General features: G+C 39.9%; 1 long non-coding RNA gene across 1 annotated transcript; it reads left to right on the top strand.

Moving 5' to 3' along the window:
- The first annotated feature begins 79,130 nt into the window (after nucleotides 1–79,130).
- Nucleotides 79,131–237,067, top strand: LOC136017820 (uncharacterized). The gene is made up of 4 exons (XR_010614097.1): nucleotides 79,131–79,189; nucleotides 221,417–221,511; nucleotides 231,767–231,941; nucleotides 236,968–237,067. It is a non-coding gene; the product is annotated as an uncharacterized LOC136017820 (long non-coding RNA).
- Nucleotides 237,068–288,358: the final 51,291 nt, after the last annotated feature.

Raw genomic sequence — 288,358 nt, 5'->3', positions numbered from 1 at the left:
CTGAAATCTGTTACTTGCTCATGTGCATCACCATGAACTACTGAGCAGGCTGCAGTAGGTGGCAAATGTGCTGTCTCCAGTCTCTCCAAGGTGTGGAAAGGTAGTGTGGTGGCTTTTCTTGGCTGAGACTGACCAGAAGAGGTCAGGTATTTTAAAAAAAATCTTTTGCAGCATATTAAAAAAAAAAAAAAAAAATAAATCCTACTCTGAAGATATTTTAGGCTGTTTTCTGTAACGCTTTAAGTTAACTGATTCGGGTGCCTTTAGGAAATGATCAGTGGCATTAGAATAATTCAAGAAGCCAGATAAATACTCTGGTAATAACTGTCAGATGCAGCTTTTTTGTACCTGGCTGTGCACATCTTTTAAGCATCCCAAGCTCTGTTTATAACCCCTATGGTGCTTAGGTGTATTTAAACACTGACGATGCTAGACATTAACATAGTATTTACTGGTTCAAATATATATTCCTGCAGCTGTCTATTCCTAATGTATTGTAAGAGTGCCTTTGTTTTGACAGATTTGTCTTTCCTATAGCAGCTGAGTATTCTGAACTTAATACTTTGCACCCTGCCTAGAAACTACACAGTATACAAAATGTGCTCTAAAATTCATTCAAACTTCTCAAGCTTATGTCTAGGAGAGACAGATTTAAGATTACTGAGGTTTCTGGTTGAAGTATTTCAAGCAGAAATCCATACTCCATTAGGTTTTGCAACATTATGTGACCTTAATTTTCCAGGTATTTTGCCCTTTAAATTGAAGATAGTATTTTAATACTATTTAAGTCTCCTGAAGAGCCTTGTAATATGATAGGCTTAAGTTGTGAAACATTTGAACAAAATGAAGGATGAAAAAGTAATTTAGGATTCTGTATTTTTTTAACGTATAGTAAAATAAAAATACAAATCAAACACATCAAAGTAGGTTATAAAATATTTTTGGCTGTGCATTTATCACAGAAATTACGTGTGCATGCAGTCAGATGTATTTATTGTCTGCAGGTCTTTCTTTGCATTTGATTGTATTAAGCAAAGCCATTCCCAGTGCTTTGAACTTCGGGATTTGTCTCTTGCGTTATGGTGCGCTTCAAATAGAATTCTACCTGGACAGCAGCTGTAGGATCCCATCTCAGGAGATGAGATCTATACTGATTTGTTGGAGATAAAAATGAAGAATTATTTTTAAGTATCTTATAGAAAAATATTTGGGAGAAACTCATGTTTTCTTATTAATAAAGGTGATTTATTACACAGTCTTTCAGTAATGTTAAATACAGGGAAATTAAAATGATCAGCAGCTAGTGTTGTGCACAGCTCCATAGAATGTTAAAACTGGACCTAATAAATTGCAGCAGCAGTCATACGGCTATGCTGTATGCAAAACACATCACTTTGAAAAAATCTCAAAACCCAGTAGGAACAGTATGTAACTGCAGCGTGACAGTACTTACACTGGATTGCGATTATATACATTCACACGTACGTGTGTACATTTTGTAAGTATGCATCTTGATGGTTACCCTAGGCACTGTTTTGTTGGGGTTTTTTTGTCTAAAAATCATGTTTTGTTCATGTACACCAAAAATGACAAATGCTAGGTTTTCTGTAGCTGTCTACACCACTGGTGGTTACTATGTACTGCAACAACTTAGCATAGGCTGCCTTATGTCAGGATTTTAATTTCTTTGCTGGTAAAACCAAAATACTATTTAATGGAACATCTTTTTTGCACGTTTGTGTGTTGATAACTGCCTAACATTGTATGAATGTTGCAATGTCAAGCAGAATTGCCTGACATGTGGGTAGTAATACTGAGACATTTCTCAGTCACAGCTTCAGGTTGGGCATTTTAGTTACTGAGTACAGGAAGGAATTTAAAGCACAACTCAGCAGGCAACGATTAATTACATTTTGCCTTTCTGAGCTGTTGTTTTCTTGTTCTCAGCTGCCAAATATTCAGATTTTCTCATGTATTTCATTAGTTGTTTCAGCCCCTTGGGCTTAGCTGTATATTTGGAATACTGTAATAGTTTCAACAGTAGCGGTCAGTAGTGGGTACTAAATTTGGTCTTAATGGCTGGTCCCGTTTTGGTGGAGCCAGAATAAATTCCTTTTGCTGACAAGACTTTCAGTTGTGATTTTCCTGCACCACAGGCTGCCTTGGCACTTGTTGAGTGTGAGCATGCACCCTGTATTTCTGCCAAACTTGGAGTAGGACAACTGTGAGTGCAGAAAGGTAGCCAGAAATCTTGAATCAGAGCTGTGAAATATCAAGTCCCCTTTTGTCTGTGCTTCTGGACTGTTTTGCCGAGAGCTACTGACTTGACCTCTGCTTTGTTAATTTTCATAAGTAGTAACTGCAAGTAATCTAAAAAAGGTTTTTCCAAGTTAATAAAGAGTGCATATTTGTTGGGTTTCTTTTTTTCACTTTTGCTAGGAAGCTGTGAAATTTCATGTCAACTTTACTAACTCAGAGTAATTAACCGAACATCCTAGCACTCCGAAATGCACAGAGCAAGGGTTTAAGCTGATTGTGGAAATGTAATTGCAATCAAGTATGAAAAGGTTAAAAATATCAAAAAACACGTCAGTGTTGGCGGTGTTAAGGAAAGATCTTTGTCAGATATCTAAAAGTACTGAGTTCATACCAAAACACATCAAAAAACTTTATCTCTTAGAGGCTTCCTGAGCCAAAATTTTTGTAATCCCATTAGTCTTTATTGAGACAAGCTTCTGAGTTTGGAAGGATGAATCTGTTTTTACATCTTAGCATCACAAAGAACTTAGTAAATTTGTAGTCGCTGTTTCTGCTGTTTGCAGAAGCGCCTCACAGTGTTATGTTGTGGTATTAACAGTCTTGTGATCTCTGATGGTGCTGTGCTGTGTAGTAAGCACTCTGTGACATTCTTAAGTGAAATGAAATTTTCATTCTCCACATTCCAGTCACAGATAAAAATACTTCTGTTAAAATACAGGGCAAGAATGTTTCTGTCCGGCATTTTACAAATGAAGAACAAACCTAAGTTTTAACTGATGAAATAACACGGTTCTGCCCTTTTAATTGAAAGAAGGATCCTTTGTCTGTGAAAATGAAATCCTCCACAGTTTGTAGTTTCTTTTCAAACTCATCATCCTGACAGTGAAATCATGTAATGTGATAGTAGAGTGCCTGAGGCTTCTTACAGTATTTTGGGCAGTATTATCAGCAGATGATGTGCTCTGTTGATTTTAATCACTCAGGGTTTGATTCTGATCCCACTGACCTCAATCTAAATACAGAGTAACTTCATGGACTTCACTTGAATTACCATAAACATATTGGTGTAAATGAAATCTGCATCTATTTAATTGCATTTATGGTTCCACTATAGGATCTTCAGAGGTCACCAAAGAAAGGAAGGTATGGATGACTTTTTCCATCTCTTTGTTACAGCTTTCTTGTTCAAATGACATTTATCACTGACCAGTTGTTAAAGTTGTCATGTATAAGTTCATGTTTGTTGTACCAATGACTCAGTGTTGTGCCAAATGCACACACTAGTTGACTTTCTATTGTCTTGCAGCCAGTTTGAGTTCCTTGAAGATTCCTGTGCTTGTCACTAGAATTTCTCTTTTTCCATGAGCTTTAGCACTGACTTTATAGTCAGTTTGAAATCAATACGAATATATTTGAGTGTTTGTGTATGGATGGAGTAATTGAGCATGTTCTAGAATACTTTTTGATAAGTGGCCATAAAAGAAAACTATTGAAATGTACAATCTAATCCTGCAGTCATTTTTCCACCTCCAATACCTTCAAGGAGAGATCTGTCTTCATAGCAGGGACTAAGTCGTTAGGATTGTACAGAACAGAAATGTAGCTTGTTCACAGCAGATTTTATAGCACAGGTGTCTCCAGCGGCACAGACACGAATGTTTCCTATTTAGCGAAGACCTTCTCTTAACACTGGAAGCTTGCTTTTCAGACTTGTAAGCTGAACTCTTCACAGCAGACCCTTTAGTAGGTTTGGTTTATTTTTCTTAATGTGATAAGACCAGTTAACCAGTTTGGTATTGAGCCTAATGTGGGTTTTTTCCTCCTTTATTTTGCTGACCAATGAAAATTAGTGGGAATCCTGTGCCTGTTACTTGTCCTTCTCAAAATCTCCTATTTCAGAATTTTAAATTTTTGAATGTAAGGTGCTAACTGATGAAAGTCAGCAAATGTCTTTGTTAATAGCTATTAACTGCTACTCATAACTAGCAATTAAGTAGTAAACAGGTTCTGTTACCTTTGTGTCATGATTTAAGCCCATTGTTCTCATACTAAAGCCAAAGCCAACACTGTACCAGCTACTAGGAAGAAAATTAATTCTATCCAAACCAAAACCAGGACACTGTTATGAAATCAGTCTGCTGCATCTTTTATGCATCCTCAGCGTAATTTAGGTATAATACAGAAACACCAAACAAAACCAATAGGAAAGGAAAGAAGCATGAAAAAGCTGAGTACGGGCTGTATTCTTATACCACAAAGTACATGGTTTAACATGGTAATACAGTTTAATTGAACATCTGTCCTAGGTATGAGTAAGGTATGGACACAGGAAAGTAGTAATCTATAAGTATTTCTAAAGCCCTGCAAAACTGGTATAATTAGAGCTAGATCAACAAAATATTTGAAGTATATTCATGGTCAGTGCTATGTCACAGTACTTATAGGCGTTTAAGTTACAGAGGACAACTTAAGAGCTCAGTCTGTTTTTAAGGCAAGATACATTTGTCTTAGAGTAGTGTTTGCTCTGCGGGAAAGGATGTGTCTTTGGTCCTTTTTGTTCCCTCGGTTCCAGCTGCAGGGCAACCCTGAACTATTTCCCTCAATGGATTGTGGAGATCTTCACTTTCCTTTAACATGTGGCCAAATGAGGAGGCATGATGCACACTATACGGTCACAAGAGCAGAGCTGGTAGAGCCTGTCCTGATCCCCGATGAGCCTAGAATGTCACACTCCTCAGAGTGTAAGAGGTACACTTGAGTCTTTCAGTGATAGGGGAGCTTGTTCCCCTGTTGCCTGTCTGTGTGGCTGTACAGGGCACAGCAGCCTGCTGTGGGTTCAGGTCTCGCAAGCGTGAAAGCACTCCTAGAGAAATGCTTTGGGTGCTCTCTCAGTGTCCACAGCCGAGCAGCCATCAGGACAGATTGCACTGGAAACCTGATTTGCATTGAGATGCAAGATAACTTTTGAGCCGGTTTTATCCCTGGCACAAGTGGGGGCAGCTGGGGGAGTGTGTGAAAACAGAATTTTAGACATGTCCAGACTCTGAGCACCTGCAACATGCAGTAGGCAAGGTCACCCCTACCTTCTGCCTCATTTACTTCGTGTGTCTAACCCTTAGTGGCTGCAGAAGAAAACAAACAGATTGGTCTTAGAAGAGAATGTCTCTACAAAAGTTTGAGCTAAACGATGGCTTTATCTTTGTTTGCACTGGCAAGTTATTTTTCTTATTCTATCATTGAGGGGAAGGGGTGACACTGTAACCTAGCGCTTTGGTCTCTACAGACAAAAACTGATGCAATTGTTAAAGTTAGATTGTAATGCTGTGTAGGAAAGACCTGACTGTGTGAGACTCTGGGAAAGTCTCCATGCGCTTTCTAGGAATTACTGGCTTTCTCTATAGAAATTCACCCCTTAGCTTTCTAGGCATTTACACTTTCTAGAAAACCCCACCTTCTGCTTTCTAGGTGTATGCAACAAGGTAACTTGTGTGTTTTAGAAAATTTTCCTTGTGCTCTGAAGGAATTCCCTTCTGCCCTGTAGGAATTTTTTCTGCGCTGTCCAGATATTTTCTCCTGTAAATTCAAGTAATTTTCTCTCTACTTTCTAAGACTTTTTCTATGTATTTTTTAGAAATTTTCTATATATTTTTGAGAAATTACTCCTTTCTAGGAATTTTATCACAAGCTTTTTTGGAATTCACCTTTCATTTTCTGGGAATTACTTTTTTTTTTCATTTAAACTTAAAACCATAGTTCTTATGAATCATTACATGTTAATTTATTAACTAATAGGGTCAACTAATTTTAGAGTTTATATTTAAGGCAAGAGGGCAGGTGGTTCTGGTGCACTGTCAGATTTTGGGAAAACCTACAAAACATGAAAAGATATTCACTGCTTTATTAAAGCAGTTTGTAGTAAGCTATGTATAGGCAGTGACCTTTGTGTTGCTTTTGTGTGCACACATTGCCAGCTACAATGAGGTCCTGGCCCCCTTTCGTGTGTTCTAGGTGTTGCTCTTTTGTAAGTAGGAGGAGGCAACAGTATTAAATCATAGCTCTTGCAGTACCTGTCTTCCAATACAGATTATTTTTCATGTATTAATATTTTACAACATTAATTGTGATAAGTGACATTATCTTAATTTAGGAGATAAGCAAAATTGCAGAAGAAGGGTGATGTAACTTCTCAGCTCTCAGAGGAGGAACTACGTCTGAGAGAAGATTTCATTTCTGACTTAGTTTAGAAGCAGATATACCAGAACGAGAAATGAGCAATCAGTAATGCTTAAAACCCAGCATGCTGGTTTGTTTTGTCCTTTAATCAAGTTCAGGTATGGCAGATGCAAAAAATCATTGAAGAATTGAAATAAAAGAAGATTTGTGATGTTAGATTATAGTGTATGGGCCACGTAGCTCCTACCTTTCAACACCAAAAAGTCGAAAGTATGAATTCTTAGTGTGTGACCACTTTTATTCACAATAGATACCGTGTCTATTAGTGTATCTATCTGCCTTGACCAGTAGCAACTACATATATTGATGTGAGCTTGCATTCCTTTTGTATCCCTCACCATTTCAACTTTGATCAAAAGCACCTAAAAAAAATTTGGGCTGGGAAGGAAAAATAACTTCAAATTGCTTTTTGATCACATTGTCAATTCACAATGGAAAAGAAAGCAAGCTGCAAATACGATAGGGAAGTGTTTCTTGCTGCCTAAAGCTGTCATGTAACATCTCCTCAGCTATTTCCCTCTTTGCAGCACATGCGTATTGTACTGTCCCTGTTTATTAAAAACAAAGCAAATATTTGTCGGTTCTTCCTGTGCAGCTTTTAATTGTATAAAATGTGCATTTGTCATAGTTAACTAGAGTTGTTAAGGCAGATAATTTGCTGCTGGAGCATTTCAGAGTCTGGATATTTATTACCAAAAGACATTTAACAACTCTACTGTGTATTCCAGAGTACTCTCTCCTTGCTCTACACTGGCTTCCTCTCTATTTTATCCATAGGGCTGTTTGCCATGCTATCTGTTCGTTCCTTAATTGGTTAATTAAATCTGTTGTTATAGTTTCTAGGTTAAGTGATTAATAAACCTTATAAAATAATCTGTTAGATGCAGAGAGACATTGTGGTAGGTTTTGTCTGAGGTCTTATCCTATGGTACTGACACCAATAATGGTCTGAGAAAGGCCACATGACTCCCATAAGGAGATTAAAGTATCGAGAATAGGAAGTCTCAAGCAAAAGCCAAAGTAGAATAAGGTTTTTCTCTTTTTTTATTGGCAGTAGTTTGATTTAAAGCAGCTATAGGTCCCTCCCTTGTTTGTTCTGTTATTTATTTTGAACTAGTAGTATTTTCTTGTGGCTAGAAAAAGGGGTCACAAAGGTTTCTGAAAAAGTAATCAGTCCTTTTTCTTGCATAGTCTTAATGATAACTTAAAAAAATATACCCTTCAGTTTATTGATTTGTCAACAGATGACTTCAAAATTTTGCCCAGAAGCAAAATGTAAAATAAATTCATGGTTTCAGCCTTCTTCTATATTTTCAGAATATCTTCCAGAAAGAAAATATTAATTCTATGTATCATTAAGCTTATGTCTTTTTTGTGCTAGCTATCACTTTTTTTTTTTTTTGCTCATAAGTTTCAGAGAATCAAAGATCCTAATAATTTTATATTACAGTTAAAATCTTCTTAGATTGTAGGAATAACAGTACTAATATTTTCAGAGGCTTAAGTATGGAAATTGGGGTATTAATCACATCTCATATAAATTGCAAAATGTAGGCTATCAAGTGAGAATAGAAGCTATTTCTCATTATAAAAGCACAATATGAAAGAATAACATTCTTTTAAGTAGTTTTTGCCTGCATGTAAAGATTTTGTACTATTGTTTTCTAATAAGAAATCTGTCATTCAGAAAGAAAAGTCCAAGATCTGGGAAATGAAAGGGTAGGGAAGAACCAAAGGGCTTATAGGTGTTCAAATGACATCTGAGTTTCTCTCTTTGTGCATGAGAGGTATTGGAGCAGAGATTTTGCAGAATGTCTACTGAAAATTTAGTCCTTGTTTCCTGCAGAAGTACAGGTTGTACACTCTCAGCTTAAGCCAATGTTTTCTGTTTTCTTGAAATTTGGTCCCTTCTTTTACCCATTTGTCTCTCTCAGTCTCTAAAATGCCATCATCCTTGGCACATCACATGTAGGCACTCAGGTCCCTTTCCTGCAGGAGGTGAACCAGTAGCAGCAGTTAAAGGCAGTTTTCAGTGCCTCACTCAGGTTAGCCATCTGGAAATAACTCTGTTTTATAAAGCTGGACATTTTCAACTCTGTGGTTTTCCCAGAGTTAAAGGTAGTGAATAGTTCCCTAGTTAATCCCCTAGCACTTTCACGTATGTCCTCTTCTCAGTTCGCCACTGAGAAGGAACTGAGTGCTAGCTTTCTTGCCCGAAAGTGTTTAGATAAGCATGTCCTCTTTAGTGTGTTTTAACTCCCTCTGAGCCCTTTTGCACAGGTTCTTTTTGAGAAGCGTAGACATTGAGGAGTTGTGTACAAATCAGTAGCTCTCCAGGGGAATTACAAGAGTACCTGGAAATATTCACAGAATCACAGAATCACAGAATCACAGAATCCCAAGGGTTGGAAGGGACCTAAAAAGATCATCTAGTCCAACCCCCCTGCAAGAGCAGGGTAACCTACAGTACATCACACAGGAACTTGTCCAGGCGGGCCTTGAATATCTCCAGTGTAGGAGACTCCACAACCCCCCTGGGCAGCCTGTTCCAGTGCTCTGTCACTCTTACAGTAAAGAAGTTCTTCCTGATGTTAACGTGGAACTTCCTATGTTTCAGTTTACACCCATTGCCCCTTGTCCTATCACTGGATATCACTGAAAAAAGCCTAGCTCCATCATCCTGACACCTACCCTTTACATATTTGTAAACATTGATGAGGTCACCCCTCAGTCTCCTCTTTTGCAAGCTAAAGAGACCCAGCTCCCTCAGCCTCTCCTCATAAGGGAGATGTTCCACTCCCTTAATCATCTTTGTGGCTCTGCGCTGGACTCCTTCAAGCAATTCCCTGTCCTTCTTGAACAGAGGGGCCCAGAACTGGACGCAATATTCCAGATGCGGCCTCACCAAGGCTGAGTAGAGGGGGAGGAGAACCTCTCTTGACCTACTAACCACTCCCTTTCTAATGCACCCTAAGATGCCATTTGCCTTCTTGGCCACAAGAGCACATTGCTGGCTCATGGTCATCCTCCTATCCACCAGGACCCCCAGGTCCCTTTCCCCTTCACTACTTTCCAGCAGGTCAACCCCCAACCTGTACTGGTACATGGGGTTGTTCTTCCCCAGATGCAAGACTCTACACTTGCCCTTGTTAAATTTCATCAAGTTTCTCCCCGCCCAACTCTCCAGCCTGTCCAGGTCTCGCTGAATGGCAGCACAGTCCTCTGGTGTGTCAGCCACTCCTCCCAGTTTTGTGTCATCAGCAAACTTGCTGAGGGTGCACTCAGTTCCCTCATCCAGGTCATTGATGAAAATATTAAACAGCACCGGTCCCAGCACCGACCCCTGAGGAACTCCACTAGTCACAGACCTCCAGCTAGATTCTGCGCCATTGACCACAACTCTCTGCCTTCTTCCTTTCAACCAGTTCTCACTTTCATTATCACTGTTTTGGCAGTACTGCTGAAGTATGTCCTCACATGATGCTAGTTAGTAGCAAAAGTTCATTTTCATATGACACTCCAAATCAACAACTATGCAGCTTTAATGAAGCATTTTGAAATCCTCTAAAAATGTGTTGTATAACATTTGCTTTGAAGAAAAAGATCTATTGTAGTTTTGTACTTTCTGGTGGAAAATATTTTGGGTTTTTTTCCCATGTCCTAATGCATCTAGCACTCTGTAGCTAGACAAGCTAAAGTACCATTTTTTAACTACTTGGTTTTTTTCATTTTGCAGATCTGCTATCCAAACCAGCACGCTGTGTTATATGCCCATCTACTTCCTCCTCAGTGTGGCAGACAGCTGATGTTAGAACACAAGGCTTTTGTGTTCCACCAGCCCCCTCGTCTCTCAGGTTTTAGCCTATTTCTTCAAGCAGGGGACAGTTTCTGTGCTTTTATTTAATTTGGGCAAGGCCTACGTTAGACAGAACAGATGGCTGGAAACTGTGAAAGGAAGACCACAAAATGTACCAAGTACTCAGCCTCATTTGAACCAAGCAATGCTGTATTTTTTTGCCCCCATTGCAACTATGATCACATGTGTTTTGGAGGTGCATTAGCAGAGGCATCCAGCCAAGTAGCTAGTGACAGAGAATACAGCAAATAGCCTCACTTTTTAAAGGATCCAGAATGTGCAGAGGAGGTAAGAAAACTGGAATTGGATCATCTTTCTTTGCTATGTCTTTTTGAGGTGTGTTTTCAAGAATATTCTACAGTTACTAGTGTTTATTTCTCTGAAGTAAAGCAGGGATTATCTTTCCCAATGAATTCTTTAAAGTATCATATAATAGAGTAAAATCTCTTCTACAGAGCATGTTTTTGAACTCTTGCCACTAATGACAACTTGACATTGCTTTCTATGGTCATGGAAAGTGCTGGTTTCCAAGAAATTAATGAAAAAACAGAGCAGTATTTACACCAAGTAGGCATGACAGGAATTCCACAGGAGAAGCTTTTCACTGCTTAGAAGAATCATTCACTGGAAAATGTCTTGAATAAATTAACTTTAAATAGTAAACTTTTAAAAACTTTTTTTTAAAGACATTTAGGTAATATAATAAATGGGATGAATTACGTAATGTTTTGAAATGATCTAATGGTTTTTAGTGATATTCATGTGGTGATATCATGCCTTAATTCTTAAGATTGAGTCAATTCATACAGAAGGTTTACCCGCACACCCAGTAGATGTATTTTCTTACCACTGGTCTAAAGGGTTTATTATTACTACAAGTAGCCTAACATAAGTTGTATTTATAGACTTTAAAGTTGTAAATTAGCACAAGGACTTATGTCTGGGCAACTGTGAAGGAAAAACAATAAAGTTAAAGTAGCAAGTACAACTCTATTAAAGCCGTGTCAGCAATAATCAGGTGACATCCAATTAGTTAATTTGTCCCGTGCTCAGTGAATACATACTCAATCTTTTTTGAATTTGGATTACTTCTTGCCTCAAGCCCCAGGCAATTGACCTCTAAGGTCACATACTTTTACAGCTCTATTGAATAGTATTCTAAGTACAACTAACTTGACAAATACAGGGAATGGACAGATTCAGTCAAAGTTAATGAAATTTGCACATTCATCATATTTTGAAAATCAAGCTTCTGTTTTAGGAGTCAGAGTTTGCATGTGGAGGCCAATTTTCTGGTTTTCCTACCACCCAATTGTACCCTTGCTGTCTTCTAAATATGGAACTCTTAAACTATGTATTAGTGTGTAAGTGGAATACTATACAAATTATAGCACATAAAAAAGTTAGACAGAAATTGAGTTTGAAGTTGATGGTCTTTAATTTCGCTGTATTTCATTCTTATCAATGTACAATGTCTCTTTTCCTATCATTCCTGCAGTAGCTTACACATTGATGGAGACATATTTACCTTGTATTGCAATGCATTCTTTAATATTATAGGCTTTAAAATCATTTGGTTGAAAACTTCAAAAGCTTATTTTTTTGAGAAGTTTGTGTTTTATGTACATCTGAAAAGAAGACTGAAAAAACCACTGAAACTGAAATTTCAGAATAAAATCCATTGTTCTGGCTATTAGCATAAATGGGTCCCTTTTCAAGTAGCATTCCTACATATACAACTCTTCATGTTCATATACATAGGTAAAAAGTAACTACCATCCTAAATTAGTCCTATCAGAATATACAACCGATTGTTTGCTTTCATGAATTATGAGGAAAATGTGGTTAGGAGGAGGACACACGAAGTCTCAAACAGGAAGTCAGAGATGTGCAGCATTAGACATTTGTCACTACTGCAAGAACAGTATTCAATGATATTGGATAGTCACCCTTATTACCCCAGCAACTGAACATGTAGTAACCCTGTAGCTGGCTAGTCGGCTATTCGGCTGCTGGTATCTGAACAGTCTCCACTTCAAGATTTTACTTTCATTTCTCTTTCTATACCAGCTATGACAAAAACGTATCCTTTCCTAAGTTGCAACTGCTTTGCATGATAACATTAACTTAATTTAGTTAAATGTATAGTCTATTATATGAGGTAAAATGTGGAAATTGATTGTTTCTGATACTTCTTAACAGTGCTTAGATTCAGTAAACATCAGCATTTTCATCCATCACATGGAAGCATTACAGTTCCGCACAGCCCAGAACAGTTAGCCTGTCCAGCCAAAACATTAGAATTGGTAGATAGAGGAGAATTGTGAATAATTTGGTAGTTTTTTACACAGAAGTGTTTAATCTCTCTGTTACAGCTTACTACTTCTAGGAATCCTTCGTCTACCTTTTTTGTTTTCCAGAGAGATATATGGGTTTATGGAATGGTGCCTTGTTTAGAGCCTTGTTTCTTCTGTGTAGTCACTGAAAGGGCAAAAACTTCTACTAGTTTTGGATATGAAAATATACTGCAGGTACGAAAATATGTGCACATTTGATAATTACACAAGATAAACACTACTTTTTGTTAGATGGTATCAGATTATCTAGTGACATTGAAGACTAAATCACTATGAACTTTTTCCTTTATTATGGGATTGTAGGGAGGAATGAGATCTGAAAATCTGAAAAACTTACGACTCCCTGGATGAAATGGGAAAGATGCTTTTACAGGCTTCCCGTAGTTCAGAGTAAAATGCACTGAAACTGCTCAAAGAAATTACTCAGGTGAAAGAGTTTAAAACATTTCTGTCGGAATATCTTCACTGCAGCTGATAACATTTTATTTCTTACTTGCTCTTGGCAGATATTGCTCAGAGAGATCTAAAACTGGAAAACATTTTAGTTAAAAGCAGTGACATCGATAAAGCAAATGAAATGAAATTAAACATAAAGGTAAGATGACAACTTGTAGCAGTTCTGCTTCAAGAACTGGTTTTAATATCCAGGTTTGACTGAGAGACCTGACTTTGATACCTATTAGCAGCTTTGGAAATGAGCTACTAAATGGTGTTATTAGAGAAAAGGAATTATTTTGGAAGCTGAGTGCCACTGCTGAAAAAGACTTCTTTTTTTTTTCTTTTTTTTTATGATAAGTATAATTCTAGGTCAATTAAAAAAAAAAAAAGGGAAAAATTCCTTAAAGTAACCACACCTTGTTCATCTAAACCTACATTAGCATAGCCCCAGGCCATTAGTTGCAGGAAGCTGGCAGGTGCTGTGAGATGTAATTAAGTTTTGAATTAGGAATATTGTCAATTTAATGTAAATCTGTTAGAAATTTAGAAAAAAAAAGAAAAAGCCTATTTTGACTGGGCCTTGATTGAAACCCAGATGTATTATAGTTCTTTTGATATTAACAAATCTTTACAACCTAAACGCAACGTGCCATGTACTTGCATATTTTTTTTATTGAAAAGGGTCTTTGATGTTTAATAAATTATATGCTAATTATCCATTGCTGATTTGCTGGTTTAATAGTAGCTATTGTGAAAATGTAGGCATCTACTAAAGCAGCCTTGCAAAACTGAATTATTGAATCTTGCATGCACTATGTACTACTTGGGCAAAGAAGAGATTCAGAGCAGCCCTGTGGAGAAGGACTTGGGAGTGTTGGTTGACGAGAAACTTAACATGAGCCGGCTTCAGTGTGCGCTCGCAGCCCAGAAAGCCAACCGTATCCTGGGCTGCATCAAAAGGAGCGTGACCAGCAGGTCGAAGGAGGTGATCCTGCCCCTCTACTCTGCTCTTGTGAGACCTCACCTGGAGTATTGTGTGCAGTTCTGGTGTCCTCAACATAAAAAGGACATGGAACTGTTGGAACAAGTCCAGAGGGCCACGAGGATGATCAGGGGACTGGAGCACCTCCTGTGTGAAGACAGGCTGAGAAAGTTGGGGCTGTTCAGCCTGGAGAAGAGAAGGCTGCGTGGAGACCTCATAGCAGCCTTCCAGTATCTGAAGGGGGCCTATAGAGATGCTGGGGAAGGACTCTTCATCAGGGACTGTAGTGACAGGACAAGGGGTAACGGGTTAAAACTTCAACAGGGGAAGTTTAGATTGGATATAAGGAGGAAGTTCTTTACTGTAAGGGTGGTGAGGCACTGGAATGGGTTGCCCAGGGAAGTTGTGAATGCTCCATCCCTCGCAGTGTTCAAGGCCAGGTTGGACAGAGCCTTGGGTGGGATGGTTTAGTGTGAGGTGTCCCTGCCCATGGCAGGGGGGTTGGAACTAGATGATCTTAAGGTCCTTTCCAACCCGAACTATTCTATGATTCTATGATTTTACTATCTTCAGTAGAAAACTCCATCTTGAGAAGTGTTTCAAATGCTGAAGAGTGTGGACAGCTCAGTAATTAGTGGTGGGAGAAATACAGGGTGCAGATCTCTGTCGGTTATGCTTCTTAAAACTTGCTTATCTTTATATAATATTACACTTGTTTTAAAACATAATTTTGTATTTCAGTCTATCCTTCAGCTCATGCTGTTCTTCCTGCAAATGCTAGAGCTAGGAAAGACATTGATATAAATCAGGCCTGTCAACAGGTTCTTGTAGTTCACCACTTCCACCAATGTAAACCACCGTGGCCTGCTGTTCTTGTTTCATGGCCCTTTTTTATGCATCCATTTGGAATAGCAACTATCACACTCCATCATCTTTCCTTCAAGGTGTGAGCATTTTTCCTGGCCTCCATCCCGCGAATGAGTACAGATCTTTCCCCATTTTTCTTTTTATTTTTATTTTAGAGGAGAATAGCTTTTGAATAACTTTAATGGAAGAAGCAGAAAACAAGAAAGCAAACCCTAAAGCTGGTATGGTGAGGTGCAGTAAAAGGAAATGGGAGGTCCATCACCCAGCATGAAATAGATAAGCAGCTAAGAAAAACATTTATCTGCTTCAGACCTTTCAGGCTTGAGACAGCCGATGTTAAACATGAGGCTAAGATTCATACACTCCTGTTTTGGCTGTGAAAAAGTCTTCCTGAATCTTTATGATGTCCTGGTTTTAGTCAGGACATGCAGGGAGAATAATCTGTGAAAGAACAAAGATTCTTCCATATGATACACTAGTATGGGGCACAGGTGCATACTGGCATAGGGTTTGGATATAATTTTGTTTATAAATACATACACCTTCAGTTTAAAGCCACCTGTAGGCATTATGATAGTCCTTCCCAAACTCAGAGGTACAAACATCTTCACCTATGTATGGTCTCTCAGACTTTGAGATACAAAGTATGAAAGTATACTGAAGAAATTGGTTTCTTCACATAAATATTATGGCTGAATAAGGTTTTACTACCAGGATAAAACCTCATCTATTTAAAAATAATAAAACCAGCATTTCTTTACACCCTCTAAAATGCTTTCCCACATGGGGCCTTAAGTAAAAGCCCAAGAGATGGGCCCTAACTTCTACCAGTTTTTGCAGCAAAGACAGAGTTTAAGTTTTTTTTAAGAAGGAAAGGTGACCCTAGAAAGCAAAGACCCAGGTTTCCAGTCTGCTGTTTGTGGGGATGTGTAGTATTCTGCCTGAGTGGAAGATGCTGTGGGTGATTTTTTACTTGTTTTCTCTTTTTGAATATCAGGCTTCCTTATGGTTTTGTCACATTGGAAGGGAAAGGGAAGAAGAAAGTAAGTTTATGTAATCACAACCTATTCTAGGACATCCACAATACCTGCAAGGGAGTACTACAGAATACCCTCCCGCCTTCCGTTTTTTCTGTGTTACCACAATACAGTCATTGTACTTTTTTGTTATCTTGGAATGCTGAAATGCTTATTTTTTGACCAATTTATTTCATCATGGTGTACACCATGACTCCAAAATTTTAAGTTGATGCTTCTTTGCTTCTTACTTTCAGGACTTTGGTATTGCGTTCCTTATGGCATGACAATTATTTGAAAGACACAGACTTCTAGCTTTGTCTCCTTGCAGGAGACAATAATGCGATGCAAATTTTAGTGCACCAAAGCTGCTGATGCACTAAGTGGCTGGCTCTGAAATGTTGCCCTGAAGGCAAATGGGGAAGGTCCACTGCTTAGCTGGGTTTGAGACATCATCTCTTTCTGGTGGAGATGACAGAGATGCATTTCCAGACATTTGTCTTTCCTGCTGCTACGTGTCCCAACAGTTGTGAGGAGAAATGGATCCACTGAAAGCATGCTATAACCACCAGTTGAGGAGTTTTCCATGTTCATGTGACAGTCTAGCTTTTCCTTCAGGTTCTTCGCAAGCAGCACTCTGATTTATCATCAACTTGGTTTTATTTATCTTGAGCTTTTAACTTCTGTCTGTTCCTTCTTGCCCATAGCAAAGTAGCATCTCCTACCCACTGTACTTGGGCCTTCCAACCTGCTTTATTCACAGAAAATGTAAATTTGTTGTCAGGGATTTGCCCTGTGTCCTTAGAGGATACTTAGTTTAATGTGAGCTAGAATGTCAAGGCAAAATGCATTATATTAAAAAAATATTTAAGTAGTGGAACAAATTGCACAGCAAAGGAATTACAGGACAAATGGTGGGTTTTGACACAAACTTGGTTATCTTTATGGAAGAATATGGGAGGAAGAAATTGAAGATCATTGTGAAAGTCTCATTTTCACTATTTTTGCTCAGACTTTAATATTTGATCCCAAACAGCAAGTTCTGCACTCATAAGCACCATAAAGTCCATCTTAATTGCTAGTTTTAGCACTATTTTTTTCTACTAGGTGGCTGACCAGTTTAGGTGTGCATAAAACTGGCAGTAGTGAAAGCATGTTTCAGCCAATCTGTGGGATTCCTGTACACATGGGTAAGCTCAGGGCTTTGGGTTTTTTGAGAGCTACAGGTCACTAGATTTTTTGCAGATCATAAAGAGTCATAGACTCTTTAAGCCCCTTGTTTTTTTTCTATTCTCACAGGAATTGTCATACTAGCTTAAACTGCTTATATTTCTAACCCCATGCAATTATCTCCGGGACCCAAAGCATCAGCTTCAGAGAAAGGCGCAGCTATGACTGATAACAACCTTTTAGTGGGGCTCATCAGATCTTATGCTGCTGCTCTGGAATAAATTGTCCTTCATTATAAGAATTTACATTTCATATGCATTTTGCATTATATAAATGTAGATGTTCATAGCATCTGTTTCTGATGTGTCTATTTTGCTAAGTTATAGCTTCTATGTAGCAGTGAATTCCACAGATTGCCACTGCATTTGTTCACAGGATGGTCCAGCTGTTGGATCTTTGGCAGGCTGTTCACACTGCCTCTCTCTCTGTGCTCTGGTGAAGATGAGGCATTCTGTTAATGATCTTGAGCAGCCAGGTTGCAACAAGTATTAATAGGTACCAGGGCAAGGCAGCTGGCAAAATCCTCGTACTTTCTGGTGTTTTAAACATGTTTACTGCTTGTTATACATGTGAAAAAAACCTCAGTGAATTTATCTGATTTCTTCAGATGCTTGTCCAGTGTTCTCTGTTCCACAAGCTCTTCAGGTTTCTTTGGCTAGTGGGGTCTAGAAGGAGCAAGTCGTTATTGCCTTTATTCATCTTATATGCCAACACTTTTTTTTAATTACACAGACTGGCAGTGAGATCTGCAAGATTCAGCTCTCTCAACTCTTCCTCTTCTGATGGAAGCCAGGTTTCACACTGGCCTTGTACCTCCAGGCTCCACCTGCAGCCAGGAAGTGCATGTCTTCTGAGCTTCTAAGGTTTTTCTGAAGGGAAAGATAGAACTATCCATGACCCAATCAATAGCTGCATAGTCTTCTCTTCCCCCAGTTTCTTTAAATGGGTCTGGGCTCATTTGGCAGAGTTATCTTTTACGCTGTTGGCTACAGACAGAGCAATATGCAGGTTTCATTCCAAATTTGTGCATTCTGAATTTCAGTTATAGTTCATTTTCCTTTTCTGAGTTCTGCTCTAAGGAAAGGAAGCTAAGGAACATGCTTTGTGAGCTCAGATTTTGTACTACAGAAAAATGTCACCTCTGGAGCTATTTGTAGCTTTTGTTGAAAGTGTATGGAATCACCATTTGAATTTGGATGCTGCCTCTGTCAAACAACGTTAGGGATACCTAAGATCTCTTGGAAATAATGGTATTTCATTGTGCTGTTATTCAGTCAGACTTCATAAGTCTTTTGAGGTATGTATTTCTGGTGGATAAGCAGAACAGCTGCATAGGCTCTTTATATCCCCTTTTCTAAGACAGGTGACAAGTAGCACTTTTTTGTAAGGTTGCTTTTAATACTCATGGGCTTTATTATCTGTATCTCCTGGTTCAGTGAACTGGAGTGGAGATAAATGGGGCTGTGAAGAAAACAAACTGTGATTTATTTTAAATCAGCTCTGGGGTATGCTTGTCTACACGTTCCTTCTTTCTCTTGCTATTCTGTAAGTTTGAAACCCTTAACATCCTTCATTTCTTAAGAGCTTGAATAGTATTTAGGGTTATGCCATCCTTTAGGCCCACCTTGGAACGTTCATGGATACTTAAAGCCTAGACAAAGTTGGCAGGAGACATTACTGACCAAAGAATCTGAAATTAAGCATGTGCGGGTTTTGTGAGTGTTGCCAAAGGTACCAGAGATTCAAAGAGCTGGTTTTAATGCAAGGTAAGTAATTCTTTTCAAATCCCTTGCTGCATAAAAGATGGTAGAACTCCAGACTTTTCAACTGCTCCTATGAAAAAAGGTACAACTGCACACCAGCTGAGGACTGCTGCAAATCACTGTTTGGGTCAGCTAACTGAAGGGTTGCTCACATTCCACTCACTATCAAGTTCCTAAAGGAGACAAGCAAGCAGGTCTTTACAGCGAGAACAGTTATTCCAGCTGATTGTACTTTAGAGTGCAAGCAATAGCATACTGTGTTATGCAAGGAGTCACTTTATAATAAATACCTACAGGCTTCATGAAGTTAACTCCATGTCTACTGCAACAAAGGAAGGTAGATTAGATCTTAGATGTTGCTGTAGAGGAGTCCCAGTTCTTGTCTGATAGTATTACTTGATGACGCTGTACTGTTTATTGTCAGGCACTTCTGTGCTGTTTCTTTGCTCCACTAGCCCATCAGGTACTCATCACAAACTCTTAGAGGATATGCAGAACCAATTTCTTCTAATTTTCTCATAGTCTTTATAACACCCTCCATGCAGACAACACTCACTTTGCATTTCCATTCTACATGACGTTTTCTTCAAACTGCCTCAGTCTACCTTATATTATTTGTAAATGAGCTTCAGTACAATGAACATATTCTGTTGTTACAAGGTCAGATTTTTCCCTGTCACTGTGCTTTTTTGAAGCAAACCGTGACACCTGAATCAAAGTACCTCCCTCTGGTTAGTAAAGCTGATCTGTAACTTCTGTCTTACTGCAGAAACTGTCAGAAATCTCCAGCTAAACAATGGGATTAAATTCTAAACCATTTCTTTTTCTTAGAATATTTAGACCTGAACAATGTGTCTATCCCAGTGTATGACACTGACTATTGTTTGATGTTAAAATACAAGTTGAAAAAAACCCATGAAAGCAGGTAATTATGACATAGCCTGTCCAAAGGACATGCTTTTCAGAGTTTTCATTTGCCTATTTCAGCAATGAATGCATGCTTTGCATTCCATAATGCAAAGATTTGTACCCCTTTCTGACTTACACTGCATGTTATAGTATACTTCATTATCCAATATAACATTGATTTTTTAGATCTATAAAATTATTTTCCTCACTGGTATATACTAACAATGCATTTCACAGCTTGCTCATAATAAACTGAAGAAAAAGTCCTTTTTGGAGGAAAATTATTAGACCTTCTGACATTTTGATTGATGAAACACTAATAGTATTAAATGCTTCTTTAAGTGAGGGGGTTGCATGGGATAAAATTACTTTGCCATTTACTAATCATGACAGAAACATAGAGTCTCATCACTGGAAGGGCTCTCAAGTAATTTGATTTACTTTTTTGTCCAAAGAAAGAGGCAGCTATACTTAAGTCATTTCTGATGAATATTTGTGTAAAGTGTGCTTAAAGACCTCCAGTAATGGAGACTCCGCAATCTTCCCAAGCACGCTATTCTGATGCTTTGTTATCTGCCTAGAAATTTTTCCTCCTGTCTGCCCTGAAGCTTCAGTTTGACAATCAGCTTAAACTTATACGTACAGGCTATGTTCTAATAACCAAAAATATATAATGAGAAAAGTGAACCCACCTGCAGCCACATAATTGCTAGAGCTGATGTAAGGTGGTGCCTGCCTGTGCATGGGGCTAAGGAAAAAGGTGGAAGTCCGCTTCATATTTTCAGACTGTTGCTCCTAGCCCTATCCATCACAAAGTACAGGTAGTCACCTTCCTATTTTCAGCAATCTGATATCACACTATTCCCTTGGTATCTTGTTCTTTAGACTAAACAGGATGAATTTTCTCAGTCCTGTCCAGCATTTCTGCTCTCTGTGATTGATTAGCTATACTCCATTTGGTACCTTTTATATTAAAAGTAGTATACAAAACTGAGCACATTATCTAGCTGAAGCGTCACCAGTGCTGGGCTGAATAGAAGGAGTGTTTTGTATGTACTGCAGACCTTAGGCTTGTGTGTACAATACAGGTGACTCCTGAGAAGGGGAGGAATGTTGGCCTTGGTCTCCTCATGAAAGAGAGGTGTGCCAGAGTGGCAGTTTTACACTAATTCTGCCTACACTGTGCAGTCTCCCACTTCAACAATGAACAAGTTAGTTTCTGAGAAGCATTTTTTATAAACATGTGCATTATTCTGGTGTTTTTAATGTAGACAGTATCATAAAAAAAAAATGTTACATGAAACAGTATCAGAAGTCTTACTAAAACAGAGATGCGTGATATTTAGTGTTCCTTCTCCAATCAAAAAGCCTGTCAGCCTGTGCTGCATGGAGATTTGTTCCTGACAGGTGCATAATGTCTGTTGCTTAGCACTTTGTTCCATTCTAGGTGCTTATTATTTCCGGTATTTTCCTGGAAATTAAAATTAATGGGACGCATTTGTAATTCTTTGATGCCAGCTTTTCCACCCTCTTATGGATAGATACCGTGATTATCTTTTTCAGTTTTCAGGTATTTTACCTGCCTTTCACTAACAGTTCTTGAACTGCTAATAGCTCTGAAAAGTCTTGTCAGTTTTTAAAGTACTCTAGAATGAATTTTATCCATTACAGCCAATTTTAAAGTTTCCAGCCTAAGTACTCGCTAACCTTTTGCTTCTCTGTAGAAAACTGAGGTCTTGCCCCTTTGTCATTGGTATTGATTGTGCTATCCACTGCTTGCAGTTGACATTTTGGATGAAACTGATGTAAGGCGACATTAAATACATTTGCTTCTGAGCATCATCTATCAATTGAGTTCTCGGTTGAATATAATACCAGCCTCTTTATTCATTGTCTTCCTACTACTCTCATACCTATAGGTTATTTCATCTTCAGTTACATCCCTTGCTAGTTGCTCCTCATTTTTACTTTCCGATTCTGCCCCTTAATGCTTATGTTTTCCTGTTTTTCTTATTTCCACCATTTGTATGCTCCCTTTTTGTGTGTGAGACTTGCAGAAATTCACAGTTGCAATAAAAAAAAAAAAAATATAAAAGCAATAGCAATTTCCTGATTCAGTCATTTTATTTTGTGTAGGAAATGCATATGGGATGTAAAGTTATGTGAGCCTGTTAAGTTTTCCCAGGACGTTAATAGGTTGAATTACTGCTGGTTTAAAGTGTTCTTAGAATAATCATTAAAAAATGATTAAAAAATGTAGGTTTTTCCGTGTTTGCCAGTATTAACGGTAAGAATCTCCTTTAAACTCTTGTTTTACCTGCTGCAGTATTATCAAACCATTAGGTTAACCATTTTACATTCCTTAACATGATAATTACATATCAGGAGATTAGTACCTACCTAAAACATAAAAACCTGACAGTTAAACGAGTTTTTTTGATTCAGTGTGACAACCCCAAATAAAATAGTCTGTGTCAATCTCCTATTGCATGAAGATTTCTGTCTTTTGTGCCTTATAAGGCCTAAGTAAGTCACCTCCATTGATTCTGAAAGTGAAAACCATAGATCTTGCTGTGAGCTCACAACCACATCTCCAGTGATGTAGTACTTAAAATATTGCTAAAATGGCCCCACAGCAGCATCTTTCTGATATGTGACTGAAATAATATAAAGTGATTAGTGAATAGATTACAATTTGTGATTTTTTAATCTAGGGTATAAATAAATACGTTTGAAAACTGTTAGAGCATTTTGGCATTGATTTTGTTCGTTCATCATACAATGTCTTCAAGCTAATATGTGCAAAGAGAGGCTACAGTGTTTTGCAGAACCATTGTGTTCTTATGTACTACACATACATCTGGGAGAAAAAGAAAAGTTTGTATGGTGTCTTGCAGTATTTTAAGTCGGTGTGTTATGAATACTGCTTTAATAACTTATTGTGGAGAAAAAGAATACTAGGTTTAATCATAGAGCTAATGTCACAATGTCACCACCCCCTTAACAGCTAAACGAGAAAAGTGAGGACACTTCAGCATGAATTGTTAAGGTCTGTACATTATTCATTTAAACATCTGCTGTTGGTTCCTCTTTACGTATGGGAATAAATTATACCACATCAGCACATTCTGCATGCTTTGTGTTTAAGCATTTAAAAGTTTTTTTTGTCTATTATTAATACTATTTTTTCTGCTTGGTTGGCAGCCCCTGAAGTTATCAGTGCCTATTGACTACAGCCAACAGTGTGACATTTGGAGCATAGGTGTCATTATGTACATGCTGTAAGTAGCTTGTAAAAGTAATATAAAATGTACAGACCCATTTATAATACAAGTGCTTACAATTTTGCACTGAAATAAAAAATGTGTGTTAAACCTTCACAAAAGACTGAACTCTTACAGTTGCTTGTATGTAAACATGACAAATTTCTATGCAAAATAAAGTAAAAGATACAGTTCAGTATTAAAATTTGAGTATTTATGAACCTCTTTATAATCCTGAAATAACAGAATATGACAGAATTTTGCAGTTGAAACACCATAAAACTGAACTGTAAGTTTAGGCCTCTTTCAATTGTTGGCTGGATATATAGATGAGAACTGAGTAATTGGTTTACAGATTATTGGTCAAATCCTCAAATGGGTTGCACAAACCATGCAATCAGGATAGGGCCTTTACTTTTCCACCTCTACCTGTGGTGATTCTGTAACTGAGATGTTTGAGGGCTGCCAGGTCTCCCTGTACAAGTTGTCTGTGTCTTTGAAAGTTTATTAATTAGTCAGCTGTGGCTAGAGGAAGAAATTCTACACTTGTAAGGGTATTTGCATATTTCTATTGAAGTCTTTCATCATGTATAACATTTGTCTTAGCTACAAAATAATTCCTCTCTGAAAAATCTTATCCTGCCCATACAAGCTAAAAAATACAAGAAGATACCCCACTAATTAAAAATAAATTGTAGTAAAGTGCATAAATTACTGTTCATATGATGCGACCAAAATGCCTCCTTTGCATGGACTCTTCTTCTTTCATATTGTATTTGTATGTGTTTTTTCCATGAAAAACACTTTCAGTCATCATCTTCTCTCAGTTGCCCCCACCTGATGCTTTAAATGGAAGTGTTTCAGGCCACCACCACTTGCTGTTGCATTTGTTGTTATTGTTTCTGTCCTGTGAGTGTTTTACTTTTGATGCATACAGCTCAGCTGAGTTTTTAAGATGTCATAGATAAACATGCAGGCATAGGCATACAGTTTCATAACCTCTTTTCTGTTGGATTTTCTCTGTTTGGTCTTTCTACTTTGTTTTGGCTCTTCAGTATCTTTTCTATGCAACTAGCTCACTTTTCTTCTCATGCATGTCGAAGTGTTCATAGCTTTATTGCCTTTTTTTTGTTATTTCTGAAATCCATACGTACATTTTATGCTGGTACAGAATGAGTTTTATTGTTGTACTTCATGATATTAATGTTTGTATCATGGTGGTAGGTTTTGCACAATGTAATACAATAGAATATATTAAAAAATGGCAGGTAGAAATTGGATGGTTTGACTGGTTAATAAGAACCCAGAGTGGTGCCTGCAATCAGCACAATTCACAGCTCAGAACTTCTAAAATTCAGAGCAGTGAACTGTGTTGATTGCAGCCAAGCTTAGAACTTCTGACCTTCTTCCTTAATTAGCAATATAAATATTTTTTAAAATTAGCATTTTGTAATCACAACAGTGTCAGAACTAAGTAACATTAATTCACCCCTTGTTGAGTTGACTACACAAGAATGAGAATACTGTGTACAAATTAATAGAATACAATTCACACTCCTTTTTATTGCTTAATTTGAAAACAGTAATACAAAACCCACAAGATCATCTTCTGATTTTAATTCTGGTTTTGCAAATTACTTTTCTTCCCACCCTGAATAATAGCTTGTGCTCCCAGTGCTCCTCTAATGGGCTTAAAGATACTGTTACAGCATTACTGGCATCACAACTTCGACCCTTCTGGGCTACAGCTAATGCCTCCCTGATAATTTTCTAGCTGCCAGAGCTCCTTTTGCAGTGTAGATGGCATGCTCCATCTTGGTACCAAGGGTATCATTGCCACAACAGGCTCAGTCTCTACCTATATGGGGAGCATAAGCCCTCAGGTGACTCACGAACTCCGTTTCCATGAATGTTAATGCAGAGAGTTGCCTCTGCATAGTGGGGCAGTGCCGGCGTGATGGATTTTTATATGTAATTTAAACTGAGGTGTACTTCACACTTTCGATTTCGTTTCTATTTTAACATATACTAATAGAAGCATACACAATAGTAACCGACAAAAAGAAAATCCATTATAATACAAAAGTATGTCAGCACATTGAAAGTGTGACAAGTGTCCTCCTGGTTGTTACACTTTGGGAGTTCAGCCCATATGCTGTTCTTTAATAGTAAAGGGTCAGGGGCTTCTTTCTCCTGTGCAATCTATGCTATTGGTTTTCTTGTTCATTCTTCCAAGTGTGCTCAGAGACTCTGGCCCCTGCACTAGTTCTCAAAAGCCTTTGTGCAACTAAAGAAGTCTGGGATGCCTAATAAATTACTTCCTGCATTGCAGCAATAAGAAACCTATTAAGAAAATATGGTAATTTTTGCTCCTTTCTAAAGGCACAGAAAATGTCTTCACAGATTTTCAACTTTTCATGTGAAAAGTTTCACCTACTTCACTTTATTTCTTCAGCTGAAGTTATCTGTTGTCGGTGACTGCCTTAGTCTGGAGAGAATTTAGTCCTATCTGTGCATAACAGAATAATGGGCATTGTCACCAGCCAACACTTAGTGTATAGTGTCCTGAAATGAATACATTTTTCCTATTTTCTGTTCTTTAAATTGAGTTCCATGTGGATTTAAGTCCTGAGGGATATTGGGAAGAAGAATTGGAGGATTAAAGAAAACAGTGATTTTTGTTGAAGACATTTTGAGATTAAAAGTTTTGGGGGAAAAGCACTAAAATATTAATTTTATGTTTTACCTTAAAATTAAAAATTAAAGCCATGTGTATGAAACTCCAGGGTATTTTACTTTGATATAAAGTGACAGACATCCTTCACTAGGATGTGACAATTACATTTTCAGTAGCTACTTCTGTGTTTTGGGAGTAGAACTAAAAACATAATTTGATGCAAATAATTTATTTGATGAAGTTAGTTTCTTTTTTTTTTTTTTTTTAATGGCCAAAAATAGGTGTATTAATTCCTCAAAAGTACTTGCTTTTTAATTTTTGCATGTCAGTTGTGCATGAATAGTATGATGTAAAATCTATTAGAAATTTAATCTGACTTGGTTAGTTTCGATTGAAAACACAGATCACATGATAGGGATTTTCACTTGTTATGTGATTAGTAGAACACAGATCAATATTTACTTTCAAAGTACATTCTCTAATAAACATTCACAGTTGATGTTTCTGGTTAATACTTCTGTTGGTAAACACTATTAGTCACAGAAACCAAATGCAAAGCAAATTTAAACACTGGGTTTGATAGAAACACCATTTTTGGGAATGCATTTGGTTTAGTTTCATGTACATTACTTTCTTTTATTGTTATCACATCATTAAGAATGCAACTGGCATAAAAGAAGCCGATGATATAAAAAGAGTAAATTAAATTTACAGTCTTGCAGATACTGCTTTTATTCACATATTTTACTCAAAATTGCAAGAAATAGATACAGGATAAGAGTGCAACCAAGGTATATTTGCATGAACCTGTGTACTCTCAACATGTGAACTTACGGGTGCGTCTTAAAATTTTTCTGACATTTCTGATTTCTTTGATTTGTTATTACCCTGTTTCTACTGATGCAGCAGTTTAGATGAGGCCAAATAAGGCAAGGTTCACCCTAGGTAGCTAAAGGAGAAGCAGCCTGATACCAGAGCACAAAGTGAAAATTAAAAATGATGTTTTGCCATAGTATTTTCTGCTTTATGTTTTTGTTCTGAAGAAGACATCTGTTGTAGCAGCAAAAGAATATCAGACGCTTCTATATTTTTCTGTGAATCACGCTTGCTTTAATTTACTGTTGTTCAATGAAAAATAGCACCATAGACTCAGAACTGAACACATTTCATAGATTGTAAGTATTCAGAACAGAGTTTATCACATTTTGAACAGCAGTACACTTGACTTTAGGGATACAAGCAACTAATAAGTATGACAAAACTGCCTTCTTCTATAAAATAAGACTACAGAATAAAATGGTTTTTGCAATTTTTATACTGAGTCAATGACCCGTGTTTGATCCAAATTTTTATATTTTTGCTTTATTTTTGAAGGCTGCTGATTGGGACTTCATTGTTGAAACTGAGTTTTCTGTTTTGTCTTGTTGTTGTTGTTGCAGGTCTTGCAACTGTTATCAATTCAGTGGAGTTTTAGCTTACTAGTCTGAAAACAGCAGGGCAAGAATTAATGATGGTTTTTATTACTCAGTTGTTGAATTGTTTAATAGAAAATATTACTTTGACATGAAATGAAAAGAAATTGTAAAGATAAAGTGTTTGCAATAAACAAAGCTTCTCTGGTGGAAATACTGCACATGGTGGCAACAGGTTAGATTCAGTTAGCCAAGTGATTTGGATGACTGAGTTATAGAATAGCAGAATAGTACACTTTCAGTTTATTTTTTTCTACTTCAGTTGCTGTATCTTGTTAAAACTTTGGCTGTTACTTTAAAAATCCATAGAATATCAATTATATTTTCCTTATGTGGATATCTAATGACCAAGACTAAATCACCTTGTAACATAATAACCTTTGCCCTTTAAACCTGAGACATGCATTTTCCAGAACTTGATTCACTTTCGTTGAGTTCTTCTGAACCATTCCCAGTCCGGCAAGCCTTTTAATTTCACAGTGATCCTACAATACACAGTTTTTGCCTCACCGGTGAAAAACAGTAGGTATGCATTCACTGACCCTAACTTTCTTACACCTTTTATAGAAAGCTTAGAAGAAGAGCATTTTGAATTAGCAAGGAAGAGAGACCTGTACTTCAAAAATCTGGTCTGGAAAAGTTAGTGAGGCTGGTAAGTACACAATGCTCTCAGAGAATAAATGCTTACTGTATTTCAATGAAATCCACAGATGTAGTAGTTTTGAGCTTGGTTCTTCTTTTTTTTTTTTTTTTTTTTGCATTTAAGTAGTATACAATTTCTGAAAAGCAAAAGTGGTGTTAAATAAATGGATGTAAGTGATATAATGAAATAATTTCACAGGTAAGTAAAATACTCTCTGCTGAATTAAAGCACTCAGTTGAAAAGTTAGCAGAAATGATATGTATCAAGTTGTGGGGTTTTCTTCCTAGCAAAACAAGTATTAAAACTACCTCTGAAAATTGATCCTGCTCACTAAATCACAGGTAATTAATTACTTGACAACCAGTAATTAATTACTTGATAACCAGTGGAAAACGGTGAGTTTTGGGAGAGTATCATTTCTTCTCCTTGTGTTCTAACTCTTGCTTGGTACACAAGGATGCTGTAGTGCCTCAGTGCCATCCAGTAGGGTGGAAAATTTTAGAAAGCACAACCTAGCCAACTTGTAGGGGCCTTATCCAAAGCACCCAACCCCTGTTAACATGTTTTGCTTGTATCTCATGGTCTTCTGATAAGCCTGTTGACTAGGAGAAGCTTTACATTGTGCTCTTTAGCCAAACCAACTTTACCTGATTCCCCATATATTTTGACATAATATGGAAATACGGGTTCAAATCAGGTTTAATTAATTCTCACAACATTCCTGGTACTATAATAAAAGTTTTTGGGATTTTTTTTTTTTTTTTTTTTCAGGAACGGAAGATTGAGCTACAGGGAAATCTGGGCATTCCGAAGGCAAGCAAATTGTAGTGTTGGAAAGGAAACATAAGCTCCCAGCTTCTTGTCTGGGCTGCAGGCCACACTGCTGTAAGAATACTGAACTTTCATCTGTCTGATGAAAATTACACTAGTTTGTAGTTGAAATTACAGCAGAGGGAACAGATATATCAGCTACTTAAAGGTAACACTGATGATAACAAACCCTAATTTCTTCCATAGCTGGCTTCAATGCTGTATAGAAAGAGAAATACCTGTGTATCACTAGCAAATGTTCTGGTATGTGGGAAGAGAAATAGTTTACTCAATTCAAAAGGGACCACTGGTTTTGCCTCAAAACTTCATCTACAAAAGAGTCTTTCTGTACTAGCATACATCCTTCTTCCTTCCTGCTAATTGAGCAGAGCTGAACAAGAAGCTTTTTTTTCCAGAGTCTGAGTGTATACTTGTGTGTAGGAGAATAGCCACAAGCAAATATGTAATTCTACAATGGTCTGAAAAATGAGACCATTTTCATCTGGTTCTGCCCTGCAATACTATGAGTACCATACTGTCCTTGCTTCATGGAACTGAATCACCATCCATGTGATTTTATGACTTTTCAATATAGAACTGTATTTTATATTTTTTCATCATGTTTGAATCTTTCTAAATGTTGATAGTTGGCCATGGCAGACTGATGACAAAATTCCCTCATGCCAGGGAGCTTGCTCCAAAATCTATTTTTATGGACAGCTTCTGCAGACACTATTCAGTCAGAAATAAATACCATCAGAAAGGAAGTACATTTCCAGTGTATCTGGAAACACACTGAATCCCTTTGTTCCTCCAGCTGATCAAATCCTACCAGTTTTTAGATGCTTCCTTAAGGGAAAGCTTTCTGGATGAGACAATGCTTAGACAGTGATCTTGTCTTTGTGCTTCAACCTTTCCTGTATGTGACCAGCCAGTGTTTTCTATTACAGTAGAACTGCAAAGAGGCATTTTGGTCTCTTAAATATATCTGTGTTAGCATGAGCTCACTTTCAGTGCTGTTTTAAGGCTTGGATTGCTGTGTCTCCAGGTCTAAGGGAGACTTTGGTAGCCATCTGCCTGTGACTGGAACTGTTGTGTGTGAACACAATGTGCAGCTGCTCTACTTGCAGACAGTACTTGGTTGAACGTGCTCCAATGGGCTGTACTGTGTATATGTATGTGGTGCACGGTGCCCTGGTGCAGTTCTGTTGAATTTCTTGAAAAATGGTTTTAAATAATATGCCTGTTTTCTTGAATGCTGATGGATCTGTTTAGCTTTTTTACTACTAAACACATCCCCATCTCTGTTCAGTAATGACAGTCCCTATTTATTTATTACACATAATTTCGGTTAGATGTTTATAGGCTAAAACCAGGAAAAGCATTCAGTACTGGAGTATTATACCAGCCTCCAGTTATTTGTTGCTCAGGGTTTCCTGAACCAAAAGAGAGTGGTGACCTTTTTCTACTGATTTGTCAAAATATTTTTAAACTCATATAAAAATTTACTTGTGGCAAAAAATTGTCTAGCTTCAGAAGGCAGACTGTGTAAATGAGTCTGTACCTTCTACCTTCCATCTGTGTGTTTCTTTTGAAGCCCCCCGTTATCTTACTTTCATTCTCCTATGCTGCTTATGGTTTTCCTATGTACTACATATTGCAGTGTTTGAAGTGGCAGTTAAATGTTTTTCCATGACTAGTAAAACCTTAGAGAAAAAACAGGGACTTGTTGACACTATACAGAATTCTTTAACAAATGCTCATTAAGATGTCCCAAGAAGGCCTGGTTTTCAGAACCACTGAGCACCTGTGGCTCCCATCTTACTTCAGTGGGAGTTGCAGACCCTCAGTACGATTGAAAATCAGGACACCGGTTTCTATTTCGTGCTTGTGCCTTCACAGCCTTTGTGATTTTACAATAGCCAGATGGGGAACATGAAAGTGCATTATCATGTAGAGAATTCTGCGTGTAAAGAAATTAACCCCTTGGTACCATGTGACACATGAGCTTTTGCATAGGGGTAAATGCATTTGGCACCACAGTCTCCCACCAGGAAATCCCTACCATCTGTACCCAAAATTTACGAAGCCACAAGTCATTCGGTATGATTAAACCTGGCATTTCCAACATAGGTGTGGCAATTTCATATTCCAGACCAGTACTTTAACAATAAAATTTTTAATTTAAAAGTTACTATGTACTTGCGGCTAAACAAATTACCTCAAGCTCAGCTCAAGTTAGTGGATACCTCTGGAGGTTCATGTGTTGTCAGTTTGAGACCATTTATAGTTTTGGCCAGGGGCTATGCAAAGGGTTGATGATTAATCATTTACCAGAAATACTAATTAATGCAGTTCTGTTACTAGTTTTGATTATTCTGATCTTTATACCAGTCAAAACTTTTCCAGACACGTTTTAACTTTTTACATCTGCTAAAAAGTGAGAGCAAAAAAGAAGACAGGATGGCTGAATATTTTTAAGTTTCCAAGAAACACAGAGATTGTATCACCATTATGTGTGGTTTCTGCATAATCTGCAGGAGTGTATTACTTATATGCTAAGTATAATATTCATGAAATATAGGGTAAATCTTCTTTTGCAATAAATATTTTTATGGATACACATATTTTGGTTTGATACTGTAATTTCCAATTACTTTAAGCTACATTTCGAAAGTATGCTTTATCTAATTTTTTCTACCTAGTGTTATATATTGTATGGATTGTGGTATATTTTAACTCTGAGAGTACGCTACCTCATTTTCTTCACTTCCCACTAGGAGAATCTGGTATTTTCTTAGCTCTGTTTTAACAGAAGGTGGTTTTTAATTCTTTCCTCTCCTCTACTGATTTTTTCTTGGAAGAGCTTTTGCACACATTGAGGTGAGCTCCAGTTTATAACTCTGTGTCATTGCTGTGATTTCTGATTAAATTTACAGGTACATTAGTATGCTTGACTGGAAAGTAAAAGCAAGACCCTAAATGTAAAATTTATGCGTACAGCATGTGAGATTTCTTGTTTCTTTTGGGGGCAGATTGGCTTTTACAAGCAAATGAAATGCCTAAAGCCCAAATCCTTTTGTGCCTGACTTATAACCTCAGTTCAGTAAAAGAAGCATACATATGCGTTCCTGTTCTGCAAATCATTTAAGCAGGCTTCAAAAGTTGTGTAAGGACTTGAAAATTTAAGATCTAATGAAGGACTGAGATGCCTAAGGATGCGTAATGATTCTGAGATGAGATCCACTTACAGCTCTCATTAACAAAGCAGCCTCTCACTTTCCATTGTAAATTTTGTCGTCTGTCTGGAGCTGGATGTTTTTTGTATTTAGACCTCCCTCCTTTGGCAGCACTGGGCAGTTCAGAGCCAGGTTACAGCCAAAGAAGGTAGTTTTCTGGCAGAATGCAGTGAAAAAACCATGTCTATCTTTTAGTAACTTGGCAGAGATACCACCTTTTTGTGTGGTAGCCTAGTGGTCACACTAGCTGCTGAAGATGAAGGAAATCCAGACTGGATATACAATATAAACTTGCCTAGATGCAAAGGCTTGTGCTGGGTGACAGCATGGCATTGCTGTTTCTTCCCTTGACTGAAGTGATCATATTTGAGCTGGATGGCTTGCAAAAGGTTCACTTTCTGTGATTCCGTAGAGCAGGCATTTGACAAGAATGATAAGGGCTAGAATGTATACTACACAAGTGGATTTAATACACATATGCCTTCACCCTGCACAAATATGGTCCTTGAAACCACCTCAACATTTTTGTTACCAGCAAAGTAATGCATTCTGCTGTCATATCTCAAGAAAATAAATAGCAGATGTACTTCATGATATTTTTCTAATACGCAACTTCTCTTTTGTCTATATTAGTGTAATTACTTCTGGGTTTATAATTGTCTGTGTAAGTTTATTCCATTATAGTTATGTGTAAATTTTCCATTTCTGTTGACTAATTTCTTATTTTAGTCGATGGCTATATTCATAATTTCTCTTGACTAAACCATAAGCATTGTCTCTAGCTTTTTTTCTGTATGGAAAAACCAAGGCAAGACAGTTGCTCCTTTTTGCCTTGGCTGTAGCTACATTGAACCTTCCTGTATGCATCAAGGCTTTTCTCTGACTGCCAACTTTCCCCATGGTATCAGAAGTGTTTTTACTATTTCCAGACATTATGTTCTTTCATTTACTGTGCATCATACCTAATTTGAAGGTTCTTCTGTTTACCTCTGCATCATTTTAATAGTTCCAGTGGAATGCTCGTTGGATTCTGAATGTCAGATAATGAATCAAATATTTAACCATTCTATTTCCTGCTCTCAGTTTACTGGTGCTACCTAAAATCTTCTTTTTCTCCAGTACGGTAACTGAATTTTTGTTCCCTAAAATCTAAAATACTCCAGACTAATGCTTTGAACAGCTCTTGAAAATGATAACTTCAACCTGTCCTTCTGCTAGGCGTTTTTGAATTGATGGATGTGTCACTGAGATTAACAGAATAAATGTGCCCATCAGCCTTGAAACTTTGTTAGATGTGCTCATGGAGAAAATACTGTATTGTGTTTTCCGTAAGTAGTTGGATATCTCTTCATTTTTGTCTTGAATACTGCTAAAGTTTGCTTCCTAAAAACTGAACAGAAAAAAAGTTGAAACGGAAACAGAAGAAAAACAACATAGTCTGTCAGTTAGTAAACCTCCGCTCCTTCTACCCGCAGTTGGCACCAGGTGCTAGTGAATTAAACCCAACAGGTGTTCAAATGAGCCAACACACATAATTAACTTAAATGGCCTTATTTTCTTAAAAACTGTCAGGAAATAAACTCCCTCCCCTCTTTTATGTTGTGTATAATTATCTGGCACTTTGTAAGGCCTAGATCTTTTAAAAAGGCCTAAACTCCTTTTCTGATTTTGTGGGTGCAATCACTTCAAGCTACATATTTAACTATGTAATTGTTCATGCAAAAGAGGTAGTTAAAATGTGTCTCATCAGTTATGTCCATAGCTGTCATAATTGTAGATGTAAAACTGCATCTCCAACAGATGAGGTTGTTTTGCAAAATTGAAACTTACCTTTCTGATGGATATGAGTGTTTATGCCTTCCTTGATCATTTGGTATGTATGCATACATAGTTACACATTTCAAACAAAGGAAATACTTTCTAAATACCAGTTCTCACACACACACACACAAAACAAATAGGAGTTTGAAATAAAAACTGAGAGTCTAATAAGATGGAAGAAAGAGCTCCAAGAAGACAGTCTCTTCTGTGACCTCTTTCCGCTGTTGGATCCTCTGTGTGACTTCAGAAAAAGTCATTATATTTTCTATGTTGCAGTTTACCAGTCTGTACAGTGCAGATGATAAACTACCTAGTAACTACATGCCATTAATTACTATTAGAAAAAGTATCCGTGCTGTTATTGAAGTGCTGTAAGAGCATCAGAAGATTGGCAACACTAATGCAAATTGTTATCCCTTAAAAATAAGCAACAGGAAAGCTGTTTATAAACTTTGCATATAATATGCACTTTTCTTTCTCTTCAGACTTCAGATGCATAAGTGCCAGTTTACTGAATGGCCAAAGGATGCAAACCAAAATTATTTCAGATCATACGGTGTGAGCTGAGAGGTCAGAAGCCGAAGCAGTTTTAGGAAAATTGTTCCTTCTGGACACACAGATTGTTGCACTGCCCATTCTGGTTTTGACAAAGTAAAATGGGACTGTTGTCCAGGCACATTTATTTGCTCAGTAATGTAAAGAAATGCTGATGGATACAGAAATGGGGAGAAGCAGGGGCACTGTTACTTGCAGTAGTAGTGCTTGCCAAAGGGAAGAACAGCATTTGGAAAACTATTTTATTTTTGTGCCTGACTGTAGATTAAAGTGCAAGGCTTAAAGCAAACAGGACAATTGCTCTGGTGTTCCGTTTTTAATAGTAGTTCCTACATTTGTTGAAGTAAAACTTTAATGAAATTTATACCTAGGGTAAAGCAGATGCTGTCCAAGACCAGTTTTGGAATTAATGAAGGAAAGGCATCATAATCTGGACACTGGTGAGGAATGAAGTATAGAAGAAGAATCAAGTAACCCTGCAACTACAAGTCAACAGGATGAAACCACTGAAGCATAAGAAAGCTCTATCCGTAACAATGGTAACACAGAACTTGGTGCAGAAATTGAAACAGAGAATGGGGGCAACAATTTGACATCAATTTGATGGATGGACCGCTTGGTGGATAAAGAACTGGCTGGATGGCTGCACACAAAGAGTTGTGGTCAATGGCTCAGTGTCCGGCTGGAGACCAGTAACGAGTGGTGTCCTTCAGGGATCGGTGTTGGGACCAGTCTTGTTTAACATCTTTGTCGCTGACATGGACAGTGGGATTGCTCCTTTTTGTGCTAGCATAGGCTTGGAGTAGGAGCTGCAAGAGACTTCCATGTCCTCTTCTTTCTGAGTACACTGCCCACAGGCAGTTCCTTTCTCAGGGAGGACTTTAATTTCTTATAGTTTCTTACCTCCTTTCACATCATTCATCATTATCACTCAAAGTGCTTCTTCCACAGATAAAGGACAAATGCTGTGATTTGTATTCCACCATATGGACCATGTATGTACACGTATTATTTGTGTCAATGTCTGTGTTGGAATTTGCTTATGTTTCCCTTCTCTTCCTCCTTCTTTCCCACACAAGAGAAAAGATAGGACTTGTCACAAATATTTTAGATAGTGGTAGGGAGAAAAACCCTAACCAATCTTCCCATACTCAGAGTACAGCACTGCTGTATGGAGATGATCGCTCCTGTTACTAAGTTGGCAGTTGATCATCATGCCTAGCAGGCTTACATGGGTTGCCACCCCAGGAGATCTGTTTTCTTCCAAATCAACTGAATAGCATATCATAGTAAAACAGACAAAATCCTAGAATGTAAGAAATCACTTACTGGGTGAGATTATCTAGCTCAGTACTCTGACAATGACAACAGGAAATACTATGTAGGGAGAATATACAAGCCTCGATATTTCCTCCCATGTAGTACCCTGGCATCCAGAATTGTCCTTAGGGTTGTTAGAAGATACATCCCAACATAATCCTTTTAGTATTCATTATGGACCTGTTGTCAGTGAATATGTCTGATTCCTTTCAGAATATGCTGATACCATCTGTCTCTACAGCTGCCCATGGCTGCAAGACTCAGAAATGCACTATTTACTGAGTAAAGAAATAATTTTGTTTCTGTATGAAACATATCTCCTACTCAGTACTCATACTCTGTATGAAACATATCTCCTACTCAGTTCATCAGAAGACACTTACTTCTACAAGTGCAGGGATATGGCGAGCACCTCACAGTCATTATTAAATAAAATCTGTCATTTCCCTCCTCAGTCACCTTCTCACCAAATTGAAGAGTCCCAGACTTTTTAATCTCTTCTCATATACAAATGCTCTATCACTTTGCTTATCTCAATTGCCATTCTCTGTACCTTTTCTAATTCCACTATGTCCTTCTTGAGATGTTGTGACCAGAACAGTGTACAGGGCTAAAGATGCAGAGGCAAGAAGGTTTTATGTATTAGGGAAATGGTATGTGTTGCCATCTTCTCAATACCATCTCAGCAAGGTCAAATGCATCTGGCGTTCTGCATATCAGTGATGCTAGACAGCCCTCAGTGATGGCTCCAAGGTTGCAAGGTTGCTTTCCTGAGTTTTGACTGTAACTGCCGGTTTGAGTTGAGCCTCTCATAGACCTGTTTTGGATTAATTTCCACACACCTTTTTCTTTAATTATTTTCCTTTTTTTTTTTTTTTCTGAAGTCTGCTTCTCTGTGTTCTACAAGGGAAAACAAAGGTGTCTTCGCCCAAGGGTAAAAGTGTGCTAGATCATTTCCAGGAGTTTAACTGTGTAAGAGTTTTCCTGATAAACATACAGATGTCACTCATCTGGACTTCTCTTTTCTCCCAAATAGAGCCATGTTCAGAATTACTTCACTGGTGCTGGTTCTCCAGGGTGTTTTTAACCCTCCAATGTGTATCAACTGATTGCTTCAGTCCCTTCAGTCTTGTTTCATGGATTGACAATAAAAGAATCATCACACCTGTTTTGCCAAATGCCACACTTGAATAATACAACCCTCAAGACTTAGCGCTGTGAGTACCTTATCAAGTGCCTTTGTTAACATTTTAGTGAAAGTTTGTTTAAACTGAGAGCTAAAGCGATGTGTAATTAAAGACTGCCTGGTTTGTATTCCCTCATATAGTACTATTTTACGTTCATGTAGGAAATACAGCACAGAGGAACTAGTATTTCCTTTTGAGATGACCAAGTTTTAGACACTTGGGGTTCTCCCTGTGTGCTGAGGAGTGTGATACTACATTTTAAACATTTTGGACCACATGTGTTAGTACTGGATATTATTTGTCTTAGCAGGAGCATTTAGACAATGGTTTTTTTGAAAGTCAAGAAATTATTGTCATTGGACTGAAGTAAAGGGCTTGGCTTTTCAGTAGGTATAAATAGTTATTATGATTATTACTAAAATCCCTGATTCTTACCAAAAAAAGATTTGTACCAAGGAACATTCAGATGTTTTGCTAGCTTTGTCTTGTTTTCTGAAGGGATAAATCTTCTAGTAAAAGTTCAATTTCATCCACTGAAGACCACTAGTCCTATCTTGGCTGAATTTTAAGCATGAAAACAGACCAGAGTGTGAGATATAAAAGAGCATCATCTTTACAATATGAAGACAGAATTTTAAATCATGTCTGAATATTTTGATGAGTCACTATCTGTGATTTTGATCCAGAAGCCTAGTTAGTGAAGATTTAGATCAAGAAAATAGCTGTACGCAGTTGTTAAAACAACATAGTTCTATTTCAGAAAGATTGGATTTAAAATTTAAAAGTAAGAAGTTTTTCTGTGTACTGTAAGAGAAATTTTCTATTACAAATATCTGTTATAATGCAGCTCTTTTATTTCTGTGTGATCTTATTTGTACATATTTACATATAGAGTACAGCAGAGTCACACTACAATAATATTTTGTACTTGTTCTCTGTTGCACTACATTGTTTATATGTGTTCTTCCCACCTTTTGAGTGTGTTTATAAAGTCATACACTTTATTTTCATTTTTTTTAAACTGTAGTCCCCTGCAGGTAGGTCAGTATCTCCAGTACAAAATTCAAAGTAGAGTCAGGATTGCCAAGAAAGGGAGGTAGAATTGGACAAGTCCTTACTGCCTTTCACCCACAAACTGGGAAATAAAACCCTGCTGAAGTCTGCTGTCTCACTCAGAGCCATAAAGAAATCATAAGACACATCCATTAACTTTGAACAACTTAAGAGTAAACAACTATTACTTGTGCCAAAATGAGCAGACTGTATTAAGATAGGCAAGTATTTCCTGAAGCGTTTGCCTCTCTACTCTCCTGATTGCATTAATCGGAAAGCTTTAGCCTTCCTTTAGCACTGAAGAAAATCTAACAGCAGTGTAAACTCCTAACCTATAAGAGGACATCCACTGATAGTCTTTTTGTCAAAGTACAAATGATGGAATTGCCTAAAAATGTATCTGATTTATTTATTCTATACAATAGGCACCATGCCAGGTAGGCAGTTTGCTTTCACAAATCCATTTTGCTGTGTTTTACTTGCATTTACTTTCTTTACTTTTGTCAAAAGCATTTATGGGGAAAAAATGAGGCCAGAATCTGTAATAGGGATTCCTGATAACTGCATGCTTTACACTCTGAGAATATTCTAGGAAATTGCTTATAAATTTGCTTGAGGCATTATAGCACAAGTGCTTCAGTCTATGGAATTTGTTACTGCTATTTTAGGTGCCGTCAATTGCTTATTTTTTAAGCTGAACTTGTTTTAAGCTTGATGAATAGGGAACGTATTTTTAAGTACAATGGAATAGCTATGGTTCTTGCTACTGAATTTCTGGTGTGTTGATTGAATTCTTTAAATAGAACAGGTGTTAGAGTAACGCCCTTTACATGTTAATTGATCTTCATTTTAAAAAGGATGAGCTACCATTAAGTTTAGGTTTATTATACATATGTGTAAATTGCAATGTGATTTACTGTTCAAAAGACAAAGCCATTCTCTAAGGACAGGCCTTTGCAGTAACTGGCATTGTGGCATATGATGTGAGCAAAACACATACACTCTTGGTTGTTTGAAAACTTTTCCTTAAATATACGTGCATTCCATTTTATGGCTTATTCAAGCAATTCTGCTGAGCATGTCAGTCTGAGGAGACACCACCTACTTAAATATATTCTGACTTCCACAATAATCTTGACATTCTTCTTACAGTCATTACAGCCTTGATTTTATTTAGGTGTGAAGTATTTCCATTACGGGTCCGATATATTTCTCTGTACACATGTGAAAACCTGGAGAGATCTTATTTACAGTAAACTAAGTAGGAGCTTTTTGACATCATATAGTATTAAAAGGGTAATATATCACTCTCATTCTCACTGAAGAACATAGCTGTCTGTATAATCAGGCACCTTTTGAAGAGTATTAATCTTCTAGCCTCCATTTTTCAGATTAAATCAAAGTTGAGTCTGTTGAGGCACAGGAGGTGTGTTCTACAAAACGCAGTGAGCATAAGCAAGTCACAGATTTCTATACTTTTCTGACAGAATTCAGTAAGAATTTCACTTTAAGGAGGAAATTGTCCTTTCTTTCTCTTTGTTGTGCACTTGTACAGTAGAGAAGTCTACTTCACATATGAGCACTAATAGTCACGGTCTTTTTATTTGATGTGGTTCAAATCTTTTACCAAGTCCAGACTGCTTTCTGGTTCTCATGACACAAAATGTTAGGTCAGAATAACTATCTCCTGACCTACTAACCAACACTGCTCATTCTTTTCATTTAGTGAGGCAGTCACTTGAAGGGCATGCTTGGACTTACCGTTAAAACAGTGACTGCATCATTAGCCATCCTCCCAGCAGTCCCACCTGATCACTGTAGTTGCATAGCAGGAAAATTCTTTCCTTGACAGGGCACAGTGTTGGGGTGCTGGCATTCTATTTTCAGATGTGCTTTTTTGTAACACAGATAAAATTTTCAGAAGCCCAGCAGACATGCTGACATTTTGTACCACCCTTGCTCTTTTGAACCAAGGAAGCTTGAAAAGGCTGTACAGCACATCAAAGGTTTATGTCATTTTTACAGCAGTAACATAACACAGTAAGTGTAATTCACCTTTAGAGAGTGAGCTATTTACTTGTCATGGGTGCATTCTCCTATCCTGAGGTATTAAATCATTTCCCAACTGTCAATCTTAAGATACTTTGGTTAGAGCACACCTCTTGTGTCTGGCTCCTCAACAGGCTAGACTTTGATTTCACCTGTTCTGACTTCATTCTCCTTTCCTCTGTGCTCCTGGATTTATTTTGTATGTTGTTTAGTTTTGCTTAGGTGCATGTCTGTTTTCACAGCTCCTCATGATTTTTGCCACAGAGCAAATGTATGGCTTATGTTGCCCTGGAGAAGTCTCATGTATGTCCAGTTGTCTGACATATCAGTGCATTTTGATGATGTTCAGTGGAGGGCTGTGCGGCTCACATAAAGAAGGCAGCAGCCTGCCGGATCCATGGGTTGTAAACTGCCTCCTGCCCAAAGCTGAGTAGTGTCAAGTGAAAAAAAGGGTGAGGAATTAGGATACAGGGTGGATTTTTTTTCTAAGGTGATGTTGCCTGATTGTTTGTGGAAGGGAAGTGCCAAGCAGTTGACATTGTGTTAGAATCGCTGAAGAGTAGAACACCATCTTCCCAAAGGCTGGAGAAGTCAGTGACTCCTAGCATTAAACCTCTTGTTAAACAAAACAGAGCTCTTACAAAAAGCTGCATGTAATTTTCCTTTTGCTTTCTTATCCTCTTTTTTTTCTTTATGCCTTTTTCACTCCTTTTCAATACCTACATTTTCTCTGTTTTTCTTTTTTTCTTCATTTGTCAAAAGATTTCTTCTTCCACAAATCTCTTTTGTGTCCCTCCTTTTGATGTGTCTTTTCTCTGTGTTTTCCTTTCAACCCTCAGAGCTTACTTTAGTCTCTTCAGTGTATTTGCTACTTGAAGGAGTGCTACTGAAAAATTAAAAGTAGATTGCATAGGAATTTCTTGTTTCTCCTTTCCTCTAGAGGCCTGTTTCTCTTCCCTCCTGTTTCTATGAAGTTTACCATCCTCAAATGCTTCCTTCCTCTACTTCCAAATAATTTTACTCATCTTTCCCTCTCTTGATCTGTTCTTCCACTTCATCTTCCCCTTCATCTTCCCCTTCATTTATTGTTGCTTGATATTTAACTTCTCAGGCAGGGTGTGAATGTGGGGTAGCATTTGGATTACCATGTTACAGATAAGTACTCCAACCTATCTCAGCTTTATTGACAAAACACCAACTTTCTGACTGCATCTATCTATACTGGCTTTTTTGTTCCAATTTTTTCTGTTACACACTCAGTAACAGTAGCTAGGTTGGCAGTGTTAACTGTTGCAGCCACATTATAACCACAGTCTTGTGTAACCCATTAAGGATCAGGTCTGGATGACATTGTAATTTAAATAGTGGATGCTGGCAGCCTATCTCTGCTTGTCCTCCTGTTATTACAGCCACCAGTAGAGCTGTTCTACTGGGAAATTTCAAGTGTAGACAAAGCTTTAATCAACAGTAATCTGATCCTTTAAAAATGCAACACCATTTATTTCTCATTTCACATATGAAACTTTAATAGGTACAATCACCCTTAAGGATATTTCAAATATTAACATTATGCACAATTACAAAACAGAATCTTTTTTCTGTATGAAACTATCAGCATCTTTGAACCAAGTAAGTGGTTTTCTGTGCAGACATCAGGTTTACTATCAATCAGAAACTTATTAACAGCTGTGTTAGCCCTAATTAAGTGCAGAGCAATGGCAGACTTTTTAATTAAGTCTTATTTTCCTAAGAGAAGACTGATGTTTTTTTTTTCCCTTCTCTTCCCCACCTCCATCCTTATTTACAGCGTAAAGCTTGCTTTAAAAAGAACTGGGACACAAGAGGGGGCCATTGACACAGGGCCAAGGTGCCCGGAAGTATTTCTCTTACAGAATGGCTGTATGATTATACTGACCATATTTTATTCCTTTGGCTTTGCAAAATAATTCCTTTTCTTTCTTTATTTTATTTTTTATTTTCTTCAGTGTTTCTCACTTGGATTTCTTTTCTAGTTCTTTTCTTGTCTTGTTTTCTTGTAGTGTATTTCCTCTACTGTCAGTGTCAGCAGAAGTATTATTGAAATTAATTTTAGTGTATGAATTTGTATGACAGAAAGTGGAGATACATGACATAATATGCATTAAAAGAAAGGTCCTTGTTGCCTGAGTAGACCTCTGGGCGTGCACTGCAATGTATAATGCACTTAGTTGTTATGAGATAAAATTGGCCTTGCAGGTAAATTGAAATTTAAGTCTTTATGAGTGTTTGATTTTCTTAGTCATAAGCAGTGCTGAGTGGTGTACGTGTGCTTGCGAAGGAAGGAGAGAAGTACTCTGAAGTCTCTTAATTTGCACTTTCTGCCTGGCACTATTTAAACTGGAATTTTCTGTAACAACAAACAACTGCTGGATTATTACTTTGCTCAGAGGATAAGAACAGTGTACGTGTAACAGTGCGTACTGATCTCTTGCTGCTCTTGACATTTTTACCATTACAGGTATACAAATGCCTTTACCTGAGCTGTGTACAGTTTATATGTTACTCCTCGAGACAAGATGACTCGAGGCAAATCCTGACCTTGATGCGCTGTCAGGTTACTCCAGGGACTCCAGTGAAATACTGACAGGTTACATGGGGTGAGGACCTGTCCTGTCCCTTACTGTTAAAAGAGAGAGTGGACCTCCACGTGAGATTAATCTAAGGGTTCATTTCTCTCTTGAGTTTGCTTTTGCACTTTTTAGACAACAGACTGGTTTCCTTTGAGCACTGTGTTCAGCCAGAAGAACTTTAAAGGGAAGCAGGAAGAAGTTTCAGAGGAACAGTAGATCACTGGAACCTTAAAGCCACACAAACTCATAGTATTGTCCAGCTAGGCTCAACAGCATGAGCTCTGGAGAGCAAGAACTGGCCCTTGTTCTCATGAGGGACTTCAACAGCCCTTGTATCTGTTGGAGGGACGGTACGGCCCAGCACAAGCAATCCAGGAGGTTCCTCAATTGTGTGGAAGACAACTTCCTCCTGCAAGTAATAGAGGAGCCGACAAGCAGAGGTGCCATGCTTGACCTCGTGCTCACCAACAGGGAAGGGCTCGTTGGAAATGTGACGCTCCAGGGCAGCCTTGGTTGCAGCGATCATGAGATGGTCGAGTTCAAGATCCTCAGGCAGTGAGAAGAGCGTGCAGCAAGCTCACTGCCCTGGACTTCAAGAGAGCAGACTTTGTCCTCTTCAGGAAACTGCTTAGTAAGGTTCCATGGGATATAGCCCTGGAGGGCAGGGGGGCCCAAGACTGTTGGTTGATATTCAAGGATCACCTGCTGCAAGATGAGGAGTGTTGCATCCCAACTAGAAGGAAGTGCAGCAGGAGGGCCAGGAGACCTCCTTGGATGGGTAAGGAGCTGCTGAGGAAACTTAGAGGGAAAAAAGAGGCTTATAAAAGGTGGAAGCAAGGACAGGCAGCCTGGGAAGAATACAGGGACGTTGTTGAGGAAGCTGAGGACCAGGTTAGGAAAGCTAAGGCCCAGTTAGAATTAAACTTGGCTAAGGATGTTAGAGGATAACAGGAAGGGATTCTATATGTATGTAGCGAATAAACAACAGACTAGGGACAACATAGGCCCCCTCTAGAAGCTATTGAGAGAACTGGCTACACAGGATTTGGAGAAGGCTGAGGTTCTGAATGACTTCCTTGCCTCAGTCTTTACTGGCAAATGCTCTGACCGCACCACCCAAGCCTTGGAAGGCAGATGCAGGGACTGTGAGAATGAAGACCTTGTGCCCACTGTAGGAGAGGATCTGGTTCGAGACCATCTTAAGAACCTGAACATGCACAAGTCCATGGGACCTGATGAAATCCATCTGCGGGTCTTGAAGGAGCTGGCGAATGAAGTTGCTAAGCCACTGTCCATCGTATTTGAAAAATCATGGCAGTCAGGTGAAGTTTGCAATGACTGGAAAAAGGGAAATATAACCCCCATTTTCAAAAAGGGGAAAACGGATGACCCAGGGAATTACAGACCAGTCAGCCTCACCTCTGTGCCTGCGAAAATCTTGGAGCAGATTCTCCTGGAAGGCATGCTAAGGCACATGAAAAACAACAAGGTGCTTGGTGACAGCCAGCATGGCTTCACTAAGGGGAAATCCTGCCTGACCAATCTGGTGGCCTTCTATGATGGGGCTATGGAACTGATGGACAGGGGTAGAGCAGTTGATGTCATCTACCTGGACTTGTGCAAAGCTTTCGACACTGTCCTACGCGACATCCTTGTCTCTAAATTGGAGAGACATCAATTTGATGGATGGACCGCTTGCTGGATAAAGAACCGTCTGGATGGTTGCACGCAAAGAATTGTGGTCAATGGCTCGAAGTCCGGCTGGAGACCAGTAACGAGTGGTGTCCCTCAGGGATCGGTGTTGGGACCAGTCTTCTTCAACATCTTTGTCGGTGACATGAACAGTGTGATTGAGTGCTCCTCAGCAAGTTTGCCGATGACACCAGGCTGTGCGGTTCAGTTGATACACTGGAGGGGAGGAATGCCATCCAGAGGGACCTTGGCACACTTGTGAGGTGGGCTGATGCCAACCTTAGGAAGTTTAACCATGCCAAGTGCAAGGTCCTACACCTGGGTGGGAGCAATTCCAGGCACAGCTACAGGCTGGGCAGAGAAGAGATTCAGAGCAGCCCTGCGGAGAAGGACCCGAGGGTGTTGGTCAATGAGAAAATGAACATGGGCCGGCTTCATTGTGTGCTCGCAGCCCAGAAAGCCAACCGTATCCTGGGCTGCATCAAAAGGAGCGTGACCAGCAGGTCGAAGGAGGTGATCCTGCCCCTCTGCTCTGCTCTTGTGAGACCTCACCTGGAGTATTGTGTGCAGTTCTGGTGTCCGCAACATAAAAAGGACATGGAACTGCTGGAACAAGTCCAGAGGAGGGCCATGAGGATGGTCAGGGGACTGGAGCACCTCCTGTATGAAGACAGGCTGAGAAAGTTGGGGCTGTTCAGCCTGGAGAAGAGAAGGCTGCGTGGAGACCTCATAGCAGCCTTCCAGTACCTGAAGGGGACCTACAAGGGTGCTGGGGAGTGACTCTTCATTAGGGACAGCAGTGACAGGACAAGGGGTAATGGGTTAAAACTTAAACGGTGGAAATTTAGATTGGATATAAGGAAGAAGTTCTCTACTGTTAGGGTGGTGAGGCACTGGAATGGGTTGCCCAGAAAAGTTGCGAATGCTCCATCCCTCGCAGTGTTCAAGGCCAGGTTGGACAGAGCCTTGGATGACATGGTTTAGTGTGAGGTGTCCCTTGCCCATGGCAGGGGGGGTGGAACTAAATTATCTTAAGGTCCTTTCCAACCCTAACTATTCTGTGATTCTATGATTTTTCAAGGGTTTACAGAGCACCTGTTGCAGCCTGAGCTGGGTTAAGCCTTAGACACTGATGTAATATAAGCACTGAGGTCAGTAAAATCATAGTAACAGTTGTGGTGGTCAGCAATGGCTTTAAAATGCTACATCTCAGTTATGGCAGTAAATGTAAGTGTAGATATAGCAACTCTTCACTTATGGATATGCAGGTACATCCTATTTGTCTGTATGTCAGTATGATGGAAATTAAAAAAAAAATAGCCCTTGTTTTGTGAAGCAAACTTGTTATTTTTTTTGCAGCTGCACCTACTGGGGGCTAATGGGCTGCTTCCAGCTTGGATTCTGGGTTTGTATGTTTAGAAGTTTCTGTTTAGTAATCCATATGTGGTACACTCTGGTTCATTACCGCTGCAGAGGTTAATGTATGACTATTGCTTATATGTTGTCTGGGTATTAAAGCTTAATCCATATTTGAGTCTAACCCCAGCTTTTTTTCCAGGGAGAAAGCAACCAAGATAATGCCCAGGCATATTTAAAGAGAACAGGGATTTTTATAGTGGTTATGGATCATTTTTATACCCATGTTATCTTGAATACACTGGACCTATATGCCTCAAGAGTGTCCAAGTTCGATTACTTTTCTTCTCTCACTTTAATAAAAAGAAGAATAAGCTCATGAGCTTCTTCCTCTTCTGCTCTCTGTCTCTCATCCACTTATATTAGGTTCACATTCATAGTGTAAGAAATGTTTATGTCCTCTGAAGATTAAATTAAAAAATGCCATTTTACTTCTTTTGCTGGCAACGGTAGGTTAAGGTGAGATCCTTGATATCTCAACAGGATGCTCCAAGGTGCTCTGGACAGGCACCTGCTTGTGACCAAACTTGTGCTAGCAGCTGCTGTTTGGTAAGGAGTGCTGAAGTAACCACTGTGGCAGGAAGGACTGTGTTGGAAGTAGGGCTGAATTTTGCATGAGATTATTTCTTTGCTGGAAGTAAGTAAAAGGTAGGGTTCTCTTTCTGGGTTTGTCTCCTGTTTGGTTTAACTAAGGCCTTGGAAGGAACTTTACAAAGCAGATAGGACTATAAGATTTCTGAAACTTCTGCCCCTTTTCTATCTAAAATACCTCCTTTTCCAAGGGTGGAAGTTTGTTGTGGTAACTCCTAGATTGCTAAGAGGTCTACAGCACTTAGCTTGGACTACTCTCCTATGTCCAGTGAGGAGTTTTAGCTGTTGAAACTACTTCGCTTTTCTGTCCCAATTAAATATAGTAAGAGCACTGTTTATCCAAATAAGTACTGTTTTCTGGCAAAATTTGAATTTAGTGTAAAATTGAGGCTTAATTAAAATATTTCCTAGAAGTGAATTTATCTCTCATGTTGATACTGTGAAGAAGTGCAGCATAGTTTATCATGCCTATGCTTACAATTAGCATGAAAACCAGAAAGTATTGTGCAAACATTACTATATCCAAATTCAGAGTCAGCAAATATAAGATGGTGATTAAAAAAACCCCAATCATTCCCTTCCCATAAGTAAGTATTTTGCTAATTATCTAGAGAGATACAAGGATAGTGCAGTCATAATCTAAGTGTGACTGTCTGCTACTGCATTATGGAGCTGTTGAAAGCTTCTTAGCATTAACTAGGACATATTTTGGAAAAGATGGCGCATCACTACATACTATCAAAGAAAACAAGACTGCGGGGTGAAAGAGTAGGAATAGGAAACAGCAGCACAAAGGTGACTGCTGTTACAGGTATCTGATAAGGAAAGCTGCACCTATCCAAAATGAAGAAAGTCAGCAAAACCAGCTTTGAACAAGATAAAAGGAATGTCATCTCCCCTTTCTCCCTTTATTTATTCAGTGCATTTCAGTTCTTGCAGAAAGCACCTGGTTGACAGCTCTGTACCTTGTAGTCCTTAGTTTATTCCCAGCAGGGTATACAGTACAGACATCCACAGCATCATTTTCCCCTGATGCTCTCCTAACAGATAATGTAGGGTTTGCTTTTCATTTCCAGGGTGCGTCCAGTCACAGGCCTGTCTGCCCACTTCTGCAGTGGAGTGGGTGCAGGCTGGGGTGTCTGGCAGACTTGGAGGCTGGACTAAAATGAGGCAGCTAATGCTGTTACTGCCCACCCTTTGGTGGATGCTGCCACCCCTGAGGCAGTGATGTCTAATCCACTCATGAATCAATTATTGAACTGTTGCATTTTTCAGCCTAGCCTATTAAATTAAACTGACATCAGTCTCATCTCACAAAGACATTAGATAGTGATGAATTTCAGGTACTGTTAACCTGGTTTTGAATTGGCTAGCTAGAGACAGACAGATTCATTTTTCATTCCAGCTGCCAGAACCACTGTATGTCCTATCTTGCTGTTGTGGCTTGTTGATCAATGTGTGGCCTTCGTTGCCAACTCCTTGCTAACTAAGGGGAAATTTCATAAGGAGAAATGGAACATAAGAATGCCTGAAAGGTCAAACCCTGGAGTTTTGGGTTTTTTTGTGTCTTTATTAGAACTGCGAGGAAGAGAATGCATATGTAAACAGTAGGTTTGGCTGGCTGTTTAAAAAAGCTCCACTGGAAGAAAAAGTGCAATACTCCCTACACGGACTTAAAAAGGCACTGCATGGAATTGATGCAATTAAAATTAGGGAAGCTTATATCTATGGAAGAGAAATATTCAATACTGCCAACAGCATTACTTTATAGCTACAGATACCTGTAGTACACCTACTGTATACAAGTCCTGCTTGCTTTTTGCTGTATTTCCATAGATGCACCTGCTAAGGAAGCTGTGTAAGCCTTTTTTCTGCAGCTTGTTAGAAGGTGGAAGGTCCTCAACTGCTCTAAGCTGAACCTACACACATTTTGTTTTCTCTGGACTCATTCCCTTCCTGGACTCTTTTTCTCAGTAACTGAAATTAAACAAAAAGATGTTCAACTGAAAGTTGACTTCCTCAATAGTTTATCTTGTTTTCTCTACCTAGGACTTAGAGGGAATTGGTTAAGTGTTTGTGTGCATCATTTTGACTCCTCATGGCAAGATGGAGCCATGCAAGACCTGTTGTACATGGCCATGAATGATCAGAAAGGCAGAGTAGTGGTTCACAAAGCAGGATGCTGACCCATGCCAGTACCCCATAAAGCCTGTTTGTGAGTGCACTTCAAATGCACTTCTCTTTCATGGTCTACAAAAAAAAAAAGAAAAAATCCAACAAGGAAATCCTGGCAGATATTTCCTGCCTGCTGGAGCTGTGGATACATTACTATTAATAGAACTCTTAATTGACTACTCTGGTACAGCTATAAAAATTGATTAGATACATATGAGGAAATAAACATGGGTCAGGCTGTAGTGGCACAATGATATGAATTTGATGACCTATTTGGACATTATTTTGTGTCTAACAAAGGATTTTTTAAATAAATATTAAACAGACTAATTTCTGCCCTTCAGCAGCACTTCTCACAGTCCAACAAATGTATAATAAAAGCAAATATTTGGTATAGAAAAATAGTCTCCTTTTTTAAGACCTCACTCCTGTATATTTCCAAGAGGTTAGGTTACTTTGTAAAACACCTATGAATTTTAAGTGAGGCCAGATTAGTAAAGCTCGATAGTTGGTCTTTCATCTTAATGTGACCAAGAATGTCATGTAGCTCACTCCATTTACTAAGAAACTAAGAAATAGCAAATTGCACTTCATCGCATGCCATATGTCTGTTCCTCTCCTGGGCTCTGCTCTACAGCAGTGTTAATTGACTTCCCTAAACCCTCTTCTCCTGAGTTGTGACCACTTCTGATGAAACAATCAACAATGCTGCTGAGCAGAATCGGGAGAGAAAGAAAACAAAGTATAACATTGAGCCACATTGATAATAAATTTCTGCAAAATGAAGATAGAAATGAAGTACTGACATATAACTTATGCTTTCAAATGTAGACTCTTCAATTTTGGTAAAGACCGTGTATTCTTCTTTTGGGCAAATGAGCATTTAATAAACCTGTATGTAAAAGGCAGATTGGCTTAGATTACATTGAACAAAAATAAGACAGACCGTAACCTTACATTACATTAATGAACCTAGCTTTTACCTTTTCACTCTGGTGTTCAGAAAGCCTACATTAAATCACAAGCTAATTTACAGTAGCTGGCTAAGGATGCACTACCACAGCTTCACCTCTGGTTGCACAACACTGCAAAGCTAAGGAATGCACCTAAATACAGGAGCCAGCTGAAGCCAGTTTTCAGCACAGCCTGCAGCTGGGAGCTGCCCTGGTTGGCCCGGGCTCCTTGCCCAGCCTATAAAGAGGTGTGAGGGGGCCCCTATCCCCTTTGGGTAATCAAGCTAACATCTTCAGGCTTTCTTCTTAGCTGGGCTTGGTCAGTAGAGGTAAGCACAGCTGCGTAGGGGAGCCCAAAAGAGAGGTCTGAGTGTGGCAGGAGCCCAGGCTTCAGCTCTAGAGGTGCCTCTGCTCACCCACATGGCTGTAACTCAGCCTCTGCCTGCAGGCCCCAGTATCTGCAAAGCACCCAGCACCCCACTGACCAGGTGGGGAGCTTACCTGCAGGTAACATTTGAACGTTCCTTCTAATGATCACCTTTGAGGGTGTCTTGTGTTGCTGCTTCTCAGTGCACTTTGCCCCTACCTGATGCTGACCATCTGGCTTTCTGGTTTCTCTGTAGGTTTCCTGTGTTGCTATCACTGCTGAGCTTTATGAGGGCTACCTGGTGTAGCAGTGTTAGCAGTCTCTGATGGAGGTGTGCTGTTCCTTTTCTGTTTTGAAGGCATGTTATAGAGGGAAGGAAAATCTTGCTGTGCACACCTGCTAGTCTCTAGAACCTTTTACGTGCCTGAAACTCCTGCTGTTGTAGTACCTGGGAACACTCACCATGAATGCTTATAATGACTAATAAGAGAGCACTATTAGCTGAGGGGGGACAAAATGAATGCACCAACTCTCATCTCTTATCAAATCCTCCTTTTCCTCCCTTCCCCTTACTTGCACCCCCCCCCAAAAAAAAAAAAAAAAAAACAACAAAGCCATAAAAAATAAAAGGCAAAAAAAAAAAACTTCCAAAAGAAACACAACCCCAAACCAAAACATGAGTCTTGTGGATGCTGAGAAAATACTGCAAATGTGAAAAATAAAATGACTCAGAAATTAAAAAGCAAAAACGAGTATGATTTTAGTAGCATTAATATCGTGATCATTTTCTCTAGCAGTTTCATAATTATTGACCCCTCAGAGCTGGCAGTGCACAAAGATGGAATACAGTTATGGCAGGCTTATTCCAGATTTCCTTCGTAGTGTTATTTATTCAGTGATGCTACAAAATAGCTATGAAGTTAGAATTTTAATAGCACTTTTTTCTAGGTGCGGTCAATCTACCTTTTTTATTATGACAAGTTATTTCAAACTACTTAGTATTCAGGATATTTGTAGTTGCAATGAACAAGTTCATTTAAACACCAAATCAATCAGTATTTTCACTAGAGAGAAATTTTTAAGTACCAATTAAGAATGAAAAAGCGATCTACATCCCCTAATACAATATTAATGTGCTGAGAGGGGTGATCCCAACTGCATGAGAAAAAATGCAGCTGTGCATATGCTTGCCTTAAGAAAGGGTCTTTTTCTGTCACTTAGAATAATTTAATGAATAAAAAGTGGTTCTTTTATTACTACTAATGAACGGAAATCCCATCAAATTGCAAGGCATCAACACATGACATTACTCTTAAACTAAAAGCGCAGTAGATTATCCCGGTGATAATGGAGTCTCTGAGCACTTTGCACGATGGATGGACTGTACTTGTCTTCCTCTGGTATACTGTTACCTTTCAGCAGTGCATAGATCACAGCTAAGAGTTATGCTAGGTGCTTAATTCTGTTATTCTCTGTTGAAATATCAACCTACCTTCTCATAATGACACAGTTAAAAAATCACAGAGGCACACAGGGGAAATCATGTCCTTTAGGTCTATCGGGGCATGCAATGATCTGCTAAGGGGGGAGTGGTGGCAGTCTTGCTGATGAAGTAACTTAGACCCTTGTTGACCGAGCAATCAGACACGTAATGGTGGGAAGGATCTGGCTCTAGTGCTGTGGTCTAGTGGCCATATTCTCCTCTAGTATCTCCAGTCTGGGCTTTGTTTGCTCTGAAGTGAGGGGAGCAGCACATCAACAGCCTTGGGGGAGGAGAGCCCTGTTTTTTTACTGGAATAAAGCTTGGAAGGGGATACCCTGTTTAGGTGGGGATTAGGTTGTATGGAAAAAAGATTTTGCAAGCCTCCAACAACTGGAGGACCTGGTCAGGACATATTTACTGGAGGGGAGCTAAAAAAAAAAAAAAAAGGGGAACCAAAATAGTGGGTTTTTTTCTTTTGTTTTAACCAAAAGAAGATTTAGCACCCTTAGATACAGCTTTGTTTCAGACTAGCACCCACTTGGTTCTTTAGTGGTTGATCTGTCAGGGATGTTGCTGAACAATAAGGTGACAACTTCACCCTACCAAAATTGCTTCAAATACATTTTCTTTTAAGTTGTATTTGAACTTGTCTTACCATAAAGATATTTTCAGAGCACAGGCACCTTGGGGAACATCTGAAAATGTGAAGAAAAATAAACCAACCTGAGGTTGAATTGTCAAACTAAAGATTGCCCAGTGTCTCCAAGGACTTTGTTACTGTCTTTCCTGTGAAACTGTTTCAGAAGCTTATTTACAACAATTTTGGCTTTCTTATTCTAGTGACTTTCTTGCATTAATTTGTATAAATGCTTTTTTTTTCCTGTGATAGTTCTGTGTTATCTAAGCCTGCAATTTAAAGGACTGTTGGTTTAACTATTTTAACATAGTAATTTTATGAAATAAGTTGGGTTTTGTCTTTTTTTTTTTTTTTTTTACCAGAGCAGAAGGATTTATATTCATAAACACAGAAGAATTTGTGCACATAAAACTACAGCCAGTGAAGTTAGCTTGATTCAGAAGTTAGAAATCAATCCAGCTTGTTCTAAAATAGTTGTTTTGCAGTTTGTGCATGAAGAGTCTGTAAGTAAAACAGTACAGCTTCTGTTCCCTTGCTGGGTTATAAATAGTTTGTAAATTAAGCATTTAGTATGCATTTTTTAATAAATCATCACTTGTCCTGAAATTCAGGATGCTTTGATGTGTGCGTGTATTTGCAAATACACAGCACCTTTACAGTGACCCCACTGCTAATAGCAAACTGAACGAAGGGCTTTTCATAGGAATATTCAAAGCTTTTGCTGCTTGGTCAGCAGCAGCCTTGGCTGTATGCCACATCCTGCTCTCTCCCTCTGCACCATCGAATTGTGTTGGAAATACCATAAAACCAAGCTCCAAGTTTACCACTCACAGGATAAAAACACCACTGTGGGATATTGCCATGATAATTGCAGCTTCCCAAGGTAAAGATACATATAAAAGATCTCTTCAAAAGAGAATAGGGAACGTAGCAATTGGTGAAGTGAGTAGAGTCATGGGAAAATATTTGTACCAGATAACTCTTTTTCCAGCACTGCAGATGTTACATTAAAGAGCTAATGTGTAAGTTAGTGCTGCCTGAGGCAGGATTAACTTCTAATGTGTAGGGACTGAAGATTGCTAATGGCCTAGCTAGCATGAAAACCAGCTTTTGTAGGAAGGTGATTTACCTTGCTTGTGTCCGTTACCTGGCCATTGCTAGCTTTGTTATGCTGAGCACCTGCTACTACATTCTTGCTGCATGTCCAGCACCTGAACCAGCAGAATTGGGCTGCTGGTGGCGTGATTTGTACTGAAGGTTACCTGCCTGATCTCTCTTCTCTTCTTGAGCTGCTGGTGCTGCAGAAAAGAACTTGTGCTGCTTTCCTGAAGCAGACTTGTGTCTGTTGTCTGTGATTCCCAATAAAAATTACAAAGATTTGCACCCACTGGGAATGTGGTGCTTCTGTTCGGAAGTTCCATTTTGCTGTGCTGAGGCTTTTCAACATGAGAGAAGGTGTGTTCTTGCACCGATAGAGGGCATCTGTCAGGATGGTAAATGACATGACGGATGGAGATAACAGGATGCCCTCTTTCAGGCCTGGTGGTCTTCCTTTTTGTGGTCAGGTAGCTGGGATCCCTCTGATGCACCCAAAGTGGAGGTAGATTCCCATAGGAACCTGCTCCCCTGTGCCCTCTCCAGGCTGTGAGGAAATGAACTCACAGCCTTGCCTCACAAGCAGTGAGGTAGGATCAGTGTGGCTGGCAATTCTCTAGGAATATTTGCCATGGTGTTTTGTATTGCTTGTCCTGGGTTTAGCAGTAGCAGTTTTTCTCCTTCTTAGTAGCTGGTGCAGCGCTGTATTTTGACTTTCAGCCTGGGAACAGAGCTGATAACACCGATGTTTTTAGTTGGCGCTAAGTAATGTTTACCCTGACCAAGGACTTTGTGAATCTCATGCTCTGCCAGGGATGAGGGGAGGCCGGGAGGAAGCAGAGACAGGACACCTGACCCAAGCTAGCCAAAGAGGTATTCCATACCACAGCACGCCATGCCCAGGGAGGTAACTGGGAGTTCCCCAGAAGGGCACGGGCTCTCTTTAGGGGGATTGGACTCGTTCGGCAGTGGTATTGTATTCTCTTCTCTTGTTATTTTCTCTTATCATTATTATCATTGGTGGTAGCAGTAGTGATTTGTGTTTTACCTTAGTTACTGGGCTGTTCTTATCTCAACCTGTGGGAGTTACATTCTCTCGATTCTCCTCCCCATCCCTCCGGGGTGGAGAGGGGGGGGGGAGGGAAAGAAAGAGGGAGAAAAGGGGGGGGGGAGTGAGTGGATGAGCTGTGTGACTCTGTTTGAACCACGACATGCTCATTGGATGGTTTCCTTATAGGGGTTTAGTCTTGGTTATGTTTCTTTCCAAAATGTGCTCCTAGGCTCTTACTCTGCTCACAGTTCCTACTCTGGAAAAACACTCCAGTGTAGGTACTGTAGCTGTGTAGGTACTGTAGCTGTATAGGTACTACCTCTTCAGATCCTGGCTGCTTTCTTGCCTAAAGTGTTTTGCTTCCCCAGGTGTGGAGGCAGAGCACCTATAGGTGTCCCAGCTGTGTGAATGACAGCTCCACCCTCATTTTTAGCAGTAGTTTATATTAATTTATGTGTCTATGTTGGTAGTTGGGCAGTTAATCCACTTTCTTATTAAAGAGCATGGTGCTTTAATAATGCTATATAACTAACCTAGGATAATTATCTAGGATAAAATGGAATCTTAAAAATAATTAAGAAAAAGGTATTAAAAGCAGGACATGGGGTAAAACAAATGTATTTTCCTTCCTTTTATAAATCTTTTCTGTGGGTCAGAAAATGCAGTTGTTTGACTCCTGATGGAAGAAGTGTCTGTATGACTCAGAAGTATCATTTTGTTTTCCTTCAAAGAATTTTCTAAATAGGACCTCAACATTTGTACCTAAACATAGCATTTCAAGTGTCATATCATTTCCTATGTGTCTTCTTTATGTGGGTATATTGTCACTCGATTGTTGCAGAGGCAACAAGACCCATCGGTATCTGTCAGTTGGTCTGAAGGTGCCTCTTTGGTTGCTGTATTAAAATTTCCACCTGTTGGGCAGCTTTCAGGCAGAGTGCAGAACATGGAATGTTTCTCCAGTACGTGTGTGTACAACAGCTGTGTGAGGAAGCAGAGGGGATAAGTGGTGATGGTGAGAAATGGAGGAATTTTAGCAGCACCAGGCTGTGTTGTCCTCGAAGTATACATGGATAACTCAACGCTAATGGGTGTTATGCACAAGGGAGAGGATGATCTACCCCATTACATGCACTGGGAAGTGCAATTTAAAGGTTTCCTGAGGCATCTTAAAACTAGATTTCTTGCAGTGTCTGCCTTTGAGTTCTCTCGCATGCAGAACTCCCACTGACTCAACAGCGCTTGCTGCACACAGATCAATGGTAGGGGATGTCTCCTTTGTTGTATCTTTTCAAGAGGTGTAAAAGACAGGAAAATTGCTCTTATTGGTATGATATACAGATACTTGCCTGTATGTGGTAGTGATTCACTTCAAGGCATGTACTTTCAGGTTATGTGAATGCCAAAACACTGGAAAAATAGGCCCTTTAAAAAATTTGTGAGGAATTTGCTTTCCTTCAACCCAGAAGAGCCTGCTCTGTGACCTTGATTGCTGACAGGAGTTGAAGGAGGATGGATTGGTCAGATCAGCTGTAAAGATTAGATGCTTAAGTGGCTAGCAGGGACGTACATATTTGCTGTGAGAATAATTATCCAAAACTAAATCCTCGAGGCTTTAGGACTTGAGTGACAAAAGGGACTTACCCATAAAAAGGTAATGGCTACATTAGGAGTTCCCTTTTAGCTTCTTCCTCAAAATCACCTGATAGTAGCTGTGGTCAAATGATTACAATGTGGGATTTAGCTGACATCTGAAGTTGACCATTTCCTATGCTCTGATTTTATCTATTATGAATCAGAGTTGCATGCGTTTAATTCTGTAGAAGATGGACTTGTGTTAGCAAAATTACACACTGTGTTTGGCCATACCCCCCAAATTTTGCTTGTTAAATGGAGGCTAAGTGGAGGAATATAATGTCAGAATAACATCCTCTCATGATGCTGGTGTCTGCAATGCCAAACAGCTGTTTTGTACAGTCTTACCTTACTGCTTTTTTCTTTTTTTAAGCATAAGGGAAACTTTGAAAAGCTATCTTAAACAGCTTTTTGAAACCAGTGGGGGTTAATTAAAAACTAAATTTGGAATCTACAAACATCCAGAAATTATTTACACTGTTGTTAATTTCTTCTTTAATATTCATAACTCTTTTCTGTTAATTAAGAAGAGAGGGAGAACATGAAGAAAGAATTGGAACAAAAGCAGTTTGCATACAGATAAGGGTCTGAGTTCTCAAAGAACTGCACTGAATTCATACTGCCTGCACTGAGTAAAGAATTTATGTGCAGTGATTGTGTATTGCAGCTGAAAAAAATGTGTAGACTTCTGTATGAATCTTACTACATCAGCATCAGGCATTATCCTCCAACCACCATGATTGCCACTTCCCTGTTAGACATTCTGCAGTCCTAAAGGACTTTAATTAGCTCTTAGAAAGTGGAGCTTGTAGTTGGAAAATATTTCCATCTTGTGAAGTAGTATTATATAAAGCATTCACAGGAATTAAGGCTGCATAGCTTAGAACAGGATGATGCATTTTCTTTATACTAAAGAAATCATAAGCCTGCTGCTAATACTTTCAGAGATAATAGTTATTATCTTAGCATCTAGAGGCTCTGGTCAAGAAGAGGGTTTCACTATGGAAGGTGGAATATACAGGCAGGCAATTTCTTGATGTCACACAGTATCGGCCAGCAAACATAGGTGCTGTTACTTCTCTGTGAATGGCAAGTTATATCCCTTTTTTCATATGCAGAGATATTTTCAGACTCATCCACATCCAGGATTTTCAGCAGCTTTGTCTTTCTCAGTTTTTAGTAATACTTATGTAGCTTCATCCCTATAGTGTCTTTAGCTTTAGTCTTGAAATAACCCTCTAGTGTAAATCTCTTATTTGTTCTGTTTTTGAATACTGGCCTACTTTATGAATTGCACCACTGCATGCAATTTTTTATCTCTGTAGGATCTGGGTGATTTTTAAATAATGTATTTTGGAACATACTAATGAATAAAAGTACTGTATTGCCCAGTAAGATTTGGGAGTCCTGTGTTAGTTATGAATACTAGAGCAGAGCTCTAAAAAATGCTTAGAAATTGAAGGGTTCCATGAATGCTAGTATGCTAACTACGGCTCAGCTCATTCCTTTTCCAAAAGGGGCAAGAACAATAACACTGCTTTTTGCTGGAGGTCATTTGCTGGAGGTCAGTTGATAGCTCTTTACTCCCTTCAAGATATTTAAAAACCCAGTCTTAAATAATTTTGTAATAGCCTGCTGAAACGTTCAATTTGGTCAAAAAAGATGCAAGAACAATTCTGTACAGCATAGGTGACCAAATCACAGATTTGTGAACAGCACGTAATTGAGAGAAATACTTCATTTTTCAGAGGCTGGAAATTTAAATAATCACAAAGACTAAATTACTTCAAGAAAAGTAAGGGTAAACTAGCTTCAAGAGAAACCACTGCATTCCCCTCTTACTTTCTTTAGCTATACTCCCAACCCCTTGTAGTGGTAAATAATATATTTCATTACCCATTTAACACATTATAATATCTATTCGCCTAAATGCAAGGTTAATTAAGACTCTGCCTTTTGTGTCCATCAGTAGAAGTAATAGTAAAATAAACAGTGCCTTTTGGCCAGTCAGCAGACTTCCTACTGGATCACACTGAGAAGAGACTCTTTCTCATATATGTATAGAAAAATGTATGGCACAACATGTTGCAGTATACCTGCAATATGAAGAGATGACAAGGTGAAACAGAGTGCCTGGAGAGCATGCTTAGTGAAAGACAACCTTGTTTCATTCCTTTTTTCTTCACCTCTGTATCTCAGCAGGCACAGTTTGGAAAACTGTGCGTGGTTGTGAAAATAGATGGCTGGTATCCAGATGAGGCATGTGAGAAATGGCTAGAGAAGATGACTAGAGATAATTGGCACAAGCTAGGATCATTAAAGTTTACATGCCATGATAATCCAAAGAAAAATGACCTCTTGAAATAATTAATGGAATGTTCTAATTTCGTTAATGACAAAAACTTACCCTTGTGCCAAGGGCCTGTGCACTACTTAAGCTCACTGATGGAGAAAGTTTAAGTTGGACTTGATGCCTATGTTGATTCTCAGTATAGAGACAAGATTGAAACACTGTTTGACCTTAGCTATGGGTAGATTTAATTTAGGATATTGATCATACCTGTGTCTGATCTTTTCCTCGAGTAGAACACAGACAAAAAAAAAAAAACCCAGGCTTTTATGAAGCTCCTATGTAAAACAGCTCGCATGGCATTCCTACACTGATGCTTGCTGTCTTGCAGTGCTACCAAGACAGTCCCATCTTCAGGTTTCAGACTCCACCATCCTAGCACCATGGCAATCCTTTAAGAATGAGCTGTGAGGATAATGGAAAACTGGAAGTAAGGAAACTGCACTTTTAAATGAAAAAGTAATGGATTGGATTTCTTAGCTCAAATGTAGTGAATGCTTTCTTTCCAAGAGTGGAGAATTAGGAATAGAGCTGAGGGAAGAAACAGAATTAAAAGAGAATCTGAGTTCGGTTGTGCTCCAGGGAGGATGTTACATACTCTGAGCTCATTGCATTCAAGACTTTAAGCTGTGACAACAAAGCTAAATTTGCAGAAAAATTATTTCAGCAAAGATTTATGTAAGAAATGCAGCAGATAGAGGAGTCTGGAGATTAGAAGCAGACTTCAGATTCTGGCAGACTTCAGATTCTGGCAGCCTGAACACAAGTTAGAGACCTGGGTTAGTGATGAGTGAGCTGTATGTACAAATACATGTCTGTGATGTTTTTGATATGAAAAAGATCACAAATTATATCAGAAAATACAGGGTCAACAGTAGCAAGAATACCTCGAGGGAGACAGGAGTTACAGTAATATCAGAAGACAGCTGGTAATGGAGTAACAGCAGATTTCTTTCTTTCCTTTTTTTTTTTTTTTTTAACTCCTTCCCTTAGGGACAATGATAGAACAGTAATTACTGAGGAAGCCAGCAACCTGCAGAGTGTAGAAGTGTCTTGTTAGAGATGCTGAAATGTGGCATATATAGGAATCAAAATTTGATCTCTGAACAATTGAATCTGCAGATGGTGGAGAGGTAAGAAGGCAGATGGGATGGGGTAGGGAGACAAGGAAATGAACATTGCAATGCCTTCCTCAAAGATGTAATACACACCAGTTAAGTCTCTTTGAAGATTCATCAGTTAATAAAACTTGCTCTAAACCAAGTTTTATCTAAAATTGAACCTATGAAAAGGAATAGCCTGGGTACAAATGGATGCAGGTGGATCAGTCTACTATGTCACCCAAATAAAGCAGTGTGGCTGCCCTGTTTGATCTGCTCTGTTTTGTTGTTTTGTTTGTGTTTTTTTTTTTTTTCCTCATCTCCTTTACAACAGTATTGTGCAGGTTTAATCAATGATCCCTAACCCTTGATCTTGGAATTGCAGACAGCATTTGCATGGATTGCTAGTGTGAAGATGAAACCGGTTAACTCTGGTGTAAGTAATAAGCTGCAATGTGAAAAGAATAGTCATGTATTTGAAGACACAGTGATTTAAGATGCTTGAAGTCCAGTGTGAGAAACCTGAAAAGGGACTGAGATCTGGGGACCTCTTAGACCCTGCCAAAGATCAGCCCTTTCTACACTGTCCTAGAAAGGGCACTTAAAAACTAGATTAGGCATTGCTAATCTCATCTGCAAACATGGGCTGGTTTGTTTCTAAAAATTCTGTCTCTCAGTAGGACAGTTAAAAGTGAATGTCTGGAAAATAAAGTTTTCCAGTGTGCTGCACATGTTTTCTTGCATATGAATTTCTGCGGCTGGAACTTAATGTTGCTTGTCTCTGTCACACTATTTCTGTCACCCTTACAGAAGTACGTGTGGTTTCTCTGGGGATCTTGTTTTGTTATCTGTGCTAATGAACTCCTGAGCAATCTGCAGTGTCAGAGGAAAAGCGAATCTGAAGTCCAAGATTTCAGTGGGAAGTTGCTCATTTCTTCTCCACAGGTGCTCATGGAGTTGCTCACCCTGGCATCAGTTGCTCTACTTCACTTAAAGGAAGCTATTTGAAGGGTTGGTTTTTTTTGTGCTAATGGAATCCTATGTGACTTCTGTAAGTTGTTGTAATGTATTTATATGTAAGCATTAAACATTCTTCTCTTTGAATAAGAAATGATATAAGTGGCAATGAAAATGCAATTGAAAACAAAATTGTACACAGCTGAATAAATACCGTCCCCTGCATATTAATGAAGATCTGATGGGATCAGCAGAAGGTACAGCAGTGGAAAAAAGTGTTGGAGCATGTCTGTTCAACAGAGAATCTCGAAGGAGATGGGAGTTATAAGTATTTACTGCAGAACAGTTTAAATGCCACAGATTTTAAAACAATCACGGCTGAGGGGTTTTGTTGTTGTATTTTTGTTGTGGTTTTTTTTTTTTTATTGTTTTTAAGAGAAATATAGCCACTGATATCGCTTTCACTTTTTAGCTACGGATGGAAATAATTTAACATCCACATTTGTCTGTCAAGAGACCACTTCTTGCTTCTGCATCTAGTTGAAATTTACCAATACAATAAAATTTTTGTGTTTCTAAGTGTTAAAACATCAAGTATTGAGTAGCTTTGAAATGCATGCTTTTTAACTGAGATCTTTCAAGAAGTACAATTGACTGCAGATCAGTATTTAACACATGAAACCATGATTTACTCTCCTGAGAACTAATTTTGGCTTGCTGCAGATGCAGAAGTGCCCTCAGTTAATATGCTACTGGGCCCGATTCAGAGATGGGTGAAGTCAGCAGGTCTTTCCAATTACTTTTATAAGTATCAGATGAAGTGTTTAATTAATGCATCACTGAGTGCTCAGACTCATTTAAAAAAAAATATCTCCTTTCTACATATAATGCAGATCTTTCAAAATGTCACTGTACTTTAAAGCTGTTCTGCTCTCTTGGATGAGAAGTTATTTACACTTGTGTGAATACATCTGAGATATTCCTTCTTTCTTCACACCATAATATGCCTACAGTATGTGTTTTGATATATTATGTGTATCTTTGAATACATAATATATTACCAGATGGTATGTGATTAGCAGGGTACACTAAAGTAGAGGGATGTCTTCTGCCCTGGGTACATGTACACAGTCTGGTAGTGTACATATTTAAACTGAATATTTCAGGATGTATTTTTAGGAGATAAAATAATCTGTTGATACATGCAAAAGTTCTGTGTATGCAGTAAGTGAGCTACCCAGAAAAGTTTCATATCTAACATGCTACTTGAAGTATTGGAAAACTACCTCAGGCTCATGAGCTTAGCCTGGTGAAATTTTGACTTGGAAGATGTATTGTTCAGATACCATTGGCATGCATGCTTTAAGTTGCAGTAACTTAATAGTTCAGACTTGGAATATGGAATACTCAACGTCCATATGACTTTTTTCTAGGTCTCAGCTGCTCTTAATCCACAGAGGAGCAAAAAGAAAGTTCCTGATAAGTTACTGCCTGCTTGGATAGGAGCAAGTGAAAGCCATTGTTTTCTCAAAACAAGTAAGAAAAATGCCAGCTTTGGGCTTACAAACAAAGCTCCACTGTCAAGGGAAACTTATGGACATGTTTCAGATTCCTGAAAAATCAACATTTAAATCAAAAGCATTGATACAGGCTTGCCTGAAATCATGCAATTTGCTACTGTAATTAAGACTGGTGTTGTGAGGAGACCTGAAGTTACAGCCACCTGTTCCTAGGAGAGATTTTAGTCATCACAAATTGAATTCTGTGGGCCAAACTTTCAGCTCTTAGTAATAAAAATTACACTGTGAAGAGAAATTATAGACATTCCAGAAGTGTACTACTGTCTGTGGGTCGATTTGGGTCTGGAGGTAGCTTTAGGTTGGTAACTGATAGAAAATTCATATAAGAGCCTTAGCTCAAGTAAATCAATAAGGCTTCCTTGATTGTAATGAGCTAATGCCAATTTATACCACCTGAAGAGCTATTGCCTAGATTTACAGTGTACATATAATTACTATGATATAGATTTGCTTTGGTTCACTGAGCTGGCAACCAGCAAGGTTTTACAGTATTGTGTCTTTTTGTTCTTACTGAAACTGCCTTTCTAGAGGGTCCCTGTAGTTAGAACCCAGATGATAGTTCCTCTCCCAGTCTGCTGTTTTGACAGTATTAGCATGTAAAGCAGACATCGCTGCGGAGTGTGGGGCTGGTTCCTATAGGCCCCATGTACTGTGAGCACCATGGGGAAGGTCCATTTCAGTGCACTCTTTGGCACAGCATGAGCCTGCTGGCTCGGCAGTACCTGCAGGAGACTTGGTGCTTTTTGGTGGTGGCTACTGTAAGTGGTGGTAATTAGGTTTTGACATTAACACCCTACCTTGCATAAGGCTGACTGGGAGAGCAGAGCAACTTGCTAGATAGGATTGTTTTCCTGGGCTCTGCTGGCAGACTTGCTGAGATGGTTGAGTATTGGTTTAAAGGTGTGAGACTAGCTTTGCAATCACATGGGCTAGGAACATTTTTTGAAATCAAATATTAAAATGATGAAGAATATAATGAGCTTTCTGAATAGATGTGAGGAAATTCTGAGCTTAGATTGTTTAGTCAGACCTGTAAATGATGAAAAGTGGAGGAAGGTTAGCACAATAGAAACAGAAGGAAAACGTATCACCTTGTTTTTTCATTAAGTTATGCAATGTGCAAGTCAAAAGACATTTCTTGGTTTTGGCCACAAGCTTTCACAGACTCCAAAGTATAATGTCAGTGCAGGTCTCTCTTTGCCTGGTTGCAGACTATCATTTAATTTCCATTACTTTTCCCCTTCTCCATTCATACTGTGATGTTCCTGCTGATGGCTAATACCAGTAAAAGAATCAATAAAGAATTATTAATAATAATTAAAGCATGGGTAGCCCATTACACAGAGCTGCTTAGTCCCTCCAAGTATAGATTCTGCACTCAGTTTTGCAAATGCAGCTGAAGAAACTTGATGCAAGTTCAATCCAGATCTCTGGATGTAAAAGAGCAGGATGTGGCCCCTAGAACTATTCTTTCAAAATTATTGTTAAAAGCAGGAAATCATGACTTTTGGTTCTAAGTGGTTGAAATGCATTGCAACTCAGGGAAAATAGTGAGGGAGGAAAAGGGCTGAAATGAGTCAGTGAGCTTTTTGTGCTTGGAAAAGAGAAACTTGTTTTCAAGTGCTTTTTATGTCACAAATAAGAACACACTAGTTTCAACGCTAGCATCTAGCAGTCATTTTCCATAGCATAAATGCACCATAACTTAGCATGATTTCTATGCTCCTGGGAGGCTGTAGACTTAAATAACAAGGGTGCTCCAGGTCACAGACAAGACTCAATTAACCCTGAGATTGAAGAAATACCTCCCCACCTGCAAGAAGGATTCTCATTTTGAATAGCTTTCTATTAGTTTTCCTGTGGGAACGACACAATATTGGCAGTATTTCTGGAACTAATATGACAGTGCTAGCCGGGGAGCAGTTTAGCTATAGGTCCTTAACACTTCTGTGGTCACTAGGGGTTCTGTGGGCTTTCAGTCAGGCTCTGTCTTCTAGCTATTGGGAAAATTTTCTGTCCTCCTGCAATTGAGGTAATTCCCTATGGCAGAAGATATGCCATTCCTGTATTTCAGCAAGGGGTGCATTTGTACGCACCCGAGTGGCATTTGTTGTAGGTTGATTCCTTGTTTTCCCTTGGGTGACACATAAAGCTAATAACGGTTGTGTTTTCATCTGACCCAAGATAATCAGATGTGTTTGAAATTCCTTAAAACAAATTTATTTGTACCTCAGGAATAACTTGATATACCATTGAGAAGAAACGCTTCTAAGAATCAGAGTTTCAGATTATTCAGTCATATGGATAGTGTTTTTAGGAAAACTTTAAGAAATTGAAAATAATCAAATATGGCAGAAAAATATGTAACTGTGGTTTTGTTGTATGTTTGTGGTTAGCTTTTTTTTTTTACACATATAATTTTCATACATCTGTAACTTGATGTGAGTTAGAAAAACATCAGCTCCTTGCATTCTCTGAAGTCCTGAAACATGCATTGTTTGCATGTTATCTCTGCTACTGTATTTTTAGGAAAACTGGTATATCAAAACTCTAATCCTAGTTACTAGTTAGTTACTTAAAAGTTCTTCCAACTTGTAGTTTTTCATAGCTCTTTACTGCAAACTTCTGCTGAGGGAGACACAGAATGAAAATGAAATTACTATGACAGAGGCTTGGATTAGGACAGAACACTGTAATGAAATTTGTAAGAGGTTCTTTACGTCTTAAGAAGTGTGGATGCTTCCAGCATGAGATGATCTTGGAGAGGACTGTGTTCATCTGGACAATGGGTTTATGATGATTCATGGTTTACTTTATAGCTACTCCTACAAGTTTTCCTATCTGGGATGTACAACACCAAAAGCCACTGGCTAAAGGAAAAGGCTGACTTCATTTGTGCTTGTGGAATCTTTAGAAGACATGGTTAGTGGACTGAGTCATGGATACATGAGAACTGGAATGCAGTGAATTCAAAGTGCAAGTGATACAGAGGTAACACCGCCTTTGTGAAATCAAGTGTTATGTATCTGCTGGCTGCCTCTGGAGTCTGACCTGTTTGGCTATCTGGATTGTGACTTGATAAGCACTACTGTCAGGTACAAGGAGATTATAGGCAGTGTTGCCACTGGCTCATGTTATCTTTGTAAAGCATAAGCTGCAGGATCCTGTAGAACAAAACAGGACAATATTGAAAGCAGTGAGATGTGGCTGTAGTGATGAGGAGAAAAATGATAGCTGTAAAAGTATCACAGAGGCACTGTGGCTCATCAGGTGCTGCATGCTGTTGTGTGTGTTTACGAAGGGATTATTCCTAGGGATCAGTTCCCACTCTAAGTATCAAGTAAGTCAGAAAGTGAAAATACTGAGGCATGAAAAAAGCACAAAGGATAAATACTGAACATGAAACTGAAAACAGATTACTTACTTTCCTTAAGGAATCATGAGAAAAAATTAGGAAATGCTTATTTACATTTATAGTTATTGTTAAATGAACATCAAATTTGGCTTTGTTTTGAGAAATGGGGGGATTCAGCCCAGATTATTTTCTAAGATTCCTTCTGACTTGAATAATTTTTTGATTTTCATTTTTGATGAAGCCAAGAGGCAATAATTTTCTTAAGGATGTTTTGGCCTGTGGACCCCACAGCAAGCTACTGAGTCCATGATGTTAGGAAAAAGTGGATGGGACATCAGTTTAGATGAAAAAACAAAAAAAAACCCAAACCAAAAAACAAATCCAAAAAGCCCAACAAAAAAAACAAACACACACGGGTTAGATAGGATACCTTTTCCCAAAACCTGGATGTTGTCAGGCTAGCACAGCTTACAAGGCATTGTAAATTTCCTAATAGTAAAAATGAGTTTCCTTTCACTAGTGTAGATAGTGTGGGCCATGGGTGGGGACAGCTCATCTGGTTTGTCAGGACATGCTTTATGCAGCATGAGGTTCAGCTTTCAGTTACAAGAGGATAGTTCTAGTAATTTCAGCATGGGAACTTTGTTTTAAGGTAATTTGACTTTCATACAATATTATTGAAAAAAAAACAGTGTATAAATTGGCCCTGGATTTAAAACTTGCATTTTGCACTGATTTACTACCTGTTGCACAGGTGGAGAGAGGGTCCAATTCACCAGTATTTATCAAGGTAGCTGTGCTAGGCTGAGAAATGTGTGAAAGAATTAAGTAGTGTAATGCTGAGGCCCCTGCCTTGCAGAGGGTACAGGCAACTGTGCTACACTGGTCTGTGATCGGTGTAGTACTACCTCAGATGAAGCCAGTGGCTTCCTATTTTGTTCTTTTAACAGGTTCTTGAAGGTTTTTTAAAATTATATTCATCTCGTCTTGAGTTAAAGCAGATTAAAAGCAGCTGGTTGACTGTTTTCTACAATAAACGCCACCAACCTGTCCTTGTCCAGAAATTATTTCAATTATGTGTTCACTTCAAGAGTGAATAATAAGAAGATTATTTTTGAAAAGTAAAGGGAAAAGAATATAAGCCTGAAACCCACTTTTGTTAGTGCTGCAGTATGCATCTGTTGCAAGGTTAATAATAGAGTTATCTCTGCCAACAAAGGAAAGATCCTGACAACAGAGAAGAAATCCAAATGGGTTTGAGTTCCTTGCATAATTGTTATTTTAATTGCCATGCTCAGAAAAAGCTTCAGAGGTTCCTCATGCACTCCTCATCTCCAGATGAGATTTACCAGTGCACCACTCACAAGCTTTCTTTTGAAAAGTCACTCTCTTGTTTTATCATGTTTACAAAACCTGAAGTGAGAGTTAGTTATGAATCTTCTCTTATTTGAGTCGATGGCAGATGCTCAGAAGGCTTTGCTGTGCAATAGAGTTAAACTCTCTGGGACTGATTACAAAGAAATTCCATTAGCAATATTTAAATGCCATTTTTGAAAGGCACTCGATCATATATGTGTTGGCGCTGATCAAGAATAGTACCTTTTAAAAATGGAAAAGTAATGTGACTCTTAGTTTAACATAAAAATGTCAAACTGTGGGCAGTCTCTTGTCAATTAAAGAATCTGGGCTATTCCTAATGGGAATAAAGATGAAGGGGGTGGGGGGAGAAGTGGGTAGTAAAAATTGCAGATGTGCAGAACTACTCAGAGATAATTTGTGCTGGCAAATAACACTGTCAGCCAGTTTGGGAGTCATACAGGCAGCTTGATACCTATTCTTCCTGAGCCACCTTAGTGATTTCTTTTTCTTAGTATCTTCTTTACAAGCTAGCAAGACTTAACAGTAAGCAGGGCTATGTCAATGGTGTGCTGAGTGGAGGTGGATTTGTTTAAATCTAAAGAATGTGCTTTAGCAAGTTCATAAAAGACACTAAAACAGCAAACCTGCTTGTTGAATTGAGGGATATACCTGTGAAAGGGAGAGGAGCATCCTTAAACTTTGGAGACTAGCGCTTAGGAGCAAAGGGATGAACATATGCAGCTCTGTTACCTGTCAGTTCCTGGTAAGGTTATGTCTTGGTATAAATAAAACACTGCAGTCAACCCTTGTATCATCTAAAAATAGCTTCCAAAGAAAGAAAAGTTTGGTAGAAGTTCACTTGGAGTGAATGTCATATAACAACTCTCTTCATTAGCTGGTCCATGGCTCTGTTGCTTGCTTTAAGGAGGGAAGTGCCTTTTTTCTTTTTTTTTTTTTTTTTAATTCTCTGCGAATTAATATTATTTCCATTGTGTCATTCACATCCCCCATTTTTTTCTTTTACCCAGTTATCTTTAGGCTATGTATCTAGTGTTCCCTCTATCTAGGCATATGTCAAATTTCTTCTCACTGTCTAGATGTCACTGAGTGTTTGCTCCAAAAGTGTCCCATCTAAAATGAGGCCTGCACAACAGCTGCTGCTTGATAGTAGCTGGATGCATGTCGACAGCTGTATTATGTTTTAAGAGTAAATTAGAAAGGCAGCACTACCATCTCCATTTTGCAAGACAGTAATGAGTGTTAGAATGTGATTTGACCAAGGTCATGCAGGTCTCTGGCAGATCTAGAAACTGAACATCCCAGTCTGTTGTGTGGGCCCTGAGACATTCTTTCATTTTAATCTTTATATCTTAATGACAAATTCTGACTCGTCTATCTAACCAAGTGTCCAGACTGAAACAGATTTTTTTCTTATTTTTCCCACCGGGTCCTTTCTTTTATTATTCTTCTGTCACATCTCTCTAAGTGCTACTTATAAATTGCATGCCACACTTTTTCTTTTCAACCCAATAGTTTGGATCTTCCTTCTTTGTTAATTTGTTGTTCTTTGCACCTTAATGTCTTGTTTTAATGCTTCTTTTATCTCAACTTCTTGAAAGCATTTCATACATAGATTTGATGCCTTTTCATGCCAGCTTAATATTTTGTTCTCCCTCAGGGCCAATAGAGCTGGCTGAGTTTTTGTCATCGCTAATTGTTATACTTTGTTTTATTGCTATGTCCTTCTGTTATCCTTTCCCAATCCTTTGCTCAAAAGTTATAAAAATAAGTAAAATACAGTGTAATGGGTCAACTGTAAAGTAAATCAAAGGACAACCTTGCTGTGAGGCCAAAACCTGAGATCTGCTGGAACTATGCTTCAGAAGACTAGCTGGAAGTTGAGAACATTTTTCTCTTACTTCCATTACTATCTGAATTTCTCAGTGTTGTTAACCCCTAGTGTTAACATTTTTTAATTTATTCTCTAACACAGTGGATAATTAAAAGATCTGATAGAAATCAGATGCAATAGTTACTTAGATTGCAACACAAAAGGCTTGTTTTGATGTAGTCCTAAAAAGGCCACCAAGTCCTAGAAATGCAGAGGACCAAATCCAAGAGGGCTTTGAGTGACAAACTATCACTTCAAGTACTTAAGGGAATAGCTGTCTGAGGAAGCTACACTTGAACTGGATATGGAATGAAGACACTAATCCCTTTTCAAGCTCTTTCATCAACTGTCATAAGCATGTGCCTTACCTTTGACAGGCAATTGCTGTGGAGTGTTTGGTTTAACTCTTGCCAAGGACTGACCAAACTTGTCTCTAAACACACCACCAAGGCAGCTTTGGGTGGGAGTCCTACAGATGTTGGTATGTTCCTGTGGGCCAGCACGGGAAGTGAGGGTTTTAATAATTAATGGGAATATTTAACATTTCTGTTGTACTTCAAAGGTCAGTGCAGTGTAGCTGCAGATATTTTTTCTTTCCCCCAAAGCAAAAGTAACCAGAATGAAGCAGCTGAGTGACACAATACAGGTGATGGGTTCTAAAAGGTCTTTGGCACATTAAGAAATATGATATTCAACTGTAGCACAAATTCCAGCTCAAATGATTAAGGGTTGAGGGGGAGATGTAGGTCTTTGAATTCAATATAATCTCTTACAAACTAATTTGTCCAAACCAGCAGTTTTCCTTTGGTTTTGGTTTTTACATTTAAAAAACTCAATAGCGTCTATTGGATGAAAGCATTTTTCTTTCTTATTTTTTAGTCTGGTTAAAAATTACAGGAAAAATAATTATTCTGCTGTAGTTGCTGTCATACCATGGCAGTGTGCCAGGGGAGATCAAAAAGCTTGTTCTGCTGTGCAAGGCAAGTACTGGTCCAAGAAACATCCATGAAGAGACAGTTTGAGGTGGAACTATTTGTGCTTCTGATTTCAAGGTCTAGGAGAGGTGTTTCCAGGTGCAGTTGGAAGGAGAATTGTGCACAAATAGCACTTCTGCAGAACTTGGGATTTATTATATATCATAATATTGATATATTTTGATAATGGCTGAGAGGCTGTTCCTCCAGAGGGGTGTCAATAACGCTAGAGGTGTTGACATGAGAGAGGGCTGTGATAGGATAGCACAAACTGTTTCAGAAGGGCGTGGGAGAATTGTTAGAGTTGACTTCTCACTGGTGGACAGTCAGGAGGAGACGTGTCCTGAAAGGTCAGAAGTTCAAAGAAATGACCAGAAAATGAAAGAGTGTCTAATCTTTCTCTCAAGCTTACCAGTAACAAGATGTGCTGGGACCTCCAGATGTTGTAGGGGAACACATCAGTTTTAAAACTAAGAAGCTGGGCTCATAAGAGGCACATGAACATGTACATTTCCCTGAAAAAGCAGGAGGTGCATCAATTTTGCTTCTTTGTAGGAGCTGTGAATTGTGGATGTTCAAATGTGTATGAAGCTCTTCCAGGGCTTGGAGCTTGTTAGGGGAGATGTTGCAAAGCATTCAGAAGATGCATCTCTCCAGCAGATTGCACTTCTATCAGTGTCTGAGATAATTTTGTAAATTTAGCAAACCCCGTGTAATCAGTAGAGCAAATTTTTTTTTTTCCACATAGATGAAACTTTGGGCAGCTTTTGGGAGAAGCAAATTAAGTTAATTTGACGCAGGAATGTGTGAGCATTTAATTAGGGACTCTCTAATTAGAGCAGCAGTGGACTTCCCCTTGCATAATTGCTGTGGTGGAAACTTGTTCTCCTGAGTTTTAGATGTGAGAGGGTTTTTGTTATTGCATTTTATCTTTAAAGAGGGAATAAGTGTGTTTATTAAGGTGGCTGTATTTACCCTTAATGCAATTCATTAAGTATCTATTTATTACTAAGAAGTCTGCTTTAGCACAGTGTGTGCTTGTTGGAAAGCTGAGCTATTGATTGGATTGCTTCTGAGGCACTTTACTCTCATTACAGTTGGAGTAGATTTGGTGTGCTGTGCTCTGGTTTCTATAAGTGGCATTCTATGCATGCATGTTTTGTCTGCTAGTTACTGTTGGAAGTGATTTTCTCTCTTATGTGGCATTAGTGTTGTTTGAATGTAGTGTTTACTTCTTATTTCCATTTGCTCTGTCAACGGTAATAATTAACCATCTCTCTGCTTTCACTTTTAGTATATTGATCACTTGAATATAATAGAATCATAGAATAGTTAGGGTTGGAAAGGACCTCAAGATCATCTAGTTCCAACCCCCCTGCCATGGGCAGGGACACCTCACACTAAACCATGTCACTCAAGGCTTCGTCCAACCTGGCCTTGAATACCGCCAGGGATGGAGCACTCACAACTTCCCTGGGCAACCCATTCCAGTGCCTCAGCACCCTAACAGTAGAGAACTTCTTCCTTATATCCAATCTAAACTTCCACCGTTTAAGTTTTAACCTGTTACCCCTTGTCCTGTCACTACAGTCCCTAATGAAGAATCCCTCCCCAGCATCCCTATAGGCCCCCTTCAGATACTGGAAGGCTGCTATGAGGTCCCCACGCAGCCTTCTCTTCTCCAGGCTGAACAGCCCCAACTTCCTCAGCCTGTCTTCATACGGGAGGTGCTCCAGTCCCCTGATCATCCTCATGGCCCTCCTCTGGACTTGTTCCAACAGCTCCATGTCCTTTTTATGTTGAGGACACCAGAACTGCACACAATACTCCAGGTGAGGTCTGTCTCAGTAGATATACGTTTGCATGAAATGACACTCCTGGTAGCTCTAATATTTATCTCAAATAGCTTTTAAATACTGAAAACCAAATTTACAGCTACAAAATTCTGAAAATTATGTAGGAAAAAAAGGGTTCAGAAATCTGGAAACCAATATATGGCAGCAGGGACTTTTGTTATTCTTTTATGTGTGAAAATATAACAAGGCCTGGCTATGATTTGTGTACCTTACAGCCATCACAGATTGCGGTGAGAGCTGGGCTGAAAAAGTTTACTTAATTTTCTTAATATTTTTGAAATACGGGAAAATTATGCTAGAAAAAAATGGCTTAACTTTCCTTTTCAATACTTTTTGTTTCAGGTTAAGACTTTTGGTTGTAAATTAGGATTGATTTTTAATTTTAGGAAGAATTTGAGAAACCTCCGTTCAGGTATTTCCCATCTTTTGAGCTCAACAAAGTTTTGTGGTTTTTTTTTTTTTGTTTTTTCTCGAGGAAGTTGAAAGTGTTTTGTTTTGGGGTTTCTCCCCACACTTTTGACTCTTCCAGCTCTTGACTCCTCTTCCAGCTGTTGACTCTTCTTTTACCCTATATGCTACCCCAGGTTCAGTGCAAAGCCATTTGCAGTTTTCTAACTGGGAGTCTCACTACTTGAACCCCTAGTCTCTGGTCTTTTAATCCCAGGTTCTCTGTATAATACACGTGAAATATTTGTTTCATGAAAACTAAAGTATTCCCTATATGGGAATATGATGTGCTGCTTTATAACAAATGTAACATTTCTGATGGCTGTTTGGTTGTTTGGTTTGGTTTTTGGTTTTGTTTTTTGTTTTTGGGGGGGGATAGATGGTGGCTTTATTTTTTATGGGGAGTTGGGTTTTTTGTTTGGTTTTGAATATTTATTTTTAAAACGCTCATGTTCCTTTCTTTGGAAACCAGGGGGATTTAAGTTCATTTTGGAAGATTTTTGCTTCCTCTCCCTTCCCAGAATGCAGCATGAGCAGAGGTGGCAAAGCCTGTGTTGTGCACAAGTGGAGAGTGGTGGCAAAAATCAGAAATACAACACTAATTTCCATACCTAGGAAGCTTATTGCACTTTCTTGTACTGATCTGCAGTAGCAGCATTAGAGACGGGGATGTAAAGGTTATGTCCCTTGTGTTCAAGACCTTCATCTCAGTTTGAGGCAAGTCTGGGAGGTTTTGAGCAGTACGGCATCCTGCCATGGTGCTTTAAAATTCTTGTCAGCAGTCTTAGGAATGCAAGAGCTGCAGGCAAGTTTGTAAACAAAACTACAATAAAAAAAAAATAAATTAGCCTCCAGCAAGCCTGAAAATAAGAGTTTTGGACAGCTTTCCCTGAGTTAGGAAATAAAGGAAAGAATCGAAACTGAAGTCAAGTTTTCTTTCCTGTCCTTTACTTGTAAGATGTGTGTGGATTTCTGTCCTGGGAAGCTCCCTGTGTAATTTTATCTCTGCTTCCCATGCCTGGAAAACTCAGTGCAAAGGTTCTGTGTTGCCTTCTTAGCAAGGCAAGTGCTCCACTTGAGCAGCAGAAGCTTTGCAATTGCTATAGCGGGACTGTAGTGATAAGACAAGGGGTAACGGGTTACAACTTAAACAGGGGAAGTTTAGATTTGGTATAAGGAAGAAATTCTTTACTGTAAGGGTGGTGAGGCACTGGAATGGGTTGCCCAGGGAAGCTGTGAATGCTCCATCCCTGGTGGTGTTCAAGGCCAGGTTGGACATAGCCTTGGGTGAGACGGTTTAGTGTGAGGTGTCCCTGCCCATGGCAGGGGGGTTGGAACTAGATGATCTTGAGGTCCTTTCCAACCCGAACTATTCTATGATTCTATGGCTGGGGCTTGCCACAAAATCAAGGCTGATCATAAAATCAGGGTTGTTTTCCTGGTAAAGCCTTCAAGTTTGTTGAAGAAAGCTAAACACATCTCTGGTGAGTGGGAAAGAATATATTAGCAGAAAAAGCAGATTTCTACTAGGCATATTGATATACGTGGATGCTCTTTTTCCATTCTAAGTAGTACCTGCATACTCTTCAGCTGAAGAGCATAAAATTTCTTTGGAAGGAATTTTGGAGTATAATGAATGGGTACAATTTTGTCACTTGGGTTTCTGCCTAGGTTTCAAAGAGTGTAATGAAAGAAGTAATGTGCAAGAGGAGTTAGAAAATAAAGCTGTGAAAAAACAGAATTTAGGGAGATATCTTAACATTTATACAACCAGTGCCATATATTGAAGAAGTGGACATGGGTAATACTGCTCAGAAAGCCTAGGTATAGACTTAGTACTTGCTTTTCCCCTTCTGTGATGCGTTGGTTAACCATACGAACTTGCCTGCCTGGACTGAATGTTATGTCAAACCAAACCCTAACTATTTCAATATGTCTGGGGAATGCAGTGATTGAAGCAATTATAACAATTGCAAATAGCTACTCCCAGCATTTGTACCACTGTTATATCTGCATTCTTCATAATACTAAAAAATAAAGCTATTTAACCAAGATACTATGTGTGCATGAGACTGGACAAAAAAGAAAAAAGGTGATCTTAGCTCTGGGACATCTTTTAGATGATTACTACAGCCTTTTTCTTTCTCCAGCCTTCTGCTGCAGCAATGCTGTTTCTTAAGTGTTTGTTAACGATTCCTTGTGCCCCATCAGTGTTGAGCAATAGGGTAATGCCAGGCAGTTGTGCCAGTGCCATGGTGAATACAGCAGGCACGGCTGTCTCCTCCAAGAAAGTCTTGGAAAACATCTGAAATCAAGGAATCCCACACAAGTATGTTGCAAGGCTCTCCATGTTTCTCACCAGGATCCCTTGCTGCTCCTGAAATGATTTTATAGCAACATTCCTTGATTAAGCCAACCTGCCACCAGCACAGGACCAGAACAAGCAGAGAAGTGAAGACAGGTCTTCTTTCCTAAACTGAAAGCCCCTTAAGGGCTTTGTTTTGACTTGCTGCACAGGCAGGTCCATACCCATGAGTGTTTCTTTTGTAGCAAAACCACACATTGCAGATGTGTGTCTGAGAGGTGTGTGATGTGTGGAAACCCAGTCCTAGGAAGGTATTTAAACTCAGATTGTCACAGTGCTTATATATATAGCTAACCTAATAACATTGAGTGTGCTTACTTTACTCCAATAACAGTTCAAATCCCATTTGTTTGCTTGCTTTGTGTTTATGCGCCTGGCCAGACTGGGAGCCTTCCTGAAGCTGCTGCTTCTCTTCCTGTTTTCTTCCCCAGAGGCTGGCAGCCATTTGGCTAGCTTGGTGTTGCTGCTCAAACCTTGTGGTGGTCTCTCAATTTAAAGCTTCTTCCCTCACCATGTGTAGCCCCCGGACCACTGTTTGTCACTCTGCCTTTTTTGGGTGGAAGCCCAGTTCTTTGGCTGGGTGGGTGTTTTCTCAGCTGCCTGAGGGGAGCCTGCCCTGCCCCAGACAGTGCTGGCTCTGGAAGGTTCCATGGAGAGGCACTGTGTGTCAGTGCCTCATGGGAGAGCATCTTGCTTGGCGAGTGACTGACAGTGCTTCTGCAGCCCTTCGGGAAAGGATCAAAAGTGCTGGAAACAGCCCAGAAAGAAAAGTGTGCTCTTTGCCTAAGTGTAGGTTGGGTGTCGGGGCCCTCTCACTGCTGTGAGAGTGGACCTCGTGGCAATGGACAGCAGTAACAGGGACTGCCTGCTAACATGACCGGAATAGAGTGAGGTGACAGGCCAGGTGGCAAGCAATGCCAAGTAATGGGAAGCAGTCAGTTTGGGAACCAGAGCTACTTCTCCTTGGCTGTGGTCTGGTGGTGAAGGAGGTGCTCATTTGTCTCTGCACTGTGGGGCTGCTGCTGGACAGAAAGGGGAGAAACCTCCTGAGGACAGCCCCACAACAATTCTCTATGCGCAGAGATGGAAACGCACCCCGGTTCACTGAACCAGGATGACACTGTGTCACTAGCCATCCTGTCCTTGCCAGGTGTTAAACTAAGATTTCCCATACAGATTTTTTTCCTTCCCCCTCCCCTCCCCCTGGGTTTAAGGATTCTTGCCCCTTTTTTCCCTTCTGTAATTATGTTTTTGAGCTGCAGCCATGGAGATGTGCTTCTCTCCCCTGGGCTGAGGGGCTCAGGTAATGCACCTCGGGTCAGGGAGCAGGCAAGGGAAAGGCTTCCTGCTGGCAGAGTCGTTATTTTATTCCACAGGGGGACAACGTTTCTTTGCAAAACACTCCTCTGACTTTAAAATAATACATAATAACTATAAAATTACCAAATGTCAGGTAAACAAAAAGTTATTAAGGATGACCTTATTAGTTCTATCTGCAATTCACAGAGCGAGGTAATTGTCAAGTCTCACTGTTATTAGGTTGAAATAATAGTTTGGGGACCATCAACATTAAAATTTCATTATGATGGGACAAAAAGGCTCATGTATAATCAATAGTAAGAATCCATTATTATTGACTTGGAATGAATGAAGCATGAACACATTTGTGTAGATATGAGCAGTTAGCAATCTTTTGAATAATAAAGAATTAACACTACACAGATAATATCATTCTGGGAATTGGACTCGAACTCATTGGTACATGTCTTTTTGTTAAAGTTGGATTCACATCCCTTGGTAACTTCCATTAAGCTGTTACTCAAAATACTCTGTGTCTGTGATTTTGTATTCCTTGTCTCTGTCTTGCAAGGGAGGTGGGCAAGCGGGTCAGGGTTGTGGAGGGTGCTTGTTGCTTGCCACGTTTGGTGATGGCCCTGGAAATAGAAATGCATTGGGACACTTAATGCAGCGGGCACAGGTGGGTGGGAGCAGGTTGGGAGGGTGGTGTGGCTTTCTGCCATTCTGAGCTTGGCAGCAGCATTTCAATGATGCTATGGGTTGTTGCTTGCATTGCAGGTACCAGGTTGATATAGGTAATATATACGATTCAGTGAATGCTGACTGGAGGAGAGAGGCACAGAGCCTGCAGAGTGTGCGGGTTGCTGGAGACATGGCCGAAGCCACAGATGTAGTGTGCAATGTTACCTTGTCTACTGTACGTGATGTGCTGAGACAAGCTGTTCCCAGCATGTTCTTTTCTGTCTCTGTGGGATATGTCACAATGGCAGCATCTTTAGTCTCTTATTTTCCACCGAGGAGGAGGACTCAAAATGCACTTCAATGAAAAAAAAGCACAAGTCATTATGTGCTAAATCTGATCTTTTTCTTTTTTTTTTTTTTTAACCTCAGTTTGAATTTCTATACACTAAGTGCCTTTTAAAGGTGTTTTTTAATGGTATTTTAACCCTGCTTCCAGACTAACAGCTGCTTCTCAGCATTATCTTGTGGCTATAGTTTACCTCCTCTGTCATGCTGGTTACTGTTCTCAAGATACCCACAATACTTTGAATCTGAGTTAGCTGTTAACTTAGACTGAAGTTTTACAAGGAAGAAGGTTTGGGTTGGTCCAAACCTGCTTCTTATTATAGTGCAGAACCTCGACATAAAGTGTTACTTTATGTGTTATGGAGTGTTCCTCAGTGCTTCTACTCCCGTGTCTTTCCAATTCCCTGGAGACATCCCTGTGCCCGGTATCAGATGGGCAAACTTGCAAGCCCTCCCTATGCTTGCTAGCCTAGCTAGAGAGCACCTAGGAACAGTCTCATACAGAAACTTGCCCTGTTTTCCCCAGTGGCTTCCCTCTGTAGCATGCCCTATTTCTGAAGAAATTGGGAAAGTCACCTGATGTCTTAAAAAGAACAGATCTTGTGGCTGTGGCTGGCACTCAACAAGCTCAAGGAGACTTCCTGGGGAATCTGGGAAGTAATTTTTTTTTTTTCCAATTTTTTTTTTAACTATGAAATGGGAACAATCATTATCTTAGTCAGTGGAGAGGGAATAATTATTACTTGCATTACAATAGCACTAAGGACTGGTTGGGCTAAATGCCCAGAAATTGAAAAAGTCATTTAAGGAATTAAGTGGGGTTTTTTTTTTTTGTTTTGTTTGTTGTTTTTTTTTTTTTTGTAAGGTACCAATAATACTTTAGATGGAAGGCCTATGGGGAAATGAGTGGTGTATTGCGGTGGCACCTGCTTTAATCCATTAGAATGGGTATAATTATGAGAGAAAGAGAGTGTTATTTCCTTTGAACTTTTACCAAGAGTGCATTTCTTCTTCCCTATACTTAACTTCCAGCTGCTTTTCAGGGGTAAGAAAAGAAAATAATAGAGAGCAAAGGCAGTAACCCAGCTGAGCAGCCCATCTATTGCTGAGAAGGGCATGGAGAAGAAGGAAGGTACCATCAGAAGGGCCTTTAGAATTCTATTCCCTCTGCTTTGCTGTTGGGGAAGAGGTAAAAATTGGACCTAATCCTTGGTGAAATGCAGGATTATACTGACTTGTTGTCAGTGTCCCCTTTTCTGGGAAGAAGGGGGCTAGAAGAGGGGAAAGCCCTTAACCTTTCCAGCAATGAAAGGCAGAGATCCAAACAGTCTTAGAGCATGTGAACTTATATTTATTTTGGTTTAGCACCTAACACCTGTTTGATGAAGTGATGTGCATGCCTCCTTTTTCATCATATGGCCTTGTGATAGCAGATGCAATGGACAACCTGAGAGCTCTTCAGTGAGAGAGACTGAGGGCAAACATGCAGAATTATGAGAGCTACTGAAAAATTTTGGCCTGCCAAAGGCATGAGTCACATCTTTATTTGCTTTTAAAAATCTTTCTGGTTGTTTCTGGTTTGTTGAGCCATGAGTTTGTTGAGCATTGGCATCTCCTATATGTACCTTGAGGTGAGAAATAAGGAATATATAGGTGTGTGAAATTTATGGGCTGAACCTAATTTCTGAAACTGTTCTTCAATTCATTTTTTTTTTGAAGAAAGAGATACATGCAGGGCACATAAAGATATTTAGCACTATAGAGAGCACATATCATAAATCAGTAAGTTGTTCAGAATAGCGCTAATGATGAGTATAACTAAGCATATATCTCCTGCTGAATTGTAAAACAGGTGAATAGCTGGAAAAATCATCACAGTATGCCAAGGAATTGTATAGTAGTTTTAAAATACAATACCATTGTATTCACAACATTGTATTCACAATATGGAATATTCATCGCTGATACAGTTCCATAATCATAACTGTTAAACATAAGTCCCCCAAACCAAATCTGCTACTTTATTAGATTGACTGATCACTGCAGAGTTTGTCTACCTAGAAAAATCCTATTTTTCTCCCACTGAGTTTCATCAATGTGTTTTCCTTAGTGCTAAAACTATTTTTGAGTAATCCACTTAAAAGCTGACTTATTAGCATAGTTAAGCTGTAGTTTTAAACACCAAGTCTTTCTTTATTTCTTTTTTCTTTTTTTTTCTTTTTTTTTTTTTATTTTCATATCTAAAGCTAGGAAATGTGCATGCTATAAAACCTTCAGATCTTGTCTGCTTCTGGGTGTCCATTTCTCTGCTATGCTGCTCGATCCCTGTTGACTTCTGGGTGTTTGTTTTGATTTGTATGCAAAAGTTACACCATTTTAAAGAACGTGGCATATATCTGGGAAGCAACTTGCATACTTGAAATCTTTTCATGGGTAAAATATTTAGTTCTGCCTTTCCTGTAATCTATTCCTGAAACTTTGAGATGAATGATAAAGGTATAGTGCCTGCCATAAAAAGTAACTTTTCAAGTAAAAGCATTTACTTATAGGTCATAATTGTTTTTAAGTAGTAGTTATAAGGGGTAAATGCACTGCAATTTACAATAGTTTAAACCAACCATGAGAATACTTCATGCTCATGAGCTGCATTTCACTTCTAAACTGTTATGAATACCCAAGAGACAATGAATGAATTTGCACACATACATTTTAAGATCTGTGTTTTCTTTCCTCTTGTGTGCATGGAAACTTCTTCCTTGTTGAATTGCTACCTCTGCCTCTGGCCTGGTTTTTATTGCTGCAGCATACCTGTCCCAAAATAATTGCAAGTATAGGCAAGGTCTAATTTTATTCCTTCTTATTCTTTCCAGTTGGAGAGCACATAATACTGCTGAAGAGACATAAAGAGAAGTTTCTGTTCTGTTAAGGTAAGAGCATGTCTGAACTCAACAGAACCCCTTTTTGTATGACCCCTCCACTAGTGCAGCCCTTTGGATTAGAAAGGGATTTCTTCTTTCTTAGCAGTAAAATAACCTACCCACAGAACTGTTGGTGCTGCTATTTCTACTTCTGGATAGAAGCAAGTATAATGACAGAAACTGTGAGTTGTTACCTCTAGTGGTTTATTAGATGAAATAAGTTTACCAGTTCTTTGTGGTCTAATATTCTTCATAAGTAAATCAAATAATGACCTTCCTTACCTTTCTGTCAGTCCAACTGTTCAAGTGCAGACAAAACCAATTGGCTTGTCCTGCTGACTCTTCTTAAAATAATTCACAGAACTTGACTCTTTTATTAAAAAGAGATGGGGTAATTGTATCGATTCAGTCTGAGGCCGTACAAATAGTTCTAAAGGTTTTGTAGTCACTCCAATCAAGTTGGCATATTTCGTGTTCATCAAATGAAGAGGTGTGAGCCATTGAGAAATGAAAGTCTACTCTTCAAGAAAAAATCTGTTCCATTCTTTTGAGTGCAAAAAGCATCTTAAAAAATTTAACTTCTATTACTTTGTCACTTTATAGCTCAAAATGCTAGGCAAGTATTCTTGAGCATCAGAAAAACTTTGTGAATTGTACTGAATTTTGAGTGGTGACAGGAAGGTTCTAAAGAGAAATACTTCTACTCACATAATCTTCCAAAAGTTTAGATCCTCATTTAAACTTGTTCCAGTCTTTGCTCTGGCAGATGGACTGGAAGTCTCTTGGCATCTGATATTTTAATTTTTTAAACTTCTGTCAAAATTTTGTGAGAAAAATATCTCACTCAGCTACTTCCCCTTCTGCAGCCAGACAAAGCAGGTGATTGAGAGACCTTGACTTTAGTGGCGCCTAGATCTGGACTTCAAAAACACAGGATGGAGGGGGAGTAAATCTCAAAGCTGAGTTTTCTAGAGTGATTTGATCACAGAGGATTTTGTTAGCCAAACCAGAGGTTTTTTGGTACAAGCTTGTCTTACCTAAACTGTGTGTAATTCTGTAGTAACCTCTTAGAATAGTGGGTCCCAAATACTTCAGTTGTTTACGCCTCTTGGTTGTAATTCAATGAAAAATGATTTTGCCTGTCACAGGTAACTATTTTCCCTGTGGTGTTTGAACTTCCATTACGGTATTCATTATATCATATAATGTAAAGAGTTCTTTGTAATTACATTTTGACAAATAGACATTTCATGTTCATAACATTACAGAAAACAACGTGCTTTTGTTTAACTCTTTAGGTTCTGCCCTGTTTTTATTTCAGTATGCAGCATGATTTTTCTGTTCTTGGGCAGCCTTTTTGTTAGGGAATTTATGTATACCACACGTAAAAAAAAAAAAAAAAAGTGCAGTTCTGTAAGTTATGTGTGTTCATATTTGTCATTTGCAGATAAGAGCCTTATTTGCTTATGTACTTGACCAGAAGCTACTCAGAAAAAATCTCAATGACTGTGTCATCCCAAGTCAGTTTATTTAGCAGTCTTTGGGTCTTTAATTCCCAGTTTATCTTTAACAAATCTGAAGACTTAAAATGGAATCAGTCTTACTTAATATACCCATCAAGATGTCAAGTGCCTAGGCTGAGCTGCTCTCTCGGGCTCTCACTGTGAATATGTAAAAAAAATGCTTCTGGATATTTTGCCACTCACCTTAGAAACCTTACCCTACTGATTCCTCCCCAGCGCTCACTGAATGATGATGCTTAAATTAACAGAATAGAATGTGTGTGGTTTAGGGCCCCATGATAAAAGAAGAATGTTAAGGAACTTGAATGTGTTCAGAGGGCAACAAAGCTGGTGTAGGGGCTGGAAGGAATGTCCTTTGAGGAGTGGTAAGGACTTTGGGCTTGTCTAGTTTGGAGAGAAGGAGGCTGAGGGGTGACCTCATTGTTTTTACAGCTTCCTGAGGAGGGGAAGCGGAGAGGGAGGTGCTGATCTCTTCTCCCTGTCACATTCCCATGTGATACTCCACATGGGAATAGTTCAAAGCTGCACCAGGAGAGGTTTAGACTACACCTTAGGAGGCGGTTTGTCTGAGAAGTGGTTGATGCCCCAGGCCTGTCAGTGTTTAAGAGGCATTTGAACAATTTAAGAGGCATTGGACAGGCAGGTGGACCTGACAGTTCACTGTAGGTCCCTTCCAACTGAAATAGTCTATTCTGAAAGAAGCTAAAAGGGATATATAAAAGAATTAAATCCTTTCATGTAGTTTGGATGGTGATACCCAGTAACAATTGGAAGTACAGGGCCAATGCATAGTGTCTATGTAGAAAGGCTTGAGAGAGGATACAAAGTGCTTAGGACAGCTAAATGTTAGGGCAAGAAATGTTGCTAGTAACAAAAAATTGTCCTTTAATTGTGTCTTAAATGAAGAAAATAAGAAACATTATAAGTTATGATGAATTTCAAAACAGAATTAGATGAAATAAAAAAGACCTTAAGCTGGTATGTCTTCCAAACATTAGGAAGAGCAATGTATTCAGGTGAAATAAAGCTGTTCAGAGTGGTATGACTCCTTAAGACCTCATGAGAACGAGTGACTAGACTGAAATGGCATATGATATATAGTAGATGAGGTATATAAAAGAAAACAATCCATTTCACAGTTAAAATAGTAGGCTCTGAGATTATTTCATTCTTTCAGGAAAAGGCTTGTTTTGTCCTGTTTTGTGGAGGGATTGCCATGCTTTTAGTGGTATCTGGAATCTTTCCTGGGATGTCTGAGAACTCGAGGGTCATATCTTTCTGTTCCCCCCACTCCCGAGGAGAATATCAGAATATTCTCCCCTCTCTCTCTCCCAAGGAGAATATCTATTTTGAGAACCTCTTGTTGGTGTTGTTTTCTCTTTCTGTATCTACTCAGTTCCCCAGGAAATAAATTAGTCTTCTTTGAATATAAAGCAATTGCTATTCAAGCAAGCCAGCCTGAGTAGAGCTTGTGTGTTTTAAGCAAGAGAGATTGATGTTGACTGAGATAGCTTCAGCTGATCCAGGTGACACCTTACCTGGTGCTTGGCCATCTCTGGAGGTTGCTGGACAGCAAAGGGGTATGTTCTGTATTTAATCTTGGAGTATTAAAAGAACTTCTTTATTCAGTTGAGCACAAGTCTAGATAAAACCATGCATCAGCAGAAGCCCTTAAACCCTTAAGAGGGATTGAAATTCTTTCCCTCTAGTATTCAGCGTTGTTTCTCAGCATTATCTGCTCATCCAGATCTATTGAAGTGTTCTATGACCGTTGAGAATTTACATCAGGGTTAAACACACACACATTCATTTTGCAGGAAAACATTCTTAGGGTTTCTCCTCTAGGTTTTATGCTAGTCACTCTGCTTTTGTTGACTGCTTCCAATCTGCAGACCATTTGTGAATAAGGCTTGATAGGGCTTGTAGGACTGATACTCTGCTCTGACAGTGAGCAGTTCTTGTGTTCCATTCTGTGTTTGGTTTTGAAATCTCTGCTCCCATAGAACCAACTGTTTCACTCAGCTCTGTCCATTAACAGTAGACCACATGGTATCATATTTATTTAAAAACCATGGGAATATTGTTAACCAAAATAACAAAATTGGAATACATTCAATCCAAAGAGATTTCTTCCCCTCTGCATTCAAGGCATCAAAATTTTTCTTCCATCAAAACATAACAATTGTTATGAATGATATCATAATACTGTGAACTGCTTAAGAGCTTCCACTTTAAAACTGTAATGGGCCAGGCAGACAGAAGGGAAAAAAAGGCTAAAAGCATAAATTGAAGATAATCAATGTGAATAGACCTTACCCATTGTGCAGTTTGAATAGGATAAGCACACATTATCTGGCATAATTGGTTCATGTGATTTTTCTAATTGAAGAGAAGTAATTAGAGCCTAATTGAAGCAAAGTAACACAATGTCTGTCAGCATTTCTCCTTCTACCACACATTATATTATTACCTGTCATCTTTTACTTTAGTTGGAGTGAAAAAAATTGAGGAAAAAAACACAGCATAAAACCCTTGGAGTTTACCTAGCCAAAGCAACAGAACAGACACTGAATAAAGGCAAATAGGGCTGAGATTAACTGTGTACACTCATGGGTGCTTCCAAACTAGGAGTGCTCAGTCTGCCTCATTAAGAAATGAATTGCACTTTGTAAAATGATGTTATAAATTCAGTCTTATTAATTCTTAGGAGGAAGAATATTTAAAACACTTGATTCCAGTCAGGGCTCTGTATCCTCTGCTTTACATTGCTAAGTGAAGCAGTTTGCAGTGAAAAAGAAAACAGATGCTATTGTTAGCAAAATGGTGGAGGCACCTCTGCTGATATTTTTTTTTTTTTTTTTTTTTTTAATGGGACAATTTTATTCCCAAAGCTGTCTAACGTGGGAATACCAATTGCTGCCGGTGCAGAAAAGAGATTGTACTTGGAAGCTGTCTGGGAGGCACTTTAAACAGAAAGGTTGTTGCAGGATATTCTCCATCTCCTGGGAACAGAAATATGTTTTAGGACTTTTTATTTCCTGAGGGAGAGAAAGGAGCCTGGATGATGGAGTAGTTATCTCTCTCTACACAGAAAAACTTGGGTGTAACTTGCAAACAAGTTTCTTGAGACAATATGCAGTTACTCTTAAGGGTGATATCTTAATGTAATAATAAGCTATGATAAGTAAAGATAGAAGAATATTTTTGGTAAAGAAGTTGTAACCTTTCTCCGCTTTCCTTGTTACTATCATGTATTTAGTATTGTGCCATTACCAGGGGAGCAATGACACTATTCACAAGAATAGTGAAAGTCAGAGATAAGTCATCTTTATGTTGCAAGCCCTGTCAGGTTTCTTGCTGGTAATCCTGTCATTTGCTACTAAGCCATACTGTTAATAAAAGGAATTGTGGCTCAGCATCCACCCAGTGCATTTGTAGCTACTGCTATCACCTGTGTCCAGTGTTGGATTCTAAAATACTGGGGTGTGATGTCATTTGAAAGCTTTCTGGACCAAAAAAGTATGTTATAATATTGATCTGTTTTCTTGCCATGTGTAGTAATACCTGTCAGTAGTTCAAAAGGAATATTACCATGTCTCCTTCCTCTTATCTGTAGAACAAAAAAACTCATCTGCTTTGGAAACAGTGACTCAATCTTTACTACTTACAGTATGCTTGACTTATTGGTACATGCCATCAGTCTTTCACCTAAGGATCTGAATTGACATTGGATAGTGGCTAGCTCAAGCGTTTAAAATGGCTGCAGGCAGCCTGGCTTTGATTCCTGTATAGCAGTCTTAATAGTGTTTCTTATTAGTGAGGTCCTTTAACAGTACATGATGTCCCAGGTCTTGCAACAAAAGCTGCTCTCTGTTCTGATGTTGGGTTACTCTGAAAGACGCTAATACCTTGCGCTGGTGGAAGTGGTAGCTGTTTCTGTTTTCTTTGCCTGACTTCTAACACTCTTTTCTGTAGGGTGTTCTCAGTTACAGGGAGGTAGTCTTCTGAAATGTGCTCTTCCTTTGCCTAGAAAAAAGGAAACAGTAAGGGTGGAAAACTGGGAAGGTTTGGTAAGCAGCAGCTGTGTTTTTCTAGATGTGAAAACCTTTTGCTGGAAGCAGAGGAACAACACTGTGAGACAAACCAGTTAACCATGACTACAGCAATACAAGGAAGTAGCCAAGAAGATTTCAGTTAGGCTCTCTAAACTCTTGGTCAGACTTTGAGTTTAACTTTGGATTTGAAAATTCAACAGATTTGTGGCCCATAATACTTCTTTCACAACATGGCAATGACGGAAGGCTCTGGACGCTATCACTGCTGCCTTCTATTTTTCACATGTATTCACTTTTCCATTTTCTGTTGTAACACTGTAGGTAGAATCTGTTACCCTCCCATCTGCTGTTGATCACCACTGGGGCTAGGCTCACTTGTGAATGTCATTTACTATTCTGAAATACATGCTTAGCAGTGAATCTGTAAAAATGCTTTGCTACATCAGGTTGCTTTTTTTATAGAGGTGAGAAAGAATTAAATTTTTTAAATAAAACACTTTAGACAAAATAAATATTAAAATAGTAATGCCTCCAGCTGCTGGCACTGTCAAAGATGCATCCATTCCATTTATCAGTCCTTTAACATGAGGGCTTTTTTCTCATCTCTCTCAAGTAAAAGCGGTGCACTTTGCATGGAATAAAAATTGAATGTAATGATATGCTTTGCACAATCTGATGAGCACAAAGGAATTACATCTGTTGCCTGGCTAGGTGGAAATTCCCAGTGAGAAGCTCTATCACTGAGCCAAATACCTGATGCTTGTGTCACCTCCTGTTTGTCCTGATGCAAGGTGTATGTTAGCAGGTGAGTGTTGGATGCTATCTTCCCAATCTGATCAGCAAACATATCTTGTCAGCTGGTATTAAGCGCCCTCCTTCTTCCTTCTTCCTGCAACTGTGTAGTCTGTGTAGGGCATAAAGCTTCCCTAAGGACTCAGAAGCTGCAGCCACCTCTCTGACAAGCAGTACACATGAGAAGCATACCCAGTAAACAACAGGTTTACTGGGTAGACTGCCGGCTCATTGCTTGCCCTAAGCTTGCATTAAGCCTATTCTACTGTCTTCCTTTCTGTTGATTAAATTAGCTTGATTAAGCCTAACACATATGACTGTACACTCCAGTCATATATTATGGCTGATTGTAGTGTCAATATGTGTGTAGTTAAACTCCCTTCTGCTTTGCTTAAGCAGTGTGAAACTTTGCGTTCTGTTTTTAACAGCGCTACAATTTATGTTCATTGACAATGTATGCAAAACAAAATGAAATTCAGATTGTCATGAACAGCCTCTCTCAATCTCTGTGTTTAATTAAACGGCTCTCTTCAGCAACACTAAATATGAAAAACTTCTTAGCAGAAGAGGCAAGGCTACCAATGTATTATGTAGGCTGTGCACACTAGAAGTGATGTGCTGATCTTTGTGAGTCATCATCTTAATTTTTTTGATGATACATGTCAATAAGGTTTTACCACCAATGTCTTCAGTTCTCCTTGAGGCATGTTATGCTGATGTTTGAATGTGTACTTAATTTAAATGCTTTTCCGCCTTGTTGGCCTGAAGTGTGGGTGGAAATGTGTAAAGATCAAATGGATATTGTCTGTGTAGTGTCTGAATGCTTTTCATCTTGATCCTTCCAAAGCCTGCAAGAAATGATGTTGAGGACATTACTGCAGAAGAGTAACCTCAAACAAAGTCAAGGGCTGTTTATATTTTTTAATACACTGAGCCTCATTCATTTGGAGATGTATTAAAAAATTAAGCATTTGTATGTACTGTGCATCATAGTTCCAGCTTACTTTATGATTACTTATAATACAGACTTCGTTACAAAGCAGATAAATACTGTAGGTAATATTGCCTGGGGTGGATGTGGCAAGTGGAGTTGCTTGCATGTGCCCTTAATATTTGGTTTTTTTTTCAGTGTAGAAGTGCTAGGTGCCAAATCTGGGCTCTAGTGTTTCCCTTTTGCCCCACATATAGCTGCATCAAAAGACAGTCTTTCTCGTGGCTAAGGAAAGTTGGAAGTATTTTGTGCTTATGCAGTTACAAGTTGTTATAGTTTGACCCTGTTCTTTTTGATAATAATTAAAAGGGGAGAGGGTGAGAGAACCTAATAACATGATCAGACTGTAAAGATTTCTTTTGTGAGTCTTTCCCCATCTCTCCCCGTGCAAAAAGGAACCAAAAAAAATTACTAGGAAGCAAACTGGTGCGAAAACCCCAGGCAAACCAACAGTAGTGTTTCTTTGAATCACCAAAGATGAGGGGTGTGGAGTGGGGAGAGAGAATGAGCGTATAAATTTATATCCTGATCTTTTCCTCTGATTGACTGAGGACTTTTAGCTTATAAGGCTTTTTGACGGTCATCAGCATCAAATAGGGAAAATGAGGAAATCATGACAAAGAATGCTCTGCAGTGAAGTCTGACATTATCAGTAATGCATCCTTTTGTGAGCCTGAGAATGATGAACTTTAGTATTGCATATTGTTTGTCTCATGCTATTTAGTCATAATATGCCAAAATAAGTGCACTAATTCCAAATATCCCTGGGGGTTTGGAGGCTCAGGTTAGACCTTTAGGACTACAATTTCAGCCTAGCCTCTAACGTGCCTCTGTAAATCACAGCGAGGTACAATCATATATTTAGCCATCTGCGTGTGGTAGATGGTGCCAGCAAATAATTGCATGTGGAAAAAATAAAAGGCCATGTTTGAAAACCTAACACTCTCTTATTCTGAAGTATTTTTTCCATTTGTGATATATAATAATATAGTAGCAAGTTACAGTGTATGCTTTATTATTTGGACAAAGCATCTCAGTTCTGCCTAAGGTGCCAATCTTTAAGAACTGTAAAACAGTGACTTTGGGGAGAAAGAGGAAAGCACTGAACTTGGTTACTTAGTGAAGAGACTACCTGATGCAAACCTGAATTTAAAGTAAATATTTTTACCGGGGGGGGGGGGGGGGGGGAGAGGATGGCGGGGGGAAGAAATGCTTAGAAGTGCTAAACCAAAACTATGCATAGTTTTGGAATATGCATTAATCTGAGCAGCTTTGCAGTAGCCCTGTGTAGAGAAGGATAAAAGCTTTGAAAGCATCAGCACACTATACAGCTGGCCACTATATGGCTTAGTAAAACTAAGGCAAATGGATGACAGCAGGCATTAGATGAATAGAACAACAAGAGGACTCAAAGGTGTTTGCAAGGTATGGGTTGGAACTAGTCTAGAACCCTAGTATACAGGAAAGCTGTTAGAAAAGATGTTTGAACATGGCTAGTGAGGAATAAAGATGCTGGTGAGGTCCATTATCTGGTTATTAGCAATATTATGGAACTAAAATGTCACTCTCAAATAAGTTTCATTTCTAGCATTTATCTACCTCTGGTTAATTTTGTCTTCCTGACACTAAGAGTTTTAGTCTTTTGCTTTGAAGAAATTTGTGACCAAAATTTGCTCCTCATGTATGTATGCAGACACTGCAATCACAGTTTACATCTTAACCTTCTCTTGTTCAGGTGCAGATTTAGCTGTACGTTAGGTGATGGAGTATCCTCCAAATTTTCATTATTTTTGAGGCTTTTCTCATCTCTGATTTATTACTTATGTGGATATACAGCTGCAGTCTGTATTCTAATACTAATTACCATAACATCAAACTAAAAGAAGATAAAACTTCTTGATTCCATCTTGCTACTTGCTCTTTTAAAGCATTTTAGAATCAACTGCACCCTTTGGCAGCAGCTGACTATTGAAAATGATGCTGAAGCCCTAGCTGCAATTTGTGCCCCACAGCCTGCACTTCTACATGCTGTCCCCAGATACAGCTTTAATAGTGACGCAAAAATGTGCTCACTGGGCAGCAGGTTGTTCAGATTGTTTGCAGCTCCAGTATTAATTAGGGGTGAAGATTTCAGCACTAGATAATATGAAGTGAGATGATGGAGACTTTAAAAATGTAAAAGCTGAAATTTTTGTGCACTATGTCAAGGTGATGACACATTGCCTCCGGGCCAGTAACTACCTATTTAGTATGTACAGTTACTGCTAGTGCTTCCCCTTCTCCACTTCAGGCCAGTTCAGCAGGCTAAACTAACACCATGTTATACGTAATGTTAGGCAAACTGACCTAAGCCTCTATAGGCAGTCTTCTAAGCTGCATCCACTCCTGAGGATTTCCTGGCTGGTTTTCTAATGCTGTAGCAGATGATTCTTGTGAATGTCTTTCCTGCCTTTGGTTTTGGTTGGGTTTTTTTGTTTGTTTGGTGTTTTTTTGTTGTTGTTTTGTTTTGTTTTTTTGTTTTTGTGAGATGTGTCTTGTTTCTTTAAAAAACAAAATAAGGATGATAAATGACAGCGTCCCAAACATTGGGTGTTAGAGGCATTATTAAGATACTTCCTGGTTCTTATGGAATGTCTTGCACCGCGGCTGGCTGCTGTTGTTACTGTAACTCGTTTCCTGAACCCAGTGTCTTGAAAGTCTTTAAAGATGGAGGCTAAAGACTTTCCCAAAAGGTCATGTGCTTTCTGTAGGGTTGGATTGCAAAAGTAAATTACAGAAGACTGCACATTCAGAAACAGGCATGATGGAATTCATTTGCACTGCTTTGTTGCAACTTCATCTCTTTTCCTCCCTGTCTGTGACAGCCTTTCAACCCCACATAGGGCCATCTTTTCCATTGGTCTCTATAAACTGTTGAGCAGCACAGACTAAAAGCAGCTGGAGATCTGAACTCCATTATGTCTAGCCCACACCTTTTGTGGGATTTGACATTAACAGTAACTCAAGAATGCAAGAGCCTTTATAGCCTCTATGGATATGAAGGCTTATTGCGGAACTATCCTGCAAGCAGACATACCGTACACCTTGCTTGTCCTGAATTAGCAGGTATATCTTAACAGGAAAATAGAACAGCAATTGGCCAAAATCTTTTCCCGAGATCTGTGTTCCTAATTTGAGGTTTTATCAGCAGAACCACTTTGGTACTGCTTTTAAAATGTACCAGTTTCTGCGGGTAAATGGGAAGTTGAACAGAACTGTCTCTGAGCCTACTCTGTTATTTTATTATATAACCACACAAGCTAGATGATTAAAGGCGATATGTGTTAAATGCTATTTCACATTTGGCAGTGGCTCAGAACAAATATAGCATAGCTTGAAAATACTGAAAGTGTCAAAATTTGCATCTCAGAAGTTTAGTCTCTGTAACATGGATGCTTTTATAAAAATAGGGAGAACTTTGGTGTTTCAGAAACCCTAACAAGGCTGAAGGGACTGATAAGGCATAGAGTTTATACTCAAAAAGTATATAACTAGTCAGTTACAAAATGGACAAAGTCCAACTAGAAAATATGGGTGATCACAAATGCTAATAAACTAAGGAAAAACTGGGGTTAGATATATATTTATGAAGAATCAGAGTTACTGCATTTGGGTTTAACGCACTTTGTTTAATTGCTCCCAACATGCTGAAAAGCTAGAATAAAATATGTAGCTATTGCTAGTATTCTTGGGCCTTTTCCAGAAACAAGTCTAGACAGCACTGATCTTTAGTATCCTTTAGAAGAATATAATCCTGGAGTCAATTACTCAAAATTTAGAATTAAACTAATGTAGAAGAGAACAAAATGTGTGTCCCGATGTGAACCAAATGATACTTAAAAGGAGTCTAAATTTGGTAAAGTCATGCTGTCTTTCATCTCCTGCATTATTACCATTACGATCACAGGGATTTCTCATATACTATATGCTGTCAGAAACTTACAGCTGCTGTATTTTTGCTGAACCTGGCATTAATTTATCAACTACTTAACTAACCTATATCTACAGCTGGCTCTGAATTTGGACAATCTGTAGTGTGTTGTTATTTCAGAGGGGTTTTTTGTGTGTGGTTTTTTTTTTTTTTAAACAGGCCAGAGGAAAGTAAAAGTCCCTGTTTTCCACTTTCTACTTTTAAATTTCAGAATGCCTTTTTCTGTTTGTGTTACTGACTAGAGTTTTTCAAATCATCAGAGCTTTTCCCTCCATCTTAATCGCTTCGCTGCCTTGAAATACAGAAGAGCTAGTGATCTTTTTTTTCCCTTTGAATCATAGGTGAAGGCTCTGGGGACAACAGAGGAAATTATGTTGGCTGCTTAAAACAGATCCATCAGTAAGACCTGGCATTAATAGTAGGCATGGAATTAATCTATTAAAAAGTCGAAGAATGGCATTTATGAAAATACAGCATTTATAGCAATATTTTGCCTTAGTATCAACCAAGTAATATATTCACCTAGAGCGACATAACATTCAGTGGAGTGGAAAATAGTTTATGTAAAATTGTCCTCACTATGAAATTGTATCAATACTCAGGAAAGAAGAGAGATTTTTAAAGGTAAGAAGAAAAGCTGCTCTGTTGCTTCATGAAAAGACTTTTACATGTGATAAAAATTAGTTTAGACAGCTAAGCAAAAAAGCTAATTCATGAGAATTACCAAAGAAAACAAGTTATAGGCACTGTGAAGAGAGGTTATGTTAAGGTCAGTACCTCATAAATGATCATGACAGAAAATCGTATGCTCTTTTTGTCTGACCTGCGTGAAATATCCATGTCTGCCCTAACTCTTAAATGATACTGGGTCTGTAGTCTTAGTCTGACTCATTCATGAACCAGTCTTTGATAATACTCTGATGGATGATCACAGTTTCCAGTGCTGAGAAGATGTTAATATTCTGGTGTTTTGGGCACTCCCCATGCAGATAGTATCTTCCCACGGAAGCAAGGCAGTGTAACAAGACAAAACCCTCCAGTAAATAGGTTTGATTCCTGCCTGAATCTTCCAGCCCCTGGAGATGTGTGGAAGGCCAAAGATGTCTTTCAAGCCTGAGTTCTCACTGTTCTTCTCCAATGCCGTTGGAGTTGTGGCTTTGAGATTCTCATTGACTGCTGCCATTGCTCTTCAAGGCAATACAAAAGAAGGTACAGAGCAGTTAATGCAGCCTCAGGCGTAGGCGGTGTGGTTGTCAGCTCTATTCACTTGCTTTTTCCCTCTTAACTGGGCCTACAGCCAGATCCACAGACTTTCATCTTTGAAGAAATGGTGCTGCAAGGGCATGGATACAAGTGCAAAGGATTATGTATTCAATTACTTTTAGCCAGATGGTTTCTGTGAACCACAAAATGCCTTCCGAAGAAAAGAGAAAGGTGGATGTGGTTTTTTAAAATGCCTTTAAATAGCAAAGATCATTGCCTTATATTTATAATTATAATACAGTGGTCTTCAAAGAGATTTTACCTTCAAATAAATTACACCTTTACCTTTCTAGCTGTTAAAATACAGCGGTCTACCACAAAAGCTCAAATTGTCAGGAAGTTCTGAGTTCTGATATTATGCAGTTTACGTGCCCTGTATTTTACTATCCTTTACCATGAGTAGCTTTCAGTAGCCAATTTTACTTAGAAATGATGGTTAACTTAGGAAAGCCAGCTTTCCAAAGTTCAGCACAGAACCCAGTGATTTTATACAAAAGACACTGTTATTCAGTTTCTGGGTTTAAAAAAAGCCACGAGAGTCTTCCAACTTGAAACCTATAGAAACTGTTTTTTTCCTGTTGTATCAACCACAAACTAAAAGGTGTCCTACTTCTGTTGTGGCTATTTAATTCTGAATCTTTCTTTGTTGCACAAACTTGTACATATGTTCTGTTATAACTTTGTCAGATCTATAACTACTTTTGAGTTATGCAAGCAGAAAGTCCAAACAATCCTCAGTAGAGTTAATGTAACAAGGTTCTGATAATCTTAGGATGGTATATTAAGCCCCAGAACTCTCTCACATTGGCATTTTGTTTATTTGAAAAATATGTGGGAAATTGAAGAGCTCAGTCTCAGTAAGTTATATTCAGTGGCTGCCTTTCATTTTAGTGGTTTTCTCTGAACTTTGCAGCTTCTTATACTGGCCAATAGAAGAGACTTACCTGTGCAGACATCTATGTCTGGGGTAAATGTGAAAAAGGCTTGAGGGATCAGTAAAGAGTCTTGCTAAAACAGTGAAATGCTGTGTGGAGCTGTCAAATACTCTCTTAGTTTTTGGTGGAGATATAGTGTGCTCCGTGAAACTATGAAGTTCTATATTCTGAAACAATGAGCTGATCTCTGTGTGCATTTGATAATTGGGCCTGTGGGTGGCCACCACATTACACTGAAGTGGTTTTCCTATTCAGGTAGTGGCAAAGTCCTTGCACACCCAGATGTATAACTATTCCAAACCAAGCACTGCAGCAATCAGGATTGAATGATTTGGGAATCAGCCAATTGTTTCAATTTGAGGCAATAGCGTCACTTTAAACAGAGCTTTGTAATACTTCCTTAAATATTGCACACCAAGTGTTTTCATCCAAGAAATATTTTGTAAAAAAGACAATAATTCTTTACTGGCAGCTTAAGAAAAGGAATGGGAAAGTGGACTCATTGTCTGTGCCCACATGGCACCAACTTTCATGTCATAAGAAATACTATTGTAACTTAAAATCTGCTTCCAGTGAATGCACATTCTTTGCATGCTGTTCCTGGATAGGTCTGTATAGTGCAAAGTAATTTTTTTTTTCTAGGGACTGAATAGGTTTTTTTATGTATCATTTCCTTCTCTCCGTGTACTTTGTGGACCTGACTTTATTAAATTAATGCTACCTTCTTTGGACCTAACAGTGCAAAGAAAATGCAAAATTCCCTCTTCCCACTTGTCCTTGTCACTATAGTCAATTGTGAGCAATGGCTAGGTTATATACAGACAGCTTATATTGTCTTTTTCTTAAAAAGTTCTCAAGCCGAAGTCAGCTTTAATAAAGTCTATGTGCCAGGGAGTAGAGAAAAGCAGTTTGGCAGGGTGTGGGTGTGTGGTTTTGGTTTTTATTTTTTTGCTTTATTTGGGTTTTTTAGTTTTTTAATGATTAAGATGGAAACCAAATTGCTTGTGCAGTCAGAGGAAGATGAGGAGGCACAAGTGAAAATAGGGACATGACAGTCATTTTGTTGTTCTTGGGAAATAAGAGGAAGAGGGCTGCTAACGCCCTTAACATTGACATGATAGGATTGGGTATTTAGAGTGAACATGATACAGTAATCTTTGGGAGCAGAAGCTATGATGTTGCAGGAATCAAGGTGTCTCCACAAACTGATTAAATGAAACTTTATGTAGAAGGAAAAGTGGGGAACAGAATCAGCTCAGTAACATTGCAGGATTTGATCCTCAGCGCTGAATTCGTACCAGTCCTACTTCTTCCATCTGGTAGTTGAGGTGCATTAGACCATTTTCTTGCTTTGTTTACAGACCCACAAAATTAATTATGATGACTGTAAGGAACCTGTTTGGTGGTAAAGAGACCAAGAGTTTGGTGTCCTTGTGTGATTCTTGAAAATGGTATGAAAATAGTTATGAAACAATGTTGGGGAAAAAGCCTGGTCATAGAGAAAAATTGCTGTTTAAAGGACATTCCTCAATGTATAAAAAATTGTCTCCTGAGAGAAAGCCAAGACTGATTCACTTACTTTAACCTTCTGTGCTGAAAGCAAACAAGCTTGAGGTACAAACAGATTGGGAATTAATTGGTGTAATTAACATTTTGTGATTATAATGACTTCTAATCAATACTTCATGCAAATAGCTGTATTGATGTGTTGATGAAAGGGTGCTAGTTGTATTGTGGCGCGAGGGAAGAACACTTTAAAGCCCTAATGAAATTCAGACTTTTCAGCTCAGGCAAAGTCCCAACCACATCTGTTTCAAGGTAAAAAGAAGATCCTTTAGTGACCTATTTAATTAAAATGGCTCTGATAATGCTGCTGACTAAACTTCATAAAATGAAGTGACTGGAGGATGAAGCACATTCCCCTGCTGACAGTTCCCTCTGTTAAACCACTGTGTTCCATCAGGATAACAAAGCAAAAGAGAGAAACCCACCTGATCCAAGCTCACAGCAGTGAGAACCCTTCTCATGGCAGGAGTAGCCTGGGACTTGGTTCAGATGTCAAACAAGCGAATGGGATATCAAGAAGACTTCAAGGCAAGGAGAAAAGGTTTGAAGCCTCCTTTTGGACGAGTGAATGGGGTCTGCCTTCTTTCTCTCTCTCTAGAAATCACCTCCAAATTGTTCCTCTGTTCTTTTTCTTTCTGAAGTTGTATTTAGAATGGGTAGATCAGAAAAGGTTAGATAAAAACTGCAGTTTTCCTGCACTCCAACTTTCAGCTTCATGTGGTAAACTGTACCTTTAGCAAACCTGATTTGCCAGAGATTCCAATTTTTTCCTCTTTCAACTGAGAATTGGAGATCAGGCAGCATAAAAATGCAATCACTGCTAAACTTAAATGCTTCCTGAATAATCTGTTTAATGGAATAAAAAATGTTTAGTTTTGACTTTCGAAGTTCAGAAGTAGCAGGAGTAGGTTTGGAATAGTGGCTTGTAAGTCTTCAGACATAAGGAGACCTCAAATGTCATAGAATTAGTCCTTTGAAGTTACAGATCAGCATGCATTTATGGTTGGACCAGATGATCTTGTGGGTCTTTTCCAACCTAAATGCTTCTATGAAATATTTGATCCTTCAGTTTGAATGCTGATTCTTCTTGCAGTGGACAGGAGCTCATAAGTGACAAGTCTTCCTCAGTGCAGTCTGAGAACTGTGACAGGTCAGGATTGAGAGATGTTGGAACTGCTGTGTTCCAAAGACTGCCTAATAGCCTTTTGTGATAACCATACACCTGACCAGCACCTTTCAAAATAAAGAGCAACAAAATAAATGAGCAAAGAGTTTGCATACACAGCGTTGATCGTTTGCATACACAGCGTTGATCTTTTTAGAGATGAAATAAAAACACTTTTGTTACGGTTTTTGTATTCTCAAAGGAAAAGCCACCTTAGTGCCTTACTGCTAGGAATGCTTAAAGGGTTGCTGGAGCTTGTAGTTAATGTGACATTAGTTTTGTAAAACTTGCAAGCCTTTTGGCAAGTCATAATGAAGAATTAAACTTTTCAAGACAGCCTGATAATCAAACCCCCTCTCTCCTCAAAGCTGAGGAAGTCTATGCCAGGTATTGGCCAAAAATAGCTGTTGGGATTCCACCCAGTAAGCATGTGTCTCATCAGCATTCTGCAGTGCTGCCGAAGTTTGCTATAGCATGAAGGAGAAAGAAACAAAGAAACATAAGGGGGGGGGGGGGGGGGGGGGGGGGGAAGAAAGCTAATGAGAAGAAAAATTGCTTTTTAGTTGTTCATTGGAACTATTTTGGTTTCCCAGTGAACCTGAACAGCATCTTAGGTGATAATATGGGGAAGTTAGCATTTTTGGCACCTGAGTAGGAGACATTTGCAGTGCTTTCCTGAATAGTGATAGAATGGAGGTTTTGTACATTCCAAGTGCCTTGCTGAAATAGGTCCTTAGTCTGTTTCCAGCAGTAAAAGTGCCCCAAGCAAATCATGGCTATTAGACTTGAACTGCCATGGACCATGCTCCTTTATTAATGAAGGGCTGATGTTTCATATGTACATCATTGTCTGTTTAACTGTCCTGGAAGTATAAAGAGACCTTGAAGTGGCTGTAAAAGCCACATGGTGCAGGACTTTCTTATATTACCACCAAACTATAGGTAGTTCTTTTGTACAGCTGGCTGGGGGCTTTGTTGTTGGGTTTTTTTTTTGGGGGTTTTTTTTTTTTGTTTGTTTGGTGGGGGATTTTGGGGGTTTTTTGGTTTGTTGGTTTTTTTTGGAGGGGGAGTTTGGTGGCTTTTTTTTCGTTTTTTTTTTGGGGGGGGGGTTGGTTTTTTTTTTTTTTTTTTTTTTTTTTTAGCATAGGACATCATAGAGTGCACCCAGAGAGGAGAGACATTCAAAAGAAATTTAAGAGTCCCGCTTGAGACTACCTTTGATACAGCTTTTGCTATGTCACTTGGAATAGCAGATAGTGACTTTCCCTCTTAAGAGTTCCTCTCTTGTTTGCAACTGATAACACTCTCACCTTTCTGATGGGGCTGACAGGAAAACTCTGAAGTCAATGTGTTAAACTACAATCACCAGAAAGATGCTAAGGTGTGTGCCGCACCTTTTAAACACGTAAAGCTGAGAAGTTCAGAAAGTCACTTAGCAAAACATGGGTGGCAGCCACACTACCATTCTTCTTTTTCTAGAGAAGCAATCCCTGTGAGCTTTTCTCTGTGTAGATACAGCCTTTTCTATGCATCTGCCCTCTCATACCTTGTCTCCTGCCAATAAATTTAAATTAAGTGGTCTCAAAATATTAAGCTATTAAATATTTCATGAAAACAGACATTGCTAGAGCCCTAAAATACACACAGACTGCTGTGCAACCCTCATCACATACTGAAGAGTCCTTGTAGCCAAGAGCCCTTCTGAACTATAGGAGAAGCTTGATTAGCACATTATCTACTACGTACAAGTGGTACAAGTGCATGGTACAAGTATTTGGGAACTTTATCTGACCTCCTGCTTCCAGAACTGCTTGTCTGGAGACAAGGAACTGTTGTGCTGCTTATTCCAGGCAGAAAATTTTCTGACTTCCCAGTGTTATGAAGGTCCTTCATGGCTATATCCATGATATTTACTGTCATACTGTTGCCTTGCTTGATGGTAATAAAAGTTCTTAAGATCCGTCTGTACTTGTATAATAAGGATTTAGAAAAATAGAAAAATCTACAGGCTTTAAAGTATGCATGCAGAAATTCAGTTGCTCAAGGGGCTCTTCTGCTTTTGTCCTCAACACAGCACAAATTGTCAGGAAAGATGGGATCCAAATGAAGGTTCTAATGTTTCAGCTTTTTTGAAAGGGAAAGTACAAAAAAGCCTTTTCTGGGGATGCCTTTGATTTGGCTAAGGAAGTGGAAACTGCTCTGTATCTACCTGAATTCTACTTGTGAAAAAGATGAGATAAAATATTTCTACCCTTTGTACCTGTAAAAGATACAAAACTGAAATCTAAGGAGTCCCTATAGACTTCATGAGTATTCTTCAGTCCATTTACTGGCTTAGCCTTTTACTGGCTTTCAGAGTTGCTTTGTATTTGGCTGAAATAAAAGCGGCTTAAAATCACAATACTTTAAATATTCTACCTCAGTAACTTGCTGTGTGCATCTTGTGTGCTACTTACCTTCCAGAGGATTAGAGCCATATGAAGGCAGACTGTTGTTTCCACTGGTCCATCTCATAAAATATCTTTGTGTAACACTTTAGGCTGTTCACAGGTGACATTTGTTTCTCGCATACCTTCTGCTTTACTTTTACTGCAGAAGCATGTAGTAAGTATTCTCTAAATGCTTCTGAAAGGCAGGACTGGGAATGAGGCTTCTAAGCAACTTTGGTTCTTTTGATGTCTTCAAAACAATGTTGCTTGGTTCATATTTATTTCTGTAATGATGAGCTGTGCTACTGTCAAAGCCACGCTAGAAATAATAGCCACATTAATAGCATAAACACCTCAAATCAATTAATCCCTTTGAATTCTCTTGAGGGGAGGGAAGAAGGAGGGAAAGAACAGCAAATCCAAAAATAGCCCTTTGAAAAGAATTAGCTTGAGACTGTAGGGTAAATTAAAAGAGGAACCTGACAAACTGGCCAAATACGAATGTATAGTATTTTCCAGTCTCTAGAGAGCAGCCAGGCTGGAATGTGGTGCTTGTGGTACAGAAGCTGGGATTGTGAGTGTAACATCAATAGATGGTTTCTTATGACCTGGCATGAGGTTCTTATAAGCAAACCAAAGCAGTTGCCCAGAATAAGGTGTTTTATAGAGATTGTGCATGCGTGTACTCTGTGAGACATTGTCTCACTGAGCTGCATAGCTGAGAAGGGGTTACCAGGCATTGCAATGGAGACAAACATGAAGGAAGCATGTGCTTTGGAATCTTAAAAGCTGATCTCCTTTTTAGATTACTTTTAACTTGTAACCAGGCAAATCTGTATTTCTGCTTTATTGTTCCTTGGCCTTACATTGGAATAAAAGTTGTGAAACCTTCATGGTTCACTTTGTTTGGCTGCAGGTTCTTTTAGTTGCATTTAGGTGGATTAATAATTAAGATCCACTGTGAGCCTGTGCCTCCATTTATGTCTAAGAAGTCCTCCTTGTACCTGTCTGCCAATACTGGTACAGCTGGACAGAATGCATTTTTCCTTTCCCTTCTTTTCTGAGTGAGGATGAGAACAGGCATTTGACAGAGCTGGTGCAATACTTGGTGGGAGTCCTGTTTCTGTGATATCCTCCTGCTTCTGCCCATGTTTGTTGCTTATCCTGTATCAACCTGATGTTTAAAAAAAACCTCAGACCCAGTCCCCTCTCCTCAAAGTGAGAGTAATCAGTGCATCAGAAGAAGACGCTTTAGGAAAGCTGGGGTTTGTCTACACCCATGTGGTATAAAATGAGGTCAGGTAGTTAAGACTGAATTTAGGACTTTCTAAATACGTGCTGCTTTGGCCCTGTAATGAAGATGCATGTTAGTCTGTTTCATTTAGCTAAAGGTGTGTGGGACAGTTGTTTTCATGATCCTCCATCTCACCCTGGAAAAGATGCTTTGAAACGATGATTTATACTTGAAGCTTTCCATGGGACTGTGTCTACTGCCTTGTTCTACAGTCACACCTAAAGCTTTGAAACACCCTAGCTTAAACCCCCATCCCCAAAATAGACAGAAAATACTTATTTTCTTCCCCCCTTTTATGTGGTTAGTAACTTGTCATGTGCTTTTTTTTTTTTGCGACATATATATGAACAGATCATAGATGATTAAGTAGGAAGGTCTCCTTCAGAGAAAGAGAAGAACATTTATACGGTGCACTGTTTAGAAATGGATATCCTCTGATTGTTAATGAAATCAGACAATGCAAATCAAGTGAAAATGAATTAGAGCTGATGCCTGGCAGACTAGTTGTTTACAAAATTCTTCTGTGAGCTCTAATGTGCGGGGTGTTTTTGCCAAGACTTACTAAATGATGAAATGATACTGCAATTAGAATGAAGACTGGCAGGGACGCTTGTTAAAATTCTGCTGTTTTTTTCTTCAAAACATAATCAATTAAAAAAGGGCCTTTGAAAATAATGAGAACAAATGAGAAGCCAGGAAGCAGCCAAATAATCACTTGACTGCTTCTCTTCTCTTTAGAGAAACCAGGAAATTCTTCCCAGTCACAATTAAAAATTAAATTACACAAATTATGTCCTCTGTCCTACAAGTTTGTGGGGTGTGTGTGCCTGCAAGAGAAAAAGCTGTAAAACTGCCTACTTGTCTGCAGGAGAGAAGCCAATAAAGGTCAGGTTTAATCTTCTCTACCACCCAAATCAACGTGTTCATCAACCTAGATTAATCATAGAATCACTTAGGTTGGAATCACAGAATCATGGAATGTCTTACTGTTTAAGGGATTATATGAACAGCATGAAAAAGGCAGACCATGGTGAATATTACATTCTGAAAAGCAAAATGCAGTGCCTCAGGTAACTATAGCAAAACTCAAAGAAACAAGGAGGCTGAAGAGACACAGTTGGGTGGTTGTGTTTAGTTTGGGTTTGTTTTTCCTGTGTAGTTGGATACTGAGGTCCACCTGGCATATCACTGCCTGCTTCTAGATCATACACCTTCACTGAGGGATTCAGCATCCTAGCTCTCCTTAGTGGAATTTTGAGGTGTCCTACTTGAGAAGCCCTCAGATTTTCTGAGAAAAATGAGTATTCAGTTTTCTGGAAAACCTATAGGTTTTAGTAATTAGACCAGAATTTGATGTGTTGTTTTGGAAAGAAAACAAGCACGGTTCCATACCTCTCCCCCTTAATTCCTATGCCTAGACACCAAAAATTGGAGAAAATTCAGCTAACTTTGGAAAACCAGACTTGAACCAAATTGTCCATTGTAAAAATGGGAGTCTAGATAATTTTAAGATAAGATCTCTAAAAGCTCTTTAATTTCATTGCCACTAAACTCGTATGCAAACCTTTTGAGGCTAGGAGGATTGGCAGCAAGACAGATTATTCCATTCACACAGGGTAATGGTAATTAAATGTACAGTGAAAGCCTTTACAAGATTCTGCCAGAATTACTGAAATAACATTGAGCCAAACTCCTGTCTAGTGCAACTCCATCTGTGTCAGTGGTCCTGCTACACCTAAGCTCGGCGAAATGATGCGTCATGAGGAAGTGTGTATTTTAAAGAGAACAGAGGACAAATGGATTACTGTAGCACAAATATGAAGCAAGTTTCTAAAATTATGTTTGACAAAAGTCAGTATTTTTCATATTTTCCCAGCTGGTTAAAATTTAATGGAATGACTTTAGTTTCAGGAGACAGCGTACAGGGTTTGGTCAGAACTGGTCTAGGGAAGGGAAACCTTTCATAAAGAATTGCTAACAAATGGGATTCAACACTCAAGAGGCTCAGATGGCCTATTAATTCTGGTTCTGGCTTTCTTCCAAAACAACTGTGCTTCTCTTAATTCACGGCTAATTTCTATCAGAGATACCAAGAGACCATTTCTTTTTTTGACAGGAAGCATCCACATTGCTTAAATGGATTCATGCAAGGGGGTTTAGTGAACAGACATTGATTGGCTCATCTCTGGGGCCTGGCAAAGGCCTGATGGGTACTGGTTTGACATAGGCAGCAAATGAAATACAACCTCCTGTAAACAGGCCTGAGCTTTTGGACCTTTGTGGAATCTGGTAGCTAAGGACCTTTTCAATCCCTTTTAATTAATGAAGTGATTTGACTTGACTGAGATTACACTTACAATAATGAATTAAAAAGTAATAAAAAGAAATCTCTTAACAAATATGCAACAGGGAACAAGGACCAAATTCAGTATGTATCTGGTCCCCATTGTGTATCTAATTTCTATATGCACTTCAGCTCCATGATTTTAAAAGGGAGGCTTTTATTTTCCAGGCACCAACATCTGCACATACTTCACATTTTCAGGTGCTTTTGTGTAGAAGATTAAAATTATGATGATCTCATATACCTAGATGGTTAGTTTAGTCCTTTCTTATCTCTGTTGCACTAAATCTCTCTCTTTCTCACTGTTCTTGAAATCTTATCCCAGCCACTTCTATACTGTATCTTCTCCTGTGGTATGGCATGGTTTTAGCTGCATTTTGCAGAGCCAGGGGCACTGCATATATTATGTAACAGAATTATAGTCATCCAGTGTCACTTCTGCTGGGCACTTCGTAAGCATGAACCTATGCCTAGCCCAGTTTAAATGATTCCCTTCTCTTTTATGTTTGAAATAACTCTTGCTCTTTTTTTCTTCTTTCTGACATCATGCTTTAAGGTGACATGCAGTAGAAATGATTCTCAATTTACATAGAGAACAGACCCATTCTGACTCTGATGGGTATGTGATAATCTGGAGATGTAACTCACTGTCACTAGCTTTTCTTTCAGTCTGGTTTGAGTTCAGGTGTGACTTGCTGCAAGCTTAGAAAAAGTCCACAGTAATAGTTTGGGGCCATTCTGATCCAAGGAAAGAGCTATGGCTTGCTTAGACTTCTCTCCGATGTTATGATGTAAGAAGTCACAGGTGTCTTGCTTGCTGCCCAAGAAAGTGCTTCACTTAAACTCAGTGTAAATGCTCAAAGCAAAGCAGTTGCTGAAACTGAAGGAAAACGTGGGTTGATGGCATAAATGGATCAAAGCCTCTGTGTTCTTGGTTAAGATTGTGCTGTATAGGGGTTGCCAAGAATATTGAGTATATTTAAGTGTGTAGCTATAAGCTTAGCTAAACAAAACCATAGAGGAAACTTCCATACCAAGAGCTACATTTGCCCGCAGAATTCCTGAGCACCTATGACGAAACATGCAAATAGCATTTGCGAGCCTGCTGCAGTGAGATGCAACACGCAGAGGTATCTCAGACTTCCACACTCGTGACTTCCACTGTGCAGGAACGGCAAGATTACAGACTCATCAATCTGCTTATTCCATTATAGCATGTGCTTACCTTTTCAGTTAATTCAGTTTCTTTCCCTCTATCATAACAAATTGTCTTCCTCTGCTACACAAAGATTTATTCTGCTTGTCAGAACCTGAAATTGCTCTTTCATATATTGGCCACGGAAGCTGTTCTCATTCTGCTGTAAACAAAGAAATGCCATCAAAGTAAGATCATAGAATAGTTTGGGTTGGAAGGGACCTTTGAAGTTTGAGACAGCTTACAACTGTTTGTCAGACTTAAAAATTATTTCATTGAGAGACTAGAGCAAAAGAGTAGAGATGCCATACAGGCCTTGCCTGTGACCCACTGGGAGCTCATTAAAAAGCAGTTACACTTAGATACTATTAGGTTTTAGGGATGAGAAGCACCTTAACATGTAGAAGAGGAGGAGGATTTAGAGTGGTAAACAACGAGCAGTGGTGTAGCAGCTGGTTAAACAACAGAGTTTCTATTAAAACTTTAGTTTTCAGCACTTACAGTTTGGTTAAGACCCCACTTAATTACACAGATTTGTAAGAAATGCTGCCTAATCGCTAAAGGGGTGGCAGAATTCAGAGTTGTGGTCGTCATCTGCTTTAATTTGTTCTCTATTGCTTAAAATCAAGTGGCCTACAATTAGAAACATCTGCTTTACTCCCAAGGAGTTTTCTTGTGGATTTAAGCTTGGAATGGCAATAATTTTTAAATTTATGCGCAGACTTTTAGACTAACTTGAAATGAGGAGTCATCTGTGCAGCTCCACTTAATAAATGTGATTTTACTTATTGATATGGATACTTATTGATATTCTGGAAGGAGAATGGGTTATAAAGATTTTTAAAACCTACATTCAGCAGGTTTAACTATTTTCCTTTGGAACTTACTTAGTTTTAAGGTAACACTGTCCAGCTGGGGAGTGATCCCACTGAAGATTTATTAACTGGTCTATTTTCATCCTTACTCTGCAGTAGCTATTGCACGGAAGCGTGCAACAACTCCCTATCGCTTCTGCTCTGCAGTGTGCTTTTCCGAGGCAGGAGCGAGCGCGCCCCGGGCGGTCCGGACTGACGGCGGGTCCCCGCGAAGGCCAGTCTGGAGCTCGCAGCCGAGAGGTGCGTTGGGCGGCGCTGCAGCACGCTCCGGCTGCCCGCACCCCGCCGCAGCGCTGTGCCGCGGCTCAATGCGTGTGCCCGGGCGGGAGAAGCCGGCCCCGACGCGCTCGACGGTAGCGGCGCGCCGCTGGGGCCGGGCCGGGGGTGCGGCGGGGCCGGGTCCGGGGCAGTGCACCGCGAGTGCGGGCGGGTCTGTTCGCGGCGGCTTTGGCGCGGCAGCAGGTGGCAGCACCGGCCCGGGGATGCGGAGAGGCAGCGCGGCGCAGGGCGGCCTGCGGGAGGGACCGGGCACCGCACCCGCAGGCGCTTCTCGTGGGAAGAGCAAGCGGGTCGCATGGCGCGGGGATGGGGTTTCAGCTAGGACGTGCGCTTCTTTGGGATGCTGTCGCTGAGGGTGGCTTGAGGCGTCTTGTTCCGGTGGGAAATGAAGGCAAACAAGAAAACGCGTTGATGTTTCAGCAACTTCGAAATGTCCAAGTCAGATGGCCTTACTGAAGTGCTGCTGGTAGCTAAACACCTGCTGTGTTGGCAGGTGATTCAAAAGGCAAACGTACTTCTGTGGGAGATGGCAAGTTGACTTGGGCTAAGAAAGGTGGAAGTTGCCCAGAAGTTATAGATAACCATATACATGCACACGTTTACACTTGTATAGGATTGTGGTAACTCGGTTTAGTTATCTAATTGTCCTGGTGCAGTGACTTTCCTCTAAAGCAGATACATATTCATTTTCTACAGGTGAGTCTGCTGGCATTTAGAACTACTGTGAATTAACTTGAAAAAGTACACTTGAGTAGACAGAAACAAGCCAAACTGGTACAGTAGAAAGGGTACAGACATATCAGGAATGAGGGGAAAGAAATGAGATGTATTTATTTGGCAAAATGTTAAGAGGGCACTGTAGTTGGATGGCCACAGGAGAAGGCAATGAAAGCAAGAAGGCTTTTTTTGACTTTAAATATAGTCAAGTGGAAAATAGAGACATAATGCTAAGGATGAGGAATGTATGTGAGTGAGACTATCCTCTTGTACCTTATGGGTGGCATTTTAGACAACCTCGGTTTGTGGAATTCACAGAATGGTTTGGGTTGGAAGGAACTTAAAGTTCATCTAGTTCCAACCTCTGCAATGGGCAGGGACACCTTCCACTAAACCATAGAATTGTAGAATGGTTTGGGTTGGAGAGGACCCAAAGGAACTTCAAGGTCATCGTTCCAACCCCCTGCCTTGAGCAGGGATACCTCCCACCAGATGTCTGTTTAAATCTAAAATAGTGTAGAAGAAAAGATTCAGGAATGACCAAATGTGAATAAAAACTGTTCCAAGATTGGAAGCAGTGGAAGGAAGAGGACTAGGAAGCCAGATCAAAACTTTATAGAATACAGTAAAGACACTGGCATAATAAAAAGGAAAGCCTGGGGAAAGGAGATGGAAAGGAGAGTTGAATGACTGTACTGAGGTTGAGGAAGGGCCAAGAGGCAACTGAGGTATCTTTCAGGGGAAGTGGAAGAGGGGCAGGAGGAGGGACACTTTCAAATTTGAAGTGTATTTTATCAGAGTACATTAGCAGGTGAATTGCAGAGAGTTCAGAGAACCTGACAGACTTTGGCATTTGGAAATTGAGATCCTGGCTGGAAACTTGTGGTTTATTTTCTAGTGTGGAAACTTTCTCATTTACCCTTAGTTTCCCTTCAGTCAGCTCTTAGGGTGTCACTAGTTTGATACTTTATCTGAGATTTGTTGATGAAAATTGTGTTGTGCTGCCATATTCAGTTCTAATATGCACTGTGTTTCATTCAGTACTCATATCTATGATACTTCCAAAGTCCCATGAGAAGGTGATGACAGTATTTCATGAGTTTCCCTCCATGGAGCTAATAGTACTTTATTATAGCAGTCAGCATCCTTATTCTCACTGTATAAACAGAAACTCTGTGCCAAGGATTAAAGAGAGTCATGAAAGATACATCCATTTATTCACTATTCAGCATGACAGTCTGGATGTGCAGTAATCCTGCCTGGAAAATTTCTGACGTGGTATTTGCCAGCAGGTACACCCAAGGAAAGATGTCAGTACTATCTACACTCTCTTAGAAGTCTGTTCCTCCTCACTGATGAAAGCTTGATGAACTATGCAGGCTGTGATTTGACCTGGCTCATTCATTTTTGTGACTTCTGTGGCTTTAGATTATGCACATTTTCTTTTTATGATAAAGCAGATGATTTTAAAATTAAAAAGGAATAACAATTCAGAAAAACATAATTTTGGGGTACTGTATCTCATCCTAAATCAATTTGCAATGTTTAATTGAGCACTTACCTGTGGCAATATTTACCTTGCCATCTTCTCTGTTGCATCTTTTCTGCCTGGTGCCATGTGATCACCTCTGTTGCCCTCTAGTATTGTCTAAATAAATACAAGAAGAGTCAGCTATAGAAACTGAGTTATTTTTACTATTTTCATGTAATAACCGTGAGCCCTGCAGGCTTAGTGCTGGCAAAATACCGCAGATTTGTCATTTAGAAGCAGGGATTTCTGTATAATTTCCCAAATAGAATTTTGGTCCCCTTTGCTGCACTGAATTTGTTATTGTTGCATGGTTTTCCTGGTGTTTCTAATGAACTGTTAATGAGCTGCTAACTATGTATGTAAATTAAATGGGGTTAAACATTGACAGGTTATCAAGAAATAAAATGCTATATAATACTTCAAAGTGTTATAAAATAAATTAGTGTCTAATTTTGTTGGCACAAAGTTGATATTTAATAACCTATAGCCTCAATTCTTCTAAATGATGTTAATTTAAGACACTTTCAATCTGTACCCTAAATGATGTAGCAAACATGTTCTTTCACTCACCCTTCATTACTAAGGTATATCTGCAGCGTATGTGTGGGTTCCTCTGTGCCTCAACTCAATGATTAAATTATTAAAGATAGCTCAAGATCAGTGGAGCTTACTGTAAATATTTTTGTTACGGTTCAGTATGTCATGTAAGAATGATAGAACATATAACTGTTTGGGTTGGAAGCAGTCTTGAAAATCACCTCGTTCCAAACCCCCTGCCATGAGCAGGGGTGTGTGCTTTGGCTATGGTGACCTTTTAGGAACTGTGACACTGGCAGCACCAGTTATCTTGTTCATCAGCTGTGGTTATGTTTGAGCACCACAATAACAAAGTGTTGTGAAGCAGGCTTTACACAACATGGGGGTGCTGTGGTGAAGCTGCTTGTTGCATGCCTCCAGCACCTCTGTAAAGAAGAGGCAGGATGGCCTTCCCTTTAGTGTTACAGCAGGTGAATCCTGAAGAGCTGGTGAGGCACAGCTCTGGAGGTTCTCTGATGAAACCAAGATCTATCATATAAATATTTCTATTAGACGTATTGGTATTGCAGGAAAAGGAGCTCCTTGTTCTCTCCCAGTGCTGACCCCAGAGGTCTCCCTGTGGAAAGCTGACCGTCTCCCTGTGTCAGACTGGGCAAGTGTTGATTCACCTGAACAACCCATGCTTTAATGCAGTTTTCACCTGTGGTATGTACAGACCAACTAGGCATCAGCTCAGGGCAGTACTGCTATCAGTATGAAAACAGGCCAAAGTGATTTTTTTAGATTGGGAATTAGGAAGCGGTGAAACACTACCAAAGCGAAAACTCCAGGATTCTGCATCACAAAATGTAATTAAGTCATTTGTTTGACAAGTGTAGTTAAGCTTAAATAATTCAAAATAATACTTCAGAGTATGCTAGCAAATGTTTTGCAGTATGTTTTGTGATATTAATGAGGTTGTGGTAATATGAGACCTCACTACCACACTCTGCCATTAAATGTCTGCTGAGAAGTAGGACAGGGCACAGTTCTTTACGGTGCCTGACTCATGAAGAAGGCTCGTTAGTCTGCTAGAAATCTTCATTACTCTGCCAGACTTCAGTGTAAATGGGTATTTGTTGTCTCATGTGGAACACTACAAAGTTCTCTTTGAAACTTTAAACCTGTCTTTTCTTTGCCATTATTTGAATGCTTAAAGATTTTGCAGAATATCATGGTAAGATTAATAGTAGTATTTAAATTGTTTTGGAAAACAAAAGAAGTAGTAGACAAAAAGCAGAAACACATATATGACTATGTTGTGTTTGCCGGTCTTGGTTTCAGAGTAGCTGAAGGAATTTCACCCTATTCAGTGACGTCAGATGCCTTAACATATTTTACTGCCATACCTAGTGCAGAAGAATGGACTTGTTCTGGATTTCGCTGGATTTAGTGGTCTGGATCCTTAACTGTATTATTGAGTGCTTTCATGGAACTCTCTAGTATGGCACTATGTGAAACTGCATCAAAGAGTAATTTTCTTTTTTTTTTTTTTAATTTTTGGACTGTGCCATCCTCGTTCCTTGCAGAAAATAAGATACATTATTTATGTTCATATACCAGGAGACTGACAGTTTTGTCCTAAAAACCTATAGGGACTTTAGTACTCTGAAGTCAGCACTCCAAAGGCTAGTAATGTAAAGCCAGCACTCCACTGCAGACAAACTAATCCTCCAACAATGTTTCATTCAATCAAAAAAATGCTGCAGATTGAAGGGTGCTATTGCATGCCTGTGTTTTCAAGAGATTATTGTGAATGAATAGTATTTTCCACTGAATAGTAACAGCAAAACAACCTACCCATGTAAATGTTTCCCATGATAATTTTGCCCTAAATGACTAAAGATTAGGAAACAAGTATTTTTTTTTCTGTTTTAACCTTTCTCCCTTTAAGTATGCGAGTAGAAACTGTTGTGAAAAAAAACTAATCTCTGTGACTTAAACTTCTAAAGTTAAGCTTATTTTATATTATGTGGTGCTAATCAGTTCTCCCGCTGATTCTGAAAGCTATATCTATTTTTGTTTTGGACTAAGTCTAAGAAAAAAAAATTACTGAGAAACCTTGTTATGACACATTTGTATTTATTTTTCAACATGAATATCTAGAAAGCAGCCACTTCTCCCCATGTACGTGTTTTCCTTCGCAAAATCAATACTTGATTGATCTTTTCTGGTGCATGCAAAGTTTTCTACAGAATTTGAGTTAACAAAATGTGCTTCTTTGGACAAAATCTTTCTGATGTTGCAATTCTAATGAGTGCCCATATCCTGGTTTTTAGATGCTCAGCTATGTGCTTTTGTGTCTGAAAGTATTCACGAGTGTCCTGATGATAGCCCTGAAAATTTAAAAACCCAAGATCTGTGTGCAGAAAGAGATAGTGTGGCTAATGCCTCCATGGATGAGGTGACAGGTCAATTCCCAGTTCTGCCAGTCCCTTCATTAAAGTCTTGAGGCTGATTCAGGGAGGATCATGTAAGATGTGAGGGGCATTGCCTTGTACTAGTCTCAGTCTTAGGGTAGGAGAAAAGTTACTGCAAGTTCTTTGCCAAAAAGATCTTCAGTGAAACACACAGGGGTATGTGATGGTCCTGTTGTCATTCCCAGTGAACGCATTATTTTCACAGCAAAAATCTCAAAGCCCTGTCAAGTTCTTGTCAGGTATGGAGGGCACCTGTAGAGTTGACTCATGGGCATGAACACATCCCCCTGTTCAGCCCTGTTTGGGGCAGAAGGGCTTTTCATTTGGGGGGAGAAACCAGGCCTGTCAGGTGTGTCTGCTGTGGTGAGTTTTGGGAAGCTGGGGCAGGTAGCTGTCAGCTGCGTGCTTTTTCATTGACCCATAATTCATTCTTAAAAAAAACCCACAAGGTAATGAAGCCAGCCAAATAGCTAATTCAAAGCCAGGGATGCATTGATACCTTGTGAAACCCACATTACCAAATAAGCTAATGACACAGTGACTGCCTTAGCTGTGGGCTGCTCTTTATTTCTATTCATGTCTTACTGCTCCTTAGCAATTAAGTGTTTTGTTTCTAAGGTTCAGAGCCCAGCTTCAGAGAGCAGAGGTGAAGTTTCAGCCTAGATTAAAAAGATTTTTACTGTGAGGTACCATCAAGGACTGCAACACCACAAATGGACACTTACAGCTTATTAAACTGGAAAACAACTCCACTGATGCACACCATCCCATTTGGCATTTTATATGTCCGAGATTGAAGATGAGGGTGTAAAGGTGTGACAATAATGAAAGCAGTGGGGGGTAGGGAAGTGGTGACGATGAAATGTTTGTGCTGGTAATTGTTTTATGAAGAAAACAGTATGAGAAGGGAGGGGAGGAGAAGGAAGAAAAGAAAAATTAGTGCAGTGGGGGGGTGTATTTATGAACTGAAGCCTTCTTTCCATAAAGTGAGGGGAAAAAGGGTCTTTTAGCCAAAAGAGGTCATTCCACGCAAACCTCTAAAGGAAAGAGGATTTTGTAATGATAAAAGGAGGGGGGGAGTATGCTTCTTACACTTTAATGATTTCTTTGCTGCTCAGAGATAGGAACTGGAACTCCACACTATTAGCCACAAATGGCATTTTGAAATGACTTTTTTTTTTTTGGGCAAGCCCAAAAGACATTGCTAAGATTTACATTTTCAAATATATGCTGACCTTTTTTTCCTCTTTCTTTTAGTTCATTTGTCATCAGTATGTAATTGAATCAATATATTTCCTGATCAACCCAAAGATTGAATAAGGTCATGGGAAGCCATGTGTGGACATTAAAAATCATTATTTTACTCAAAATGAGCAGAGATGGCATAGACCATTCAGAGTTCCAAATGAAATTCTATTAGATTCTATTACACTTTTACAATTATAGAGACGTTCCAATATTACAAGGGGAAATGAAGTCATAATAAAAAAGCCCAGAGGTGTATTACAAAGAAATGGGCATACTATTTTTCTAGTTAAAAACTTGATGAAAGGAGCTCTGCTACTTTTCAGTTGCTGAGATGTGACCTTGTTCTTAAAAAAAAAAAAAATTAAAAAAAAAAGTCCAGTTTCCTCCTTACCCTTAATGCTTCTTGTTTCACAGCATGTTTTTGAGAAGGACAGGATATTTAAACTGATTTTTAATGTAAAAATAGTTAGAGAAAGAAGCATAGAAATACATTTGACATATTTACATGTTTTAGTTTAGTATCTGTCTCTGCAAACGTAATCTTGCCTGTTTATGGAAGTTGAAAAGATTCAAGCTTTTGACACTTAAGAGTCACAGATTAGATCATTTTATATGCTTTCCATAACTATTCCTCCCTATTTCATCCCTCCACCCTCATTAAAATGTTTGGTCAAGCTGTAAATCGGATTTAAGGTGAACTTCTTTTGATTAAAATTTTTTGGGAAACCCAGAATCAGTGTCTGTGACAGAACTCTACATCTATCTAGGAGCACACAGTAGTACATTGATCTGTAGCGAAGAATGAGGCTACTTGGAGAATATTAAAGGCACAGTCATCTGACCAAAGGTCATCTCACCTTGGCATTGCATGGAGAAGAGTGCAAGAAACCAGTCTGCTTTGCAGAGTTTTCACTCTATTCCAGACCTGCAGGAATGGGGGAGGATTTAGGTGTAACTTTTATCCGAGTATCAAGCACACTGTTTGCATTAGTTCTATACTGGAAACTAGTGAGAAGTCCAGAGAAGTTGTGGCTGCCCCATCCCTGGCAGTGTTCAAGGCCAGGCTGGACGGCACTTGGAGCAACCAGATCTAGTGGAAGGTGTCCCTGCCCATGGAAGGGGGGTTGGAATTAAGTGGTCTTAAGGTCCTTTCCAACCCAAACCATTCTGTGATTCTGTGAACCTAGATGTTAGTTTCTCTACTGTTGCATCCAAGGAAATAAGGCAAAGTATTGAGACTGCTCAGAGGCAAGTTAAAAGAAAAATGAAGCAATGAAATGTTGTTTGATACCATTTTTCTTTATTTCTTACGTATGATATATTCAAATCTTCTATTTACCTAATAAAAGGTTTCTAATAATAAGGAAATAAAAATCTGAGAAATGGCAATATAGAAATTGCATAGATCAAGCATAACGTAGGAGTCTTAGGGAGGTTTCTGGACATCTGCAGCGGAAATTAAGGTTGTGCTGGGAAATGTTCTTTGGTTTATATATAAATGTGTGTACATACAGCGTTCTAGACTGACAGGCTGCAAAGGTAGCTTAGTTTCCGTGCGAGAATGAGTAAGGAAACAAAGTCTTCCACAGAGCTCTTCTAGACTTTAAGTCAGATGGCAACTTCAAAAGGGTATCTATTAAACTCTAGAATAATGTCTATTAGCCACAACAATAAATTAGTCATTTTCAGAAATGAACACTTCAGAGATCAACAGGTGGAGCAAGTGAAGGGTAGGATAAGAAACGTAGCATCTTCTTTCCAAGGTTTGGGACACTAGCAGAGCCATTCTGCTAGAATTCATAGTAATTAGGTCACCACTTGTTTCCTTTCTGCATGGTTAAAGGCAGAAGCTGTGACTCAAGACAGAAAGAAATACTTGAAGAGTCCCCTGGTAATGTCAATGAGTGTTAGAGTGTTAATCTTCCTTAATGTTTCCAGTGTTGCCTTTTACAATATTCCCTTGGTACCTGAGCTTATTTCTGCAAGTTATGAAGTCATATAGGGACCCTCCTGGTTCTTTCAGCATTACTACAATTTACAAAGGCTAGGCAACAAACTATGGCTGTATTTCCAAAAGCAACTGACCTGTGCTGCTGGGTGGGTGCTTTCTGAGCACATTTATGATTTAGCCTTTACTTTTAATCACTAAACAAATGGAATGAATTTCTAATTTCAGGATATAGATCACAGGTTTACCCTTTTCTCTTTTTGAATCTGCCAAGATGTCTATTTAAAAGTTCAGTGAAGGATAAGATCTCTAATGTGCTTCAGCTGTGCCATTAGTTCTTTTTCAAGACACTGGTTATGTATGCGTAAGAGTAAATATCCTTCGGCTGCTGCTTTTAACTGACTTCCTTTTAGAGCAGGAACTCTTGTCTTGACTTTGCTTCTTGATAGCCACCCAGTATCTGCCATTTTGACCTCAAAACTTGCAAATCTTTTTTTCTTCAGTGTTTTGTGGTTTGGTTTTTGTTTGTTTGGTTGGTTGGTTGGTTGGTTGGTTTTTTTCCAGTTCAGTGGTGTTCCTGTTGTCGCCTGGGGAAGAGACTTTGTAACAGGCTTCTTTTTGGCACCTTAGGCCTTAGACAAGTTCACAGCTTTCAATCAAATACTTGTATACTGTTTTAGCAGTATGAGTGGCTATTGCAGATTAATACAAATCTAGATTAGCTGATGTCTCTCATGGAAGTGGCTTACAGTGGTAATCTGTACAGTGGTAATAACACATCTTCACTTTTCTTCTTAAAGCATCTTGCTTGAATAAATGTGTTTTGAACTGTCACTGGTTGCATATACCTTACAAAGTCCTGTTCTGAGCCAGAACGCAGTAGGGAAGAAGTAAAAACTCTTAATGAAGTTTGTAAACCCATAGTAAAATTAGGCTGAAGTCACCTCACTCACTGATCTTGAAACTTGAACATAGATTTCTAGCTACTACCTCGAAGCTGAGCAGTTAGGTTTGTTTTAAGCTGGTTCTGTAATGAAAATATATGCAAGTGTCCTAGCAACTTTTAAATGGGTAAGTAATAATTGATGAAACAATCAATTGCTAGTGTGACCTCCCCAAACCCTCTTTGCAGTTACTGAGATATTAAACTGACAGAGAGGGGATGGAGCTAGCAGGTGAGAATGTGCAATGCTGTATTCTCTGAATGATTTCCAGTCTGAGCAACTATTTTGAGCTTGTTATGTAAATTGTGTAGTAGGTTTGAAAGCAAATGCTTAATGAAAAATTGCATTTAAATGCTGTGACTGTTCAGGGAGCTTTTTCACCTAAAAAATATTTATAGGTTTGCCCATTATTCTTACCCTCTTTTTTCCTGTGTCGATGTGTTCTTTCTCTATGGATAAAATGGAGAAAGCTGTAGGAAAATTTAAAGAAGTAACATGTTTGCAAAACTATTTTCATTGTGCTGGTTTCCAAAAGCTTTTTTATCTTAAAACTTACAAAGTTGTTTTTTTTGTTGTTGTTTTTTTGGTTTTGGTTGTTTTTTTTTTTTTTTTGGTGGGTTGGTTTTTTTGTTTTTTTTTTTTTAGCCAAAACCTTTGTCAAGTTCTATTTAATATTCTTCATTCTTTCCAAATGTTAACTGCAGCATTTGCATTTTGGCAACCACAGTGCAAGAAAATAGGTGAATATTTTGTAGTAGTTTCATAGAAGCTGACTGATTTGAAGGGCAAATTTTGCTTTCCTCTCTTGTATTGCATAGTACTTGCCACCCCCCCTCCTCCCCCCCTCACCCCATGAGGAGAACTGTTTGAGTCTGACCTTAAATAAGTTGTGGAAAGCCAGGAAAGGAGTCAGTGTTAAAGTGGAGGAATTTTGGCTTCTAATCCAGAGTTCATGACTAAACTATACGTCTGATAGAATGAAACTTAAACCTGTGATACGGCATACCATACCATGCATTTAAAATGCATTCATTTTCCCACCCGAGGAGCTTCAATAGCTCCAAAATAACTTTTAAAAATAAATCGTTTATTGAAAGATTAAGAGCATTTTATTGACTTTGCAGTTATGGCCAATTTCAGTGCATTTTTGTGACAATATCCAGTCACAGATAGTCTCTTTCCTACGTGTGACGGTTTTATTATGTGAAAGAAGCCTACCTACTGTTTATCCTTGCCTTGCTCTCATCCTAGCAGTCTCCCCTGTTCTCCCAATGCTTTGTATGTCAAATGTTCTCCCTGTCTCAATTCAAATCCCTCCTTAAGAGATAGCTTCTGTGCAGATTTCCTATAATGATTCCCCCAAGATATCCATACTGATTTGAGACAGGACTTTCATCTATTGTATTGTGTGTGGTTGATGATACAATTTCTGAAACTAATACTGCTGTGCTCAGAGGAGGTTCAAAAAAAATCTTTAAGAAAAAAATCACTTTTTTTTCCTTTTGCTTGTCTTTTTTCATTGTGCCTCTGTAACAAAGAAGCAAGGTAAATGCACAGATTGACTTCTAAATATGCAGAATGAATGATAACTACTTTACAAATAATTTGCATGTGAGCATCTTTATTAAAATCTTGTAGTGCCCTCCACACCCAAGTGTATGTAGAACTGTAGCGACACTGAATGCCTCCATAAATCTTGATACTTTGCTGACTCTTGCAGCCCACTTAGAATCATAGAATCACAGAATAGTTAGGGTTGGAAAGGACCTTAAGATCATCTAGTTCCAACCCCCCTGCCATGGGCAGGGACACCTCACACTAAACCATCCCACCCAAAGCTCTGTCCAACCTGGCCTTGAACACTGCCAGGGATGGAGCATTCACAGCTTCCCTGGGCAACCCATTCCAGTGCCTCACCACCCTTACAGTAAAGAACTTCTTCCTTAACATCCAATCTAAACTTCCCCCGTTTAAGTTTTAACCCATTACCCCTTGTCCTATCACTACAGTCCCTAATGAAGAGTCCCTCCCCAGCATCTCTATAGGCCCCCTTCAGATACTGGAAGGCTGCTATGAGGTCCCCACGCAGCCTTCTCTTCTCCAGGCTGAACAGCCCCAACTTTCTCAGCCTGTCTTCATACGGGAGGTGCTCCAGTCCCCTGACCATCCTCGTGGCCCTCCTCTGGACTTGTTCCAGCAGTTCCATGTCCTTTTTATGTTGAGGACACCAGAACTGCACACAATACTCCAGGTGAGGTCTCCTTTGCCACTCATAGCAGCCCAGGATACGGTTGGCTTTCTGGGCTGCAAGTGCACACTGAAGCCAGCTCATGTTCATTTTCTCATTGACCAGCACCCCCAAGTCCTTCTCTGCAGGGCCGCTCTGAATCTCTTCTCTGCCCAACCTGTAGCTGTGCCTGGGATTGCTCCAACCCAGGTGCAGGACCTTGCACTTGGCTTGGTTAAACTTGAACTTTCCTGCTTTTGTATCATATATCCCTCTAAGCTCAAAATGTGTGTGTGTGTGTGTATGTATGGAGCTGGGGTTATTTGCAGCTTGTGTCTACAGCATGAATAATAGGGGGTCCGTTCTCTGTGGGAGGTTCCTGACTTGGGAGTTTGCTTTTATTCATTTTTTTTTAGAGCTGGAGTTTAGTATCCTGGTATGTGATGCCACCTCTGCCCTTCAGCTCTTGCCAAACCTTAAATTAAAATACTAATTTCCTTCCTTACTTTTTACTTAACTGATTATTTTTTTCCATCCCCCCTGCATTTCCATATTGGGAGAAACACTGACCAATAATAGTAGTGATGCAAATGGCGCCTTCTCATAACTTAGACTGGATGGATATTAAATCCACAGAAACCCAATAAACTCTTTTGAGTTCTGTGAAGTGGCATGTTGTTGTATGTGGGTTTGTGACAGCTGTGCAAGTATGAACAAGCAAGCACATACAGAATCATAGAATCACAGAATGGTTTGGGCTGGAAGGAACCTTGAAGCTCCTCCAGTTCCAGCCCCCTGCCATGGGCAGTGACATTTTCCACTAGACCAGGTTGCTCCAAGCCCCATCCAACCTGGCCTTGAACACTGCCAGGGATGGGGCAGCCACAGCTTCTCTGGGCAACCTGTGCCAGGGCTTCACCACTCTCACAAGGAAGAATTTCCTCCTAATGTCCAATTTAAATCTACCCTCTTTCAGTTTAAAACTATTCTCTCTTGTCCTATCACTACATTCCCTTGTAAAAAGTCCCTCTCCAGATTTTCTGTAGGCCTCCTTTAGGCATTGGAAGGCTATTAGAAGGTCTCTCCTTACACACTGTGTGGAATTTTGGTGATTTTTGTCATAAGGCTAAAATGCTTACAATATTTCTGTCCACTTTTATTGAATTTTTGACTTGTGTCCTGCCAATTCTGTTTAGAATAATGTGCAATGGAGATGGAATAATGAATTTTCAATTCCAGTCCAAGAAAAGTTAGCTTTTGGCAGTTGGTCTGAAAATGTGCAGACCGAAACACCCTTTAGGATAATAAAAAGATATCCCCCTACCATCCTCCACCTCCCCTGATTTGTTTGGATCCTTTGAACTGGAACCTCTGAGATAATAGGTATATTATGGATATAGATCTATAATCCATGACCTTATTACCAGTGATAAATTAATATTTCCAAACTTAATTGCCTCATTAATGTGCACCCACACCTGTCCTAACTTACTTCTTCCATTTTTCAAACTGCCAGTGGAAGCAGCTGATCACCATTCTCTGCTGAAACAAATCTACATCTAGTGGGCACAGTGAAAAAATACCCTACTTGAACAAAAAAAAGCACCGTATGAACTGTAGACAGAAGTGGTTTTGGAGAAAACTTGTTTAACCTAAAAGCTTTGAACAGAAAGCTGTTTAACTTGCAGGCTTCACAGATGTACCACCTTGAAGCTAATGGACCAGGACAAGTATAAATGACAGAAGAATCTGGTCACTTATGTCAAAATACCAAGGACCTGTTTTCTTTTATGTGCTGGTTTCATTCCACGATGATTCTGTTGCTTTACATCCTTCTCTCAAGCTACTCTTCCATTAGTCTACAGACTCTGATTCCTGCCTATGCCTCACTTGGACAAGCTTGCATTATAAGTCAGCAGGAACCTGACCAAGTGAAATTTGAAACAATAAATGTTCCTCTGTCATTTAGCGAAGCGTGTGTCTGCAGGATCTGGTCCTGTTAGATTTCCTGAGTAAAGCTGAATTAAATCACTGTGTGGCTTGTCTGTAACCTTTCAGTGATGCAGCAGGTTTTATAGTAGTCATATCTCTAGATTTCTTTTTCGATATGGTGATCTGTAATACAGTGGTTAAAGGAAATGAACAGTTTCCTCACTGCTTCCACCCTGGATTCTAGTCCAGAAATCCAAAATACATTTCAGTTTATCTGCATATATTCTATGTAGCTCCTTATATATGCAAAGTTTTTCTCTGATCATCTAAACTTTGTAAACCAAGTATTAATCCCACTTTGCAGTGTTTTCTCCAGTGCTTTTTATTCTCCTAAGAACTCGGTGTCTAGTATGTATATTGGTCCCTGTGCACATGGTGTTTGGGACAAAGTGATAAATGGGAATGTATTGATTAGGAAAATCGCTTAGCTCTAATTTTGCAAATGTCACTGAATAAGAGATCACTCTTCTGTGAAACAGGAATGTCTAATTTGAATACTTTTAGGATTCTTCTGTCATCTCAGTCTTCCATTTCAGAAATTAGACGGAGCAAGGTAGTATCTCTTCAGTGTCTCCAGACATCCTTCCCAAAACCAAACATGTACCGTACTTAAAAAACAAACAGCAAACCAAAAAGACCCTGAACTCCCACAAAACCACCCTATGTAATATTTCAACCCAATGCTGCAGTCCTTAAAAACTGAAATGTCCTTAAAATGAAATTAGAGTTGCATTGGAAATAAAGTGGAGGGTCACAGTGGAGAGGGGTAGGGAATCTAATGAGGATTTCCATAAAGAAAGTTGGTACACTTTCATATGCATACAATGGGCTATTTTAAAAGCTGACATTGAGAGAGAATGAACAAGATAAGGAAAATCAGAGCAAGATAGATAGAATCCTGTGTGTAAAAGCCACAGGTGATTCTTAGTAGGCAGTAAATTAGCTGAAGGATAGAGTACTTATTTTTGTGGCAATAGTAATGTTTTCATTTTCCAGCAAGTTTTTAACTGAAAAATTAACCAAAAAGTAGCGTGAAGAATAGCAGGATAATTGTGAATTAGGAGCCAAATTATGCCAGGCACAATTGAATAAGTTCTGACTTTTCTTACTGACAGACATGTATATTAATAGTTGGCACTTATTGAAGCAAATATGAATATTCATCTTCATTTATATTTCAAGGCCTTTCATTCCTCAAGGACCACAGTGCTTTTGACCAATTTTCATCCACATTACTAAAATGACAGCTTTCACTCCTGGGCCCTGACAGAGGTCTGCAGAATTCATTGGAGGTCCTGGGAGGAGGGAACCAGCTCCCGCTCCCAGCTGTCCACAAACACTCATTAAGAGAGGCAAATATCCAGCAGAATCTCTGTGAGAATTTTTAATCACGCAAAGGCTCTGCTAATTAGGTAGCTGATGGGGCATAGAGAGCACAAGGACGAATTCTTTAAACAAAGGACTAGAAACTTTAAGAGCTTTAATTACTTGGGCACAGAGTTCATTTCAGAACTTGGGAGCAAATTCTAATAACAATAAGACCAAGCAGCAGGCCATATTTGTGAGAATTGTGTAGAAAAGTTTAATTTTCTTGGGCTGTCACAACCATGATTGGAACCTATTGGAAACTGAGGGGGTTATAAAGGTATTAATAATAAACTCTATTGTGAAATGGATTTGATGCAGAAGATTTCCTATCGTTGTGCATTCTGTTCCTCTTTTCTGGGAGTACTGCTTTGTCAGAGAGTGTTGCTGTGTATCCTGTACTTCAAAATGCTCACATAGCTTAAGAGGTGGATACTTTTACACAAATGAACAATGGCTATTTTCCAAACAAAATCCCCTTTTTGTTTAGTGCAGCAGGCTGTCTCTAAAACCTAAAAAGTGGAAAAGTGTTGCTTTCTCATCAGATAGAAGAAAATCCATTTTGCTGTCTGAAAATTATGGGTTTGGTTTTTGCTTGCTTTGTAAATGCATAAATAGCATGGTTGTGTTGCATGATTTCTCCCAGGACAAAATTTAGGTTAGAACAATTTCCAGGATCCCTTTCTCCTAAGTGGATTAAGGAAGAGGCTAAAATTGCTAGGGAAAAGGGAAAAAGAGAAAGCTTGAAGGATTCAAATCAGGAACCTGGGCTCTCCTACCTGTTAAGAGAAGAATGCAGAAAGCATAGCTCTCTTTTTCTTTGGAAAATGGGAAACAACTGATGTGCTACTCCTGTCATTGCAAAGCAAGCTTGTCTGTAATTGAGCGCAAGGGGCACATCCTGCCTGTGTGCTGCATGAGAAGCTGATTTCCTTTGGGCAGAAACCATGACACCAGGTAGGAAGGAATGGAGATACTTGCTGTCCTGCTGCAAAAGGTTTCATCTATGCAGCCAGGGTAGGGGAGCAGGTATGGTACACCTGCTGGTAGTGTATTCTGTGAAGATACATGTTGAATTTTCTTTCTTTCTTTGGGGAAGGAGTGTAACTTGTCTGGGGATCAGCTTCAGACCAGGAAGAGGCTGATAGCTTTTACCGTGTGTTTATATACCTTTAAAGAAAACTAGGTTCTAAGCAAGGGCTTGTTTTTCAGTCGGTGCAAACCACATACAATGATTACTCATATGTTAAATGCTAATTCAAACTTTAGTATCCATGAACAGTTTTTGTAGCTAAGGGACTCTGTTCACTGCTGGTGGGGAGGTGGGTTTGAAGATGTCAACTGAACATGCAAGAAGTCCCAGGGAAGTGCAAAAGGAGAGGTGAAAATGTAGCTTGTGATAATTGAGTGCTAATTATGCTCAGTGAGCAAATGGTGGACTGGTGTTCATAGTTGCAGAAAGAAGTTAAAGAAGGAAGAAAGATACATTGCTTAGAGAACCAGTCTGAGGTAAAGCTTCAAGATTAGTCTTGAAACGCAAACAAATCTTCTGCTTGTGTTTGATACCTCATTTACTGCATGTTTTATCCACTGCAGAGGAAAGGCATTACTAAAGAGAAACCGCTGCAGTCTCTAGTTGTAGACAAGCTTTCATTTTGTGTGGACTTTCCCCACATGAATAAGCAGAGGCCTGAGTGCCATAAACCTGGCTGAGTCGTACCATTAGGAAGTCATTCTGCCTACTGTGGTCCCTCAGCCATTTGTGAGAGCAGCTAGAGTAACAGAATGTTTTACTGACAGAAGTGCTTTTCCTTCATTGCTGCTTTTTGGTTTTGTTTTAATTCCCAGGAAAGCAGGCTAAGCTAACATGCAGGAATAATTCTGTCACCTTAGTTCCTAATATTTCTGACAGCAGTTACAACAGAATAAACAAATAGGTGAGGGAGCAAGTGTGAACAGAAGACAGGGAGAGGAGAGCCCTGTATAGTATCTTCTTTTAAAACAATTCATTTTGTAATTTTGAAAAGCATTTAAGCCTCATGTACACTGTATTGCTGTTCCCCGCTTGATCCTTTGGGGGAGCAGAAGTGTAGTTTGATGCTCACTTCATGTGCTGGTCCGTTTTTCTGGCTGTTGCTCTTACCTACCTGCAGGCCTGGTCTTAGACATGCAGCACACAAACAGTACTCTCCCCACTTCATTACGCTGCATTGATTTAAAGATAATAATAAAAAAAGTACTTTTCTAGCATGTAACTTTTAAATGCCCATGATTTAGCAGTTCTGCAGAGCTTAAAGCCCGGAATCCAGGAACTCAGCTAAAAGTAAAGTATTTCTTTTTTCATTAAAAAATATGCAATCTACTTTTTAAAATGAGTACTGGTATAAATGTTACTTTAATATCTTAGTCTGAAAAAGTGATATAGGACAAACATTGCACGCTTATCTTGAACTTTTTTTTCTTTTGAGGAAAGATGACTTGTGGCAAAGGTGCATGGCCCTGCTGTGTGGGCTTAGCTGTTATGACTCAGATAAGAAGGAAAGTTCCAGTTTTTCAGCTGTTCTTCTATACATCAGATCTAATTACAATTTCATTTCTTCATATGTGCAAACTGGGTCTTTTCCTTTTTTTCTGCCTTTGCCTAGTATAGACATTAGTTTCCCATTTTGTGTGTTCTGGAGCTATGTTCTTTCAACGGGCATAGAGATCCTTAGCAGAAAGAAAACGTTTAAGACAGGAAGACATACAACAAAGTGGTTTATCAGCACTGTACTAAAATTTTAAGTGGATCTATTTTAGACAGATTGTCAGCATCAAGATAACAAAATATAAACAGTTTTGCTCAAGAAAGGTAGCTGCCCACACACATTTGTCAACTGTTATATTCTGTGTTCTAAAGGAAGCAAAATCATTCATCATGTTACGATCACTATCCAGTGCAAAGCTGACCAAAAAGCATAAGCATTAATTCATATCTGTCCATAGATGTCAACTCTCAGATACATATACTTCATACAAAAATAACACAAAAAAAAAAGCAAATATTTTACTAAGAGAGTCTTTAGAACCACCCTCATGTAATTTTGAGGGAATTTGCCTTGAAACAGGAATGTGAAGGAGCTAGAGCTTAGCACTGCTACATGCTGGGGAAAGTAATTTTGGAAATGTAGAAAACATAAATGGCTCTTGAGTGTAGTCTCTTAACTGGAAAGGGAGATAGGAGAGAGAGATATTTCTCCTGATATTTTTATGTATTTTGCTAAGTTTATGCCAAGAGCAGCCCAGAGAAACTCTCATGATGCAAAAATGCTGGAATTCCTGACACAGAAAGAAGAGCTATTTTCATATTCGTATCCTTAAAAAAAACCCACACAAGAAAAACCCTTGCTCCATTTTAACAGTTAAGAGTTAGATTTTCTTCAGGGGAAAAAAAAATGTTGAAATTATGAATATCAGCAAATTCATTGTTTGATAGCAACACTGATAGTGATCAGCAGGCTTGCATGGACAAGGCAGACCTAATAGATCCCATACTGATCACACCTTTGAGATGCTGACTGAGAAGAACTTTCACCCTCACAGATGGGATAGTTTCATTCTTCTCCTCAGTAGGATTTCCCCATCTCCACTTGGAGCTGTGACTGGGCCTTTGACAAATGCTCAATTTGGAGTACTCAGGCTTAAAATAGAGACTTTAAAAAAAAAATCTTTAATTGGGGCTAAGCGCTAGTTCCTCATGCAGTTCATTGTTTAGAACAAGGAAGCAGGACTAAAGAGTTAACTGCTTCCAATAGTAAATACATCAGAGGCAGGCACATTACAAAGCTCTATACAATCCTGTAGAGTAAATGGTGGACAGCTCATTGCAATTAGGCATGGTCATAATGAAGAGCCAGAAGAGAGAAAAGAGGGCATGGGGAAAAACAGACCTTTTACAAATGTTTTATGCAAAGAGAAATTATAGCTAAAAGGGATAGTTAATTAGTTTAAAGAATAGGTGGTAATGCCTTCTCCTTGCAAGAAACTTTGAAAGCATGGAAAATGCCTGAGTTTCTAGCTGCTGCTCTGGAAAAGGAGAAAACAATTAAAAGCAATACTGTATGTGGGTGTTTCTTAAAAGAGACTGTAGTGGGAAGTGTGTGATCTGAGTAATTTGCTCTTAGCAGAGACAGTAGGCACTGTTGTGCTTACCAGAGACCCTGCATGTAGCCTTGTTTTCACTGAAATGCATCCGTATTATTATAGGTGCTTGTCAGTGACATAGATGCTTATGGTTTCCTTACCAGCTTTGCATACTGCTTTGAAGGCGAGAACCTATCTGGCTTGTGCTGGGAAGATTACACAGAGGAGCAAGGTTACACAGTAAGGCTTACCCTCTAGACTTTTTACTGTGTGCTGTCTAACCAGTCGCCTGTAAAAACAATGTGCATTCTGAAATATGTTATTTGGGGAAGAAATAAAGAATAGCAATAATCTGTTATCACATTATTGAAGAGCAGCACATGTAACTTAAAATACTATCGTGCCTATAACATACAGCCCATGGGAGAGTACCTGGAGATGAAGCTTTTCTAGCATTAAAGAAGTTTGCAAGTATCTCTTCCTACAACAACTCTCGTTGTGAATATCTTGAATAAGACACATCTGTGTCATTAATAGAAACACATACACTCCACACAGATTCTCTATTGTTTGGGTATGCATATACTGTAGTTATTTGCTGCAAAAGTCAGTTGAGTTTCATGTCACCAGGATGACCTTACTTCTGTTACAGCTGGCTTGGATATTTCTGTGTTACATCACAGTAGTTTCTGAGAATCGCAGAGTAGATGCAAACCTCTATTTTGCAGTCTGGGATTTTGGAATTACAGTCACCACTCTCTGTGACAGCTATGGATATGTTGTTGGTTAGCAGTGTCTGTCATGTGGCACAAAATAGATTGTTATAGTAGTGAATGGGATAAGAGTATTATTTCTCAACTGTTGCTGCATATAGTAGTATATGTAACATGCCTTATGCTCACAAAGAGAAAAATGTATTTATAGCAAGAGCCTGACTCTCTGTTGGTATAAGTGGGTGACTGTTGTGAGACTGCTTCAGTCTCTTTTGTCCCAGGGAAAGAAAAATGGTGTGTAGGGAATTATGGAGGAGGTTAGTATTGCAGTAGTGTTTAATCTGTCTCCTTGCTCACCTGAATTCTATTAGTACCCCTGTGACCTTGCTTTTACAAGTTGCCTACTTCTGTCATCTCCCTCAGTCTCCAAGGGTAAGTAATATTCAACTACATGGTCAGGTGTTGTGATATTGCCTCAACAACCCATAGTTTCTGTTGTGGTCTTTGTGGCTAAGGCTGGGATACAGAAGACAGACTTTTTAAAAGGACTTGCTATTAGTCTAGCTTTCCTGCTGTTGAAATGAGTGGTATGACTTATTGTGAGAACAAAGTTTTCAGCACTTCAAAAACTTTCCTGTAAAATATTTTATTTTCACTCATTGAACATATTTGTCCTGGCTTCGTAGACAATGCTGTTGCAAAAAGATTGTCTTTCAGCAGTATTCTCTGCAGACCCAAAATCAACATTTCTTTGACTCCCCTTTTCTTTAAATCCTCTCTGATAAGGTCTGCCTTAGCATTTGAATATGTGCAAATAAAATGGATTCATGCCCCCAATTACATTTTCTCGTACATGAGCAAACAGTAGGATTAGAAATTTAAAGGATAAAACCTGTGTCAGTGGCTTTATCAGGAATTATGTGAATATGTCTGTTAAAAATTACACTTTATTGGTAGAAATGGATGTAAAAGGGACACCAGAACCACAGAAGGCAGCTGTACTGCTGAGCACTCAGGAGGGTAAATGCAGGAGTGTAAAATTGTTAGTAGTATATGAATTAGATTCTTCAAGTCTTCCCAAATATTTCTTAAATTGTATTTTGTAGGCAAAAAAGATATATTTGTATCATATAGATTAAAAATGAAGCAAACCAACATTTTCTGGGGTCTTTGTTTAGAATTAATACAGGGCTGATGTACACTGTGGGATGTCAAGAAAGAGAGTGGAGGATGCTGCTAGAAGGATAATAGACACATTATTTGGAAGGAGACTTGTGTCCCTAAAATAATATTATGCAGATAAAGCATTGCAAGAAATGACTGTATGAAAATCTGGAAAGAATCAACAGGGATTTGTACCATATTAACACATGTAAAATCCTAGGGTAAAATAGGAAGTTTGAAGAAAATGTATTTTTCTACTCAGCTTTCTAGAAGTAAATGGTTATTGCTTTCATATCTATGGTTATGTAGAGAATACAGTTTCAATAATTTATTCAGTTTCTCTGCAGAAATCTATCCTCAAGCTGTAAACCAATCTCATTAACTCCAGTCTTTGGGTGGGCAGTGCATCTGTACTAGATCAGTCCACTTCTGTCATTTTACAGAAATATCTATCTCAGAATGGGAAGACTTTGACATAACAGAAGGAAAACTTTCATGCGCCACCCGGGTGCTGGGACAGGGAGTTAAATGTCTTTAGAAGATTGTTTCTGTGAAATTTTTTTTGTTTGTTTTTTTGAACCGTATGGTTAAGCAGGGAGACTAAGTGGGAGGTGACTCAAACCCAAGAATATGTCACATAAATTACCAAGGCGTGTTAGGAACATATTTGAGAGAGAGAGCAAGAGGTGGGAGCAAATAATGAACAAATCTAAAAATTGTAAAGGTCATATTGACAAGGCCAGGTGGCAGCTGAAGAAGGCCTCTGTATTACTTCCTTGCAGTTTATGCAGTTTTAGTGTGTTCTTCCCTCTCTCTGTGAAGTATGCACGAGGTGTTTTGTGAAGAACCCCAGTCAGTTCTTTGCTAGAATTTCAGTGCAAAGGTGGCAGAAATGAATGGATCAAACAAGACTGCAAAGTCTATGGATAACAAAGTCTGCTGAATTACACCTCAGCTATGGGCAGTTGCAATGCAGAAATCTGTCTGTTAGGTTTGGTTCTTCTGGAGGGTTATTTGGTAAGATCGGAAGCAGCAGCCTGACCACCTTGGCTGTGCTGTGGTACTTAGCATGTTCACATTGGTTGTTGTATGAGACTGTGATGGTAAACCAAGCTCTTTCATAAGCTGCCATTTACTTAAGCAGTACTATTCATGTTAAGGTTTGATGTCTGAAAATGCTAGCCTTGCTTGCTAGCATTTATCTAGAAAGTGTTCTTTGTGACCAGGTATTTCTGTCACATCAAAACCTACCGAAATTCCTTTAAATGTAAGGTTTATTCATAATTGAAAATTTGTTACATATGCCAAGTTAATGCCACAAAATAGCCCCAAAATATTCTTAAGCAATATTTCAGGTAAATTTTATTGCAGGTCCATTAGTATTAGCATTAAGCAGCTGACTAAAGGTCATAATGAGTACTTACTGTTTTATATCACCCAGGAGGTACTAAGCACAGCTGGAGTCTATTTTGCCACTTGAACACATATAATACTCGACAAATTGTCAATCAGTGGATATGTCCATTTTATCAAAGTACTTTTTCTGCCCAAGTATGTAGCAATTCTTCTAGTGTGCACTGCATAATAGACTGTAGGATTTTTTTTCAAAGAAAGTTCTTGCTAAACGGCTAGTTATTACGGCTCTGTTTTAGGTTCTGCTTTTAATTTTGTGGTTGCACTGATACTTCAGAACCGCAGTGAGGTCTTGCATGGTTCTTGCTGACCAGTTTAACAAGTGGGAAAACAGCTATTGATATTTCTTGTTATCAAGCTGATGAAAAATTATTCTGGAGATCTTATTATATTGGTACTTTGTCGATAGTGTTTTTCATGTTTTTCCAACCATATGATTTCTCCTACTGATGTCAAGTTCTGCTGGAACAGCAAGAAGACTATGCCCTTACTGTTATTTTTATAACAGCTGTTGCAAAATAGGCCTTAACCCTTCACAAATCAGTTTTGTTCATTTAGCATGGCTTGACCTTTTTTTTTTCCTGTGGGGGAAAAAAATAAAACCAAACCAAAATAGATGGCTTACCTTATATACTGACTTGAGCTTACTTAACCCTACTTTCTTGTGAGAAACTAGATATGGTCATGCAAAGTTGTGCAAGTAGGATAGATTTAGGATTTGTTCAGCCGTTATTATCTATCTAATGGGTTCTCTGTAGTTCAACGTAATTTGCAATAGGAAAGCCCTGACTTTAAAGTAAAAGTACTTGATCTTTTCAAGTACTAGTTTCTGCTGTTTCCAGTGGATTTTATGAGTACACACAGCTACAGAGGACAAAGGGGCAACTACTTTATGAAAAAATATTCCACAATCCTCTTGGTCCTATTTCTTTTCACTACAGAAAGTCTATGAAACCTCAGACTACATTCAATTTCACATTCATCTTAGCAGCAATGACACTGTAAACCTACCCATTTCCTACAGGGTTTTTGCAATATATATTTTAGCACAGACATTCAGCAGTGACTGACTTTTGATCTAAAATGAACTAAAAATACTTTATTGTGGAAAATTGTGTGTGCGCATGTGAGTGAAGGAGAAAGGTTAGCCCTCAGCTGTGTTTTGCTTGAGTGTCTTTTGACATTAACTTCTTCAAAAGAGAATAATTGACACTCAAATAAGGTTATATTAACAAGCAAAAATAGGATCCCCGTCTAGAAGTTCATGCTGTAAGGCCCTTAGGTGCATGAATTTCTTTCCTGTTCTTCCTAAACACAAATTTTTTTCCTTTTCAATTGCATCGCTTTCTTCTTTAGTCCATTAGCACTAGGCAATCTCTTACTACTAGTAGCAATGAGATTCTTGCCTTAGCAAGGCAAGAAAGAGTTAAATTTTTATGGAAGACTACCTCCTTGGCCTTACCAGCCCAAGTAATTAAGCAGCCACACTTCAGCGGGCCTTGGTATTTGAATGTTCCTGTTCTCCACACCTTACCCTGGCTGAAGCTGGGCATATAACTGAGGTCACAGAAGAAAAGGGATGCCTCAGAGGTGTCCTAAATCTTATGGTTAATGCCAAAGTATATGCTTGTCAGGTGGTGGTGCATAGCAGAGCTACAGGGTGAAATGTTTTGTATTTAATTGACAAAGAACTACAGAATGGAAGCCTTGTTAATGGCTGTCAGCACAGTTTTATGATGAAAAGACCTCGTCAAAGTCGCTTTCCATTTTCTTGTGTGATATAAGTCTGATGAATGTACTGTGTAGACACAGAGTATTTAGGCTTCAAAAAACTTGATGCCATCTTGGAATTGAGAACAACAGTAGCACTTTACACTGTCTCTGCAGTATCTAACAAATAAACTGACAATGGCCTCATGGGCAGATGCTGAAGAATAGTTTTTGGTGAAGAGTCCTTCATGAGATGTTTCCAATGTCATTATGCTATGACTGATTCTGGCAGTGTTTGGTGTCGTCTTTCATGATTTGACACCAAGCCACAACAATTTGGCCAAGAACACGTTTGGATCAAGATTGGTGGCAAATTATGAGGGAGGGCATCCTCAGGTTTTTATCACTTAATATCACACAGACCATACCTTCTTGGAATAAAATGCATTTCTACACACCCAAAGTATAAGGTTGTACAGAGGAGACAAGTGTCAACAGAAATGGCAACTGCATCCTGTCAAACAGTCATCTTAAAAACTGTTTGAGGTCACGGTGGTGAAAGTGTTGAATTGGAGCTCTTGGGAAGACGTGCTCAGAAAGGCCAGTGGGATCTAGGATCCCTGCATAACTGAATAACTGGATAACTGCCAGTAGCGGGCTGAGAAGTGTTTTTTACCTCCTACAAGTGAGTAACTCTTTCCCAATCAATACTTTACTAACTGTTCTCTTACAGGCCCTTTTGTTATGTGGTATGAAGGCATCTTGTCTTTGTCATTGTATTTCATGCTTCTCTAGCTCAGTGTTATAAGGGAGAATGTTATAAAGCAGAAAAACTAAGGTGCAAGAGTGATTCCTTGGGGGAAAAAAAAGAACTATAGAAATATTCTCCTGAGATAGTTTGTAGTCAAGGCAGTATAGGAAGATTTGTGCATCCTTGACCTGTTACCAGTTTTGCATAGCTTTTCTGTGTGCCTTTGAGCCGTCTAACATCCTGGAAGGTGCAGTGGTGGTGAAGGAGAGGGGAGGAGGTTCTGATCTAAACTTCTGAGGTGGATTTCCTCTGGGACATTGTAGAAATTGTACTCTGTGCACTGGTTTCCTTTGTAAAGTAAGGCCAATACCTCTTCCCAGTCTTGGAGGCTGTCTGAAGGTAAACAAGTTAATGACAGCATAAGAATACTGCAGCAGTGAGCACCTCAGGGAAACCTTTTGAGTAAATGAGACAAATGTATTATAGGGGTTTATAAATGAGTCTGCTAAGAGGAACCTCTTCCTCACAAACACTGAAGACGAATGCCAGCCAGTCTACCTGAATCCTGACTGTGATCTTGTTTTAAAAATATATTTACATTCTTAAGACTTAATTTTGAATGTGTTGGCATTTGTGTATTTGTAGAAGTGCTTCAATGCCATGTAGGCATTGGATATCCATTTACATTCAAGAATGTATCAGTCCTTTATTAAATATATACTCCAAGGTCCCAGTATACTGACTCCAAGTAGCAGTTCTACATTCATGTATACTTTATCCCTTCTAAAACATTTAGCTCTGTGTAAAACATTTAAGTCCCTTGCTGTCTGTAAGTACTGAGGTAACCATGTGTGTGGCCAGAGAAGACAAAGATTAGCTGTTTATTAACATGTTCATTAATGTTTTAAAACTCTGCAAGTCTTTTAAAATGATATAGATGCAAAGAAATCTTCATACAAAATTGGTTTTGGACTAAATATAGTTTACTGAAGGACAATAAGTCTACATATGTGGGAAAACCAGAGAAATGCTCAAACTGGTCAAAATAAGGTATACCTTTGTCTTAGAAATTGCTTACTGGTAAAAATACGAATGTTTGTTTCTTGCTTTTAGGTAGCCAGAATCTTCTTACTAACATTTGTTCTCCAATTCTTTGCAAGGGGTAGTTGCTAAGTTATTCAATAGCTAACTGACAATAATTAGCCTATTATGATGATTAATGCTTATTCAGGATGTTTAATTTGCATGCTATAAGCACAGTGAGACAGCTAATTTGAAGTTATGCCAAATACAGTATTTAGTTTTTATATACAACATTTGTTTGGCTTTCCAAATATAAAATAATTGACAGAATAATCATAGCCAGGGATGTTAGGTCAGCAAGTTTTCATTTCTCCTTTTAATAACAATGATGTGTTACTTATTGAACCAATTAGCAAGGTAAACTTTACTTGCATTAAAAAATGCGTAAGGCTAAGGAAGACTTTCTAAATTGTAGTTAATGGAATGTCAACAAAGATGCATATTCTGTCATTTTCACCCAGGTGAAAGCCATCTGGCCTAGACAGATAGCATTTCTCCAGCTTTTCACAAGGAAGGATACAAGGTCATTTTTAATGCACTTTGTGATCAGGATTGACTTTATATATTTCGTTTACTTATGAAAGTAAATTAAATTACTTGGCCTGAGACATGGTTTTAAATAGTGGGTGAAAAATTTTTTTAGTCATGGCTATAACAAGCCTTCACATTTTTCCCTCTGGAAAAGCCTACATACACATGTGGATCTTGCCTCTTGTCCAGCACATTTGGAAGGGCAAAATTTCTTTGCTGCTTCTGATTTTCCAGATTCTTTGACCCCAATAGCAGAGCACATTTTAAAATGTGATGCTCTTCACCAAAGATTTCAGTATCCCTGGATTAGAAACTGAAATCTTCCTAAGTGTGCTCCAGAAAAATAAGCCAATACCCACTAGGGGAAAAAGGGGAAAAAAGTGTCCACAGTTGTATCTGGAAAGCAATCTGATGCCTTTGGAAGGTAAGGAAAAAAGACATGTTTCTTTACTGTAACCATTGACATTTTCTTTGAAGTCTAAGGTTTCAACCATTGCAAAAGTCCTCCATGGAAACAGCAGAAAAGTAGATAACATCTAAGTCCACCTAACAGTCAAACCTGTAGTCTAATCATCTCTGCTTAATAAACATTTCTGATTGTTTTCTACACAAGGTGTTTCTGGCTGTTCTCTGCAGCTGATCAAATGGCAGTGGCTGGACTGTGGGACACTGATAGGAAACAGAAGAATCTGTCTTTTGTGAAGTGCCCCACATTTTTCCCTTATCATTATCTTTTTTTTTTTTTTTTATTTTGCCATCTAACAATCTCAAATTCAAAATACCTGGGATATGTTGCAGGATATTTGTTCTTGCTCATGCCATGGTTTCTTCAAACTGCTGAGAAAGCAAAGTGACAAGATGCTTTCTGACTTTGAGGAATAAGAGGAAGAAGAGGCAATTGTTCTCCTAAAAGTGATGACAAAACCCAAAGTCTCTGTCACTTGCCCAGGGTCCTTTTCACCTTTTGTTACTTGGGGGAAGCTGGCAGACTGTGTTAATCTGTACAAAAATAGTGGACCTATTTCTGTCCGCTTGGTCTCCCTTACCCTAAAATGATCACAAGCTAGTAGTGCAGGTTATAGCAGGTTATGGTGCAGATTATAGCCTGCGTTTATCCCAGCGCTCCCACTTTCTTGCTGAAGCACAGTCATAGCATTTACCACTCTTTTGCAAGGAGCCAATTAGTATGTCCTGAGTCCAGTTAAAGTAGAATAGAGAAGCAATGACTGTACTGTTAAACTAAGACCAGGCACAGACTTAAATACAACTATAAAAGTGTTCACAGGACTTTACTGCTGCCACATTTGTTGCATGTTTTTTTTTTGATGCAACTAGCCCTCTCCTTGATGATGCCCAGGTATGGGTCAGGGGTTTTCATAGGCCAGAGACTGTTCCTAATAAGCAGGATGAATGAGAGCTGCCCCCATGGTGGGGGTGGGAGGAATTTGGCCCATAGATTGGAGCCATGCCACACCACTTAGGCCTTTGCCCCTTTTTGTTTACAATTATAGGCTTAGACTAATGAGAAACTGTTCACTCTTTCTCAGTAAGAACACGAAGAACCTCTGGTTATCCATCACTTACTTGGATCCTCTATTTTATTTTTCTGTTAGCAGCTCCCAATACTTCATTACCACCTTTGTAACTCACATGAGTACAGGAGTGCAGACCAGTTTAAAATCTACTGCAAGAGCCTTTGGTTTTTTGTTGTGGCTCCTGGACCAGAGCCAGGGTATAAACAGCTAGCTGCAAGTTTACAACAGTGCTCCAATTGTGGGTGCCACTGCTGGGGCTTATGGAGGTGGCTGAAGATTCTAACAGAAGGGATTCTGTAGATTAACCCTGTGACAAGCTGTGTGTTCTCAGTGGGAACTGTTCCCGGTTTTGAAAAACAGCTATAGTTCCCTATCTATGTGTGCTGGACTATCATCTACTTCCAACACAAAGAAGCTTGAGAGTGGATTCTTTTTTTGCTATGCTGAAGCTCCCTCTGTCTTTGTACTCTAGCTAATGTAATCAGATATTAATTTGCCTTTTACTTTATTAGATCCATATTCAAACACTCACTATGTAGCTATTTTGTGAGCTTATTTCTGAAATAGATTATAGCACAGTTAAAAAAATCAGCCTCATAGCATTGCATATATATCCACTTAGTACTACACTAGTCATGCATTAAAAATACTTCTGATCTGGTATTACCAGGGAAAATTAACTGTAAACTGAAAGGAAAATTGGTGCATCACACTTGAGTCTCAATCCTGTTCTTTCAGTCTTGGACTTACTCAGATCTAGTGCCTGAGTAATTTAAGCACATAAGGCAGTGATTTGGTTCTTACTGATTCACAGGCAAAAATCGTCATTTTCTTAGTTTGATAAAAACTCTTCTGATGGGAATGCAAATCTTCAGGAAAAGCACTGACATGGTTTAAATAGTCCATTGCATATTTCTGATCACTTACACGGGGCCAAGGTCTACCCTCGTTGAAGCAAAGCTCTCAGTTAAACCAGAACATGAAACATACTCCTAGGAGAGCAGCTGTCAAAGAAACGTCAGTATTATATTAAATCCTACCTATGCTGGTAGTTGGAAAGCAATAAGGTTGCATTAGTAATGGATAAATCAAACTGATGAGTTATTGCAACAAATGATTTTTTTTTTTTATTTTTAGATTGAAGCAGTTCATGTGTGAAACACGTTGAAGCTCAGAGTAGGGCTCAATGAAGGATTGTTTTGGGTTGGGTTTTTTTTTCTCACAGATGCAGTTGGATTTCATTGTTGAAAATTTAGCTTAAACTTGCCCCTGTGAAACTTGGAAGTGTTTGATGTTAGTTTTGCAGCCTTGAATTCACCATGCATGAGCTAAAAGTCCAGTGATGTGGAAGTTACAGTGATGATTTGCCAGTAACCAGTGGCTTGCAAAACATTTTTATTGTTTTTTTTTTTTTTTACTTGTTTCACTTGCGAATTTCTACATTTAGCTCTTCTCTTTTTAAATAACATGTAAAGGTCCCTTGTTGTTTGTGTATTACTGATACAATTCTTTAGCAACAAAAAAACAGAAGAAGGCACTAGTGCTTTCAATAGAGGGTGCCTGATTGATAAGCCAGTTGCAGCCAAACCTGCTCTGGCTAATTGTCTTTCAAATGCCCTCATTAATCAAACAGAGGAGTAACTCTGACAGGAGGGCTGTCACTGTTTTCATGATTTCCTACCACTCACCTCACAGTGTGAGACCTGGCTGCGTACCCAAATCATGGCCTTTAAAGCAGTTTTAATGTGTGCTCACTGCAGAGCGCACCTGGCTTCGGTGGGATGGGGGGCCTGCCCAACTCCGAGGCATGATCTATCCCAGGAGACCAATTTAGCAGTTATTTAATGATTCATAGCTTGATGTCTGGAAATGAGTGCTCTGCACGATAACATATATAAACAAATTTAATTAGTTTTTGCCTTTTTTGCATAAGTAGCCACCAGTGTATTAAAGCTGCAAACAAACCAGGTAGGCTGCCTGGAAAGTCACTGAAGCTGGTTAAGAGCTTATCTTTGAGAAAGACTGATGATTTCTTTCATCTGCTGATAGTCACTGATGCCTGTTTGGTTAGGTCCTGAAGTTGCCAGGTTTGTTTATTAAGATAGAGGGAAGCAGCTATCACAATTATCTTCTTACCTAGATGTTTAAATTACACATCTACAAGAAAATCCATCAGTTTCTTCTCCACTTCCATTCAAAACTAAAGAATATAGGATTTGCTTGGAATTGTTTTAAAAAGACCTGCTTCATATTTCTGATTTGCAGTCTGTTCCAAGAAGTATTCAGTAAACATTGACCTAAGTTATTGTTCAGATATAGAGATTTTCTGGTTTTGTGTTTTTATTGAACATACATCAAAACATTGTAAAATTATTTCTAGTTGTGTCTGCTAAAAATAAGGTGAAATACTTTATGTTTAAGAAAGCAAATTTAAAGCTTAAGGGACAATTTTTTTGGCTTTTTTTAACCTTCTCTTGCAACATTGCGTAATTAACACTGGTGCTGTATGAAGCACATGGAGGTTTTGTTTTTCTGCTGCTAAGTGTTTCATATACTCTGTAGAGCTGAATTCTAGACTTGTAGTCCCGAATATCTTGTCATTCTCCTAAGCAATATAAATGAATATATTTTGCATGAAAAATATAGTAGCTTTCATATCTATTTATATGAAGTGAAATTCTTCAATAACATTTCATAGGGCTGAAAATTATGAAGTGAAACACGTAGAAAAGTTTTATACTAGGCAGCAGAACAATATGGCTGGTCTTCATTTGGGAACAGCTTCCACTCACCAAGTGCAATGGTTGCTCCTACGAGAGCTGCCTTTTTCTCTAAAAGGGTGGTTCAGTCATAAACTTTTGCACATCTTGGTTTTACATTGCAAACTGCCTAAACCAGACAGCCCACTTTCCTGAGCATGCAAGAAAAAATCGTGGTATGGATTGTGTCAGTTCCATCTATCCTGCAGTCATCACTTTATAAACACGCTTGATCTCAGGCTGAAGCAAGGGGTACAAAATCTTGGCTAAGATGATCTTTTACTCTCCACAAGTGAAATCCCGTCTCCAACAAGTTCAGTGGAAACTTTGTTATTGATCTCAGTGGGGCCAAATTTTATTTCACATCTTTACTTTTGTTGAGGTATTGCCAACATGAAAGCAATTTGGTTTCGGAGAGAGGGTGGGCACTGGGGACAAATTGCTTTAGAACTTTTTCTTTTAGGAGTTTAACAGAGACCATTAGCTCATTTATGCCAGTACCTCCCAACACCCATCAGAAAAAGTATTTTCTTTGAGTCGCTATCAATTTTATATCAAGGCATTTTTTTTATTATGAAAGCCAGGGTTCCAAGTGGTGGGATTTATAGGACATGTATACCTGGGAGATACTGCCTCCTCTTCTCTCTCCTCAGTAGCCCAAAACAAAGAGCTTTATGTAGACATATTAAAAACTAGGTACCTGCTCCTAAAATTTGACTGACTGTAACCAAACCAGTAGCATGTGGGTAAACATTTTTGAATGCCTATGATTAATTTTGTGGACTGATTCAATGGCCTTAAGTTGCGCTCTATGGACACTCATAAGGATTTCTAATTAGTGTCACCATGCCCCATATAAATCAACTTTCTCAGGACTTTGTATCTTGGTAACATAAACTTGTCCTTCTGTGAGAGGTCTCAGCATCATGGCAGAATTGTTATTATTTTCACTGCATTTGAAAAGCAATTTCTACATCTTGCCCCCATCCTCCAGAAACAGTCTTCATTTTTTGCTGTGTATATTACAAACACAATACATTTGGGTTTTTTTACTTGAAATATTTATGCCATTAGCTACTATTCTATACAGAGCATGATGAGGAATCAAACCTAAACTCATCTACAAAAATAAAGCTATGAACAGAATAGTTACTGCTCTTCTGAAGGAAAATATTTGATGGTGAATTAATGCTCAGAGAATATGACACCTTCAAGAGACAGAGCTCAGGGATTTTGGAAACATGTAGGAATGAGAACCTTCAGACAAAGGACCCAATTTTGTCAAGTTCAGTTGTTAACTTTAATTAGGTGATCTTTATCAATGCATACTTCTATAGTTTACTCTGGGCTGTACAGTTACAGCCTAGTAACTGTTAGCTGACTCCCTGTAGTGACCCCTGACAGACTTAGTCTATAGGGCCCTTGCTGAGGAAAATCTGACTACTACCTCTAAACTTGTTGGCTCTTTCAGACTTGGTCTCCCAAAATCAGGATGGCACTTTCAGATATGGTGAGGAATCAGACTTTGTTTTTAAGTGCTTTTTCAAGAGCTGTGAGAGTTCATACTATCTTAAGACTTCAGATATGGGTTCTTCAGACTTAATCTGATGTGAAGAGGAGCCATTTCAGGGTTGGCCATCTGAAGTTTTGTATATATGTTGAATTCAGCTGATAGATCTGTTAAGGAGCACAGGGATTATTATACAGAATCCCCTAAATAGGCAATACAGTGCTCAATCGCTTTTGGGACTGGCTAGAGTCTGGCAGCATTAGTACAGGTACCACCTTGACAATTAGACATTGCTGTACCTGCTTCTTGGGGAATTTTATGCCTGCTTTGAAGGCTGTGCTGTGGCACAGTGCTTGACATGCTGCCTTCTATGTAACAGGTGATGTTTTCGCTATTCAGGTAAATGAGGGGTTTATTTTTATTCTGGTCTCTAACCTTCAGCATGTGGTGGTAGTGATTCCCCATGGCACCTATGCAACCAGCTAAAGAGAACATTTGCTTGGGAAAGACATTGTTGTTATTTATGTTTTAGATATGTTTGTAGTGTATTTACTCTAGTCATTGCTGAGAAAAACACTGTGCATTGCCACTTGGGATCAGCCATGGGCTTTCAGCTAAGCCTGTGCTTCAACTGCCTTCCTTTGTGGGACTCTTGTTATGAAGCATGGCCAAAAAAAGTTTTGCAGAGTGGTTCTCTAAAAGTACTGTTAAGTATAGCATCTGGCTGCTTTAAACAGTGTTTAAAATGTGCTAAAATTCAGGGAGTGAACAGGAATTAGTAGATGACAGTTCCAATTTTGGTTAGATGTCCAGAGCAAGCATTGTGCGCAGCTTTGCGCATGCTGAGGTCTGGATTCTGTGTGAGCTGAGCAGGAGAGGAGAACCTGCCGCAGGGTAACTGCAAGCAGATCAGTAATCGGATACCTAATAACTTGACGGACTGCTGTAGGCACATTTTTTTGCAAATAGATTGCACTGTAGCAACACAGTATAGAGTGATATTGTAGGTTAGGCAGACTGGAATAAATGGATTGAGTTGAATGAAACTGATTAATTTTTTTATTGTTTTGGCTGGTCATGTTCCAAAACTTACTTTCTTTTACTTAGTGATAGGTTGCAGTGTATTAAAAATGAACAAGATTTTAAAGGAGCTCTCATTAGTAGTAAATAGAGCCTTCAATTTTAGTTTTTCTTTCGTTTTTCCCATTTTTTCTTGTATATTATTTTAACTACCATTCTAACAGTTATTTTATTAGCTACAACTTTTTTAAAAAGGAAGAAAAAATATGCAAACGGTGTCGTAATATAATACTTAAGGAACATTTTATGTTTATGTTACAGAAGCTATGTTGCTAATACGTATCTGGTGAGAGAAAGAGATGGGAATACATTGGTGGAAAAAGATATATGGTAAAAATTTGTCATTAAAGAAAAAACATAGAGGACTGTCATTTAAGTAAAACTGATGGATCATGGATTAGATTCTATCTGAGGGCTCATTTAGCCTTAAGGTATGGAATATATCTGTGAGTACAGTGCTAATGGTGAGAGTTGCTCCAATGGATCATCTGTCCAAAAATAGTAATTGAAAGGACCTTTCTGGATTCGTAACATTAGCTTATCCCATGGGAATAATGTGTAGCTGGAAGGCCTCTGTTATGAAAGAGAGAAGCACAGAACAATTGGTCTCTCAGCGGTGTCCTGTACTTAACTTGTATGTTGCTGTGAAGTTGTGAAGGTTTAAATCTAAAAATTGAAACTTAATGTCAGACCGTTGGGCAGAAAAATTGTAGTTACTGGTGAAAGGTGCTTGTTGCATTTTGGTTTATAAAAACAAAAACATACCAAAAATGCTTCACTAACGGATTTGGAAAAATTATCTTGTGGAAACCAGGTCTGAATAGGACAGAAAATAACAAAGCATTATTGCTGCAGCAGAGTCAAGCTCATTTTTGCCTTTTCTTTTCCTTTTTTTTTATTGTGTCAACTTATTGGCTTGAAACTATTGACTTGAAATTATTGACTGATTAAAACAGAGTGTTTTTATGAGGGATAGAATTGTGAAAGTCAACTGAAAAATAATTTGGGAGTTTGGTGTGAAAATTTTATTCTCAAGGAACAGATGCTTAACCCTATCAGTTTGTCAGAGATGCTGGCTTTGAGCTCTGAGAATCGGGTGTGAAATTCAGGTGCCTTCACTGAGACACTAGAAATGTAGACATCGAAGTCTGGGGAAGTCACCCTTAGATTTGCTTTACAGTCAATAGAGGAAAAATGGGCACCTTAACAGAGTGATTCATCTCAGCCTAAAATAGGCAGGTCAGATGACTTGCCCCCTGGAGGCGCCTGTTTCTCTCCATTGAGAAACATTGTAGGCTCATAGAAGAGCCTACAGTGACAAACTCAGAATTAAATGTCTAAACTTTTGATGTCTAAAGCTAGGTTAGATGAATCTCACTGTGTGTTAATAAGGACAGGCTCTGCCAGCCACACTAGTGCTGAATAACAGCTCCCTTTGGGGTACTCCAGTGGGGCTCTTTCTAGAGAGAATTGAGATTATTTGACTGAGAAACTCTGGGGCCCCAAGCAGAATGATGTTTTTTGGTTTTGTTTTTGTTTTTTCCTTCTTAGATTAAGTAGTGGTAGGTGATTTTATTTTAATCGGAAAAAGAAAATCCTGTTTGTGTTTTTTTTTTTGTTTTGTTTTATCCTGTGAAATCTTAAAAATGTAGGTTTATTTTATTCTTCTAAAATTATTTATATTTTTTTTATTTAGCACTCTTGAGTGCTAAAGCTGCTATGGCACTTTTACAAAAGCAGATGACTGCCTATTGCCCAAATTTCCCTTCCCCATTTGTGTGGTAGAGTGTGGATAGCTAATGGCTTCCCTGTTAGACTGGTAAACATAGTGGAACTGAGGGAGGTTTTTAAAGGTGGGCAAAGTATGCTGGTCATGGGGAACATCTGTGAAATTGAACACCTAGCTACAGTTATAGTCAGAAAACACATCTGTTTAAAAAATAAATGACTAGAAAATTGAGAAAGGTATGAGAATGAATGGTAGTACTGTTTTATGTAATACTTGGTATGAACAGGGTGAATCCAGGAAGGTTATAATGTTACAAAAACTTCTGGAGAAAAGTTGTGGGTTTGTGTAGTGTACAAATCAGCAAAACAAGAACAATCAGAAGACCTTTGCTTAAATGGAAATTGAGCATTCAGATAGAATATTTTCAGCCTTCTAGGTCGCAGGATACTTTTCATGCTGAACTACTGTAAATACAAACCAGTTCGAACATAACAGGAGCAAGAGGGCTTTTTGCTTTTGCCACGAACCCCAGATGTGGGAGAACTGAAAAAGTCCCAGTAGTATCAATGACATCTTTTCTATTTTGTGTTGTTCAGAGAACCTGCCAAGCGAATACTAATTAGAACTTTGTGCTTGAGATCATACTGGTTCAGTGAATTTATACCTGAGCTCAACTGTGTTCAGTTATTGTTCTGAATTTTCTGATAGCCATAGACAGGGCAAAGTGGCTCAATGGTTCAACATACCTATACCCATCCTTCACCTGCTTTTTATCCTCCACCAATCCTCTACCCCCCTCCCCGACGCATTTTGACAAATGCTAAAAGTAGAATGTAGATTGTCCCAGGATCTCGAATGTACTAGTGGATTTTTTTAATTTTTTTATTTCCAATTTAAAAAAAAAGTCCAAGCAGACAGATAGGAAGAAAGCTGAAGCTGTTACAACTCTGGAAGATAAAAATTTGCACCTTCTCTTGCTGGTATGGCCACAAGCTAAGGCCAGACAAAGAGACGATTTAAATATTGTCTGTTAACTAACATGCCAAATACTTTTTTATGGAGAAATATGTGTGTGAGCTTAGCTGCTTGTAGTTTACCAAGAAAACAAACAGGCTTTATGCTTTGACTTGGATTTCGGTGCTGACTTCAATAGTTGTCATAGGATACCTAAATAGACAGCGTCAATAAACTTTTGTATAGTTTAAATTTAAGCAAGCATGTTGTATAACAGTCTGTGTCCCTCTTTGAACAGTTCAGAAATGAGGTAGTTTTGAGCATGTGCCAGGAGCTGCATGCATGTTGCTAATCAATCTTGTGTGTACAGCCATGTTGACAAATGAGGTCCATGACTTGGTGAAGAAGTCTTTCATTAGTGAAAATTCTCAATGGAATCATCTCCATACAGTGGGCTGCTTCACCTATGTTTACTTTTCAATTAGTCTTGTGTTAAACCTTCAAAAATATCTTTGAAGACTTTTCCTCACTCCTATCACCTCTCTTTGCTGAAAATGAGTGACCACAAAGAGAACTAGAATAGAATTCAGTCTCTTCTGTGTAAGAGCTTGAAGAACTGATGAACGCTTGACTTTAATACAGGTATGTGATAATATTGCTGTTATAAGGCACCCCTTTTTGACCATAGAGAAAAAACAGCTGAATTATAGTCTGGTTCTCCGATTTCTGTTGTTGAATCAATTTCTTATCATGCAAAGCCTTCTTAATGAATGGAGAAAATATTTCATCAGAAAGATGAACAAAACTGAATAAAAATTACATTAATCTTGTGAAAGGGCAAAATTCTCTGTACTTCTGTGAACATTACTATTTGCCATCTGGAGGCAGGTAAGACTTGAAATAGGAACATTACTTTTAATGCAAGTGAGAACAGGGGGAGTGTAATAATTCTTTCAAGAGTAGAGAAAAGCATTTTGTCTTAACTAAAAATCAGGGATTGTCTTCCCTAGATTGAGATGGCTGGAAAGTAATTTTATAAACCTGTTTTCAATTCTGTTCACTTGGAGTGTAACTTATTTACTCAGAAAATGTTTATATGGAAACATATAGTGGAGCCTTTCTAGCTACTCTGAATTTCAACACAGTGTCAGTCTTGATGGCCTTCTTCCAGGACTGCTGTGATTGGAAAAAGTCTATATTCAAAGTTTTACTGAACATCTTCCTGAATTCAATTCCAGAATAATAACAGCACTGTTATGCATCAAAAAGAATATTTATTTTCATAGGGTTTAAGAGGTGTTTCAGGGCCTAACAACAATGAAATTTCTCAAGCTGTTGAAAGGATAGTTTGGGTAACTCTTAGAAGCTCACTTAGTAGAAGGGGATGCTAATTTTTGCCCTCACAGAAATGATGGCATGGTTAGCCTGTTGAGAAGGCTGGAACATCACTAGGCAGATATTTATTTGTTGTGGACCCTCCAAGAGTTAGAATATTTATCATTTTCAGTAAACACTCATCAGTGTTGGGTTCACCAGAGTTTGGTCTTTTCCTGTTGTTGATGGATTTTTTTTCAGACTCTTCTGTGTTGCATGTGAGTTTTTCCCATAAATTCCATTTAAATTCATTTGCTTGTTGAAATGGATTTATCTTTATCAGTTATAGCAAAGAATAATGTCTCATGTTCAGAAGTAAGAGTATTCTGGATATAGAAATTGAATGATCAGATTTGACAAGGTCAGCCTGGAAAAACTGAATACAGCATGGCTGCTGGCTTAATTACCTTGTTCTTGTTGAATTCAAATTCTGTCCCTATAAACAGACAGTGACTGGAGCAAACACAATGGAAAATTTCTTGAAGAGACAAGACAAGAAGTGAAATAGGACATAGAGTTGCTTATGTTAGTCGTTCTAGTAAATTCAGTGTTTAAATTATGTCCGTCTTCTTTTTAAGTCTCATAATTTTCTCTAAGAGTGCATTTACATTAGTTTTTTACTTCATGTAAGAAGTGTACTTTGTTCTCACTTGCTCTGCCTTGGTGATAGTAAGGAAGTCCTGGAAGTGAAAGGCCCAATGCATACATATGAATACAAAGCTTAGGATGCTGAGGTGAATTTATAAGGACTAATAAAAGCCACCTTACTGCATGTGTATTGTTATATCTCCTTCTGTCTGTGCTTAGCAAATAGCCTCAAAGATGACAGATATCTTTGTCAGTACATTTGGTTACCTTTACCCAAAATGCTTTTCAAAACTCACATTGCCAGCTGTGATGGATTGTTGTTCTCTGTATAGTATTCCCTTTTGTGCCTTATAAAGGGAATGCAGTATCGAGTGAGCTTCTAGTATTACTAACTTACCAAAGGTGTTTTGGTTTGCTTCAAACACCACCTACCTTAGTTTTGCTTTCTTTGTTTCCTTTTCCCCATTTTATTGGATTTGTGTTTCATTAACATGTCTCTAAAATCTACTTCCAAGTGAGTTTTGGAAAAAAAAATGTATCATGGGAAAAACCTTAATTAATTGCAAAATATTAGTCTAGCATCATTGACTAATTTCTGTATGTCGTGGTTTAAGGTTGCTGCTGCAGTTACTGCTAAATTTTGCTGTTCATTGCTGTGATGTTAAATGAAGAACTCAATAGCTGTCATGTAATATGCCTATAATGAGAGAAATGGAAATGGGCAAACCTGGGCAATAGAGAACAGAAGCAAAGTTTTGGCTGGGAAGAGCAGTAAACCCTTAAAAAATAGATGGTTTAGGCACTTAATGACCTCTACCTGGCAGATATAACCTAGTGCTGGCTAGAGCTCTTGACCACTTTTGCTGTTTGCAATAAGGGAGGATCAATTCCTTCATCCATAGGCACAGTGTGAGTTGTGAAGTAAGTCTGTGCCATTTGGGAAGCCCTAGCAATAAAAACTTTGACTGGTAACTGGGCTGGTGGGGTGCAGAGAATCTTAGCACTGAATCTGAGCACTTAGCACTTGCCTTTTCAGCAGAGCAGAAAAATTTGCTTTCATTACATGAGCATTAAGGATATTTGTTGGACTTATCTGAGAATAATGGTGAGAGGTAAGCAGAATTTCTCCAGGAAAATGAGCAGTCTATTTCTTGGCTGGCAAGACCAAAGGGTGAGAAGTTAGGTGTTTCTTACTGAAGTGGTCTTCATCAAATACAGGTCAGCATAAGCCCAAGCTATCAGTCCTGTAACACAAAAGCTTTTTGTAGGACTTCACTGCATGTTTCAAAAGAGTTAAGTATGTATTCATACAGCCATGTATATTATTCTGTGTACTGAATATTTTACCTTGAACAAGAGAAAATGAGCCTATAGCCATATATAGTACAAACAAGACAGATTTTTGAGAGCAGTTCCTAAATTTGCAGTGTCCTTTTAAAGTCGTGATTGCCACAGGCAGGAATGTCTCCCTTTGCTTTAGCTGAGGCCTTTGTGGTTCATCACATTAAAAAACCACACTGCTGGGCCTTGGGAATAGACTGTCTGAAGCAGTTATTTCTTCAGTAATCTGTTAGCATACCTGAAAAATAGTGTTGGTGATTACTTTTTTTTAGGTTGTGCTGATTTGTGTTTGGAAATGAGATGCCAGTCAAGTTACATCATTCAAGTCTCTGTAACACTTCTTTCTTGCCTGCATTGATCAGCAACAAACTGACTGCATTTAGGACATCAGTATTAGAATTCACTGGTAAATCACTGCTGAGATCAGGGAGTCATGCCAGCCATTCCTCTATTTTGAGTGTGCACAGACTAAGTTTGTTTAGGAGATTTCTCTTCCCAACCAGCTTTAGAAGTATTTTTGGAAAAGGGAAGTACAATAATAGACTCTAAAACAATTAGCAAGTCTGGTCTATATAAGAATCCTCATTGAAAGCATATAGACCGGACTCTCACAAAAATACCAAATTTGAAGGCTTGATGAATAATATTCTAGGCTTATTGAAGTCAGCAATAATTTTCTATTTTCAGAATTGACAAACCAGTGTTTCACTCAGATTTGGGTTTGAAAATTCAGTTTGGACCTTTTTTTTTTCTTTAATGTTACCATGTTTACCTGCAGTTTTAAATCACTGCGTGTTTCGGGTTTGTTCGTGAAATGCGAAGTGCCGTGTTTTGTTCCTAGAGAAACTCTTGTATGTGTTTGTGTGTAGCAATTTTACATGATGTCCAGAGGTGGAAGCTGCTTGCTTTGACAAGATTAGGTTGGAAAGGTGACCACTTTCCTTGAATAAGAAAGCCAGAAGGCCAGAGCATGCCATTTCATTAGACAGCCCAGGAATCCCTTCTCACAGAAAAGGAGGGAGAATGAATGCTATAGATTTAAAAAAACTATATCAGCTCTTCTGCAGCCTGGAAAACGTTACTCTTGAGCAATATTCTGTTAATGACCACCATTGGGCCAGATGTTCACCACATGTAAATCAGTATATTTCCATTGACTTCAGTGGAACTAGGCCAGCTTATGCTGTCTGAGGATCTGTTCTCTCAGCTTTCTTTCTAAACCAGTAGTGATTTTAGATAAGGAGATGCAGTATTACCTGTCATAGCTCCAGTTTCCAGCAGAAGGGAAAAAGAAAATTAACATTTGTATTCACCTCATCAGTGTGAGAACAGATTAAGCTGTGTCAAAGAATGAAAGTAATTCTAACAATCAAATTTAAGAAAGCTAAATGTAAGAGACTTGCTTTGCTTTGGAGTGTTTCTGTTTTCAAAACAAAGCTTCATAATTTCTAGGTGGCCCTCTAGTTCTCAAAGCTTCTGATACCACTTAGGCCAGTGGAGTGGAATAAACTGAGCATATTAACCTGAAAAAGATCCCAAATTTTTGTTGTTTATTGTTGATTTTTTTTTTTCTAAATTAAGACAGACTCATGCAGGGGCTCTAAGAAGTGGGAAGAGCTCTGTGAACTGGGTGCATTCCTTCTGCCTTTTATTCTGCTCCCATTCAGCACTTATAATGGTAATGAAGTCTAATTACAAATGCATGTGACTGCCTGTTGTAATCTGTCAGTGTGTTTCTGAAAAACCTTGTGCCAGTTCAGTATTGGTCATTAGATAATAAGGATTGATAAAATGTAAGGGGCAAAATGTTAAAAATGCTACTATTGATTAGAACGCACCTTAATAATGAAACCATGGGCCTGGGGACGAAAGCCATGGATCATTTTGACAATTCAGCCTTATATTGTGGATGAGACAGAGTGGGGACAATTAATCCCTCAGAGCCACAAATCACAAATAAAGTAGTTGCAGCTCATTACAACCTGACCTTGCTAAACGGCCTTGAAAACATAAGTGACCTTCTAGTATCTGAAAAGATTACAAAGCTCTATTGAGAAATATCTGGGCTTTTTTAACGTTTGGGAGCCACATGACTGAATTTAACAGAACTATCTTGATGAAAGAAGCTTTTAACCTCACCATCTTTCATGAACCAAATTGCTAGCATCTCGTGGAACTTATGGCAGTACTGCAGGGGAATGTTCGGGAAAGATCTTAAAAGTCAAAAGTCTTGCTCTACGCAATTAATCAGCATAAGACTGTGCTACAATAGCTTTGAAAAGACAATAGTTTCAATGAACTATCTAGTAATTCCAGTTAGGGCTTTTATAAATGATCTGGCATTATTGGAGCACTGCATAATTATAAGAAAACATAATCCTTTGTGCATTTCAGCCAAGTCCAGTTGCAAAACTTGAGAATATGCTCAGCAAAGTATTTCATGAACTCTCCTCATGTTCCCACCTTAAGTGGGAATAAGAAGGCAGCACATATTTTGCATTTCTGTCCATTCACATACACTGCAGATATTCGTTGGCTGACTGGCATCAAGACTTGAATGCCTGGCATCAAGACTTGAATGCCTTGTCATGGGCTAATGCGTATGGAAATCACATACTAGATTATAGCATGGCTAAGAAAATAGCCCATGATAAATGCATAGATTCACACCCCTAAATATTCTATTTAGAACTGTACACGAAGAACTGAGTTTCTAATGAAATAGTCTTCCTTTATTTGGTCCTTAACATTGAGACAGGCTCAGCTCTTGCATCTTCTTCCTACTGAATGTGGTAGAAGAAAGCATACTTTCAGGTCATTCCTGAGAAGAGGTATCAGCCACAATCCCTGATGTTGTCTTAACTGTGCAGTGAGTTTGCAGTTCTAGCTGATAACATTGTGCTTTGAACTAGGTCCATTTGTAACTGTGGTTATTACTTGTTCCTGAATGAGATGCTTCTCAATGTCCTCATTTTACATGAAAATCAAGTCTTTCCCCAGGTACTGAGGGACCCCGCTCCTCTGTCAACAGAAAACACTTGTAGCTTTCTATGAGGGTCAGTGGCCTTTGCCTATTCTAGACAAGAGATTTGGTCTGCTGTAGCGCTGAGGGCAGCTCATTAAGAATGCTGTACCTGCACACCTCACGGCTGTGCTAAGAGAGATGCAGCTGGTGTGACTTCGGTAACAGCTGTGTGGTTGTGGGGAATGGAGGGAACAGCTCAAGGTTTAATAGCTCTTTGGTGTTTAGGCAAAAGCTTCAAGTATGTTACGGTAGCATGGAACCATTACAGTAGATCTACTGAAGCATGCTGAGTCTGAGAAATGGTGCTTGATGGATAATATTTCTGCAAAAGCAGAGCTTTCAGGGTAGCCCTAAAATGCAGTCCATATGGAGGATGTTGCAAAAAAAATATTAAATTCTCTGCTGAATGAGTGAGCTGAAGGGATCTCCGTGCTAGAGGAACTGTGAGAACCCACTCTCACAGCAGCTGGATTTGGGTACAGCTTCCAGGTTGTTTCACCCTGGCATTACCAGGCGTGAGGTTCAGCCATGGTAGAGCTCGCTCCTTGACACTGGGCTTGAATAATAGTGCTTTCTGCATTGGGAGTGACAGAGAGAAGCTGTGGTGTCACTGTGTGTAATACATTGATATCAGCTCTCTTCCTCTCTTATCAGCTTCGAAGACAGATGAACAAAATAGATTCCTCTGAAGCTCCATTTGATAATTTCACAGTGGCAGCTGGGGAAAAACTCAGCTTGGCTTCAATGGCTGAGCAGTCCCACTTTTTGAGTTAACACTTCATCTCCTGATCTTGCAGTGAGCAACCCCAACTGCTTTCCAGAGACTTCTCCGCAAAAGCTTCGGCTGTAGTGAAGTTCTCATAACAGTGATGGGTCATGGTCATGCACAGTGGGGTGCAACACAACTCACTTACTGGAAGTGGTAGGACTGGGAATCAACTGGAATGAAATAACTCCGTGTAAGAAAATCATTCAACTGTTTATTAAGTACAGTAAAATGCTGCAGCTAATCCAGTATAGAAGTGTGTGACAGGGCAACTAGAGTTATTACTTTGACACTTCAAACTTTTTCAGTGGGGATTTAAACAGTTTCTGATACTGTCAAAGGTGATTTTAAGAATGAAAACAAAAGTTTTCCTTTACCTTTCTTACTTAGTAGCTCCCCTTAGTGGCTAACTGGATAAAACACCGCTTCCTTTAGCGCCTGTGTTACCTGGTGCTATTCTGCGTGTTGCTCTTTCCCTCAGCCTCCTGTCTTATGCAGACACACCGTGATGTTGGACACTGCAGTGGTGTCAAAGATTTAGGAGTGCACTAATGGCAGAGCAGAAAAAATCCCTGCTGATTCTCTGCTGAGCTGAGTTATCCTCGTATCAAACCTTATGTCTATGAATGTATCTGGATTGAGTTCTTGTGTAGTTCTAGTTTCCTTTGCAAATTTGTAGGTCATATGGAGCACTGAATCATAGTAACTCAGCAAACAGCTTTCCACCTTCATGGACAGCACTCCTGCTTGGATTCAGCCTGGACTCCTCTGCAGGCTTTCGGCTGTTTGACTCCTCAGTGTGCTTCTCTTGATTGCTGGCTTCCGAGGATGTTTGTTTCCCTGCATACGAAATTTAATGGGGAATCTGATTTTTAGGAGCTATTAGGCTTGCTTAAAGAATACTCTGGGGGACAAATTCTTCAGAGGAGCTGAGAGTTTCTGGCTTCAGTAAGGTGAGATGCCAATTTGTTCATCTTCGTATAAAAGCCTGAAACACTACTTCAAAGCTAAAAACAGAAATCATTGACGTAGCTGAGGAATTTTGGTGTTTCCAACATGTGGAAAGAGCAGAGAAGTGATTTTCAGGTGCATAAATGTGGACATAAATAAATACTGGTCTTTCAAGGATGTGATAACTAATTTCTCCAAGCAGGCAAACTCTAATAGCTTTCCTTAAAAAGTGGTTGTTTAGCAGAAAGGAGTTAGTGTTGTACATTTGGCATTTGTATGCGGACTTTGCCTATGCTCTATGCATAGCTACCTATGGCTTGCTTTCTAATACAGGAAACATTCAAAATACTGACTCTGTAATATATAAAATATTTGGGCACTATGGAGGCTCTGTAATGAAAACAAATGACCTTTTCCTTTGAATTTAAGCACCTGGCTCTCTTACAGTGTGATGAAACAGCAAGGAAAGAAAGAGTAATGGTTCCTACGTCCAATTATGTGACCATGCTAGTCTGGATCATGGTGTCTCAGAGAAGCAAAAGGCTCACATGGTAGGTTTCCTGGCTGGGTAGGTATGAGACCTTGCTGGGTAGGAAGGAGGTAGAAGGAATAGATACACTGGGAAAAGGCACACAAAATACTTGTAGGCTCTTGGGAGCAAAGGAAGCTTGTTTAGAGGGCACGCATTTGACATGGAAAATTTCCAGTATTTAGTTGCCGCTTTTTTGTCTGTCTTATTTGGTGAAGACCCCGTCAGTATGCTTACCTGCTTTTCTAAATGCATAAGGTATTTCCACATGGAAGATCCACTGCTTAGTTTGGCTTAGCTCCTTATACGAATCAATATTGTCAATTTTTCTGTCCTGTCACTATTGCATACTCCAGCAGACATGCAGGTGGGATCTTGGTTCAGTATAGTTCTTTCACCATGAGTAGTGGCCTGAATGCTCTTGTGAATTCATATCTTCTTATCTGCAGGTTTTCCTCACTGCCCCACCGGTGTGCAGCTACTCTGGCCATTCTCTATGAGCAGCTGATGGCCCCCAGCTCCTCATGGCCCTGGCAGCTGCTGCTGTGGCCTTACTCCGAGACTGACTAGCTTGTACTTGCTGTGTGCATTTGTCTGTCACTACAGTGGCTGTTATTTTTATACTCACATGTGGGGCCACGTGGGGTCTTTCTCATGGGTGCCTTGAGCATTTATATGGCCTAAATACCAGTGATCATCTGGCTGCAGAATAAACATTTGCATATTCTGGGTCTTTGTATCTACAGAAGTAACCTGTTTTCTTGGTTCCCTCAATTTCTAATAACTGAAATTAATTCACATTTATGACATGAGTTCCCAAGTATCAGTGTCCAATGTTCTTTACTATTTAGAAGTCTAACAATGTTTTTCACAGTGTAAGCCAAAGGGTGTGCTTGTGCTTCATTTAAGTTGCTATATTGAGCACTGACCTGCATGTTGAAGTGATGTAATGAGCCACATGGATCCGGCCAGGTCTAAGTCATGTCAAGTAGAAGTTCTTGGTACCTAGCTTAGTACTTCATTTTTTTGAACTTACTTCATTTTTTTTCTTATGTTAGTCTATAAATGCGTACACAAGCTTTTCACCCCCCCTTCCCATTTATACTTACACCAAAAGAAGCTAATGGCCTGACACTTAATGTTGCCATAAATGACCTATTTTAAAATCTTACTTAGAGTTTCTTATACAGCATTATCTGTGCTGAAATTTTCTATTCTGGATGCCTGCATCAGCCCACTTCTGTTGATCCGAAATTTAAACAGCAAAATCCTATTATTTCCAGAAAAAAAAAGAAGTCAAAGTACATTGTGTGTTCTTGTATATGTTTTATAAGCTCCATCACACTGTTCTTCAGCCTCTATCTAAAAGTGTTTTGGGATCATTATCCTTTGCTATTCCAGAGAAAATGCATTAGGGAAAAGACTGAAAAATCTGTTTCTTCACTTTCTCAGTAGGGGCTTGGAAGTAGCTGAATTCCCTGAAATTATTGTCTGTGCAGCACATGCCAAGCACAGTATTGCAGGTGTTGAGCAAAATCTTGTCAGGAATTACTTTACATAGGTTTTAGGCTTCTGTAGCATTAAGTGCTGGAAAGTGCTGGAAACGTGCCTACTTGGAGCAGTGCAGCGTGCTGCTGGGGGTGCTGAGATGAGGAAGTCAGCTCCCTGCTCTGAGCACAGTGCAGGCTAGCAGTGCTGAAAGCAAGGAGGTGCTCTTGGGGTTTTGAGGTTCTCTTTACTGTTGCTCAGACTAAAGGAGGTGGATAAGGAAAATCTACTTAATGGCAGAGCTGGGGAGCTGTAAAAGGGCTTGGCTAGGACTGGTATCAAAAAGTGAGCAAGAAAGAATTGATATGGAAATAGGATGGCAAATGCTGTTACTGACTTAGGAGATGACAGAAAAATTGGAGAACTATGAATATGGGTTGAGGTAGGAGACAGAAAGAAAAGAGGTAGATTTGGGAACCTGAGGGAAAAGTATAGAAAAGAGACTGGAACTAAAATGCTGGCAGAGGGCAAGGACTAGGAGTTGGGAACAATGTGAGAAAAAAGTATTTGCAATGGAAAGTAGTAGAAGGCGACCTAAGGTCATTCATCTGTAGACCTGGGACAGAAAGCCGTGATGCATGGTGGTCTGAGTGCCTGTATTGCAGCAGGTCCCTGGGGAACTCTTGGCCCTTCCTTCTGCCTGCTCTGTGTGCAGGCTACCGTTGCTCCCACCCGTCACATGGCCAAAGCCTCTGCTACGGACCATGAAGAGCCAGCCCTGTATTTCAGTATCAGTGCCATTCCATACAATAGACTTTTTTCAGGCTTTCTTTTTCTCTTCCCTTCTATATATTTTTTTTAACAACCTATGAAATTATAGATAAAAGGGTACAAAACCATGAACATTGCAATAAAACCAAGCACTAAGAAAAAAAAAGAAAAAAGAGGAAAAGAATAATGCTGTCCATGCAACCTTAATTGGGCCCCCTTGTGTGTATACATTTTGATACTGTCTCTAATTACATGGTCACACACTGCTTTTTCCCGGGGACCCCTGCATCGTTCTGTGAGCTGAGTAGAAGGTGTTTGCTGAATGAGTGCAGCTTTAAGTTGTTTTATTCTCACTGTGGCACGGGTAGTCCCAGCCTTGCCTTACTGTACACTGCTCAAGACCAAGGCTGAGCACAGAATTACTAATTTCCTCATGGATTTTTTCATTGCTATGTGTTTTACAAACAATAACATTAATTTTTCTAATGCCCTTGCTGTGAGATGGGTGGTAAAGCTCTCTTACTCCTGCGTGTGGAAAAAGGGGATGCAGGGTGCTTGAGTCTTGGATAGCAGGGACCTGATGTTTTTTTGGCTCTCCACAGTGTAAGCTGTGCCGTGTTCAAACTCGGCTGACCACTGACTCCAGTTTCCAGCTGATGGGTGCTGAGTCTTTTATGCCATGGACCTCTTTCTTGGGTTCTCTTTGCTAGGATACAGAAAGTGAAGATATTATAAGTGATGAATGCTATGAGGAGCTAAGTGCAAACGACTTACCTGAGATTTTGTAGGAACCAGTGGTGAAGAAAAGGTGTAACCTGCAAGGGCAGAACTCAAGAGTTAACCCTGTGACTATTCCCTGGCTTAGTCCCTTACCTTATGTATCTCTCATTTCCTGGTCTCTGCAAGGAGTGAATGAAGCTTGTATACGCAGGTAGTCTCTGTCACTCTGCTCAGGACAAAACCAAAATATTGGTTTGGGATAAGTGATGTTAGGATCATCTGGGGGAAAGGTCATTGTGCAGTCAAACAGTGTATCATCATGGACATGCACAAGGTGGGAGCTGAATTAAGATTGTGCAGAGGATCTTAATGATGGCATCTTAAAACTTTTGAGTGGTTTGCTTTGCAACCTTAATGTTCTTCTAATGTAGTTTGTATGTACATGCGTTTAATATATATTGTTTTTTCGCTTACAAAAAGACGTTAACAGGCTGCACTGTTCAAATACTTTTATAAAAATTCTGAGGTTAGCTTTCTGAACAGGTTTTTGAAATCAATACAGAGAGAGCTGCTAACAGGAGGTAAACTACAAACCACAAACACTTTCAATAGGATAGCTCTTTTTATATAGCATTTGATATCATTTTCACAGCATGATCTCTACTTTCATACTGTGATAGCTTTTACCTGGAGTTTAGATGATTCATTTTTGTAGTGGATACTTAACTTTTATATGAGGAAAATGCAAGAGAAGCCAGCACAGCATTAAATGAACTACAGCACAGTAATAATGTAGAATGCTCAGATCCTTGCCATCGCTCAGGGTTGGATTCATGAATGCTCTATTGATCCGTAAGTGAGGAGATGCAGAGGCCTGGATTTTTTTTCACAGCTTTTTGGCATATCTAATTCAATTTTTAAAAGCAGATTGGGCACTTGGAGCTTGTTCGGTCATTGTTAGAAATCCTTACAAGGTTCTGCTTGAAAATCAACTATGATTTCCTGTTGGCGTGGATCATGGAGAGCCATGTGACTACATCAGTGTTTCCCTCATCTTTTTTTTCTCTGAAGATTTTAAAATTAATTTAGAAACCCCAGCTTTATGCTGCTTTCTACAGTAACTACTGAAAGGAAGGGGAGCATCTTTTTAAACTCTCATGTTAGTGATGATTATTCTTTCAAAGAGATCCAGATTTTTTGTGTGGTTTGCATGGAGAACATGGCATTAAGTCTGATATTTTGGCATTGCTGGAAAATGATTACTGGGGTTGAAGCTTTTTGGGCTACTCTGACAAGCTTCTGTTTTCACATGTTTGTGACTTCTTATGAACCGTTTTAAAATTCAGTTTTCTGTATATGATTCCTGACCAGTTTCCATGTCCACTTATTTCTGAATAATGCAGAAATGAAAAATCTAAACCCCAGTGTTTTGATCCTGCTGAAAAATGATTTAGAGGTAAAAATTGAATAGTTTGCCTTATTTCCCCTGTTCAGCCCACCATCTTCTCTCTTTCTTCAGGTTTTCACCACTCTCTCGTTTAATCTTTCCTCTCCAAGAATCAAACATGTAGAATCATACGTGTGAAATGGTCTGAGAGTCACATGCTATTGAAATCTGTCAGACTCAAGGCTAGTCATCAGAAATAATCTCCTTAGAGCTTCTGGATGGAAAGAAAAAGCTGGTTTATAACACAGGTCAGATAAAGTTGAGCTTGACTATTATTTTCTTTTTTTTTTTAATTCTAGTTAAGATTTTTGTCTCTAATTTAGCTCTTGCTTAAAGAAACAAATAATAAAGGAAATGTTTCCTCCTTGATACGAAACAAACAGCCTTTTCTTATTTCAAAGCAAACAAAAAATCTTGTACCTCTTCTACTGTTTTTATAAACTGAGGATCAACCTGTTTCTGTCAAACAGTATCTTGCAAGACCTGCATTGCACTTGGTCAAAAGAAAGGTGTTTGGCCTTGTCTACATTTTTCTTAATTAAACATTGTAAAGTCATTTTAAAAGGAATAAGACAATTGTTTGAGTACTACAAGCTTACTAACAGGTGCTGAAAGTGCTACCCTGGGGTTTTATGCACGTTTGAATGCAGCTACCCTTGATGATTATCTCCTGTACTTTTCTGTACTGAACAGCATACTGTGCTGAATCGATATTTCCCCTGCTCCCTGAGGTTCTTAATTCGCATGTTCAGAAAACTTCATGTTTTGTATTCCTTGAGATACACCCTACAAAACCTCAAATACACACAGAAATGCACATTAAAGGCCCCCTGCTTGCACCCCATCTGTATGAGCTTATCACCAAGAGTGACTGAGTGAGGCTTGCTTTACAACTCAGGCCTTTGCGTGTAGGCACTCTTCTCCCAGCTTTGCTCTGTCTTAGGACTCTTCTATTTCTCCTGCTGGAACCCAAGAGATGGATTTTACCTACAGCATGTTTTTAAAGTGCACACATGACTGCAGTGTCTGACTTCTTCCCACTCAGCTGTTTAAGAATTGCATATCTGAACTCATTTCAGGGAGGTTAACTTACGCCTAACCTTAAGTAGAATGATGTTATTTCCAGAGCCTCCTAACATAATTTTTATTTCTAATGGTGTAGGGATCCCAGTGAAGGTCATAGCCTGTGTATGCTAGCTGCTGTACAAACATATTATGACAGTTGCTCTCCAGAGAAAGATCCATAACTCATAAGATGGCTGACTGTGCTTTTGGGCTTCTATCCCTTGATTTCAATGCAAATGCTGGGACTGGTGAAGCAGGGTTGATTTACCATCAGGCTGATACTGAGGACTATGCTCAAGAACTCAGTTAAATCTGAGACACTCTCTCAAACTTAGATTTAGTTGTTTAAAGCAATGAGAAATCTTTAGGGTCTTGCAGGTGATTTACGCTGTAAAGTTTCTTGAAGGGAAATTGAATCCATTTCCATCAACTTGCCTTTTTCTTAAGCTGTATAAATTCAGAAAGATCTTTCTACATAGATGAGGCCTGCCATATGTTTAAAACAGTATAGGGCATGGAGCGAGGGTAGGAGTGGGAGCAAACTTCTAGGATAAGCAGCTACTGGGGTTTCTGACAATCTTTTGGGAAATGGAGCTGGAGACACATTTCTGCTTCAAGAAATTAATGTGTGCAGCAAACTTAGCATTAGTCATTTACCGTCCACCTCTTCCAGTCTGGCTTTCAGTGCCTTGCTGTTGCACCTTTGAAGTGTATCTTGCCATTCTGTTGTTGTGGAGGACCTGGGCTTTGGGAGGGATGTTAAGGATTATTGTTCTGAATGGAAAATGCTCTGAAGGAGAGCAATGTATGAAGCAAAAGCTGCTATAAGTTACTGCACTTGGAAGCAAAAAGGCAACTCTGTGAGCTTTCTGCAGCACACTGGGAGGGTGGGCTGACAGTAAGCATCTCCCAGTGCAAGCAGAAGTCAGGAAGGACCGTTGGCAGGAAGTGCTTGGGGCTGGTTATAAGAGGCTTTGTCCATGGCAGAAGCTACCTGCCTCTCTTCCAGGCTGCTTTTTCTAAGTGCTCTGCACAGCAGAGGAGCTTCACAGTGAGGCCGCAGTCGGACCTGGAGGTTGTAGATCTCCCTCTGTGATGTTTTTGCATGAGGTAGGGAATCTAGTAAAAATCAAAGGTGGCCAGAGGGGAATCCCAAAGCTTTCAAATTCTGGAATCCCTGCAGTGAGGCTTCAATCGCCAGTCTTGACTTTGAACAAACAGGTCAAAGATACTCCCTGTGAAAACCTTTTCATTTAATTAGGCTTCCTCATGTGATTAAAACTGCCTTCAATATGGTTTATTAACAATTTCAATCCCAAATTAACATCTTACCATTATAAATTTGGACATTGGCCTCTGATCCCTCCTTTTTTTTTGTTAGGAGAGGACATGGAGGGAGTCCATGTCTTGCTAAGCAAGAGAGAATACAGGATGTAGAATAGCTGCTCAGACCACAAGGGTTAAGGTCTGTCTTTCATTGCATGCAAGGATTCTGAAAATGATAGAATGATGTGCAATCAGTGGAAGAATAATTTGCACTGTTAGTTTGTGGTTTTTTTTTTTTCTTTTCCCCAGTATGAACATTGGAATGTACAGAAACCGTTGTTAGTTGAATAAGAACTGTGCCTATGTTTATAAGACCCTTGATAAGAGGATTTTAATGTCTATTACTACGCTCAGGGTTGGGGGGTTTATTAAGGCAATAGATAACTACCACAACAAGACCACAGACGAAGTTGGTGAAAAGCCAGATAATTTAAGTCTTAAGATCAAAGGTGAATGCTAGCACAAGATTTTGGGTCAAATCAGAATCTACATATTCTTAAAGTCCCAGGCATCCTGGTGTGATGCTGTAAAGTGGGCCAGTCACAAAGTCGAAGTCAGATTCATTTCCTTTCATCTTCAAAAGAAGCATGATGTCAACTTCACCTTGAGCTAAAATTTGTCCTCTGATCTGATAAAATCATTATTTGCCAATACGGCAAATAATATGAGACAATTCTTATACCTGTTCCCCTAGCCCCTGCTGTGCACAGTGGTAACTCTGTCTTCAGTTACAGCTCATGTGGAATTGTACCTTGGTGTGAAAGCAGCTTCTGATTGCAAGCAGGATCTGCCATCTTACCTGAGATGATACCTCTGATTAACTGTCTCATTGTTGTGGTCATAGAGGGCTTGACGTCACGCTCTCCATCTTGAATCTGCTGTCATTTACTGACTGGATCAAGAATTAAAGTCTAGTTTTACTAATAAGAGTTGTCAAGAGGAAGAATAATTATGCTTTCATCATCAAGGGAGACTTAATAAAACTACAGCAGGAAGTGATAGGCTGATTTTCAGTAAGAATTAGAGAAATTATTGTTACGGGCATTCACCCCTCCACTTCTCTCATTTTTTCAAGTGCAGCCCCTGTTCACAAGGAAAATTCTCCCTCAAGCAGAACAGCTGACAGCAACTCTTTAATCTGCTGATTCTGATCCCAACAGCATTCTGAATGAGGGGAAAAAACCCAAGTGTCTCTGACCCTTGACAAACTGAGTTGCAGTATTTACTGGGATTTAAAATGATTGTTTTCAAAACATTTAAGTATGAGCAGGTGTTTATGTAAATGATGATTCTTTAATTTGTCTCTAATAGTGTGGTTTCCTCCCTGTCTCCTATTACACATTTCACAATTTTGCTTGTGGCATCCAGCTGTGATCCCCATTTACACTCAGGCTATTGTTTTTAGTCAAGTTCCTCAAAAAGTAACATTGTATCAAATAAAGTCCAATAATGACATTTCTCTTTTTCTGTTTGTAAAACTTTCTTGAAAGAAAGCTGCATATGCAAGGTAAAATAAGTGACCAAGAAAGGTAATGATAAAGATGACCTGATCAGCTCAATGTGTTCAATGAAATAAGCAGCGTATGTTGGAAAATACGGAAGACTTTTACCTACTAAAAACTACAGCTTAGAGAAACTGGTTTTCATTGTTCTTTTTGGCACTTTCAAGGAACCTATATATAAACATTTTGTGAGTAAGCACATAGGGTTTAAGTTACACAGCAAACTTAATGTGCCCCCAGATCCCTGATAATATCATACATTATTTCATATAGACATATGCCAAAAGTAGAGTAATAGGTCTGAAGCAACTTATTTATGACTAGTGGTGCTGTAACAGAAGTAGCTGGGCTGTCATCTTGTGTTTGTATGCCTGAATAACAAGAATATTTTTGGTCTGACCAAGCTTGCTTTGGAGTCACAGAAACTGCAGCTAGAGAGAACGTGTGACTAATATGGCTCTGGAGTGTCTTCTTGTAAACTTCCAGTTATGAGGCATCTCAAGGGCTTGAGCATTGCTGCTCCTCATCTTTGTCCTGAGATGGCCCAAAGCACTCTCTGTTAATCCTGATCATCCTCTGTTCAGCCAGTGAATGGATGATCTCTGTATCCCAGTGAAATCGATCACACCCTTTACCTGATTTTGGTCCTTGTGCAAAATAAGAGGTACAGAACAAGCTCTGTAGGTCTCCAGTGTCGCAAGACTCAAATAGAGGTACTCCTTGCTGCTTGTATAAATGCAGCTCAGGCACAGTCAGGGTGCATGTTTTTGTCTCTGTTTCTCTAAATTGGATTTGACTTTCTACGCAGCTTAAGAAGTGATGTGGGGGAGCAAGGTAAGGAGGTAAGGTAGGGCCTGTTCTGCCATTCCAGGAGTCAGTGAATGGGAGATATTACCCTTATATCCCAGGTCTAACAGTCTGAGTTGTCCAGATACTCATTTCATAATCATGCCTAGTCACCACGGCTAACTTTTTAGCAAGGATTTTTATTTTAATATCCAGTTTTGAGGAAATAACGTGAACATTCATAGCAATTGATCGTCATTGTGCTAATGCAGCCAAACTGCTTTTCACTCATGTTTACCAGGAATATTTTCAAACTTTAGTTTTCACAAAACCCCAAACTGCTGCTGCCCAGAGAGATAGGGAATACAACAGAGGATATGACCTTTCTGAATGTTTTCTTATCAGGCAGCGTAAGTACTATATGTCCCACTAAGCTGCTTCAATAGAACCTTGTCAAGTTATCACGTTACTTGGCATGTTGCTGATAATGAATACATAAAAGCTTTAGATATTGAAGACTCAGAGGAAATAAATAAGATTTACTGAAAAACTGCTCAACATGTATCCCAGGGCCACTTTTATTTTTTTTTCCATGTGGGTTGTGTGCTGCCTTTGGTCCCTTAGATAAACGGGATGATGCAAGGGTTTCGGCTTCTTGAAATGTAAAGTGCAAATGCAGTCTGTTCAAGAGGAAGAGGGTAACTTACCCCCTTACTCCTTTTCTGAAATGATACACAGCTAGTCGCAAAGCTTTGGAATGGTTTTGATTAAGTGGTCTTGTGTCTTACCTGGGTCTGGAAAGCTGTGTGTGTCTTTCATCTGTCCTAAAGACAGTCTGACACTAGCTAAGGTTTCATGTTTGCATTATTAGCAGTCTCCTAGTATACCTAGGCAATAAGAGCTGACAGTGTTGATAACATAATTTGTTGCAAAGAAGCATCTGAACTTTGGTTGCAGTTTTTGATAGCTATCAAGGATTTATTCAACAAGAACCGTTTGTGTGCCTTTGACTGTAGAAGGTAACTTATCTTCTCAATCTGATCTCCACAAATTCTGTCTTGGAAGAGCTGTGAAAATCATGACAGCTTCTTAAATAAATACCTAATAAAGGATTTTTAGTAATCTCTATTTCAAAAATATGCATTCTGTTGCCTCTCTAATTCCTAATTTTTCATGTTTAGATTAAACGGATTCACTCCTTTACTGAAGATGACTTTGAGATTTACTTCAAGTTTACTTATTTAGTAAACTACTGTATACTTAAAGCAGAAAATAAGAAACTAATATTTTCTCATTTTAAAATGATTCCAAGCACCTGCAAATTACTAATTTAAGAAAAGGCACCTGTAGAATTTGTTCTTTATTTCCTTCTAGTGCCCTGAGAACTATAATTTTCCAGAAGGCTGTGATTTTATTCTTGGCTCCTGTTGTATGTAAACAGACAGTCTTTTATCTGGTATCTCGGCTGGTCAAGACTTTTTCTCATGTTTAAAGTCACCTCTTGTATTTGACTGATCAGGAGGAAGTGGGAAGCGCTATTATGGCACAGTGGCTCGCAGTGGCTGTAAGCAATGATATCTAACAATGCCCTAAGGAGCTAGTTAAAAAGTGCCTCACACACTCAGGAAAGCACTTTAATGTAACTGCATTAGAAAGCTGTCAGTTGCTTGTTGGGCAAATCAGACTTTTTTTGTGCTTTAAGGATTATTGAAGCATTTGTTACACTGTAATTTGGAAATCATAATAAAACATTTCTAATTTTACTTTTCCCAGCAAACAACTAACGGATCTAGTGCATAGGAAGCCCAGACAGCATGCTATAGAGCCGTGAAATCTTCTTCATTCTCTTAATTGGAAGGGTGGGGGATCGAAGCTAAGCAATTTTTTTTGTGCGTGTCCTTTCCAGAAATAGAATTTTCAAAGGCAGAGGTAGGAAATAACTTGGTATCTCTTCAATTTTTCCACTGCCTTAAACTCTTGGCATGTTTGTGCAACATTTTAGTGTTCTTCAAATGATATGTTAAATGCTGACAAAGTGTCAGAACTCTAGTAGGTGACTTAAATGTTCTCAGTACTCCCCCATAACAGGAACCTTGGTAAAATGGTGACAGATGAAGAGATTAGATTTTACAAAATCCAAAAAGGGTGACTGGCAAGAAGTGCTTTGTAGAGGACATCCTTCAACACTCTCCACGAGCCAGTATCTTACATAGATGAAGAGAAATAAGTGATGCTTAAAAATGAAAAGAAAAAAAATATTTCTGAATTGTTTCTTTAGACCGGCCAACTTGTCTCTTTACTGTGTTATGATTTCCTTCATGTATTCTCTTTGGAATTGGAGAAGTACTCTGATCCTAAGATTGTACACAAGCCTTTAACAGCTATTAGAGAGGTGATGTTGAATATGCTTAGGTCAAGATAGCCTATGATGAATCTTAATGTTCATCAGTTAAATTTTAAATGCAGATCTATAACTAAGAGAAAGATAGCCTCACATCATGGAAGGGAGAAGAAGAAAGTAATGAAGTGTGGTGATTTGCTGAATTCCTACCTGAAGTCCTGATTAAACCTGATCACATACACCACCCTAAATTTCAACTGGTATTGTTGTGTGAATTCCTGTGAAATTGGCATTCCCGTGCATCTAAAATGCCACAGGCCTGAGGATACAGCAATGACAAAAATGCATCAGTAAATCTGTTGAATGGGTTTGCAATTGGAAATTCAGAACACTTAGCTGCATCTGAGCAGAGGCTGGTACACTGTTTATTACTTACTGCCCTCAAAAATTTCAGGTAAAGTTCTCCTTTAAAAAACTTCTCCCAAAACAAAAAACACTCTATCTTGGGAAGATCATTTAAAAAGTGATACATATAATTTTTCTCTGCAAAAATATTTGATTACATCATACGTACCAAGCAATACTTGCATGCAAACTTGTTTTTTAGAATTCTCACATGAAGATGGAAATTTTCTTGTGTTTTCATCAGTCATACTTGTTGGAACAGCTCTTCATGAGCTAAGGGCTTATATTGTTCAAACTTCGATATTAGATGGCCTGTAGCGAAGTTTGAGCCATAGAACTTGAGCGTGAAAACCTTTGGACAGCATGTGTTTTAGCTAAAGGGGACATAAACCCTTCCCTTCAAAGCGACAAGCATCAATACCTATGTATAAATCTCTAAAAAGCAGTCTTTGGCAGAGAGGACAGAATTAAAATTCAAGACTGGAAACCCTACAATTCCTGGCCAATACACAATGGCTACTGTAAAAGAACCTTTTTTTTATTTGAATACAGAGCTTTTAGAAAATGTCATGCCAATTTCTGTCTATTTTTTTCAGTATGGAATTCCGAGTGAGTTAGACTTGAAAAGCTTGGAAATATTCTCTTTCACAAATTGTGTTTCATGTCAAATATTGTGATGAAACACAGTGTTGAATGTTTATTTGTCCTGGTATTTTCAATATACGCTGTTAAGCAGTGGCTGTTGAGCTAACCGTATGACACACAGTGCAACATGTGACAGAATACAGTGAAATGGAGAATGAGATGGAAGTCCGGACAGAAAAGATCAAATACCTAATTTTATTTTTGAATAGCAGCACCCATGAGAGATTTCGTTAAGAGACCATTGTGGTAGAGGGGAGGAGGAGGAGAGGAAGATAGAAGGCCCTGGAAGAAAGTGGAATCAAGTTTCTGAAAACTGCAGTCTTTACAAAGAAGGTCCTTTAGAGACAAATAACATGCAGGTTTATAAAAGAGAGAAGTGGATTTAGAATTAAGAACTCAGAATACCAGTGAGCGTCCAACAATGAATCTTGGCAAAGAAAAATACCTGTTGCTGTAGGAGCTCCAGTTGTGCCTTGAAAGTACAATGGAGAAAGGACAGAAGTGAAAAGACAAGTCTATTCTTCTTTCTATTCAGGAAAGGACCGGCCTTCCCTTCTGACAACTGTCATCTCAGTTTGTGCAGTGTAGCCCTTCATGAGACCTGGAATGATGCTTGATGGTAAACTGTCTTCAAGAAAGAGCAGTTCATTACAAAAAGCTTTAGAATTTGGGCCTCCTTAACAGCCTTTCAGATAAAAGGGACAGACCAGTCTTTCTTATATGATTTAAGTAAGACTGTGATCACTGAATAGATCTGCAGGATGGCAACAAGGACAGAGATTTATATAAGAGCTTTAAGAACTGAGGTTTATAATTAATTAGTCAGTGGTGAATCGGTGGAGCATTGGGAAGGAGAAGTAAAGGATAGACCCACAGTGCTGCTTGCAGGTTAGCCTGAAGTGAAAGCTCTTGGGGTGTGGGCCAAACTGACAAGAGTTCTGCTAAAAGGAAAGAAAAAGCATTAACCTGTGTTCATGCCTGGATTTAATTCCACAAGACACTGCAGGACCTAAAGCAAACCAATTGGGACCTAAGGTACATCAAGTAACATTTAACCAGTTGTATGTTCTTTTTATGACTTCTGTTTGTGAGGGAGATAAATGCATGTCTTAGGCAATAAAACATTTCCCCTGATTATAGCAAATGGTGTTCCTTTTCCCTCGCGGGATGTAATAGGAATATCAATGTTTTATATCTCATATGAAAAAAGCCCAAGTTTGATAAAAAATGAAACACATTTGGTAGAGTTGTTATCGCAGGTAAGGTAAAGTACCGTTATAAAAAGTCATGGGCACAGAACCCTAAGTAACGAAAGATTCATTTACAGTGAATCCAACCAAACTTCTGCATACCACATCCAAAATCCAGATGAGCTTGGAAAGAAAGGCTGGTGATCAGCCTTTCATAAAGACCACTAAATCTCTAAGCAAAGGTGATGCCTTCTATCGAAGGTAACAACTGTCTTAATAAATGCAGCAAATGGAATTTTAAATTGAAATACAGAGTTATATAAGGGATGGTGGGGAGGAAAGCATCTGAGACAGTGAGAAAACAGAAGAGAACCAGCTCAGAAAAATAATCTTGGGAAGTGTGTCCAATTTTTCTAACGTTTCTAATCGCTAACTTCTCTGCAGTTGTGTGAATATCTTTGAAAGTAGAATTTGTCCCCAGTAGAGTTTGAATAGAGTGCTAAGCAGATGTTTTATTTCTGGAATGTAAATATGTAAAAAAGGATATGCCAAGATATTTTCTTTGATGTGGAATAATAAAATCAAAAGAAAGGGTGACACAAGCTTGCCTTTCCCTTCTGTATAGTGAGCTGCACTTTTGCATTTAGCTGTGTAGCAAAACACAGTTTTAGTTTTAGTTGCTGCTCAGTAATGTTTACTCTGACCAAGGACTTTGTGAGTCTCACGCTCTGCCAGGGAGAAAGGGAAGCGGGAAGGAAGCAGAGACAGGACACCTGACCTAAACTACCCAAAGAGGTATTCCATACCACAGCACATCATGCCCAGTAAAAAAACTACAGCACCCAAGATTCCCAGGCAGTCTCCCATCCAAGTGCTAACAGAGCCTGACCCTCCAAAAACCATGACAGGTCCTCACCTCCAGGGTACCCACCTGCAAGGCAGATGCCCTCATGACCAGCCTGCTGAGCTGGCTGTTCTGGACAAGGCTGTCCACTGACAAACTCATGTGTTAAATGGCAGCGATGGAAATGCCTCTGTGTGTGTGGGATGGAGGAAGCATGCTTGTGGGAACCTCAGGTACCCTGGTCCCTTCTGCAATCAGTGTTTAACTGTGTCTATGCAGTATAGGATAATGACAACAGGAGAAACTGGAAGACACATAAAGACTATGTACATTTTGTTTCAGGCAAAGGACCAGAAGTTAAACATACCATCTTTAGGTTTTAACAAATGGGTATTTTCAGGAAAAGAAAAAAGGCAACCAATGAAGAATTGGCAGTGAGTCTTCTTAAAGATAGTTGTCCAAGTTTAATTTCTAACAACCTAGAAATACTGTATCTCATTGCAGTAAATAGAAATTTTCTGTATGCTTCTAGGGGAGCATGTGCTATGTTTGACAAGTTCTGCATATTCCTTAACTTTCCCATTTTTCTACCAGACTAATTCCTACTACTTCTTGAAACACTGGTTTCCAAATACTTAATTATAATTATAGCTATATGCTGAGGTTTTGTGTATATCAAGGCAGTGTTTTCATGCATCCATTCTTCTGAATGCAGGTGTTTAGTGCTGTTTGAACTGTGATTTCACTGCAAAATTAGGCAGAATAGTTTTTGCAGACATTTCTTGTGAAGCAAGAGTTGTTGTGGTATGTTTGTTTTGGTGTTTTGGGGTTGTTTTAATTTTGGCATGAATTGTTTAAAAATACCACTTTCGTGTACTATTGAAAGAGAGCATGGAATGGTTTAGTTAGGGTCTGTCTGGGATGAAGCACATGCAAAGAGCCAAGACCTGTGCTGAAGGCAGCTGGCTCAGGTTTGACATTTCAGGATGCGTCCTTCAGTCCAGCCTTGAGTGGAGTCCAGCAGGCTGTAGCTGAAATCCTATCGGTTTTTTTGCATTGTTTTTTAAGGTATAAAGTACAATCTGATTTTTTATTTTTTTTAAGGATGTAATCTGTATTTTATGGAATATGTGTGAAGTTCAAGGAACAGATTTCAGGCATTGTACATTGGCACAATTTATTTTATTTCATGTTTTATATGCGCACTGAATGGGGTATGCTGTGGTTTTACATTTATGCTAGTTTATGTTAGCTGTAAATGTGACCTCAGCGTGTTTATGTAATGTACTGAGGCCTCTCAAGTTGACAGTTACCAGGATATTTCTTGTGCTGTGCTACAATTGAGAATCACAGATCCTACAAGATAAGTTTGTGTAGAATTTTGTTTATCTAGATGTTGTGAAATAGTTAGTTTAGCTTACCTCTTGTCATGTTTTTTGCCATGTCAGTTGGAAATTCTTCATTGGCAAAAAATTGTTTCTTTAAAAATGTCTGTCTTCCATTTTTGTGACAGTAATAATTGTTTCCTGAAGATTAATGTTTACAGTCAGTAAAGTCAGTTCTGATGTCTACTTTCATAGACTTTTGCCAGGGAAGAAAAAAAAAGGAAAACCTTACAGAACTTGACAGTGTTGCAGAAGCAGCCACAAGAGCAAATTTTAATATAAAAAGATGATAGTTATACAGAAGTATGGAGCCTCTGATTTGTACTAACATTATTGCATGCGTTGGGTTTTGCTCATCTCCCTCCCTCCTCTCCAAATGCTAGAACAGAGCTAAACTAAACATTATCATATTTTTTAAATATTGTGTTTTAACGTACATCATGCTTTTCAGAGCATCTAACCTCCTTTAGAAGCACTAGTCCCTGAAAATGTGATACTGATCGCCTGCATTCTCCGAGAACACACACTAAATCTGGAGGGTAAACATGTTTTACAAACCAAAGCTTACACTGCTGCTAAGTTAAAGACCATTTTTTTTTTGTATTTTCAAAGATTAGCCCATGTGTTAGCATTTTTGCACATTCAAATATTTGCGAAATCGTGGGCAATGAAAACCAGTCCTTTTAGCCATATTAATTTCTTACATTGTCTTTGAAAATCCTTTGTAAAATATTTACAGAATAAAAGGGATGTGACAGCTTTACATGGTTACCAAGCCTCCAAAAGTGCCAGGGGTGCTTAAATTCTGAAACTTTGCCTTCACACTGTGCGTATGTATATAGGTGCCAAAACAATGTAGAAGACTGCATCACAGCAATGCCACAGCTACGGCAATAAAGTCCCATCAGAGACTGAGAGCTTTGTGGTGCCTTTGTAGTCACATCAGTATCACACCAGATAATAATCAATCTGCAGTCGTGGCACACCACAGACACTTCACATTCATAACACAGTCACCTATTAGAATGATCATAGACATGCTAGAGTATTGTTACTTACCCTCTAGTAAAATTGTATTTGCATCATATCAGTCCTATGGATTAGAAGATTTTACTCAAATTTTCTTGGGTATGTTCCTCTGTAAATAGAGTCAAAACACTAGGTAGGAAAATCTTTTTGTATAAATCTGTTCTATTACGTGTCAGTTCTGGTTTTGTTTACAGAAGAAACATTTCAAGTTTACAGAATACTATAGTGATTTTTTTTTTCCTTCCTGTATCCATTTAGATTTTTTTAAAATGCAAGATATGTTATCAGAAATCACATATGTTATAAGCATTGGTGTTGAAGGCTTGAGATATATTTACATTTTGCAATTTTATTCAGAAATTAGAACTAGCACTGTTGTATCTAAATATTGTGCAGATTTACTAAAAATTAAAATATACCATTGTTTTTTTCTTAATGAACTTTTGAAACATTTGTCACTGGGAATTGCCCACCAGAATGTCATTCTGTGTTTTAATGGTGGTGTAAGTTTCATTGGCTACAAGTTCTGGAATATCAGTATAACTAATATTAGAACCACAGTCATTCAATGTAATTTAGTATTGCATCATCCATTTCTTTTCAAGTGCATGCAAAGATGAAATAGATACACACAAGATGAGTACAATGTACCCTGCCTTACAGTGTGTCATTAGAGGATACGTGCTGTCTGTGGATCAACAGCAACTGTGTTTTGTCTGTCTTAGGATTTCTTTTTTCCTTTGCAGTGATTTTATTTGAATCTGTGGGTGAAATTTCAAGAATCCAAATGTTTGTTCAGAAATCAGGATAAAACTGGATTTTTGTGTATTTTTCAATCTAACTAGTGTGTGGAAACTTATTCATGTGGAACAAGACATACAGATTCAGAGCTAGAAGCTTTGAAATATGGTATAAAGGAATTGATGAAAAGAGATGGAAAGCATGTTTTGTCTGTGTTTTAATTTACGTCGAGAGTTCGACACTCTTAAGCTAAAGCTGCAATTGTACAACATCACATATGATCCACCAGAGTTCCAGCAGGTACTCCACCAGCTCTGGGGGAAACCTGTGCTAAGGATCATCTCTACCTTATCCTCTCTGGGAACAGGCAACATTCTTTTCCCAATGGCATCTTTTTTTTTTTCCTTCCTTTTGACTGCATAAAGTGAATCTCAGTTTCCCTGGCAAAGTCACCTACAGTTGAAAAATATAATCATAGCTTTTGTATAAGGTTTTGAAACCTTCCTAAAAATGTAAACCAGAACTGCGTGTCTGCTAGAGCTCCACAGGGCAGGATAAAAAAAATCCTAGCGAGAGGTCATCCTTCTTTATTAAATTACAAAGATCTTGGAAGACGTTTTATAGAAGCCTTGTATTGTGTGGAACCCAATTTGTGGTGTCACTCTTTAAATCCTGTAGGATTTTCCATGCGGTTAGCTGTTCAGTGCAAAGAGCCGGGTTGTTGTTCGCCCTCAGCGAGAGGGTTGCTCTCGCCCCACGCTCTGTTCCCCCGTTAATGACTGGGGGTTTCATGTCTCCTCCATCTGTCCCAAGGGAGGAGCTCGTGGGAACGAGGGGGCAGGTCATTCTCAGCGACAGGCTCCTGGCTCGGGATCTCACTCCTGCCAGAAATCTGTCTGAGCCTGAATCTGGCAAAGTTTAGGAAGCAGCGTTAAATGCACCTCTTTGTTCGAGGCTTCCACTAACGGCAGGCACAGGAATTTCACTTGGCAGTCGGTATCCTGGCTACCCTTTTCAGGGCACTTCTATAGCTGTTTCAATAGCAAGAAGGGATATGGAGTGGGTTTTGTGGCAATTTAGATTAGAGGTACATCATGTAAAATGCATCCAGGTACTGTGATAATTTTCCTTGATGGTTTAAATATATACGTGTGTGTGTATATATATATGATAATGCTTGACTGGTTTCTAATTTTAATTGGGAAAAAAAAAAGAGCCTTTAGTTTATATAATTTTAGAAAAGTATTAAGCCTTAAAAATATGCAGAGAAATAAGATCTGTGTGTAGGAGCAGCTTACAGATTTTTTATCGTGGTGTGTTTTCCTTTATTTCTTTGGATAAGGGTGACAATTCTAAAGTAAGAAAAAAGTAGAGATTTTTGAAAACAAAATTTATTGTTTAGCCATAGGAACAGATGTGAGAATTAGGCATTTCATGTCAATTCTCCTTTATTTTCCTTAACAGAACACACTCTGGATTTAGATGCTGATTTCTATAGCCAAAATGTGTAAAGTTTTTGAGCAGGACAGATTTTTCCTATGGGTAGAAGCACAGTGCCATTTCGATACTGAACAATAGCTCTGAGGGTGCCGGAGCCTTCCTTGGGCATTAGCAGATTCTGTTGCCAGAAGGACTGCTGGTTTAGTCCTTTTCAGAAATGAGCTGATGTCTATCTCAGCAGGCAGAAGAGCATTGCCTGTAGGAAATTTAGTACAGTGCATGAGTGCATTGAGGTCTAGACATTAAAATAGGCCCTATCTATGGCTAGACACGAGTCCCACTGTTCCCCATCCCCCAGTCTGTCTATCCAGTACCAACTGGATAATTCCTCACAGCTCCTGTGGCAGAACAAGATCCTGAAAAGAGATGTGGAAAAGGAGGGGAAGAAGGAGAGACAAGTACGGGAACTTTAATGTTGCTGCTGTTGGCAGAGAGAAAATGCCACTGGTAGTCCTGTAAGACAGAGGTCAGACGAACATGAGAAGTGTTTAAAATTTCTGTGACACTGAAGAGGAGCTGCTTTAACTCTGATGGAGGGGTAAAGGAAAAGGCAAGTGGAAGGAATGTGTCTGGGTGGCAGGGAGTTGACATGTCTGAAGTGACACATGAGCAACTGAGTTGGTGGCTCGATCACTGAGAGTGGGTGGAACCACATTTATTTTCCTAAAGTTACAGGGGGATGGTTTGGAAAATAACACATCTCAAACTTGCATCTCCTACAGCTCCTTTTCCAGCTTGGATCACAAAAGAAAGTTCAGAAATCAGAGAACAGGTTCTTCAACTATACTATTTCTAACCCATAGATTCAAAGTTGTCATGAGGACTGCAGCATAATTGTTCAGAAACAAGTATATTTGGATGTCTTTAATCTTGAAGTATTCACCTCTCAGGACACAAATGGTGAAACTGCAATTGCTGACTGTGCTTACATGTTCTTTAAAGAACATTTTCTTCTATGACCTATTCCTTTTTTGACAGCTTTTTGGGAATAGTACCTTGCCCTCATATCTGTGCTCTGCAGACCCAAATATGTCCCTGGTCAAAGTTGACTCTATGCCTACGAGTCCAGGTAGCCAAAGGATCTTAGAGTGAGAAGTCACTTGTTTTGTCTGTGGCTGGCAGGGAGATCGTGCTCAGTCCTGCTCAGTTGAATTCCTCTTGGCATTTGCACACAGGCTGTGCTATCATGGGTCTTTCTAAGGAAAGAAGCCTCATATCCAGGATACCAGGTTTGTCCAGAAGATCCCAGGTTTTTGTGGGAGAGAAACAGGTGTGTTGTCAATGTGTTTACCTACTTCAGTTAGCAAAATGCTGTGAGAGTGATGTTCTTTTATAGCAATACTTCTATTGCATTCATTCCAAAGAACCTGGAGGATTTCTTCTTTCAAATTCATCAGTGCCTATTTTTAGGTTGCCTTTTTACTAATTCTTATCCTGACTAACAGTGATAACAAAACTTTTTACATGAAGCTGTCTTACAACTTGACTTTTTTTTCTTCTGAATTATACATTTTAATTAGCAATAAGTGTTACAAATAAAGATAATTGAAACACTTCATCACAACATACTTAATCCTTAGATTTGAGATGGACCCTGGGGAAGGAGTCTGCATCTAGACCTAATGGCATAAACACATCCTTGCTTTAATTGTCAGAAAACAATTTCAGAATTTTTGTTTTAGGGAGTCTTCAGTTATACACACATTTAGAAATTATTTTCTTTGACTGAAGTTTGTATGTGTGACAATGCAATTACCTTGTTGCATATGTTCTCATTCTGTTAAATTTCATATCATTTCTCTAGGATCTCAGTCAAAGGCTTTTCCTCTTATCGTTCTTTGGGCTTAATTTTGCTTTGGAAAATCAAGCTCTGTGCTCTTTTTGTTTCATACACTGTCATTTAGAATCAGACAACAGTAATTCTGGAATTGGAATGTGCTTTCTGTTATCTGACTGATTTTGATGGATTGTCATGCGTCGGTTTGACTTTGTAGGGGTTGAATATAGCATTAAAATGTTTTGAGCAGTTAACTGAACAAACATGCCATGGAAACTAGAGAGAAAGGTCACTGGCACAGTGTTTAGCGAACAAAGCTTTGCAGGGTTTTTTGGGTTTTTTGTTTTGTTTTTATTTTTAACTTGAGAAAAGGCTTTGAGATAGTGTATTGTAACACAGTTTGCACATCACTGAATTATGTACTGTACACATGGTTAACGATTTATGGAGCCATGAGTTATTTAATCGGGTAATGCATATACTTTGTATGACAAGCAAGCAGATGAAAACTCTGAATGGAAGAAATTGTTCATCCTCTGAATGACAAGCATTATATGCTGTGTTATCAGAAAATAATATGACTTTTTCCAGCCAAAATTTGTCGTTTCCAGTGGCCATTGTCTCATCTGAAAACATCAATTAAGCAAAAATGTGTAATAAATAGTGCCTTTCATTTGGGGTTTGTTAAGCAAGGGCAAGGCAAAATAGTGATCTCAGATCTGTGGCATTAGGCTCTTGTGCTGTCGTTGTAAATTTCATTGCTTTGCAGAAAGGACACAGCCTGCAACAAGGCACTTGGTTTTAATACCTGCTGGAACTGAAATCTGTTCTTGCTGTAGAGGAGATTTTAACCCTAATGAGTGGGAGGTGGTAGATAGCTGTAATGTGTTGTAGCACAGGATGTAAAGGGTAAGGATAACCAAAGGAAAGCATTGTACTGTTCACAACAGAGATGGCTCTATCACGGTGTTGGCACAGCAGTTAGCATACCGGGGCTCATAGTCTGGATTGGAGTTTGCTGGTTACACTAAAATGAAACGCAAAGAGGAAGAAGAAAGAGAGTGATGAGCCTGAAGAAGTAGGAAAATAAAGGAACTGTTTGGAAGGGAACCGAGGAAAGGTGCAGATTGGGGAAACAAAGCAAGTCTCAGAAGAGACATACGATGTGAGGAAGAAATTTGAACTTCTTACTGTTGGGGGAAAGCCTCAATCTTTAAAATTGTGTGGGACAGAAAGAGGGAAGTGGAAAGGGAAGATCAGCTCTGGCCCTGCTACAAAATGCCCCTCTTTTGACATGAGAGTGGTGAACATGAAGGAGCAGGACCTTGTCCCACTTGTCAGTGTCCATTCCAGGAACTAGAGCCACAAATTAGATCTGCCAGGATGACAAGAAATCCTTTAAGAATAAAAGCAGAGTCATTGTGTCAAACACGGCGTTCCGAAAGGAAATAAAGCAGTATCACAGGCTTGGATCCTTCCATGTACACTAGAAGAGTACTGTCATGGACACTTGAGGGCTGATCACACTCAAAAGCTGTGGATGTAACTGGGCACTCAGACTTGTATAAACTGAGACAGTCTGAATGACATGTTCTAGATGGGAGTGGTGTAGCCAGAGCATTGCTGAGCACTTGTGCACATCTAGGAGACTGGAAGCTGCATCGAAGTGACTGACTGTCACATACAGCAGCAATGGTACGCCTCTCCTTCAGATACATGTTCTTTTCCTCTATTCAGCCTGAGGAGAGTGTACAGTTTTATCCAGTGCTGCTGCTCAAAGCGGCCCAAGGAGCAGTGTTCCCTGGTGGGTAAACTGGAGATGTGATGTAGAAAGGCAGACAGGCGTGGAGCCTTCTCGGTGCTGCAGTGTCTCCTCGTGCTCTGCAAAGGTGCCCATACCACACTGTGCTCCTTGCACCTTTTTGTGAGAGCTCTCGCTATCAACAATCCTTTCAGGTCAGACTTTCCTCTGAAAGCTGAAAGCAAATGAGAAATAATCTGAATCTAAAGAGCTTTTTTCAGAACCCCTAGCACTCAAACAGGGTGAGGCCACTGTCTTTGCACTTTTTGTTAAGGTCAGATTTTTCTCTGGGAAGATGGGGAGGTGCCCCAGCCTGTCAGGATGTCACTGCAGCACATGTACTTCAGGAATGGTCAAACTCTCTTGATGTTCTGCACAGAGTTTGGATTTTTTATACTCCTGAGAAAGCATCCAGCTTTGAAGCTTTCCCTGTATATGAAGATGCACAAGGCTTCCTTGCAAAGTCTTCCTTTCCAAAATCTGACTTCAACAAAAATCCCTAAGGTTTTCTAGTTTCAAGTTGTACTTTTATGAATAATGGTGACTCGAATACTCTGAAGCAGTTTTAAATTTCTTCAGATCCTTTGAAACACTGCAGCTAGGTCCATGCAACTAGCTTTGGAAAGCCACGTGAAATTGCAAATGTTTGCTTTCTCAACCAGAACTGAAAAATACCAAGCATTCTAAAGGAGAAACGGAACAATATGTTCTACTTTACTTATGTATTTTATAAAAAATGCATATGTAAAAAAATGAATATAAATTCTTTTAGGAGCAATTGTTTCATAAAAGAAACATGAGTTTGCTTTGGCAAAGATGCCTATGATTTATGGTTCATTTTGTAAACTTGGCCAAATAATTTCCTTCTCCTTCGTGATTGGGGAGCAGAGCTGTCGGGGGCAGGGAGTTACAGGATGGCATCTGTTCTTAGAGCAACAGGATTATGTTTATTCATGATTAGTTTATGCAGAAAATGCATCAAAGAGTTTATTTGAATTTTTGATAAATTTGCCTTGTAGAAAAGAAATATTTCTTAATTGGACCTTGTAGGAAGACTCTCAGTAATGGCAAATGCAAATGAGAAATAATCTGAATTTAAAGAGCTTTTTTCAGAACCACTAGCGCTCAAAGTAGGGTAAGGCCACTGTCTCTTCACTTTCGATAAAATTGTGGCTTTTCTTCTCCCCTTTAATTCCATACGCATATTCCATGGTAGTACAGCAGTGGTTTAACATGTAGCTTCTTCATGTATCTTTATTGAAAGTGGGAGATAAGTTTATCAGTATAGTGTTCAGTAGCCTTTGTTCCCTGCTTGCTTTTTATTGTTGAATGAGGTTTTATAAAGTGCCACCAACCATGCCATTTTCTATATTTTTGACTCTATGTAAATTTTTGCAGAGAGGTAGGGAGAGCAAATGAAAGATTGACACTGGTATCTCCTGAAATGTTCCCTGTTCTTTTTAAGCAGCTTGATTTTCCTTATAGCATTGCCAAAAACCTAACAGATGATGTTTTCAGGATCAGAGACAGGAGATTGAAATGTTGTTAATGTCTGTAGCACTTAAGTCATAGAATTCTGTAAAGAAATGTGCCATGATTGATCTGATTAATCTTTTAGATGGGTGGTGAGAGAGAAAGAAACTTCTCCATCATGCTAAATTTTTATATTCATATAACTGCTTTTTAGGCACTGAGCTTAGCTGTCCTTGTAATGTTCTGACATGGGTGACTTGTACTCTGCAGTTTCATCTGAACTGACATCTTCCTTTCTGCCACAGCTTTCTACATTGGCCTTGCTGTTACAGAACCTTTTTTAACAGCTCTCTCCTGTGAGCAAAGTCCTATGGGATCGTTTGGGAAACGCAAACCAATGTGGTAGACAGATATGCTGCTGCTGCGCGGAAGCTGTCCGCTTGCTGCAAGGAGGTTCTCGGCCTTTGCTCAAATTGATGGTTTGTTGCCAGAAAGTTTCAGGGTATATCTCATGATTCTCAAGATAACTGCAATTGTGGGTGAACACAGAAGCTACAGCTGAGCTGGGGAAGCTCTCATGTAGCTGGCATGACCTGCAGCAGGCTTGCAGATCAGCCTTCGTTCAGCTTACTGAAGCTAGAAGACCTGGTACTTGTGCTGAAGGGTTACAGTCCTTCCTAGGTTTCTTACTACTGTACTGAGGCAGGAGAGCAGGTACATCTCGCACTGGTGCCACCAGCTGCAGCACAACTGTTACAGAAATTCTGGTGTTTTTTTGTAACTCAGATGAGCAATTACCTAGTGAGTATCACACTAGGTCTTTCCAGCCCTGTCTTTTAGCTTCAAAAGGTGCAATGCTAGATGAACAGAGCTAAAGATGCTTTCCTTTTCATGTAAATTCTTGTAAGTTCTGTCTCTCTGGGCAGATATCAGAGGACAATATTCAGGTGTATATGTAGAGACACATGCATATAATTTATTATTTCTTTATCAAGACCTTTAGCAAGGATATCAGAAAGCCAACATAATGAGCTGCAACAAAGGAGGAGAGCTGGTTAGACATTACAATTATATAGTTTTATTTTGGGTGGAAACAGACTGTTTCTATCATTCTCTAAACTAGTCAAAGAGCAATAAATGAATTTGTTACCAAAAATCAGAAAATTCAAAATATTTGATCAAGTCTATTTTGTTTTCCTTTATTGGGAGGCTGCTAAGTGGACACCCAGCACAACACACATGCATAGTAGGCTTCCGTGCAGTTTGAATTCCAACTATATGTTATTTGTCCAGTACCTAGAGTGCCACACAGAATTTAAGGAACATATTACAATTAATTATATCATGTTGGAATAAATAATTTCCTAAATATACACTCTGTCGTGGTGGCCACTGATAAGGAATTTAATTCAAAACTCAGCTTTTGGCTTCTGAAAAATCAGCTTTAACTAAATTGTCGCAGTCATTACACGTTGTAAAGCCTCTATATTTCACACTTCATTTTCTAGCCAAATGGATGACAGCCCACTTCAAAGGGAAAGCAGTAAACCTGTGGTCAGAGTGTTCACCTGAACAGCATGCTCTCCCTGGATCCCATGTCTGGCAGTTGCACACATTTTGAATTCCTGCAGGTTTGCAATTTAATTGGTCAAAAATCAAAGGATGTCCAGTTGAACTGTACACCCTTGTAACAGGGTCAGAGATTGGGAGATACTGTTTGATGCTCCACCTTTCCTGACATTTCACTGTTGCACAAAAATGGGAAAGATGTTTCAATGAGCTTCCCAGAATAGAAATATTAACCCCAAATGTTCAAAAGTTATGAATGTGATGTTTATGTGGAAGAGAGTTTTAGCGATCTACTTGTATACCTACTAGAGGCTATACTACAAGAAGAGAAAATAAATTCATACCTTGTCATAGTCTGTAGTATCAACCCAAGTACTCAGATCCTCATTGAGCCCATGTGAATGCTGTCAGAGTGTCTGGTAGGACTTTGTCATGGAATACAATATGGTAAGTATACAGATACTTCAAACTCCAGTGGCAGGATCTACGTGACCCTCAACATTTCATGACCAGTTATTTTCTTTGCTGCACACACCTCCATAGGAAGTGGTCCCCGAGTACTTCCTTTGGTTTTATTTTCTGTTTAATATGTATTTTTATGTTGAGATTTTTGAGGGAAATAGATATGGAAGGTAGGAAGAGTTCAAAAGAAGACTGAAAATAGTGTCAGTATGAATCTGAATGGAAAATTAAAGTTTGTTACTGCCATGAGGTTTACAACCTAATTGCTTTGGACAGTTTGCTTAAGTCACATCTATTAAAACAGAAGCATATCTGTTCTGGTATACATGGGCAAAGTGAAGTTGGTGTAGCTGAAAGACAGGGTTTCAAAACTCTCTCCTCCTTGCTCTCTTCTTTTTCCATGCTTACTCCCTTGCGCAGTAGCAGTGCCACAGCCAAGTCTAGAGTGAGCAAAAGGCAGTCATCAAGTCATGCTGAGGTTTAGAGGAACACTGAGCTCTGCCCTACCTTCCTGCTGCCTTTACTGATCCTATCTACTTAGAGGGAATGCTGCAGGAGATTTTTCCCAGTGGTGATACTGTAATTAAGGCTGTGCTGTCTGGGGCCACAGAGTCTAAGTTATGGTGTGTGTGATCAGTAAATAGTGAATTTGCAGGAGAAATGAAAACTGAAACTTTGCAGCAGTTGACTGTGCACTGCTGTTTCACCAAATGTCCCATTTCGAAGTATGGTGTTGGCCTGTCTTCATTTCAGTTCGTGCAGTATTTGTGTCAACACACGTAGTGTACAGCTCATAGAAAGGGAAATGCTGTATTGCTGTGGGAACTGTGTATAATGGCTGTATAAATTGAATTTCAATGGGGACCAAAAACCTCTATTCATTTGTACATTTATTAGGGCTTTTTTTCTTTCCCTGAATCAAACCAGCATTTTGGAGCTGTGTCACAACTGGTAAGAGCGTTCTCTGGGGATCTCAATGTCATGTGCAAGTAATAAGGACACTGTCACTGTTTATCTGGCCAGAGATTGATAGTTCAATACCTTTGGACTTGGCTAGGCAAGGAAGATGCAGGAATTTTTAAACTGTTTCCGTCACAGAACTGATTTGAGCTGGTTATTGGTAACACTGTTCATATGTAAATGCCCGCTTTTAAAATCACTTGTGTTCACAGAGGAACCGTCTGCTTCCCTTTCTGAAAAAAAACAGTCTAGAAACCCCCAAACACCCAACAAGAGGAGAATCATCCAGATAATCAGGGAAAGATGGTTATGCTAGAAAATATAAATACTGAAGACTCTCAGTCATTGTTCATACCAAAAGTACTAACATACATTCTTTTTTGAGCATGTGCCACAGGAATTGGCCACTCAATTATTATTTTCTACTCATATTTATAGTCCCTCTCCTTTACTCCTTGTTCAGACTGTTCATGAAAAATCTGAAGTGTTACACAGCAGCAGGTGCTGGATATTCCTTTCTTTATTTTTCAGGTCTGTACCCAGCACTTGGTCCTTCTGAATTTATAACCCTGCTGCTTAGTATAGCTTTCACATATCTAACCAACCATGGGGTGGCAAGTGCATTCCTCTCATGCACTTCTCCTTTCTACTAGCTCCCCATTTCACAAACAGGTATTGAAACCTGGCTTGGCACAATATCATTATTCTGTAGCAGGTGTCAGTTGGGAGTTTTTTATACTTCAGGATCCCTTGACCTTTCTTCTGGGCACACGTACAGTGTGTTAATGATGAACAATGTCCACACATCAGCACTAATTCAAACTTGAGCTCTTCCAGAGTTTGAAATATGCATGGATAAAGTCTGTGCAGATGGTCCTGAATTTTAATATATAAAAGTCCCAGTAAAACAAAGTTAACTTTAAAAATTCTGCAATAAATCACAAAAAAGCTGAATATGATCCTCTGGATATCTTAATTAGATGAATTTCTTTCACTTAATCAGACATTCAAAGTCAAAGGGACAAAAGACACTGACTTTCTTAGATGCTAAGGCCTGAATAATGTCTCAGTGGTCAGAAGAGTTGATTAAATTACTTGCTGTCACTCACATTTATATTTTATTGTATTCTTTTTCTGAATAATAACTTGAACAACAGTGTTTTCATTTTTTTTCATCAGTGACAATCAAGAATATTCCCAACAGCTTTATTTCTGGGCTTCTTGCTGCCACTCAAGGATATGGCATCATGTACTTCTACATAAAAATATTTAAGGAATAGCTAGTTTGCAAGCTGAACTTTGAAGATAGGAAATAGCAGAATCAAGATTATCTGTGTAGGTCACTTTTGTAGGTATCTCTGGTAGGAATTACCAGCAGTAAGAAGGGCAGATGTGACGAGATGGGGTGTCCTCTGGGCTTGGAGAGGTGCATTGCATCCACTGTGTGTCGTTCAGAGCTCAGACCCATGAGTGCCCAAGCTTACTCAGAGCACAATGGAGGCCTTTGGACTTCAGCAACCAGATGCCCAAGGACTCCTATTTAACACATGGAGGTGGCACTTTTAAGAAACTAAATTAAGAGGAAGTTAATAAGTGTCTGCCTGCTTCAGGGTTGTCTCTGAGCTGAATTCCCGTGCTTCTTCTCCAGATTTCCAAACATTCAATATTGTTTTAAAGAAAAGGTTTGTGCTGGCAATCTCTGCAGATTTTTCTGGCCTTATTGAAAACAGCTGTGACATTTTTGCTGAAGTGGGATGTCTTTTGGTTTGTGTTTTATTTTGTTGGGATTTTTTGTCTGGTTTTACTTTTTAAATTAAGCCAGAGGTAGAATTGGAGCACAGAAGCATCAGTTGCAGCTATAACAAAGTTTTTAGAGAACAGGGAAGGGAGAGAGAGACAGAGAAAGGATTTACAGTGGGGAAGTATTAGGCAGGATTGACTGTAGGTGTCACTGTGAGCTGTGCCTGTAATTCTGAAGCTCCATTTCCCCTTTTATTCAGTGACCCCCACTTCCCAGCTTTCCTCCTCTCTGTTTCCCCCATCTCTTTTCTCTCTGACTCTCTTCCTAACACACACGTGCATGTGCAGAGAAGTGTATTACAAATAATAGCTGGAAGGAAGCAAGGAAATTACTGTGACCATTAGACAACTTGGCATTGATACAAGTTAATAGATACTTAATAAAAATGCTGGTTAACTGAATAGTGTTAACTGAATAGATGTGTGATATCTTGCTCATATGAAGCCCTGGAATGCAAATGATTAAAAAAACCCAACACAATAGGCAAGCTTTCTTTTGTCTATTTGTATATGGCTACAGGTAAGAGCAGAAGGCAAACACCAGCAGACAAGATACTCTTCCAGTCTTGCCAGTCTGGGTTGGGCAGAGGCAGGACTTGCTCATTTTAGGCATTACAGGCTTGGCTGCAAGCATGAGGGGTTCTGGCAGGCTTTGAAACTGTATCTTCCTGTATAGATTCCTGCAGAAACAACCTCTACCTCTTAATGCTTTCTCTTCACTAATATTTAGTTAACTTCTCAATTTATAATTTAGAATACTCTCCTATAAGATCCACTTAGAGAATACTAAGTAATGACATACAGCAACATCATTAAATACTTTTGTGCCTCAGGGTAACAGACTACAATGCACCCTGCAAAGTAGCACTTAGAGGCTGTATGAACATATTCTGTCACCTTGCAATCTTTTATAGCGTAGCCCTGGGAATGTGCAGGGAGATAACATGCAGAGGAATAGAACAAAGTCTGCTGGAGTCACACTCTCCTTAACGTGATGAATTATCAAGATGCTGTATGTTTCCTGGTGAGGTCCCAAACAGATGAACTTCTGTAAATGAGCAAATTTAAATGCCTTCTTATCACACATAGGCAGAATGCTGTTTTCATGGTGTTACTAAGAGTCCGATGTTACTTTTAAGTGACTGTGCAGTGATCAGTACTTCAGCCCTAATTAGTAAAAGTAGTAAGAGCCTTAGATTTAAATCATAAACAGAAAAATAGGTCATCTAATATTTAATTCACCCTCCTGCCAACCCCAAATTATTCCTTGATGTGTATATTCTGTTTTCTTGTATCAATTTAAATTTTCTAAGCAACAGCTTCCATGACTTCATGCTTTTTCCTTTTGAGTTTACTTTTTTTTAGTGGAATTCAGCAGGATTCTCCTGAAGGACAAGGGCAATTTTTAAAGCTGCTTTGTAGAACTCCATTTTCTTTCTGATACAGGCTCCTCCGACAATGCTGAATCTTGCTCAAATTTTTGTAGCATCCTGTGGAAAGGATGCGGAAGGCAATCCGCAAAGTACAGATTCTCCTGGAAAATCTTGCTGGTTGCTAGATGCAACTTCTAAACCATCTTTCCTTGGTTTTCATCCTTGCCTGATAGCTGCATCACGTACTCTATGTTCAATATGATGATGACTCCAAGATGCACCCTGTCAGTAATCTAGTCGCTCGTGGCTGCAGTGATTATCCACCATCTCTATCAAATTACTCTTGGACAATGTCACTGGTGTAGTCTCACCTCTGAATGGAACAGGAACAGTCTTTTTTTCTTTTATTTTTCTTTTTTTTATTATTTTTAAATCAGGATTAAGCAGTCAGATCTGATGACACTTCAGACAAGTATAGTTGTTTGAAAACATACTATCCTTTCAATCACAGTAAGTGACAGTGTGCACAGTGTGCACTCTGCTGATGCCATGGCTGCCTTTGATGCCTGCTCTGACATGCTTTAAGATAAATAGTTCAGAGAAAAATTCTTTAGGGTAGCAAACTACTTTTGCCAAATGGTTAGCTCTATATCGGTCTTTTCCTCCCCTTTTTTCTTTTAAAAGGAAAATATAACAGGGATTAAATTGGGGGAGAGTTGAGTAGCTCCTTTCTAGGATGAATATTTTTTTACTGGGGACAGGCTTAAATTCGTGTGTATTTAGAGCAAAGGAGTGGGTATGAGGAAATGTCTAAGTTCCCTGCTCCCATCTCTTTGCCCAGTTTCTCTCTCATGGATATTATAGAGGCTTGAGTGGGAGTTTGGGATTTTTCAGTATGTGGGAGACAGCTAGTGGCAAAAACAACCTGCAGAGCTGGGCAAACTACATGATTGCATGTCCTTAACTTCTTCTCTTGGGTTGTCTTTTGGGCAGTGAGACGGGGGGAGATAAGCTTTACAGGCTGTAAAACAAGGAAGAAATGGCAGTGCTTGGCTGTGGTAGGACCTTGTAGAGAGTTTCCTTGGCATATGAAGCTCCCTGACAGGTGAGGCACCACAGGGGCTGGGCACCATGGGCCCCAGCCAGCAAGAGGCAGGTGCAGGACAGGGGTAGAGCACCAGGAAGCAGCAGGGGTCAGTCAGGTTACACTACAGACTGGTCGAGGAGTGGGAGAGATGTGAGAGAGGGACCAGCAGTGTGTGTCTCATGTGTGAGGAAGGACACTACGCAAGGTATGGTATGGGTATGTAGAGGAGGAACATTGATTTGAGCCAACTTTTCAACATCCCAGATACAATGACATTGTCCCAAGTGACAGCAGTTTCTCACGCACTGCCTGTGTCATATAGTGAGATGGCCTGTGGTCATTCCTGCTCCTCAACTGGTCTATGTGGTCATTGCAACAGAGACTGTAGGGTGACCAGAGTGGAGTCTGCACTGACCTGGGGCAGGTGCCAAAGGCCAGGGCAGTGTTCGCTCTGCCCATCCTGAGTGTTCACTGCTGGGGCTGTGCGACAGAGGAAAGATCCCTTCCAAGAGCTGCAAGTCCTAAAGTTCTGTGAAAGAGCTATCAGCTATCATGTATTGTAGGAGAGACATAAAGGTGTAGAACATCTTTCTCTGCAGGTCTGGTGAAGTGTTGTATGGCTTTTGTAGCCCATATCTGCTCTTGCAGGACAGTTGAGGGATGAGGAATGTTTTCACTAGGGGAAACAGAGAGGAAGAATCTTACTGGAAAACGTTCTTATTCATAGCAGAAATTTTCAGGAAGTATTTTTTCTTTTTTTTTTTTTTTCTATTAGCATTTCCTGGTGCTGAGCACAAGTAATGCAGCATTTCAATTCTCTTCATATCAGATGATTCACTGAAGGTCAGGTCTCTTGAAGTAATATTTTCTTATCTGCACCTAATCAATCATGTCATATATAAAAAGTAGAAGCAGTTGTATCAGTGCTTTAGTACAATGTAGGAATATTAGACCAATCAAAATAAACTAATCACATATTAGAAATTATTTTGAAGTGATACTGCAAAAAATACACACAAGCTACCGAATCACACAGATAAAATAATGATCATTTGTCATTAGAATGGAGATAGTTGCAGGGTTTTTTCTTCTTCTAGGATATTTAACTGGCTGGCTTCTAATATTTCTTTTAATGTTTGCTTTTGCCTAGCAGGAATGTGATAAAATTATGCAAAGCTATGATTCACATAGAACAAATACAGATTGCAAACTATATAATGTTATCCTGGCCTGCTGTTTATAAAGCAATGAATATGCCTGTTAACTGTGTATGCTGATGATTTTTTGCAGCCAGGCTTATATCTGGATGGATGGCCTTTACTCTTCCTAATTATTGTTTTACATAAGCAAATAATTTACCTTTATAATCACAAGCAATCATCAAGAAAGACCCTTGGTAGGTGTTGGCATATTGTACTGTTCATATTCAGTAAATAGCCTTTATTCTGTTTTGGGTATGGTTTCTAGACCTTATACATTGCTCTGCACAGAAATAACATGAATTAAATCAAGGCAAATTATCTCATTTTTTTATATATGCATTTTCATTAAATTACAGGCTGTTCTGGTTGCTGATACAGGCCTGTTGGGTAAACGGCCTAATGGTTCCAATGCAGCCCCTCCTGAAGGCTGACTGAAGAAATCTGACTCTTCTCACCAGAGCAAACAATTTTCAGCCTTACGCAGTCTTAGGACCTGGAGAAAATCTGATTGATAGTTTCTCAGTCGGTGTGCCCAGAAGGGTATTGTATCCAAGTGGTCAGTTTGCTCAACCATAGGCAGTTAAGCAGAAGCATGTGTAAAGGCTTGCTCAGTTTCTTTACTATTTGAGTCCTTCTGAGTGTCTTAAGAGTCAGACTCTGTTTTAAAGCACTTACAATAGACTGGCAGTGACTGAATTGCTGACAGCATAGCATGCAATCTTGCTCAAGAAGTGTAGCGTTAGTCTAGAGACAACATGGGGTAGTTCAGAGACACCTGAGCTGTTTCAGCAATAACAGTGAACTTTCATGCTTCATCTCTTTCTGATACAGCTGCTTGTTTCACAAACAGGTGTCTAAAACTGCTGTGAAAGTCACTTCAGCTGTAGACTGAGCAGAAGTCTCTTGATTTTCAATGTAATGGTACTGTATCAAGTAATAATGTGCATGTTACTGTCACTTGGGAATTGCAGCTTGGGAGCCCCTGATCTTTGGAAATGAGAAGACCTGTGCCTTGGGGGAGCTTGGAAAGAAACCTGCTGGAGGGTGCCCTTTGTTTCACTGTGTTTTCCCTCTTTGACTAGTTATGCAGTTACTAAGACAGGTAGCAGAGGGACTAATTCTGCTCTCTGTGTTAAAGGATTTTCCCAGTTCTTTTCCAGCTCAGGAACAAATGCATTATTTTTTTCCAGTGAATACATAGAAATGCCACAAACCCCATTATTTCTGCAGAATCTGCTGCTGCTCTGCATTTCTGCATACGGGTGAATATAATAGCCATGTGACATGTTGAAAAGAATAATTATACCCAGAGGGGTTGGTAATTTATGTTGGGTAGCAGGTGGTATCATTTCCTGGTTAGTCTGTACCCTAACTTGTTATTATCTATGGCCATCAGCAGCTAGAGTGACACCTACAGAGGAGACCTCAGAGCTCTCAGCAGGAGCCAGAGTTGTTCCATTTGACTGTAGATCGAAGGAACTCCTACCATCCTTCATACTGAGTGTAACACAACCTTTGATAACGTAGCAGCCAAAGCAAGTCATGACTCATGTCATTGACTTTCCCCTCCTGTATGTGACATTTTAACAGGTTGTGCTTGACAGAGAATGAGCTTCTACTTACTTTTGACCACTACTATTATGCCCCTGACTGAGTCATATATAGCATACCGTCTAAATAGCTACTTGTCCCTAAGGAAATATTTTTTTACCACAATATTTCTTTGGTTTGGCAAATTTACTTCATTGCTTGTTTCTGAGACAAGCACCCCATTGTTTTGGGAGCTGTACACGCACATAATTAGGGACAGAGTCTTGCTTTGACAAGCATTTGCCCTTCAAATAAGAGAGAGAGAGGAAAATGTTGCTTCCGTTTTGCAAATGGAAAATGGATGTGATGAAGTGGTGAGATCTGGGACAGAGCAAGAAGTTGATCAAGTTCTTGGAAGAGCCAAATATAATAGCCTTAATCTTACCAAGCCTGTTTTGTTGCCTTAGTTTCTTTAAAGTTCTTCCTGCACTGCTGCATTCCATATATAATTCCTCACTGTCCTAAAGCTGTAGTACAATCTGTTCTGTCTTGTGAATCTCTCTCTGGACTCCTGAGCACATAATGAAAATCTAGATCCGCAGTTGTCTTTGATCTTTGAGGTTTTGTCAGCTCCTCCCATTTGCAGTTTTAGCTTTCTCACCTCATTTCTTCCAATTCTTCAATGCCTCCCTAATGTTTAGATTCTTACTTTTTCCCTCTTCCTTCCTTACCAGCTCTGGTAGTACTGAGTTTTTTGTCCTAACTGGTGTCATTAACTTGTTTTATCTCTTCTCAGATCCCACCTACTTTCTCTTTTCTCTATGTTCTTTGGTTAATTTTTAAAAAGTATTTTTCTGTACTGTCTCAAAATGTAGCCACTCTTCATGTCATTCACTTTGTGTTTCAAGTGAGAATCTCATCATCTGAGAACCTGCAGGTTTGTTCTAATCCTTTTTACTTATCTAGAACCAAACAGAAGCATTTTCTTGGTCACAGGTCCAGGTCCATCTATGTGATCCTGAATTGAAGGTTCTTACAGTAAATGTCTTTCTGCTTCTGTGTGCTTTCTGTGCTGCATTTATCTGCTGCGTACGGATGTCCAAGCTAGCACCAAACAAGTGTACTCTCTTGGTACTAGAGTTCTGCCTAGCACCACATATACATGGGTACAGTGCCTAAATTATTTTGTAGGTGAGACTGTGGATTCCTTACATGGCAGTATAAGTTTTATCCTACACTTGGATTCTTGACATTTGCCTTTTGTAGCTAAGATACTGAAGGTGGTCTTTCTTTTAATCCATGGTCTGGAAATATTGCTGAATGCGTTTAATATTTCATAGGCTTTTTGAGGATTTTTTTTTTTAGAAGGTTTTTCTTTCTTAGATTTTTTTTAGAGAAACCATAGAAAGAGTGATTAAAGATAACAGCAAAGAGTTTATGGTGACTGCTATGGGTATCTTTACTTTGTTTCCTTTGCAACTAGAAGATAACATTACCAGAGCATTCACAGTATTCCTCAGTGTCATCCTTTCTGTTGGTGTTAATTAATTGCTGACACATTAGTGGCTGTTATATACTTATACTGAGTCCTACATCCTGAATGCTCTATTTTTACAAAGAGTGATCTAGGCCAAGAAATGAAGAGCACTAAAAATTCCCTAGGAGTACAAGAAAAGTAGTGGCCAGCGGGAAATGTATTTCCCCTGTCAGGAAGACAGTCAGAATGGTGAGATTCACATCCCACTCTTAAAAATAGTGCCGTAGTTGTCCATGTGCATTCAGGAGCTTTTAATGCCATATGCCACTGTGTAGATTCAAGTGGGCAGTCCATGGCTGGTCATTGCCTGGCTCACCATGTGATAATGAGATGTATCATGTGGATGTTCCCATACCTCTTCAGTTGTGCTGTAGGAAAAGGAATGCTTTTATGTGAACTAGCAAAGACAAGAAAGAGGATGTTATTTGTGATCAGACCTTATCCTGGACAGTCGTATTGAATTGTCTTTTCATTTGCAGTTTCTTGTGGGAGTAACTGCTCTTCTAGACTGAGAGGTTAAGGAGGCTTGCCTGGGCATTGGGATATGCTTGACAGGCACAAAAGGCCTGTGTGTAAAACATGCTGAGGCTGCATGTTTGAGAAGTATCATTCACACAGAAAATCAGGGATATCATACAGGAAGAGCTGGACCATCTTCAGGACAGGAAAATTAGAAATGGGATTACATTTGTATGAAGTACACAAAGTCAAATGACAATTATTTTCTATATGCTTATTGATTGGCAATGGCAAAGGAAAAAAAATGCACAGGTATTTCCCAGGACACATTGTGAAATGGCCATGCAAAAGGCAAATGTGATTTTAAGATGTTTCAGATGAAACATTTCTACTGATGACAAGAATGTGTGAGTTTAATTGTACAAATCCCAGGTGTATAATTCTGAGTATTTGTGATTATAACAGAAAGCAGAGATGCAAAGAGGAACCTGATTTTGATTAAGAGAATGGAAAAAGTTTCTTAGCAGAAGAAATAATGGAAACTGATTTGCTTAGCTTAACAAATAAAACCCATAAAGATTTTAGTGACTAAAATCAAGGAAGAGGAAAAATAACTAGTAATAGCAGTGGCTCTGAGTAAATGTGCACCCAAATTAGAAGACCCCTTAGCCATTAGAGGTTTCTTCAATATCTTACCCAAAGATTATGTTTTCCCAAGATGGTCACAGCAAACAGTGAACCAGTTCTGAATGTTACGAAGCCATTATATGAGTTTGCTGTTGCTCCTGGAACCCAAATGTAGCCTCCCAGGAGAAGCAATTCGTTTCTGCATTCTAGTGTCACAAGCAGTTTTAGCTTAATTGAAGGAATCCATAATATTCCAACACTTTTTATTTTCTAGTATCTCTTTCTGTGGATTGAATCATGATCTTGAATTTTCATGTCAATTTAGGGGTTTTCAAGCAAACTTCTCCCTTATGAGGTTCTCCAGTTTACCAGAAGCAACTGAATGAGCTGTTCAGTTTTGTCTCATATTCTCCTTTAGTTTTCACATAAGGAGTACTAAATTCTGTACCAAAGTCAGTGAAGGCAGCCTGAGTGCTTGCTGATAATACCAATTCCCCACAGAGACCTTCTGTACCCCAACTACATGAATTCAGCTGTAATCTGGTTTTCAGTTTACTTTTTTTAAAATTTGATAATTCCTGGGGGAATTTATTACCTAATTCTCATTGAATTACAGTGTGAGTTGGATGAATCATTTCCTTGGACTTGTTTGAAAATCTCAGATTGTTATTCTAATGTTATTCATGCTACTGCATGTGGTTTTGTAGCTAAAAATCTGCAATAAGTAAGTTCCTGGAATCATATCAATTACGAGAATATTTACATAGTCATTTATAAACAAAACTCGTATTAGGTTGTATAGTTTTTAGAAAAGTAAGACTGAGTATTAAGAAGTTGGTCACACTGTTTTACATACAACAGCTGTAATTTCCATAGGACTGAACTTTAAAATGAGAGAAGACAAAAAAGTTGTGTCAAAGGACAGAAAAAGCTTTGAAGTTTCAGGGCCTGATTCTGTAAATTGGTCAAGAAAAGGTGAATGGCATTTATCATAAAGCAGACTAACTTTCTGTCTGGCTTGTCTGCAGTTAGTGGTTTCTTCAACATTATGGATGAGAACAGGAAGTGTGTCTGTCAAGGGAATTTTATTCCTTTGACAGAAAGGTAGTAGGTGCTTAACCTGTAAGTAGGTGCTTAACCTGTAAGTTTACATATCCCTATTTTATTGTTGTGGGACTTGCCAGTTCTAGGGTCAAAGCAGCATGCTAACTAGTAGGAATGGAATGGAAAAGGAAGGTAGAAAGATAAAAGAAAGAGATGAAATCAATAAGAAAAGGTTCAAAAGATATGTCTGATGAGCTTTTTCTAGTACGTAACATTGTCAAAGAATAAAACTGAGCTGGAGGGTAGCATGCTACCTTTCTGTCCAGTCAGTTCACTAGAAAAGGCTATATTTGACTCAAAGTCCTGTAGCAACATCTGAGAGATGCTGTTTTCCATGATGTACAAGAAATTCTGAAGAAGTTAAAATACTTAACGGTGAACTAGATTATGCTGCATTCTTCTCATTAACACAGGGGCTGGCAGAATTGGGTGGTCTCTCAGTCTTTGACTTTTCTGGAGATTAAGGTATTTCACATCATTTGGTGTGAAAATAGTCCTAGTCTCTTCAAGGGAGGATGAGGATAAATTACCACCATGTGCTAAGAAGCTTTGGAATAAAACCCTATTCCCTGACTGAGACTTGCTAAGAGGTATTCCAGTAGGATTAGTACAGCCCCTTGCTTCCCACATTTGTTTTGGCTAATCAAATCCTTGTGATACTTCATGTAGTTTACAAGTATTCAAAAGGACCTACTGTAAAATGTTTGTCACTTAATTCACATTTTGTGATATCACCTGATAGCATTTTCAGGTCGGAACAGTGCAACTACTTTGCTCTGGATTTGCAGAGAGGGTGATCAATTTTACCAATTGCAGTGGAATTCTTCCCACTGAATTTGAGGTGTTTGTGGAAGTAAACTACATGAGGTCCCCTGTCATCATTGCACAGCCCAAGGCACTTTGAGAGCAGAATTCACGTTGCTTTATAAGTACTGCTTTTGAGATTAGTTACCTCTGGTGCTGTTTAGAAAGTGCGCTTAGATTAGACACCTAACTTTCAAAGGACTGGAGTTAGGCAAGAAGAATCCAGCAATGTCAGCTGATTCCTCTAAGACCCGTGGGATGAGGACTGGGCAGCACTCGCCACAGAGTAATGCTGGATAGATTCTCACTGTATCTATCCTTTATTGAAGGAAATAAGTTACCCAGACTCAGCTTGGATCATGAATGAATCCAAGTCTTCCATATTCTTGGACCTTTTTTGTTCAGTTCTATGTTCTGCACAACATGCTTCTCGGAGTAAAAGGTTAATGATCTGTGGGCTTGTACTGACCCAGGAGAGGAGCAACAGTTGTTTCCTCAACTGCAGTGGGAGGTGAATTCAGAGCCTGTTTGAGAACCTGGCTTTACATGCAGCTCAGGTTTAGACAGGGGAACCTTGTATAGTGCAAGTCCTCTGTGAAATTAGGTGACTCTATGTTGAAAGAGGCAATTTTTTGATTAAAAGAAAAAATCTGATAAAAGTATGTGTTTGTTTTTGGAGAACAGCATGACAATGCATATCGTTTTTATCTGTCAACAGCCATCACCTTGTCAGAGTTTGGCTGCTGTTGATTTATTACAGCCTATGTGAATGTACAATTGGTAGGCTGGTCCCCAGATCTGCAGAGGAGAGGCACAAATTTGGAAGCCATATGTCCCATGGTAATGCGCTTAAAAGAGAGATAATCACTAAAGAGCTGAGGAGCCCTTCAACTCATTACTCTTGCGTACTCTCTTAGTCTTAAGATTTATCAATGCTTGTAATGAAAGTATCTAAAGTGAAAACAACTTATTAACTTCACTAAAGACACCATCTTCAACTCCCCACAAATAAATCTTTTATCTTAATCTGTGCTGCATGCGTCCCAGCTTTTTAGTCTGAAATAGGGGGGAATTCGCTGAGGCACGCTTATATAGCATTGCTGTCCCAATGCCCAGGACGACCTTGACAAAGAGAGAAGACTTTGGAGCTGGAAATTTCCCGGCAAAATAATGCATGCAGGAAAGTGTTACACTCACTTGTGGAGTTCAGGAATTATTCTTGGAGCTGTTTCATTGGGGCCATTTCTGTGCCAGTACTGAAGGCATGCAAGCTACTCAGAGAAGTACAGTCTGTCCTTAACATTTATGTGTCCAAGCCTTAAAGCCTTGTTACCGAACACCATTGTCAGGTACCAATATCTGAAAAGCATATCCTGCCAGATAGAAGGCAGAGTGGTAGTCCTAGTAGAGCTCTTCTCCAGCTAAGGTGAAGCAACATTAACATTTTAAATACTGATTTGTACTTTTAATTCACTATTAATCACAGTGGGATTTGTAGCATTTGGGTTTTATGAGGAAGTTAGGGCTTTTTAAAGGTGATGCTATTAACATGGAACTCATTCTTGGTGATGAGTACCGGATGGAGACTTCTGATGAGTACTTCTGGAGGCTGCAGAAGACTTCTGCATGGGAACGCTTCTGTTGGGCTTATAACTAGGGACAGTAGGGCAGAACTACAAAACCCATGTGTAAATTATCATTTGTCTTTTCCCTTCTAATACTCAGTTGTGATCTGGAGAGAGAAGAAAAGCTGTATGTCGTTAATATGAGTCTTAGAGGGTTCATAGACCAGGTGATATACATCCTCTATTTGCCTCAGACAACTACATGTACATCTTTCTAATGTGATTAGGCCATCATACAGGGCACAGATCAATTTATTATTCTGCCTGAGAGTGCCATGTTCCTCTTTAAAAAATTATTATTCCTGGAGTTGCGATTACTTTAAAATAAATTTACCAAAGACAAAATTGTGCCTCTTGGGTCAGTAAATGACTTCCCTGTTTTTCCTTGAAGAGACAAGGTGTTTATTAAAGACCTCCTTAGTTTACTGTGTTGGGTTTTTCACTTTGAATAATTGTCCAATTAAATATAATTTGGAAGTCCATGCTAACCTACTGCTTGCATTGTACAAGTAAGAATATCTCTGAAAGATGTGCATTAATAAATCCCACTGAGCCCTATCTCTTTTAAAAAATGTCCTCTTTTGTTTAATTTTTAGAATTTTTAACAGGGCTCTAAGCCTTACATTTGGAAATGCAGCTATTTTCACACAAATAATTTATACAGTTCATTCTTTCAAATTCTGTAGGAAATATTTTTATCATTTATTGCAAGTTAGCTTTCTTTTTTTATTATTTTCAACCTATTGTTTAGGTTCGGAACATATTTTACGGTCTAAAACTTTACACATTCTATTATTTCTCTTTTTTTTTTTTTTTTTTTTTTTGTCTAGGGATTTCTGTTCCTACTTTGCAAGGGGAAAATAATATAAAGTTAAGTGGATAAAAGTAATTAAATGTAGCAATTAGATGAACTTCTAGAAATCCAGAATGGAGTTGGTCAATAAGAGATATATACAGGGATAAAGAAATATTATGTTGCCTGATGTAACCTCTTCCGTAGAGATACAGTCATACATGGCCTAGCAGCCTGAGCATGATGCTGGTAGCAGGACCTCTCACTTTGACTCAAACACAAAGAGCATTGATGTTTCTTTATCTACTAGGATCTAAGTAATTCCACCTCATTTTCTTCTGTGGATATAAGACTTTTATTCCTAATTGAAATAAAATGAGCATTGATTAGCTAATCAATCTAATTAATAAAGATTTTTAGAACTGGGGAGATAATAAAACACATGGGGGAAGTTTTGTGTCACTGATGTATTAAAAATGAGTAGCAAAAACTGCCATAAAATGAACCCCCGAAATATTTTATGCTGTAGTAGTTACACGTAGTTGTAGTTATCATTGCTCTTCTTGTATCAGAAATGGTTTTTTGGTTTGATATAGGTAGGAACAGATGTGACATTAAATGAACATTGAGATTGAAATTAACTGCCTACTCCTTTATATTCTGTCTGCCTTCACCTTCTAGTGAAATACAAGGAGCTGGAAAGCTGATTTGCCTTTCTTAGTCTATCAATGCACAGAGCACCTAATTAATATTGAGGTGGGAAATACAAACTTCTTAACTCTGGAGAGTTAAGAACTGTCCATACACAAGCATAAACCCTAGCCAAGTATTTTCAGTCTGTGGCATCCAAAATAAAAAAGGAGTTAATGAGAACTGCTGTCTTCAATGTAACACCACCCATGGGCAGGAAAGTGCATGTAAGTAACTGTAGAGACCTGAAGTACATTGTTCAGTTCCAGCTGAGATGGGGAGCTGCTTAATTTCATTGAAGATTGACTGGAAAAGAAGAGAAGTAGACTTCTGTTACCCAGTAGTTTGATAATGTAATTCTTCGGGAAGGAGTCCTCTAAAGATAAAATAGCTTGGTTGCATCATGGAATCAAGGGGATTTGGGATAACAGGAGGCCAGAGGAAAGTGAGAGAATGCTTCAAATGAGGCAAGTTCCTTGCCTGAAAAGTTCTGTTAGACACCTTTTTCTGCCTTTCAGAACCCATGACATGCAGGCCCAAAGTGGTTGTGGCATTTTGTAGGTGAAAAGCCTGGCCTTTTCTGAACATTATGACAAAATATCATGCCTTCCTTTTGGGTCAAGGGGCCAGTAATTAGATGATGCTCTTATCCAAGCAGTAAAGAGCCATGTGATGTTGCAATTTTGGGAATGGGCAATATGATAAAGAGTAGATTTTGAAAAGTATCTGTTTGGGGAGGATCTAAAGATGAGGATAAATAGTAGTAAAGTAAAACAATCTCGAAATCAAGAGTAAGGATGCTATTTTATTTTTTTTAAGATACAGAAAGAAAAGGGCTAGCTACACCTATTTCACCTGCTTTGCTACGTGCTTACCTATACAGAATCACAATCATTTGTATTCTGCTTTGCAATGATGTATTGATTGTGTTAACTGCACTTGCAGTGCAGCTAGCCGCTAAGTATGCTCTTAACTTCTGCAAGAGTTGTTCCATTTTCCAGAAACGTTTTTTATGCTGATTCAGGAGAAAGCAAGCCAAACATAACCTCTCCCCCCAAAAAACAAACAAACAAACCCTGGGTGGAAGGATTGGCTTAAACCATTCCCTGATTACTTTTGGAAAGATGGGAGAATGGCACTTTTGAAACAAAATGCTTTCCTGGCTCCTTAGTTGTCTGCCTGATAGACATGAGCAGTGAAGGCACCCCTTAAAAAATTCCGTATCAAACAGCACCTGCAAGGTTTTCATACACACATGCAGTGATTTGTATCCCAAAGGCTTGGTTGCCTGCTGGGGAAAAAGTGGAAGCCAGAAGTTTGTTGAAATTGTGCCATTTTGTGAAATAGTACTGTGTTGATAAACCAGAAAATTCAGATAATTTTTTATTGGTATTTTCCAGTCAGTTCTTATTTGCTCTCTCTCATGAGAGAGGACAGAATGCAGTGTTCAGTTCATGCCATGGCAATTCAGTTAATCACTAAAACCAGCCATTTCTTCTGTCTTCTTCATAAGCACCTACTTCACAGACGTTTAGCTAGGCGATGATAGTCTGAGGTTTGCAAGAGTGTATAAGCAAGACATCATATCTCTGTTTAGGCTGAAAGAGTCCTGCATGAGCTGCTCTTACGTTAATAAGCTTATCCAGGTTCTCCAAGTAAGGTTAGGTGGATTCTGACAGTACCTCTCTGAAATGAGCTGTAAGTTTCTTATTTGGAGTGGGAAGAACTCACTGGTGTCTCATGTCAGTGAGATGCACTAAGTACTGCCTGAAGAGTGGGAGCAGATTCCTAGAGTGGATTTTTGTAGGGTTGGAGGCTAGGTGACAGTAATTTGCTGTTGTGGGCTGTAGAACTTCACTGTCCACCAGTACGTGGGGCAGTGCAAAGGTGTGGGAACTAATAATGCCTAGCAGAACGTTTATCAGTGCCAGGAAGAAAGGAATTGGAGTCTGGTTTACTGCACCGCTTCTCTCAAAGTATGTTTTGTTTCAGTGTGCATCAGCACTTCAGGGCCACTGTTGTGCCGAACAGATAAGCAGTTTCTTATTGTGGTCAAGACTGGTGCTTGAAATCCTGTGTGTGGTGATAATTGTTAATTTTTAATGACTGGGCCAGTTAACAACTTGTAAAATTTTTCAGTTTCCAAATTAGCACAGTGAACCAGTCTAGGATAGCTTAATGGATATGTGAAGGGAGATAAACACCCTGTTGTTGCTCCCTCTTTTTGCATTTAGATCCATTTAAACAAAGTAGTGATATAATGTTAGGTTTGATTATAAATCATATGGTGTTATAATATTTTTAAGTTCAAGCAGACACAGTGATTAGCAGCCAACAGATGCAGCAGTTTGCACAGCAGAGGACCACATAGATGATCAAGGGATAGGAGCATTTGACATGAGGAAGAGCTGGGATTACCTAGAGAAGAGAAGGCTCAAGGGGATATTATCAATATGTATAAATACCTGATGTGAAGGTAAAGAAAAGACAGACTGACAGACTCTTCTCAGTAGTGCCAGAACAGTGTGCACAAATAGAAGTACAGGAAAATCCATTTTCACATAAGAAAAAAACTTTTCACTGTGAGGGTGGTAAAAGACTGGCAGAGGTTGCCCAGACAGGTTGCTGAGCCTCCATCCTCGGAGGCATTCAAAACCCAGCCCTGAGTTATGTGCTGTAGTTGGCTTGGCTTTGAGTGCAGCAGCAGCTGACTAGACAAATCTAGAGGTGGCTTCCAACCTCAAATGTTCTGTAATTCTGTTTCCTATCAAAGACCAGGTTTCTGGTGTGTGATTCAATACTAACTGAAGCCAACTGGTGTCTTCACATCAGTTTCAGTGAACATGGCTCAGGTCAAGCAAAAATAAACAATATTAGTGGAGATAAAAAGTGAGATGAGATCTAGGACTTGATCTGGAAGGAGAAGAATCAGAGGTACCAATACAATCAACTGAGCAGCTCTAAAAAGACGCATGCAAAAAGATCCAGAAACAGATATCGCAAGAGATGCCAAAGGGGATTTGTAAGCAACAATATGGCTTCCCATGTTTAAGGATTAATTGGGTATAGGAGAGATGCAAAGAGCACTTAAAGTGAAAGAGGACACTGCATGCCTTGTATTGTTAGCTCTGCGGAACAGAAGCTTGCAGGAGAGAGTATTTTTATAAAATACTGAGGGCAAAAGCTGGGAGCTGGTAAGAGCAGGCTAAGTTAGGGGTCAGTGCTGGCACAGGAATGAGTGGGTTCAAATTAATCATGACAAAAATGGCCTGTAAATAAGGAGATTTTTAATGCTCAGAACAGCCTTTGTGAGAGTGACTGGCACAAGTGACCACAGGAATTTTAAGACAGAACTGGTAAATTTGAGAAACAGATTCTATGGTGCCTTTTACTATGAAAGAGGGAAGCATTCTCCCTGGCCCAGGAGATCACTTGCAGCCCTAGGCTCCTACATCTTGGGTCACTGGGTGTGTTTCTTTAGAAATCTGGTTTTTGCACTCTATTCCAAACTAATGGTCTCTTGCTACCGTCTGTCACCTGCAACAGACCTCAATTGTATCTTACTTTGTGAGACATAGAACGTGTGATTTGAAAGTTAATGCGGTATTTGTTCAGTGTATTTGCATTTTTGTGCTTGATGCTAGTAGAAGATACAGCCCTAGATTCCTCCTCTGTGGGCTATGATTCACCTTCATTATAAATATTTCACATCAGCCTCATGTTTAATGATGCTGTTGGAAGGGGGAACATCTGGATTCTTCTACCAGGTGATGTAGCTGGATCTTACAAGTTGTATGCATTGCTTTTACTATCTCTATTAAAAATTAAAACAGGGAAAAATATGCTTAAATTCTTCTGAACAGCCTATCTTTAAATTACTATATTAGATTATTGTATAATTCCCACTACTGTGATATTTTAATAATGCCCTACAATATCCATGTGTGCTTAGAGGAAATGATGTACTGAAGAGATAAAGGTTTATTCAAGGTTATACAAAAAGTCTGAGGTGAAAGAAAGCCTGAATATGTCTCTAAGCATGTCTGTCTTGTGCTCTGTCAACTAGGCTGTTGGAAAGGGCGCCATCTTCCTGGAAAGTATGGTATTTTAACCTCAGTCACCAGTCATTTGATTGCTTTTATGGGATCATCATAATTTTTATATTTCTCAGTTACAGAACAGGTCATTCCTTTTAATACTTTTGCACATCCAGGAGACATGGCTTCCTGTCTAAATACACCTCTCCTATTCTTCATATCTATCCCTTCTTCCTTTATTCAAATGCTATGCTATGAACAGCATGATATCTGTCACTGACATATTTACATGTGCTGTTTGCAGTGTTTTGTCTTCCCTCGGTATTCCTGTGGACATTTGAATCAGTGACTATATTGTATATATTCACGGAATGTATGTATTCACAGAAATGGAGAGCACATAGGTAATGAAGGGCTTGGTGCTACCCTGCTGGGCAAATCCTGACTAACAGCATCACTTCTTTGGATGGATACTTGTGGGAAGAATTATTCTGAGAAATCCCCCAAGTCCTATCCATATTGATACCAGAATTACTTTGTGAAACGACCAGAGGCTAATATAAAACTGGCACATCAGGAAAGTTAGAATATCTTCTGCACCTTCCAAGAGTTCCATAAAATCTCCCATTTTATGTTGTTCAAAACTCTTTTGAAATGACTGAACATACAGTTACTCGTGTCTAAGCATGTCATTAAGAAGCATTAAAAATTTGCCTCTGATGATCTTATTTTCTGGAATTTCATGTAGTTAAACTACTAATGACCCAGACCTTTCACTTCATGCTATAAAAGTGATGTTAATTTTATGTGGTAGAGACTGAATACCAGGGCAAAGCACTTTGCTTGGGGTGTTGAGAACCACTGCAGATATTCAGCTCATTACAGCTGTGATGGTGTAGCTCAGGGGATGGTAAAAAGACAGTGGTGGTTTTATTATGTTAGCATTAGTTTGCTGGGCATTCTGCTGATAGGTGTAGTTCAAATCCTTTAATGCAAAACAAAGTCTTTTAAACCCCTGCTCTTTCAGCAATTCATTTAACAAGGAGAAGTGCTTTGAAATTAGTCCTTGGGTATCGTGTCTTCAATTTACGTCCTCAGTGCAGTTAGCACTTAATATATCCCTTTCAGAAGCAGATTGTCACTGCAAAGTGTCTGTACACAGTCTGTCTAATTCATCCACAGAGGTCCCACTGCATTTCAATTGTGTCTTTTCTATTGCTTTTAGGAGCAAAGCTTGGGTTGCTGCACATTCTTGCCACCTTTTTCCACTTCACTGAAATCATTCACTTGATTTAAAAAACCCTACACAACTAAATTGATTCAGTAAATCCCTTTTTCATGTACAGTAAGTGGTTTGGTGTAAGGCACAAAAATCTTTCTACTTTTACACTTCCTTTCATTTCATACAATTGTCCTTAGAAAAGTAAGTCTACAAATGATAAAAAAAAAAACCAACAAAGTGGAGCCAACTTAGAAGGAAAAAGTTTTAACTAGCTTTTTTGTCAAGCTTCAAACAATGCTTTCTCTGATTCTGACTTTGTCTTTTTGACCGATGCCTGTTTACAGTCACTCGTCATTAACTATATGTATTTATCAGGGTTTGCAGCCATCGCTGGCCTATTTGATACTTCTCTTTTTAAACAAAAACACCCTCAGAAATTGATATGGTAGCCAAAATGATATTCATAAAAAATTTAAGAAAGAGCTCTCAGTGTTAGGAAAAAAAATTTTTTTGAAGGAGCTGAAAAGAAAAAGGTCTTGGAATTACAAGCAGTTAGACTTGGGGTTTTGCGTAATGACTCCTGGTATCCCACTGTGAGAAGACTTTCCCCAGCTTCTCGTCTGCATTCTTCCTCGTTCCCTGCGGGAGAATGAGTTGGATTTGTCTGCCATATTCACAGCAATCGAGGTGATCCAGGTTGAAAGAAAATCAATAAGATGTGTCCATTTATGCCTCACAAAGGAAGAAAGGTCTAAAGAACAGACATGGGACGTGATTCAAGCACTAGAGACTTAATAAGACTTCTACTTGTGTTTGAAGGGAATGGTAATTTATATTTTACTTTGAACTTTTTTTTATGCTTCATAACTATTGGGATTCGGGCTGACATGGGAAGCAAGGAAAAGAAGGTTTGATGCTGTCTTAGAAGACCTAACCCATTTGGGAAGGCCATGCTCAAAAGTTCAAAAAATTTTGTTTTAGAAAAGATTAAAGAGACATCATATCATCGTACTGATTTATCGCTATTGATAAAACTGGTTTAAAGTATTTTGGATTGGGGTACAATAAAAAAAAGTCTTTCTTCGAGAACAGCTGCAAGTTTCTCATTATTGGCTGTCTTTTCTGTGTGTTTGATATCGTTTTGCTTAGAAATAGAGGAGCAGTCATAATAGGTACCCTGGTGCCACTTGAAGCTTTGTCAGGGCAGCTCCCCAAAAGTGGTTGTTTTTCTGCTTGATATCCGTCACTTTAGCCACCAGGGTCCTGCTGTCCCAAGGGTGTGCTCTGTCAGCCCTCAGCAAAAATGCTGTCTCTGCTTTTACGTACGTTGTTTTTTCAAGCCAGACTTGCGGTGTCCTTTTGCAAGTGAGGTGTAAGGGTGTAAGCATCCTCTTATTCAGCAGGAATTAGGACCTGTGGGAGTTTCAGAAACAAAACCCAAAAAACTTAAAATAAAATAAACCAAGCCAAGCTTCAGGCATGGGTCTACTTACTGCAGTCGTTCTGTTGTAAAAGACAAAAATGAAAGCAGCCATTCTTACCAACGGAGTAAATGGCCTCAAAAATTATGTTTCAGCAAGGCATGAAATAAAAGCTTGCTGATCAATGAAGTAATATGATAGCATGGTGGGAAGGGAAATATTCTTTCTTTTGCTTCTTTTCCAAATACTTTGGCTATACATTCCCATCAAAACTGAAGGCTGACTCTGAGCAGGCCCCAGATGAAATGTCTGGAATAGAGATGGTGTACCCGAGAAAAGCGAATTAATATTCTGAAATCAGACTGTTCTTGCTAAGTAGCTCTTTAAGAAAGTTTCAATTATAAGAGATGCTTCCAAGAAGAAAATTGTGCTTAGTGCTTTATGCAGGATGAAGTTTAAAGGTATAAAGAGGATAGAGACAGATTTAGAGCCCACTTTATAGTTATGCTGAGGTTTGTCATTATTAAAACTACCATTTGTTCCAAATCAGCCCTTTTCATGGAATCTTTGGCAGATTTTTTGCAGTTTCATCCAACTTTAAGTCTTTTCAAAATAAATTGCAAAGTGAGTTTGAGAAACATTCAGACTATTAATGGAGTGGTCTTTTTTTTTTTTTTAAGGCTTAATTGGTATCAAACAAGATTTTAGTGAACACAGCCAAGTGTGCCCATTGCATCGTTAAATGAGCAAAGCTAGCATTTAACTGAGATTGACTTACACCACTGTCCTTCACTTTCCAGAACTGTACTTAAGTGGGGTGAGATCAGAATATCAAAGCAGCCCATGAAATGAGCAGTCACAAAGGGTTTTTTTTAAGCTTTCCTTCATATGTTTTTCAACACTATGCTGTTGTGGAATGACCACTATGAAAGCCATTAACAGAAAAGTAGAGGTGCTAACAAAGCAGTTGTGCAACTGTGAATGTGAATCAACATGGGCCAGGCTATATTGCCTGGAAAGGAAACGTAAAAATATATTCCAGCAAATTGGAAGGGGATTGGGTGTACCAGCTGACCAGCCTGCCACACAGAAGTGAGATTTTGCAGTTTACAGGCAGCCCTTTTGCCCTAAAGGATGAGAGATGTGTTTTAGTGTCTTGTTTACATAACAAAGGAGGTGCAAAATCGGCTTTGCATATAGGGGACTACACAAATCTGCAACTGAACCCTGCCAAAAATTGCCAGCAAACACCATATCTGGCAGAGGGATTTAATGGCCGTTTAGAGCTGGTGAGCTGATATTCTCCAATGGCTGCTGCCTCTTACCAAACTAATGTAACTGTCCTGCTTCTCCAGAAAGTCCCACCAGAGAGAACCTAGTTTCTTGGCACCTTGTCCTACATTGCCTTTCATTTCCTGGGGGATGAAGTGGATTCCTCTCATACAAAGCTATCATGAAAGTAAGTGGGAGTCTAGGGCAATTTCTATTGTAGCTGTTTCTGTTCAGCCCTTTCCAGAGCTCTTGGCAAAAGTGTTGTGGAGTTGTTAGACCACCCTCGTGACTGCTGTTTTTCACCCTTCCTCCTGCAGCTGTACTCAGTTTCCATACAGCATCTCTTTGCAAAGAGTTTCCTAACTTGTAGTTTAAATATGTTACTGAAGAAACTGATGATTCAGGGTCTGCAAACTCTCCACTTCTGTAAGCTACTAACAGGTAAACAAAATCTCAGCAGTTCCCCCTGTGAGATGTGCAGACATTTTTACCTGTGTGTATCACTGAGAGGAGAGGAGGATTCCTGAAGTAGTGCAAAGGAGTTTTGCTTCAGAGAGGGGTATGATACTGCCATTTCAGCATCAATACTTTGGTAAAAGCTGGCAGTCTGGAAGCCCCAGTATAGCTTTATGAACAGAGTTAAGTGCATTATTTCTGGGTATTTCATTTTTTGTTAATACTATGGAAAGGAAAGAAACAGTAGGACTGGGAAAGGACAAAGAGATCTGTGCTATAGCAAGGACACTAGCCAGGCTGGTGATTTACTTGGAAAAGGAAAAGCACCTTCCCTCATCTGTGCACAGCCACTGTAAAGAGCTTGCCAACAGTGGTCTTGGCACCCAGGGATGCGCTGCATTTTCTACCAAATGGCTCTCCTTCCCAAAAGCAATTTATCACAGGCAGTGAGGTAGGTTGGACAAAACCACTGTTCCAGCTCCTCCCCGGGTGAGCTGCCAGCCCTGGCCGCGTGCATACAGGCCTGTAAGGGGAAGCGGAAGTGCAGGGTGTCTTCGGCTGCCCCTGAAGAGGTGTCACAAATGTCTGTAGAGCATCAGATGCGTTGGTGTGATGCAGGGTTTGCTGTGCTGAGGTCCTGGTCCACAGGCAGAGCTCCCCACTGCCACCACCAATGCAAAAACGAAAAATGTTCAAAAAAGAGCGCACATTTATGAAAAGCAGGTTTGTTCACCGCCCCTGTGGCCTCAGCTGCCCCTGAAAACTCGCTCCAGTTCCCAGAGGAAAATGTTATGTCTCCATGGAATATTCACCCAGGAAGGCAGTTGTAGGACGATGTATCGATGGCGATTCCTGACTGTTTTGTTAACTCTGGGGAAAATTCTGAAGAAAGATTAAACGGTTTGGTTGCAGTGATGTATATATTTGGTGCCCAAAAGTATCAAAAACTTTACTGAAAGGTGATAAAAAAAATAAACCCCACATCCTGAATCCCCAAGCTGGAGGTGGGCGAGTTCAGTTCTCCTTTACAGGAGAGCTGTGAGAATTATTCTTCTTTATTAAAAAGAAACTCTCATTGGAATGCAAATTTTGATTTTGATTATCTGTCACGGCCTGCTTTGAAGTTTTTCAGACAAAAATAAATATCACCATAACAGAGAGGATTATAGTAGTCTTGTTTAGAATCATCTGACTAAGAGTGACATCTAATCTCAGAATATATAAGGTTTTGAGGCCACAGAGACTTTGAAAGAGCTTGACTCTCTTCTGTTTTGTAAATATTCTATAAATGGTTTAATAAGGTTTTTAGTTCAGCCCCCCAAAAAGCAAGGGCTAAAACATTTCCATCAACCATATTGTTGAAGAAATATAATAGACACATAATTCAATTTAAATAAAGCTGTAGCTAGGTTATATCATCCTTATCTCAGTAAAAAGTATTTTCTTTTACAATCCTAAATAAATAAATAAATAAATAAATATCTGTGACTCGGGCTTCGAAGGCTTCGCTTGGATAAATCAGGTTTTGGCAGCTCTGTAATTCATGAAACAATACCTCTAGCTTTACCAGAATGGAAGTGGGATGTTTCAAGCCTTATGATTCTGTTCAAATCTGGAGCGTTAATGGGGCTATTTGTAAAGAAAGAAATATAATGAGTTATCACAAAACGCAGCAAGAACTCTAGAAAGGGGCAGCCTCCCATCCATCACCCATTCTACCGTATTCACAAAAGAACAGGGCAAGAAATCTTGTGAGGACAGTGGGGAATTTTGCTTTTACTTTAACCTGACTTTCACAAATTGTGATGGGCCTAGAACATCATTTTCTTTACAAAATGACCCCAACCCAATCCTAAATTTAAAGTGGTAGAGTGTGTGACAGATTTTTTTCTGCCTTCCTCTACTTCATGCTTTGAAAAGACATTATCTTAATTAAGATTTATTCATGAAAATAGAAGTATTATTTTTATCTGATACAGAGGCTAATTCAGGATGCTGAAGTTGCCATATTTCTGTGGCACCTTCTGAAAGGGCTATAAGTAAAGTTGCCTGTTGTTTCTGTTCTCTATTTTGGAAGTTTATGACTAAGCCTTGAAAAGTTCTTGTGGGTTCACACTTTGACATATGAGCTGGGAACCTGAGAGCAATTTTATTTTGAACATTAAAAAACAAGAAAGGCAAACCCACATTGCGCTGGGTGGTTTGGTTTTTTGGTTTGTTTATTTTGTGTGTGTGTGTGTGTGTTCATTTTTTTTGTTTGTGTTTTAAGCTGTAAAAGCACAAGCAGAACTGGAGTTTTAACTGGTGTGTGATCTGATGTAGCTGCAGTCCTGTCTTCTCTTATCACACTTGAAATCCCTAATGAAGCCTGAAACAGGTTTTCAGCGAATATGGTTTTTAAGAAGGACTGAAGGTTTTGCCCCAAAGATAATGAGATAATTAATGTATTTCATAGTGCAGTTCAGAGACGGTGAAACAGCTCGGAGTAATGAAATGAAACATGCATACCAAAACAAAGGGCACAGCAGGAAATAGTCTAAAGTACATGATAATCAATTTTCACATTATAAGCTTTTACATCTCTCCTTCCATATATCCCATTATAACAGGGCCTGTTGCTTATTAAAGAAGAAATTGAGATGTCACTAACTGTAGAGGAGCAGATTCCCAGGCAGAATAAAACAGCCTATAGCTGTGTTGAAGTCAGTCACGCCAGCTGGGGATCTGACTTGGGATCTATTCGGTGTGATAGATCAGTTGTAATCTGTAGTCCAAGAGTCTCATTATTAGAACTTTCTGCATTAAAACTTTTGGCTTTCAAGCTGAAAGACGAAGGGAGGCTTTTTGGAGCTTCACAATGTAGAAACAAGAATTGTGCATACTAACAGTAGAAGCTGCAGGAAGAGCAGAGAGAGCATCCTGCTCTCTCATGATGCTTGGGGAGTGATACTGATACTGGAGTGGGACCCCTACAGGGGACTGACCCTATGTAAGTACACTGCACTTCCCTTTCCATAGGGCAGTTTCCTTCAGTAGCGTATTTCCAGTAGGAGCATCTGGCTTGGTAGCATCTGGCAAAAATTGGCAAAGGAAAAAAGACCTCGCAGTTCTCTCATCTTGTCTGTGGGAGAAATTGTCTTTGTTATACACAAGGAGATACATGAGGAAGATACTGGTTTTGAAGCTGAAGTGCTTTTCCATTTGAACGTGGTAAAAACCTGCTAATATCATGCAGAGACCAGTGTACTAAATATATGCACTAAGCCCTGTATAGAAAACAAAGCTCAAAGACGCTACTGCAACACCTCTTCCTATGAGGTTGAGCTGATGCCCCTTCTCCTCCCTACTTCGATACTTTTTCCCCCATGTTAAACCAGGAAGCAGAGGGTGGCATTTAACCTCTTGTAGCAAGACAGATGTGTCCTGAAGAGTTTTTGGACCTTTGCAGTGGTATCTGCATGGTGTACTTCAAACCTAGCTTGGTTGTCTCTCAGGATTCACATCACTTTTGCCTTTCCTCTTCCTTCATGTAACAGGCATGGACAAACTATTAAAAAGCTCCTCCTGTGACTCCAGTGCTCCTAGGACAGTGCTGAGGTTTTTGCCGTCTAGGGTGTGATTAGGTAGCATGCTCTTTGATCTTCTGTCTCTCAGAATTTCTACAGATCTACGGTCTTGGCCAGTATATTTTTCAGTGATGAGCCCCTCGTGTTTTCCAATGAGAGCATTATTTTTAAACCCGAAGTTTATGGGATTATGCTCTCCACAGTATATAGGTATATCAAGCTAGAGAAGTGAGTCATGCTTCAATTCTTTAGCTATCCCCTTAACACTAATGAAAATAGTCTCAGCTATCACTTGTTAAGTACTTGACTCTGTAGAAGAAAGGGAAATTCGCACATGAACATGAAAGGTAATGGCAGAGTATTCAACATGCTGCATCATTTTGAGACAGCAATTTCACCATGTGCTGTAAGACCAAAACCAAGATAAAATCCAGTGTGAACCAATTGACTTCATAGTATCATGAAGCAGAGCTTGGGAGGCAAATGCACTGTGGCCTTTAGAGTTGGTAGCAGCCTTTAGAGTTGGTAGCAGCAAAATTATCTGAATAAGGTTGTGTTTGGATCTGTTTTCTGCAGAATGATATGACCTGTCTTCCACAGCTGTTGAGGCGTTCTGCACTGGATGGGTAAGATGAGTTAAAATGATTCTTCCTCCCTTAGAGCAGCAACCTGAAATCTCTGCTCCCTTCTTGTGAATGCCAAAAGGATACAGTTTGCAGAACATAGAATTATACAGGTTACGAACCTCCTAAGTATTGAACTCTATGTAGCTCATGCTACCAGTCTTCATGCACCAGCATCTGCAAAGATTTTTATTTTTCCTTCAGGCAAAAGAACATTTCATTGCTAGCAGCTATCACTGTATTATTTACCTTCCATCTTTCCCTGCGCAGCTGAACAATGTATACTGGGATATTCTTGCAGCTTTGCTACTGATGCCACACTCAGTATAACCGCCTGTGATAAAGCATAGCTCTTAAGTGATTTATCTCAGGGTCTCTCCATAGCATCTCACTGACCATTTTTCCAAACAAGGTGTAAGGTGAGAAGGATTCAATCTCAGTACAGCATTGAAAGGGGCTCAGAGCAATACTGGTTACTCTCCTGTGTCAGAGAAATGGTGGTGACTCTGCCAGCAACCAACCTTTTAGAGGAAAAGTTATATAAGTCTAAAATGGTTCTAGCTGCAGTGGCAGAAAAGCATGGCCATATGCCAAGCCACCTGGTTGTACAGAGATGTTGCTTGTAAAGCCCCATGGCCAATGAAAGGAGATTGTTCAGGTGGCTTTGAGGATGAGGCAGGCAGGATTGCTTTATACATTATACATTTCTCAGGCACAGGAAGCATATTAGGCCTACTGAAGAGAGATTTCCAAGTCAAAGTTTTATCGGTCGCTTATATATAAGGTGAAAACTCCCTCTCTCCTACTTTCCTTGGGGGAAGAAATGTTTTCTTTTTTTTTGCAAGTTTTGAGATACTTTCAGAGCCACAGAGAGAAACCCTGTGGGATGAGGAAAGATTTGGATGTATTTAGAAATATTGCAATATAAACATTAAATTTAGAGGATATTTCTCTTTGATTTATGAGGACTAATACATAACTTCTGGCTGCAGCCAACATTTTCAGGCAATTACATAGTACTGAGAGGAATAGGAAAGTGCTCTAGCTCTTTGCCCAAATGCTAAGGAGTTGAAGCTGCTTATAGATGCTGTGTCGGTGTTGAGTCCAAATTGTTTAGTTTCTGCTCCTTTCAGACTTTGATTGTCAAAGTTTTGAATCAGGTCTCTGTTGTAGCCCTTATGTTGTCTCTGCACAGATCGCAGCAACTCTCCCAAATCCAACCCAATCGGCCCTTTGGGGTACGTCCTGCTGTTAGGTGCTTTCCCAAGCAAAGCACAGCTACTAAAATTTATTTATTTATTTATTTATTTTAGCTCCTTGTATCATGCCTCTTTCCACTCCCACAGTATGATAGATGATATGGATGAGTGTGTTTGAAGAAGTGTTTTAGGTAAGAGTCTTGCTGCACTCTGTTTTTACCTGCAAAGAAGCGCCCTTTGTGTTAGCGTTTGGGCGCTGCTCTAGTTTGTTAGGGACTAGGTGAGTCCTGTCCTGACATGCACCAGGCTCAGACATAGCTCTACATTAAGGTCTTGCCGCCTACCCACATCTCAATTCATGTCCTAGACTGAAAAAGTTGCAAATATATACTGTGGTGCGCATTTCATTCTGGTCACCTGTGTGTGTCTGTTCTTTGCCCCCAGCTGTTCCTCAGAGGGACAAAAACCATTTGGAATCACCTCTCAGCCTCTGAATGCCAAAGGGATATTTCTTCTGCCTGGTTGTTATATCATTTGTCCCTCTGTTGCATGCATACCCATGGAGTGCATGTACAGCTAGCATCAGTGTGAATACTGTGGGGCGATCAAAAAGTAGAGTTAGGAAGTGTTTTTCAGCTGATTACAGGAAAGAAGACGTAGAAGGAGGAACAATGCATGGAGCTGGTGCTAGAGACATGGACAGTTTGCACTATTCAAGGAGTGATCAAACTGTTCCTCCTGCAGCAGTAAGGACTGTATCTTTCTGAGGGAGAAGTGGTGGCACCACTCAGCCTTCAGGGGGAGGAGGTCAGCTAGAAAAAGTCTGCTCTGGGCACAGCAGGGAAGAAAATCCATCTGTCTGAGTAGCCTTAATATGGTCCGGGGACCTGCCACTCTGTCAGATAAATTCTTGGCACACGGCTGGTGTTGCCAAGAGCTCCTTCCTTCTGTCTATTGTTGCTAGGAGGATAGAAGAGAGATAAGAGCTGAGCAAAGTTCTGTGTAAATGGTCCTTCCTTAGCGTCTTTCAGTTTAGCTTTCACTGACTGAGGCCCCTAAAGTACTTAGCATGAGTAAAGTTTTCAAAAGCATGAGTAATTTAGGAGATTAAAAGGCATTTTCAAAAGTGTCGACTTTTCAAAGTGCCTAATTTCCAGTGACTTTCAATGAGGTTTGGGAATCTTAAATCATCTGGTTGCTTCAGTGAATAGTGCTGTTGATTGCAGTGTAATGCATCATCAGCTGGTATCCTGCTTATGTCAGAGGTCAATGCTGAGAGACTCTGAGGAGGGTGTACAAATCCCCATCACTGTGCAAGGGCAGGGAAATTCTTCCTGTCCCTTTCTGGAGGTGGCTTTGCAAGCTCAGAACTCTTCTGGGTTTCTGGGAAAATTACTCAGGGGTATTGTGGGAGTTCAGTCAGGCTCCTTTTTAAATTGCCTGTGTTTTCTTCAGGTTTTAATGGCAGGTGCTGTATCAAGTTTTACTCTGACCAATTTGCCACCTTTTTCCTGCTTTTCTTATTTGGCTGTATAAAATGCGAACTTTCATGCATGTCTTTGTTCTGGTTTCTGGTAGGTGGCTATCTATTTATTTTTATTAACATATGTAGATATAATTTAATATATGAAAACTCTCAATGTAAAAACTGTGGGCATTCTATGCGTGTCTTTGGAACAGTCATGTAAAGCACTAACTTCAATACCTTGCTGAATTGCAGGCTGGCAGAGGGGGAGATGCACATGTTTAGTAGGAGGAAGGGCTCAGCATTTGCATTTGGATGCGTGTCTTAGGGCTTCAGAGCTTTTTAGACTCCCGAGTGGAGCAACTCCGGAGTTCAAAGCGGTGTGATTTTTGGCAGAGGTTTTTTTTATCTCTAAGACTCCTTCTTCAGGGCATAAAATATTCTGCCCTCAGTGCATGTACATAACTCTCATTGGCCTTAAAAGAAGTTACATGCCTACATCAAAGGAAGGATTTACCCCATAATGATTCATCGTGAGCCTGACAGGCAAACACAACAGTGGAGAGCTCACAAGCCAAAGCTCCTGAGCAAGGGGGACGGCAGAGTTCAGATCTCTGCTGATCAGTCACATTGCAGCTCTGATTTTCAGCAGTTTTTAATTTTTGTGATTATTTAAGTATAGTAGGGATCAAACCAAATGTTTTCCATCTGGAAAAAGAACTGCTAGGAATCAAGCAGAGGAGATAGGTCTTTAACATCTCATGTGGGAGGTAGATCAGGGTCAGATTAAACTGTGATGCTCTTTTCCTGGAAAGTGAATCTCCCCATCCCTGGTGTTATGCTGGAGACACAGAGCCACAATATTCTAGAGTAAATTAGAATTACCTTTTTATTAAATGTGATTGCAGAAAGTCCTGGGAAGGAATGTGTTAATGACTGGTGATTGAATGCAGTGGTTTGCAAGCTCTAAGCAGCTTTAGTGTCTCCTACCACAGCCCTGATTTAAAATTCATAAATGCTAATCCTCCATAATTTACGGTTTAAAAAGCAGCCCCACTCACAGGCCCTGTGGCTACAGCTCTGTCAGAGTAATTATGCCGCCAAGCTGAAATTGGACTACTAACTGAGATATTAAACAGGGTAGGAAATCCTCTTCCCTGGCAGCCTACCCAATTATTCCAAATAAGCAAACAGATTAGTGAGTAATTTTCCAGTTAAATCTGGTGATTGGTGCCAGAATTGTATGTTAAATATTCAGAAGTAAATAGATTAAAGATGAAATGTCCCCTTTTCTCAAGCTTAATTTAGTGTGTATATTAAAACTTTTTAGGGGGGAAAAAAATCTTCATTGAAGTGCAATACGTTTGCTTTGAAAACAGAACCTTTCCCAGCTTGTTTGCACTTGGGGCAGTGCTGTTCATTAGCTGGGGCACATTGTGCCGGGGGAGCCTTGTGCCACATTAGACACAGTATCAGTCCTGCTGTTCCTTTATCCCTCACCTTGGAGGAGCCCTCCTGGGTGGCAGTGCTGCGAGATGGCACACAGCTCTGCTCCGGACAGCTTTTCACCAGGGCCCGCGTGAGAGCGGAGTGATGCAGTGTGCTGCCAATTCAGTATGGACGGGACAGTAACTGTGAGACTGGCAGCTACCCCTGACATTTTGGTGATCCATTTGATAGTGTGATTTGTAAAAGTTAACTGTAAATATGGGCATTTCTTACTCATTATGGTTCTTGGGGTGGGGGAGTACATTTTGTTTCTAAACTCAGTTTGAATTTCCCCACCGACCTGCCCAGAGTTCACATTTTTTTGCTTTTCCAGACACTCCTTATTTGACTGGGATCCAAAACACAGGGAAGGTATGGGCAAAAGGGAGTAAACCAGGGACTGAATGCCCAGCACGCACAACTTCTATGGGAAGTTCAGGGACAAGTAACAAGGGAGGAAACGGGGCATCTCAGCTGGAGCAGTCCAGAAACATGAGCAGTAGGTCTGTCCCTCTGCTGCCCCTGCACTGTAGGCTTCACTGGGTCACCCCAAAGAACTGAGTCAAGGAGGGAGAGAAGTTAAAGAGCTGTGTCTGAACTAGAGAGGTCAGGCAGGCTTCAGCAGCCAAGGGGTGCTGTCCTGGGAGAGGCCAGGCTCTGCTCTGGAGGTGCTGTGCTGGTACCTGGACCACTTCAGACACAGGCTTGTGGCACCTCTCCCCAGAAGGCCTGGGGTGGTTGGTTCGTTGCTGCAGGGACCACAGCGGTAGACTCTGGGAGAAGCCCATGTGGTGCACACTGCATTTTAAGACAGCAGAATTCTTTCTAAAAGGGAGAATGATGGAAATGCTTTCATATTCATGGATTAAACCAAGGACTTGTACCTGTTTGCTGGAAATGTGTGTACATTTCAATATGCAGCAGCACTGAGGAGAAGAAAGCTGCATTTGTGGAACTGAAATAGTTTTAACACCTGGTGGAATTTGAAGTTGTTCCAAGGTTCCCAAATACTATGAACAATGTTTTATGCCATTTCTAGTGTTTTCCCCCATCACTAAAAGCTTGCTCTGCTAAGGAAGTGTGCAGTCCTCTCATCTGGCAAATGAAGTGGAATGAGAAGCACCTGCTTATCAGGAGGTTGAGGTAATAGTAACCCTTGGGCTTAGTGCTGCGTACTGCCTCCTGAAAAGGCAGAGCTCTGGTCTCTGCTTCAGGAAAGAGTTAAGCTTAAGTGGGGTAAGGAGGTTAGTGTAATAGGGTTGTATAATATTGCTCAATAATCCCCCTGCCCATTAAGCACCAGCCCTTGTTTCTGTTACTAGGGAAGAAGAAGGGTTTGTGACCTTCAGTGTCAGTTATGGCTTGGTCTGTTGGGCAGATGAGAGGAGCAGCTAATTTTTAGGTCTGAGTTTAATGTTTTCAATGTTTTAAATCATGATACATTGCCTAGAGTGAGCAGCTTCGAGTTTTTAAAAACAAACTTGGCAGCATTGTCTACATGAAGTACAATGAAGTACAATGATCTCTGTCCTTCCTGAGAAAGCCCAGGTTTTGGTGCAGGGACCAGGTCCCCAAGCTTAATAACTTGTTCATGAAGAAGTCTGCAGCTGTTATGCCTGAAGGATGGTTTGGATCAGCCTCCTATCACACCTGGGCACAGTGTGCTGAAGGAGGCAGAAACTTCCTAGCCATGGGACCACAAATTTGCTTTTCCGCTGGGAAGTGTGAGAGCTGCTAGGTAATGCCAAACACATGCCCAGAAAGGATTAGCTCAACTCCTGCACATCCCAGAGGCTTTTTCTTCTGCTGCATCCTCCCTGGAGAGGCTTTTTCACCTCAGCCCTCTGCTGGAATGTGCCTTAAAGGCATAATCGAGCTCATAAAAATTAAGTGGTGTGCAATCGTTAAAACAAAACAAAACAAAAAGACCCTAACTAAATTTTGCTCAATAAATTCTCTAGAATCAATCCAGTTATGTTTCTATTACTGTCAGAGCTCACAGCATAGTTTCCCTTTCTGTGTTTCACAAGGCTGCAGGGGCTTTTGTTAGTGTTTTGTTGAGGTTTTTCTACAGCATTACACATGATGACATTTTGGCTTTGTTTAGAGAAGTGTTAAAGCCAAAACTACAGGTGGTTCTTTCTTTGGTTTGGTTTTGTTTTTATCTTGTGAAGACCCTTCAGGTCAGATCTAAAGTCTTACCTGTTCAAAACTGGAATAGATTGCTGAACATGAGAGATCCAGGATGCTCAGGATACGAACATGAGGTTATGCTGCTGAGGACAGAGCCCAGTGTATGCCAGGTAGTTAGTTACACACCACTAGAAATAGATTTATACACAAGTTCTACCTTGCTGAAAAATGCACCCAGTAGTGCTACAGATGTGTTTTCTTACTTATTTCTGACATTAATGGTGACAAAATGGGAGAACTTATGGCATCCTGTCTGCACTGATCCTTACCACACCCTCTCGCAGCCATAACCCTGAAATTTCAAGATGTGTTGCACATTTCAGACCTTCTCTGTCTTGAATGAGACTTGGGAGTCTTACTGATTCAAAGTACTCCAAATGTCAGCACATTCCAAATATCTCACATCTCCTGTCTGCTGCCCTGTCCTCTAACACAGGGATTTTTCATTTTTTCTAAATATGACAGAAGTCACTTAAAGGATGTGATTCTCAGACAGGCTTGTCAGTTGGGCAGTTGTTAGCAGAAGCTGTTTGAGTCTCCTGCACGGTAAAAGAAAATGTTTTCAGTTGGATACTGATTCTTTCCATTTGAAATCTTCTCTATATGTATGCTGCTTTCAGTTTCCCTGTTAAGCCCTTGTGGTCAGGCTGGGGTTTATGTACTTTCGGTTAATCTTTCTAAGGTTGTGAAGGGCCATCACCTGGGAGCTAGAAAGTTAGTCAAATATCCGTTCACCAGCTGTAGTTCCTGTTCCTACCTCTGTGGATGGCTATTTATGAAGTCTTTAAGCAGTCTGGATTTGTATTACTGGTTTTGCCTGTCATATTCACCTACCGTTTGGTGTGTGAAGAATTTTTTTATTAGTCCCTGGTTTTGTTCGTTCTTGATTCCCAGAAGCACAGTGCTTACTGGCTGATACCAGTGAATTCTCCATAGTGAAAATACTGATAGTATTTGATTGCATCCTTAGAGTTGCTTATATACAATCCTTTGAAAAAATATTTAAACCTCTCTCTTACACTTCCTCAATGATATCCTGGTACAGTGAGCTCCAAAGGTTAGTTATATTTTTCTCAAAGCTACTTCTCTAATAGGGTTCTCAGGATGAAATGTTGCTGACCTTTTTAAGCCAGTGAACTAAAGCAAACCCAAAACAACCTAGTGAAGCTGTTACCCTGTGGGTGGCTATTTGTTATCTCTCAGTTCCTTTTCATCAGGGCAGCCTTACTGCAAAGACAAGTAATCAAGCCTTCCCCTCAAGAAAGTGGTCAGACAGTCTTTGCTGGCATCATGGAAGCAGAGATTAAGGCAGTGTTTTCCTTGTTGTTTTTCCCAAGTGTTTTTGTGAAGAGGTTGTGCCAAGATCACCTTTCCTCACTGTTGGTGCCCCATGGAGGGGCCTGCGCAGCCCTGCCTTAGGTAGTCTCAGCTGCCCTGAGTGTTTCCTTTGTTGCCATCTGTAATTTGGGAGTAGCTGGAGGCAGACCGAGTTCTGTGTTGCCAGTTATGTCCGCAAATGCGTTCCCTCTTTGCTGTGTTTTAAATGCTTCTAAATGTGAATGTAAGTAGAAATAATTTTGGAAAGTTGGAACAGAACATCATGAACAAGAGTTCCTTAAAGGGATAAAAAACATATAATTTAATCTGTGTTTATAGCATTTAATCTTAAAAACCTGCAATCTTCTGTACTTTATGTATCTGTTTCCCTTGAGGAAAGCAGATAAGGACATCCACTGCTTCAGCAGCTCACGCCAGTTAAAATAAACCTGAAATGGAAGAAATGGTTGTAAATACAATACACATGGCCAGGACCCACTCTCATTATCTAAGATGTGCTGGTGGCACTGGGAGTACTTTAAGGGAACCTTGCTGCAACTGTGACATTACCTGGATGCCAGGGCAGCTCAGACCTTGTGGACAGGTGGTGCTTGCAAGAGTGTGATCTTTCAGCCCTTGTACTGGTTCTGTGGTTAGAGGAGGAAGAGACAATGGTTTCTGGAATAGCCTTCCTGAACACATGGCCAGTCACAGCCAAGCCCCCAGCTGCTAATATGATCACTCAAGAGATTAACCGATGTTTGTCACACTGAAGAGGCCAGCATTGTATTTCTCCTTGAAATGGTCCTCTGAAGCACTGTTGGGTGCAAAAGCTGATGAGGACAGGCTCCAGGTTCATGCATCTCCCATTAAGACATCCCACCGTCCACCCAGAAAAAGAAAGCAAGAACAACTGGTAGTTCTGAATTACCACGTAAGATTTATAAAGAGAGATGATATCTTTTAAGTAACTGGGTCTCAGAGCATTTAGGGCACTACAGACTTCAATCAGTGCCTTGAAATGTATTTATAAGCAAATAAGCCAGGAGTAGTTTTTGCTATTAGGCCAGTTCAGCAAATCACTTAAGCATTACTTAACACATGCTAGGTCCACTGCACCCAAGGCAAACTCTGGATATGATAAACATTTTGTCCATAAAATGTCCCCCTCTGGATAATGTAGCACCACTTTATTTCTAAGAGTGATTTTGCATCTGTCTGTCTCAACAAGAAAAAAACTGGTAGTAGAGCTGTTGTACCTGTATTGTTTATGTGATTGGTTTGCTAAGTGTATAAATCCTAACTGATAGAATTTTGGAATATACAGTATAACAATTGCCAAGTGTTATACATTTATTTTCGCAAGTGAGGGAGTGACCCATAACTCACATCCATCACAGTATATGAAAGCACAGCTCACTGTAGTATAGCAAGCAGGGGAATCATTCATACGCAGGATGTTATTCACTTCAACCTTTCCCCTTTCCTGAGCACAGCCAGGATCTATATGTCTATTGCTGCATGCTCTGTGCGCTGGCATAGATGTATGATGGCATCACAAAAACTGGAAGGGGAAGAAATGAGATGGGAACAGAAAGGGGTGCGGGTAAAAGTCTGAGCTGATAGAAATTTAAGTGGTCAGGCTTGTCAAGGAGAAGGAAAACTGCAGGGCTGGAGAATGACTGAGATTACAACTGACTTTTGGAGAAATGGGAGCTGAGACTATACTTTTCAGTTCAAAAACCATGGGTGGTGGCACAGGGAGAACTGGAAATTAAAACAGTAAATAAAATGGAAATGGGTTTGATGTAGGGAGCAACAAAGTACATTTCATTCTTTTAATTCTGCTGTAGTTCCTCTGCCATTATTCCCAAATTTAATGCTGTACTTTTCAACAGGACCTCCACCCTCTAGCAATTTCTGTGAAAAATCTCCTTCAGAAAATGTCCAAAGCAGCTGAGGAGAAACATTATCTTGGGGATTTCATCGGTGCTTGATACCTAGCTGCTTTCACCAGGCTTGCAGACCCCCTCTGTATTCTGCAGAAAGTCTCTATCTTTTCCTCTGTACCATGTGAATACTGAAATTAGCTTTAATTAGTTGTATGCTGAACCACTGAGCTAACCAGAGAGATTGTGACCAGACACTTCTTGGCCAGAAACTGTGCACAGCAAGACAAACCCTGTCCCATATTTCTGAACAAGCTGGAGAGGCAAAGGAGGTGGTATGGTTATTTCCCATGTGGAATGATTTTACAGATTTGCCAAATTACATACAGGAATCATGTGTTAGAAGGAAGAAATTAGTCTGGATCTCCCTAATCCCAATTCAGCAGCATATCTGTAAGATGCACCTCCTTCATATTTGCATCCAATTATAGCAGGGTTGCCATTCCATGATGATCCTTGGATGGGTAGATACTTGGATACTGGGAGATGGAAGAGGAGGCCACAAGGATAGGCAGCTCCAAGAGGAAAGAAAAAGTTTCTTGATAGACAAGTTGTGAGTTGCTGGTTGTTTTTAGGAATGTAATCAGTTTGCAGCTTCTGACGAGGTTTATTGGTAGGTTTTACTCTCCATACAGGTGCCTATGGCACACGTCACAGGTAATAACCCAGTGCAGCTCAGACTGAGGGATCTCACGTGTGCCAAATGCTAGGAGGGGGTAGTGCCCAGGTATTGCTGACCTTGACACTGGGGCAATATGACGCTTTTTTCCTCAGGACTGAATTCCTTTGCAGTGAGCATAACCCTTTTGTCATCTGCACTGTGCTCCCCTTTGTCATTGCACTGCTGGACTCACATCCTTGAACTTAGAGAACAAAAAAACCACTCTAGTTTTTTAACTGATGGTTTGTTTGTTTTTCCTCTTTGGTCGATGCTGGGATCAGTGATGTCAACTTGTTCTATTTGCTTTGACAGGAAAATGTTTTCAGAGTTCATTAGGATGGCATCAATTCTAACATTTGGCACACAAACATTTGATGACCTTCATGTGTGGGAAGAAATATGTAGGCAAAACTTCCATTAATTTGAAAGAACACTTCCACTCAGCACTGTTCTGGTGAACTGCAGCTTCAGCCAGAAGTTTTGAACAGCCCCTGTTCGTGATCTGCCTGTGGCCTCCAGACATGGAGCAGCAACTGAAACCATTGGGAAGTGCTGTCTACTAAGTCTGGTCTAACGTTACAGTTGGAGCCAGCTCTCCACTTATGTGTAAGGAAGGTGCTGACAGCAGCTAGGCTCCCCTTGAACACAGTGCAACTTCTTGGTCCTGGTCAGCTGAGCTGATAGAGCCACTCCAGTGTGAATGCATCCTATGCCTCCAAGTGCAGAATATTCCTAATGCTTTCCTGGTAGTTCCTCTCAGTAAGATGACTTCATTTGGCAACTTTTGGGGTGATTTTCATCAATTACAGGGCTCATTAAAAGAGCTGGACTGACTGGCATTGCTAGCAGCTGAATCCCTGGGCTTATCCGCAGGAAAGGACTAGCAGATGTTGGCTTTTCTCTCTTCAGGGCATCTACTGTACAATAACAGAGTCACTCAAAGTGGGAGGGAAGGTGAATGTTCATGGCTTCCCATGGCCTTTAACAGTGAGGGGCCAAGTATTAGCATGAACTTTTGCAGTGAAGAAACCTCTTTTTAGAGGTAGAGTAGCTGAAGTGAGCCCACCAAATTGCTCTCACATTGGTGACAGCCTCTTGTTACTGCCAGCCCATAGATTAGCAAGGACAAGGTAAAAATGAGAGACCAGCTCTCTGTCACTATTTATCCTTTGGGCCTTCCTGCTCCCTTTGCCTTAGAGCTGTGCAAGTACTGCCAAACCAGTCTGTTTTTTCTAGTGTCTGTCTCCAGCCCTTTCCTCTGACCTGTCTTAGCTCTTACTTACTTTTTTTAGGATTCAGTGTGTTTTTTATGATTTTTGTCTTGTACACTGTAATCAAGTGAAAGGTGTCTCTATGGATAGAGGGGATTTGTACTCAGCCTTTGATGTTTGCTCTTTCCTAACAGTGCTGCCTGCTGTAAGAAAAGCCAAATGCTTGCCCGTATGTTGCTGTGCTCCCTTAAATTATGGAGGGTGAACAATTATGGCTGCTCTTGCTGTTGCTTTCTTGGTAGTTTCCTAAATGATACGTTTTCACAAGCAATTACTGAGACAGGCAGACAGGACTGGTTTTTGAGGTGTGCCACTTAGTGGCCTACACATAAAAATGGGAGACAGGAGGAGGAGGATGGCAGAGGCTTAATACCATGCCTTGCTTTAGAGAATGTCCTTCAGGTGAGCAGAATTCTGCACCTTGTAAAAGTATGACTTTAATTTTGTCTTTCAAATATGAACTAAGCAGGGCTGTCAACACATACTGTGTTCTTCCTTGTCATACCATTTCACTTAGCCTGTCAGCTGTAAACAGCTTAAGAGGCATGTCATTCCAGCATTATTATAGCACTTTTAGATTTGTTTTTAGATTGGCTCTGTATCTGTTCCTGCAAAAGGTGTAGATACAGAGATGACATGGGTTATTTATTGTGTTACTGCAAAATGCTACTTGCTGTTTTGTGGTGTGGTAAGCACAGAGAAACTCCGTTTCAAATAATGGGCACTGCAGAGTAATAATCCTGTAGTACCATGGTAATACCATTGCCATACTTTGTCAAATCAGTTGTGTTAGTAGAGCAGTGTACTTACTTCACTGTGGGTGTATATGGCCTTGCACTTCATGTGAAGTTTTCTTTCCCAGGAGATCAGGGCAGTAGAATTAAGATGTCTGGAGAAAGAACTCTGATTAACAGACTCTGTACTTTTGGTTTTTCAGAAAGTTGCTTTACATATTCAAATAAACAGTGTTTAAGCTGTCGATGACAGCTTAACTACTTCAGCCAGGAACGTTTTGACAAGTGATTTTCAACGTTTTGGTTTCCCAGGATTTTGACAAGTCCCCAAAACCATGAACTGATTTTATATGTCACATGTTTAATTTATTTGAGATGCATGTATTATGTTGCAAAAGCAATAAGGAGGGAGTTAAAGGACAGAGTGATACACTCCATATTTATGATCATCGGCTTCTTTACTGTATCATTACCAGAGAAAAAATGTTCGGAGATATGGAGTATGCAAAGCAGTCAAACTTTTGTTGCCAACCCATCTGGATTGTGATTTATAGAAATTGTTGGTGTGATTTTTCCCTGACTACACAGAGAAATCCACAGAACTGAACCCAATCTCACTGCAGGGAGCCCTAGCTCCCTCCCTGGCTTCTGCCATTTGTGTGTTGTCCCCAGGCTGCTGGCTGTGTGACAATGGAGGGTGGCACAAAGGAGGTTTAATGTTACCTGGGTTCTGAGCAAGTGAAGGAGAAAGGTAGATGTTTTCTCACTAGAAACAGGTGAATTTCTGTCTGTCTGTATTCCATAGAACTATCATCAGAAACAACATAAATATGTAAACTGATCTTCACTTTAATTCCAAACGGAAATGAAGCCTGAATATTTTAAAGAAAATTAGTTTTAGCTCTCTTTTGGGACTTCTGTTAGGTCTTCTCTGATTTTGAATTGCTTCTTTTTCTCTGCCTGCCTTGAAACAGAAAAAAGATGGGAGGCACTCTCTACTTTCCTGGGCCCTTGAGCAAGAAGTAGGGGAAAATACAGGGAGAGAATTGCTTTTATAAAGCTCCTAGGCTACATTAGATATTGAGAAATGTGAATAATTTCACTCAAAAATAAAAGTTTATATTTCAACATCATACCTCAAAACCTTTTGGACATTACCCAGTCTGTTTGTCGGTACTTCTGTCATGAGTCCTGCTTATGCGGGTGTATTACAATAGTTGAAAAATCCACATTTAGCCTATTCAAAACTCAGGATATTGCTATCCTTTCCTACAGCAGAATGCTACTTATTTTATTGCGTGACAGATTTATTCTGTCAGCACTAAGCAGCACATGCCATTTATAATTTTTAAAGTAGGAGGAGATAATTTATTTCAACTAATTTTTGAGATCAAGTTAAAACATGTCTATATAAATTATTATTTTATAATAATGCTGTATTTGCACAAAGGAAACCTCATGCATTCTAAATAAGTTTCCTGAAGCTGGTTTTTCTCCCCTAAACAAGTACTGTTTGGTGCTTTTAATAAGGTTTCATGTAATTGTGAATCTGTGTTTTATAAGTATCAAAAATTCCCATAAATTGAACAATCTAATTTCTGTTAATGCAAGTGCTAATGATGGAGATCATAGGTGGCTTTTCAGACATCCTAGGGCCAAGATACTGAGGCTGTTCAAGACCCACATCCAGCTATTTGAAGATAAAGCTCAGATGAATAACCTTCCCCAGACACTCTGTGGGCAGGGTGGAGGGCAGGTGTAATTTTCTTAATCTAGGGTTAATGGCTGCAACTTTCTTCTGATACCTGATAAGTACTATCTTTCTGGTAATTTGGGAGCTTTAGCAGACACTTAGTATCTGGCTAAATTGGCTCTGAATTAATTTCCTAGGCAGGCTACAGTGCTACCTGCAGCCTGCTGGTTTTGGGATGTGGGAGAAGTGTGGACTTAGATGGGAGGCAGTGCAGCAGTTTCAGGGATACAACAGTGTCCTGGGTTCAGCAATAGCAGCCATTTTTCTCCTTCTTAGTAGCTGGTGCAGTGCTGTGGTTTTGACTTTCAGCCTGGGAACAGCGCTGATAACACCGATGTTTTTAGTTGCTGCTCAGTAATGTTTACTCTGACCAAGGACTTTCTGAGTTTCAGGCTCTGCCAGGGAGGAGGGGAAGCCGGGAGGAAGCAGAGACAGGACACCTGACCCAAACTAGCCATAGAGGTATTCCACACCACAGTACGACATGCCCACTATATAAACTGGGGGCAGTTACCCGAAGGGCTGGGTCACTGCTCAGGTCGGGCTGGGTATGGCTTGGAAGGTGGCGAGCGGTTGTATTCTCTTCCCTTGTTATTTCCCTTATCATTATTACCATTGGTGGTAGCAGCAGTGGTTTGTGTTATACCTTAGTTACTGGACTGTGCTTATCTCAACCAGTGGGAGTTACATTCTTTTGATTCTCTTCCCCATCCCTCCGGGACCTGGGGGGAGGAAGGGAAGGGAGTGAGAGAGCAGCTGCGTGGTTCTGAGTTACACTTGGGCCTAAACCACAACACAGAGCTTCACAGAGAGGGAAGATGAAGAAGGAATCAACCAGTGACCTCCATTCATTCTTTAAGAAGTGGTCTTTTCTGTCAGCTACCAGCAATTAACATTTTCACTAACAGAGAGAAGCACAAGGGGGGCACAAGGAAGCTACATGCATACCATAGCACATTGGTTGGGTAAGACGCTGTCACAGTGTCTGTTAGTGTGTATATTGCCAAAGCCCAGCTCGAAGTGTTACTGTAATCGTAGTATGGGACTGCTGAGTAAGCATTCCCCATGAGTCCCTGACGCTGCAGAATAGCATGACCAGCACCCATGCCTGCCAGAAATACAGGTGTCCATGGTAGCTTGCTGGAAAGCCAAGAGCAGGCACATTTTGTTTGGGTTTCCTCTAGTGGAGATGGGAAAATGGGAGGAGAAATGACAGCTCTTGACAGTGAGAGGGAGATAGAGTTGCCCGAGTCAGAAAAAAAATTGCCACTTTTGCAGGAATGAGTGGTTAGAAAAACAAAAAATAAGCATTTTCAATATATTACAAACAAAATTATCTGCCAAAAGGGCAAGATAATTATCTTAATGTGATTTTTGACCAAGATAAATTTATCTTATTTTATAAACTGGGTAACAATTTGAATCTTATGCAAAACCTAGAAATAAATCTAAAAAATATGATAATGTAATAAAATTGAAATTATTAGCAGTCCAAGTGCCATACTTGAGGCAGTAAAACCTTTTAAGTTGCAATGGAAAATAGGCTAGTAAAACTGGAGTAACTTACTCTACTTTAATCACTTGATAAATAGCTACAACATTTGGAAGAATTGATAGTGTCATTATAGCAACATCCCTTTTTATAAACAGGCTGGTGCTGATTTGATTCTAATTGCTGCCAGAGGAACAGTATCAAAGTAGTGTTACTCCAGCAGTGTAACCCGTGGGGTGAGCGGGAGGGGGATTAACTGCTTGAAATGAAGAAAGCACCAGTTTTTCAAAGGGATGGATTCTAATTCCAGGAGTGATGGAGGAACCTGAGTAAATTCAGTGGTGAGAGAAACTATAGGGAAATGCTTAATGAAGAAAAAGCATAAGGTAGGCAAAACAGGCTCCTCTGAGCTCATTAAACAGTGGAAAGCCAGTGAGAGTAGTCGAGAGGTTTGAGCAGGACTGTGTGTTTGCTTTCTCACCAGAATGAATTCTCCTCCTAGGCTGGTGTGGCCCCATCACCAAATCTCAGCTCTGACCCTCCTGCCTCTCAGCTTTGCTCTGCCACTGACATAGTGGCCACATTTGCAGCCCCCTTTCATAAATGGTTTTCCAATACGGATGTCTTTATTTTTTGCTAGTCCAGTGTCACACACCAATGCCTAAGACATTCTTAATTATTAATTACAGCTTCTTTGTATAATTGTGGGCACTATCCACCTTTTTGTCCTTTTGATGGACAGTGCACCTAAGAGTAAAGACTACTTTTGCAAGTTTAATCCTTGGCAATGATGTGCTTCAGTTCTTACTCTGAAATCCTGGATTTGACCCTTCTTGGGCTGCGGAGATATTGACCTATCATACTGATGACTACTACGACATTTGTGGGCAATAGATTTACATTTATCTGCAAAAAGTATATATCTCTAGAGCACATGCTTCTAGGCTGGATCTTTTTCTGAAAGCTACTAAGCAGCTGTCTTATTTTGTGAATGGTAGCAAGAAAAGCAGGGTTACATAACGAGAGAAGAGGAGGTACACATTTAATAGTTCAGTCATGTTAGAAACAAACCCAAGAATAAATAGAAATGCAGAGCGGAGAGGTACTTATGTTTTTGCACAAGTCATGTGATAAGCTTCTCCCATAAAGATTGTGACTAAATAAAATACGTAAAATAGCTTGTTGAAGAAAAAATTGGTTCAAATGGGACTGAATGGCTCAAGAGACTAGTGATAGGATAATAGCTTTTCTTCATTTAAGTGGTACACCAGTTTAAATCAATTGTAGGTCTCTAGAGGCTTAAAGGTGTTGCTATTCTGTGACTCCTTCATAGTTACTTGAAATAATTTTTTGTCTCAATCCCATCCTTAGTTGCAAGAAAATTATCCCCAACCCCGTCAGCACTGAATTTTTTTTAACTAACTGTTGTCTCCTCCCCCTAAAGATGCACAACTGTCAGAGCTGTGTATACGAATGTGTGGCAGTTGTTTTATTTAGTGCTCCATTACTGGCAATAAATATTTTGTTTTCTGTGGAATGGACAGATTGAACAGAAGAAGAGAGATCCTGGAATACCATGCAATGTAAAACTGTTCTTTGAAAAAATGCAATGATTTGGTCTTTTAGTGTGGATTTTTTGGGAGAAGAGGACTGCTTTTGGTTGCCTTCAGCTACTGCTCACTTGCACCCAGAGCTGTAGCTTTTCCACAGTGCACAAGCATGCCTGCCTGCCTGCCTGCCTGCAGGCTGTGCCGAACTTTCCTCTACATAAATGTAAATCACGAAGCAGGACCACAGCTTAGGAAACAGCTATTGGTCATAAGTAACAACTGGAAAATTCAAACTGGTGGTTTGCCCTCCAGGTTTGTTTTGAAGCATCTACTTAATGTGTGAAGGCGGAGCAGTGAAGTGATGCTAGGGGACATGCCAATTTACAGCAGCTTGGAATCTTGCCTATCAATTTTATTCTGAAAGTTCATAACAAGTAAAATAGCAGACATTGATTATTCTGCCGAATGTAAAGATTAAGCAAAGAGTAAGAAGCAATGCTTACCAAACTGAGAAGGATTTGGATCTCTTAGTGGCTATAACAGTAAGTGTAGAGCTAGTCAACCACAGCAGAGTTCATACTATTCAGTGTACCAAAGAAAAAAAGACCTGAGGTTATTAGACAAAAATCCCAGCAGTTCTGTGTGTATGACTGCTTGGAAAAACAAAAACAACAAACAACAAATAAGATATTATGACAATGTAAGGGTGTTGGAGAATTGAAATCACATAGGTATAGTCACATTTCCTATAGAACCGATGCAATATGGATTTGGTTGCAGTCATCTTGCAGGAGAAATATATTTTTTTGCCTTAGCCCAGACAGCTCCAGGTTTAAGAACACTCACTGGGGGGAAAGCTAAAGGGGTTAAGGTGCAATAGAGGTGACCTGTGGGAACTATCATTATTATATAGAGCCTTGATGAGTGAAATGAGAGGAATTGCTCTCCATCATGAAAGGCTGAAATGTCGAGGGAGCAATTGCAAATTAATCTATTAAGACATATGAGGTTGAACACTGTGACTCAAAAGGGTGGAAATACATGGAATAAACTGCAGTGTAAAGTCACAATGATTTCTAAACACAACCTTAAAGACATCCACTTACGATTTTTACAGTGAAACAGGGATTTTTATATATGTGTGTATATATGGAGACAGAGTTTAAGTGGAGAAAACAGGTCTCTGTATTCAGCTATTCCCGATATTTGTACTGACCAGGCCTGAATGAGAAGTTCTGTTCTGATTTGTGTGGCTTTAACCAGAACAATGTGCAAGGAATTTTTCTTTTTTAGAAGACACATCAATAAAATGCCTCACAGGCAGTTTTCTCTGTGGTGATTTTCCTGTTTGCTGTGACATTTTTAACTTGAATTTAGTGTTTGTAAAAGGTGCTATGTGACAGCATTGTGTAACTGAAAGCCTCTTTTTATTGGCAGATCATGCACACTCAAGGCTGGGGAAATTTCTCTATGTCAGCCTGGTGAGGGACACCCCTGCAGCCTGAAGGAGCCAACCTCTAGGAGGAAAATTGGTAAGTCCACATCAGTCAATCCAATCTTATGTTAAATGTCGCTGCGTGATTATTTTTAAAGAGCTTGCATCCAAAAGATTTGGAGAGAGCCATGGAAAGTTACCCACATGACAGAACTGCATGGGTTATTTTTTCTATTCCCCGGCAGTGGTTGCAGCTTTCTGGAGTGTTAATGCTTTGTTCACTAGTGTCTGGAATGAGACTTGGTAATTGTGTCAAGTACATTTTGGTGGAGATGATCCTGTAGGTGGTACTTGAGAAGCAAGGGTCTGCTGTTTGCCCAGTGCTCAACCCTGACACCAGTCTTTAGGCCTCAATGTTGTTAATTTTGTGAAGCTCGTGTAGTTTCAGACTTTTACCTTTGCCAGCTTATTATAGTCTAGGAAGATGAGATGTGACTATGCTGAGATACAACCCCCAGTGATGGCACTTTATAATACTGTATGACTGGAGGTTTGCTATTGTAGGCAGAGAAAAAGGCAATAAAGCAGCATTGATATCCTGCCTGCCCTCTTATAGGAGTTATTGAATCAAACCTACCAGAACTGCCAGACAAACAATTTGCAGCTGCAGTCTGAAGCCTGACAATGACACAGAATCAAAAAGAAGTAGTTGAAGTGCATGGGCTTGTGAACTCCTCTGTGACCCACCACAGCAGGCTCCCTAGGATTGTTCTCCTCTTTCTGGTCCTTTCCCTGTATAATTCCTTCTCTTTACCTCCCTTTTCCTGTCTCTCCCATTTTCTCTCCTATGTCTTGCCATTGTTAGCTCCTCACACCTTTTCCTTTCCCTTTTCTTTCTTTCTCTCATTACCTCACTATTTCCTTCTATTGCCTCCAGTATATCTCTTGCCTCTTACTTTTCCTGTCCGAGTTTTAGTGTACTTCTCTCATATTCTCCCTTCCCTGATGTACCTTTTTTGATATTTCATTTCCCTCTCCATTTATTGCTCATTGTTTCTTCTTTTCTGCCAATTGTTCTACCTTCATTTTTCTCAAGCCATGTTTTGCCAGTATCTGAGCTCTATGTTGCTCTTACTCCTCAAATGTGGGAATTTAAACCTTTCCTGTGCACTTGGATTTCCAAAGTGCCAATCCAGCTCAACTGAGAGGAGCTGATGTGGTTTGGCTCTAATGTCTATGAAGGGAGATACTGCAAAAGCCAGCGTAACAGTAGAACTTGTAAATACTCTGTGGCTCGTGAGTCAGGCCTACAGTCATAGTTGGATTCAAAGCATATCAGGTGAATGGGATCTGGAACTAACCTGCAAGTACCATCTTCTTATCAGCCTTCTGTCCTTTATTTCAGTAGCAACCTCAACACTCTCAGTTTCTTACAGTGCACAGTTTTGCTTTGGCTCAGGGCATTCTGTTTGGAATTTTTGACGTTTTGTTTTGTTTTTTAATAAATATTATCCTAAAGCACATGCAATGTATGTAGGTTTCAGTGGAGAGGGGCCACACTGTGAAATACGGTCAGGATATATAGACAATTTTTGGTCAGTTGCCGAGGTGAGTAGCTCGAGAGAGGACGCCTTCAACACCGGAGCGGTGGGAGGTCAGCGTCCAGCAGCCTCAAGTCAGAGCGGCGACAGCCACCGAGGGAGCCTCAAGTCCTCGACAGGACCTGCCCAGGAGCCGGCAGCTCCGCGGACGCGAGCAGGGACTCACAGGGGACGCAGCCAGGAGGGGCAGCACCAGCCCTGAGGGGTTAAAAACCTGCCCCAGGGAGATGGGCGACTGGGGTGCGGTGCGTTCGCTTGTGCGGGCAGGCGGGCGGGGGGGTGAGCACCCGCGGTATGACCAGGGCCCGCTCTGGGAGCTCTGCTCTGGCTGCCCCGGCGGTGCCCAGCGTAGGCACCCCGACAGAGCCGGTGAGAGGGGAGGCTGCAGTGCAGAGCTCGGGGTGTAGAGGGTGCCTGCACAGGTCTGGTGAGGGGAGGGTGCACAACGGGCAGGGCTGCGCTCGGTGCTCCCTGGCGGAGGTCCTCCTGCAGCAGGTGGCTGAGCTGTAGGACGCTGTCCATAAGCTAAAAGATGTCAGGGAAGCTGAGGGGAAGCAGGAGTACTTGCCCCAGCCCAAACTGTGCAGGGGCCTCAAGCGTCTATTGTAGCTTATGCAGGAAAGAAGGAGGCCGTTAACACAGGAAGGTGGGAATTAGTGACAAAAGAAAAAAACAAACAAACCCAAAACAAAAAAAAAAAAACAAACAAACCCACAAACAAAACCAAAACCAAAAAACCCACAACAAAAATAGGAGGAAGAGGGCAATTAAAAGCAAGGGGCTTCCTCCTAAATCTGTTGCCCCACCCAGAACCGCTTTGCTGTCCTGCAGGGGGCTGATGAGGAAACGCACTTGCGCCAGAAGCAGCCGGCTGGTGCACTGGTAAAGAAGACCTCTACCGGTGCTGCCAGGAAAAAGCAGCGGGTTGTAGTAGTAGGGGACTCTACCTTGAAAAGGGCAGAAGCACTCGTCTGTCGGCCTGACCCAGTCTCAAGGGAGGTGTGCTGCCTACCCGGGGCATGGGTCAGGGATGTTACAGAGAGGCTGCCTGCTCTAGTAAATCCATGGACTATTACCCACTTCTAGTTGGCCGTGTGGGTGCTAGGGATATAGATAGCAGTAGGCTGGGGCACATAAAGAAGGACTACAGAGCCCTGGGAGAGGTGGTTAGGGGCTCCAGTGCTCAGATAGTCTTTTTTTGTCAATTCTCCAGGACACAGGGGAGGACCTAAAAAAAGCTAGGAGGATTGGCCAGGTCAATAAATGGTTAAAAGGGTGGTGTCACAGTCAGGGGTTTGGGTGTCTAGAACACGGGACCCAAGTTTGTAGGCCAGGCCTTCTGGGGGCTGGTGGAGCTGCTCTGATAAAGAAGGGGAAGAACAGTTTTCGTAGGAGGCTTGCCAGGCTTGTCAAGGATGCTTTAAACTAGATGTGTTGGGGGAGGGGGGCATCATTCCACCCCAACACACCCAGTCAGTTGCCAGCACCTATAATAAATGCTTGGAGCAATGTAGAGATTTTCCAGCCGCTCCAGCCGGCTTCATTTAGAGCTCAGCTCAGATGCCTCTATACAAACGCCCGTAGCATGGGGAGCAGACAAGAGGAATTAGAGATGTGTGCACTTCTATGGGAGTATGATATAATAGGCATCACAGAAACATGGTGGGATGGCTCCTATGACTGGAGTGTTGGAATGGAAGGTTACAGGCTCTTTAGAAAAGACAGGCCTGGCAGGCGGGGAGGGGGAGTTGCCCTTTATGTTAGGGATAGGCTGGAGAGCATGGAACTCTGTCTGGGGGCAGGTGAGCAGTTAACAGAGAGTTTGTGGGTCAGGGTTAAAGGGAGAACAGCTATGGGGGACATTACTATGGGGGTCTGTTACAGACCGCCTGATCAAGAAAAACCTGTGGATGAAGCACTCTACAGACAGATAGGAACAGCCTCACGCTCACAGGCCCTTGTTCTCATGGGGGATTTCAACCACCCTGACATCTGTTGGAACGATGGCACTGCACGGCACAAGCAATCCAGGAGGTTCCTCGATTGTGTGGAAGACAACTTCCTTCTGCAAGTAATAGAGGAGCCGACAAGCAGAGGTGCCATGCTTGACCTTGTGCTCACCAACAGGGTGGGGCTCGTTGGAAATGTGACGCTCCAGGGCAGCCTTGGTTGCAGCGATCAGGAGATGGTCAAGTTCAAGATCCTCAGGACAGTGAGAAGAGCGTGCAGCAAGCTCACTGCCCTGGACTTCAAGAGAGCAGACTTTGGCCTCTTCAGGAACCTGCTTAGTAAGGTTCCATGGGATATAGCCCTAGAGGGCAGAGGGGCCCAAGACTCTTGGTTGATATTCAAGGATCACCTGCTGCAAGATGAGGAGTGTTGCATCCCAACTAGAAGGAAGTGCAGCAGGAGGGCCAGGAGACCTCCTTGAATGGATAAGGAGCTGCTGAGAAAAATTCAAAGGAAAAAAGAGCCTTATAAAAGGTGGAAGCAAGGACAGGCGGCCTGGGAAGAATACAGGGATGTTGTTCAGGAAGCTAAGGACCAGGTTAGGAAAGCTAAGGCCCAGTTAGAATTAAACTTGGCTAGGGATGTTAAGGATAACAGGAAGGGATTCTTTATGTGTGTAGCGAATAAAAAACAGACTAGGGACAACGTAGGCCCCCTCCAGAAGCTATCAGGAGAACTGGCTACACAGGATTTGGAGAAGGCTGAGGTTCTGAATGACTTCTTTGCCTCAGTCTTCACTGGCAAAAGCTCTGACCGTACCACCCAAATCTTGGAAGGCAGATGCAGGGACTGTGAGAATGAAGACCTTGGGCCCACTGTAGGAGAGGATCTGGTTCGAGACCATCTTCAAAATCTGAATGTACACAAGTCCATGGGACCTGATCGAATCCATCCACGGGTCCTGAAGGAGCTGGCGAATGAAGTTGCTAAGCCACTGGCCATCGTATTTGAAAAATCATGGCAGTCAGGTGAAGTTCCCGATTACTGGAAAAAGGGAAACATAACCCCCATTTTCAAGAAGGGGAAAATGGAAGCCCCGGGGAATTACAGACCAGTCAGTCTCACCTCTGTGCCTGGCAAAATCTTGGAGCACATTCTCCTGGAAGGCATGCTAAGGCACATGAAAAACAACAAGGTGCTTGGTGGCAGCCAGCATGGCTTCACTAAGGGAAAATCCTGCCTGACCAATCTGGTGGCCTTCTATGATGGGGCTATGGAACTAATGGACAAGGGTAGAGCAGTTGATGTCATCTACCTGGACTTGTGCAAAGTGTTTGACACTGTCCCGCACGACATCCTTGTCTGTAAATTGGAGAGACATCAATGTGAAAGGTGGACCACTCGGTGGATAAAGAACTGGCTGGCTGGCCGCACGCAAAGAGTTGTGGTCAATGGCTCAATGTCCGGCTGGAGACCAGTAACGAGTAGTGTCCCTCAGGGATCAGTGTTGGGACTGGTCCTGTTCAACATCTTTGTCACTGACATGGACAGTCGATTGAGTGCGCCCTCAGCAAGTTTGCCGATGACACCAAGCTGTGTGGTCCGGTTGATACCCTGGAGGGAAGGGATGCCATCCAAAGGGACCTTGACACGCTTGTGATGTGGGCTGACACCAGCCTAATGAAGTTTAACCATGCCAAGTGCAAGGTACTACACCTGGGTCGGAGCAATCCCAGGCACAGCTACAGGTTGGGCAGGGAAGAGATTCAGAGCAGCCCTGCGGAGAAGGGCTTGGGAGTGTTGGTTGATGAGAAAATGAACATGAGCCAGCTTCAGTGTGCGCTCGCAGCCCAGAAAGCCAACCGTATCCTGGGCTGCATCAAAAGGAGCATGACCAGCAGGTCAAAGGAGGTGATCCTGCCCCTCTACTCTGCTCTTGTGAGACCTCACCTGGAATATTGTGTATGGTTCTGGTGTCTTCAACATAAAAAGGACATGGAACTGCTGGAACAAGCCCAGAGGAGGGCCACGAGGATGGTCAGGGGACTGGAGCACCTCCCGTATGAAGACAGGCTGAGAAAGTTGGGGCTGTTCAGCCTGGAGAAGAGAAGGCTGCGTGGGGACCTCATAGCAGCCTTCCAGTATCTGAAGGGGGCCTATAGGGATGCTGGGGAGGGACTCTTCATTAGGGACTGTAGTGACAGGACAAGGGGTAATGGGTTAAAACTGAAACAGGGGAGGTTTAGATTGGATATAAGGAAGAAGTTCGTTACTGTGCAGGTGGTGAGGCACTGGAATGGGTTGCCCAGGGAAGCTGTGAATGCTCCATCCCTGGTGGTGTTCAAGGCCAGGTTGGGCAGAGCCTTGGGTGGGATGGTTTAGTGTGAGGTGTCCCTGCCCATGGCAGAGGGGTTGGAACTAGATGATCTTAAGGTCCTTTCCAACCCTAACTGTTCTATGATTCTATGATTGATTCTCTGATTCTAAAAAAAACCCTCAACAAAACAAACAACCCTTCTTAGTTTTTGCATGCTCACAATTTATCTGCTGTTATCTACAAATAGCTACTACTTATCTACTATTTTAGGGAAGATTTTTCCATTCCCATTTTTTCTCTTGCAACCATTGCCTGAGCATCAGCCTTCTAAGCTTTAGGTTAGAAGCTTAGTACTGACTATCTTTTTTTTATTTCTTCCTCCTTTTTCTCCCCCCCCCCCCCCCCCCCCCATAAGTAGCAGGCTGAGGTTTTGTTCCAGGATTCAGGAGGGAGGTTTTTCTGTTTTGGTGGGGGTTTTGGGTTTGGGTTTTTTGGGGGTTTTTTTTTGGTTGGTTTCTTTTAAGTTCCTTGGTTTGCTTATTTTGTCTGTTTCCTGGAGGGCTCTGGAACTGTAGAAGCTGCCTGAGAAAGGGAGCAGTGTGCTCACTCTCCTGCAGCTGACCACTAGCAAGCCCAAGATCAAAGTCAAGCCCAGATCTTGTTGACAGGATGGCACCTCTCCTTTTGTAAAATTATGTATAATATGAGTGTAAAAGTAACTCTTCCTTCCCCTCTCATTTTGTCTGCTTCCTTCTGTCTCTCCAGTTACTTCTCCCGTGGAGTTTGATGCTGGTGAAAATGGAAAGAAAATCAGGTCCTGTATAAACCAACCCTTTCTGCTCTGATTGGATTTTTCTCTTTCTGTCTGCTTCTTTATTTGATTTAAAATCTTAAACCCCTTGAAGGTTTTCTGTTAAGATTTTCAGCGCAACTTGGAATGGGGTGAGCAGTCAGAGCATTACATAAAAAGTGGTAGTTTATTTTTAGCTAATGGAAGATGAGGGCTGATTGGATTAGCCCAGCAATGTGAGTACCTGATGCAGACTGCTATCAACACATCCACAGAGGAAGGGTTAAGTGCAGTTTCTTTCACTTTACCTCACCCCTTTTACCCTCTCCTGCTTTGCCTTTCTTCGCCTGGTAACTGACACTTGCAACAGCAGTGCAAATTCCTGGGCATGCTCTCATACTGGTCAATACAGGAGTAAATCTTACAATCCCTCCTGTTGTTTTGCATTTGCCACTTGACAGCAGTGGATGCTCAGGAAGACTGAGGGGTAAGGTCTTAAAGCTTTAGACTAGGCTTTAGCCGTGTGACAGCTATTAAAGCAATTGGGAGCCAGGTGGCTAAAACCCAGTGCAATTCTTTGTAATGGTACCCCTGAGAGTGCCCATCTCCTTTTAGCGCTACTATTGATTAGGCAATTCTTGGCTTTGAGGAACAAAATTGGTGTGTGCATCAAAGTTCTTTTCCTCAATTTGGCCTGGTTTGAAATTAATCGTTCACCTTAAGCCATTTTCGTAAGCAGCTTTAAGCTTCAATAAATTTCAGTTTGATTTGATTTTCCTTTCACTTTTCTCTATGAAGGCCTGTTGTTTACTGGTCTTCTTTAGGACATCTCCAGAGCTGTTTTGTCTTTATTCTCATCTCCCACATTGATCCTGGTATGTTGTCCAGTGTGATTGGTCGAAGCTCGGTAAAATGCTGGGGTCTTTATTTCATGGCTGCACACAATGCACTGTCAGCAGCACTGAGGCCAGTGGGTACCTGGTTTTCAGTAGGAGCAATGCATTTTATGAGGTAGACCATGTTGTTTTTTAGCATATTGTTCAGACCCTGCCTCTATCTTGACTGAAATGGTTTGGTGTTCCTAGAGGGAGCACATAAACTGTGAGCAAATTCCTCCTAATTTCAAAAACTCCTCATGAGTATTTGACATTTACTAGAGAGTGAAATGCCACACAAAGGTATGTGAATGTATACTAATGTCTGTGAGAAGGTGAAAATAAGTATGTAAAACCAAGGAAGAGTGTTCCCCAACCCTCTTACCTTATGCACTTCGTATTTCTCTGCAGCGTTGGAAGATTTTTTAGCATGTCATGTTATCATTGGTGGAGAGGCAAGATAGGTTCTGCCTGAGGATATGCCCTTTGCTTTGGGCAATATATGGGTTTTCCTGTCAGTTTCTTTTGGGTGTTCTAGAGAACTCTTGTGAACTGTTAGGTAATGCTAAGTACTGCCAACAGCGAGAGACTGGCACTGAATAGCTTTTTCCTGCAATAAAACCTAAAGAGAATGCTGGGCTGGAAAAAGCTATTGAGCCAGTCCAGTACTTCAGCAGCTAGGTAAGAGACTTTAGTGGAGACTTTAGAGCCTGCTTCTGCACCACTTCTCTCAGCGCTGCTGTTTGCTTCCTTGTAGCCCTTTTGCTCCTTTGAATAACCAGACAGCAGAAGGTGGTATTTAACAGTTCTGTGTTACTGGAAGATCGTTGCTGGGATATTTGGGTGTGGGATGATACACAAGCAAGGGAATTGGAAATGAAAGAGAAACTCAGAAACATTGGCTTCAGAAAAATGTTTCTTATTCCTGTTCAAAAGAGGATAAAGCAGCTCTTTAAGTGTCACAGGCAACCTAGGAAGTCCGTCGCCTCCTTGCCAAAGAATGTTGATTTAGGAGTTCCAGAAGTGGTTTTATAAGACATCCCTGTCTACGTTGAGCAAAAAACCCTGTCTGGGTTGTCAAAGCCCAAAACATTCTGTTTAAACAAGCTGGTATATTCCAATCAGCTTTTTTTAATCTGAAAATTCAGTTCATCATGAGCTGAGTGTGAAATGTGATGCCAAGATTGCAAGGACAGCATTGCAGTAGGACTTTGAAGGAGCTCCAAGAGAAATACAAGTATGCACCACCTCTCCCATTCTAGTCAAGTTCAATGGAAGTTTTTCTGGAAGGACATTTATAGAAATCTCATCAGAATGACAAATTCCAAGCTCAGGATACACACACACACACACACACACACACACACACACACACACTTTTTTAATGACACAGAGCCCAAATAGTGCAGGAACATGAACAATGAAAAATCTGAGCTGGATTGCCCAAGCTAACGTAAAAAATGAATGCAGCTTTGATAATGGAGGACATGCCAAACTAATTAATGAAGCATATGCAAACATTCAACTTTGCAGACGTCCTTTGTACTTCATTAGATTCTCAGAAGTCAGTATGGGGGAATCTGATAGGAAAAGTCTTTGATCTTTAAATTGTTGCTGTTGCAACAAAACACATCTATGTGCTGTTTTATTTTCACAGCTGATGCCTTGTCAGAAAGTCTGAGATTTGTAAAGAGGTTTATGTTTGTATTAAAATCTCCTCTATTTTAATTGAGGTTTGTCAGTCATGCATCTGAAACTGGTGTTTTTCCACAAATACTTTAGGCAAAAATAGCTTCTGTGCATAGAACTAAAACAGATCTTCCCCATGTAGGTAGCACTTGCCGTATGGGAGGTACTGCAGACACACAAACGCTGAAGGCCAGAAGGGGAGCTCCTTCTTCCAGAGTTCACTGAGTGGGCTCACGATCTGTGACTCTTGCTCTCTTCTGCAGTGTTATTTCCATTTTACAAACCGAAACAGAGGGCCAAAGAGGTTGGGAGAACAGAGCTGTGCTTTGATGGTGAGAGAGGAGAATGTGCATGTAGCTTTCTTCAGCTGGCTTTTGATTCTTTTGCATTGTGCTCTTCTTTTGAGCTGAATTGCTAGTTGGTTTTCCAGACTGGGGGAGCAACAGAGATCAGTAGTGAAAGGAGGAATTAATACCAAATTTGGTTCTACCTGTGATGTAATACAATACCTTTTATCTGCAAAGATCTTTACAAGGTTCCGTTGCCTTTCCTGAGCATAGGAAAGATTTTACAATGGTTAATGTATTTGTTACTAGGTCTGAAGCATCCTTGAGCCAACGCTTGTCTGCTCCCCTCCTTTACTTTGGGGTTCGTGTTCCCCTCCCAGCTTATGCTTAAGTGTGTCTGAAATCCTTTGTCCAGCCTGTTTCAGCATTGCATTACCAGTTTTGAAGGTAACCATTTGGTTCAGCTGCAGATTAAAATGCCTTGCAGTCTCTCTGTTTTGGTCCAAATGCTGCTTCATGGAGCTGATTTCTTAAAGGGCCTTATTTTTCCATATATCCTAAATAAAGGGTTGTAAATGTGTCCACGGATCTAAGCATGGCTTCATTAACTTCACAGAAAAATGTTTAAGTATGTTAAAGCATTCATTGTAATATGAAAGTGAGAAACAGTTGTGTTCAGATATTCTTAGATAAGAGAAAACATGCTGCTTCCTTCTTCAATAGAGTAGCACCATTTTATGTCAACAGAAGCTGTTGTCTATTAACAGTTTTACTCCTGTCAGCGATGTCAGCTCTCGTTCATTGCTTTTCTTCCATTGCTTTTCTTCTTGTTCTCTGTTGTAGTGGGTTCAGTACACACATTCGAACACAGGCTTAGCAGGATTTTTAATTCTCCATGTGAGAAGTCTAACAAGTAGACATCACTTGCTTAAAGAACTGAAGTCATTTTCTGTGACCGAAGAGCTGCTCTCCTCAGTGTTACAGTTATTCTCCGTGAGCACCAGAGTTCATCTTTTTGGTAAGCTACATTTCATAGTATCAATGAAAAACTGAGTCACAATTGCTGTACCCAGATTTGTTTCCTATCCTCTAATCTGGGATGCATCACCCAGTAAAATGGGCAGGAGATGTTTCTTGGTAGTTCTGTCAGCAGATCTCCCCAGAAACCACAAGCAATAGATCTCAGATCCATCCATCCAAATAAAGATTTTGCCAAGAAATGCTGGGGTGAACGTGTGGGACTCCTCTCCCCACCTTGAGGGGCCCACAAGCTTCTGCTTAGTGTAGCAGTGATCTGGGAGGCATCCACAAACACATCATCCCCAAGGCAGAGTGCCTTTCTGAGGGATACGTTTGAATGACACATTGCAGTTCTCAGTGGGGAAGTTTTTATTTTGGTTTCCTGTGGAATAGAATACCCAGGAACAGAATAAAATCAGGACTTGGAAGACATTCTGTCCCTCTCTACACTGAGTTTTCCAAAGCTGCTTTTCACTGCATGCATAGAAGGTCCCATTCAATTAGGAAATGTAGAAGTGTTTGTACATGGTTTAAAGCAGTGCAGGAGAAGCTGTTCTGTTTTCCAGGCTTTTAAAGAATGTTACCACAGAGGATATCAACACAGATTTGTGGGATCATCTTAGAAAAGGTTGAATATCAACTTTTGTTTGCAAACACACATGCCATCAAAACTTGATTTACCAATGCTGTTTACCATTTGATTAGATGAAAGAATATTAGCTCTTAAAAATGAGACACAAACTGAATTTCCTTTTCAATGCAGTATATAATAATACCATATTACTGTGGGCTTGTATAGCCCCTTTTGTCAGCCGAACAGACACATGCAGAAGTAGCCTTTAAGCCCCTTCCCACCGTTTCAACACATCAGCTGTTTCAAACAGCAGAGGGCCAGGTCTAAAGAGGGTTATGGAGCTTTCAGTTGTTCTCTGGTGATTTTAGCTTCTGTGGTTTAAATGCTTCTGCCTACAGCTGTTCCCCTGCTTCACTGCTGGAATTAACTATCAGCAGCCAGAGAGCGATCCATGCAACACTCCCCCAGCACTTCCGACTCTGGGGAGGCACAGGAACATGTTGCTCTGTGAGGGCTGGTAGTGAGTAGCTGGGACAGCTGTACCCAGGACCACCACTGCCACGTTCCCAGGAGACTGTCATCAGCAGGATCATGGCTCTGTTTTCATGCAGAAGCTCAGTCCACCTCAGAATAAATCCCTCAGTTCTTATTGTGTAGCATATTACAACACAATAACATCAAGCCTGATTCAAATTCATTCCACTGGTGGTTTTCTTTTAGGTACACTGGACTCTGAAAAAAAACCCAATAAATATCCTATGAGCAAAATTGTATAGAATGATCAACATGCAACTGTCATGCTGCATTTGTCTCATGTCGTTAGTCATTATAACAGCCTGCATAATTCTGGAGCAGAACAACAATCTCCACACAACAAATTGCAGATTGTGTTTGCCAACCCACAAAACATCACAATATTTATTTTGAAACTTTATAATGCTATCAAGGGCAAATTCATTTTACCTGTACAAATAGCCCCATCGAGGCAACTTAGGTTACACATGCAAGCAAATGTGAGTGGAACTTGGCTCTGGGCACAAGAAAAGCAAAGCTGACTTCCTCCCGTGGTGGAAATAGGGAACATATAAGCACAGAGCTGGGGAGATATGTACTGACAAGTGTACCACAAGGGGCCTGAGGAGAAACATCAGGATACAATTGAGATAATGGTACTCTGGCTCCCCAAATTCATACCTTGTTTGCCTTCCTGCTTTGGTCATTTGGAAAGACTGCCTTTCTGCAGGTTTCATGTGAAGCACAGCATCCCCCAGTGCACTGCTGTACCTCCACAGGTCAAATTTATCTGTGATGTGAATGGGCTTGCCACTATCAGATATATTTTTTTGAGTTAGACCCACTGAAAAGCTACTTTGTATGTCTGATGTTTTTATTTGGGTTATCAAAGGATTTTTAAAGTTAATTTTATTATTTAGCACTGCAGAGTTCACCGTGTTTAGGTTCAGTTTTAAGTGGAAAGTTTTTTTTACGTTCCATCACCTATCTTGACAGATTCTGTGTATGCCAGAGGCAGTCTTCTTAACCCTGGATCAAAACCTAATCTCTCTGCTTTCGTAAAACCTTTTCCTCTAATTCTCTCTCTAGTAAATTATATTCTGTTCTTTGTCCTTGAATAATTTAAAGATGTATAGAATAAAGTGTGGGGAGGGGAGGAAGGGGGGCTGCTCTGTTCCATTGAGTGATACCTGGTAATCAAAGTACCGCATTCATATCTTGCTGCAGTGATCTCATTTCTATTGGGACAGCACTCCTGTGAGCACAGGCCCGTGTTGTGTTCATCCTGTTACAACCAGATAAACTCATAATGTAGACAGATAAGAGCTATGCTCATTAATCTATTAATTGCCTATTGTCAGTTGTCAATATGTTTCACTTGATGGGAAGCCAGAAGATTAGTTTGTATTGTAAGGATGTAGATTTATGTTCTATATTACTATTATTTTATTTTGATGTGTGGAATACTACAAAATGACATTCAAGCTGGTAATGTCTCACCCAAACAGAGTAGAGGTGGTTGCTTTTTAAGTTTCTGAAACCAGAAAAATGGTTATGCCCCAAATGGTTGTAAAATAAAAAGCCTATTTTCAATCAAAGGACCCTGAAAGAGCTGTGACTGTGTTGAGTAACACGTTTTTTACGATGGGCATTCAGGACATCCTAAAAATCAACACTGCCTGAGGTACCCTGATTTCCTGGGGCAGTTGAAAGTCGGTGGGGACGTCATTTTTCGCTGGAAATTTGAGACTGATTTGTCTGTGACTGGAGCTGCTGGAGCAAGATTTTATTATAATTGTGTGACCTTTAATACACCACGAAGAGATTTCAAGTTCTCTATTTTTCTAGCCTGTGACAAATCAAATGTTTAACTATAATGTATAGTCACCAAGTTTACACCTTAAGAAGGGTGATTTTCAAGGGCTTATCTCTACAAAGAACAGCGGAGCAGACAGTTTCAAAAAAAAGAAAAAGAAGGGAGAGGAACATCATAGAAGCACTTTATAGACCTATTTGAATCACAGCTTTAAGTCATTTATTTCACAGCCAAAAAGCCCATCCATGTGTGCATTTAATAATGATGGCCAATTCTGAACAGAGACTGGAAATTTTCCTCTCCATGGCAGGAAGCAAAAAAACCCCTCACTGTTTCTGAGTTGGTAGCTTGACCTGTTTGAATTATTTTATTACTTGCAAGACTATCAGCCAGGTGGCCAGCATTTAAACTCTGAGGACAGCTCTGGGAATAGATTTCTGTGGAACTACCATAGTTAAGAGCAGCTGATGATTAGGCAGCTCAGGCATTTGCTAGGCACACTTAGGCGGCGCTGTTTGACAAATAGGAGCTCATCCTTGGGGCAGTGATCTTCACGCCATCTATGCACAGGTTTGAAGGATGCAGGCAGATCTTCCATACTGTCCAGGATATGTAATGGTGCTACATGCCTGGGCATAAGAACTTACCTTCTTTATTTCTGCCTTGACTGGAAAAAGTGGTTTATTACCTCAAGGTACACAAGCTGTGTTCTCCTCTAGCTGCAGTCACCCTAATGATGGGTGTAGGGGTCTGTTTTGCAAGATCTGGAAGCCTCTGTTATTATTATCAAGGATGGTCGCATAGCACAGAGTTTAGTCAGACACATTTTCTCAGGATGGGGGCAGGGTTTTATTTCGAACTTTCAAGGATCAAAACCAAGTTATTGAAATGTGTGCAGATCTTTTAGTATCTGGAGAAATCCTGTTTTCTCTAGCTGTTTGACTCTTCTAGGCTTCTTTCTTTCTGCAAAAAGTTAAGGAGGGAAATATAGTTAAATTAAATGAAATTACATGAAAGAAGAACGAACGAAAAAGATCTCCCTTTCTACTGAAAATGTGCCAAACCCGTTTAAAGTGAGGAAATTACTTTTCTCAGCTACTATTAATGTTTTAGCTTATTTTCCCTCCAGTTTTGGATAGTGCAAGGTGTTATGATTTGACTCTTTCTCATCTCCTCTAACCTTGTCAGAAGAGAAGGTGTTTTGCAACACACCACGAAAGGTAAAATAGGAAACAGAAAAAGAAAGAAGGGAAAAAAAAATCTCTGGCTAGCATTCAGATATCTGTATTCACTGGACACCAGCTGGTTTTTTGTATTCAGTGACTCAAAGGTAGAAAAATGGTAGAAAGGTGTGATTGGAAGTGTAATGCTTTGAAAACTTATTTAGGAATAAACGTGGACCATTTAAATGCCTACAAAATCGAAAAAGTCAAAATTTGGAACTTTTCACATCTTCCTCTTTGACATGAGAGAAGTACAGCTGAGGCCAGGGACACCCCCACACCACCTCCACTTTCCCCCCCAAAATAAAATATGTGAGAAGTGTGAAAATTGTGAGAATTTGTTGTTCACTGATGAGGACTGAATTTCAGAGAGATTAAATGCCTCACTTCTGGTCCCCCAGGAAATGTGTGGCAGAGTCTTGATCTGGACCCAGCTCTCCCAAGTTCCAGATGAATGCCTTAACCAAAACCTCACTCTTCCTTATCACACTTTGTTTCTTTTTCTTTCCAATACCTTCTCTAAACATTTCTTTTGTTTGGTTTGTTGAGGTCAGTGGTCTCATCTGCTTTGCAAGCACCACAGACTTATACCATTTATGTTTTCAGGTTTTTTCCTTTGTACATTGCTTATATATTGAGTTGCTAGCTTTGCATTTCTTCTTGCTCCTGGATCCCTCCCTACTGTGCAGAAGGTGACAGCTTCAGGAGCACAATGTTTTGCCATTTTTGACCTGTGGGATAGTTCACACCCCTTTTTAGCCCAAGTCCCATTGTAAGTCAGCCCCTTTTGATCAAGTCTCCATCCTCTTCTATTGACCAGCTCCCTTATTCCCACTAAATGTTTCAACCCTGCTGCCTGCTCCCTTTGTGCTTTCTTTAATTCTTAATATTTCTGCAGCAGGACAGAGTCTGCCATCAGTTTGTTTAGTGGAGCAGAAGACAAAGCGAGGCTGGTGCTGCTGCTGTCGAATAGGTCATCGGTGACAACAACCTGTGCTGCAGAACTTAGCCCCCACTGACACTGTTTTCACTCCACTTGAATGGAATCTCCTGGGAGTCTTTCTTTAAAGAGCCCAGGGGTGAGGAAGGCAGGTAAATGGAAAGAAAAGGAATAAAATAATTATAGCAATAGCACTCTGGCTTTCTCAGTTGTACGTGGGCTTGGCTAATCGAAATGAGAAGTACCTTGAGTACCTGTAGATGGGGTAGGTTAAGAGGTTGTTCTTTGTCCCACTGTGGTGTCTGCAGTGGGGGGCATTGACTTTTTATATCTCTAGATTTTCCCTCCGTTGTTAGGTTAGGTGCTGTCATCTTTAGAAATAAGATCTCTTTCAGAAGCACTTGCCCCTATTGAATGAGGTATAGCCATGACCAGGAAGAGAAATGACCCTTGTCTGGGCCATCGAAAGAAGATTGCAGCCGGGACTGCAGCTCTGACTTCTCCCAGCTGAGCTAAAACTGTACCTCTGTGGTGACTAACTGCACAGCCGTGCCTACCAGGATAAAAGGGAGAGTTGCTGAGCATGTGTATAACAAGCCCCATAATCCAGTTCTTCTAGAATACATGTCCCTCATCTTGAGATATTTTCTGATTAAACAAATAGGTTTTTTAAATTATACTGCAAGAGACAACAATATATATACTACCTTTTTATCTAAATGAAATCCATTTTAATTAGACACAATAGGAGACAGCAGCCATCTTTGTCAGAGGATGCTGAGGCTAAAACTGCGTTAGTCTCTTAGGACAAAAGCATTTGAATTGTAGATGTAAGAAATAATATGCATAAGTAAGGAAAACATCGGTTGTAATGACAAGACTAGAAAACAGCTCTTTATTAATCAGAAAGACAGTTTCTTAAAAGGTAGTAGGCAACTAGTTTCAACAGGTTTGCAACAGATAGCCAGCCAGAAATTAAAACAGAAATGTGAAAGAAGGGGTAGATGCTAAAAAAATCAAATCTAATTTTTTAATGTACTTTTGGGCCATGTAATGGGTTTTATTGAAAACCCTCAGATAATTAAATCTTTGTTCACAGATTACATAACGTAAATACGTGGGGGAGATGGACTATCTCCGTACAAATAGGAAACGAATTTTATGAGGTAAAACTGGATGTAATTTTAATATAAAAAAAGAGGGGAAGAAGAGGGGGAGAAATATCAATGTAAGATTACATGGGTCAACATAAATTTGCTTCTATTTCTGCATTACAATAAAGAACATGCAATTAAAAGCGGTCCAAAGTGGTAGAAAATACCGCTGAGTATATATGTTTCTTCTGAGTATCTTCCATCAAGTGTAAGAATAAGCCTAATCACACAGTATGTACAAGTGTATGCGTGCATTTATTGTACATGCTGCTGCAAGTTTTACACAGGCTTTTTACCTTAAGGATTTAATTCTCATATAACTTTTTTCTGGTTCTGCAAAAACTTTGAGGTCTCTTCTGTTGTATTTTGGTTTGTATTTCTATTGTATGTAGCTGACCTGTATGGCAAGAGGCTCCTTATTTCATCTCACAATTTGTGTTTATGCAGAATAGTATCTCTTTGTTCAAACTCAAACAGGGGAAGTTCAGATTGGATATAAGGAAGAAGTTCTTTACTGTAAGGGTGGTGAGGCACTGGAATGGGTTGCCCAGCGAGCTTGTGAACGCTCCATCTCTGGCGGTGTTCAAGGCCGGGTTGGACAGAGCCTTGGGTGACGTGGTTTAGTGTGAGGTGTCCCTGCCCACGGCAGGGGGGTTGGAACTTGATGGTCCTTTCCAACCCTAACTATTCTGTGATTCTATGATTCAGTAGAAGGACATTTCTGTCAGCAAATCGTTTAAAGATTGTGATGATGGGGCTGCCAGTAATCAGAAGAGGGAAAGCACTGAGCATAGGAATATAGCAGAGCTTCAAATCCTGTAGATTTTAGAAATTGTTAATGTTTTGATGCTGTCTTAGCTGCAAACGGAGTTTAAACATGGTCATCACCATGATGGATTTATTTCTCTTTGGGGAAGATGAAGCTGCATCATCTTGCGTTGGATTTCTTTGTGGTTATTACATGACTGTCTACCAGCTGATTGTGGTGTTGCTGTAGCATGGCTTTCTCACCTCCTTAAATGGATTTACATAGTGGTTTGTATAACTGGAGAATTACTGAAAATACATATTTACTTCTTAATCCTTCTCACTAATATATGGACTTGCCAGTGGTGATGAGAACCTAGAGTGTGTCTATCTGCTGCCCAGCACTGGTGCAGTAGGCCTCAGGGGTCTTGGAGAGGTAGGTTTGAAGGCAGCCTGCTGTACAATTTGGGAGCTCCTGCTTTCCCTAGCAGGTATCCTTTGTGTGGGAGTGCCGGAGAGAGCGTAGTACTGCATGAAGCCCTCTGATGCATGGGTAACTCCCAGCCAACTTCTCAGGACTTCTTGTGCCAGTAGTCAGGAGCTGTTGGTTGTAGCTCCCTGGTGCAGCTTTGCTGGAACAAGCACACTAAGAGAGGGCAGAAAACTCACAGTCCCCGAATGGAGGTGCTCAGGGAGAGCCAGGCTAGCCCAGTTAGAGCTAGAGAGCAGCAGGCAATGGCAAGAGTGCAGAAAGCTGCTAGTCTCTTCCGTTTGACAAAGTAGCATGGGCAGTGGGATGGCTTAAGGTGTGGCTCTGCCAGTTTTTCCCATAGTTCAACAAATGAATAGAATCATAGCATAATTTGAGTTGGAAAAGACCTTTAAGATCATTGAGTCCAACTGTTAACATAACTCTGCCAAGTCCACCACTAAACCATGTCTCAAGTATGGTGTGAACATATCTTTTAAATATCTCCAGGGATGTTGACTCAACCACTTCCCTGGGCAGCCTGTTCCAATGCCTGACAACCCTATTGGTAAAGAATTTTTTTCCTGATATCCCTTCTAAACCTCCCCTGGTACAACTTGAGGCCATTTCCTCTTGTCTTATCATTTGTTACCTGGGAGAAGTGGCTGCCTCCCAACTCACTACAACCTCCTTTCAGGTAGTTGTAGAGAACAGTAAGGTTCCCCCTCAGCCTCCTCTTCTCCAGGCTAAATAACCGCAGTTCCCTCAGCTGTTCCTCATCAGACTTGTTCTCCAGCCCCTTCACCAGTTTTACTGCCTTTCTTTGGACCTGCTCCAGCCCCTCAGTGTCTCTCTTGTGGTAAGGGGCCCACAACTAAAAAAAACCCCAAAAAACCCAGGATATTTATTTCCAAATTGCTTCATGGAATCTAACCTGAGTCTTATTTGTCCTTTATGATATCCTGTTGTTGTAGCTGACCTAGTATACTTTCCCAGCTCTTGTGGTTTGTCCAGGCTGTTGTTTGTTTTTTGTTGGGGATGGGGGGGGTGGGTGGGAGGGGGTGCGTGTAGAATAATTTTTACAAATTATTTTACTTAGATGGTTTCAAGCTCTTGAAAATTTTGTGCATACGTTTGCATATTTTGCCACAAAATCTTCTGATTTTGGGTTCGGAAACAAGAAAACATTTAAAATTAAATGGTCAAATAGAAGTGAAATGTCCCAATGTTGTAAAAAAAAAAAACCAAAAAAATCTTTGATCAGAATGATCAAATCAAGTAGTCTTCTAATTTTCAGTTCCAAATGCTTTCAAGATTTTGAAAGTGCTTTTTATCCAAATTTGGAGCTGGAAAAATATAAAAGTTCAAAAAAATTCTGAAGGAGAGAAAAACTCTCTTCTACTTCTCATTATTTATACTACTACAAAGTGCTTATAAAATATTAGTGTTCAAATTTGTAGCATTTTACACCTACTTTGAATAGCAATAAGGCAAACACAGCCTTATAAATAAAGATAAGGATGTGGAACCTGTTTTGTTGAATTGCGACCCAAATGATTTCAGAGGGAATAATGAGAAAGAAAACTAACGCTTTTAGTATTTTTCAGTATTTGATAGTATTCTGTGTTTATCTGACTGAGCAGGAGTCATATGATCATCTAGTTTCACATAAGAAATACTTTAGTCTGAATCCTTAAATTCTTGTTTAAAAACAAGGAGTAATTCTGGGTTGCTTTCAAGAACTGGGAACTAACCCAGAATTTCCACAACAAAACAAAATTAGCTCTATTGAATATTTTAAAGAAAAAAAAAGTTTATTTATATGTGAAATATGGAGGCACATTGAAAGTCTGTCTTCTAGGACTCCTTTTTGTTACTGGCGTATCATGCAGTGAAAATTACTGTTCTGCTATCGGCAGGGATTAACATTCACTCCTTCCACTCTGAAGTATGCAGTTTGAAGTATTTTACCAAATGCTGATATTTTACAAGAAAATTTAGAAAAATATTCTATTGCAGATGGCGATTTTGAATTCCAGTCACTTTATCTTAAAATTCTGGATTTTTTTTTAGTGTGATGATTACGATCTTTTTCACCATCCCAATGGTAACTCATTGTACTAACAGTCACATCACCACCAGAGTGAGTTCAAAGGAGCATTCACATAGCAAAGGTTTGAAGCCTTAGGACCTTCATGAGGTTGTGTTCTCCACAAATACATAATTGCCTGAAAGTTCTGGTATCTTTAGATGGTGCCTGTTTGAAACATAGTGCTTTCAAAAAAGGTTGTTTGCCTCACCAGGATGAGTTCTCCTAATGATGGTGGGCGTGTGGCTACTTCTTCCCTTTGAGGGCATTCCTTCCTTTTTCAGGTTCTGGTCAGGGGTGATATATAACAGTCATTTAGAAGCCTAAACTCAAGCGATTTGCCAATGGCCTAAACACAGCACTAAGAGAGGATAGGCACCAAACAGCTTTGTCTAAATAATGTTGATGTCCAGAGATAGTTTAGCAGACAAAATTGACTGGATCTTAATTTGAAGGACAACATTACCCCATCCTTGCTTTCATGGGACTTAGCCATCCTGCACTCCTAATTTATATTCACATTAGCCCCTTTTTTTCATATTGCTGTGGTGTAAGAACTCTGAGACAGCAGTTACCTACCCGGGATCTGTGTTGAGAAGTAACTTGCCAGCCAGAAGTGAGGAGAAACCAGTACTCTGTGTATTGCACCACTAGGCACAGACCTACCTTAAATCTTCTGCAGATTATTGGGGATGGCTAAAAGAAAGAAAATCCCATAAGGAAGTCATTTGTAGCATGACGAGCAAAGCAGCCTGCTCTAGTGGTGCTCGCTGACCAAAAGGAGCAAAGATGAGGTTCTACTGAAATTTAAAACACTGAAGTAAGGTGACAATTCCTCTGCAAAACTACATCTGCATTTAACACTGAGGGTATGTGGCTACACAGCTCCACTGTTGTAAAATTACCCAGATAATAAGGCATTTGATACTGTCTCCCACAGCATCCTCATAGATAAGCTAAAGAAGTGTGGGCTTGACGATCAAGTAGTGAGGTGGATCGAGAACTGGTTGAAAGGAAGAAGGCAGAGAGTTGTGGTCAATGGCGCAGAATCTAGCTGGAGGTCTGTGACTAGTGGAGTTCCTCAGGGGTCAGTGCTGGGACCGGTGCTGTTTAATATTTTCATCAATGACCTGGATGAGGGAACTGAGTGCACCCTCAGCAAGTTTGCTGATGACACAAAACTGGGAGGAGTGGCTGACACACCAGAGGACTGTGCTGCCATTCAGCGAGACCTGGACAGGCTGGAGAGTTGGGCGGGGAGAAACTTGATGAAATTTAACAAGGGCAAGTGTAGAGTCTTGCATCTGGGGAAGAACAACCCCATGTACCAGTACAGGTTGGGGGTTGGCCTGCTGGAAAGTAGCGAAGGGGAAAGGGACCTGGGGGTCCTGGTGGATAGGAGGATGACCATGAGCCAGCAATGTGCTCTTGTGGCCAAGAAGGCAAATGGCATCTTAGGGTGCATTAGAAAGGGAGTGGTTAGTAGGTCAAGAGAGGTTCTCCTCCCCCTCTACTCAGCCTTGGTGAGGCCGCATCTGGAATATTGCGTCCAGTTCTGGGCCCCTCTGTTCAAGAAGGACAGGGAATTGCTTGAAGGAGTCCAGCGCAGAGCCACAAAGATGATTAAGGGTGTGGAACATCTTCCTTTTGAGGAGAGGCTGAGGGAGCTGGGTCTCTTTAGCTTGGAGAAGAGGAGACTGAGGGGTGACCTCATCAATGTTTACAAATATGTAAAGGGTAGGTGTCAGGATGATGGAGCTAGGCTTTTTTCAGTGATATCCAGTGATAGGACAAGGGGCAATGGGTGTAAACTGGAGCATAGGAAGTTCCACGTTAACATCAGGAAGAACTTCTTTACTGTAAGAGTGACAGAGCACTGGAACAGGTTGCCCAGGGGGGTTGTGGAGTCTCCTACACTGGAGATATTCAAGGCCCGCCTGGACAAGTTCCTGTGTGATGTACTGTAGGTTACCCTGCTCTTGCAGGGGGGTTGGACTAGATGATCTTTTTAGGTCCCTTCCAACCCTTGGGATTCTGTGATTCTGTGATAAAAAGAGCGTTTAGTATACCTACTGTACTACACCAAAGCTACATTTACAGGTATGCAGTAAAACCTAAGCATTAAAGTGGTTCTATCAAATTGCTTCACAGGGCTCCAGAAATGAGATAACCTTACAGAATTCCTCCATCCACCTGCATGGCTGTGAGCTTGTTCCACTGGAGCCAATTTATAAATGTTGGTATTCCTGGTTCTATAGGAGGAGAGTTGCACTTTCAGGTGACTGTAGCTATAATTTGTGGCTATAATTTGTGGCTAAAAATGAAATTTATACGAGTTAATTTTCTTAAATGCATGCCCAATGTGCATTTGTGTCTCATAACAGAAAGGGATTCAGCTACAATGCAGCAGAGAATTAATCACTTCTGCAGCTCTCTTTATTTTTCACTAAGTGAAGCACAGCTGCACGGAATGTGACAGGCAGCATCTGATACTGAGAACTGGACACGTAGGGAGATGCCAGTTATGCACAATTTTTGCTGAAGCATAGTAAAAGTAGCACGACAGCTTATGGTATGTATCACAGGACCAGCACTATTTTGTTAAAGACAAGAAGTTGTTGATTTCATTTATCGCAGTAGTTCAGGTGTGTCTCAGTCTTCCTCCATCCTTGTCATCCTCTCAAACTGCTGACTTCATTTACTTTCATCATAAAATTTGAAGAGACTTGTACTTTTGTGTCACTCTCAGGTACTTTGAAGACTGTAGGAGTTTTCTTTCTGAATTTTCAGTTCATTGAGCTGTAGATAGATGTTCTTTCTCATCTAAAACTCATCATTTCCTTACCATTGAATTAAAAAAACACGTTTAGGAAATTAGTGTGTGGCTTTCTTCAACTCGTTCCACGTAGAGCTACTCATCAACAGTAAAGCAGCCAGGAACTGGCGCACAGCTACAAGTGTGTGTTTGGGGAATGTTGTCTAGGGTGAGATGTCCCTGCCCATGGCAGGGGGGTTGGAACTAGGTGATCTTAAGGTCCTTTCCAGTCCTAACCATTCTATGATTCTATGATTTATTCTTGTGTTGTGCAGTGATTATCGAACTAAGATATATTTATCAAGCAACCAAAAGCACATTAACGCCAAGGAAAGCTGTTGCCACCTCCTACTTTCTTTGGAAGTAAAAAAGCAGAGGAGCCATGGCAGGGTCATTGAGGGGAGTACAAGCTGTGCTTGATGTGCCTGTCTTCTTTCACAGCCAGTCCTGAATCCCTGGCCAGCATAAATGGCCACAGATTTGGTGTCTATGCTCACCTTCCCTTCTTTTATAAGGGCAGTGGAGTGTATGCAATAGTCTCCCAAAGTAAATATTGGAGAGTGTTTAAAGGAAGACTCCTTGATTTTTAATTATGATAATGTTGAGGCACAGGAAACTGAAGAATGAAGATGCAAAGCGAAAGCCTGAAATTTCCCATCCAGCCCTGCACTGATGATGGCTCTTTGTGGGTCAGACCTTAGTTCTGGTTCAGAGGGGTTTTATCTGAGTTACCTAATGACAGCTAGAAATCAACGGTGATCTCTTGTCTTTTGTAACAGGTTGCAAATGTAAATGCTTTAATTTTTTTTTAATTTGGGCCAGGGGGGAGGAGATTATTTTCTCATTAAATTTGTACCCTGGGAAAGAGAAAGAGAGAAAAAAAAAATGAACCCAAGGAAATGATTTCACTTCATTTACTTCTAGGAGAAGTTTTCCATTCTGACTTTCTGTTTCACCTCATTCTCTGAAATTCAAATTTTCACTTTTTTCTTTCTTTAAAAATATGTTGTACTATATTTTCAGAAGTGGCTATCTTTGGCTTTTGTGCCGCTCAGTCCCAGAGCCTCTCAGAGAAGTCTGCTCTTTGTAGAGTAAGAGAAGTGTATTTAATTATTTTTTTTTTAATACCACCATATAAACCGTGAAGTGAATCTCCTCCTGCCTTTTTTCCACCCCCAAGAGTGGGGATCTGGGAGTTACAGTACAGAGCAGCCTATTGTGGCTCCATCACTTATGCAAAGAGGTCACGGATGATGGAGTCTGAAATGCAAAAGGTGTAGGGCACTCTGCATCTGCGAGGAAAGGATCAAAACAAACCTCCTTTATCTAATGCAGAACCTATTATTGTATCAAACATGGGGACGTGAAGGGTCCAAGTGTGCTTTTAATAATCTGTGTTACAAACAGACCGTAATCTGCACAATTAAGCTTCTTGGAGTTGGCAGGATTTTGTTCAGTTGGCAGTTTTCCCCTTGAATAAAGGTCAAAAAGAGGGGAATGAATTAACTGATGAATACCATTTTAAAGGTATTCTATGATTCCATTGAACATTAGATTTTTTTTCTTCGTTGAGCTAGTGGCACTAGGGAAGAACAAGTTCTGTGTCCTAATTTAAAAGCCCTCCTATTTCAAGAGTAGAGACAGGCTACACAATAAATGAAGGAGGAAAAGGGAATAGGAAACCTCCCTCTGTCACTGTGTAGGTGGGAGCTGGGTTGTCAGCATGTGTCTGATTGTAGCACGCTGTGGATCAGGCCCTGGGGAGCACCGCTCATGTGAGTGTTACCTTAGAGTTGCCCTTAATAGCGATCCCTGACTGTTTTCTAGGTTACTGTTAATGTTTCCGGACCCCTGGGAGAAATGGTGGGGACTGTGCTTACTCCTTCCTGGGTGGACGTCTTGCTATCCAGAATTTGATTACTCCAATAAAAATGAGTATTCTCTTTCTTGCATGGAGACAGAGTATATGCAGTTCTACGCAAATGGGTGGTGTAGGGCTGCTCTCCCAGTTGGATAGCCATTTTCCATGATTACGATGATGCGAAAGTGTTTTCATTTGAAGAGGAAAATGCTTGAATGGTTTTCTCATCCCTCGCCCCTCCTCTTGGCAAGAAAACACACTGTTGAGGCACTGGGTTTATCACAGGCCAAAGGGGGAATTCTCTTAGGAGCCTCTTGTTGAAATGTTAGCAACACATCACTGAGCAGTTCTAAAGACCTCAGGAAGCCCCAAATTTCTCTGAATTTTCCCACCACCAGCCTTGAATATAGTTGCCTCTTTGGCCTTGCAAATCTTGGGAGAACATCAAGGAATGTGCTTACAGCTGCCTTAGTGTGCCCATCAGCTCAGGGGCAGCCCCTCGGGATGGGAAGGAAAGTTGATTGGAGAAAGAAACCACCCATGTACTAATCATTTTGTTTCCCATAGTTATTTTTCATCACTTTTTCTCCTTCACAAAATACACTTAAGGGAAAGGCGTTATTTGCTAGAATCTTTTCTGGGAGAGTGAGCTGGAGAAGCTGTGCTGCCTTTGCTGCACAGATTCTCAGATCCCTCAAAAGCCTCTGTCCAGCTGTCTCGCTCTGGCTGCCACTGTGTGGTGTGGTTTGACTTCCTTCATCTTTTGTGTGTTGCCGTTACAGTGTAAAATTGGGGAGAAATAATTATCCTCCATTTACACTTGACTGTTTTGGGTAAAATTAATTCTACTACCATTTAGTTTGGAGAGAGGCTTGGAGAATTATGGAGGGAGGCAGGGGAGGAGAGGCGGATTTCTTTTCTGTGTCTGGAAGTCAAACATGGTCTGACCAAAATATCCTTTTCTTCCCCCCACCTTTTTTATTTTTACTTAGGTGATAAAGTTAAGTGTTTGCTGAATATTATTTCAAATGACAGTTTAACTTACTATTCTAACCAGAACTGTAATAGATGTATATTTTCCCTGCATTGTTAAAATGAAACTTTATTCCTGCTCAGCTACCCACACTGTAAGCAAGAATGTATATTTGATGCGTAGAATATATTTTTGTTCAGTCGCAGAATGGTTTAAGAATTAAAGTAGAAGAAAGATGAGGAAAAAACACTCAGAGCTGTAATCAAACATCCATTCCAACAGCTGAAAGATGTTATTACATCTTTCAGCTGATTTATCATACCCAAAGAGATTTCATAATCATTCTCAGTATTAAAACAAGGGGAATAGAGGCACATTTCAATAACAATGATTGTTGTTTGGAGAATGCCAATCATGTCTAGGAGTGTTATTTACATCAGACAATATGTAGATATTGTGCCTCCAAGCCTGTTCGTATTCGTTTTTGTTCTTCGACTTACACAAATGAATGTTAAGAAATGTTGACAACAAGGTTCAATGGCTAAATACAATAACCAGGGTCCTACTGACTTCTTTTTGGGAGGAGAGAAATGTTTACCACGTAAGTAATGCAATCTGATGTAGAGATAAATGCAGCTATAAATATCTGAGCTATCTTTGGTATAAAAGGTGGGGAGAAATTGAATCCATGTACTAATTTTAATTTGTGTTCACCCATTAGTTATAGCTAATTTGGAAACAATTAAAAGGAAGGAATGAGAAAATCAGATGTGGAGCAGTGAAATGTGTTATAGAGAACCAGGCTTCACTTTGTGTTATTTTTCTAACATGCAGCTTTTTGCTGGTGTCTGTCACAAATCCTAAAATACCATTACAGAGTTAGCAGATGGTTCCCAAGTATTCATACCTGATAAAGCCTCCTGGGTGATCAAGCACTGAAAAATCAATATATTTTTCAACTTTCAATGGCTAGCTATTCAGTTTCATTGCATCTCGCTATTCCTCCATGGCTACTGTGATATGGACACTTACTTCACCATTGCATTAAGCTCTAATCTCCAGGCCGGCTGATACAGGCAGTTAATGAATAGCTAGAGCACCACCTCAGTATGCTTCACAATTCTTCTGATCTCAGTAGGATGTTTCGGGTACTGTGATCCTGTGTTTAGTAACACCCCAGTTCTTCCCCCTCTTTTTTTTTTTCCACACATGCACAGACACCCCTCTCCAGCTGTCACCTTGCTGAGCTCTGAAAGGAAGATTCAGTAAATACCCATTTTAGCAGAAATATTTTGCTGTGACATTTGACTCTTCTAAATAAATAATATTAGCAAGTTGCAGTAAGTCAGATCCATGCCCCCTGGGTGACCATATGAATCACATTCTTAAATCTATCATTTTCAATAAAGCCACAACTAGAGATAGGTCTTTAAAATGTCCTGCTTCTGTCTCCAGATTATGTATATCCCCCACAAAATAGCTCTGCTCTCTGACTGACTTTTAATGCTTTCTTTAAATCATGTTTCTTTCCCCTTCTCCTCACTTAAGCTTGCAGTACTTGCCATGCACTCTGGCCTTGATCAGTGGCTAGATTTCTAGCATGGGGCATCTCTTTATGCTCCAATTTACATGAAAAAGTGCAAGTAAAATGCTAGTGAATGCATCAAGTATGTGCATGCACATGGGCACCCTCAGAAACGGCAGTATCCTATATATTTTAATTTTGCATTAGTATTAAATTTAATATTAAAGATTTCACTTAATTTTGCTATTACAGTTTATTTCAGGTTGTGTGGGGTTATTGTCATTGTTTTTACACATCAGGCAAAGTCCAGTGGAACAGACTAGGCTTATTTTACATGCGCTCAGGCACCATGACATTGGTAAGCCTGGGGCATCCAGAAAACCTATTGAGTCTGATTAAGGCATATCTTAAATTTCAGACATAGGTCTTAGATTCGGTCAAACGTGCTGGAGATGAGAACCTGGTTTTTGGAAATGGAAGCATAAGTATAAACGACATGAATATTTTCTCTTTCTTAGCCACGTGAAGAGCGAGAGGGGATCTTTGTGTGTGCCATGGCTGTGTATGGAAAAGATTGATGCTAATTAATAAGGGCCCTTCCTATCATCAGTGTTTGCACATGGCAGCTCACAGGCGGTCAGTATCATCACTGCTTGCCACCCCAGAGACCCTTCCTCCCAGAGCAGTTAACACAGCAGCAGGAGGAGGCTAGGACTCCATGCTGTCAAATGATACACTCGCCTGAACAGCCATGGATCCACTTTGTTAACAGCAGCACTCTCCTTTTATGGTGTCCTCTCTGATGTCTTGATGTCTTGAAATAGGTACTTGTTGCATGGTGTTTCATGCGTTGATTCCTGTCTGTTGGAAAGCCATGGGTGCAAACTCAGCATGCTGTCTTCTGGCTTGATTCCTTGCTTTTGTTGCCAAAATGTGGCTTTAAAAAGTGTTAGGTTGGTGGGAATTTGTCACTAAAGTAATTACAAATTTTTGACCACCTTAGTCCTTCTTTGACTGGGGCTGCAGGTATTCAGCTTGTGTTGCCTGACCATGGGAACCAAGTAACTTTGGAGAAAAAGACCTGTGTCATCTGCGGGCAGTTTTATTAACATCTGAAGCACGCAATTGTGTCATGTAGGACCCGACTCCACACTAGAGCCCTTTCATTACCCTGTTACATGGCTGGATTTATGCTGGTAGAAGTCCTAGCTAAAAAAGCTTTTGTACAATGATTAATTGACCTGAACAAGTTTAAGGATGCTTATTTGCACACAGTTATGAAGTGTTGCAATATGTCACAAATGAGAGCAGCTTCTGTTATAAACATAATGGCATAAACAGTGAAAGCTGGTTATATTTCCTTAAAAGTTCATTGCAGGGAAATGGGGAAGCTTGAGAAGCTAAACAAATCCAGGCAATAATGGAAATGTAGCATGAAATTACTTCTGTAAACAACAGCCATTCATTATTTGAACATTTTTCATAAGAGAGTCAGCAGACGAGTGTTGATGTTAAAGGGTGTGTGTGGAGGGGGAGGAGGAAAGGGGGAGATTATGAATTTCAGAAGAAATCTTCCAGGGTTATACAGACAGACATACATCTGTTTAAAAAAAAGAGGTATGTAAAGCACTGATTGATCCCTGAATATTAACAATCGATGCCATTTTCTTCATTAACTTCTGAGTGGAGCACAAAGAAAGGTATATTTGATTTAAGGGGAAGAGAAGGGAGCACTATTTAATGTTGATTTGGTGTAGTGAATAACCCCAGAGAGAAATGTAAATACCAGGCTGCAATAACATGACAGCACACTAATCATATTTACAAACGATATTAAATCTGTCCATTGTGCTTGCCTGGCTGCGGATTGGCCCGACTGTAATTGTCACTGTAACCAGCGCTGGCTTGTGGGAGAATTTAACTGCAGTGATATAAGGTGAGTGCTAGGCTTATTATTACTTTATTATTACCCGGTTTATGTTTATTAAAACAATTTGTCATGCAGAACAGGAATGGGAGAATGGGAACATTAAATCGTGCTGTACTCAACCTGAAGAAATGAGTTACAATAAAATTAATGGCAGGCAGGCCACAGCTGACACTTGTAGCCGTGTGGAGCAGCTACACACTGGTTCGTTTCATTTGCTGATCGTTTCTTGTTAGGGTCACGCCATTAAACTTACATATTGAGAACTACTGAAAATCTGAGGCAATGAAGGTAAAGTTTATGAAGCAAAAGTAGGGTTTTTTTCTGCTGCTAATGCATTCCTTTCAATTATTGCAGAAATCAGGAATGCAGATTGAAAGTTTAAATCATACTGAGTTATTAAAGACGTGTGTTGGAGTGAATGTCCTTCAATTTTACAGAGGCTTAGAGAACTGAGAAAGAGCTGAGTTTAGGCTAAAGTGAGACCATTCTCTAAAGGCTTTGAGCAAAGAGAACAGCGAGAATAGTGGTCATGAAAGGTCTCATAACAAGTTTAATAAAAGCTGCTTTATTTTCTTTCCCTGGAACTCAAGGGGTCCTTATTTGATATCTTCAAATTTATTTCAGCCCAAATCTTCATTATTTTAAAGTAGAGGCAGGAGGCAATGACCATGGGAATAGCATTGAGTCTCTTGGAATTCAGCAAAGAGGCACAGTGACATAAACCCCTCTTGTGACACAATTACGGAAGAAATTAAAAGTGTCAGGCTCTATGTACTTTAGCTGCATAGAAGAAATCTGGCCTCCTGATGAAACATCTTTGTACATGAAAAAGTAATACCCTGCCCTTGTTTCCCATTATACAACAATGTTAAGGAGTCTTCTGGGGTGATTATTAGGGATTTGGTGAAGCACAATAAATGCTGAAGATTAAATCTGAGCACTAGCAATTAGTATTGGGGGAGGAAGAGTGCCTTTTTTTTTTCTTCTTCTTCTTTTTAAAAGGTATTTATTAATGAAGCTATATAAAGAAAAACCAGTCGACTGCTGAAGTTAGGGAATGTGAACCTTTCATTTCTAGCAGTTTTATACTTCTGTAAGTTCTATAAAGTCCATGGGGTAATTCTTGATTTATACCAGTGTGAGCAAGTAGAAAATCAGTCTGTCTCTGTGGGATTTTTTTTTTTCTCATTTTCTGTTTTTAAACTAAGATAATTTTTTAAGTCTTAGAGAAAGCCTCCAAAGGGGGAATTTAGCCACATATTCTCTTCTCGTGTTGCCAATCTTAAGGGCTGGACCAACCATCCAAGAGCTCAACATCCAACCAGTGTGACAGAACCCTGGAATGGGAGCTGAACTCTCTAGAAAATCCAGTTCAGTGAAATGAGTGAAGATATTTAAAAGATCTTGTTTTAGAAAACCGCTTTTTTCCTTTGGGTTTTCCAGTAAGGGGAATGGCAGGTGTTTTTCTTGGAGAAGGAGCTTCACATTCAGTCTCAGTGGTGAAGCCACTGCAATCGCAGAGGCTGCTTCAAACTTGAAAAAAACCTATGGAAAAAAAAATTGCCTGTCCTTACTTAGCACCTCTTCACAAGCTGATCACCTCCTTGAAATAACAGCCAGTTCTCTGAGAGGACCAGAAGGTGTCTTTGTGAATAGGAAAGGAGAGACCAAAGGCCTTGACTCACTTGGTGATGTCTGATTCAGTAAGTGTAATCCACTGCGATGGCAAGCACTCATGGTGGACCTGTGTCTTACAGGCTTAGTGGCTTGTGGGGTGGTTTCTGTCTGCCTTTTTGATGCGGTGCTGCAGTTGCAAATAAAAGTTGTTTATTAAAATAGGAAAATCACTGAGGGAATAATTCTTTCTGTGACAGCAGGGTCCATGGTTGGTAGGCCACATCTGAGGGATGAAGTGAAGATGTGAGGAGGCATAGGTCTGGGGGCTTGGATAGTCTAAGCATGGACAGCCACTTGCTATAGTGGTGGGTGCAGTGGAAACAGCCGACAGCAGACATCCATATATTGCTGGCTTTGAGTCCTTTCTGTGCCCTCTTTTACATTCATTGAAAAGAAAACATTTTATTAAAACGTGTTGACCTGTGTGACTTTCTAAACAGGCTTTTGAATGTTACAGCACAGCTCTGACCCAGCATTTTTAAAAACAGGATTTTAACCTAATCTTCCATCTCCATTTGTATTTTTTAACAGTCAGTAAACTTGGGGAGAAACCAGTTAGTCCTTTATTCCCTTATGTGTAAAACTCATGAACTTTAAGTAACACATACACTATAAGTGTCTTGCTGAATTGCAGTCCTTATTATACGTGCAAACATCCCTTTGACATGAAGGACAAGGATAGAGTACAGAATTTTGAGTCATATTTATCACTTGGATTATTAATAACGATAACATTTGGCATCTTTATGGCACTTTACATTTTCAAAATGCTGCATAAACATTAACTAAATGGTAGTTAAGTGTGCGTAAATGTTATTCAGAGCCATTACTCTCTACCATGCTAACACAGCCACTGTGAGTCTGCACTGAAACGTGTGTACTGTTGCTTGCTGGAAAATCTTTACTGCTCATGTGAAGTATCAGCTTTCCTGAAAGAACCGGACTGACCATTTTTCATTTTGTTTCACATTCACCCAAAGGCTTTTGTCCATATTATGGATTAATGGTCTGCAAAATTTCTGTTTATTTGGGAAAAAGAAGTTGTTGATTTTACTTGCAGGGGCATAAAAACAAATAAAAATAAAGTAGAGGGCTCAGAAACCAAAACACTATTCTTTTAAATCACATTTTAGTTTGGTTCTTACCATGGCCATGCATTTTAATGCTCTGTTTCCTGGCTGTGGGGCCTGCTTCTGCTGCACCACATATGTTCAGAGGCTGGATGCTCACAAGGCCGCATGCCCAGGGACTAGCCTGACTGTTCAGAGCCACCTGATACGTTCGTGCATGCATCAGTATTGCCAGACAAGGTGCTAGTCATTGTCCATTGAATGGGGACTGTGCTGGGTCCTTCTATGACACATTGTTTTCCAGTGATGCATCTGCATTATGTTTATCTCTCACTCCCAATTTGCAACATTTTTTTCTGTAGCCACTCTATCTTCTATTGCAGTAATTCTTTTTCCTTGCTTTAGTGCCTTTCTGCTATTTCAGTGAAACAGAGAGTGGGGAATATTTTAGAAGCATTGTGCGTCTGTGTCAGTAGCCATGGTAAATTTGTACCTGAAAACAGTTTACTTTGTACCCCCATCAAAAAGGAGCAGAAACCAAGTGAAATGTCAAATAGCCATTTTCATGCCAGATTGCATTGATGTAATCCATGAGCAAGTGAATAATTCCACTGTCACTTAATTAAAAGTTCTAAGACCTTATGTGTTTGACCTTGTTCTTTAGCTGAACACATAAAAGCAAAATGGCTTGCTACCTTAATCTCACTTCGTGCCATTGCCCTCTGATGAGAGAATCCTCTTGGTACCTCTGATTTGTCATTGAAGCGAAGGGAAAGGCTATGTGCACTACTTGCTCCTATCTTTTGCAGAGAGTCTACCCTGACAAACTTTCTCTTGCTATCTTTAGTCTTCTCCCTGGAGCATCTAGCACATCAGGACAAGAGGGATCTCGGCCCCACAGCTTCATTTGGACCTGTTAACTGTAACTACTGATGTCGTTTACAAGAATAAACCCTTAAAGCCAGGCCAAGGTAGACAAAGAAAGAACAGTGGAGTAATTCCCTTTGGACAGCAGAGATTGGTGTTTAAGTTATTGAAAATCTGTGTAACTCATTTTCTCTTTTGTCATACTTAAAAAATCCATGAAGTTTGGCTGAGTGCAAACAATAAGCTTTTATAGTTGCTGCCCTTCTTCATAAATGTGTAATCTTCTGGGACCATCAGAAAAGCTTTGGTACAACAAATTAAAAGTCTCTAAACTTTCCTGTGTCTCCTTGGACATTTTGTAGACCTGCAAATATAAAGCAGCAATCAATATAATGCTGCTCTAATACTTCAAGACAAACTGGCAGGTCCCAAGCCAGAGCAGGGCACAACTACCTCACAGCTGAACACGATCCCTGCCATGGCTGCAGAGGAATAGTGCCCCTTGGCTGGCATGGGGAAAACCACTTACATGAGAACATTGATTGCAAACTGTGGGAACAGTTAGATACAGCTACGTGCACTAGTTATCTTGCAAACACGCTTTCTGTCCTGTCACCAGCTCCTGCATTTAGGCGAGTCTGTAAGGTGTGCCTGAAGTCTGTGCTGTTCTGCAGGTCATGATGTTTTGTGATCTCCTCTTCCCTTCATGTGTCCATGTGTGAACATTTCGCTTCCAAGCCAATTCTACTGTAGCTGACAGGGCGATTTGAATATTCCTTCTCTCCTCATTGTTTTAGCATGGTAAGTTAGTTTAACAATGCTCTCTTAGTATATCTTTTATCTCTGAGAGAATTGTATTATTTTTCTTTGTGGTGAGGCACATCATATTCAATTACAGCACATGTGCTCTTTCATATCTTGTCAATGGAACATTGTCAATTTAATGGCTTCAGCAGGGAATATTCATCATGGGCCAGAGAGGGTGAGAATTGTGGTTGTATTTTATGTCTCATCACTAAGGAGTAAACATTGCATTCTCTCCCTAACTTAGTGAGGATTATACTTGAATCAAAAAAGGCCTTTGCACCAGCTGGCAAAGTGCAGCTCAAGGTGGAGCGGAGTGGGTGAAGGTATAGCATTTACTACCACCACCAGCTCATCTCTTGTTATTTCAGCCATCTCCACTCCCTGGTGAGCTGCGAATGGATTCCTGCCGTCACTCATGCATAATGGATGTATGCTGTGGTTCATATGGGCAGTGCTGCTGACTGGGCTCCCAGCTACGCTAATGAAGCACCTAAAGGTGCAGCAAGCTCAGCTGGACCAGAGTCTGACCACGTTTTAGCTGTGGAAACAGCTTGTAAACTGTACCTATGTGCTACGATGAACTCCAGCTCCCGGTGCAGGAACTGTAGCTTTCTGACTTCTGGCCACTCCCTGAGGATGAGATGGCAACCTGGTGCCTACTCATTTATGGGGCCAAATGGCCTAATTCTTTGCTGAGATGCTGGAAAAAATTGAAGGGTTTTTTGTTTTTTTGTTTTTTTTTTTTTTTTTTTTTTGCAGGTAAAAAAATTCCCCTAACTTCTAGTCCATTTCTGATGGCTACTTATTTTTATGACAAGGAGGGCTCTTTTCTCAAGCATGGCCTTCTCCAAAGCCCATTTTCATCAGCATTAAAGCTTGCCACTGACCTAATGGCTTTTGGATCTGGCCCATAGTCTCCTTATCTTCCTACATATTACTGGCACACCTTTAACTTTAGGTCTTGATTTCTGTGGAGCTCTTCAGGTCAAGCTCTATCTCATTGATGTGCTCAGGCTTAAATTGATTCAGAGGGAAACTGACTGTTCCTCTGAAGAAGTGGTCATTTTTCTTAAGCAGCTTCTATTTTTAGATAAAACTCCTTGAGGCAGCAGGCAGCACTGGTGCCTGGCTGGTAGGAGTTGGAGCATTCTTTGTCACAAACCACTTTAGGGCATGCTACATGGGATACCGCACCACTTCCATCAGTGGTGACAGGAAAAACCTAAGATTTTTTTTTCATTCTATTAATTAAGAGAGAAATAGCAGGGTTCAAACTTGATTTAAGTTTTCAGTTGAGTAGGTGCTAAATAACAGGGCCTTCAAGAAATCTGGAGAGGGGCTTTTTACAAGGGCATGTAGTGACGGGACAGGGAAGTATGGTTTTAAATTGAAAGGGGGTAGATTTAGATTAGGTATTAAGGAGAAATTCTTCCCTGTGAGGGTGGTGAGGCACAGGTTGCCCAGAGAAGCTGTGACTGCCCCATCCCTGACAGTGTTCAAGGCCAGGTTGGACAGGGCTTGGAGCAGCCTGGTCTAGTGGAAGATGTCCCTGCCTATGGCAGGGGTTTGGAACTGGATGATCTCTGAGTTTCCTTCCAACCCAAACTGTTCTGTGGTTCTTCCTAAAAAGCTTTTAAGCGCATATCTTTTTTTACAATGGAGACTTTGTTGCTTGAATGACAAATGTACGACAGTTGTCTTAAACACTCTGTATGTAATTGCAAGATTGGTTTAATTGTTTGGGCAACCTTCTCCAGTATCTTTTGAGGAGCTGGTGTGCCCAGTTTCTGGAATCCCAAACAGGCCCTCTGCCAGGTGTAAGCTCAAGCCACTGCAGTTCATTTCCTCCCTTCTTCTACTTTCTAGATTTTCACTTTTTTCCTGCATGTGTTGGTGTGTGTGTAAGCACTCAGTTAAATGTAATACAGATACACACACTGGGAAATGGAGTAATCGCAGTTACAAAAAAAGTTACTGTGCAAAACATAGACTTAATTCTCCTCACACAACCCCTGAGCAGTTGTAGAGGAGAGTTGTAGTTAGAGGAGCTAACAGTTTCTCTGAAGTCAGGAAGGATTGAACACCTGTATTCAGAATTATGCTTAAGAAATGTGATAGCTTGTTGAAAGCCTAGTGGACACTACTGGGTCTAAGGAGTAATGTCCACTGCAGGCCAATTCTTCCAAAACTGTCCACAGCAATATTTCATGTAAGCTCCTCCAAAACATTTGCTATTGGTCATTGGTAAAGATACCTATCTGTACCCAGAGCAACAGCCCCTTCGGTTTTTAATTGCTTATTAAATTAATGTACATAAAGAAGCATAAAAGAAAAGAACAATAGAGTGAAAGTAATACTGGTGACAGATTTCTGTCAGTAGCTGACCTTCTTTTGAGGTGGAGTCATAGCTCAAAGTGCCTGTACAATACCAATGTGATTAGGCTGTTTTGTTGGGCAGTACCATCACTTGATTATTCTCTGAGAAATTTCAGAAATACAGTTGCCTTATGAGCCTGACTTCTATGATGATAAATTTCCAAAAGCAAAAATGTGAATTTAAATTATTTGTATTCATGTAAGCGTGGTAGAGATTTTTGGAATTGCTGTGGCAAGTTATGGATGATGCATGAAATGAAAAAATCCCTGCCCAGTGCACAAGGAATACAAAAAGGGCTCTGCAGCCAGCACTGTGCTATGCTGTGCTATGGGATGTGTGCTCCCTGGGGAGAGGTGTTTGTATTTTTGAAAAGCACCCAGCAATCGGCCTATGCACAAAAGTAAAGGAAGGCCAGAATGAGAGAAGACAAATAGAAATACCCCCTGCCATGCAGGAGCACCTACAGCATAAGGCCTGTGCTCTGCTTCTTGCAGCTGGCTGAGTCCTGCAGGAGACAGATTCTGCTCGTCTGCAGGGTACCTGGAGCAGATTTGCCGCTGATGTAAAGATCTACTGAAGCCAGTTTCAACTGCTCATATAGATCTTGGTGGTGCAAAAGGGAATGGGGCCAACTTGTGCTGCATCTTAGTCTTGTGTTACCTGAGAATGGTATGAGACAAATAGAAAAGTCTATGTGTGATAGTGTCTCATTTACTTCTAGTCTGAAGCTGATCATGTAAAATAGTGGGCATCCAGGAAAGGAACTGTCTGAAAAAATACCTGCAGACATTTTTCTAAATTGGTGTCCAGCATTAGGATCTGCCCAGTCTTCTAGTGTGCAGGAAAATAGTGATTGCTCTTCTGGGACTGCACTCAGCATTACCTTCAGTCTTCCAGATCTGAATCTTGTACTTCAGTCACTTATTTGATTGCACTCTTAACTTGAATAGATGATATCCCCAAACACTGAGTATAATCTGACTTTATCTTCCAAGAAGGTTCAGATTTCACATCTTTTCTAATTGTCTAATGAAATCTTATGCATGTGCACATATTTTTTTTTGGTTGAATATGAGTATGTATGATACAGCCTTAAATAATTAAACATCTTGTGAAGTTCTTTAGTATGTACTGCATTGTGTTTATTTGATAAATCTTGTACAATTTTAAGACATCTTTATTTTTTGTTTTAGGCAGATCCTATATAGGCCTTCATGTCTTACTGTATTATATATAGGGACAGTTGGACTAGATTATCATTGTAGGTCCCTTACACCTGAAACTGTACTATTCCATATTAGTGTGTGGCCACTGTGACAACAAATAACACTTGGGTTTTGCCCTTAGTGCTGGATACTTGGTACAAATGATGTGCATGTTTGGTTTTTGCTCCTGGTTTTCAATGCCTGTTTTCAGAATGTGCTAGTTCATTTCTAGTCTTGCAGTGTGATTTATTGAAAGCTTCATGCTGCGTAAATAGATTAAGACGTATGTCCAAAATCTCTGTTTCATCATAATCTTTGCTTTCAGTATAGCTTTGCTTTCCAGTATCCTTTTTAGTAGGATACCTTTTGGATTTTTTTTTCTCCCCCCCTCATATTGTGCCTAGGGTGTATTATATAGTAAACAGCTCCTTCTGATCACTTGTAGGTCTTTGCTGAGCATGGGAGTGTGAGTGCTTCCACACTTCCTGCAAACCAACCTGATAATTTCTCATGCTAGAACTGAAAGGTTAAAGAAACCTAATTTGTGTTTTGATGGCATTAATGGAGATACTTACCCTGAAGTCTAGATTTCTCCATATCTTGAGCTAGATTTTGATGCATATTAAAAACACAGATTTTAATGCATATTAAAAACACAGTAAGAGTTAGAAGCCTGAGATAGGGGTTGGGCTGAAGTCTATGAGCAGTGAGCAGCAGCATGCAGCTACTTATGTGCTACATTTTTAATTAGCTGTGCCTCATTGTTTTTCTGCTTGCTAACGTTTTCTCTTGAATAAAACAGATTTTACTAATTCTGCAAATATTCAGGCCTATTCCCACAACTTTGCATTGACCTGTCATGTATATCACAGTGTTCTGTCTTATCTGCTCAAGCTTCCAATCTCTGTGGATCAAGTGCGCTTCTCTAATTAATAGTGTCATCTGGCAACTGGTTTTATAGTCTTTTCTGGCATACATGCAGTGGTTATATTAGCCCTTATAAAAGGTTTCTGAAGCTACTGCAACAAAGGGAGCCAGAGCTCTAGGTCAGAAGCAGCATCTCATCCCTGTTGCACAAGGATCTACCAAGTCTGCCAGCTTTAGGCTACTTTCATCTTCCAACTGGAAACCCATAGCTTATGCTTTTTCTGTTGGCATTGATGGTTTGATGATGTTTTTTTCTAGCAGTTTCTGTTCCTTCATATATTTCCTTGGGTGGCAGCCTGCTGGGTACAGGTGTATCATGGACAGAGACTGGCTTGCGATCATTAGGGATTGAATACTGGGGAAGGTGTTGCACTCACCTGAGCTCATCCGTGGTACTTGGGGACACGGAACATGTGTCTCTGGTGTCTGCAGAATGGGCTCAGCAGTGCTGTGCAGCACCAGTGGGCTGATCAGCTAAGTTTGACACCAGTGCAGAGAATTTTGCAGTTGCTGTGTGTGTGTTATCCCCTGGACCTGTTTTTCGCCCGCTTTGTGCAGGAGTAAATTGCCTATCCCTCTGCCCACCGCATGTGCCTTAGCATGATTTTCACTGACTGCCTTCCCAGAGCACTCAGAGCTCTTAAGGATTAGTTAGGAGAGCGGCCATCCCATAGCAGTTCATTTTTATAGGCCTATGAAAATTCAGGACATGAAATAGTTAATTAGAAAGTCTCTAGTTACCAACTGAATTTATTTTGCAAAAAGTTACATTTGTTCTTCTCAGCAAGAGGAAAAAAAAAAAAAAAGCATTTCAAATCATTTTGAAGTTCCATTCCTTCATTCATTAGGAGACTTAGCTTGCAAAATCCTAATTAAAAAGAACATTTTGTGTTAATGAAAATGTTCTAATTTTTTACCTTATTAAGTTAGCTAATTTTTTTTCCAGAGCATTCAGCAAGAAGAGGCCTCCTTAACGGCTTTGTTCATGTTTATATTCTTTGATGGCAAAAATTGTGAGACAAAAGAGAGCTAAACTCATTCTGTGGTGCCCTCCAGTTAACTGTTCAGTTGAAAAATGACCTTCATAACTAAGTCCCTTGCCTTTTCATCGATATCAAGGAGTTACAACTCTAACCTACAGTTGAGAAGGTGGCTTCAGTCTGGTAAACCATCAGAAATTGCATGAGCACCCTGTGGAGTGTAGATATTTATAGATATCTAAGAGGAATACAGATAACTGAATAATTTGAATCTGAATTCTGAAACAGCCTAGGGCTTTTCTGCTGGCTTTCAAGTCCAGCATCCTCTTGCATGACATTTAGTCATTAAAAGCTGAAGTTTATTTCAGTACCTAATCATTCTGCGTCAGACACAATAATATTGTAAGATGGAGATCACAGGAGGTGCACGTAGGCTCCCACTACAGTACAACATGGAGAAAGCACTTTTTGGATGTCTTCAAAATAGCTGTACTGTATATGAGGTTATGTTAACTGTGAAACACATTCATTTATGCAGTCTTAAGATTCAAGACAGAGCTCTGTTGGTGTAAATCAGGGTGACTATAAGTCAGTCATGCTGAGCTGAGGTATGCTTACAGAGAACTCAACCCTTAAAGAATTTTGCACCTCTGGTTTTGTTGCCTTCATTTTGCCACTAATCTAGCTCTGGTGGTGTGGATTTTAACATTCAAAATCTCTCTATAGGCAGAAATAGCTATAAAGGTCTTTACATACTTACAGAGATACAGATCAGGGATGTAGAAATATTTTGGACTTGCTCCAAGCTCTGGAAAAATATTTATTAAAGTATCATGGAATCGTAGAAGTGCATAGCTTGGAAGGGACCTCTAAAGGTCATACAGCCCTTCCTGCTGCTCTGATTAAGTCTGGTAGGTGCAGGAGTTGTGTCCAGTGGGTATTCACTGCCTCCAAGGATGGACTTTCCATAGCCTCTCTGTGCAACCTGCTCCTATATTTTCCACTCTCAAAGTGAAAAAGCTTTCCTAATATCCAGTGGGATTTTTCCAAGTTGTGACTTGTGTCCATAGCCTTCTGTCTTATCTCAATGCATCTCCGAGAAGAGTGACTCCATTTCTTTGTACCTTATTAGGTTGCAGTAGACTAACTGCCCTGGCTGCAACTGTCACCTTGGCTGCAAGGGATGCTTACTCACTCATGTTCAGCATGTTGTCCACCAGCTCCTCAGCATGCTTTTTTGGCAAAGCTGCTTTCTATCCTGTTGCCCATCGCCTGTACTGGTATATAGGCTTATGCCATCCCAGCTGCAGAAATACTTGGGGGTTTCATATTGATTCCAGTGACTCTGTATCCTCTGCTTTGAACTAATTAAGAGCTATTGTTGGAGGTGCTTATACTAAGGAGCACTTACTTATACTAAGGAGGAGCTTATACTAAGGAAAAGCTTTCTTCACCCCTTTGTGTTATTGTTGAGGATTTGCTAAAACTTAGAAGTGAGCATCTTTCTGCAATACTTTCTGCTTATTATTTGCTTTTTTTCTGATACTTAGCAGTTGCATTTCATTCACACAAGTGTTTATGAAAACGAAGTGCTGAGCTGGTACGCTCAAATTTTCAGACAGAACATGCACATCAAACTGTGGGTCAGAGCAATACCATGTTATGTGTGCAGCTGCTCACAGCTAACATTCGCAGATCAAATTTCAGATACGAAGTGTCAGGAAAGCACTGGAGACTCCTCACCATCAACCCATACAGGGAAAGAATTACACTATGAAATTGAGACTCATTTAAAGTAATGATCAAATCTGAGGAAATGGCAATCTGTATGCAGACACTGCATAAGCTGAAAAAGAAGCTAAATTCATCAGGTGAATAATCTGCTGCCAATTATTCTCTCAACTCTAATATTCAGTTTTAAATATTTAGTTAGATTTCAACCTAGAATTTCAGTTTTCATTTAACATCATGAGTGACTATATATATGTATATATATACGACACATGTTCTTTTCATTACATCTCCTTCGAATGCACTTTAATAGTCACATGAATTGCCTGTCTCTGTTTTGGTAGATTTTTGGACACGGTGTTAGCCTCAGTGGATTTTGGTAGTTGTCTGAGTACCTCTTTGATCTGAAAGTGACCCTGCCATGTTGAAATGTGGACTTGGCTAACTTCATGGCAGGACTCTTGGAGAATTACAAGATGGCTGTAAAGATGCACTAACCCTTTTCAGGACCTAAATTAAGCTTTAAATCAAAGCTAACTAGAATGCCACCAAAGCTTTTCCATTAAGACTGGCTTACACACCCTTGCACTGTGATGCACAGGAAACATCATAAATTTTGGACCTGGACTGAAACCCTGAAGCTCTGTCTTTACTTTCAAAGTTCATGAAATGTTTCTTCACTGCCATTGAGCAATCCAGTATTTGTGTGAATTGGGTTTTGAGTGTGGAGGTAGATGCTGATCTGGAAGGCAGTTGGCACTGGACAATTATCACCAGAAACTGAATCTCAGCTCTAGTCCCTCATTTTAGTTATCATCAGTGTGCAGGAAGTGCCGTGCCACCATTTTAAGGCAAAAAAGATACAAGCATTCGAGGGGCCACTTTCTGTTAGAATATGCTCTTCTTTGTAACTGTTACATACAGAGTACTATAGCTTGAGGACAGGCCATCACTGCCTGCTTCTTTACATAACACGTAATTAAAAGCAAGGGTTTTTGTGGTTTGTAAACCAAACGTGGAAAAAAATAGATTATTTTTTTCTTTTTTCTTTAGTCTGTGGTATTCCTCACTGAAGGTAGTGGTGGGGAGCCACACAAGCAACGGAGGGAGACATTTCTCTGCTTAGTCATAAATGGGTGCTTGAGAAGGGTGTGAGAAGAGAGGAACTTTACGATTATTAGCAGCCTGGAGCAGTATTAGCATGTGACCTTTGGCACCAGATTGCAGTGGCTTTTCAGAATGAAACTGGACAAGGAGCCTAGCAAAGAGTCTGAGCTGGTGTTCACAGGGGAAAGGAGAAGGAATTAGCCAGGCCCCATAGTGAAATGGGTGGATAGGGCAGTTTACCTGAGCTCCCTGCTCCCAGAGGACAAGAGGGCCTGACTCATTCAGGAAGATGCTTATCAATAACATCTCAGGCTGAGCTTGAATGCAGAATTTCCTGGAGTTCCATGTGCTCCCATTCAGAAGTGCGGGTGTTATAACATCATTGTGAAATACCATGATGAAATAGTCCATCATACTGCCAATGTCTGGCTTTAAAGCTAGGGCAGGAGAGGAAAGAGTTGCTAACACTCCAAGGAACAGCTTGTCAGCCTGCAGGCCTCACATGTGCCAGCTGGATTCAAGTTCAAGTCTGGATTTGATCCACTAATGAAACATCATCCTCCAAAAACTACTGGCTGAAGGTGGCAGACCTCTGGAGACCTGAAGGGTTGATTGGAAAGTTGACTCTATCTTAACTATATGCTTGTGTGTATGTCAGTTTTGAAAATGAGTCAGATTTTCAGGTTTTCAATTAAAAAAAAAAAATCCTTAGGAAAAACACTGGCAAAATAGCTGCATTTTCCCCTTCCTGCTGCCATCCCCATAGTGAAATGGAAACAGCTCTGTTGATGTGAACAGGCTCTAGGGTTTTAATCCAGTCTTAGCTTTGCCATGGCCAACATTTTGCCCCTGTGGCTCTTGCATTTAGTGAAATGTTTAAGAGTGGAAGAATGTGACATTTTAATAAAAAAGCTGAAGGAATCCATGAATTTTCTGAGAAGTCTGGGGTCAGTTCCTATGCGATGACAGTTCTAGGCTGATGCAGACATAATACTTTTGCCTTCCAGCTGGGGGGAAAGAAGGATTTCCGTTGAAGAGACATAGCTCAAAATCCATTATTCTGTCCCTAACGTAATAGAGAAGTGTGTCTCAGCACCAAGCTGCTTTCTGAGCTAGGGCATAGAGGAAGCGTTTTCCCCTGGAACCCACAAGGCAGTCAAAGCTCACATTAGGCATCCTCCAGAACATCCCTTCTACAGCAGACTGCAAATGGATCCCCTCTTTTCACCCCCAGTTCTCCACTCTTTGCTCATATAAATATTTAAACAATTATTTTTTAGAGTTCTGGGAAAGCTTGATCAGTTGCTTCTATCAGAACCTGTTCTATTTGCTGAGCAACTTTCTACCACCGTAGCAGTTTTTCAGCACTTTCATTAGCATTCATTTTCTTTAGACATGTGACACTCTACCCACTGAAATGTAGGCATCTGGGAACATAAACCTAAAAGCTGAGGTTTGCATCAGTGCTTGCCAGCCCACAGAATTTTATTACCTATCCTACCTTCACCTAAATCACAGAAAAATTACAAACCTTTTGATGCATGTAAAAAACCCCTGAAACAGAGCTAAACTGCAAGCTTGATGGATGCAAACTGACGTAAAGCGTCACAATGGTGCACATCAGAGACAGATGTTTTCCCCAGCTTAGTCGCATTTTTGTAGGGTGCACTACTGATTCGTTAAACACACTGCTTGTAAAAAGATTTGGGTCTGGAGTTCAAACTCAGATCTCCATGAGTAATTGGCGAGCTGATGGTATTATTCTCACAGGTGGAAATGGGTAATTCAAATTTTAGAAGCAGCACATCTGTTCTTTCAGCTAATTGGATATGAGTTCTACAGGAATGACCACAATAGCAACCTCAGTGTCATAACTGGAGGGACACAAATCAACAGTATGAGGGATGCTAATGTCAAGGAATTTGAAAATCAGAGCCGCAGGTTCACACCAACTTGGTTGATGCTGGCTTCTGCTCCCAGAAAGTCTGTGACAAGATCTGAGTGCCATATCCCCTCTCACGCACAGGTGGAAATAACGTAGCCTGAACATAAACACCTCAGTATAGGGAAATTCAAAGTGTACTGCCTGGTATCAGCTCCTCTAGGACAACCGTTGTACCTTTTATCTAAAGAAAGTTATTAACCGAAAAACTGCCAGTTTGTCAATAGTTTAATACACCTGCAGTGATCTCCCTGGCATTTTATAGCGCATGATATTTTTGATAGTACAAAGTTCTTTTAGTTATAATCCAGTTTTATTTACCTAACAAATTTTATATCTATTCCTCAAAACTAACATATTCACACGCACACACAAAACTCTCTGATGGTACATTCCATAGACTGTTTCAATTTTCCAGTTGTTCCCATGCTCTTTTGTCCATATTTTTGTTGTTGTCCTGTGTGACCCATTTGAGTCACTTATTCCAGTTCACAAAGGGAATGGTGGCTCCTGTGAGCAGGTCTTCAGTGCTCTGTAGGAGAACACTACCTGTTTTACCCAGCTCTATCCATGGCCGCCAGCATCTCTTACAGAGAGCTCTAAGCTTGCTAAAACCCTGTGAATACTAATGAATATGTTAGCTGGTGCTATACTCAGCTTTCTGGTGGAAGTCTGAGCCCGTTTCCTGTTTATATTTGCATGGTCTCCAGAAGGAAAATGTATCCCCAAGTTCTTTACATCTTAACTGCATCTTATCAGCAGGCCAGCACATGCTTAAGCTGTCATTTATTGTATTTAAATGTATTGGTATCATGTTTCAGGTAAGTAGTCTTAGACCCAATGAATTGAACTTAACTGGCATTAGAACTTCTCATTCAGGAGACTTCATTAGACACTTAAATCTGTCTTAAATCTATTGCTATTCAGTACAGCAGAGATGCGTTGGCAAGGGGTAAAATGAAGCACGTACTCCTGTAAAAAGAAACTCTTTCCTGAGCTGGCCTGACAAATTATCTTTTCATGTGTTATTGTACCCTTCTATCAAATCTTGAATTTTGCACACAGAGTTACATCATTTTCAGGACAAGAAGATGACTTCTAAATCTCTTTTTAATTCTGTATCTGGAAAATGGCTTTATTAACCTCTAGTTACTAAATTATAACATATCTGACATCCTCTCTGGTCCTGCTTACTTTCAGTTGCTTTCCTGAAAAAGCATAATAAAATCTAAAGAAACTCAATGTGCTAGATAGACTGATAGAAGACTGGTTTTTAACTATTAATCTTACGGTTTTCAGACACCTGTATTTAAATCACTGTTTATGATGTGTTTCTCATAAGGTAGCTCAGATATGACATGCAATATTAAAAAAAATGTTGACACTTTTACCAAAATTTCCTTCTACAAAGTATAGCCCCCAACCAGAGAGCTGTCCTTCTCCCAAGTCCTAAGCAATGCAGTGAAATCTGATTACCACAGCCATTCAGATCTATAGAACATGATCATATAGCAAGACAGTCAAACATAAAGTAGCTGACAGGAAACTGTGGAAGGATGTCACATTACCTAAGGACTGTGGCATTCCCATTACTGCATAACTGAAATGGCAGGGAAATTCAATTGCAATATGGTCAAATTAGCGCCCACTGGAAAATAAAAGCCATGACAACATCTACGAGCAACTGAGTAAGATTAAGCAAGGGCAAATGAATTTTTCCAACTCAGAAGATATATTTTGTAGTTGCGGTGATTACCTCTCTAAAAATAGATACTTATTGCTCGGCAGCAGCTGGGAAAGCAAGGAGAATTTTACGAATTATTAAGCAAAGGATAGAAAACAGAAGAGAAAATATTTATTCCGCTGTGTAAATTGGTGGCATACCCATGCTCCAGGAGCTCTCTGGGTTTTTGTCACCGATCTCAAAAGGATGAAAGTAGATGTCAGTGGAGTGTGTGCAGCCCTGCATGCTGACTCTTTCTTATTTCAGACAGGCCCGTATGGACACGTTATTGGCAAACAGCTGCCTGACAATGTCTGCAAATAGCAGTGAGCTCTGCTGGTTTGAAGTCTTGTGAGATGCCTCCAGACAGCAGCTCAACAGCAACCTGCTTCAGTGTCTTGGAGATATTGGGCCTTTGTGCGAGGTCAACCTTTGAGTTTCCACAAGCCTCCTCAGAGTCTCCTTCTGGGCTGGACTTCTGCCTCTGAGGATGGCAGCAGCTCCCCTGCCTGCAACAGTTCAGTGGGAAATGGAGAGTCACAGCCTTGCACAGGAGCACAGTACCTTCCACCAGTCGCTCCAAGAGAGATAGCATCTATCTCTATGAATGCTGTAGAGACATCAAATGACTTCTGGTCAGCTGATGCACAGTACTCACTTCTGTCTAGGGCCAAGGCTTCATCTTGCTCAGGGAGCCTTAGAATCATGGCATCATAGAATTGCTAGGGTTGGAAAGGGCCTTAAGTTCATATTGTTCCAACCCTCCATTTTGAGCAGTAATGGAGATAGACCAGAAAAATCTGCAGGGTTGTTTAAATGTACTTGGTCTAGATACAAGGTCTGGCTCAGGAAGGTGTTTAAATTTTTGGTTTTGAGAGATGGTGTAACATAATTCTTATATACTTTCCTGAGAGCTGGCCACTATGAGAGAGGAGATACTGTGTTAATTGGATTTGGTGTTTGATCTAGCATAGCAGTTCTCCTGCCTTTAGCAACAAAGGAGGAATCAGCTTCTTAGATTTCTGGTGCATGTTTATACAGCCCGTTGACATTTTCTTCATCATCCACTGTCTCATTATTTTGTTTCAAAAGAAGGATAAGGCTGTGGTTACAGATACGCGGGTATCTGTACATCTGGGATCTCTCAGAAAGTTTCTAATGCTGTGATGCAGTGTGTGTGGCTTTGGTTCAGTCACCTGTGTCTAGACCCACTTCCCTTGTAAATTGATGAGAGTCTTTTCAGTGATATGAAGAAGCCTAGTTCTTTGGCCTGTTTCAAAACAGTGGGAGTTATTCTACCCATCTCAAATGGAATAGGCCTGCAACCCCAAACAGGAATGATAGCAATGGTGTCGTGAGGCTTAATTAATTGAAAGGAATTAATGGAAAGGAATTTGAATGGAAGGGGAGACATAACTGCGTATTATGATTATGTGGAAGAATCTTTTAGTTCAGTGTTGAACTAAAGGGGTCTGAAATGTATTCATGATCGTGAAAAAAAGCTGAAGGGTTAAAATGACCTAATTTGACATCAACTAATACACTCCAATATGCATTAAAGCAGGTAGATTATTTTTTAAACAGTACTATCCCGCTAAGTGACGCACTTGTGCTCTGATAGACTGGTTAAGGCTGTAAATGTCATTGTTAAAATGAGTATCTTTAGCAGCTAATATCTATTAAAATGAAGCACTTAGGCACCAGAAAAGACAGTTTTAAACGGTTAGGTCCCTAAATTATTTTTGTACAATCAAAAAGAGACCCTTAGGGATTAGGTGGCACAGTGGGTTAACACATTACTCTTCTGGATGGAAGATTTACCATCATATCTTGCTTAAAAATACAAGTGAGCTGAGACTGCTCACTGTTCTTCAGGTGATCCATCATATGTGTTTCCAAAACATATTTTAATAAAATTGACTGTGATTTGTGAGGGAATTCGATGAAGATTTTGCCTGCTTCTGCCATGCTTTGAGTAAGGGAATATTAGGACTTGGGTTCACAATTTGGATTGTTTCTTCAATGAGCTGACAAAGGAATAAACCATTCCTTTTTACAGCTGCCTTGGCCTGAGCTTCTGAGTTGACTGTGGATGGAGGGCAGAGCATAACACATGGCATGGGATGTGTGTGTTGATGTCTTCCTGAAAGTGTTTGAAGAATAATCTGCCTTTTGAAGCTCAGTCTGTTCCCAAGGTCTTCCACGGACAAGATGTCATCATGCAGTGACTAGATTGGACACACAGGGCTGCATGTCATCTTCTTGCTTTTGAAAAATTGTACATTTATCTTATAAAGCAAAGATGATACTTCTGTTTTCTTTCTTGTATAGTGTTAAACATCCATAGGTGAGATGCACAGTCCTGAACATTTGTTCTCCCACATCAATATGAAGGAATACTTTGTATGTATTTCTTCCTTGAGTAATTTCTTAATTCATTAGGACCCAAAGAGCTTACCCTGAGAAACACCAACTGTTAACAAGCTTAGGGAATGTTTCACTGTTGCTTTTATATATGGGTTGACAATGAACCCATAAACTATTCAATGGATAAAATGCAATAAGTTTCAGGACCAATGGGACAAACCTCCATTTTTTGTATGGTTACCTTCACCTTTTGGTGTGTATATCAGGCTACTTCCAGTTTGTCTTTCAATACAGATGGAGCGTGTTACTAAAAATTGTTTTTTGCTTTATTTCCATAAAGATTTTTTTTTGTTTTCATGCACTCTTTGTATTCAAAGGCAATCAGAAGGGTACTTACTTTGTTGAGCAGAACCTTAGCAAATTGTGGGTGTCAGAAGGCAGTAGTGTCCTCCTTTTTCCAACAGAAGCTGTCTCTCTCTCAATGCTGCATGTGTGTGTGTGCACACGTGCTAAGAGAGGTTATTCTCATTTTGGCATGAAATGATCCATAATTTTCTTTTGTGCATCCTCCTCCCCAGGATTGTGTGTTGGTGCCAGCAATGTGATAAGTACATAACATCTTGACATGCAGCATCGGATTCTAGAGACTTCCCAAGCTGCGAGGTTAGTTTGACTATGTTTGTTCCAGAAAAATCTCATTCATTGCTTATTTTGAGCAATTGCGTGTGAGATGGTAACTGCTTTGTTGCATTCTGCCTAAGACTGGTGCAAAGTCTGTCTGCTGTTCATTGAACATAAGTCTGCAGAATGAAGGTCTCCAACCCTCTGCAATGACTCTCCATAGGAAAAAGCTACACAGTTGTATATAAAATAGGAAATTCCTGCCGTAGAGCTGTGAAGTATATTCATAATTCTTACAGATGAAATATCAGTTAAATGGTTACTGTTTCACAGTAAAAATTAATTACTTCAGGAAAAAGTGACAAGGCATGGGGACAACTGATAGCGCTGTTGCCCTTTTCTCTGGCACCAGAAAGCTGGAGTGTAGAGTTTGTCAGGTTGTGTCTTTTGCACACACAGAAAAAGACAAGTTTCTTTGCAGAATTGTGTAACTGTCAGCATAGCAGTGGCATATCTGGGTATCTTCATACAGATGAACATAGTGATAGTGTATTACACTAATTTAAATTGTAAGAATAAATTATTTTCCTATAAATACCACATCAAATGGTACATTTAGACACCACTTGGCAGTATTTTAGAGCTCTGAATAACTGGCATCCCACATTGCAGTTTCTTTTAAGCACACATTTTAGTATGTCAGGGTAAGTTTTCTGGCTAATATAAAATTATTTGTATTTCACATTCTTAATTGATGCTTTTAATTACTCTTCATATACTTTAATAGTTTTCATATAGAAAATTGCTTGCTGTGCAGTAAGCCGAATCTCCAATCTGCAGCAAAACTTGCTTGAGTCAGGTTTTTGCCAGGCTCTGTGTACCAGCCCCAAATACTAAATTATGTTGGCACTCTTACAGTAATCAAGGGAATAATTGTGAAGGCAAAGTTTGTTGTAAGGAAACCAAATTAGGAGGGGAAAACAACATTGCTTAAGAGAAATATTTAGTATGAACTAATCTTTTTGGTCTTCGTCCTCCTACAGTAATGACTGTTTAAGCATGTGGTATAATTATTTAAAGCATACTGCAGTTTATCCTGTGTAGATTAGAATCCTACTTTATTAGAATGCTAAAAGGCCAGTCTTCAAAGAATAAGCAAATTAAAGCTCTGTCTTGCTGTTTACAGTGCTGGGGTCAGATCACTGCTATCTACCAGCTTTAATGCGAAGCAGCCATAAACCCCATTTACTTAGTTAAACAGTTAATGGCTATTTCAATCGACAGGGGTCTTTTCATTGCCTCTCACAGTCACTCATCAGGCTATTGCAGAGTTAGGTATCTCCTCTGTTCCAGCTCATGTTAGTCACTAACAAATCCCCCTTGTTCTTCAGCAGGAACAGGGCTGATCCTCCTGAAGCATCGCAGTACTGGGTGGGTGCCCTGTTACTTTTTCTGAAATTGCACTTCCAGTGAGAGTTCAGGTTCCTTTATACCTTCTGTGTGGAGCTGAGACGGAAGGTACTCTCCAGAAACAGGAAAATAGAGGGCTGATAGTGTTTGAGTACTGTGGAGAGGCTTGACCTGGAGCATGTGTGTATTTTCATGACTGACATCCTCCGTTTCTGCTTTCTCCACGAACGTTCCCCACACCTCTTTTTCTCTGGCATATCATAGGTCTTCCTCCCTCTCCCTCCCATTAACTCTCTGCTCCATGACAAACGATTTAGCACACCTATTTAAGGGGGAACAAGCTTTTTCAAATGTGTTCTTCCAGTGCACTTAGGACTAACAGCTCCTGCTGGTACCACTATATGTGAAAATTCCACCCAAGATTGCTAAAATGTGTGAGGGCCTCTGGGCTGTCTCACATGACATTTCTGCCAACTGCAGGAGTCAATCCGAGCTGGGAGACATCAATGCACTTTGCAGTGGTCAGCCCTTTCTGATTTGTCCTAGAGCTCGTGGTGGAGACTGGGGAAGGGTTCAACAGCTCCAGGTCTTAGAAACTAGAGATGTCATGAAGACGTTTGCTTGAATGTGTAGATAAATAAAAGTGCCCAAGGAGTTCAGAAAATGAAGGGGGAAAATTGTGTTGTTATAATTTTTTTCAAATATAAGAATTTTAAAGGCAGTTTCATGGTTTTTTGCAGAATCTTGAGTGGCTATTTTGGACCATGTGTGGCTGGTAATTTTCCATTTTAGAAAATCCACAAGTATGCGGATGATTGTGTGGATTCATTTCAGCTATTATGGGAAAAAAAAACTGCCTGTGCAGGCTTTTTCACAGTATAGGTATTACGCCTTAGTCTTGGCCAGGCCAAATATACAGTGAAATTGGCCTTTGTTTCTGTATTTCACTGCTCAAGCTTCTTGTCCAATCCAAAGAAGTACAGTAAAATAAACAAACAAAAAAGGGATCAAATTTAAATGCACAGCATGCTTGCAGCTTTGGGTCTGTTTTCTCTGTGTTGCACTTTTAAATGTAAAAAGCATGCTTCCCACCCAGATGGGGGGTATAGCCAAGAGGGGAACCAAAGTGGGGATACTCTGCTTTCTATCTCTTACACAGATTTTGTTGCATGTTTGTTCTTTCATTGTTTTCTTTAGTCTAAAATAAACTAGACAGAGAGAAAAGTGGCCAGGCGCCACTGCACAATTATAATTAATTCACTGTTAATGTTTCAGACATTGTTACAGCCTGCATTGGAATTGCTGGGGCGGGGTGAGATTAGTTTGAGCTATTCATGTACTTACTACAGGAGAGTCACATTAAATACCCACTCTAATTAACGTTTTCAAAACGAGCACCAAAGGGTGACTTACCAGTTACAGAAGAGTTGGGTTTATAATTCTGCTTCCCAAATCCACACTGTGTCCTCACCTTGGAAGGTAAGGATTTGAGCACATACCATGCCATGACCCCAGAGTACAAATGTGCATATTCCATTCCATTGTATGGAATACAAATATGAATACATACAAATGTGAATATTCCATTATATTCACCAGATAATACCATCAGCTTGGAAAGAAGAATGTGACTAAGCTAAGACTCAAACCTGAATATCTGCAAATTTAGGAAAATTCATTATCTAATCTGGTCTGCAGAAGCTGCAGTAGTCGAAGGCTTTGCTTTGTCAAGAGCAAAAGGGTTCAAGAACCCAAAGACCACGTTCTGCAGTATTTTAAGCAAAACTATAGATGGGAAAGGTGGTCTCTGCGCAAAGCTTGGAAATAGCCAGCATATATTAAATACAAGAGCGCTTAATGTAAAGAGGAGGTCTCAGCCTATAGACTATTTTAACAGCTAGAGGAATAAAGTAGTTTTTGTACCTCCAAAAATATATCTGTTCACCATTTTTCTGCTGCCAGTATTTCCTGTGGGAGAGAAGAGCCATGAAAACTGTGATCAGATATGTAATGATATGTGCTATTTATTACAAACCTTATTAATTTTAACTAAGTCTTCCTGTGAGTATTGTGTCAGATTTTCCAATCTGAGCTTCCAATATTATATATTTAGGCTGTGTGGCTCTCCAATACTATATATTTAAGCTGTGTGTCTGAGGTGTAAAATAGCCTTTTGTAGTCAAAAGACAGATGAAAGTGTGCCTCTGCTGGCTAGTTTTTATCAGCCAGATACTGAGCTTCTTAGTGAGAAAGAAGTGATCAATGTGTAATTGAGACTCCTTTAAGCTCAGATTTTAGGAGAATTTATAACCTGCAAATCCTTTTTTGTCTTTTCTTAATCACCTTTAAGGAATGACATGACCACCACTTCCAAAAGGAAGAAGATTTGGCTTTTAGAGCCAAGCAGAGGTTCATGTGTTTCGGCAATTTTGGGGGTACGGTGGGGAGGATTGCCATTAAATATATTTCATTGTCAATCATCACTTTTGCAAGGTGACAGAATCCACATTGTATTTCTGGTGAGACCTGGTCTGCTGTAGAACACTTTTGGTGTACATATTAGTACTACATTTTTCATCATGGGTGTAACCTGAATATCCTAATTTATGACCATCTGGTCTCCAGACAAGAACAGCCCATATGATCACACTGCAGCTTCCCTGGATCAGCTAATACATCCATGCTGTGACTTAAAGAATGACACAGAAGTACTCTGCAAAAAGCCTTGAGCACCTCTAAGGGAACTTTCAGAAGAGGGGGGTACCCTTCCACAACTCCTTGCACAATGCACCCAGCAGGGCTAGTCAGTGTATCTGTTTATTCATTGGTGTTTGTTAATGGTAACTTTCATTTCATTTAGGATTTGATTTGTTTACGAACTAATAAATATGATTTATAAAAGTGCCTGTGGTTCACTAATTACTGCACATATGGCGTTTTCATTTTGTAAAACTGGCATTTGCTTTCTATTATGATTATGTCTCTGTTCACCAGTGCTAATTAGTTTGATTAGACAGATAACTTTAACCATTATTAGGACTAGATTAGGGGAACTTTGCATGCAGGGGAATGCAGGGAAGAAGGGTACAGCACCAATGAAGATAGGTCAGCAGCACAGAGTTTGTTCCTCATTAAATATTTTAAAATTACTTTTTGTTTTGTTTTCCACACAGAAGAACTGAGAAGCATTCACATTTAGCTACTTACAAAAATCCAATTAAACACAGTTGTTTAGCATGAATTTGTTAATCAGAGTTAATCTTTCCAATGAATGCATAATTTGGAATCTGTCTCTAAAATGTTCATTTAAGGATAGGCATATTACAGGCAAATAAAATAAAAAATAAAATGAGATTCTCTTCCTTGGAACTGACTCTCAATATGGAGAAATATTGACTGGTTTGTGTTGATTGTCCTACATGCTGAGGGACAGAAGTAAAATTGGATAAAGACAAAGAAATACCGCATGAAAACCAATGCCACCTGGGGTGAGCTGTGTTTTTCCTAAGTCTCTGGAAATTCTTGAATAGTGTCATCTGAAACTCTTCAGAAGAAAACAAAAAGAAAGAACACCTATTTATTGTCCATTCTGGGATAAAAATAGTTATCCAGGGCAGAAAAAGTTTGGTATTATTTTATTTCTTCAAATGGATTCTCTATTCTGAAAAAGAGAGGAACCTTTTCCTTACCAATATCTTAGAAATTACCTTCGAGCACTAAGAAAGTAAGATGTGAAACACCCGGGCTCAGGCAGTAAGGCAAACAACTGTGATCCTTTGGAAATAGCCACTGAGTGGTGTTAGACATTCCATCCTTTCCCTCAGAAAGGAGACTAACTGGTACTCACATAAAGTAGCTGTGGGGATACTTGTTTCATTAAGATGGCCACTCATTTGACTTTGGATGATCACCCTATATTCATCTAATTTCTATGTAATTAATTGGTTGGGTATGAGAGTCAAAATGGTGCCTGTTATGGATTCATGGCTCCGTTGGAGGCTGTTGGGTCTCTTCTTGCTGTGTTAATGTGGCAATGTCGTTCGTGAGTGGTCCTTTTTGTCTTTTTCCATTTTCAAAGCAATTTGTAAGGGAACAGAAAAGTTCTTTCATGTCTAAAAGGAATTGTGGGAATATTGAAAAAGACATAAAACTGCTATTGAAGGGTGAACACATAGAGAAGCAGTAAACTAGATTGTTGCAGTATTTACTCTCTCCTTGGCTCTTCTAGAGGATACCTCCTGCCATGCCTTTCAAAGAAAACCCCAGACAATTTAAATGTCAAAGTCTCAAATTTCAACATGCATCATTATTGTTGGAAGCACTTGCTCCAGGAAAAGTTTCAAAATTGCCATTTCTGTAGCTTAGAAGCATGTGAACAGGATGGCCAGATTCTGAGACGTATAAGTTGGCAGAGTTTTCTAATTTCAATGCAGTTATCCTGTTTTACACCAACTGAAAATCTGGCCCTGGAGAATGAATATTTATGCTGTGCCTGAGAGGTTTGAAAACCCTTTTTTTTAAGAGAGAATGAATAAAGAAAGGGCTGGGATATGCTCTGTGCTGATGAACCCAAAGCCAAATATGACCTTCCCTTGACCTTTTATGCATTTAAGTCAAAAAAGGCCATTCTGATACATTCCACTGGAGCTTAAAATGCCTATATTTCAATTCCAAAGGTCAAGCTCTTCTTTTTAGTATACTGTATGACCTAGCCTTTGTCTCTTGCCCACTGATGTTGCCTATGATTCTTATATCCCATTGACTATTTGCTGTTTTTCTGGCTAATGTGAAACAGATAATTGAAATGATTTAAAGCTATGTGTCAGTTCTGATTCTGACTGTGTCTCCTGTGCTTAGTGCAGCTTTAGTGGCTCCAAACTCATTAAGTCTTCAAGAAATTTTAGATTACTGTGTTAACTATATCTTAATTAATGTATTCATCTTAAATTCCACTCAAGCCCTTTTGAAGGTTGGTTTGGGTTTTTTTTTTTTTTTTTATCACTGTGTCTATCTCTAATATCACTGAATTCAGTCATTTTTCTTCAACCCTTTTGTTTTCTTTCATGTCTTGAGGGCTTTGGATACAGTTTTTTGAAAGGCCCAAAGTGAAAGGGAACTGTCTCCAGGACATAATGCTTCATGCTTGTTTAAAGGCAAATCACCACATCTTCAGTGGATGGAAGCCCAGCCCCACTGGAATGGAGGGACAGGAACTGGCACTTTCTCAAATCTCCCTGAAACTTTGCATTGGTGGAGCTATGTCAACTTGGACAGTCCTGTCCAAAATAAAAAGGCAGTCGGAATGTTCCTGTGGCTAGTGAGGCACATGTCTGCCTACCTTGCTCTGGACTTAAAACAGCCTCTATACTGAGTGGTTTCCAAGAACCAGAATAAATGCAGTCTTATCAAATGGGCTGACAGTCACTGAGTATAGTTTCTCTAGATAGAATCACAAAGTAATCATTGTCTGTAACAATGTCTCCAATTACTTCATAGAATAATAATTTATAATACAATCATTTTCATCAGACTATTTTTACCCTCTTCTCTTGAAGACCAAGTTAAACATATGGGAACTGTAGCACATTTTCACAAAGCTGGGGGAATGCAGGAGCAATAACATAACCAATCACAAGTATCTTTTTACAGATCTTTTGTCATTTTAGTTGATTAATACAGCCTAGTGAATCCTTGGTGATGAATAATTTACCAAGGGACATATCCTGACACCCAGTTCCTGCTGATATTGCACAGTCCTCAACAAACCTGGACCTAATGTTCTTGTCCCACCTCTTGGCCATGTTTAGGTTTCCCTCCAGTGATCAGATGAGAAGGAACCCAGCCTGACTGCAAAGATAAGACACAAACTCCTTCCAGTGTGAGGAGAATTGATAAAGAGCAGATCGATACATGATCCTCTTCAGTGGGCAGTGAGGCCCACAGTCTTAACAGTGGGACATCCCCTCTTCTCCTGCTAGATTGTGAAATTTCTGTAGTGGAAAGAGTGTAACACTGCAATTATGTAGTAGAAACCAAACAGAAATATACACCGGGGGAAAAAAAGTATTTATATATATATAGAACAAAGGCAAAGCAGTGTATTTTTTTCTAATTTCATTCTTGGAAGGGGCACCTGGTTTTGGTGACAGTTTGAACGAAGTGATACATATCCAGGATACCAATTCCAGCCTGAATTAGTAACATCTGGTAAAACTGAGAGCAACTGGAATCACTTGAAAGTGTCAGGCAGCATTAAGAATTGGCAATGCTACCAACTGCAATTATTATGAAGGCCTAAATAGGCTGCTGACCATGGAAACCACTTGGACAAACACAGCTACACACAACGGTTCATGTAAACAAGCGGAATTCTGTTAAAATCAGTATAGTCGCAATTACATATGCCATCTTTAGTACATTTCTCTGTTTCAGCTATCTGTTCAGCTATGAGATAAAACCTGACTAGCCTTACATTTGTACCTGCCGAGTAGAATTGAAAGGACTATTTGTAATCAGAATTCATCCCCAGAACTCAGAGAGTAAATACCACTAAATCAACTGTATGCCTAGCTCTTGATGTCTCCATCACTGTATTTTCTCCTGAAGGACGCATCTGTTGGCTACTCATCCTCTTCCCAGCTGCTGGAGCTCCAGAAGTGCCTAATGGCAGCAAGCAGCCTGAACTGCCTCCCTGAGAATTTTGCATCTATTTTATTTCAGGTACTTCCCGGATATCTTGGACTCTGCTAGTACCTTGAATCCACCTGCTTTAGCTTTCCTGAAAGGGATAGAAGGCAATGTAAGTGCTAATTATCTCTGTTCTTAGTTGATGTGATGAATTTTACTTGGTATTGTGGCAGAAACATCAGCCTAAGCACCACTGAAAGCTTGGTGGGAAATAGGTTAACCCTTTCTTTTACCATTGTTGCTCCCCGTGCAGGTATAAAAATCAGGTTAAGCAATGTAAAGGTTTAATTCCCACAGCCGTCACCAAACTCCTCTTCAATTTGGAAGAGGTTTGATGATTGAGTTGATGGTATGATTCAGGGAAGGAGCAAGTATTTCTTGTCCCTTGGATGAAGCAAGCTACTTTTCTGAACTTTGCCTTGGTCTTGTCTGAAGGAAGCTACTGTGTGTTTTAGTCATTGTTTAATTGAGGGCAGTTGTTTAACTTGTTATAGTTTTCTTTAGAAAGGCAAAACACTCCTTGGATTTATTTGTTATTACTTTATAGCAGCAGCCATAGTGTGTGAGATGCTTCCCAATCAGAAAGTAAATTTATGAAAGTGATTATGTGATGTTAAGCCTGCAGTACCCAGGCTGGACTCTGCAGTCCAAGGCTGGTCTTGAATGCCAAAGTCCAGCCCTCACTCCTACAGTTTTGAGAAAGAAGAGCTCATAAGGCCATGACAGGCAGTTGATTCTGATAACGCAAAAGAAGAAAAAGTACTTTATAAGTAATTTCTCTGTAGGCAGCACGGCAAAAGTGAAGCTAACAACAGATCTCTATAAGAAGGTAAAAGTACTGATAGGAATGTAGTTAAATCTGAATGTGAGGATGCGATATCCTTCTTTCCTCTGAATGACCCATGACAGGAAAGTAGATGATATTTGGGGGTTTAGAAAGTTTTTTGCCTTTCCGTTATGCTCTTATCCTGTGTATTATTTTTCCTTTTCTACCTTGAAGTTATTTTCCAGGCAATTTTCATTTTGCCCTTCACAGATTGTGTTTTGTGCACTGAGTCATAGGCTTGTGTTTTTAGAAAGGTTGTCAGTCACAGCTATTCTCATGCAGCAATATGATTAGCTCAATTTTTTACTGTAAAGTATTAATTTAACCAAAGTTTGAACACAGTGGGGAAAAAAAAAAAGGATCAGTGGATGAACATGCCAGCTTAAAAACAGAGATAGTGCATTGTATGAATGGTTGCCTTCCTTCGGGATTGTGGGAAAGGATGGAAAAGAAAAGAAAACCCACACGCAAAAGATGCTCAGGCACTGACATGGGAATATGTTAATAGCCCAGTCTCACCGGTGCCAGGGGAGGCTGTGAGCACAGGACCATCCACAGCCTGGTCATCTCGGAAACATGGTCCTGGCACTCCCAGCCACACACAATCTGCCTGAGGTCTCCTCTGCAGGCTCAAGCTTATGTCTGGTTTGGGGTGGGGGGGGGGGGGGGTGTCAATAAGATGCCTGGTTTATGGGTGTCTCCAGAGGCTTCTCCCACAGTCTATCACATGCATACTTGCAGTGGTGAGGACTGCTGGAAAACAGGAGAGGTGGAACTGCTGTTCCTAAGTGAGCCAAGATTGCCATATCACCATGTGTTTCAGTGCTGCCTTTTTCTTCCACTCTCTTTCCTGTACCTGAAATTTGACTGGTAATCGACCAACATGAGCTGGAAAAGTGGTGTCAGCCTGAGCTGTGAATTGACCTGCTTTTGTCAGTTTGTCACAGATTTATTGCTGCTTTAGCACAATGTGTGCAAGTCAAAGCCCAGCACTTCTGTCACCCAGAGAAAAGCCTGGCAGGCTGATGTCCCCAGGAACAGTTTCCATGTGTGGAGAGGCCAGGGGTTCCCTTTCTCCTCACCAGCTAGTCCAAACTTCGTATTTTCTTTCTAACCAAAGAACACCCTAGAGCCAAAACAACCTGCAGGTGTATACCTCCATGTTTCCCCGCATCCCCAGTACTGCCTGGAATTCATTTGCGATGGTGTTCAATCAAATTTCCTGAGAATAAGACCAAATTGTGTCCTTTTCTAAAGGTGACCATATTAGGCTCATCTCTTTGTAAATGTTAGGTTTATTACAGGAACAATAGACTGGATTTTTTAAAGCAAAGCATTTCAAATGTGGGAGACAAGGAATAAGAGAGAATTCCAAGGCCTTTTATGAAAGTCTCCTCTTGAAGCTAGTTTAGCTTTCTGCGCAGCAGCAAGTATATCAGACAGTTCACCCAAAAGCTAGCTGAAAGAATGTGTGTTTATACCTCTTATTTATACTGAGATTTCAAAATAAGCTTTTTGAAAAAGCTGTGACATTTTATTTGGCTTCATTAAGCTAAGACTATTGCAATGTCAGACTGTTTTCTTAATTGATTATAACTTTGCCTTCCTCATATTGCAAAGCTTATGATGAGTGAATATATTGCCCAGTGCCTCTGCAGCTTAGAGTACCTTTTTCATATCTTTGTTTCTCTCACAAATATCTTTGCTGTTGCTTCTGATAAATGAATAATTTCCAGCAGCTCAGGATGCTTGTAAATAGTCATGATCCAGCCAGCATGTCTGAGTGACCCTACAAATAGCAAACACGGGAATGCAGCTTAGCATACATAAGCAACCCTACAATAATAACTTAGCATTTGCAGTTCAGCAGGTGGGAACAATCTTTAGAACTAGACTGTAAATAAGCTGTTGAGAGTGTCATGGAACTAACAGATCTGAGTCACTTCAGAGTTTTCTTAGTTTTACACATGCAAATTCTCTTCTTTTAAATTAGTAGATACTATTCCCTAGGCTTGCAGACCTGTGTTATTTTTCATCAACAGCATCCAATCTGTTGCTAGACTTGTTTTTCTGGAAGCTGTCCCTATCTCTCCAGCTCAGTTCCTAACTCTTACCATGCCTAAGTCATCTTGCACCTCACTGCTTCTCCAGCTGCTTGGCTCAAATCCTGAAATCTGTTTGCAAGCAGTAGCCTCAACCCCTGAGAATCCTGAACAAGCCCTAGACATTATCAGCTTTATTCTTGGAAAGGGGTAAAGTAAAGCTCAGAGTGTGAGAGATTCTAAAAATGATGAAAATGTTATTTCAAAATGTTATTCCCATATGTTCAGGGAACAGAACGATGCTCAGGTTATGTAATTGACTTTGCAAAAACACCTGCTTGAGTAGGTAGAGTACGGTGGAAACAGGGAAGAAAAAAAAAACATTTAGGTTCCAAAACTAATGCGATGCTAATTTGGTGGGAGGGCTGACAAAAGAAGTGCGAACTTGCGAGGAAGGTGTTTCGGTGGGCTGGTGCAGTGCCATCGGGGCTGGGGATAGACACCTAGTGGTGGGCAGGGCTGCTTACAGGGGCTAGAGGACTAGCTAGGGAAAGCTCTGCCTTCCGGGCAAAGGCCAGACTCTCAGCCAAGGCAAATGTGCACAGCCCCATCCGCAGCGTGATTTACAGCCCCGTGGCCCTGCTGCAGCACAACTCCCCTTCTTGTGCAGCCTCCCATCTGGAAAGAGGGCAGAGGCTCATTTCAAGCAAGGTCAGGAAAGTGGCAAGGAAATATTCCAATTTAAGCCATATATATACATATATATCTATTTTCTCCTTACCTGGTCCTCAGTTATTCCCCGTATTTCCTTCATGTTCACTGCAGTGTTGTCTGTCCTGTAGTGTTTAGAATATTTTTTAACAATCTTAAACAGAGATTTAATTGTGCAACAGCTTATTTCCCAAAGTATTACATTTGGCCAGAGGGTTGCTGTCACTGGGGGTGTCACCTGCCTCAAATATCATGCCTTTAGCCACCCTCCCTGAAGGAATTCTTCAGCCTCCTTGATGACCCAGTCTCCTGAGGATGTATGTAAAAAGGTTGCCGAGAATTAATATACAATACTTAGTAATATAAAATGCTTGGTATCCTTGTAAGCCTCAACTGCCTGAATGCACTAGTCCAGGCGAGAAACAAGACCAAGCAATAATTGCCTGAAGTGTGGCAATGGTGTTTTAAATTGTGCCTTGCTTATATCAAATCTTTAATTTTAGTTGCAAGGAAAACGCTACCTCCCTCTACCCCCACTTGCACCAAGCTGAGTGTTTAAGCCACCCTTCCTTGCACTTCTTTCAGCTGTCTGTCTCTCTCAAAATAAAAGCAGGACCCATCCAGTGAAATGCAGTGAAACAAGAAAATGCTCAGATATTTTAATACCCTGGAGCTACCTTTTGGCAGATAAAATGACTAAACTGAAATTTAAAGCACATCTGATTTACCTGTTGTTTGTGTGACTCAAATACCTATGTTTAATTTTGTCTATGGATTGGAAAAAGTTAATTTCAAGCCTTGTTTCTCTTGCTAGCAGCAACAACCTTTTAAACGGAGTATTACTGGTGAACCATATAGAGCTGGTTAAAAAAAAACGCTTTTCAGTTCCACCATGCAGTTGTTCGGACGACAATTATGGCAGCTGAAGTTTAATCATAGTGTTTGATAGCTCATTTTCTCAATGTCAACACGAGGCACTGTTAAAAAAAATGAATTCTTTCATTTGATAAGCTGGCTCCAGAGCACTGGGCTCATTCAATAGGAAAACCCTTTCACAGGGCTGCAGCACGCATGGTTTTTCTCTTTCCCTTTTTTTTTCCCCTTTCCTTTTTTCTCCTTCTTTTTTTTTTTTTTTCCGGAAAGCCACCCAAGAAGAGATTAATCACGAGGGGGAAACTCAGCTTCACCCTCTAGCTGCAGGTCGCAATTTTTATTTGTATGGAATTGGCTTGTGGAAAGCTGAAGGCTGCCTGAGGGCAGGGACCTGATATAAGAAGAACCTGAGAATGAAGCAGCAGGGATTGATTAGCCTACTTCATATCCCACACTCCATAAGCACACTCCAACCGCAATCTAACACACCGCTGAGCTGAATAGACAAGAGAAATTGGATTCCTTCCTAATATTTAACCTTCAAGTCAGCTCCAACAGTTGTTGATATGTTGTTCTACCAGCAAGTAACTGTAGCTTTTTTATTCCAGCACCCACCCACACACATATATATACAATTTTATAAGTTATATGATATATATTTACATATTTTCCATTTTCAGTCTGTTTCAGAGCATGGTTTGCCTAATCCATTTCAGTAAAAGTTTCAGGGAAGAGCAAACTGACCAAACAATTATGCATAAAATTGTAGTGAGGGAAGGGAGGGAATGAGAAATAAAAAGTAGGAAAACCCCATTGTCTGTTTCATGCCTTTCAGGGTCTTTTTCACACAGTCATTTTTATTTTACCTGTAATTTTCCCAGTTCATTAATTGTAGGAATTGTCTGGATTGTATCTAGTCATACAGATGCTGCTGGCACTGACAGTGTAAGGGTTTCATTTTAGATTTTTATATGTAAATCAGAGGTTCATTTTGGGAAATGCTTGCTTTTATTGGAGTTTGCTAAACAGACAGAAGGTGCTGCTCCGTGATGAGGGCCAGCCTGTGAAACCTGGACCATTCAGTGCAGCACAAGAGACCCATGCTGAGTCTGCTCAGTACAGGGCACCCTCAAGGGAGGAGCAGCCAATTGCTGCTGGGAGCCCTGGCAGCAGATGGGTAGAGATACTGCTTCTGCACTATGGCTGGTGGGCAGGAGGGCACTCCTCTGCCCTTGTAAAACCCCTCCAAAGAGCTCCCCTTTCAACCCTGAGAGAAAGGTCAGAAGATGGTGCAGAATGATCAGAAAACGATGATTACAGCAGGACGTGTGTGCGCCTGGCGTGTCAGAGAAGGGACCTGCCCTTGCAGCTTGCCAATGGAGATGGGTTTTGTTTAGGAAAGGCTGGCTCTGGGGAACAAAGGCCTTGGTTGGGAAACATGCCCGTCCCACTTTGCTGACCTCATAGACAGTCCCTAGCAAGCTCCTGGGATCACTATCAAGGCTGTCTGCAGTCTTGCTGACCACCACCCCCCCCCCCCCCCCCGCCCCGAGCAGCTGGCACCTTGTCTTCTTGGTGTTGGGGTGTGGAGCTGTATGTATCCTTGAGCTCATCAAGCTCCCCATGGCTTCCCACCACCCAGCTGGTGGGCTATGAGCTGCCTTGGCTCCCTAGCCCCTGTGAGGTCTAGGCTGACACGCACTCTCCACCACAATCCTCACATGCTCTTGTGTACGTGTCGATGTGTGTGACACACTCTCCCTGGGGTTCTTTGAAGGGGAATTTTCTAAACATTCCCATCCTAGACAAAATTCACATTTCTGACTCTTGTTTCATGTTTGGAATAAATAAAAATAAGAGAAGTTGAGATTTTTCCCGAAACGGTTATTTGATTCATGTTTAGCTGCACAATTTTTGTTCTCTTTGCAAAACTGAAGTACTCTACAGTGACTCTTGAGGTTGCCACTGGCTCTGTTTGAACTGTGGGGCTCCCTTTGCTTCTGTCTGCCACGCCAAAGCCAGGCTGAGCACCTCACCAGCGTGCTCAGTGTCCTGACCATACACTGTCACTTACTGCAGGGCAGTCCTTGCAGGCTAGCTCAAGCATTTCTGCAGGATGCGATGTTGCACCATGTTAGGTCTGGTCAAAGAGGCTAACCATGGCATGGCTGCTTTCTAATACTGACTTTTTCAGGTGGAGGGCAGCTGTGTTGAGTAGCACTGTGTTTCAAGTAAAATGGGACTAGGGGGAAAGCAGTGGCAGTAGAAAGGACTCTTCAGCCTTCCGCTTAGTTGTCACAGGTGTATAGTCATACAGGCAGGAAGCTTTGGCTTGGCCATCCTATTTTATTTCCATGGCAAGGGAGTGTACCGAGTTCTTTGCTCTCTGGAGAAATCACTAGTGAGAAATAATTGTGAAGCCTTCTCACATGACACACCATATAACCGGCCAAGGTCTTCTGGAATTGGGCAATATCATTCTGTAACTTGTAGTGAAAAACATGTTGCCTTAATATGTACAGGCTATTGGGAGAGTATGCTGCTGAAACACCTACTGCTGCAAGCAAAGTGAATTTCTCATGTAAACATCTTCAAATATTTTTATGACCCATCAGATTGAGTTTTATAAGTCAATGTATGAGTGAATGCACGAAGTTTCCCTCTTTGTTTGCATATCCTGCCTCTACTGAGTTTTAAATGTTCATGCTATGTGGACAAAATCCAACTCTACATCTGTTTAGGCATATGTAGGCAGCTTCATCTCCAAGATTTTTTTTCATGTCTATTAGAGCTCTATAGCTTTGTGAAAATGAGCTTGCAAGTCCTTAGCTAGCTTCCCTGTATCCTAATTCTGATTGTTAATTTCCCATACAGACTTGGGATCCTCCTTATTTCTTGCCATTTCATGTTCAAATAGGACAGAAGAAAAGCTAAAACTATCCCTCCACTAACCAAGCAGATACACACAACCCCTTTTCCCCCAGTGATGGCCTGGATGATAATTATGCCCATGCACCTCTGAGCACAGGGATGTGATTTTTCAACCTGCAGATCTAAGACTTCAATTTACAGAATAAAACCACACCCTGGAAAAAAAACCTAGTAGGAAAGTGCACTCGTAACAGCTATCGTGAAACATAGGTTGGCATTAATGAGCCTGATAGTTCTCTACCAGCTTCACTAGCTTCTCAAGGGATCCTGTATAAATCCTACAGGCCTCTCACAGGACAGTATTTCCTTCCGTGTGATTTTAGCATTTAGCCTACAGAATCTATCTATCTGTCTATCCCAAGTCTCTGTCCCGGGTCTTATCTCTCTACAGTTTGAACTGATGCTGTAACACAAGATTTTACCCTAATTTCTTTTACCTCTGGTATGGACAGAATGGAGCTATTACACAAGGCCAGGACTTGCTCACCAATTTGATTATTTCTGTTACTGATTAGGGAAGAAAAGGAGTGCAGGAAATAGAAAATGGTTTTTTGTTTTAAAATATTTCTGTGATGCAGCATTTGACAAGTGACAGAGCACTACAGCCTTCATGGTGGAAAATAGAGATTTAGCAGCCTCAAAAAATTTGTAGCAACAAGATGATTCTGATCAAGATGTTTGAAAAATGATCATTGTGTTTCATTTTTATAAGGTCGAAGTGCTTTCCTGGGATATAAAGGGCTAGCCTAAAAGGAAGCATGTTCGCCTAAAAGGAAGCACTGGGACTATATCCTAAAAAGTTACTTTGATATAGTTAGATATTTTCATTTGTTGGATTTTTTGCTTTGCCTGAAATTTTGACTGTTTGTTCTGATGTGGGACTTTCCTGAGGAATTAAAGCTGCGCCTTTGATCTGCTCCAATGATACCGGTTGTGAGTCACAGGGGCACTGATGGCAATAAACAAAGTAATTCCTTTTCCTGTGCGTTAGAAGAAGCTTTACCATTGCACTAGCTTTTTAAATGCACTTATTCTGTGTGTGTGTACATATACATTTCATATGTTACTGTGTCTCTGATTTGATTCTGCACGTTCATAACAGTGTGCTGCTACTAATAACTCCCTGTGCTGTGTTAACGATACCTGCCAAGTAATTCAGGATCCTTCCCCTATGAGCGGATATAGATGATGGCAAGTACCTAAGACTGCAGGTTATAATAAAACCTGTTTTATTAAGCTGAAATATAAGTATGTGTTTGTGTGGCCTATTCCAGTCCACTGGCAACTGGGGGGGAGCAAGAGCACTACATGGGGACAGTGAAAACAGAGTTCCTCCTGAAGTGCTCAAGAGACGTTTTAAACATCTCTCCCTTGTTATATATATTGTCATTGAGGGGCTGGTTGCAAATTTTGTGACTAGTAGTCTCACCTGATATTTCTAAGCATAATGAACACTATGACAAATGTAAATAGCATTTCAGTAACACAGGTTTCGAGTTTATATTGAAAGGGAACAAGGCCCTCAGTATATCACAGCTCTTGCTAGGCTGTGTGCTGTTGAACCTCATTTGAGACCTTCCGTATACCAAAGAGTTTAGAGCCCAGAGGGATGAAAAGGATTTCTATCTTCATATTTACAAATGAGAAACTGAGGCAAATGAGTCATGAAATGCCATGTACAGATTCCATGGAGACGTTGTAATAGAGCTGGAAGATGTATTGTCATATAGCATTATTGTTGGTAGAATAATTTTTAGTGTTGCAAGAGGTTTAGGTTGTGTAGGTGGTCAGAACCGTGTGTTTGTGTGGAGGCTACTGGTTATTGTTAGGCTTGTGCCTGCTTTACAGGCAGAGAATGCCAGTATAAGTAAGGATTGGTATGAGAGTTAGAGATAATGTTTGGGTTTTGATTGGCCAGATTGGTAGGACAATGTATATGGACAACATTATCCTGCCTAAGCATAGTAGGGTAGAGATTGAGGTGGGTTTGGTGGAAGGCGAGCCCTAAGTTGCTTAGGGTGAAAGCTGAGTAGAAGCTTAGGTGTGAGAGGGACATAAAGTCATGGGATAGGCTATGATTTGTTGAGTTGAAATCAACTGTCTTGCTTAGACTAACTTTTCTTATTCTGCTCATTCTAGCACTCCTTGTGTTCATTTATAGATCAGGCCTAGGGTTAGTAGGAGAATGACGGTAAACATCTCTTCCTGTCAAAGAGATGTGTTACTTCCCTGACCTTACTGCTATGGAAACCTTACATGAAGGAGGGTAGTGCCTTTTAAGTGTGGGATACCAGGCTCTATTTCTTTTTCCCAAAATAAATTTGTCCATGCCACTAGAAGCTCACCAGTAATCAGGAAATATTGTTCTCCAAAGGGACAAGATGCAGGTCGCAGTGTGACAAGTCTCCATGGTGCAGCCAGTGCTGGGGACTGTGTATGAGAGGAGAGGGTGGGCAGGTGGCAGCTCCAGCCCTTTGCAGAGCCCCTTTTTGGTACTAAGAATCCCTTGTGCCATCACCACTGAGCACTGGTCAAAACTCACCTGCCTGCTATTTCCAGTGCTGCTCACCTCAGTTTTAAGCCATGCTATCACTGCTAGCAAGCAGGGGAATGGTTGTATTCCCAGTATTGTCTGAATTAAGCACAGCTAATGATCTCTCTGAAAAAATTATAAAAGAGGACTTAGGCTGAATTTACCACAGGAAGAAATAAGAATAAATGCAAGCGGAACAGAAAGGAAAAATGTGCAAGAAATAAAGTAATAACAATTGCATGAAATGACAAAAATCCCAGGTTTAGCTGAAGGAAACCTTATCAGAAACAACATTTGAGTGTTGGCCATAATCTTACCAACATGCAGACCCTAATGCTGGCACCATCCCCATAGTGTGGTTGAGCCTTGCTG

Source organism: Lathamus discolor, chromosome 6 (assembly GCF_037157495.1).
Source record: "Lathamus discolor isolate bLatDis1 chromosome 6, bLatDis1.hap1, whole genome shotgun sequence".
Taxonomy (NCBI): domain Eukaryota; kingdom Metazoa; phylum Chordata; class Aves; order Psittaciformes; family Psittacidae; genus Lathamus; species Lathamus discolor.
Note: the sequence above shows the minus strand (reverse complement) of the source record. Positions and strands in the feature narration are given on the sequence as shown.